The sequence below is a fragment of the Orbicella franksi genome, chromosome 5 (assembly GCF_964199315.1).
Source record: "Orbicella franksi chromosome 5, jaOrbFran1.1, whole genome shotgun sequence".
In the NCBI taxonomy this organism is placed as follows: Eukaryota; Metazoa; Cnidaria; class Anthozoa; order Scleractinia; family Merulinidae; genus Orbicella; species Orbicella franksi.
In genome coordinates this window covers 26,268,572-26,554,067 of record NC_138149.1, presented here as the reverse complement: position 1 = coordinate 26,554,067, position 285,496 = coordinate 26,268,572, and the positions used below count along the sequence as shown (strand labels likewise).

The window sequence follows — 285,496 nt, the reverse complement described above, 5'->3', positions numbered from 1 at the left end:
ATTCATACAGTCTACATTTTATCGAAATTTAATTGTAGAGACGTCGATCGAGTTCATTTACATCAGTACATTTCTAACTTACCTTATAAATCAGAACGTACGTACGTAGTGGGAAAAAAGAGAAAAGCAAAGCAGCAGGAGAAGTCAAGGTACTGAGAACTATGCAGGGTTCAAGGGAAACTGAAAATTGCTTCGAGTTAGCGGAAGGTTCGAGTTATAGATGGCTCGAGTTACCGAGGTTAAAATTGTAGTAAATGGTTCCAGTGACTGAGTGTGCGAGTCATCGGGAGTCGACTGTATAAGATATTTACATCATGACGTGGAAGACATAAACTTTCTAGTGCTTACTGCAGGGGCGCATCAACTCTCGTTTTATTTCGTTTCTTAAAGGATTTAAGATTGAAGAGCCGGACAAGAAGAACAAGCCCGGGTTGTACTGTATTCAGTTCACTGATAAACACGATTCTAATAAGAAATACGCACTGAAGGCCATCAATGGGGTTAGTCTTGCTTTTGAGGTGAGTTCAAAAGAAATCTAAAACACAATGGGATGCGACTGCAGAGAATCATGGTAGTTGCATTTATCATCTTGGCCTGGATATTTGTTTGGATGAAACAACTGCCATGATTCCGTACCATGTCTCATAGCGAGAATTTGCCATTGAAAATAAAGTAGTGTGATTAGATGCATTTACGCCGCTCTGGGTACCAATGGACTACAGCAAAACTAAGCTGGTTTAAAATGCCAAATCATGTATTATGATTATCATCGTCATCGTCATCACTTTTATAATGAAGTATATATACCACACCCAACATTCGACCTATAAGTGGCTCAGATAATTTGTTTCATTTAAGGTCATTCCACTAAAATAGAACCTCTACTGAGACTTTTGTGAAACTTTGCCTATTGATTGTTTATGTTATAGGAACTTAAATTTTGAAATAAAAATGAGGGGTCCCCATGTTCGTTTAGGTGCAACAGCCCTTGTTTATACCCATATAAATCCTTATAATACCATCATGATTGTAGTCACGATTCCTTGCTAAATTCATCTTTCCGACGATTGCTTTTTGTTCTACACTGAGAATTGGTCCATATTTATTTTACACAGAGAAATTTATTACTCAATTCAAAATGATAGGTCACCATACCAGTTTGCGAGAAAATGACGGTTTACCACTATGGCGAGGTCCAGCTGTAAAGAAAAAGCCGCCATGTTTTAATGCGCGCGCTCTAATCACGCGTCAAATTATGCGCAGTAGGGATGCGCAATGCAATACTGGGGAATGACCTTAAGTATGATTTCAGACAGAGTTACCAATAAATCTAACCATAAACAATCGCGGAAGTATCTAGACGAAGCCAAGTTTGTTTACGATTTTACCATTTAGGTGACAAAATTATCGGGGGAAAAATAATTTCTGAAAAGTTTTGGAAACTGATAGAGAAGTGTTCATTCTCAAGAAAAGGCAAATAAAGCTCGCACGCCACGCAAATGTTGCTATTTGACACCTTGTTATTGGATAGCTAAGTTGCCCGTTCCAAAGAGAACGTGCTGATAACCAATCAGATTCGAAGTATTTTGATATAATTATGACTAAGGCCCCGATCGGCCTTTGAGAACACAACAATCATTGACGGCAGAAACACTTGTGTGTGTACCATTTAACGGTCAGGGTTAATCACATGACTGTCGTGAGTTTTGTTTTCCGTAAACAGTTTCTCCGGATTAGTGTACACGGTAGACCTATAAACCGTTGAAATAAAGCTGCGTTTTCAAATTTCTCCGGGGTAGTGTGGGCTAGGCCTGATATGGAAAGTGCTCAAGCGTCGTTCTGCCGTAGCTCCAGCAGTCTGTTTAATTTTGTTACAGTGCATTAGCCGCAAATTATGAATGAATGTCGCGCACAGTCCAGTTTTTTTTTTTGTTTAGTTAATCAACTCTGTAATTTACTGACAATTTGTGTTTATATTGATTTGTCATTCTCTTTCAATTGCATTCACAGGAAGGGGCCTGTCACGGTAATATAGGCAGTGATTTCCTGTTTGAAGAGCTGGCTACGACCAGTTACCCAACAAGATATACATACAGGCCGAGTAATTACGTAGCCAAGTGTCTAACAGGCCACTGCCATGGAGGACTATCTCTGATTAGCGTTAACAATATGAAGGTTAGGAGATGTCTCTTCTGAAAAATATCTGTGTAAGTTTTGTTACCAAACAACACTTAGCCGGCATGGTATTTAATTCATTGTATTTAACTTGTTTGTCATGTAAGTAACTAGAAGTAGTTTGCAAAGTAAACATAACAGATGAATAAAAATTTTCAAACTACCATATTTGTTAGCCTGTGTTGCTTGGCGGTTCAAGGAAGTGTTTAAGCAATTTGACTCCTCGTGGCTTCGCCGGCTTTGGCGCTCGTTATCACGGCCTCGCCGCTTTCTTAACGCGCTCAAATTGCTTAAAAACCGCCAAGCTACGCAGGCTACCATTTGTTTAATAATATGTTTTGACAGAGTAATATTTTCGTTAAAATGTTATTGAATTTAAATCTAGCTGCGATAACTGGCTTTACCTATGTAGTCACATGAACTAGACCAGCACAGAATTAATTGTTTTAATAAAGTACAGAGAATTAAACGGGTTTTTTACGCTGTAGTCATATATCTCTCCTGTGTTTTTTTCCCCCTTCCTGTTATCGATATCCTTAAATCAACATAACACAAAAAACAAAATTTGCTATTAGACTACCTTGCCCTATAAGAAATTGATGTACTCGTCTCGTTTACTCTCGTACAATTAACAATTATTCACCGAATTGAGGTGAATTGGGGAGACGATTTACCTTGCTGCGAGGACACAGTTTGTTACCGTGACATTTAGTTTGACCTAGGCTGTGCATTGATAGATTACTGTTCGTTGTCAATAAGAGTCCGTGATGTTTCTTTCATTTGTTTCGCGTTTTCCATGGCTCCCGGGGGGAGGTACCCCCAGAAAAGTTGGGTGGAGTTGTGCGGCCCACTTCCCATAACCCTTACCCTATTTTTGACCAAAATCTGCGATTTTTCCTACCCTATTTATGACCTGGCCAAAAATTCGATACCCTATTTATGATAGTTGCAGCTGGCGTAGTTGCCTTAAAACTGAAGTTATGAAGGACTTTTGTTGACGTTCTTATTGATAACGATGAAAAAGTAGCTTCTTCTAAGAAATATACCCAATTAATGACTAGAGTGCTAAAACCATACCGTATTTATACCCAAAATTGCCACAATCGATACCCTATTTATGACTAAAACGGCTGAAAACCCCTTCCCTTTGGGGCCGCACATACCTATATAGCCCATATAAGGGAGCATTCCCCCCGGGCCATGTCTCTTAAAGAAAAGTCAGCACGGTAACTTCCGCTGTGACTTACTGAGTACCTGTCTGCCCGTAATTAACTGTGTAGCTCTATACTTTTCGTACAATGATATCGTCCACCAAAATCATTCCATAAAGTTAGGTCAGTTTGGGATTCCCGAATAGCAGGAACGTAAAAAATAAATAAAAATAATAACGAATCTTTAGACAGGATTAACCCATCAGTACTATAAAGTACTGTTATCAAAGGGGTCCTGTAAGATTTAAAAATTTAAAAATTTAAAGAAGGTAAAAAGTTAAAAAGGCAAAACTAGTACATTGGGAAACATAAAAACTCATGATTAAAAATTACAAATAAAAATGTTCGTTGGCCTTTTGCCTAAATAAAAGCCAGAGTTCAGAGTTCTTATGTCCGCCGGTAAACTGTTAAAAATTGAAGCCCCTAAAAACGAAAAACTCCGACGGCCAAACTCCAAGTTCATTTTCGGCAGTTCGATCGAGGAAAATCTATTTCTTGTGTTGACATTGTGACTTACCCTTGTAAAATAGTTCTTAAAAGGCGTGCATACATTTCCAATTAGACAATCAAAAACATACAGACAGACTTTTCTTTTCAAATAACTGTCAACTGATGGAATACGAATGTCAGTCTTGTTTTGCAGACCTGAGGAAATGCAGCTTAGTCCACGATGTTCGAGGTTGCGAATTAGTTGCCTGCGCGTATTTGAATAGCTTAGTGTGATTAGACTACAATAGGTAAAAACAGGCATAACCATAGCCCTGTAAATGCTTTCTGCAGCTGCACAAGTAATGGAAGAACGAATTTTCCGCAGTAGAGTGACTCTCCCGGCCGCTTTCTTGTAGGTTTTGTTGAAATGGGTTTCAAAACTCAATGTAGGATCTAAATGAACACCCAAGTACTTGTAGGTTGTTGTGCTGTTTATAGGTAATCCATTTACCGTCAGATTGAGCTGTTTACCTTGGAGACGACTCAACCTTTGTGCAGTTCCGAAGATCATCGCCTCTGACTTCCCTTTTTTGAGATTTATGATGAGTTCATTCTTGCGAAACCAGCTAGCCAGATTGTTGATGTCATCATTTAGATTCCTTTCGATAACATCAAAATTGCTTGAAGAAGTAAAGATTACCATGTCGTCGGCATACGTGATGAGTCTGGATGATTGAAGAGGTTTGTGAACATCAGCAAAATATATATTGAACAGCAGCGGCCCAAGAATGCTTCCTTGTGGAACCCCAGTAAAAACGGGATTGGGTTCTGAAAGAACACCGTTGTATTGCACAATCTGCTTTCGTAAAAACAGGTAATCTGTGAACCACTTCAGCTCATTGTCGCAAATCCCATAAAAGGGCAGTTTGTTTAGTAGGCCTGAATGACTAATGGTATCAAAAGCTTTAGACAGATCAATAAAAACTGCTCCCGATACCTTGCCATTATCAGCTTCTTTCCTTATTATGTCTGTGAAGTATGTAACAGCCAGTTCAGTAGAGCGTTTAGAACGAAAACCAAATTGATTATCAGGAAGGAGGTTATTACTTTCTAGAGAGGACACCAGTTGACTATACACCACTTTCTCTAGGATCTTTGATAGGATGGGAAGAAGTGATATTGGTCTGTAATTGCCTATCTCAGATGAGGAGCCAGACTTAAAGAGTAGTAAAACTTTGACTTCTTTCCATTCAGCCGGAACAGTTCCAGATCTAAGCGATAAATTGATAATGTAGGTCAGCGGCTTTGCTATCACTGAAGCAGCATCTTTCAACAAGCCAGGCGGAAAGTTAACTAAGCCAGTAGCTTTTTTCCTTTTGAGATTTCTCAGCTCTTTGTAGATTTGCGATTCGTGAACCTCCTTGAACAAAAAGTTTGTTTTCACTGGCTGTAGGTAATTTTGTTGCGTATGACGGCTCCAGATAAAGTCACGAAGCAAGAAGGAACTTGACTTGAGTAATCGAGCCACATTTGTGAAATAATTGCAGAAGGTGTTAGCAATAAGCTTTTTATCTGTTGTTTTTGTTCCATTTACTAACAATGCTGAGCCTAGCTCTGAGGGTGATTTCGTGGGATACAATTCTTTAATTGCCGACCAGAACTTATCTGGGGAATCCACCGTGTTGTTTAAAAGTTCTCGATGATATCTGTTCTTAGCATTCTTGATTAAGCCAGTCACCCGATTCCGTTGCCGTTTGTAAGATGACTAATCAACCTCACAGCTTGTTCTTCGAGCTTTCCTGAGCATTTTGTCTCTTAAGTTCATTTCTCTTTTAACGTACGGAGTCAGCCATGGACACAACCTTCCTTTAACCTTTTTCTCGATGAGGGGTGCATGTTTGTCAATGCATTGTTGAAGAGAATTTTTCAGGAAAGACCATGCCCTGTTTACACAGGAAGATGCGAAAACATTTCCAAAGTCTTTGGATCTTAAATCATCACAGAATAGTTGAGGGTTATAGTTTACATAGTTCCGACATGTAATAACCCTAGGTTGATATTTCACGTTGTGGAGTTTGCGTGCACAACCAATTAATTCGTGGTCGCTCAAACCAGCAGGGATTACTTTCGTACAACAGATGTGGTGTGGCTCATTGCTACAAATAACATCAATTAGCGTCTGAGATTCTGGCGTAATTCTCGCGGGGGTTCTAATGAGCTGAATTAAGCCAAAAGATGCCACAATTGATTTGAGTTCTTTGTGATCCGAATTCGCCAGAAAATTGCAGTTTATATCACCTATCAAAATTTTAAGGAAAACGACCACTTTTTTAAGTTTAAAAAACATGTTTCGACAGAACTTCTGTCATCTTCAGTTGAATGAATGATTACAAAGCAAGTTGAATAATAAGTAGGCAAAAATGCTAATTAAGACAAATAGTAACAACAGAACGTGAAAAGGTGTAAATTAAAAGGATAATTTTAGATTTACATGGTGTAATTGCTGATTGAGGCAAGGTAGTTCTTTTTTAATATGGATAGCCTCCTTTATCTTGAGTTGAAAGCTGGTAGTGGCGTGATCTAAAATATGAAAGCAGTCTATTGAACACAATGAGCGACAACGTTCAGAATTCTGAAGATGTTTGAAGATGTGAGAGGCCCTATCAACGGCTAAGTGCTCACGTACGCGTGTGGAAAAATGTCGGAAGGTTTCGCCGACATAACAGGCATTACAGCCCGCACATGTAAACTTATAAACTACACGTGAACGAAGCCCGCCGGGGATAGGGTCTTTCACACCAAAAAGGTTACCTATCTTAAAGGAAGAAAAAACTAATTTGATGTCTAAATCATTACAATAGCGTTTGATTAAGTGCCGAATCTTCTTCTGAGTGATGACAGAAAAATGGCCTATGTACGGCAGCTTAAAGTAAAACGTGGGCGAGGTGGTAAGGGGGTAGCCCCGGGGACAATGGGGGCTACCCCCGGCTGCCCCGGGGCTACCCCCTTACAGCCGGGGGTAGCCCCCATTGTCCCCGGGGCTACCCCCTTACCACCTCGCCCACGTTTTACTTTAAGCTGCCGTACATAGGCCATTTTTCTGTCATCACTCAGAAGAAGATTCGGCACTTAATCAAACGCTATTGTAATGATTTAGACATCAAATTAGTTTTTTCTTCCTTTAAGATAGGTAACCTTTTTGGTGTGAAAGACCCTATCCCCGGCGGGCTTCGTTCACGTGTAGTTTATAAGTTTACATGTGCGGGCTGTAATGCCTGTTATGTCGGCGAAACCTTCCGACATTTTTCCACACGCGTACGTGAGCACTTAGCCGTTGATAGGGCCTCTCACATCTTCAAACATCTTCAGAATTCTGAACGTTGTCGCTCATTGTGTTCAATAGACTGCTTTCATATTTTAGATCACGCCACTACCAGCTTTCAACTCAAGATAAAGGAGGCTATCCATATTAAAAAAGAACTACCTTGCCTCAATCAGCAATTAAACTATGTAAATCTAAAATTATCCTTTTAATTTACACCTTTTCACGTTCTGTTGTTACTATTTGTCTTAATTAGCATTTTTGCCTACTTATTATTCAACTTGCTTTGTAATCATTCATTCAACTGAAGATGACAGAAGTTCTGTCGAAACATGTTTTTTAAACTTAAAAAAGTGGTCGTTTTCCTTAAAATCTTTACATGTCTGCTGCTATCTAGACCTATCAAAATGCATTCTTTGTTTTGTGTCTTCCCGACCGCCGGTGAATTGTTTCCATCTTTTAAGACTTTTAAAGTGGAGCGAAGAAGGTGCACTTAGCGGGATGCTTCAACGAGTTTCAACGTCATCATGCAATCCTATTAACCATTATAGAATCGGATATATTCCTCCGTCGCTTGTTGACCGTCGAGAAACTCACAAAACAGGAAAAGGAAACGTGATAATTGAGAGATATTTCGTTAAGTGCTGTGTGTTTTCTTTATACGCTAAGTCTTGATAAATTATGAGTGAGAGGTCAGGCTTGTTTATTTGGCCTTGTTTTATCTACTAAACAGGGGTAGTCTTCCGATGGGGTCACACGAAACGCTCCTCGCCGAGGAAGCGTTACGCGACGACGGGAGACTATAGAATAAAGCGACTTGAAACGGAGTTGTATTAACAGGCTAGATCTAGTTTTAAAAGAGATCCAGCTAGAGATGGTTCAGGTTCTGTTAGCACTTAACATCTCTTATAAGTCTTATTAAGCATGACTGACTCAGAATAATGCTTATTTTTATTATTTATGTTCCTGCGGTCATGTATTATTAGAATCAGTGATCTTTATTCAAGATCAAAACATGTACAGGGCATTTTGTCATCTTTGGAGACCTCACTTTTGAGCCATCCATCTTCCGCACAAGAGCACTGTGATTAAATCTCAAAAAAAATGGATCTGTAAGTTTCACGGCTCATTTTCCACGTCTAAAAGGAAATCCATGGCGCTTGAGCTGGGCATCGATAAAATTGGGAACACAGTCTTCGTGAAACACGCCGGAACACTGAAAACAGTAAACTTAAAAGTTGCATTGGCTCTTTGAGTAATCTTTACTCGATGCAGGCTATTATCTTGTAACCGAAGTTTGCCCGCATGTATACTTCTTAGCTTAAGAAGCTCTTTGCGGTTAGCCTTTTTGATCTGACCCTTTGCGGTTAGTCTTTTTGATCTGAGCAGCGGTTAATCGTCAAACTGATAAATAGCTGGGCGTTATAGTTAAAGTGTACAAAGATCGGGAACATTGATTAAAATCAGTTTGAAGCCAAACCGTTATAACTGTTGTTGGCAAAATGTCTGTAGAACTCACCCACGCGTAGTATACGTCGCAAAAAAGTACACTTTGCCAAAGTAGGTTTTCCGTTACTTCTTGAAGTCGGGCGGAAAACGAGCGGCTTTTTGCAACTTCGTCATTCATATACTTACGCTCACAAAAAAGCGACTACTGAAGAAAGGAAGTCCGTGAATCACCGTTGCTATTCGTGTTCCAATGCCAGCTTGCAGTTCACGATTGTTTGAAGTTTCCCCTTACCCGGTCAGAACCCACTTTAGCAATGCTTGCTATCAAGCAAACTATCTGAGACTGTGGTCAACGAATTTGCAGAAAGAACAGGATACTGGAATATGGCTCAGGCAAAGGCGATTCACAAACGTTTTCACGTGAATCAAAGGATACTAAATGGCAGACGATGTCTCATACCTTACTAAGCCTAAATATACCATCGTAAAATTAACCAATGGTTCAAATGGCCAATGGCCTTGTTTTGAAATAGCCAATCATCTGTCTCGGAAAAAGACATCTACTGTTCAACCATTTTCTTTCTACTGTTTTGAACTGAATTTTCGCAGATATTTAAAATCCCCGAAGAACATGTCTTGGTAGAGAAAACTTCCTCCACATTGTCTACTGATTTCCTCACATTTCGACGCGAAACAAACCGGGCACAGAACAAATTAATCTGAACAAAGAACTTCGTGAATAATGACGTGCTTTTAGTGTTTCAGTAGTAACTAATCATAACTGACAACTTGGCTAGCTTCCCAGAGTAGCTATTACCACACTTCAGTCATGAGGAAAAAAAGCTCCGAGTTATTATTTATTATTATTATTATTATTAGAGAATGTGGAAAGTTACGTTTTGTAGTTTTCGTCGTGGCTTCTGTGAAGTTGTCCTGTTTTTTTTATCTTTTTCTTTGCTAAAAATCTTCTGATAATAAAAGTTTGCTATGGCGGACTATGCTCTCAACTCTACGTAAATTATCTGCTGCTACAGTTGTCATGTCAAAGGTAAAGACGAGGGGGTGTTGATGTTAGAATAACATATCGTGACTCTACAACATTGGGTTAACAGGTTGATTCATGTTAGGTTCGATTTCAGCTTTTTTTCTCCTTTGTGCATTAAGTTGATAACCACTTCCAAAGACCTTTATTATTACGTATCCATAGAACGTGGAATGTAAAGTGTAAATATAAAAAAGAAGAAGTAGTGGCCCATCCAGAGTATAACTATTCGTACGCTTTTAGCAGTTCAGTCCAGTTGGGATTTCAGTGGAACAGTTCGTACGATTCTGTGGAAGGAGTAAACCCCGGATAAAATCACTCGGGAGGGAGGGAACCAACAACAAACTTAACCCAAATAAATTATGACGCTTTGTAAAGTACTCCAACCCACGAGGCTCAGCTGGTAGGTCGAGCCTCCTCACTACTGCACTCCTGACGGTGGGATAAAACTTAATTTATGGCGTGTAACGAGCCAACTGTTTTGAGTGTACTATTTGCGAAAAGCTCTTTAAGGATCTTGGTAGAGAATATACTACTGATTGGTTCACTGACACAAAGGTAGAATCAGGAACATGAGGAGACGAAGGGAGGGGGCGGACCGGATGAATTCATGCAGGCCGTAAGCGAATCCCCTAAAACTTCCACTCTTGTTTCTATTACACGGGAAGTGCAATTAACAGTTGGTTTTGTTGATTTTATGATTGAGTAATTTTGATAATCACTTAGCTAGGGTATTGTGTTAAAGCAACATAATTCGACATAACACAAATTAGATAAGTTTGTGTGTTCAGATTTAGCTGATAAAAACTTGGCTGGGAAATCAACTACCACAAACTCTCAGTTTTGGATAAAAAAAAGTCAATATACGGGCAAGTGTCAAACCGTGTCTAACCTTGACAATGTGAAAAATAGGAAATGTTTCTTTCGAAAAATATATATCCGTATAAGTTTTGTTATCCAACAACAGTTAGGTGTTTAAATCGTTGTATTTGTTCTTTAAATTAACCGGAAGTAGTTTGTTAAGTAAATATAACAACGATTGTAAAAAACTTTCAAAATACCATTTCTCTGTTTGTTCAATGATTTGTTTTGACTGAGTGATATTTTTGTTGAAACGTTAGTGAAATCGAACATTAAACATTTTTCAGGTAAACAGATAACTGGCTTTACCTATGTCGTCACAAGAACTAAACCGGGAGAGACTGAATTGTTTTGTGTTTTGATAATTAAAGTAGTAAAGCTCTCTTTTAAGAATGGTGCTCGTGGCATAAGATGCGTGAGGTTTTGTTTTTCCAATGTTACAGATGCTGATTAAAGTGCTGAAAAGATAAGTGATGTGGGTTTTGATTTTACTGAGGCTGGCTATCGTAAGAAACCGGAATTTCCTGTTCTGAACTTAACAATTCCAGTTCCACTCTATAAGTTTCTATCTGAGATGACAACTGTACAGTTTAAATTTCCATGGCCCGAACGCGGGACAAGGTTTCACAAAACGTGAAAGAAGTGGTCACGGATACACTTTATTAGGGAATTTTTTTTTTATTTTTTTTTTTTTTTTTATCAGGGCGTCACTACACAAGACGAAGAAGAATCCGTTTAGTAAATACAGTATTTCGCCTACGTTTCTGGCTTCTTTTTTTGTTCAATCCGGTGCCAAGTACTTCTTCCATGTATTGCATCCTGTCTAGCCAACCGTCTAACTGAACATAGTCGAATTAGTTCAGAATCACGTACTATTTGTATTTACTGCACACGAACTTTCGGAAGTGGTAAAAAGATGAATTCCTCGGCTGTTACATAAAATGCATGAAACAAAACATCTTTATCGTGCGAACAGTATAAATAGGATGCCTCTAAGAGAGAAAATTAAATTAACCCACAACGATTGATCTGGATTGACAAGGTGAACAAATAGGCGACTATATGGAGTACAGAGGGATTCTTCTAGTAAGTAAAATTGCGAGTTATTAACTCTATAAGAAGTTTAACAGTTGATATCTCAAAGTTTTATTTAAGTCATCTATTATATGGCTGGTGTTTGTAGCCGATCTAACACGCACTCTTAGTAGCTAACTATAGGCAACGGGCCGATTACAGGCCTGCAAAGACAGAGCAAAACGCCAAATAGTAAACAACTTATTAACCTCGAGCGTTCGGTCGTTCAAACCTATTGGTCAATAAGGCACTCGGTTTGAGATTTTCCCGTAAAGACCTCACTCTCGGTTAATAAGTAATTACTATTGCATGAATGCGCACTAAAACTGAAAAGCTATGTGTATTTTTATCTTAACTAATAGAGGGAAATGCTTGGGAAGCCCAAGCAGTAAACATCAAAGAAGCCAACACACAGGCTAAGATTTAAGTTGAAAGGTCCTTGACCCTCCACATCTCTTGTTTTATGCTCATATACTAGGCATGAATACATAATTGCAATGCTTCTATTGCTTAGTTGTATGAGCACACGTAACCACTTTTTGTTTATTTTGTTAGGTTTTGTGAAGGGTCAACCCCCAAAATAGCCAACAAAAACATACAACAAAGAGCTTTACCGGGTTTCATAACCATTTCATTCGATTAACTATAAAAAGACGCACTGATATACTGAGCAAAATATCGTCCAAGAGTGAATCGTGAATTCATTATTCCAAAATGAATTTGATTTCGCACATTTAGAATACTCGTTTCGAGAATCCGTTTCCTACATCGTCATCGTCATCATCGTCATCACCATCATTATTATTGATCCTTATCACCCCCGGGGAAGCAGAGGACGTCCACCAGTGCCCTCCTATGCGCTCGTTTCTTTGCTAATGCTTTGGCTCTTTCCCAGCAGTAACCTACTCTTTCCAACTCCTGTAGCATGGATCGCTTCCAGTTGTACGCGAGACTTGATTGGCGTGATAAACAAAAAGTCTAAACGCTAATTAGTCTATTTGCAATGCAAAGCACTAGGACTTTTCTTAAGTGTAAACACAAAGGTGGCAAGAAAAAGCTGCCGTAAAGATCACTGTTGAAGTAGGCTGGAAGAGCCTTTCGGTGAAACGTTTATAACTCTAACCTTTGAATGAAGAGCTACATGAGTTCTCTTGCAAATCTGGTTTTCACAAGATATTGACTTCTGAAAATGTTACCGAGACAAAGGAAAAGAAACTTTAGTTTCGCGTTGGAATCAAGATGTCTGATAATTTCCATCGAAGACCGTTAGCCAGAAGTAACCAAAAAAGTCAGGGCTTCCATGATCAGCTCAATCAACCAGATTTTCTCCCAGTTCGATACAAAACACTTGTTAATCAATCCACTCGATTATCAGCTCTTTATTTGAAAACTGATATTTTTAAGTAATTTTCGATGACGAATTCAATAACTCACCCTTGGGTCGAACGTCTTAAATTTTTTTTATTGTAATTTTTTTGTCAGAGAATAAAAACTGCAAAGAGAAATATTTTGCATCACGTTCAAATTTATTTATATTTACGCAGTAAATTTGATTGTTCCAGAATATCGATTGAGCCTACTTTTTTATACTGTATACACCGAATACAAATATGGCGGACCACTCGGTCGACGCCCGGGACGAGTCGCATGAAAGCGAGGCTAGTCAGGCTTTGATGTTTTGTTTTGACAATGCTTCCCCAGAAAAGTCTTGCTTCGTCGTCGATCTGGTCTGTTTTATTTAGCTGTGGCTACGAGCTGCTGTGTCTCTGAACGCCACGAGCAGGGATATAAATTTTCACCGTTCGCCTCTTAAGTTTAGGGAAAATAGTGGATCAATGCAATTCGTTGAGACGAAGGAAAGGAGTTCACGATCGCCGCAGGAACTAAAGTTTGTTCGCTACATTTCACATTAGAAGATCTTAGCAAAATCGTATAAATGACGAGCTTATGTTGTGTCTGGTGGTGTTCCAACACGATTTACATGGCCAGTACCTTCCCCAAAGTAAAGAAAAGCTCCTCTTGAAAAAACATCCCATCCTCTGTCTCAAAGGAAGAAATTGACTTCGCGTCCACTCGCACGGAATCGGACGAAACAAATACTACGGTGTAATAACCAAGCGAATGAACTTCAACTGCCCCCATCGTTGTATACAGTGAATGCTTTGAGCCAAATGAAAACGACTTGGAGCTAAATGCGGTCGCTTACACGTTTTCTAAGATCTTCCAGCCTGAACGACCAAACTTTAACAGTTCCTTGGGCGATCGTGAACTACTTTCCTTCGTCTGAGAGGCGATCGCGAAAACGAAAAAAAAAAAAAAAACTTTCTCTGCTGTGGAAGATTTCAATTCCTTCTGGTGGCATTCAGGAACATAACAACTTATACGGAGGGCGAAACAAAAACAGACCAGATCGACGACAAAGCAAGACTTTCCTGTCAAAACAAAACATCAAAACCTGACTAGCCTCGCTTGCATGCGACTCGTCCCGATCGCCAACCGAGCGGTCCGCCATATTTGCATTCGGTGTATAATTCTTTGATGTTATCTGTCTTGAAAATTTCTGACAATTTTCCGGAACCGTAGAACTTCCGATTTCGACTGTGAGAGCAGAAAAACAAACAAAAGGTCGCGGAGGCTTTTCGCTAGATGGAAACATATTTTGTTTATCAATTGTGGGCATATTCCGGCCACTCCTGGAGTGGAAAAATAAGCTTCGTGAGTTTCAGAGTAACCATTCCGACAACATCAGGACAATTTGTGGATCCATGCGGTTGGTGTCTGAGGCCGCGTCCTCACTACGTCGGAGGAATTAGAAAACTCAACAGCAACCATTTTGGATTTGTGGTCGTGGAAAACTCGGACATGGAAATTACATTATTTTCTTGATGTCATCGTTTTCGAAAAGCTCCGTTTTCAAAATGTCTTCCGTCCACACTAAAACGCAAAGCTGGCGTTTTCAAATTCCTCCGGTTTGAAGAGCGTTTTCGAAAAGCTCCGTTTACATGACGGATTAGTGTGGACGGTAGGCCTAACCGTAGACTAATAAAGCTGCGTTTTCAAATTTCTCCAGCGTAATGTGGACAGGGCCTAAATGCCAGAACTGTCTTGTGTCACGATCTCTTAAGTACAAAGTACAAGTACTCATCAGGACCACGCATAGAAACAAAAGAAGCTTCTTTTCAAACTTAGCTAAACCTAATTGAAAATTCTGTTTATACTACCGCGATTTTCGCTAAGTAATTGACGGCACTAGCAGGGAAAACGTAAAACTGTCCCTTGAATACTCCACGAATGTACAAATTAAAAGTACAACGTACAAAGTTCAGTCCTGACACAAATATCGAACGAGAAGATTATGAAAGAGTAGCTATGTAAAGGTAAAAAGTTCAATCCAAAATGAATATATAACAAATACAATAATAGAAAGGACAGCTCAATGGAAATTCTGGTGGTAGAAAGGAGTAAATGAAAAATCCTCGGAATTTATTTTTTAAGTTGAAAAGAATTAATGTTGGTTTTAAAATGCTAAATTTGGTTCAACTGCCTAGAGAATGAAAGAAAATCCCAGATTTTCATTGTGTCCAAGTAATTCAACATATGGCAAAACTAACTATAACGGCATCAGACTAGAAAGCCAAGGCCTATACAAACGCTTCGAGTCTTGTTTTGGAGTTGTTAGAACGCGGATCGAGGAATATTTGTAGGATGCGTTGCAGAAGAGCTGTTCAGCACAGACGTACTGAAAAGTTATTCCATCGTGTTAGAGCTGTCTCAAGTAACTATTGAATATTTGCAGTTTTTCCTGTGCTTTCAATGTTTTCTATAGCTTCACCTACGAGCGCAATAAACCTCAAGCAATTGTGCCGATCGTAAATGAATTTTTCATACAATTTTGTTGACAATAATCTCGACCAGCGACAACGATTCAATACCCAAACAGAAAACGTCAATGTCGAGTTAAGAGAAGTCATAAAGCAGTAGAACTAGAGTGAGGAGGAGCTTTCAGAGATGGATAAAAAATTGAAGATTTTATCGGAGACAAGTTAACTCTAATTACTTAGTTTCACTTTTGAAAGTAACACTAGATATGGAGGCTACAGTCAATTGGCAGTGGTCAAACGCTTCCAAACACACTTTGAAAAGGATGTTCAACAGAGAATATAATAAAGTATGACAAAGCGATTTCGACAGAGCTATCTGAACATTTAAATGTTCCATTCTAATGAAACCAGCCCATACCTTAGGCTCGATTTCCGCCGCTTTCTCGAGTCCGAACAGCGGCTGGTAATACCTCGGCAGATGCACCATGTGTTTTGGGTACTGTGCAGAAATAGCTCGGTGAAATGACACAGCCTCATTTACAGTTCACAACTTGGGCTTTTTGTCTTTGGACTGAGCTTCTTTCTCCTAGGGATTCTCTGATTTTGTTGGCTCTATCAGTGCAGATTTCTATTCCAAAGTTTAAGGAAATTCCTGGCCAGTTCCTCCTACTGGCTAAACATATCAACAAAACATATATTTATTTATTTATTTCAATTTATTGTTGATAATTTCAGCTGTAGATTTAAAAAATATACAGATACACATTTTCCAACTTAAGTATTCAAACTATTCTGTTAAGATAATTGGCATGGGGTCTAATGGGTAGGCTCTTATTACAGGCCAATAAACAAACAACATTTGCTGTGGTATTGATTGTTTCACCAGACAAAGTATTATGTTTCAACCAAACAAGGAATTGTCTCTTTGAAAGCCACACACATAGCCTCCAATGTAGAATTATTGCAGCCAGTTCTTCTGGAAATAATTAGAGAAACTTCGTTACATTAACATCTTGAAGGATGGTTATGCAAGACGAGGGGGCTCACTTGAAGGCTCAAATATGGCAGTTGCAGTTCTGAAATAGATAACGTATACAAGATGCCATTAGAAGGCAGAAATGGCACCTTTCTTTTGACTATAGCAACCCCCTCCCCATCCTCTTGTCTTCATCTTCACATACACTGTAAATGCTAAAATAATGAAACTTTTCCAGTTCTATTAGTGGCTTGAATCACAAGAAAAGACTCGCTACCGAGTGATATTCAACAGTATTTGTGCTACGGTTAACAATGAAGATTGTACGTAGGTAAATTGCCTTTATTACCCTTTCATTGAAAATCTGAAATGCAATTGTTAATCTCATTTACAACATTTTCATTTTGTATCTTGTTTTATCTGTGAAATGTTGAATAACTATTTATTTCCATCCCTAATTAGAATGACCTGATTACACCACCTGGTGTATATTTCTGTCATGTTGCAATCGAGCAATGGCATATTTCATTTGCAGGCCTACACTTTAAGACTAATTGCACAAATGTATGTCAAAGGATGATCTTTAGTTATCCCAATAGCACTTATCTTCCAACATGAATATTGCATAACCATAGTATATACTGTAGAGAATATGGAGTTGTTGCATGGGCTAGTGCATGACAAATCACCTAACATTGTGAAGAATTGTGAACAAGACATAACCCCTTCATCAGTTTACTGTGTTTGCGGTAAAACTCCCAATTTTATCAACGCCTGTACAGCAATAGAAAAACAGTTATTACCCATTGTTTTAATTTTGTTTGAACAACTGTCTTTTTCTGGATCTTCAGAGCATGGAAATAAACAGCAAAACAATAGTCTATCAGAAGTTAGTCTGTATATTTTGGTATATTGTGGCACAAAATCAAGCTCGCAGGGCAAAATCATCACGATAGTAAAGCTCACGTCATTCGGTTTCCGGGTTCGGTTAGAAAGCTAAATGTAGATGAAATGTGAAAACCTCTACAGAAACGGTAGCAGTTTTCCTTCTTAAAAAAAGAGCACGTATTCTTCTGGGAGAAATAAACTGGATAGAGCAAAGGACAAATAAACAAGCAATGCAATGAAAGTGCTTTGGACCTTGGGGGCCGGTGAAATAAAGAAGTTTAACCAAAGTTTCTAATCGAGTAAGCTCTTGGAGACGAAAAAGGAGATTATAAAACTACCTAATGAAACAGAAAGAAAAGTAGCAAAAGTCACCGTGTATTAAAACGAGACTATGACAGTGCAAAACGCGTACAACAACATACCCTGCACAACAGATTTGGAGAAAAGAAGACGAGAGACTACCAAAACATCCCGGATAAAAATTTGCTAGAAGCTATTGTAAGAGCATTTTAGTCCTAGAAACAGCGCATTTTTTAAAGCCTGGAGTTCCAAGCGGCTGCGAAGAAGAAGAAAAGACAATATTGTTTGAAGTAATTTAAAGCCTGGTGGCCGGCGGAAATAGGTGAAAATTTAGTTCGAAGTTGAAGCAAAATCAGCTCAAATTCAAAATTTCCTTCTCATATAGGATCGTGTATCTGACGATTTTTTCAATTCATAACAGTACAGTTTCAACATCTTGAGACTAACCTTCAAAGTTTGTCTTCTCGTGTGAACATCTTGAACTTTGTTATATCAAATGGCAAACTCCAATTCTTTGGACCTATTTCTCGATCTGTTCGCACTTTGATCATTAATATATCCTCATGCGAAGTCCCAAAAAATACCGTGAATATCCACGGAGTTATAAATGTATGTAAACTTGTTATAATCTTTCATCTCTCTTGGCAAGATCTTTCTCACAGCGTAGATCGCCCATTTAAAAACCGGCGCAGCGCGTTCAAAAATAACAAATGGCGCCCTACTCAAATTATTCCACTCATCTCGTGCATGCGCAAACAGAATGCCCATGTGCTTACATAGACAGTATTTGAATAGGGCATAGAGTGGGTCAGCGTTTTTATGTACTGTTTCTAAAGATATGAGCATGGAACACGTTTCCCTCAAAAGCCTCGTTGACGGAAATTTGATGGACACAAATTGATTGTGAATCGTCGCCGGACGACCTCAAACCATAGCTTCGTTTTCAACGGTACAAGAAAGAAGCAAAAAGATCTTCTGGCTAGATCGAATCTTAGCTAATATTAACCAGTTTATTGCAATGAGGCTGTGTAACTCGGGTATGGCAGCGGTCAAGTAAAGTAGATCGATGGTTCCTTTTTTTTTTCCTTTCTCGTGGGATCGAGACGTCCAACTGGTTGAAGGGGAGACTATTATTCGTTATGAACCTGATTCTTATGGCGCATAAATGGTGTGATGAAAGAGACCTACGATCCCAGACAAAAACTTTGGGACACGAAGCAAGTTCTCTCCTCCCTCCACTTTCAATGTTGATAACCAGGTGACTTTTTTCCCCTTTTTGTTTAAAAAAACGCGACATTTTCCAACATTGAATAGGGAGGATGGGGGATGCGTGATCCAGCTCAACTGTCCCAACTACTTTTCTCCGGGATTGTCCGAAAGAGATATTCGAGGAAACTTTCCAATGAAGGTAACGCCAACTGAAACGTAATGGTGTCATGATATTTTAGAATTTGATTTCAGGCCAATGGCGCTCACTTTGTTTCTGGAAATTGGCCAGAGCTTTCCTACCTTAATCTAGAATAAGGCTCGGTGTAGATATTCGTGGAATATCTCTTGTAACCGCCTGTATAAAATAAAACGAAATTTGCGATCTGCTTCAAGTAAAATGGCATTTAAAGGAAGGTTAGAGCTCGTGTCTATTAGTTAAAGCATTTTCCAGGATTTTCAATTCGCAAAGTAGCAGAACTTTGTGTTGTTTCATGGAATAGTGTTAAATGAATTAACTGAAGCTTATCCGTGTACAGTAGTCAGATATATTACGATTACACGCGATACGACAACTACAGGGTTCGATGTATTTTAAAATTAACGCGCACGAATAACCACAACGGTTAATCATTTGAAAGTCAGCGTTTTGCAACCTAACCTTCGCTGTTCTTCCCAATTGGCCAACTACTTTTGTTCATCCCAATTGTCCCAACTACTTTTGTCCGGGATTGTAGTTCCTCCTCTGGAGAGAGCACTTTTGTTTTCATATCTTTAAAGACACCGACCGCTAAAACAACAACTGGTTTTATTTTTCACACACAAAGTTGGTCTTTATTTAGGTATTAAATGACTACCGAAGCTAACTGTTTTACCGTACTATATTGCCGGCGGAAATTCAATTGATTTACGAACCTCCAAGTTAAGATGTTTTGCACCCTTGGAGCTTCCCAAGGGATGCGCTCGTTTTCAAAAGGTTTCCGTAGCGGTGCTTAAATTAAACATTCTGCCACTCATTTCTCCAGTTTAAGTTCAAATGCCACTTGAACTGATAAGGAGGCAAGTTAAACACTGAACTGACCCATAAACACTGAGAAAATTCTCCGAATTTTCGGCCTCTTTTAAATCTGGTAGAAATTTCCTTTCCGGATGGTTGTTTGATTTTAAAACTCCTATGTTTGTAGAATTCAAGAACTTCCGTTACATTTTATGGCAAAAAGTTTGGACAAATCCGACAGCCACGCAAGCTAACACACGTTTGCATCTTCTCTGTTCTCTACGACATAAGTTTAAACGTCGATGTACTTCGTATCAATAGAATAAACACTGTTTAACACAATATGAGGCGCACCAGCAAAATACTTTTGACCCTTCAGTGAAGTTAATTCGTTCATGGCCCGCCATTTTTTCTCACAACAATCGAATGTTGAAGAGAGATATTCTAGGGAGTGGCTGGTCCCTTCGGCAAGTTTCCGTACAACCCGACCCTACAAAGGCGCGGCAAAATCGCAATATCTTTTGTAGCACCTTGCGCAACAACCCTTAACGGTACATCAAAGACTGATGCGTGGGACCACTTAAGAAAACCCTGCTGAAAAGCTCCTTCATCTAGGGTCATCAAGCTGTAGGCAATTAGTTTTCCACCTCGTTATTTTTCACTTCAGCGTAGGAAATGTCAAGAATGTAAAAGAAAACGCTATACCAGGTATATATACATGCAGCGTGTAACTGATGCTGCAGTTGTAGCTAGTCCCAAACTGTATGTGTAGCTGATCTGCTCGAAAAACGTGAAGATAAAGTGAGCACCACATGGATCTCAAATGTGTATTTTTGGTAGGTAAAATGTGATTCTCTTGTTTTGCATTTTAATTCGGAAACTTAATAAAAGTTTTTTTTCTTCATAATTGGACGATCGTTAGTAACCTAAAGGAGTCTTCTCATCAGCTAACTCCGTGGTTTTTTGGCTCATTAGCAGCTCTTCGCAATTCTGTGTCGCTCTCAGGCCTTCTTTTAACTCCATCTGAAAAACAAGAAATGTATATTTCATATCATAGAAAAGGCAACTTTGACATTGTTTCAAAACGTTTATGCCAAAAGTTAGATGGCGATGAGCGTATCCAACGTAGTGCTTAGTAAAAGTAGAAAACGAGAACTCCTGCATTTAGGTTCGCGCGAAAAGGTACGACCGCAAGTGTTTCATCGCATGCGGGAAGGCGACGATGGTATTTTTATTTTCAAATTTTAGAGAGCTACGTACAAAAAAAAAAACAATTAGCAAATATACCTTCCACCACAGTGCGTACAGTAATCACATTTGTAGATGTAGGTGTTCAAGTCAAAAGACCATACTGTGTTTCACAGTGCAACTCAATGTAAGCACTTTTGCGAGGCCTTATTAGTATTTTATTATTATTGTCTTATCCAACAATTGCGTATCTAGTAGCATCACTTTTATTTTAGTATATCTCCATGTCTTGCCCTTCAGTTATGGATTGTAAACTACAAAATGCTTACAGCATTTGTTGAAATTTGTTAAAAATAATTTTCAGAAGGAATTTCTTTATCAAGTTGTGCCTTTTGCCCTATTTTTTTTTCTTTTTGTACTATTATTAAGGTACTGATGACATTCCTTTGCGCTTATTTCATCCACAGACCGTAGGTGTTTGTTTCCTGGCTTGTGTGCAAGTCAAAGTATCCAGTACAAATAGTATCTCGCTCAGCTCATTTTGGCGTCGACATGATTGCACAAGCGGTGGAGGCAACCTCCTTAAGATTTCCACTAATCAGTGTGTATCCTCTTCAGGACAACGGCGTTGCAAAGCAAAATGCAATGGCGGGAGTACAAATCACCAAAACACTAGTAAGTGAAACATTCGATAACTGTATGAGTTCCGCTTGCTTAAGTTTAGATAGCGCCTTGCTTCCAAAGAGTGCAAAAAGAGTGTCAGATCTTTTTCTTGGAAATAAACCTCAGTATTCAAGAGATCTAAATGAGGTGATTTCTACAAATTTTAAGCATTCAAATGGACAGTTTATTGTCTGACTCAGTCAAAGAAACCCAGCTCTGAGTAGCAAAAAAATCTGCTCGAATAGGTCGATTTCGGCACAAGGCCATAACTTTTGAAATGCTAAAATCGTAGAGGGAGTTTTGCATATTTTTGTCGATAAATGATCGCACTTTTCAGCGCTACAGTGACACGGAAAATGTCAATTTTATGCTTTTGGAGACGTAGCGGCGGGCCCTGACAGGCGAAATATTTAATGGCTTCTAATACGACTGGAAAATCATTTTTTTTAAATCAAATCCTTTTCACTATTATCTTGGTAAAGTCATTCACTTGCCAGAATTTCAGGCCAAATTGTTTTTGATTGGAAACTTAGTGGGTGGTTTTAGCAGAGACAACACCCGTAGAGAATAAACTGAAAATAATTCATGATAGCAATTAGAATGGAAGTTAGGGTATTTATACATGTGTAGGCGTCTGATGTTATCATAATCCCGTGTGTCGAAAACCGTGACGTGCGAATAATGCCTTTGTTCAGAGCGCATCCGTTATTTTTTCTTGCTGTTAACCGCTAACCGTACGTTATTTCCTTTCTTTCTTGAACTTTATGCATTACTCTTGTGCCGCAAAGCATTCATCTGATTGTCATAAGAACACTTGCAAAATCTGAGTCTTGTTCTTGGCGGGTACACTACATACCCGCTAATTCGAACTCGGTATTTCGAATTCCAGTTATTCCAAACCCATTTCTCTTCGATTTGCTTTAGCCTTTTCAGTCATTTACAATGGGTTTATTCGAATCGATTTCTTTTCCCTTAGCCAAAATCAGTCCCGTCTATTTAGGGTAAATTAAGTAGAGTAGAGTAGAGTAGAATAGGGTAGGGTAGGGTAGGGTAAGGTAGGGTCGGGTAGCGTAGGGTAGGGTAGGGTAGGGTAGGGTAGGGTAGGGTAGGGTAGGGTAGGGTAGGGTAGAGTAGAGTAGAGTAGAATAGGGTGGAGTAGGGTAGGGAAGGGTAGGGTCGGGTAGCGCAGGGTAGGGTAGGATAGGGTAGGGTAGAGTAGAGTAGAGTAGAATAGGGTGGGTTAGGGTAGGGTAGGGTAGGGTAGCGTAGGGTAGGGTAGGGTAGGGTAGGGTAGGGTAGAGTAGACTAGACTAGACTAGCCTAGACTAGAGTAGAGTGGCATAGAGTAGAGTAGAGTAGCGTAGCGTAGAGTAGAGTAGACTAGACTAGACTAGAATAGAGTATAGTACAATACAGTACAGTAGACTAGACTAGACTAGACTAGATTAGAGTAGAGTAGACTAGAATAGAGCAGACAAGAATAGAGTAGACTAGAATAGAGTACAGTACAGTACAGTACAGTAGGGTAGAGTGGAGTACAGTAGAGTACAGTAGAGTACAGTTGAGTACAGTAGATTACAGTAAAGTACAGTAGAGTACACTAGAGTAGAGTAGAGTACAGTACAGTACAGTAGAGTCGAGTACAGTACGTTCGAAATGGAATATGATAATAAAGTAAAGTTTAGATATAGCATTTAGCTGCATAGGCATGTAACATATGTGATAATCGGCAATCATAGCCAATAATGAAGTTAAAGAACTTAAACAAGACGAGTCTGAAAACCGTTATCGTTGGTTTATTACAGCGAGGAAGGATTACAATATTTGGCTCTCTTTGAGTGATAGTCTTGAAAATAAATCAAAACAAGTGTACAGCTTGTATGACCTTTGGACAATTTTATCACAAGTCTAATCAGGCGTATAAACAAGCAATTATTTTACAAAGAAGCTGTGCTCTGGTTATGATTTAATTACACTGTACATGACGATGGCTTGGAAACAGACTGAAATAGAGCCGAAAATTAATATTGTAAACTTTACTTAACGTAATAAACCAAAACTTGGTTTCAACAATATTAACCATCCTCGGAGTAGTCTTGTCTATGTTCAATTCAAAACTGTTAGATGGCTCTGGATAATGAAAGAAAAAGGTGAAACCTTACTTTGGTAACGATAGCAGTTATTATAAGCCCAATTAAAGGTTGCAATTGCCAAATCAATGGTAGCCTGTAGCTGTTCTTATGATCGCAGTAACAAGTCACCTTTATAACGCAAGGCTACGTGATTATGCTTAGGGCGTTGTTCAAAACGTGTGACGTGGGAGAGGTTATTTCATTTCCTAAACACGAATTCAGTCTTGAATAAGAATGGAACTGCAAATTCCTAACTAATGCGTAACACAGTTTTAAGCACATTCAAAAGAAAAGTGTAGCTAAAAGTCGCTTTAGAAGTTTTTTTTTTTTTTTTTTTTTTGACAATTTCACAATTCCGTGTCACTATGTCAGTTTAACATTATGCGGTCGTTGTTCTCTTTGTTCTACAAAATTGCTACAAGTGAGGAAATTAAATTTGTTGAGTAATCATTTTTCAGCAGAGGAATCAATTAAGTAGGGGGTAGGAATTAAGACTCCCGATGATTATTATACATGTTTGCAATAACTGATTAAGTTTTATATATCTGAAGCCGCCAAAAGTAACTTGGAATGAACATGAAATTATCACTATATTGTTCGTAAAAAAGAGGTTCAGTTTACATGAATTTTTTCTCCGGGGCCAAAATTTAGCGTCCTTTATCCTTAATAGAGAGGGTCCGAATTAAAATAGAGGGTCTTAAAAGAGAAGGCATCGACATTTTGCCGGCACCAATAGAACTGTTCGTGAAAAAAAAGCGGTCTCTATGGAGGCTGTAACAGACCGTAATTTTGTTTGACCGTAATCATTTAGTTTTATTTATTTTAATGCTGTTAATGTGCCATTACCTATCTTGATAATTTATCTGTTGATAATCTATTATCTTTCAGGATTTACGATGGAGACCAACCTTAGCTCAGGAAGGAAGTCCATTCAATTTACAGACAATCAAGGCACAAGGTTTGCGCTGAAAGTCATAAGCGCCAACGATATTGTTTTTGAGGTGCGTGTGTCAAAATAAGAAGATAAACTGAAGACAAAGACATTAGCAAATGTGAAATAGGATGAAGTAAGTCAAATCGGATTGGCTTGAAAAAAAAAGAGGTCATTTTCGCAAAAGGTTCCAAAGTTGACCTAAGTGAAGTGAAGCAAAGATCTTGCGAAGATTTCTGAATTAATATCCCGAATATTTTTGAAGGCGACGGCCTAATAGTTACGGTTAAAATTTGTTCATTGGAGTCATTGCGTGAAACAATTTTCAACAAACAGATTCCAATATTACCGTACGTCTGTTCAGTAATAGATCATTGATGACGTCAAAGTGTGGCACACGGGCTGTTAAACGAGTGTGTCGCTGACGCACGAAAATGTTTATGGCGCCATCTATGAGTCTGTCCTGCAGTTAATACATGTAGGTCATAAGTCAGAACCAATCACAATGCGAGAATAATGTGCCTTGTTATATGATGTGTGATAGGACACGTTTGCTTAACTTGAAGTTCACTGATTTTAATTTTTTAATTTCGATTTGTTTCCATTCACAGGAGCAGAGAAGTCAGAGTACACCGTCCTTGTTTGAAGAGATTAAAATTAAAAATACACATTATTCGTATAGGCGCCAAAACGGTTCCAAAAGCATGTGCCTAATTTGTGACTGTAATGGGAACTTATCTTTGAGCAACAAACCTAACAACGATAGGCAATGTTTCTTTGATAAGGTTTGCACGATCGGAAACATACTGCTTAAATGCTGATGGGTTTTATTTAAGTATTTTGAGTCGTATTTTTAAAATGAACGCTTGCCGAATCGGAAATTTTATCCAATATGCTTTTTCTTCAGATGGCCGATTACATGTAAGTTATGTCTTTTATCTCGTTTGCAGGTTCTAATTACCCAGAGCATCCCGTAAAAGCATACTAATCAATGTAATTGAGTTAAAGCAAAATAAAAATCTTAAGTTGCTGTCATAAGAACTGTCAGTTGCGTTTATTGGGGTCTCTGCATATCAATAAACAAATATTGCAAGTAGAACATTAGCTATTAAGAATTCCAATTGGTAGGTAGCTGACCGGTTGGCTTAATTTTACGCTAATGGAACATTTTACAGTTGCCTGCTCTGTCACCTGACCTCTGAATGGCAGCGAGGCTGGAGGTGACTTTGTATTGATACAGACCTCACTGGTTTTGTTGTGTAAATCAAGTTGTTCTTATGCTAACTAATTGGCATTTAGATAAGAAAAGCAGAGAGGTCTGTATCAAAGCCAAGCCACCTTCAGCCTCGCTTGCATCCATGGGCCAGGCAACTAAGCACAGAACGATAAAATGGCCTATTGCGATGTGTTACAAAGGATTCCAAAATCTGAGGATGTTTTCAAATGCCCAGAATCTTGTTTTTGTTTTTCTTCTTCTTCTTCTTCTTCTTCTTCTTCTTCTTCTTCTTCTTCTTTCAGATGTGATCTATCTGACGTTGTAATAATGCCAAGGCGATACTTACCTAAATAAACTAAAGAAAATGTCAAACAATGGTGGACCCATTTAGAATGGTTCACAGTCTCTCTAACTTATACAAAAGACAGTAAAATGTCGTGCTATCCTCAACAAAGTTAAAATTGCTTGAGAAGTTCGCAATTTGTTCGTCATTCTTGTCTCTTTCGTGATTTTAAACCGCAAGCTTAAGATGACAATGAAAATTCATTTACCGATTAAACTCCCTCCTTCATAACAAACTAAGGTGATTTGTAAGCATCAAAACTCAAGTCTCTCCCTACAAATCCGCCGGGCGAAGTTCTTTCAGTTAACCTACAAATTTTCGTGCTTTGTTTATCTACGCTCTGAACCGGTAATAGGAGGTCTCGTGCAATTGTAAGATCAGATTGCCTGTGACATGAATATCTTAAATAGTTGCGATCTAGACGCTTATTCAAATCTGCCTTTCTCCAAAACGCTTAGTGTGGCGTTTGCGTGTTTTCATCCCCTTGTTACAGTATCGTTTTTGACACTCGTAGATCAACTTCCCCGCCCTAGCCAGTCATCTCTATAGATAACAAGCCTCGATTGAACGACGATTGTTTATCATTGTGAGCATGTGGATACAGGTGCCAGGGTTAATTATCATCTTACTTTCTAAGCGCAGAGATTCGGCCATCGATCGGGTACGCGCGTTACCACGTAATGCAAAAGAGACATTTTTCATGTGTGATATTTCACCACCTTTTTACCGTCGATCAAAGTAAAATTTACCCTGTTTCTTATTCGTTGCTTACCTGTCCTTCGTCCCTAAATATGAAAACAACTAAATAAACCACAACTAGAAAAAAAAAAAGAACGCTCATTTACCCGCCAGTACCTTGGCGTTTTCTTCCCAACTCCTGCAAATAATGCTGATTGTTTAATTATTCCATTTTTTCTAGCCAGGGTGTTAGTTCTGCGCATTAAGACTCCTAAAACAAATTGAAATTTATTACTTTAGGAGAGCTATGTTTAGGTAAGAAACAACTAAAGCGCGAAACTAGCGGAATTAATAACAAACTCAACACACCAATGCAAGACCAGAAATTTAGCAAGTGGCCTAAACGTAATTCCAAAATAATTAATATTTACCCTGGAAACCATTTAATAATTCAATAGCAAGGTCAATAAACGTTACGTGCTTTGAGCGATCAAGGCAGTCTACAGCTCTGTAAGGGCCTTAGAGGTAAGACATTCGTATTTATCTACCCTCTGTTCACAACTACTTAGAAGTAGGCAGAAAAATTTATGCACAAGCTTTTTGATTTCTTCTTTTTTGTGGAAATATTATTCAAACATTGATTAACATAATTAATCTGTCCTGTCTCTGACATGTTCTGAAGTATATGTACTACATCTTTTTCGTCGATTCTTGGTTCATATTTCTGATCTCTTTTCGTCTCTAGGCACACATTCACCTGATAAAAGCCCTTTTTTTTCGACAGAAAGATGAAATTCCAGCTAATCCTGTGTGTTACTGCTCTCTTAATCGCCTTTGCGGCCGCGAGGTCGTTAGAAGGTACGGTAATTAGTATTAGTATTGATAGTAGACCCAGAATTTGTTTGATGCAAGTTGTTGGAATATAACTTTAAAATAATTTAATGTCGCGTGGTATAACAAGCAATTTCAGTAGTGGAACATACAAAGGCCAAAAACAAAAGTACAAGTAACTTTTAACGGCAATGCATAAAGTGTAAACTGTTTAAAGACTTACGCTTCTTGCGCTTGAACTACGCGAAATTATTCATGGTGCGGTTCGGTTTCTTTACTAGATTGATTTATTTCGAAATAGCCTTTCTCCTAAATAATTGACTACAGTCTCAGAAGGAATTGTCCTTTTGAAAGACTTTTAAAATTAAACTTGACAGGGTCACATGTATTCGTTCTTATCTAAATATCAAAGGTTTAAAAGAACGATCAGTTTTATTCCTACAAGTAGAACAACCGCAAGTAGAATGTTATTGTTCCATGACTCGTCATTTACAAGCTGAGCAGTTACTCCAAGGAAAGTGTGGCCCTGGTGTTAGTTCACGCGGCTAATTTTGCATACCGGGACATACATGTAGGAACGATACGACGACAGAATGGTAATAAGTTAAGGTCAGGGCAAAAAGAAGTCTGTTTTGCGCAGAATTTTCATCCGACAACTTAGCTCTTACGTAGAATTCCATCTATCGCACTCAGTCGCCTGAGGCCTCTGACTGTCAAATATTAATCTTGTGGTTGACAAACAATATTAAAAGTAATGAAAAACGCAATAACATATTTATTCACATTATTTTTAGTGAGTAAATACAGGCAGCCTAAAAATGAACCACGGCTTTTTTAAAGTAACTTTTTTTATATAACCCTCTGTTTGACCTGAAGAAATATGGGACCCCCACGAAAAGAGCATGTTTACAATACATCACTGGCTTATGATGTCTTATTACTTCATGTTTATTGTGAATCCTTCCAACAGTGTAAACGAAAACAAAATGTAAAGGATAAGCTCAGATAGTAGTTTTTGTTAGCAATAACTGACCATTTTGCTAGTGCTAAGTGTTTGTTAGATGTTGCGTTTTGAGTTCGAAATATTTACTCCCTCACATCAACCAGCCACTTTTCGTTTCCTTTTAACTCATATGGCTTTACCGAATATAGTAGAACCTCGCCGAAGCAACCACTTTCAGTTGTGTTGATGGGACGGGTGGTCCCTTAGTTAATAAAGATTCGACGGCTGTGTTTGCTGGATAGTGTTTTATACTTGGGAAAAAATTGTACAGTCTATTAAACAATCAGGTTATGAGCTCGAGATTTCTATAGCGCATAGAAATCGAGAGCGAATAATCTAATTGTTTTAGTATAAATCTACTAATCGTTCAAAACTTTATCTAAATCCTCTTCACAGACACTTCGAAAACGCCAAGAAGCGGCCGTCATTTCGTTATCAAGGGCACACTGTTACGCTACTCACTATCTATTACAGAATAGATAGTGAGTAGCTTAGCCAATAAGAGAACGGCATGCGTATTAGAACGCTAGTAGATTTATACTAAAAGCCGTTAGGTGTCTGTTCAACTAGTTGCTGGTTGGAAATAAGTGAGAACAAATCACTGGCATGCGAAAAAAATAAAGTACAAGCTGGTTCTTGTTTATTTTTTTATTTATTTCAAGACCAATGTTGCCAGGTACCTGATATTTTTCAGTTGTAAATAACTAGTTATTGGTCTAATATTTTCTAGAAGGCGTAGTCGCTTAGCGTAAAAAGTAATAAGAATCGGAGTGATTACGTTGGTTTCTTTTCTTCCTTCGTGTAACATTTCGGCTGATAACGTCAATTACTGACCGTTACTATTGAGCTCCAGAAAATAATAAAACATCGTGATTCAAATGTTAACCGTTCGCGTTTAAAATCATTGCAAGCCAACCCATTTTCTAAGACAAACAATTTACATATAAACGTTGAAAAGTCGAATCAGATGTTTAGATCCCTTAAACGTTTATGCAACAAAGGTTGGGCCTGAAACACAATAGTGAGATAATGACCACGCCTTGTGAAATTCACACGGCATAGACCGTTACGTTTCTTTTGACATTTACGTGATGCTATTAAGCATCAGCTGGTGTTATGCTTCAATTGGTGACTGAAGCTGTTTAAGTATAAAAATATATACCAGCACAACTGGAAAATACTGATAGCTAGACTCGCCTTGAGTTTGTGGAAACGCGCGTCATCTAAATGAATTTTTACAATAACTGTCTAATTTCTGGCTCACTGATTGGCTCATTTTTATCATCAATAAAAGTATAGGCGGATAAAATTGTAATTTATGCAAGCTTTCTAGTTCAACTCGCAGCTGTCAAACTGTCAACTTTTTAACCAATGAGATGCTATGGACTTTTTTAAGTAGCCAATCAAAAAGTGAGAAAAGCTATTGACAATGTTCGCTTCATTTTGAATGAAATTTACTTATCTCTGTTTACGGCAAGTTTACGGCGTCCTTTCCCCTCATTTATTCCCGGCATTTCACCATTTTGGGGTCTTGTTATGGTAAAACGCAAATTGATGTCAGGCTCGTGGTTCCGCAGCCACTTTGACAATGTTATGACGCAATTTATCATCAACAAGAGGACAGACGCATAAAAAAAAACTGACGTCAATTTGTTGAATGTGCTTTTTAGCTTCCAAGCGGTGTTGTCCACCACCACCACCTCCTCCTGTTCCGGCACCTCTACCAGGACCTCCTGGACCAGCCGGTCCTCCTGGAGCTCTTGGCTGCGCCGGTCCACCTGGAGCTACTGGATGCCCCGGATGGAAGGGACCCCCAGGGGCAGTCGGAGCACCCGGACCAGTTGGACTTCCTGGTAAACCTGCCCTTCCTGGACCACCAGGACCGCCAGGACCTATGGGACCACTCGGACCTGCCGGATGCCCCGGTCTTAAGGGATGCCCCGGACTTAACGGCGCCCCAGGACTTATTGGGCCCCCAGGTCCTCCCGGACCACCCGGACCACCTGCAGCCCCTGCTTGTTGCGGTTAGAAGGGCTGAAAGGGAACAGAGCGACAACCAAAACCTGCTGAAGCAGCAGATCAAATTTAAGCTTAGGATAAATGAAACCCATTTTTCTGTTTTAGAGAAATCTGTTGTCAAGCAGAACGCTAATAAAAGATGTTTGCACTACAAAAAGTCTTTTGTGCTCTGGTCTCGATGTGACACTACGATCACTACATTACCGAATCTAAGCAATCGCATCGATCATATTAAAGCTCCTCTCCCCCGGGGGGTTCTCCCTATTATAGCCTATACGGGGAGGCTCCGCCCGAAAGAACAGGGTGGGGATTTCACAAGTTGAGGTTTATGAAATGGTAGGAAAATATGTCATTTAGTTAATTAAGGGCCTTCAATTAAGACATTTTCAGCAGACGCATTTTATGGCTATATCACTTAATTTACTAAGCACTACATGAAAATGACAAGAAGGTTTCCTTTTTTGGCGACTTTTTCATAATACTGGCCGTTTATGAAAGCATGTTAAGGGTGTACCTTTTCTGCCAAAATGGAATTCAAAAGGGTAAGGGGTTGGACCTCGGGGAGGAACTTCCCTCTTCCCCACGCCCTCCCGGGCTAATCTCCAGCCAGATCGTGGCGATCACTAGGATAATCTCCATTGAAAACATGCCACAGTGTACAACACTTTTAAATCTCAAGAAATAGAGAGCTTTGACTGTCTATATAGAGTTCAAATTCTCAAAAGATTGGAAATAAAGGAACACAATGAACCGTCGTCCGTCGAGTAATCATTGAAAAGAAATTCAACATTGGCGGTTTAGAGCTTTCCTAAGGTTTGACAATTTACGTTGACTCTGAACTACGTCCTTCCAGGGAATTTTTTTAAAAACTTTACAAAAGAAGTTGACCTTATCGTGATAACTGCAATTCCACAAATTATCGCACTGCTTGCAATTTGAAATTTTATCGTTCTTAAAGCGTTAAAGAATTAAAACCAATGTAATAACTGTCAATTTAAAATATTATATACTTATATTCAAATATAGTGTTAAAGAAAAATGCTTACATGAAAGATCAACCGTAAACTTGGCTCTGATTTTGACTCCTTCTCCTCGAATTATTAAATCAGGTGCGTTAAATATATCAATACAACACAAAAACGAAAATGAAAAAAATCTTTCCTTCACAGCAAATGCAATTATTCTCTCTACCCAAGAGTAAAAACGGCTTTTAAGCCATCTTTCTTAAAAGAGAGACGGCAAGAGTTTAATTTTGCCCTTCCCTGTTTGCCGTAAAGGTCATTGTTAAGATCTCTATTATTTTACTGTCACACTTCCTTCCCTAACCCGACAAAACACAAGGCACACGTATGGGGCTGTCTCATTATAGAGTATAGAGCCTTTGGTCAAAGCAGAAGCCCAGAAGAAGTAAGGAAATCCTTTACATTGATGGAATAGTTAGTTCAATGTGAAACTTACCATAAATTGCAAGCTGTGAGTTCCAGATTCTTAAATTATTAGGCGTTCTGAATTTCCTTTAGTTTCGCTGGTTCTTTTCCTTTTATCTTTGTATCCAAGGCGCAAGTGGAAAAAGTAATGAACAAAACCGCGTTCGGTAGGTACTCAGTCTTCACGAGTCCGCTTTTGTCTAAAAAGAACTTCTTAGCGCGTCGTGGACCACCAGTTCACTATAGGCGCCAAGCGTTAATTTTGGCTTTTTTCACTGCATAGTGCTTTGCCTTAAGCCTTCGAAGGAATTAATTTATTTGTGGGGTGCATTTGGAGCTAGATGCGTATTTACTAAAACAATTTCTTATAATTAAGGATTAGCGTCATTATCATTGTACTTTCGCCCTAATACTATAGGAAAAATGAAAACTGACACCTGTCCGTATTGTTGACTTGAAAATGAGTGTTTAACGTTGGCCTCTGCAGCTAATCTCAAATTTTCGATTGAGACTGGATCTAAATAAAATACATATACTTAGGTCAACAATATATTTTTGTTAATATTATGTCTAGTTCTTCATAGTATTTCGGAAAAAAAAAATATTCAATAGATTACAAGACTTGTCGGGAATGTCAGACTATAGAATGAAGATCTCATGAATTTCACCGATGTGACTATGATTCATTCCAAAGCCTGAACTGGAAGAATGATGTAAAAATCATCTCCCAAAATCTTAAAACTGTAGCAATAGATACTAAATAGTACAAAAAAAAACACTTTGCTTTTTGCCGATGTCTTTTTGTTTTCATCAAAGACATCTATATTTGAATAAATAACTCAGCAGCTGACACTCGAGAGATTCTCACCTAGAGTTGCGTGTTCTTTGACACCTGGAACGACAAGTTCTCTACTAAGCTAACCAAATGATTACATTCATGTTTCCAAACGAACTTTTAGTTAACATTAGTGTCTGTCTCTAATATACTTCAGGCCAAATAAAAGAAACAAGATTTTCTGGCAGATTTTGAAGTTAAAAATACAGCCAAAATGAGATGACTAAAGCATGAATTAATAATTTAATAGTACAGTCACATAAAAATGTTGGCCGCCAAAATGACAAGACACTTTACTGGTCTTTACGGACTGTTCAGGTAAGCAAGAAAAACCTTTTGTCATTCACTTGTTTTTTTCTTATTTTAACTTTTATTTCTGCTGATAGCCTTGACGGTATCCTCAAAAATTGTCTCACGTGTACTCTTGCACACGAATTTTGTCTGTACTTGAGCTGACCGCCTGACCAGCAATTCTGTTCGTTTCCCTAACGCAGACAAATCATCACACAATGAATCAAAGCCTATTTTCTGGATATCATTTGCTAATTTTCGCTATTGGCCAAGACTAGTACAGAGTGTCGCCATAAACTTTAATTTTAACTTCCGAACATAATAAACCACCTCATTACACATAAGAAAATGAATGGTACAATCTCGCGCTAAAGATATCAAAGGTAAACTATATTGCTTATTTTTCAAATAGTGCTTGAGGTGAATATGCCTTAATGACTGTCTTCATTATATACGTTTTTGTATCTCTCTCAAAAGGCCAAAAAATGAATATCCAATTTCTTCTGAGTCTCGTAGTCGTGTTTGTTGCTTCAACGACAGCCAGGTCTCTACAAACTGGTAAGTGCATACTGTCACAACTACACAACTATTTTACACCAAGTTTAATGGTTTTTATTGATGAGTAAAGCGTAACAGATCGATCTGAATCGGACTCCAGGAGGTCTATTTTAAGAATACAATAATGTGAGATAAAGTAGTAGCATAGATAATTTAGTCGTCAGTTAGTCATGGTGACTTTTTCAAGTTAAATTTCAAAACGAAAGTGAACCTATAGGCCTGTTTACAAGGAGGGAGGGTTACCCTACCAAGCTGGTTGACCCTAACTGGAGGGCGAAAGATAGCCCCTGTTTACGAGCAAAATTTCACAGGTAGGGTAATCCTACAATCCGGGACAACTTAATGCGCGGTTACACTCAAAGGGTCTGGAAAAAATTAGAAAGTTAACCCGGGTAGGCGGGTTAACCCTACCTGGAGTGTTAACCCGCCTGCCAGGGTAGCCCTAGCACGCAGATAGAGTAACCCGTCCACCCGGGTAACCCTAGCTGCCTTGTAAACACGACGAAAAAAAAAACAGAGGAAATGTGTGAGTGCTAGGGTAACCCGCTTGCTGGGGTAACCCGCTTACTAGGGTAACCCGCTTGCTAGGGCAACCCGCTTGCTAGGGTAACCCGCTTGCTAGGGTAACCCGCTTGCTAGGGTAACCCCTTGCTAGGGTAACCCTCTCTCCTTGTAAACATGCCCTATGTTAACATTGGTTGAGATAGAAATGCAGCTTTTAAGGAGCTCTAAGAATATATTAGTGCCACAACTTCCAATCTTCTGCAGCTTTTCCCATAAACTACTCGCTAACGCCACCTTAAATTGGTTTATAACTATAGACAACACAGAAGATATCAATAGGCCACATAATACATTTGCGGAAACTCGAAGAGTGGCTTTCTATATAATCATAATGATCTCGTTTGTTTGTTTGTTTGTTTGTTTGTTTGTTTGTTTGTTATGGAAATGTCATTTCGTCATTGAACAATGCAGTTTTCCTATGAGAAACTAGAAAACTATTACTGATGTGAAAACCTGGCCAGAATACACCTTCTAAGGGACGAATATTTTTTCAAAAAACTGGTTTTGTAGATCAATTATAGGTTTCCACGAATTACTCAAACAGAGTTTGAGTCTGAAACCTCCTTCTGCTTTTTTTTTTTTAATTTTTAAGACTGAAATTTGTTCCTCAATTTTAAAGACATATATAAAAAAAAAAAAAACAATGAAATCCCTTTTTTGATTACGCTAGTGAAACTTGAAAAGAATGAGGATCCAAAATGTCTGTACATCATTTGCCTTGCCACTTTTCTGGCATCTGACTTAAAACAAGTAACAAACTTTTGTTTTAATCGGTATCTCTGACGAAACTGCATTTTAATGTTCATTCTTCTATTAACTCTGTCATTGATGACAAGACCGTTCTGTCAATCTATTTTTCCAGTCACCAGGAGAGCATGTTGTAACTCTGCTCCCTGTCCGCCCTCTTCCCCTCCCTGTTCGCCATCCCCACCACCTCCTGCAGTCCCAGCACCAGCACTAGCTGGGCCTCCTGGACTCCCGGGGCCACCTGGTTGCCAAGGTCCCATTGGATTAGCCGGCTGCCCTGGTTTAAGGGGACCCCCTGGGGTAATCGGACCACTCGGACCACCAGGACCTTTCGGAGCTGCTGGAAAACCCGCCGCACCTGGACCACCCGGACAAGCCGGATGCATGGGGCCAGCTGGACCTCCCGGGTGTATGGGTCTCAAGGGATCACCTGGAGCAGTTGGACTACCCGGCCCGATAGGACCTCCTGGAATAGCCGCTACCCCTGGGGCACCAGGATTACCCGGAAAAATGGGAGCCCCTGGCGCTTCTGGATCTCCTGGTTTCAAAGGAGAACCCGGAGCAATTGGACCACCTGGACCTCCCGGACTTCCTGGAAAACCTGCTCTTCCTGGCCCACCTGGACAACCCGGAAGCATGGGTCCTCCCGGCCCACCCGGATGCCCTGGGCTTAAGGGGTGCCCTGGAATTGCCGGAGCCCCTGGACTTGTTGGACCTGCTGGACCTCCGGGACCTCCCGGACCGGCTGGACCTCCGGGAACACAAGTTGAAGTATCACCATGTAATAGCGGAGGTGGTTGCGGAGGTAGTTGCTGCGGCTAGACCACGTAACGTCTATCGAAAAAGCACAACTAATTTAAGTTTCAGTTGAAATATTTTTGATAGGAAATGAAAGAATCATACAAAAGAGACTGTGCCCTGCTTCACATGCATTTTAGTACTGGTTGAATGCTCGAAATTTTCTGCATATTCATATGGTACGTTCAAGAAATTGTGTTGAAACTGTGAACGGAATTGGAAAAAACAGCAAACGAGGATTCCTCTTGTAATTTGTAAAGAGTAATTGACAACTGAAAATTAAAGTGAATACGACCTCTACTGTGAACAAAACTCTACATGGCGAGCCCTGTTACCTCTTAATAGCTATTTCGTTGGATTTCTTCGCTCCAAATGTTCTTCTGCTTTCGTCTTCTGCTAACCTTCAAAACGCTTTGAACCTCATAGAAACGCAGCCTTGTTGTTCAGCAATAGGTTGAAAGTTAAATAAGGTGTAAGTATTCCATGATAATTGACACCAAAAGTGGAAGCGTATTCAATGTGAAAAATACCCAGTATAGTTCCCCATGACCCGCTTTATATCTAGCGTTAAGAAATGTTGCTGCCATCTCAGGTGCTTCCTTGATCTTTAAGTTACCTTTGTTAACATCGCCCTTGCCAACAAAGGATCCTTTTTAAACTGACTTTATTGGTTGACCAGATCAATAAATAGGACGTACGTGAATGATGGAAAAATACATTTTGTTAGGCGATTTTAATATAGAGAAAACAAATTTGCCTAAACTTTCTAGTACTTATACTTTGCTGGATCAAAACTGGTAAACTTAATGACTTGATACTACAAATGTGATCTGAAACGATGGCCAAGTAATTGGTCAACAGTTTATCGCCATTTGAAAGACATAATATGCTATAAAGCTACCATAGCAAACAATGGCCTGTTAAAGAGAAACACCTCAACAAGAGGGAGAGCAGGTTTGCCAGGTAGTCCCATTTGGAACCACTGGACCAATGGGACTACCTGGGAAACCCGCTCTCTTTGACTTGTCTGCTTGACCCTAAAGTGTGGGACCAACCGACACTCCTGGAGTCTCAGGACTTCCTGGACTCCTGGTAAAACAGGACCACTAGAATATTTAGTCCCACCATCCAATACCACATCCCTAAAATAGTGTAGCATTATTCATTACACGTCCTCACTACGTCAACCTGCAGTATCACTAGTTACAACTTATCACGGGACCATGTCGTCTCACAGAGTGCTCATCAAGGGGTGAAAACTCGCTGACGGGGTTTTTCTGTTTTGTTTTTTCTGGCAAACAAAATCTCGCTTGGGTATTCTCAGTTCTTGTTTCACCTCTCGCCAAAGATTTTATCCGAGCTGACCAGTTCATGGTATCTAATAGCAGGTTCGTATTTATAGCGTTCTCTTTGTTTTTTGTTTTCTTTCTGACAACATGATCGACGATGAGCTCATTTATGTGCTTATGGCAAAACGCTTTAGTAGCTAGTCGGACTCACTCTTACAGTTTTGCACAAAAGGACAGTCTAAAGAACCAAATTTTGAGATATCATTTGATCTATACTTTGTGACATGGTACATATTTAATAAATGATATAAAGAACTGACAATTGCAACTTTTTAATAGACTGGTGTTTATCCTTTTTAGATCTTCAATCTGTAAGGCGAAAAACCTACCTCTTACACGGACCTTATTGATCATGACTGAAATGTTGATTTTCATAGTATAATTCAATTTAGCTATGGTGTTTGCCAGGGGAAAAACAGAGTAAGTAAGGAAAAATTCTCCGAAAATCGACTTGCCAGAATATTCCATCATGTTCGACCATCAGATAATAGATAAGTACAACGGAATTTTTAACAGTTTTGAATACTTACTCTGTAATTTGACTATTTACCCACTTCATAAGCATAAAATACTTGTGAATTAAAAACGTCATTCTTATTCTCGCTGAGATCTCCCGATTTTAAAATCGCTTGCTCCCTCAGAAATCACATGGCTAATTTTTGTTCTAAAGGGATAAGATAAGAAACCGCATGGTAATCATGGAAACCATTATGGTAGCTATTGTGAATAACGCCTGAAAACCAACCTTATGAACGATGTGTTGATGTGCCAAATGAGAGAATTTCTCTAATTGCATCCATAGCGTTAAAGTAAATTTTACAGTAAAGCGTTTAAAACGCTTAACTAATACCGTTTCTCTTTGAAGCTTGGAAATCAATCGCATAGAGTCACCCTGCTGACTGTGGTTCCCTTCTTGTTTTGGAAAACCCAATCTTAGTGCTGTTAGTTTTAGAGAAATCCAAGCCAATTTCCCCAATGCCTCATTTTAAAGCAAAATACACCCTTAAGGCTTTTCACCAAGAAATGGAAGGAATTTTTTTTATTTCACGGTACTCCACGTACTGTTGAGTGATTAATTGGACGCCAGAATTCAAACCCTTTTCTAAATTCTCTCTCGTCAGCTTATAAAATACTACCCCGTACAAGAAACTGTCTTTCGTCGTTAAAACTAGTCAGAGAGCTTTTTCGCAGACACATTAAAAGACGAGAGTACCTGTCTGAACCTGTCCAAAATTCTACCCCCCCAAAAAAATATTAACCAAATAGATTCCGCTCATACTTTTTACACTGTATTTATCTCGGTGTAATCGTAGGCACACCCGTTAGGGACACGGGAGAGTGACTTTGCGCACCTTTCTGAAGAAAGAGATTTTTCCTGTGCACTTTGTTAGGGTAACGCTAGGGAAGGTAAATACAAAGTTTCTTCCTTCTCAGTTGGGCAAGAAACGTGTTAACGTTAAGTTCACAGCTTTACGTTTTAGCTTGTGTCGCGTATTTACAATCAATGCTGGCCCGCACTAAATGACGAGAAAGACCAAAGGTGTTTTAGTTTCTTCCCATAAGATTAATCTGTACGAGTGAATTGGGACGAGACGTTCAGAATATGTTTGCTGTTTTGAACATTAAAGTACTATAAGCCAAACGTTTCTTTGTTTTTGAGTGGGACAGTTTCAAGTCCTTGGCTAAATTATATGTATCTTTGAAATTTGCAAGACTGGTAGAATGGACAGCGGGGAAAATCCGTTTAGGCACTATAAGTGGGAAACTAAAGTAGATATAAATTGACAGCATATAAAGTCTTCCCAATTTCTTGGGCATTTTAATTGGTCCTAAAAGGTATCGAAGTTATACAGTTTGGAATAGGTATTCCAAGTGTTCCAAGGCCCCGTTGAAGGGCGGTAAAACAAGGACAAAAAGTTTCGCAGGTGATTTAACTCAACCTTTTTCACTAAAAAAGTTCATTTAAGAGATCGTTATTAATTTTTAAAATTGCATCCAAGCCACAGACTAAACCAGAAGGATTTCCGGTTTAGTTTAGCATTTTGTTTGTGTTAAACATTCGCAAAGCAGAAAATTACAATTTTCAAGTTTAATTAAGTTCAATTCACCAGAAATCAAATTATTCTAAGTGATAAAATTAAACAATGTGTTTCTCGTAGGGAAGATATATACTAAAACAATTTATACCTTGACAGTTGAATCAGCAATAGAAACACCCATGAAATACTTTCGCAGTTACTGAGCTTTTTAACAAATATATGTAATAGCTCACGTGTTCTAGTATACCAGTGTAAGAAATACCATCAGAATTATACAATCAGGGCCAATCTTATAGTCGCATCAGTGCCATAAACTTGGCACTGACACTCAAAATATATAGCACATCTTTATTTAACATCTGATGTTCTACAGTCTGGAGCTGATTAAGCCTTTTCAAGGCGGTTTGGAGAAAAAAAACCGGAGCCTTTGGTTAGCATAATATTCTAAATGACAAGAATCATAACCTGAGGATGTTGAAAATAACATCATCACCGGCATTTATGCTTCACGCTCTACCTGACTCCTATATACAGATTGCAGTATTCGCCTTTTCTGCAGTTGAGTGACAGATGGACCTAGCGCTGTACTCGTCATATTTTGTCACTGACTAATTTCTTAGTTAGTACAGTTCTCACATTGATTCAAATTGTTTGCTTTACTGAAATTATTAGTGTTATTTGCTGAACCTTGTTGTTTTATTAGGTAAAGTTCATTTAACATGCATGAATCGACCCAAAAATAATCCACAGTGGTTTAATGTACTTATTACACGAAGGTCTACTCACTTCTTAGCTACTTCTTGGGTTTTTATCCCGACAACCCACAATTTTAAGAGGAGTCGCATTGGAATTTATAGCTTTTAACTTTTGGCGTACTCAAAATTCCTCCAAACTAAACCTGAACCCTCGCTTTGTAAAAACTGAAAGATCCTAAAAACAACATGCAATGCCATCAAGTCAAGCGTATAAAGTGGGTTTGTCTGGGACGACCCAGAAACCTTTTTCACAGCCTGGCCAGGAACTCTGCGCCCATCCCCAGACATATTCACCACTGTTGAACTGTTTGAAAGATGAGTAATATAGTTTAACTTTTCCTTCATTATTCTTCGTTAGCATGGGGTTACAATATTTGGAATTTGAATTTATAGAACAGGACGCATTCTGGCATGAAAGATAACATTTTCAAACGTTAGCGGAAATTTTTCTTGCGGGACACGGCGGGTAATCCCGAGCGGGCAAGATGGAGCTATCTTGCCCGCTCGGGACTACCAATCACAGCGCAGGATTTGGTTCATCTTGCCCGCTCACGGAACTGGCCATATAATAATAGACCGTACAGCTGCATAGCAACAATAGAGCCTGTTGAAAAGAAACACCTTAACTACGGCCCATTAGTGTTTTACTATCGAATTGTGATCAACTCGTTAGCGAATAACGTTCTGTAAATTTTAGAAAAATTCTACTGATGGGGTTAGAGCCACCTTCAATTTTCGAAACTGCAGGGTTGTTCTACCCCTTTCGTGCTTCTCGGGACCTCTTTGAACTCCTTGAAAAACTAGCCCACTGGAAAAATGAAGTAATTAGCTGTCGTGCAGTTGAGGATTCAGGTGAAACACTGGACTTATGAGACAACTGGCAAACCTAACTCGTCAGGTTTAGCCGAAAGTATGGGATCCACCGACACTCCTGGAACCTCAGGACTTCCTGGACCCCCTAGCAAGACTGGACCAGCAGAATCTTCGGTTCCGGCATCCATTACCACATCCACAAAGCTCTGTAGTTTAATTCATTATACGTCCTCTCTACGTCAACCCGCAGCATCACTATTTATAACAAATGATAAGGTGCTCATCTAGGGTTGGCAAGTTCATGACAACGTTTTTCTGCTTGGGTTTTTCTCTATCTGGTCAGCCGGACAATCTTGCTCTGCGATTCTCAACTCTCATTTCGCCTCATGCCAGAAGTCGTTTTATAAGCTGACCAGTCCATGGAATCTTTAGATTTTATAGTGTTCTCTTAGTTCTTCGTTTCCAATCCGACGGCAGCGCCAACGATGGGCTTTATCAATGTTTTTATGCCAAAACGCTTTAGTCACTAGTCGGACTCGATCTTATTATTTTACAAAAGGGACAGTCTAAAGCACCAAATATTGCGATCTTATCTACTTTGTGATGGCATGTTGCATACTTAATAAAATGACAGGAAGAACTGACAATTTCAAAATTTCAATCAAGCCGGTGTTTTTCCTTTGATCCTTTTATCTTCAATCCGTAAGTTAAGAAAACTTATCTTTCCCCTACCCTTTTGATCATGGATGAAATGCTAGTTCTCATATTGTAATGGAAACTAGTCACGATTTTTTTCCAGTGAAGGAACGCATCAAAGCACAATTCTCCGAAAATGAGCTTACCCAAATATTTCATCAGTCTGTGCTAAATAATGCTCGAGTAGACAGGTACGGCGGAATGGTTATCAGTTTTGAATTCTTATCCTGTTGTGTGACTGTTTACCGCAATTTTGAAAGCACACAATACATGTGAAAAACGTCATCCTTCGTCTAACGATGTTATATTTCTCTGCCCCCTCAGAAATCACTTGGTTAATATACACTTTAAAGGAAAACCATCGGAGTGGCTATGGTGAATAACGCCTGTAATCCAAGCTTATGACCATGTATGTTGTACCAAATGAACGATATTGACTGATCAGTGCATTTCGTTGAATGCGTCACTGGCCAAAAACTAAATTTACAGTGAAGCTTTTAAAACACCTAACTGAGATCGTTTCTCTTTAAAGCTCTAAAATCAATCACAATGAGTTTCTATGCCGGGATTGGTTCTCGTGGTTTGGAACAAATAGTGCGCTGTATAGTGCTGTTAGTTTTAAAGAATTCCAAACCAAGACGTGTTGTTTGGTAACGCTGATAATTTCCGCAACTTCTCATTTTAAAGTAGATACACCCCTAAAGCTTTTCACCGAGTAATGGTTACCAAAGGGTACTGAAGACACACGAATGGAAGCACTTTTCTGTTTTCACGATACTCGAGCACCGCCTACTCTTGCATGTTTAATTGTACACCATAATCAAACCCTTTTCTAAATTCTCTGTTGTCAGCTTATAATTCACTATCCAGTACAAGAAGCCGTCTTTCGTCGTTAAACAACTTTGAACAAACTCATAAAGACACTGGAGAACCTGTCCGAACCTGTCGAGTGTAGACTGTTTCTGCTCTGGAAATGTCGAGTGGGCGTTAGTTCTGTCTGTTCAAGAACAATACGTCAACCAACAGAAAATACAAAGTTTGTTCCTCCTTTATTGTCAACGATAAGTCCAGACCTTTACGTTACTTTCAACCCATCTCAAGTAGTTACGAGAAAGGACAAGAAGTGTTTCAGTTTCTTCCCATAAGATTTTAATATTAAGTAACAAAAGACAAACGTTTCTTTTTTTCCCCTACATAGAACAGACATTGGTTAAATTTCAAAAAATACGGCAGAATCGACGGAAATTTGCCTCAATTTAAGCCTTCCTACTTTATAAAACATGTTAATTAGTTTTAGTTAGGTGAGATGGTATCGAAGGCATACGGTGGGCTCTTAGTTGCAACCAGTATTCCACATATCAAACTCCTCAAAATTTCTTCGAAAAGAGCATTTAAGGTAATGAAATTTCTTTGACCTCCGGGTGATATATTCTGCTCTCTATCGATTAAGTATCAATTACAAATGAGTAAAGTTAACACTCACTGAGGAGATTCGTTTTGTTTAGATCACATCCAATTGGCTGGAAAAACCACCAGCGGGCAATTAAGTTAAGTTTCGTTCATTTGAGATTCGTTAATGCTAATTTAATTTACAGCAAAACTAGAAAGCAAGGAATAAATATATCAAACGTCTGCGGACATATTGTTACCGTAAACCTTCGAACCCGACGTAACCGTCCCACCGTCTGATCCCTCCGCTGATATCGATTCTCGGTCTCCAGTCCCCACTCCGCTACCGAACAACAAAACACTGCGAGATCCTCGTCTATACTCACCCTTCTCGACCTCTGGTATTATTTTCGTGGTAAATTATTTCACCTTAGCATCAGGTTCATAATAGAAAGGTTAACTACGTTTGTGTTCTCATTGAGGCCTCTTTGAAGGGCTGAGTATATAACTAAAACAAAAAAGTTACACTTCATCTTAAAGACGGCCAACGCGCGTTGTAACGTGCAAGCGCTAGACGCTACTTGAACCCAGTGCAGTAATCACCCCATTTACGCAAACTGAGTTCAGTGACATGTTTCTTTTTTATCGTCCTCCAAGATTCAGGTACTGGTATTTTCGGAGGTAATTTTACTCAACACTATTCATGATAATATCAAATTTAAGAGGTCGATATTAACTTTAAAATCGCACCCAAGCCACGGACTAAACCAGCAGTATTTCTTATTTATTTTGGCATTTTGTTTACGTTAAACATTCGAAAAGCAGAAAATTAAGCACCATTTTTAAGTTTCAGCGGCAATTAACAATAAACCAAAGTAATGCTAAACCCATGAAATAAAGAAAAAAACAATGATATTCACACAAAGAAAATTTATTCGAAAACAACTCATACCTTGACAGTTGAATCACCAATAGAAACACCTATGAAATGCTTTTACAGTTACTTTTCTTATTAAAAAAGATAGGACCAAAAGCTGTCGGGGTTTCTCATTCTAGATTGGAAGACACTATTTCACCGGGCTCATGTGTCTTAGTAAACATGTCAGTGCTAGTAAACGAAGTGATTGTCTCAGTGAATCGTAAGTATTATACAAACAATAAACATTTAATCAAATCAGTACCAGAAAGTTGAAAAATACTAAAACCAATAGGATAACTCGAATTTCCTTTTTGTGCTAAAACCAGTAACACTAAATTGAAATAACAAGCAAGCTCTGAAGTTAAATGAAGTGAACCTTTAAGATGGGACATGTAAATTATGCTAGCTCGGCGTGGACACTTCAAAGTGGCTTTGATTCTAATTTTAATGCAATAACACATCTTTATTGTACACATTTTAATATCTCATCTTATACAGTTTGGAAGATTAAGCCATTTCAAGCCGGTTTAGAGAAAAAAACGGAGCCTAAGGTCACCATGAAATTGAAAGTGCCAAGAATCATTAAGGATGTTGAAAAACAAAAACACCGACACTTTAAGCTTCAAGCTCTGTCTGTTATCTATATCCAGGTTTTGCCTTACTCGTCTTTCTTGCAAATGAGCGACTGATAGACGTTGCCCAGTGCGCTCTTCATATTTTGCCTCTGATTAATTTCTTAGTTGGTTTACTGAATTTGTTGATTTAAGCTGCTTGTTTTCCTTGAATTGTCAGTGTTATTTGCTGATCCTTGATGTTTTATTAGATAAGGTGTATTAAACATGCATGAATCAACACGAAATAACCCAATCTGGTTTAATGTACTTCAAGGAAGGTTTAGTCACTTTTCGAGGTTTCATCTCAATTACGCACATTTTTTAATATAACACACATTGAAATTTATAGCATTTACGTTTTACCGTACTCAAATTCCTCCAAGCTAAACCAGAAACCGCACTTTATAAAAAAATAAAAGATCCTAAAAACAACGTACAATGCCATCAAGTCAAGCGTGTAAGTGGGCTTGTCTCGGACGACCCACAAAACTACTTATCAGTTCAGTGGCACAGAAAGGGGCGTTTTAACAACCTGACATCACCTGCCTCTTCTGAGGTTGCTGACCAATCACAGACCAACACCGCAAAGAAACGCATTTAAAATTAATTACTTTCATCATGGTAAATACTACTGTCTCGCAGAGCTAGGTCACATCTTACTGTATTCTGTCAGGGCAGAGAAAAGAGGTGAGCGAACATTTTACTTTTTGAGTTCCTGATCCATAGTCTTCCATCAATTCGCTTGAAAGTTATGTAAAATTGCCTTGACCTAGACAAAATATTACTTAATCGGTAGCCATAACATTATTATTTTGTTTTTCAACAAAATCTGTCTTGTCGCGATGATCTTTAGTGGACTTTAATTGGAGCGATTACCCTATTTTCCACACCACTAAGTGTTGATCACTCTTCTCGTCAAAACATTGTTCAATAAATTTGTTCCTAAGTTTCCAAAGATTTCCTGAAGCTAATTTCGTTCTGTTTTCTCTTACAGGCAAGATGAATTCCAAATTAATATTTCTCCTAGTCCTTGCATTTGTGTGCTACGCACATGCTAGATCGACAAAAGGTAAGATTTTGGTAGTTTATTTATCAAATCAATAAGTCAAATGTTGATCCGTTTTAGAAAAATAAAACTGTGTTGTTTGGGTCATAATCAAAAACATTTCTTCGGTTAACAATCTTCAATTGTTTGGTTTATTTCAATCATAAGAGCAACCGACTTTTGGCACTGCATGTAAAAGGAACTGTACGAGTGTTGTGTGCTCAAGTTCTTATTTTAGATAGGACATATTTCAACAGTTTTAATACAAATGTCCCATAGTTCTTGACAAACTGAGTTAATTTCTAAAAATCTTTGTCAAAGCTGTGCCGGTGGCGAAATATCAAGTCATCGAACCTAAGTAAACCAAAAAATAGGTACTCGATTTTTCAAAAATATTTTCTTTTTCGTTCTGTTTATTAAATGTTTGTTGATCAGTTTAAGTTTTTTGCGTTATTGTTACCAGACATTTCCGGCCACAGCTCAGAAATTAAAGGTTAAGTCGAACAATTTTCTTTGTGGTAATTACGGATCAATAGTATTGGTAGTTCTTCTTGATTTTTTACATAACCTGACACACGCTTTAAAAAAAAAACTGTATAGGCACAAAAATTCCAATTTAGCCAGAATTTAGCCAGGTGGGCTAAAAAGCTCTGTCTTTCTCACTACTCTTCTATGAAAGGACCAAAGCGTGAAAGAATGTGACAAATGTCTGTCCAAGAACAATAAAACTGAACAGGTGGCTTCTGTTTTATAGTTTAGAAAACTCCGATGTCTTAATATTTCCAAAAAATTACACAACTTGACTCTCGCTTTTGCAAAAAGACTGTTTTAAGAGCAAAAAAGTTTTAAGAATTTAATGAGGCCAACAGAACTCTGCCCTTTTGCTGTTCTGCTAGCAAAGCACCAAGGCGTGAAGGAATAAGATACATGTCTGTCCAAGAACAATGAAACTTAACAGGTGGCCACTGTTTTATAGATTAGAAAACTTTATTGTCTTAATTTTTCAAAAGAATAATATTCAGCTAGTTTTGATCCGAACATTCAAGGAGCACTATATTTTCTCAGATGTTTTGTAGAACTATTAAATGTTTTTCAATGAGTAAAGTCTTATCAGTCATTTTCTCCGAGATTTACGCAAGACAGTAACTTGTGAATCCGAATGGAACATTTCTGCTCAATATCATTCCACAGCGTCGACAACGTATAGTAATTGCGTGGGGGACTAAAAAATAGAATATTTCATCGTGATGGAAGATGTTAGATTAAATGATAGTTCATCACTATTCTGCAACATGGATTACTGGCCCATGGAAAACGTTCAGTTAACATGATGTTTGATCGAATCGTAGCTAATTGTGGAGTTTATTTTCTTACAGGTTCCAAACGTTGTTGTCCTTGTTGTCCACCTCCCCCACCACCTCCACCACCAACGCAACAGATTGCCGGACCAATGGGACCAATGGGACCACCAGGATGTTCCGGACCACCCGGATCTCCCGGATGTCCCGGATGGAAGGGATGCACTGGACCCATCGGTCTCCCAGGACCACCCGGCCTCCCCGGCCCAATCGGTGCACCCGGACCAATGGGACCTAAGGGATGCGGCGGCGCCCCTGGTCTACCAGGATGTCCTGGACTCAAAGGATGCCCAGGATGCTCCGGACCACCCGGACCTCCCGGACCAGCTGGACCCCAGGGAGCTCCTGGAGCTCCTGCCCCTGCCCCCTGTCCACCCCCACCACCACCACCATGTTGTCCTGCTCCCGCCTGCTGCAAGTAAATGGCCTCCTTTATAAAATCGAAGGAATAATCAAATATGTGCTTTTAATAAACTTTTGTTTTGGACTCAGATAAAGGAAGTGGCTGTAGTTGTTTTAGTTTTACGATACGCTTTGCAAAAACTGGGGCATCTGGAAAGGAAAACACGCGTGATCTTTTTAGGGTACAAACCTCAATCGACTATAATGTTGAGTGATCAGTATCAGAGAAGGAAATAAAGCCATATCTCACCGATTGTATTGATGACGAAAACATAGAAGCACTCATTGTGAAAAAGTTCTCGTTGTAGTAATTGCAGATTGCGTTGGATGCGATTAGATTCATTCATGTCCATCTCACTTGTAAGTAACATTGGTTCTTTTTTTAGAAGGAATCACAAGACATCACCAGAACCACTGAAAGCCAATAGCCCAGGTCATCATTTGATCAAGAACATCAGGAAAAGTCATGACTAAAAGAAAGTTGTTGTATGCAAAGGTTAGCTTTTCCTGAAGCCTTTTGCAGATGAACAAACCATTGATGGGTTTATTCTCTTTTTCAAAGATCTCGTTCTAGTTTCGGGCCAGTACACCGCTTGCACTAACGATTTTGATTTTGTTTTGTCTTTCAGTGTTTTACTGAAAACCCAGTTGACAATTTTTGAGATCGTCAAGAGCATGAAATCTGGAAAACCGACGTTAAAAAAATGCGAAAGTATAAAACCAAGCATGTAAAACGTGGTGTTTGACCAATTAAATGAATTAAAGACAAATTGTTAAACAATTAACGGTCAAATTTTTCACGTTCGTCCCAAATAGCTATATCTTTATTTTCGCCGACCATTTTGCAAAGATCGGTATCGGTATAGCCCCATTCACAAGATAATTATTTCTAATGCGATGTTAGTTGAGAATCAGAGCGGTCATTTCCGGTGCGATATCAAATTTGAAACGCCAAAAATATCAACCTTCGCGTTGACTGTAATCTCTAATTCACTGGGATTTTTGATGCGTTTAGCATCCGATTCTCCCATTAAAGGGTCCGGCGTAAGTGTTTCCCCATCCACCCCACCCGTACAAGAATTGCCGCAAAAATGGCGGATGAGCACTGCACTGAGATCAAACACTAATTTGTGGAGCGTTTTCACATGACGTCACGGTAGTCATATCGGCGTTCGAAAACAGTGTTGGTGTACCAAACCAATGCTGTGTGATTTGACCTCTTTTCTTATTTAAACACTTGCACGTGCTGGTCACGTGAGTTCCACAGAGAAGTTCTTTATTCACGCTCTATAGTGAAGTTATTGGCGAACGAATTTGACATTACAGGAAGAAGAAATTCAGATTACACAATGGGCAAATATGCAATGTTTTTGATAAGGCATGTTTAGTTAAAACTAGACAAACAAACAAACGGCACAATCGTTTCAAACAGCAATCACAAAAGAAACGCAGGTACTCTTCGGGGTGGCATGAAAATTTCTCAAAAGAAAATGCTTGAACAAAAATTCAGTAAAGATACGGTCTGACCATTGTTAAAACACAGCTAATACTTTTTGAAATATGACTTCAAAATTCCAAGCGAATTGCCTAAAAAGCCATTACACAATCACCTCGAGATCGCTGGTACTTTACGCCGACGATTTATGACTCAAAAAACGTCACACAATTCCGAGCTAAACTCGCATAAAGTTCACCATTACAAAGCTCCGATGGTGGACATCTAATCTTTATCGACTTGCGCTGATATTTCCCCCTAAATTGAATCTTCGCTAGCATGGCAATAAGGCGTAATGGAAGAGGCTGATGCCAAATTCTAATTCTGTCAACACACAAGATTTCTTAGATGGATTTTATTCATATCAATATAAACAGACGGACGTAGGTTCCTTTATCATTTTTACAAACACCTGTGGTTTTCAACAGTGAGGCACCAGCTAATGACAACCTAGCCGGAACATTTTACCTGTTCCCACACGTTTCAGTGTAGGAGCTGGTCATGATTGAGAGATATCATGTAAGGTAATCTGTGACTCGATCGGCAAACGATATCCAAAGCAGAACGATGACAATTACAGTGTAACAGAATGTTTCTTTTACCTGAACAAATTGTCAATTCCTGTCTGAAGGACTGATGTAGGTGAGCCGGGAGACAAGGGAACCTCTAACACTAATGCACCTTTAATTTGGTGGGGATTTTTCGAGGGAAGACTTTGTTATTTGATCGCATAGTACATAAAAGGTTACCCTGCAGTGCAGGCGTTTTCAGTGTGTTCACGAGTTATCGGTATTAGCTCGCAATCGAGTAAATTCACCACCATGTTGGCTTAGGAAAAGTGGACGGGGAAGGGGAGGGGGACAATAGGTATTTTACCTTCCCCTTCCCAATCCCTACTCCTCTTTCAACCTTACTCCTACTTCCTAAGACGCCTTTTGGCTTTCCCCGAGCCTCTACCGAGTATGAATCCAAGATGACGTTGGCTTAATCAAAATGCGCTTCCTTGCCAAAATACGCCTGCATTGCAGGCTAATAAACGGTACAACCTTGGCTGCTTTTATGTCATATTTTGAGTGAAACTGGTGGGTCCCATTTCTAGGCTAGGCGACGTTGACATGAAATACTGAAAATGGGACTAGATGCCTCCAGTGGCTAAATATGAGAATCTTGAGACCACCTTCCCGCCCCTAAATGCGTCAATACGTCTCTATTGGCAGGTGGGACCTTGGCAAGAGAGAAAATCTGCCTCTGGAGACACATGATTTAACTAGCTAATATTTTGGACAAATATTTTCACTAATTCAACGTTTATTTCCATTTCGAAAGCATCCACTGGTTGATTTCTAACTAAAACCATTCGATTACAGCGCTTAAAGACCGGCTTATAACAGATTTTATCAAAGGTATTTAAAGACCGCACCTCCGTTAACGAACACATACGCTTGCCGCAAGCTAATTTACCTTTAGCAGCGTCCCTTGGGACCACAGCAAATAAGAACTGATTATACATGCGGAGACACTGTTTCTAGCTAATTCTGACCAAGGCAACAGGAACTGAGCCGGAAATCTCGTTATTAAAAGTTTCTACAAGATCAGTTTCCAAAAAATAATTTAATTAACATGGTCACTGATCACCAAAATGACATTAACTAAAAAGATAGGTCAAACTGTTAGATATTAGATGTTAGATGTTAGAGTATGCACTAATGTTGAGGGATCAACAAACTACAATGTAGCCGCATGTACCGCAAGGTAATGCAAAAAAATAACTAAAAATAATAACAACAATAAAGGAGATTAGTAGAATTCTACTAGTATTCTAATGCAAATGCTGTAATCTGATTGGCTGAGCCATATCAGCCATTACTGTGCAGTGGCTGGAGGTCGTCTAGGAAATGGCAACGTGCTTTTCGTTTTTCCAAAGTTTTGGAGGAGAATTTTGATGCAAATGGATAATTACATTCCTGAAAAGTCGAAATGAAGGGCATTTACGGTTTCTTGACACACACAACTTCAATTTTAAATGACAATTCAGTCTGAGCGACCTTTTTCAGGCGCAAAGTTTAATAATGCGTCAAGAAATAATTGGAAACCGTTATTTGAAGTAAAATTAGTAAGAATTCTACTAAAACAATTAGATTATTCGCTCTCGAAAGTGATTAATAGAAATAAAGAGGTTGGAGGTTGAGAAATGTATTATAATTGTTGTTAAAGAGGAAGGTAAACACATCCAGACTGTAGTAATGATCTCATCTATGTGTTAAGTTGGTCTTTGATATCAACCAGTGACATTCTCAAAAAGGAAACCAACATGGAATCAGTGAAAATCGTAGTCCAAGAATCCAAGAGTAGCCAAGGCATATGTCCCGAGAGCCAACTTCTCCTCTCACCTAGGCCCCATCGGCTAAGAGGAGCATAGACGGCTCTGGGAACGAAAATGCAGAGACTAGTACTCAGTCCGTTCGCTAAAGTTTCGACATTCCAATTTTTAATACACCAGATGGCTTTGGCTTCAAAGACGTTCATTACATTTGCATGTCTTAGAAGTTCCTGATATAAATGCAACAAGCCGCGGATTGCCGTTCGGGAGTATAACGATATTATAAACTGAAGCTATAAATTCCATGAAACACCGGTTATGTTTATACACAGAGGTGTTCAACAGATAGCGTCAGACTTCTCAATTTGCACTGACAGGTTAAACAATGCAAAGCAGTTGAGGACGGTTAGTCGACTTCTTTTCGCTGAACACACAATTCAGTGAAAGTTGATCAATTTCCAAAAAAGGTATTCTGATCATTTTTTTGTGAATTAGTTCCGTCACAACTTTTTCCAAATGACTGGCATTAACTATTGTTCCATCTTGGTTTTTTTACAGGTATATAAAAATGGACATTAAGATAGCAGTCTTAGCGGTGTTTATATCTGTGATCTATGTTGCTAATGGAAAACCAATGGAAGAATTCGGTAAGTTCTTTTTCATCAAATGAAAAATATATTAACAGCTAATTTTTGTTCTATGTTACTGTCAGTTGATTTAATCTTTCTTCTTTCTAAGACAGCAAAATCAAGCACGTTATTACTGATTCCCCGATCATACCTGTCATTTATGATAAATAACTCAACCAGCTTTTGAAAATCTATAAAAAAAATCAAGAGCTTTACGGAGCAAAAACTTGTATTTAACTATTTGTTTTTAAATGAATGAAAGATCCCCTTAAGTTTATTAAGAAAACTAATGTGATGATGCACTTTCATTTCTCAGCGTCATAATTCATATTAATTGTCACTCACCAGCTATATAAACAATGCTAGTTTATAGTTGATTGGCACAAGCAAGAAAACTAATAACAAGTGCCATCATTATTCAAGGTTTTGAATGATATTAAGCTATATTAAGGGGCTAAACATTTTAACAGAGTCTGTCGAAACATACTAATTGGTTTTGGTATCATTTGCACATAAGCCACGTTGGTAAATGTCCCTCCAAAGGTGGTAGTCAATTTTTGCCAAGTACTTTAGAAAAAAAAAACAATACTGGTGGTGGATAAGCTATATTATTTGGGTGACACAACGTTAACCGTTGCCAATTGAAAAAAAAAAACTGTCTAAACTTCCTCGAAATAATCAAGCTTATTAAAAACTAGATCATTAGATAATGCAATTCAAGAGATTTCATTGGCTTAGCCATCATGGTATATGAGCCATTATATCACGCTCTACAAATATGGTAAACGTACGTCTTACGTTTTCAATATTTTGGGGGCGTTTTTAATAAAAACTATTAGTCCACTTGCGTTTGTTGTATATGAGATAGTTATAGCCAACTCAACGCTACGCGCCTCGTTGGCTATCTACCATCTCATATCCAGCAACTGCGAGTGAAATAATTGTGAATTAGACTTTTAACATTCTTAATCTGATTTAACTTGCAACTTTATCAATTTTGTAACCTTTTTAACAACCAAATTGACAAAGATATTCTCTTTGCAATCATTTCAGTTAACAAAGTCTTGAGAAGCAACCCTCTGCCTTGTTCTAGGTCATGCTGTAGGAAGTGCTGCACGAACGTTTGTAAAAGGGGATGCATATTTTCCTGCTGCGCCTCCCGTCTTCCTCCTCCGTATCCTCCGCCACCTCCGCCGCCTCCCCCGTTTCCGGCTCCCACACCACAGTTAATCCCAGGACCTCCCGGTTTTGATGGTATATGTGGATTGCCAGGGCCAAATGGACCCAAAGGATGTCCCGGATGTGTAGGACCTCCTGGACCACCCGGACCCCCAGGGCCCCCTGGACGTTAAATTCCTCTTTTTGAGATTCGATCGGTCGGTAGCAGCTCTTGCAAGGTCTCCCACGAATGACGCAATACCCTTTGAAAGAACAATAAAACAGAAGGCAGAAACGATGCACTTAGCCCCAAACGGAATTACAAGCCTACGGGAACTGCTACACTTCCAGATTCGACTCGCAGCAATGATAGTTATTATCTGACATACGTCTGGTAACTTAGACACTGCCAATTTCGATCTGGTGGAACGTCAAAGTTCTTTTGTTTAATTTAAATAATCTTCGTTTTTAATATTCTAAAAACAAAACTCGCTGCATTCCCGTCTTTTTATGAAGGATATGATCTCAGTGTTTTCATTCATAATGTTGCTCATAGCTCACGTTATAGTAGTTTATACCGGTGTGCATGAAAATGTTTTTTCTCATATGTGCCTTTTTCAAACTTATTGTTTTTGTTAGGAGCTTCAATGTACATACAAAGTAATCATTAACATATGCGTTTTATCGCAAAAGGAATGTAAAATTCTCACTTCAAAAATACAAATAAAGATGATTTGTATTAACTCATTGGTTTTGTTGTTAGCTGGTTCACCAGGTTACGTTTTGGCTGCTTCTTCTGTTGCTGTTTTATTATTATTATTGTTATTATTATTATTATTATTATTATTATTATTGTTGTTGTTGTTGTTGTTGTTACTGTTATTAAGATGTTGTTGCTTCTGATGCTGTTCGTTGTTATTGTTGTTATTGTTGTTGTTGTTGTCGCATGGGATGAAAATATTCCTGGTGATGCAAAGCTGCTGACAGAAGCGGCAGGAATCTTCTGTTTGAGGAAAATGTACAGGCCCACAAATGATCTCGGCCCCCAAATGATCCCCAAATTGTGCCGAAAATGATCCCAGGACCGAAAATGGTTCCGCTCAAAAAGTTAGGAATGTCGTTTTTCTCGTAATAGTTTTCGTTTATGTATGCGAGCAGCACATTAACGTTTTATGGGAAAAAATATACCTCTCTATTACTTTATCTAAGAAACAGCAACAGGACCTTTTTTACGGAGCGTCGGGGGATAATATTTTTTTACCGAGGAATATTTGGTCAGCTACGTGTATCCTTGAATGTTCTAATGAGATATCGTGGTACTTTTCCTTCTTCAGTTACTGTAGCGTTGGGTTTATTCCTGTGAACAGCCAATATCAACTTTTTTAATATATCATATTGCCAAGCAAAAAGGTGCATGACAAAAAAACATGCATGAAGTAATTGTGTGATTTACTGACAAAATCTCATAAATGCCACTAAAAGAAATCAATGGAGAAGAATTTAGTGGTTGAACAAGCTTCTAATCGAAACTTCCCCAAAACTTAGCTGCTTTACTTTCAACAGGCAAAGAAGTCGCAAATTTCATTTTCCTTCCAATTCAAATCGATAGCCTACGATTTCCTAAGCATTTTAACGTAAAACAACGGGAAATCATAGAGTTAAAATTGACCAGTTTTATCGGCGTACCCAAAAAGGAACTGCCAACGATGCTAACAGTTCACAAAAGGGTCTATTTTATTACCCTACAGCAATAACATGAACATCCACCCCTCCCCCGCTTTTAATTAATTAAGGCCCAATTCTCGTTGTGTCCAACCGTGCATGGAAACTTCGATAATTTAACGTTGTTGGCTCTACTAGTGTGTCGGTACACGCATCGTAGGTGTCGCAAACGGAGGGGGCCGTTTTAGCACCATGTTTTCACTTTATTGAAGGTTTTGCATATTCTTGGAATTCCAACCAGGTTATTTCAATATCTTAGTTGATTGAGTTGACAAGAGGTACTGCACATTCAGGAAAAATCTACCTTTTACTGAATTTTCCTGGACTTCAAGCTTATGCTTATCAATCTCTAAGCAAAGTAAAACGGAATCACTGGATGTTTCACACAAAAAACGTAATACCTGCTCTTTCTCAAAATTTTGTTTATCACTTTAGTTTCATAGACCTGCTGCACAAGAACGTTAACAAAACACGTAACAATAAAAAAATTTCAATACCTTACCGTCGATCAAACTTATGAAATAAAAATTAAGGATTTTCTTTGAGGACCACTCGCTGCTTTTGGTGCGTGAATCAGGGCGCCAGGTAAGAACTGAGTTCTTTAAAATAGTAGAGCATTTTTTAAGACGGCAAGAAAACTATATAGTGATGAAGAACAAAAAATGTATTTCATTTCGCTAAGATTCGGAAAATCAAAGCATTTTTTGGAAATTCCAAACATAAAGACTGAAAATCTAACAGCCACACTCAATCGCAGAGACCACGGTCCCGTAATTATTGTGGATAGCAGTTTCTGGGGCTTCGGAAAACTTTTATCAAACAAAAGTGACTCTTGATTCATGAACGTCAAAATGTTATACCTAACAGTTACACATTGACTTCTAACTATGTGTAATTAGGATAAGTAGTGCTATGTTAAAGCTGATTGTACCTCAAGCCATCTGTTTTCTATCTCGACAGAAAGCATCATGGATTGTCGTTTAGCTCTGTTATTCACGTTAGGCCTTGCCTACACCGCCTCAGCTTTGCACAGTAAGTGTCAAATGTATAGGCCGTTATTTGTTATGCGAACATCTAGCTATCAAAAACATTATTTAGTTATACTGCCAGCATGTTTAGTACACCACTTATATCCAGAATAGGGCTTCCGTTGCACACCTACTGAATGTGATAAGTCCTCATTATTTAACATTGTTATCTGATAAATAGAGATAGAGAGACGGATTGATTGGTAACTTACTGACTGACTAACAAAGCGACCGACCAACCGTTTGACTGACTGACTGACTGACTATTAACTGACTAACTGACCAACTGACTGACTGACTGACGGACCGACCAACCGCCTGACTGACTGACTGACTGACTGACTGACTGACTGACTATTAACTGACTGACTGACTGACTGACTGATTGCGTTTAAGATGGTAGTTTTAAATATACGTAATCTGTAAGATAAACATGTGGTGCCACTGGGTCAATGAACGTTAAAGAAAGATCTTCTCAGATTTTCTAAATGACAAAATCCTTCTGAACCTCTGCCCCGTTTCACAGCAAAGCGTTCTGCCTTCCCCTGTGGAGCGAGCTGCACTCCAGCTTGCGCCCCAACATGTACAGCATCCTGCTGTGGCAGTCCTCCCCCAGCCGGACCAAATCCACCCATTCCGCAAGTCGCAGACCAAATGAAGCCTGCTCCGCCTCCGATTTATGGAATTGCTGGACATCCCGGATCACAGGGACCGCCAGGAGTGGCGGGAGGTCAAGGGCCTCCAGGGGCCGCCGGAGCCCCAGGACCACCAGGCCCCCCCGGACCACCCGGACCGCCTGCACCTCCTGGTCCCCCAAGCCCGTGCTGTGCCGTGGTGCCACCTCCAGGAAAGTAAATGTTTCGAGCTTTCTCCACCATGGAATCCATGTTAAAAATTTTGGATAAATGCAGCTCTTTCTTTTGGTATAAACACTGTACACGTGCACGTATGGAAAGTATTTTCTATATTATAGCTATCAGATAATTAAACGGTACGGCTTTCGAACGTCGACGTTACTTTTTAAAATATGCTTTTCTTTTATGCTTATCTGGAGAAAGAGATTTATTTTCTATTATTAACTTCTTCTTTCGCTTTAAAAGAGAAGTGCTTAAAGATTATATTATAATAAGCAAAGTTGGTCTGATTACCGGCTGCAGAAATAATACCAAAAAAATAATTAAAAACAGTTAAAACGAGTATCAAATATAGCAACGACATGTAGTAAATAATATAAGGTGAGAAAATAAATCCGCTTTTATTAACAATTCCTGAGGTCTTTGATTAAATCTCATCCCTTGGAAAATGGTAGTTCTCATTTCTCCTCTTTTCTTTTTTCATATTTTCTTTTCTAACAAATCTGTAAAAGCTGAAAAATGATCCTTGAGGTTGGTGAATTGTGACAACTGCTTAAGTGTTAAGGGTTGAGTTAATAGTGCGCCTGACATCAGTTCAACTGATGCGTGAATATGTCAAACCGTGGGATCCATCGAAGCAAGACAACAAAGGCGGTTTTCAACTTGAATTCAACAACCAGGAACACTACACACTCTTAGCAACTGACCATTTCATCTTAAGGTCACATCTCATTATTCTTTTGACAGCTGAGGGCTCTTTGACTTTTAGGTGTTCTATGCCACCTTGAATCTGGCCGCAATTTTGATCTCTGACCGCAATTTTGAATCTTGCCACAAGGCTTAAGCTGGCTGTCCTGCTTGTTGATTGAGCCTGGCCACTATTTCTGAATCTAGCAGATATTTAGCCGGAATCTCGTGGGACGCAATGTGCACCAAACATTTAAGAGAAGGTCTTGTTCTCTGTAAAGGGTGTCAGAAGTTTATTCACAGAAAATTGCTCTTACAGTTCCACCGAGCCACTGAGCGCGAACCTCATTAACCTGCCAACGGATAGCTCGCTTACGTCAAGCGATTCGAATAGAAAGATAACACGTGACAGACCAACAACATTGCTCCACGTACAATATTTCATTGTTACTCACAAAAAGGCACTAGCAGTAAGATTATCATGAAACTCTTAATAACATGGCCCATATTTGGTGTTTGTATTAATGTACCCAGATTAGCAAGAAAACAAAACGAGTTGACAGAAAATGAAACGCCGATTAGCCAGGTGACAAGTGACCTGCTCACTCTTTACTGCGCAGGAGCGTGTTGTCGGGTCGTCTGGGAGACGTAAGGTGTGAAATATGTTTGGCATTACGTCCTCGATCGAGTTTGAGATCACAGGTTAAAGTCAGTGAACCGCTAAATGCTAAACAATTTGTTTTGGTAGATATACTAAAAGGTAGGTCTGTTTGCTGCTTTATGGCTATAAACAAAGGTTTATTTTAAAGCTTGATGATGTGAGAATTAATCTGTAAATCAAAACTTAAAATTAGTCATATATGCGAGCTATTTTCGTTATGTCTAAACTAACAATCGAATTTCATTTTCAACGACGAAAGATTTATGTTTCTATAAATTTAAATGAAGTAAAATTTATATATTTTAGCCCTAAAGTATGCCAGATTTGATATACACATCATAAAGTCCATAAAGTAAAGTGAAGTTCTCTGACAATTTATTTTTGTTTTGTCTATTTGAGAGTCAACATGGATATCCGCTTTCTACTGTTGTTTACACTTGGATTGATTTGTTCCGCTGGTGCATTTAACAGTAAGTACTTTATACGTTGGCACTTTTCTCCACTTTGATTCTATTACATACTTCCTTACGACAAGGATTACACCACCAGATAGATAAAACACGACAGCTGGAAGCGTGTGCGTTTTATTTTTGTCTATGAAAAATGGGTCTAAAAAATTCATTTAAGGATTTATAAGTAGAAATTTACTTTTACGACCAACAATCTTTGCAATAATGAAAGGGAAAGAAAATGCACGCCTGGGAAGCAGAAGAGAGAGATCTATTCTCTACTCTGTTAGCCTGTGTACAGCCACCCGCCCTGCCAGGGAAAAATCAGAAGGAAGGCCCTGTGCACAGTACATAAACAAATTTATTCTCGCCTCGAAAAACGTAAAAATTGGCTCTAGTGCGACCGTTCCTAAGTAAGCATTTCTCAGAGAAGCTGAGACTTTCTTCGTATCATCGTAGAAATAAGACGCACCAATTATTACAGGGAACTAAAAATACATAGGGTAGAATTTTGGTAGAACGACTCAAATTTAATTTCTGAAACTTTTTCGCAACCGATAAGAATTTTGACTTCTAAGTTCAGCATGTCAGTTTGCTCAATTATCACGCGAAGTCACTCGAAATTTAACTAGCAAAACGGTGGAACGAGCTGGCTAAATGTAGACGACAATTCTGTAAGACTGTGATTCCCATTGTCCAACAACTTAGCAATGAATCGCATTTCCTTACAGCTAGATAAATGTGGTGGTGTAGAACTCTGCGAGAACTGAAGGCTATGAACACACTTCCAAATATGCCAAACTGCTTGTATTGCAAGATATCTGTTTTATGCACGGATGACAGATAATGAAGACGTCCTGACCATATATGGGTATCGTGACAATTATTTGCACTGATGAGTTGTTATTGCACGTAACATGCTCAACATGACATTTGTGTTTCATTTCAGCCAAGCGACAATATGTTTCGTATGCCGGACCTGAGGGTAACGCCGGACCGCAGGGGCCCCCCGGAAATATAGGACAAAGGGGACCGGCCGGCGATCCCGGACCACCAGGACCTCCCGGAGCCCCCGGAGCCCCTGGTATGCCCGCCCCACCAGGTCCTCCAAATGGCTGTTGCCCAGTCTACCAAAAAAAGAAATGAATTAAGAATCGAAATTTGCAATTTATTGCAAAATTCTCCACTGTTATTTATTTTGCTATAATTTCATAGTGGAATTTTGATGTAAAATGATACAATGATCAACGAACTTTTTAAGTTCGGAAGAAATAAAAAAGAGAATAACGTTTCAATAAAACTGATAGTGTCTTTCATTTTGCCTTCTGCGCATATGACACAGTGCCCCGATCTGCCCTAAGGTACAACTCCGGCGATTGGAGTTAGAAATATGGTTAGAAGAAAAAAAGAATACAGCTAATCACATCCTAATTCGATTCTGCACCAAAACGTTCTCGAGCATTACTTTCATATCTACATCTACTATTCTCTTAGAAAGTCCTCGAGCAGACTTACTTTCACTGTTGAGATCAATGTTATTAAATGCGATTCTCAAAATATGACCCAATAAAGAGATCTCATCCTGAATTAACCGCAGTATCGCAACTGGCCTCAGCTATCTTCATTAACATTCTGTTCAAAATCAAATCAACTGAAAATAAAAACACAGTTAACTTTTAACAGATAGTAACTCCCAGGCAGTAACAAAATTTTGCCCACATGTCTAACTAAACGAGGGAGTTGAAAGCCAGACTAGTTTCCCTTTGAAAATAAGGTGATATATAAATGTAGCGTACAATTGTTTCATACTTCTGCGTGCTGTCAAAAGTTGGAGAAATCACACTCGGCCGACAAGCTGATTGCAAGTATCAACCGACGAAAAGTGTATATAAAAAGAACCCAAAGGCGTTTTCAGTTGGGGAACGAGTACTGCCTTGGGCAAAACAGCTTCTGCTGAAACACTCTACGAATTTTGGATTCTCTTATTGTTACCGCCATATCGCGAAGCCAATCTCGATCGGTCTCCAAACATCGTTTTAAAAAAGAACAAACGTTTAAGTTTATTCACGACAACGAGTTTGACTGAAAATAGAACAAAAATAAACAATTATTTACAACGTTAGACGGCTGAACGGACAAACCCCGAAAAACACAAACTTACAGCTTTTTCCCGAAATGAATGATTGACCTCTGGTAGACGATGATCGCGAAAAGGAAATTATAAGAACAGCGACAATGACTAGCTCTAATATAACTCGAAAGATGTTAGTTTGACCCTTGCCACAGAATTTAAACTACTAGTTTTATTAGCATATTGACCTCACGCGCGCGCGAAAATATCAGATGTCCCGCGGGGCCTCTTGTAAGCATAATTAGCAAGAGTGTTACACTTATATTTAAACAAAGAAAAAAATATAAGTACTTGCGACTCTCCCTCCGAACATTTTCGCGCCATAACGGCGACAAATTGTATTGGTTAGAGACCCTCAGGGATGTTAACTACGGTCTCGGAAAATTTTCGCAAACTGATACCATCACTATGTAATAGTGCTTGGGCGCCGAATGTTGCAAACACGGGCGAGAGATTGTCTCCAGTCCCTCAGCTTGCAAGAACGAGCTCTTTGCAAAAGCATTGAATATGGCTTTGTGACATAAGCAGTAAGATGGTAGAATATCAGTTCCCTCATTGCCATGGCCTGGACTGTCAATTGTTCTATAAAGGCTGGTTTCTACGATTACTACGATCGCTAGGATCGTTGGGATCGCAACAAAAAAATGTTGATCGACTCTACTGCTACCAGTTTTCAAATGATTGCTGAGATCGCTATGCAAAATGTTTAGCTACAACTAACCAGCTCTCAGATTTATAAGCCTAACCGAGGAGTTGAACTAGAGTCCGCCGAGAAACAACTCCAACTAAGTGGTCAGAGCAGGACTTGTACCTGTGACCTCTTGATTTCAAGTCCGGCGTCCTAACCTCTCGGCCACGCTGCCTCCCATAAATTGCAGGACATTGTTTGTCGCAGTTTTCGTAGCGATCATATGGAAACCAGCCTTACAGGTAAAGCCTATTCGTAGTTGTGGGTTGATCTCTATTGACCGTGGATTCTACGATTGACGTATTGTCAGCTCAATGGAAACCTGAAATGCTGTGTTGTATATTGATCTTTTAGCATGTAAATGAGTTCTTTCGTGTGAAGTTCCTGAAATCATAGAATTCTCAAAATAACGGTTTCCTAGAACAACCGGCAACGCGCGTAAAAGAGGCAGGGATGAGTGAGACAGGAGAAGATTAATGCGCATTAAAAAACTGGGATTATTTCCGGACGGAAAGAAATTTATTTCCTGGACATGTAGCAGCCTTTATCCATCAACCGTCTCGTTGACTCCTGTTCTAATTTGCTCCACGCTCTATAATTTAAAAGTTTGTACATTGATTAACTATGGAGATAACACGCGCGCGGCAAGCCACAAGCGCTAGTGAGAAAATTGATTTGTTGACCAACTCTTGAGTACCAACAGCTAACCAGCAGACAGTTGGTATTGCAACACTGTTTCCCGATTGGTTCGAAATAGCCAGCGCTGAAAGGTTTTTTGTCTCTTTTGGCGCAGCTTGGACTGAAAGACTTTAACCAGTTCTTTAATAAGAGAGATGAAACCTGATCTGCATCAGAATAAAGGACAAAATTGACATATCCAGTGACACTTAATAATTAAGTGATCGCCGGCCAAGACGAAAAGCTGTATTTGGTTTCTTGCTTAGGATGTGTATCCCCAAAACATTTTTACTTTTCGCCTGTACGAGCTCAGGTACGCTGATTTCAAAGTTTCCCATATACTCCTTTTTTTATTAATCCATCCTCGAGCGAAAAAAGCTGAGAAAAAGTTCAGTTTTTAAAGCAAGCCACCAGAAGCCGTTTGTAGTGGTTCTTAGCACCAGCATTCACTTGAAAGTTCTTCCTCAACAATTATGCGTGCACATGCGCAGTCATTAAAATTCTCGACACCTTGACGGATGTTTATTAACTCTTTGATCCCTGTCTTTATCTTGTCTTCTTAAATGAGCACGTGGTTTCTGTTATTCCTCGGGTTTCATCCCATCCCAATTTTACAAGCATTCGTGGTGGATGATTTGCATGGCCCATGACGCCCTTTGACCAGAACAAGCTAATTTTCCGGGGTCACGTTTGCATTACGGTTTCAGTCCTCTTCCACCGACCATGAAAAATTCAACGCTTGATTAGCTAGGGAACAATGGATAATACCGGTACCGTGAACGACAGGTCGATAACCTTTTGCCTATTCTTACATCAGAGGTAGATAACGAGGGTTGCTCTCTAGTCTTTTGCCCCGTAGTATAATAACAACAAAGAGCGTTTCTCCTGGGTGGAAAAGGCTATTGAAAGAAGGTATTTCTTCAAATTTGAAATCTCTGCTTCATTTAATTCACTAAGGGGAGGTTACTGTCAGCTTTAACAGACTGTCGCCTTAGAAACGCTCTTAAAATTTTCTGGTTCATCAAGAGAACCGCCCGCTCTTCAAGCTGGTGAACCAGAACAGTTACGAGCCAAAACAATTTAATACACTAGCTCTGAGATTAATTCTTCCACAACGAGTAACGGTTTTTTTCTTTTTTCTCTCCGCAGGAAAATGAGGCTTAGATTTTTCGTATTTCTCGTGCTTTTAGGTCTAACTCTTTCCACATTGAATGTGGATGCCAAGTCACTAAAAGGTAAGCGAATCTTTCTTGGACGTATCTCAAATTGATCGCATTGTGGTTTAAGAAAAAAGAAATTTTTTTTTTTTCCATTAATGCCAGTGAGTCTGAAAGCAGAAACATCTTCTGTGCTTTTATTTGTCTAGAAAGCATATCAACCCAACTTAACTGCATTTCTTTGTGCCACGGTTGGATAAGTTCAACGAGTTAATATTTCATTGCATTCAATGTGTTGTTCTCTTCATCTTCTATGATGGGACACCTATAATTGTCTTTTTTTTTTTAGCTTATTTCAAACGCTCTTTGAAGGGGTATTTTCCATGTGAAGTTTACTGCTAGATAGGGTTAGGAGTATTATATAAGTGTACACATAGTAATAAAACGGATGGGGAACGCAAAATTGTTCCGAGACGTCTATCACAAACAAAATGAGCTGGCTGGTTCCCACCGCAATTTTCACTCTACCACGTATTTCTTTGTTTCCCCAGTGTTTTGACTTTCAGAAAATTTCAAGTGATTGTACCACTTGTTTATTTTAATGTTGCTGTGAAGTGACTATTAGACATTGGAAAATTCAAGTGATCTATAATTTGGCTCGATGACTTTTTGAGTTGACTTTAATTTACACATACTTAGCCATTGCTTTCTTCCAATCTTAATTTTAGAATCAATGTCACGTACGTGTCAGAATGCGTTAGAAAGTTGCAAATATTCTGGCTGATTGAGATTATACTTATTGTGTCATTTTGCCCAGCCCTTCGCATCTCGCTTACTCGATTTGTGAAACAGAGTAACTTCATATCAAAAACTGGTACATTGATGGTGTTTTGTTTGATACCCCAAACAGACAAGATATTTCCTTCATTGAATTAACTCCTAAAACAGCTTCACAGCTTCCAGCATTATAACTGATTGTTAGGTACTGTACAAACAAGTAAATATAGTTGGAAACTTGTTGATAACTCCTCATCAGCAAAAATAATAAACTAAATACGAACAATACTTTTTCTTCCGAATAAACATTGTAAAGTTTATGTTTTAAATGTTTCTTTTTTTTCTCTCTCTCCTGCACTGCCAAAGGAAAACACAAGAAATCCAAGCACGGTAAGCTTCTAACAGCTCTCATTTCTTCTGGGCTCGTGAAAGGTAATACATGACTCGCTCTCTTGTCCACGTTTCAACTGACCCCTGCATGTGGATGGGACGCCCCTAACTTCTAGTGGTTTGTAAGAGTTATCTAAATAGTTGGCCTTTTTCGCTCTTAGAAGTATTACCAAGTACGAGACGATCCGGATGTGGTCGATAGAAATTCAGTTATCAATTAAAATTTGGGCGATTTCTCAGCTAATTTCAAGCCATTTCTCAGCCATCAGTGAATTTTGCAGGTCTCATATTTCAGCTATTAGTTTACAATAGCGTCATTTCTCAGCTTCGAGACAGTTTAAATGTTTTCCATTTCTAAGCTTTCAATTTAACCTCATCCCGACCCTCATTACAATTCTCATTGCATTGTAATTGTGAACTACGCATGCGTTTTGCTACTTTGCGAGCGTTTACACGGCACAACTGAAACACGTATGGGGATCTGGGGCTTGCAATCATTCATCTCCAGTGCTATACCTTGAATTTCAACTGCCCTAAATTCTGTGGCAGATTTAAAATTGTAGAACGTAATTTTTCACTATTTATTGGGGAAATTTTTAATTTTATCGCATTTCCCGTCCAATGTCTGGATTTACGCAGAAATGCACTGCACCGTTCCCCCAAAACGGACACCTTCAAGTTTAAGTTAACCGGAGTCTTTATCAATTCTTTCCTGATCTGAAAATAGCTTTTGTTTTGTTAGCCTTTGATTTAGTTTGACTTAACTTGACCTGACCCGGCTTCAATTCACTTACCTTGATCTGACTGCACTTCACTTAAATTCAATTGACACCACTTGAAATTTCTTGCCTTACGTTGACCTAACATTGACTCGTTTTGCTTGACGTAGTTGCTTTGACTCGACTGATTTCAACTATTTTTCTCTCATGAACAGTGATCAGTCTCACAATGTATCCGTTTGGTCATAGTTGTTAAGCAAAAATAGAACCAGTTTCTGAAGGAGGCAAATCAATACAATTGAACGATGATTTGGTGAAAAAAGAGCCCGAGGAACTTCAAGTGGGCCAAATCATGCTACAAAAGGTTTAGTTTTGGGCGTGATTAGCTTTGCAACCAATTCAACCGACTTCGCAGGAATAAGTTCAGAATTCCTCCCTAAGCAAAACAGAGCTCGAATGTTTTGTTTTACGTTTATCACAGATGAAGGCAAGAAACAGGATGATGAAGCTGCTGCCGCAGAAGAACCCGAAGCCGAAGAAGCTGGAGCTGCCTCAGGCAGTGCTGCTGGTAAGTAGGACTGCTGTGGATAATGCGAAACTTTGGTCCCTGTACAATCTCAGAACTTAGCATAAAATAGTGGCTTAACACCTAAGTCCCATAGAAGCAGTTAGCAAAACAATGTTTGAACCAAATATCCCAAGATACAAGTAGAAAGTTAAAATTTAGAAAGTTAGAATTGTCTCATAAGAAAAATTTCTTTGAAAAATTAGGATCCCTAAAGAAAACCTTAAGTGTCTGGTCCCGAAGAGACTTATCTATATACGGTAGAATAAATATTATGTGAAGTAAATATGAAATGATTCATATTTGAACTGCGGTTGTAGGTGAAAGTGAAGAATGATCATCGCAGTAAATTTTCCAATTTAAGCAATCGGAAAGAAGAAGCCTGAAAAAAAATCAGGGCTTCAACGCATCGCACCGGTATCGCGGAGGTCACGGGTTCGAATCCCGTTGAAGCCCTGATTTTTTTTTCAGGCTTCTTCTTTCCAATTGCTTAAATTGGAAAATTTACTGCGATGATCATTCTTCACTTTCACCTACAACCGCAGTTCAAATATGAATCATTTCATATTTACTTCACATCATTTCACTCCTCACGGGAAGATATGAACTCAATAAATTGACCTCGCTCCCAATGTGTGGCTTCATAGCTCAGTTGGTAGAGCATCGCACCGGTATCGCGGAGGTCACGGGTTCGAATCCCGTTGAAGCCCTGATTTTTTTCAGGCTTCTTCTTTCCAATTGCTTAATTTGGAAAATTTACTGCGATGATCATTCTTCACTTTCAGAATAAATATTGTTAAAACGTTAGCCCTCTCCAAACTTTTATTATCTCCAGTGTTATGGAGACTCTAAAAAACTTTGCAACAGAGGTCAATAAAATAGTGTTCGATTTCATCTGGAAGCAAAAACCCGCCAAAATAAAAAAGAAAACCCTCATCAAGAAGAAATCGGATGGCGGTCTTGGCATGAAAGAGTTTGTTCTTTTCGATAAGGCTTTGAAACTAACTTGGTTAAAACGGCTGTGCTCCGACTCAGATGCACCGTGGAAGTATATTCCAAAATCATTTCACTCTACTGTCGGCGGCACTGAGTTCTTACAATGTAATTATGACCACAACTTTCTTGATCTTAATGGCCATCTTCCTGAATTTTACTAACAAATTATTCATCATTGGTAAGAAATCGTGTCTACGACACCTCACAGCAAGACCGAGATACTGTCTCAGACAATCTGGAACAACAAATTCATTACGATTGACAAAAAAACGGTATATCTGCCTTATTGGCACCGAGCAGGTATAAAGTAAATTTCAGACCTTTTTGAGGAGCATCAAAATTGCTTCCAGCCTTTCCTTTCCTTGCGCAATAAATACACGCTAAATTGCAACTTTTTACAATATCATAGTCTTTTATCTGCGATCCCTCAAAGTTGGAAGAAGCTCCTTCACGTTAATTCTGGCGACTCTACTACACCCCCGCCACCAATCTGTACTATAACGTGCAAGATGTTATACGACAAACTGTTAACCTTAGAAAATCTTCCTCCTTCCACTTCAGAAAAAAAACTCTCATCATACGGCATCACAAAAGAGAATCTAAATAAAATTTATCTTCTGCCTTTCACAGCCACAAAAGAAGTTAAATTGGCAATGTTCCAGCACAAAATTATACACAACATTTTAGCCACGAACAGTATATTATGCAAAATGAACAAGGTTGCCTCCCCATCCTGCCCTTTCTGCCCCTCTGATAATCAAAACATACGTCATTTGTTTATTAGCTGCCCGCAAGCGTCTTCCTTTTGGTATAAGTTCCAAAGTTGGTATTCTAGCGTAAGGAACGCGAGTTTACTTCTTTCCGAGCCAGAGGTATTATTTGGAATTACTCGTCCTTGTACTCACCGTTTGACCCTCAACCACCTCATAATGCTAGGCAAATACATATATGTTATTTGCCGGCTGAGAGGTTCTTAAAAATACATATTTACATAACATTGTTTTAAAATTATTTCAAATTACCTTTAAGAAAATTCAAAATGAATGTTTAGCGGAGATGCATATCATTTTTGCTCTCTTTGCATTTGTTTGTTTGTTTGTTTGTTTGTTTGTTTGTTTGGTTGGTTGGTTGGTTGGTTGGTTGGTTAGTTGTTTTTTACTTTGTTTTTACTTTTAGGTTTAGTTTTGTTACTAAACTATTCAATGTAATATTTCTTTAGATATCCATATTCAGAATCATGTTATATTTTATAATAATTATGATTTTTATGAGCCTGAATGTTCTTTTGCTTTTACAGGTGGGTCAGCAGCTGGAAGCGGAGAGGAATCTGGCTCCGCTGAAGAAGGTACAACTTGATTGTTGCTAACCAGAGTACCTTATACTTTTAGCTTGGTTCATGTAACAGTGCAACCGATTTGAACTGATTTGCCTTTGATTTAAAATTGACACTGCAAACGTGGAGTTGTATAGATCCGTAGTTGGTTTCAATGCAGCCAATCAGACTTCCAGATAAGCAATAGACTTATGAAAAGATCTTCCCAAAGGGGGCCTAGGGTTCCTTAATTTATTAGTGAGACGGGTCGTTGTAAGAAGAATTTTGAAAGGGAACCAAGAGGTCAATAGGGTCCTTCTAGTAATTTACTTATCCTTCTCTTGCTATTGCTGCAATTAATTTTCCTTTCTTTTCTTTTCTTCACAGCTCCACCTACAGAGACAGGTGAAGCACCTCCTCCTCTTATAGTCCCCACCCCCAAACCTGAGCCCCGAATCTGCCCTGGCACATGTCCTCAGGTGTGCGCACCCGCCTGTATGGAGAACTGCTGTATGACACCCGTGCCGCCACCATGCACTCCCCCTAGTGCTTGCCCCGTACCGATGCCCATGCCAATGCCCATGCCTGCTCCCTGTCCCTCCGTTTGTGCTCCTATGAACCTTCCCTCTTGCTGCCAAGCTCCACCACCACCCCCTCCCCCTCCTCCTCCACCTCCCCCACCAGCTGGCCCTCCGGTTGTACTGTGCGGACAGACCTGTGTCGATGGATGCGGACCGACCTGCCCACCCCAATGTTGCAAGCACCACAAGAGAGGAAACCTTAAGAAAGTCGCAAGCAAACGAAACTTCCACCACTAACACCTTTGAAACTTCCTAGACAACACGTTCAGCTGTAAATAGAACAAGGGTACCACTCCTTGCGGCCAAGGAAACGTACCCCATATTTCTACTTCGTCCTAAGGATGCTACAGTCATATTGATATTTGACTTTTGATAATTTAGAATTTTTCAAACAAAATGTAAACCAAATTTAGCGTGATTTGTGGTTTGTGGTCATAAAAGATTGATTTTATAAGTGATTTGAAGGAATAAATTTGCGGCGACTATGACATTTTGAAACGCGTCTCTTAGGAATTCTCAACTGCTTAATGACTCCCTTGCTACTTAAAAGGCTTCCTATCTTTAACTTCTGGCTTGGTTCTCTAAGCTTGCATATTTGACAACAACCGATAGGCATAAGAAGAGAAAGCGCGACTCGAACTGAAACATGTCAGTGTTGGCTCTTTTTATTTTACCACCGGGTTAAAGATCGGAAGCCTTGATGTTCTTAAGCTTCCGTGGATTTTCAACTTCGACCTCAAATTCTAATAGGCAATTGTGCAATCTCTTGCGATGAGACATTGTTTGGCGGTAAAAAAGTAATCAAAATCCAATAACTACGTCTAAAGTCATGTTGTTGTCAGAGCTGCAAGCTAATCTTTTCCTTTCTCTTTTCTCTATAGAAGTACCACAAGAGCAACCCAAACTGCCATATAAGGTTGTAGGTCCTCTGGGAGGTCACCCACACCCGGGACCTCCAGCTGCATACAACCCTTGTCCCCAGCCTCGATACTGTGATCCCGCCAGATGCAAAGATCCGATTGGATGTGCCCCATCGTGCAGTGAAACCTGTTGCGCGGACGTCCTCATTCCGCCCCCTACCCCACCAGTGGGATCAGGGGCAGGCCCGTGCCCGGACACATGTGCCCCATCCTATCTACCTAGCTGCTGTATGGGAGCACAACCTCCATTGGCACCCCAGCCATTTCCCCCTATGGGACCCCAGCCGGTATATCCCCCCATGGGACCCCAGCCGGGGTACCAACCCCCAGCTGGTTACGCTCAACCCGCAGTCATTCCGCAGTCGCCACCCGCGTCATGTGATCAGAGTTGCTACGCAACAAACTGTGCTCCACCTTGCCCAGCACAGTGCTGTCGTAGAAAGAAGTCCGTGATTCATCACCACCGCAGCCGCAAGACGAGGGCGCTATTGTCAGGCATTGCAATGTGTCACTAGCATTTCCAAATAAAAACACAGAGGTTGAAGTCCCACTTAAAGTGAACTAAAGTCAATCCAAATGGAAGCAAGCTATAAATGTGTTTATAGTTATAAGAATATGAGATTGAGACGTTCGCCTCTCTCGTGACAACTGAAGGGACATTTCATCGAACAACAGTTTCCACGCCACTGGTGTTTATTCTGCTCCAGTGTAGAAGTTTTTAGGAGTGAGAGACGAAGGACAGCTAGGAAGGACATTTATAATTTACCCGCACATTAGTTTCGATGGTTGTCATATTTGTCTTCTTGTTTCGAGCATATTCTCTGTTTCGATAGTTGAATAAACAATCAAATTTCTTTTTAGCAAGTGGTCACCATTGTAAACGCCCCAACTTTACGTTCTTCAAAGTACAGCCTATTTCCTAGTTGACTTAAAATGGCTTTTGTGAAAGTAATGTGCCTAATACACTCCTACTTTCCTGAGCGACCCTGTGCGACCATCTCCCCGACAACGACCACTTTCTCACATTAAATACCAAACTTTAACTTGTCAAATCAATCTAGTTGGAACCTTTACTAAGCAAGCACCTCTGCTAGGTGGCCCCGACCACTTTACGGTGGCCCCAACTTTACGTTCTTCAAAGTGCAGCCTATTTCCTAGTTGACTTAAAATGGCTTTTGTGAAAGTAATGTGCCTAATACACTCCTACTTCCCTGAGCGACCCTGTGCGACCATCTCCCCGACAACGACCACTTTCTCACATTAAATACCAAACTTTAACTTGTCAAATCAATCTAGTTGGAACCTTTACTAAGCAAGCACCTCTGCTAGGTGGCCCCGACCACTTTACGGTGGCCCCAACTTTACGTTCTTCAAAGTACAGCCTATTTTCTAGTTGACTTAAAATGGCTTTTGTGAAAGTAATGTGCCTAATACACTCCTACTTCCCTGAGCGACCCTGTGCGACCATCTCCCCGACAACGACCACTTTCTCACATTAAATACCAAACTTTAACTTGTCAAATCAATCTAGTTGGAACCTTTACTACGCAAGCACCTCTGCTAGGTGGCCCCGACCACTTTGAAGTTAGATTGAAATTTTCAGGTGTTTTAAATCTGTTTTAAGAGACCACTTTGCATGTTTCGGCCTTACAACAGATGCTAATTATGTAAAGAGAGGCGTTACCCCCGAGAGAACACGATAACGATTTTCAGTCTTACAAGAAAACGTTTTATCGCTCATATCATCCAATGTTTTCAAGTGTCTCAGGGTTCACCAAAACACCGTCATCAGTAATTACAACTTGGAAATCGCACTTAATGCACCGAAAACTCTAATCTCATCTCAAATCTCCTTATGGGTGTATGGTTGCATTTGTTTATTTAGTAACTGCTGTGTTTGCTTAGGTTCTGCGACGCGGTAGCCCAATGGTTAGGGCGTTGGATTCCCGCGGCGGAATCGTTCAGTTCCAGTTCGAACGCTTTTCTAACCTTTGAATGCCACTACCAAACCATTCAAACGCGTAGCAGTGATGAAGCTTGTGTAAAAATAAGCGTCGAAGACGAAGACGAAGACGAAGGCGAAGTGGAAGTGATAGTGCGAGTTAGCGTTACAACCTTGCGACCGCCGGTTTAGACCGCCATGTTAGACGGTGGGGGATGGGAGAGGGGAAAAATGAGAAGACGCCTGCCCGAAAAGCCCGTTAAAATGCGAAACACCTCCTGACACCGGAAGTCTCACAAGGATACACACCGCGAAAAGTTTGTGCCAAGCCGCAGGATGTCTTGCATTCTCACAGAGGTAGGTGTTGCGCTAGCAACTTCAGACGTACAGAGTATTTTAGAAATACCGGCAACTGATGAGATCCACATGGAGGATCGAAACCATGGTCTTGCCTGAACTAAGCCGAACAATGGCATATAAAACACTCAAAACAGTCAACAGGACTTGCGCGTAAACAGCTACATTTGAATCATGTGGTGCCAGAACAACCAAAGGAGGAATAAGCCTATACATCGAGCAAGAGAAACATAAGCTCGATCATATAGCTGTAAGAAACATAAGAATGTCTCTAGACAAACGTATAGCTTTCTCAAAGTAAAGCTACGGCGTCTCCAAAGGAAATCGTACGAGAACAAATATGATATCCGAGTCCGTGATAAGGATCTACCTACTGTGCTTGCCAACAGTTCTAATCACAGCCGAGCCCGGCGTCACAATATAGAATGCAAGTAAGCAACATGTTCACGGTAAATTTCATATTTTGTCCCTCAAAAGCAAATTCATGGAGACTTAAAAGCATATCTTGCAATAGAAATGAGCCTAAACAATGTATAAACACATGGTAAATTACAGAGGTGTCAAACTCGACGAGTCGACATGCAGATAACAGCGCAAACCATGCAGACCTATGACCTATAAAAATTTGCCATAGCACGATCTAACGGCTCAACTCCGCTTAAAATTCCTCCTTATTACACAACATGAAGTGCCCTTCATGAACACGAGTGAAGCGACAAGAAAGGTCGAGTGACCGAACAGAGAACGGCAAATGCACAAATGTCACGAACCGTAGAAGTTGTGTAGGCTAGTCAACCCCATTTTTATACGTAAATATTAAGCTTTTCCAAAAGCCAGTGGGTAGCACTGCCAACAGATCTTTTCCGGATACCAGTGTGGAAATTGCGTCTTTTTCCTCCGTTCGTAATTCGCGAGACATTCCAAGTTCACATAAACCCTTGAGAGATTCCTCGAGAGCGGAATCGAAACTAACAACATCACTTTCGACAGAGTTCGCCATGTTTCTTACCCGCGCGAACGAAACGAAACTGACTGACAGACAATTGACAGGCAGGGTCAAACCGCACCAATCAGAAACTCCGTTCGTGGGCGAACGGAGTTTCCTAAAAGAACAATGACCTCGGGCAGGCGAGATTTTCTTCGCTCCACCCCCTCCCCTATCCTTCCTCTTGCCTATCATTTACGCCCTTGGTAAAACTTTCTTTCTCTCCCCAGTCTTCCACTGCATGAAATATTCAAGATGGCGGCTAAACTTTTTACGATGTGAGCGCTCGCTCGAAAAAATCTCGCCTGCTCTGCAGGCTAGGCAAACGAAACTTACTCTGGTGAAATATTTGATTGAATAAAATTGTAATGGTGAAGTGTAAAATACTTAAAGGGCATTACTAAACAGAGGTTTGCGCACGGTTAGCCCGGGTGTTACAAACTTAATTACCAGCGGAATATTTTCACACTGTGAGTGAAACTTTCATTTTCGCGCTAACACTTGCCAAGAGTATTAGTGACCTGGTGAACTGGAACGGATGGGGCATGCGTACTGGTAACTTTATGCAGTTTGGGCCAACTGCACTAGTGAAATACTTGATTGGAGAAACTCGTAATGGTGTAAAGTAAGGCACTAAAACGGGATAATTTAACAAAGGTTTGCTTATGATTAGCCTGTGTGTTAATCGATCTCCCCACATGTTACAAAAAGTTTTTAACAGAGGCTCAAATCCATATTGAAATTAAGGAACTTAACGATACAATTTCCGCCACGTGGCCGGTTACAGAGCCCCTATTAAACTTCAGTTCAACAATACCAATTCCTGCTTCGATATCGTTGAAATGATCAGCTCTTAATATTCAAGAGGAATTGCAGTTATCTGGTGTCAAGGAGATTTTAGGTGTGCAGGCAGGTCATATGAAGACATCGCAAAAGCAAACTCATGTTGGCCGGTACCAGTATAGTTCACGTCCATGATACAACCCCAAGAAATTGCTCGAAACGTTATTTTTTGCAACGTTAGATTTGTTAAGTATAATTCCAATGTCGCTCAAATGAACTTATCAATATGTGGTTTAAAAGAAACAGTTCCAATTTAGTTTCTGTGAGGACGTATCACAAACTGAAGAGGCATTAAATGCTTTCTTTTTCTGTCAAAATCTCTCCTACCCATCAAAGGTTTGAAAAGACTACCCAATTCATTTAATTGAGATTACAATCTTGCGGAAAATAAACTCTTTTGCCAAAAGGGGATAGCTTCGTTCATTCGTTGGCGTTGGGATACAAGACACGAGAATTGACCACGGTCAATAATTTACTTATTCACTAGCAAGTTTGCTTTTTCTGAGTCATTCATGGGTTCTGATTGGTCAACACCGCACAGCAACATAGCTGGTATCTCGGAGCAAAATTTGTCAGTTAATTATTCATGCAAATGTCCTTTGTGGTGGAGCCATCAACTCGTCTTTGTTTAATCGCGTAAAAAAATCTAAAATATATTTCTGACATGATTGTTTAAACCACACAAAGTGTTTAGTCTTTTGTAGCCGGCGAAAAGAATATATTGCCCCTTCCTCGTTTCGTTTACAAAGCAACAGGGCCAAGGATGAGAGGACTCTTTCAGTGCTTCCTGGTTGCGCTGTGTTCCTCGACTTTTGCACTGACTACTCATGGAGATGACTCTGATTTTATAGACGAAAAAGGAAAAGCTTTGAGACACTTAAAAGGTACGATAAATAATGTTCTTTTAAGCTATCCCACCATGTGGTTTGACTGGTAAAAGGGAACCTGGGCTTACTTCTTTCAGGGCCATAAAAAAATACAAGCTTGCACGCACGCAGTCATTTCACCTGTGGGTCAATGGGGCAATTCAAACGTACCCGGCGTGAACTGTGGATACGACGGCTGGAGGCGTTGTTTCTCATTGTACCTTGAAATATACCTTGGTGTTTTCTGAGAAAAGGGCGAAGATGAATGAACAAGATGGACTGAGCAATCTTTATTGTAGTCTCAAAGCACACATCATCCCATGTCATGAGCTCATGGTGTTCTTGACAGAAATGTCGGTGGCAAGCCCTTATCGAGAACTTCACGTGCATCGTATTTGTTTTTGATTTACTCTTTTTGCCCTGCAGTCATCTTGTCATGTAATTTCAAATTTTATGACAGGAACCCGATTCAAACGTATTTTGGCGAGAAGAATTATGGTAGATGGATAGATAACTTTATTTCAACTCGGGTTGATGAGGCTGATTAGGCCTCTAGCAAGATTATGCTAATTTACCGAGAAAAACAACTTTAAACGAAAGAAAATTGGAATTAAAAAATTACAAGATATAAATATATAATAGCTAAGACTAGTTTACATATGTAAATTTCCAACAGATCTAACCGCAATCTTAAAATCTTTTAGTGTCTTCATACAACGTAGTGTATCCGGAAGTGAATTCCAAGCTTTTGAAGCAGTGTATGCCACGGACTTAGTCCCATAACGGGTGGCGTTAACTTTAGGGATGACAAGCTTGTTGGTGCCCCTTAGATTCTTAATGTTCTCACGAATAGTAAACAAGTCACTTAAATATGTAGGAAGAAGGTTGTTGACAGCTTTAAAAGCTAAGATTAACATATCTTGTATACGTCGATCAGCTAGAGTGTAGCCAGTTCTTTCAGTTAATTCCCCAGCATTTGTAGGCGATCGGCTACTATAAATGTACCTTAGAGCTCTCTCATTTAGTTTATGGAGCTTTTGACTGTCAGATCTCAGACAACTGTGCCAGACGGTGAAGCAGCACGTAAAATAGGACATGATGAATGAATTATACAGGCATAATTTTGTTGGAGAAGAGAGCATCTTTTTAAACCTACATAAAACATCCAGTTGCTTTCCTACTTTCTTAGTGATCTTAGTTACATGTTTGTCAAAGAGTAGAGAGTTATCAATAACAACACCCAAAAGCTCAAGGTGATCAACACATGGAATTTGAATACCATTGATGGTGAATTTCAAATTAAGAGAGTGTTTGTTCGATAGGACTAGGGCTTTACATTTACTGGGATTGAGTTCAAGCTTATTCAAACTTAGTAAACCATCTACTGCATGGTCGTAGTGTGAAGTGAGAGACGACCGTTAACGAGGTTAAGCACCGAGGACCCGCTGTTAAAGTGTAGATAGTTAGCCATGCTGTGATTATAAGTAAATCCATTACATTGTCGTCCTTCTTGGCGCAATTATCCCAACAACTTTTAAGTGTTACGATCGATTAATCGAGAAGAGTTCGCTTGCGGCTTAAGAGACAAAAACAGTCTTCTAGATTAACCGTCTTCGCAATTGATCAGAAATGTTTCATAATCATTTGCTGTTGACACCAATTGGTTTTTCGTTCGCTGAACTTATGCAACAAGCGCTAGCAAACAACCAAGGGACGGACCATTATGTTTTGGAGGGGAGGGGGTTTGGGCAATTACCCCCAAAAAATCCTGCACAGCAAAATCGGCCAAAAAAAATTGTGCAAGGGCAGCCATGGGACAAAAAATCGAGCAAAGTGCTCTTTTAATTTGCTGTTAGAAAAAAATCTGGCAGAAACTTTTGTCCACCAAAAATAAATCATGCACAATCTGAAGGTGGGAAAAAAAATCATCACCCAGAAAATTGCCCTCAAAACCAGTTTTGGCCTTGCGTGTGATCATAACCTCCCCTTGCGTGTGTTTTCTCGCGCTCTTCACCGCAGATTTCTTGTTTCTGCTTCGTGTTCTGATTGCTACATTTTGTTGTTTGTCTCTTCTGTGGTTAAATAAGAATTTAGTTAAACGAGATGGATTATAAAACCTTTTTGCATATTAATATGTATCTCCTGTAAGATAGGTCAGCGGTGCATGAACAGGACCTCTATGCCAGGAAACATTATTGTCTCGTTTCATGATGTTTAGCTTTTCTTTTTTTTTTTTTTTTTTTGAGATTAATCTTAAATTCATCTTAAATTTATTCTTAATTCTATTCTCGCCGGTGTGGAAAGTTTCAAACCAGTGAGAAACTAACACCTGCATCCCTATCATGTTTCTCGTTCAGTTGTGCCAGGTACTAAAAGAAACAACGTAGATTTCCACACAGTAGAACAGGAGGCAGGGAGAGCTGTCCTTAAGTTGTTAGATGCGAAAATAGGTAAGTATGTTACTTGTACATTCTTCATGGAAAAAGTAAAACTAAACCATTTCGGAATACCCGAGACCCTGGCACGTTTAGTTAAAGGCCTTGCACAGTGTGGTATTTCAAAACCGCTTTGCATTTATCCAGGATTGAAAGACTCTCCATGCCACCTTTGCAACCGCAGCAACTTTAATGTTCCAGTATGACTTCAAGAACACATATAAATAAAATAATTATAATTCATATTCATTGAACTACATATTGACTCAAGCACTGTACCAGTTTAATCCTCATTCGGACAACCGCAGCCAGATTTATAGCGGCCATGCAACCCTCTTCTATGTGGGATCATTTATCCAGTTAAATATAACTGATAGGCAAGGACAATTATATTATGTCTGTCCTTTCTCCCTTTCTGTAGGCAAAAAGGTTAATGACGCTGCGAAGGAAGTTACAGATTTTCTAAACGACGCAGTTGGTAAGACTCAAGACTCTGCACAGTTTTACTTCTGGATGCACGAAAATAAATGACAATTCCTAGATTAATATTATTTCACTCCTTAAAAAATTAAGAATGAACGTTTCTTGGCTGTGCACAAATATAGAGGTGCGGGCATTGTGCTGCCAGGGTAAAGCCGGCAGTGGATTAAAGAGTGAAATGGCTACAGAAATAGATTACATCATAAAACGAAAAAGAGCAATGTTATTAACTGAAATAAAAATGGATTAATCATAATCTAACCATTTTTGATAGTGCATTGATCAGGTAGTAACCTTGAATTGCTGTAGCATCATCCGTTTCACGTACTGTGTCATGCTTTTAAGGTCATTCCCCATTCCCCTATTACATTGCGCATCCCTACTGCGCATAATTTCACGCGTGATTAGCGCGCGCGCATTAAAAATGGCGGCTTTTTCTTTGCCGCTGGACCTCGCCATGGAGGTGAATCGTCATTTTCTCGAAAATGAGTAAGGTGACCTATCATTTTTTTTCTGTTGTGTTGAATTGAGTAATAAATTTCTCTATGTAAAATAAATATGGGCCAATTCTCAGTGTTGAGCAAGAAACAATCGTCGGAAACGTTAATTTACCAAGCAATCGTGACAATAATCATGGTGCTATTGTAAGGATTTATATGGTATAGACAAGATGCTGTTGCTCCTTGACGAACATGGGGACCCCTCATTTTTATCTCCAAATTTAAGTTCCTACAATATAAACAGTCAATAGGCAAAGTTTGACAAAAATCTCAGTGCAGGCTCTATTTCAGTGGAATGATCTTTAGGTCTTGAGGACAGAGAAGGAGCCTTTTATAATCGCTTGGGGGTATTGCAAAGCCAGTGAAACGATCCAAGGTCTATGCACGCTTGTGAAGATGGAACTTCTTTCATTCAGTTTGCCTTACCTTTAACAGGTCATCATGCAGATCAAAGAGCAGCAAATATCCAGTCGGACAAACAAAAAGGTAACTCAGGAAATACGTATAGGAGGCGAACTCTTCAGTTTCGTATCATTATCAAACCGTATACTATCACCGTATAACACCTAAACTGCTCTTATTTTTATTCAAGAAACATTTCGTAGTTTCCCCCACAAGCTTCCCTTTCAAAGTCAATTCAAACCTGTAAATTTTTTCAGTAATGATGTCCCCTAAAGAAGCAAGTATCAAGTGAATACCGGGTGAGAGAATTGCATCTAATCCATTCAAGATTTTGACCTGCTTAAGTAATATTCACAAGTGCAGCTTCCAGAAGATAAATTTAGCAAATTTTATAGATTACTCAGTATTTGTGGACCAGATGCCCCAGTCTGAATCCTAACCTAGTGTCCGCAGCAATACCTGGCAAAGCACATCGTTATTCCCCCTGGATTAGTACCAGTCCATTACAGGTTAATTCCGTTTATATAATAATTAAATGAATGCGCCCGCTCTGATTGGTCAATCAGCTATGGCTTATTTTGCCAGTAAACTCGGAAATTTCGCGTGTCTTCTGAATTATTATATAAAAGCAATAGGCCACAAGTTTTTATGGTTTATAGGCTGATAAGCGGGATGGTGGAAGAAAACTCAAAGAATTCGTAAATCACGAGCCGCAGGCGAGTGATTTACAAATTCTTTGAGTGGTCTATCAGCCTATAAACCATAAAAACTTGTGGTCTATTGCTTAAATATTGTAAACCTATCCCTACAATCTGCCAGAAAAAAATTCACACAGTTGCGTGCATGTGGAGGGAGGCACTGTGAGAGTAAAGCGTCTTGCCTAAGAACCCCACAAGCCAGCCAGACACGCGATTGAATCTTGATTCAGAGAACAATGCGCAAACAATATCAATTTTCTTGTACTTTTTCCTCAATACAGAAATGTCACTTCTCCACCTCGGTGCCAAAAAAGTGTTAACGAATCAGGACGAAGAGAACAAACCTAAAAAGAACAAAGATGGCTCTTTTCTTGTGAACTTTAAAATCCCTTACATTGTAACACCAGTTGATGCAAAAAAGAAGCCGAAAGCAAAAAAATTCCATCACAAACACGCCAAGAAGCCACACTGGAAGAAATACCACCACCGTGTTCTGCATCACAAGCATCATCATCATCATCATCACCATCATCCGCATGTGTCAGACGCCAGCAAGCATCCAGCGAGTTCACCGCCAGCCCCCTACAACACACAGGCACAAGGTGAGTCAATGTAGTCTTGACTATTTTTGTGATTGCCAACGAGATACATCATGACTAGGTTTTATATTTTTCTTATGACGTCAATGTTGTACAACGGTGTCGTCATCATCCAATCCAGTCATTATCTTGATCATCGTCGTCGTCGTCATCAATCACACATGTTTGATTTTTGGAGATCAAAGAAAAATTAAAACAAGTGCCAAAACATTAAAAAAAAATGTATTCATTTTCTCATTCACGACGATCGAAGATGTTGTATCCTTTGTCGTCTGTCACCAATGCGACCCCATGAAAATAATCGCTTCCTGTACCTTGCAGCACCGCAAGCCCAGAGTCCACCACCAAACTATAACGCAATTGATTTGTCCTTTAATGGCTACAACTGGACTTATAACTATAGCAATGACACCAGCCAAGATATGACCCCTTGTCAGGGCAACTGCATGGACCCTTGTACGCAGCAGTGCTCAATGAGTCAGGACTGCTGCTGCTGTGACCCCAACTTGATGGCCCAGACCCAAATGGCTGCCGCCCCAGCCGCCCCAGCGGCTCCAGTGGCCCCAGCGACCCCAGCATACCAACAGGTAAGTCAAGTAACTTTGACACTTCAGGCAAACTCCTACTGAAATACATATGGTAGATGTTGTGGAAATGAAACTGACCTAGACATAATTCATGTTGACAAAAAAATCTTCGAAGGTGTTGAACTGAAAATATGTTTTGTAAACGAATTTTTCGCATTGAAAACTTGTGTCTATTAAAACAAAAATACTTAGCCTTTCCTTCCAACCTTGAGGTTTCTTTCGTAAGGTTTTAGTCATAAGTTAAGGTGGCTCACAACAGTCTCCAGTTCTTTCCGTCACTTTTACTTTGATGGATCAATACTACTGCTCTATTAAAATGATGTGATAGCAATGCCCAATTATTGGTGAACAGGTTTTGACCATTCTCATGGCAAAAAAGGGTTACCATAGCAACAGAACGATCTGTTAAAAACACCCTTAACACCCATGTTTTGTTGTGGAATTGTAATAAGCACTATAATATTCAACTTCTTATAAAGTTTTAACAAATGTCCTGGAAAAGTTTTCGAAAATTTAAGGTTGCTTCAAGCCCCCTCCAAAGAATTTTTTAAACACTAGAGAAAGTGTGGTAGCATTGATCTATCAAAGTATAACTGCAAGAAATTGCTGGAAACTGTTACCAGTCACCATAATTTAGCGAATTTTGCAGTGGCACAAAAAAAATCAAAGGTACGTTCGAATTAGGCTAGACCATTAAAATTTGATTCTAAAAAGCAAAGAAAAACAATGTCTTAAAACGTTAGCCTCATGTTCCACTACAACTGTCATTTCTTTTTGTTGAGTTGTCAGAGTTCAGTACCCCAAGAATTTATGTTTATGTGGTTGTAGTTGTTGATATTGCTGTTGTTAATGCTGTTGTTGCTGCTGTTGTTGTTGTTTTTGTGATGTTGTAATTATTGCCCTTAACGTCCAGGAAAGTATTAAGGTAAAATAGCCGTCAAATCTTGGCAAGTAAACATCGCCAAATTTAATGACATAAACTAATTTCTCAGAAAGCGAATGTCTTAAATTATTTCAGGTAGTTCCAATGGCTCAACCTGAGTACCAGCCCCCGCCTATGCCAGCGGTCCAACCGGAACAGTGTCCGATGGGCTGCAAAAGGAACTGTTTTACTTACTGCCCGCGTGACTGTTGTGGTGTGGCGGGAAAACGGGACAAGGTTCTGGGCTCTGGGAGTAAGGAGGACACCGCCGACCAAATGGAGAACGAGCATGAGGGGAGTGGAAATGAGAGCGTCGCTGAGGAGACTAAACAGAGTCAAGTAGAGGACAGCGATGAACAGCAGTCTACCAAGAGCAGTGAAAAGGAAGACGACAGTCCAAAGTCCGAAGAAGAAACAACTGACGCTGATCAGGAGGGAAGCACGGAAAATCAGAACGATGAAGCTGAACTCGATGATTGAAAGGAATGTTGTCGTACAACGATGAACTAAAGTCACACACTTTTGAGAGACATAATTTACCAACTGAACGTCTCGTGATACCAACAGAAATTAAAGTCTTCTATGTTGAGGAGAGAATAATTTCAAAGAGGACTAATTCGTCGATCCTTGCTGTTTGTACTTTCCTCAGTCAATTAAAAACTTATTGTAAAAAGTTCACACACTTAATTCAGTTTTTAAAAATTCAAATTATCTTGGGAACAGTAACATAGCAGGTGTACTATTTCAGTACAATGTGCAGAGCTAATAATTTTTTAGCTTCTTTCAGGCATATATCTTATTTCGCTACTAAAGAAAATATATTGTTAGATTGCTCCAGCTTTTGTAAGGCTTAAAACATACTTCAGTGAAACCTGAAACGTCAGATCTCTTATATGTTGTTGGGTAACCTAGCATTTGGATAAAACATCTTGGACAAATAATATTTGTAAAGCTAAGGAACGCGTGTTTAAAAGAATGTAGTTCAATTTATGCAGCCCATCATCTTAACTAGATTTCAGTTTCATAAACTGTGTAACTACAGAGGAAGAAATAAGACAACTGTGAAAATTACAATTTGTTATTCAAAGAAAGTATAGTTTGGGTTAGGGTAAACAATGAACAATAAAAGATATTGTATTTAGTTGAAAAACAAAACGATTACATAAGGAAAATCTTAATTTGTACAATATATATATTATTTTGACTTTAATAAATTTCAAAACTTACTGTATTCTCTTGTACACCTGTATTGCGCATGCTAAATACTCGAGTTGATTAGGCTGGGTCGATTATACTGACTTAGAGGTTGAAATTTCTCTGAAAATTTATATACAACGCATACCAACTTGTTCCTACAATCCTGCCAAAAAAGAGTTTGGGACACTTCCCTTTTTTCTGGTTTTTTTTATGCAAACTGCATGTAACCAACAGCTTACAGTTACTATACAAAGATCTTTCCCCCACTCTCCCTTAACAAAGTTGAAGTCCTTTAACTGCAAAAGGTTGTGATACATATTAAGCTCCTTACACCCAGTATTGTCCGGGGGGGGGGGAATAGTCGAAATGCTGTTTTCATGAAAAGCTTTTTAATTGTTTAATCAGTCAGTTTTCAGTGGCTGCTAAAGTTAGCTATGAAGTTAGCTATGATTCCAAGATTTGCCGTTTACAGAATTCAGTAAGCGCAGGAGCCCATGGGCTCCTGCCTTAAATGCGGATCATTGCTGTTCGACTGAACTTCTGAGTTTCTGATCATCTAGTAAATTCTCAAATGAGTAAGTTACATTTTCAAATTATTTGGTCGGTAAAAATATTAACCCCAAGGAGGCAATAAGAAGTAGTGAAGGAAAGTCGAAATTTTGCATGATAAAATTGTCGAGGAAATGTCACGGACAAAAAGAATGGCTCTTAACTTTCTCCCCCATTTTTCTTTTTTCGATGTTTTCCACGCCGTTTCGACTTTGTCTTTATCCGTACTAACAATATCTGACCTATTCCCCTCGGGGGGAAGAAGATCTGATCGGATGATAGCGATGAACTATCTTCGGTCTCTAAAAGCGTAAATAACCATAAGCCTGTTATTGCCTTTGCGTAATATTCCTGTGCCATGAGTACTAAGTAACCCTGGCCTTGGCGGACTGGGACCGATGTTTCATTAACCACAAGCCGGTGTTTTAACAACTTCAGTCAGTTTCTGTTCACAAGTTTCAAGTTTCACAACAAAGTTTCGTTCCAAAACATTCTGGGAATATCTTTTGGAGAACAAGGCTTGTTCCCTAATGAAAATCATACTTTTGGGTGGACCGGAGGCCAAAATGTACAAATAAAATTTTGCGTTCGCGTTAATTTTTCAAATCAAAACCTGTGCACGTGGTCCAAGGGGGACACAGTTCTCTTAAATTGCAAAAAAAAAAAAAGACCACAGCGGCAATTTGTTTTTCAAAGGCATCTAGCTCAGTACCTAAGGCCCAGGTAACAGAGTGTTCAATACAAAAGTCACTGGCAAGCTATTTACACAGTTATTTACCAGTCTGACATCAGAAAATCGCCATGCTGCATAGGTTTTGTTATGGAAATCAGTGACCCGTAAAATGCACGCTTCGGAGAGTCCATAAAAAGCCATGGTTATTTGAATTTTTTTCTTTGAAAAGAGCAGAAAAGTTTTGCCGCGTGTGTTATAGCAAAACGTAAAGATGGCTCGTTGATGAACGCTGTCGATACAATTTATTATTTCTGAGCTATTTTCGTAAGCCGAAAGACGATCAGATTGACATTTTACTGGTGGCGTATTTTTTGTTTGTTTTCTTTTACACTTAAAACAAATTCTCTGCCTTTCCAAGAGCTGTTCTTTTCAGCAATAATTCCTTAGTTAGACAAAACCATAGAGACCTCACGGGCTGTTTATATGTTAAGCTGGTTCTTGTGTTAAATTCTTTCACCTCAGTCCACAAACCACAAGCTACTTTTCACTTGTAATTCAAAGCCGTTAACTGTGCAACTTTGACTCTGTTTATCTCGCTTGGATAAGTTTCCTTTTGATTTATTAATACTACTCGAGAAACACAAGACTCTGTTTGCGCGGAGGTCTATCTGACTAGCGAGGTTTTTTTCAAAACGCGTCGAAGTTCAACGAGGCCCAGTTTTGTGATGATTTTATGATTTTGATCAAACGTTTTGTGTAATATATCTAAGTTGGATCTCTTTTGTCCCGTGGAAGTCTACCCAATCTAATATTATGAAATCAAGAAGTTGTTTTGTTATACCGTTGTTTCTCTGCCAATTCGTATGGATCTGTGCTAGCAAGGAGACGGCGGAAAAGGCGGAGAAACGATTTGACATTAGAGGTACGTGTTAGCGCCTATCTAGGATATAGCTTTGTATTATATCATACAACGCTATAGCTGAAGTTAAAAATCAAGCGACTAAAACCATCGCTGAAAGTATGCTATTAATATTGATGTGAAACTAAAATTCTTTTTACTATTGCACGAGGGCTTTTAATTGCTCCACATTAAGTTCCCTATTCTGGACTTCAGCCGGCTTCATGAAACCTCCAAAGAAGAACGAGAATAGTTTGCTTTATATACCAACGACAGCGATTACCATGTGGGACAAAACATATTTTTTGACTAAACCGGTAAAAACTGGTACCTTGTCTATGTCGATCATATATCTTGCCCTCTTCACTTTCAACATCCTGCTCTTACATATCTATATGCTAATTATCAACTGCTCGCCTTTGTAATTTCAACCCCTTTGAAATACGTTTTCTCGTTTCATCTAAAAATACTTGCGGAGATCTTTCTCCACTTTATTAGCTATGTTTTCAGTTATCGGCCCATAACATGTGGGTGAATCTGGTATTGCTTTGTATAGTGTGATTTTACGCTCTCTGTGAAATAATTGTTGTATGGTATACAAGTCAATTAAATCGATGATGTGTTTGTAAGCTCTGTCGCCTTAACACAGTTTGTACACCGTGTAAAGCTGTGAAGCTGCGGATCAAGCACGAGGTTATTTTGTAACGTAAAGTTCTCGTATCATATAATTTGTTAGAAAACAGTGATGTCCGTTTGTCGCCGTCTCAAGTTTTCTTAAAAACATATTTATGGTCTTGATTTCAGTACTTAAAGGAATTTTACACGATGTTTGAGAAAACCTTATTTCAAACTTGGTTTAAACCAATACTTAAACTTTTCACGTCAAGTTTAAATGCGGCCTGCATGATCCGCGGTTCATACCCATTCCATGAGTACAATAGGCCCTTTGCAGCTGGGGTCACGAGACCAAATTTTTTCGAGAAAATTTTCACATTATGGGCTATGACTTGAAGAATGCCAGAAATGGAAAGAGCGCATCGAAAATACCAAAATGGCCAAGTTTGACGCCCCTGGCATTAAAGAGTAAGTTTATATGACAGCTTGAATTTTCGGAAAATTTAAAGGATTTGTAGGGAAAATGTTGCTGGAGAGCAAGACCTTGCTCTCCAACAACTTTTTCCATACAAATCTTCTTATTCTTACAAATATTCAGACCGTCATAAAATCTCATTCCTTAATGATGGGGGCCTCAAACTTGACCATTTTGATATTTTCGGCATGCTTTTTCCATTTCTGGCATTTTTTAAGTTATAACCCATAATTTTATGAAAAGTAGGTCACGTGATGGCTTAGCTGCAAAGGGCCTATTTTCTAGACACGGCCCGCCGATATTTGATCAACAATACTTATGCATCCCAAGCCTCGCAATCGTGTGAAAAGTCCTTTATCTGGACACCTTCACACGAGACTTAGGATGTAATAACGTATGGTTATTCAAACTAAAGCGCCATTTAGGCATAGTGTCCATAGTTTGTAGGCAGTCCGAGAACGTTTGCCAACCATCTGCAGTACATGAGTGTCCACAAGTCACTATAACAGTAACAGGCTAAAATCGTGTTCTCTTTATTAACATTACAGACATTTGTAAATCATATGATTACATCACATTTAAAATGATTTCCTCTGAATAATATCCTTAGGCAAGGAATGGGTGGCAGCTCAAAAAATAATCAACAAGTTGGTTGACGAGAGTATAGGTGAGTTAAAATTATTATACCAAGCATCTGCAACATTTTTAACGAGCATATTTCTGCGTACAACATGAGACAATCAGATTTTTCTACTCCTAGATACAACACTGTTACTTATGGGAAGCACTCTTTGCGTTATGTAGGACCCAAATTATGGGACAAACTGTCTATGGCTGACAGATCAGCCAAGACACTGCAGGCTTTTACAAACTATATTCGCAAAAGGGATATAACTCGCTTAATGGACACCGGCTGTAAGGGCTGCATCCTATGCTGCACATAATGCCCTTCAAGTCATTTATTTTTTTATTGTATTAATATTAGTATTAGTATAGTTTTTTAGCAGTGTCCCCTAATTAGTATGGTGTTTTTATTCCCAGGCTATAAGGTTTTTTGACACTTTAATAAAGTTCTCACTCACACTCACTCACATACAGATTGTGAAAAAGGGAAAGTTACTAAATCGATATTTTTAGCTATTTATTTCAATTTATTATTACAAGAGTCAACGTTTTCCCATGCAATTATTTTCAATGGTAATCTGATTTTAGATCTGGTGCCCTTAGAAAGATTTAGTGTAAATTTTCGACGAGCATTCCTATTGAAGTTCTTTGCAGTAGCCCCTCTTCAGGTTGAGATCGACACACGGCAATTTTGTATTTGGGTGAATATTACAGTTAAATTTGTGTCCCTAAATTAAATCCATTTTATGTGTTTATGTCTCAAAGCTAGCAGAGTTTCAGAAGCTGAACGTGATGTTGAGCATTTATTAGAGTCAAATATCGGTAAGTAGCTACTTTCTCCAATCAATTTTTCAGCTTCTGATGTACAAGTTATTCAGTTTCTTTAGTGTATCATTGCAGCTGGTTTACTTCAATTTTTTGAGTCAGAGCGGTTTTCAGCTGAGTGTCGTAAAACCTTAACCAAACCAATTATTTACCAATTAGACTGCTCAGCCAATCTCAAACCGTTGTAAAACCAAAACAAAAGCAATTGCCTGATTACTTTCAACACTCAATTGAAAACCGCTCTATATGGAGTTATTGATTGGATTGTCTAATGATTGGAATTCTTTGATTCCTTTTCTTGTACACTGATGTATTGTTCTTTTTCTATTAATTAATTTTCCTCGCAATTAATTAAGATATTTTGATTGCCCCTCAGCTGACCACATCAAGAAGACCAGCAAAACAATCCTCCGAAAGTTACCAAAAGGTAATTAACGTTAGCTGACTTTTTGAAATTCTGAGTTTGGTTATTTGAAGAAAAGTAATAATCTAGATCCAAGTCATAAAAAGTGTGAACGCGAGTCCAGAAGTCCAAAACCTCAAAAAGCTGGGTGGGCTGTTACCTGCACAAATTATCTAGCGCGATTTCTTGATTTTCCTCCTGTTCTTTCTTAGCATATGTCTTTTCGGTAGCTTATCAAGGGCTGAATACAAAAAATCTGAGAGGATTTCAGCGCCACAATCTACGTCTTAACCTGTATTTATAGCTATCTTACTGACAGATATTACTACTAACATTTCTCCTCGGATTGCTTCATTCTGGATTGATTCAACAACCCAATAAAGCTCAAACAAAAATTTTAGGGAATAAGTACCACAGGACTGAAATATCTCATGGAGAAACATGAACTTGATCACATTTAAAGGAGCTCAGTCACGGTATTTTGAGTTATTTTGGCCACGTTCAAAATTACCTTTAATTTGAAGGAAACCTGAAATTATTAGTTTACTAAGACAAAAAAAAAAAGAGATAATAATAAACCATAACAGAACAAGGATGGTTAAGGATGGAGAAGATTGACACAAATTAGAAACGACAAACTTCAAAAATTTTGGCTAATTTTTTCAATGGGCAAACCGGGCTCCTTTAAAAAATCGAAGTTTGTTCTTGTTTGTTAATAATAGACGAATACTAATGAAGTCGCCATGTATGATGGGACTCAACTGAATTTTATTAATGTTATTGTCTTCGATGAAATTCTCTTTAAAGAATGTTCAGACAAGATTGAGCACTGCAGGGCCCTGGCCAGGTCTGGAGTCTGCAAGACATCCCCAAAAGCTATGCGCAAACACTGCGCGAAAACTTGCAACTTATGCGGTACGTTCAAAGCATCTTTGTAAAGTTTGCATTACATTACATCTAAAACCAGGTGAAAACGGCAATCATGTTTACACAATCTGAAGAAAACTCGTGACAGTGTTTGGGAGAATTCGAAACATGGTTATATAACGCGGGTTGGCAGGCGCGGATTTATACGGGTACTGTCGATTTCTCCCAAACTATCTTGAGCTATTAAATCAGCTGTCGCGAGTATAAAGACATTGATCTAGTTCAATAACATTTAGTTCAATCAGTTTTGTACGCTTTACGTATCTGGAATTGTGGTCACGTGATAATGACGGGTTTTGTGTGTGTTGGGTTTTAGTCGCCATGTTGATGTAAAAGTTTTTGGCGGAAATACAGTTCTCATTTTTGTACCTGTTAGTCAGTGTAGTGATCGCATTAGGCGATAACAGCTTATAAAAACACAAAACAACCATTTCCTATTTAAAAAATAGATAAATAAATAAATAAATAAATAAACAAAAACAATACATTGACCAGGCAGAGTGCATGTTATATGAATGAATTTTATGACGCATTACACTAGGTTGCGTTACACAGGATTTATTTCAATTCATTGCATTTCAATTTTACTTGGGAGCAATGGGGTTGGTCACGGTCTTAATCAGATCGATACTGTTTAAACAATAGAGTGTTTCTGTTGAGGAACTATCGGCTGATAGTTGCCCCGCGGAAATGTGATGTTCTTAAAACAAATATTTCCTCGGACGGGCACTATGGGCAGATAGTGTCTCTCCGCCGATGGACACGATCGCGTCACGTGATCAATTTAAACCAATCAAAATCGGATAAAATTTAGTGGTGAGCTGCAATCTCTGTTAAAGCCGTTAAGTTAATATGCGTTTGTGTTTGTTTTCTAGAGGACAATTTCATAGATGTCACACCACATGCCGTCGCTCTCAAACAGAAAGCAAGGAAATATCTCAAGAAACGGCCAGCAATACCAGTCAAAACGACACATTTTCCAAAAACAGTAACACTGAAGGCGGTTCCACAGAAACCCAAAACTGAACACTCTTTACGAAAGAACAAGTTAGCAAAATACGAAGACGGGTTTATTCCAGCGGACACGATTAAAATTCTTCACTCGATCGAACCTCTTCTCTCGCAACAAACGAAAGGAGTAATGAAATTCCACGAGAATGACTTGTCTCCAGAAAACGAAAAGATTCGCGACGCACAGAAGCTACTGGAGTACGTGAAGGTTCTCAACCCACCCAAGAGCTTTCTCGAAGGAAAAATTTCCTTTGGAAACGATAAGAAAAAATCCACAACTTCTAAGAAACTTAAAAAGGCGGACAAACACGAGGATAGAGAAGATGAGAAAGAAGAAAGCAGTAAACAAAAAGACGAGGTTAAAGAAGATGATAAATCCAAAGCAAAGCCAAGCAACAAGGCGGCGAAATCGAGCGTCGCTAAGAAGAAACTTAAAACCAAGGGAACACCGCTGACGAGTTTAACGAAGACAGTCACTTACAAGAATCACAAATACAAGATTACGCCAGTCGTGGACTGGGAGCGAATCTCTAAAATGCTGGAAAGTCTTGGGTACAAGGCAGTTCATATTGTTGGTGTCAAAGACAAGAGCATCCACAAAGATCTTACAGAGCATCTGAAAAAACACGGGGTGGACAAAATTTTGACTCATAAGGGAAAAGAAAAAGCCGCTGCGGAAACATTTGTGTCAGCAGTTCACCGAGAAAAGTCTTGGCATAACAGTTAGTGATTCAAATAACTTTCCCTTCGTTTTCTCATGTTTAAATAGCGGAGTAAGCCCCATATATTGGCACCGACACACCTTCGACACTCATGAGCAGTGGCAAATACTCTAGAAATCGTCAAGCCAGCATGATTCGAGGAAACACGTCATGTTGGTTAGCTTTCCTTACACCACGGTCAATCCGTTTCGAGTCACATGGTTTGATGTTCCCAGCGGCGTGGCCCTTCGTCTCGGCTGCTTCAGCGAACTCAATTGACCGAGACAGGCTGAGAGAATGCCGTACAAGAACTAGGCAATTGTGTGGCAACTTTCGTGTCAAAAACCCCTAACTCGAGCAATTCTCAGTTATAGGATCTCTTTCCAAATTGTACAAAAAACTCGAACTTCGAACAGTTTATGGTTTAACTTTATCTCACCCGTAATTATTTATCTGGGATGCATGTGTTGAAAATTGAGCGAGGTTTTCTAATTTGAGAGTATTGAATTGGAAGGAATCTGTACTTGTTAAAACAGCTCCGTTTTAAATATAATTATTTTTTTTCGTTCCATGTTCAGTATCTGTTTCTTCTTCGGAATTATTTCTAAAAGCGAGGAGCAGCCAATTAATCTGGTCCTCCAAAACTTGTTCTTACCTAACAGCGCGTTTTGCATTTGCAGGTGAATATTTCAAAAGCCACTGCCACCCCGGGTGCCTCACAAGCTGCGTCTCCTCCTGCATGCCCGGATGCTGTCCTGAACACGACAAGGTTTCAGTCGTGACAAAACTCGCCAAGCACTGTCACCCATCCTGCCTTACGAGCTGCGTGCCTGCTTGCGGTAGTGGCTGCTGTTCGATAGAAGACGAAAGAAAGAGAGGACACCACTTCCTACATTATCAGAAGATTGCAGACTACCACAAGGCCAAGGACGCAGCAAAGAGTAAGAACAAAAGCCCACCAGCCAAGCAGCATGACGAACCCAAGAAGAACAACAAGAAACAACAAGACAAAGTTCCATGCCATCCTCAGTGTAAAGAGACGTGCATTTCGTCTTGTGGCAAAGGGTGCTGCTCAGAGGAGGGGGAGAGGTTGAGGGACGAGCAAGAGAGGAAGGAGAAAGACGCACGGGAAAAAGAGAAAAAGGAGAAGGCAAAAGCACTTCAGGAAATGTACAAGCCACAGCCCAGGCTCTGCCCGGCTCCGTGTCCCCAGGTAAAGGATTTATAAACTTGGCTGCAGCTGAATGCAACGTTAAGTTCTTACGTCCCCAATTAATTTTAAAAAGATGATCAAATGCTGTTTGAGTGGTCAATACGTTTAGCTACATCTACAGCTAGTTCACAGGTAGGCCACTTAAACTAAAAGAAACGAACCCATCAACTAAACATAACAGGTTTAAAATTCCCAACTGGCGGGAGACAGACTAGTAGACTATTTACAAACATGACCGAGGAGGTGATCTACGGTGTACCGAAAAACAACTCCAGTTAAGTGTACGTATACGTCAGAGCCGAACGTGCGACCTCCGGATTTCAATTCTGGTGCCCTAACCTGCTTACTGTTATTAGTAGGCGCCCTGTGGGGACAGCCAGCTAGTAGTGTTAACAAGTAAATAAAGTTAATTATTTCAAGTTCTTATTTTCAAAGAGATGACAAAAAGTCATATTAACCAGGCAGATTTTACGTCTAAAATTGTTTTTTTAAAAAAAAGTCTAGCCTCGTGGGAGATTTGAACTCTCGACCCCTGGTTTACGAGACCAGTGCTCTAACCACTGAGCTAACGAGGCTGATGATGAAATATCTGTTTTGTTAGGCATTTGACTGTGTAGTATCGGTGTATTTTTACCAATGCAGTATTTGGGCGAGCCAGTGAGGCCCATACTTTGTATACATGTACGAATACCGTGTGATATTTGCACTCCCCAACCATATAACTTTCGGAGGAATTAAATCGAAGTGTATAAACGTATGCATTTTCAGCAAGGCTGGAAGGCTTGATAAATTTGACGTTTGCACCTGACTACCAAGTTCGCTGGGCGTCAAGATTTTCTTTTCGGACAACGGATGTGTTTGTTTAAAGGGAAGACCTACCTACATATACATACATACATATATAAACTTTATTTTGCTTCGGATTCAAAAGTAGCACAACAATGCTAGTATCTTGTCCTCTGCAGTTTAAGTTATATAGTTCAGTAAAGGATACACTCTTTAATTTTGTCTATTTAACCCTTTTAGGTTTGCGCACCATCTTGTGCAGACGACTGTTGTGCTTTTGGTAAATTTGCGGCACCGCCGGCACCAGGAATGCCCGCTTTTGAACAACCACATCCTGGCCTCGTCCCTAACGTACCATACCCTCACTCCAAAGTTATACCCATCGAGGCTTTTGCCTGTAAAGAATCGTGCAAGTTCTCGTGCACGTACGATTGCCCTCGCGACTGTTGCCAACCAGAAGAGCTCGCGCAGGAGGAAGCTCACGAAACCGCCGCGCTAGCGTCTCCAACGACAGTGGGAGCACCACAAGCTATGGCCTACCAAGACCTCGCTCCGGCTTTCCCCACCTGCCCTAGTCCATGCCCCGGTGGCTGCTACCCCTCATGCACTGTAGCTTGCTGCACCTCGGCTCTGGGTCTTCCGCAAGGGAATGAGGCCGAGTTGAGCCCGGAAGCCCATTCTTCGACTAAAAGAGTGCTGCACGTCACTCACCTGGTTCGACCAATCACAGGTTTGAACGGATGCGCGCTGTCCTGTGCTTCGCACTGCACGCCCGCATGCGCACGGTCTGGCTGCTGTGATTCGTCAAAGAGAAGAAAAAGATCAAGTCACCAGGTTTAACTTTTTCCTGATAACAAAGGACTTTGCTTCGAATGCAAACTTGGAGCATTGCATTGTTTAACTCGCGCTTACTACCATGAATACCCAAAGTGTACATTTTTCCCTGGCAATGTTCAAAATTGTAAATGTTTGCCGCAAAATCTTATTGATATGAAGAACGAAAACATACCATACAGTAGAATATCATAAATTGTATGGTGAGGACGAAAGGACAACCATTCCATAGACATTTCGTTCAAATAAACTTTTAGTCACCGAGGTCGCTTCCATTATGCTTTCTTTCTAAGAATCTTGTAAGAACTTCTTGCAAAGATTCAAGTACAGATGCAGTTCATAATTAAGATTGGACGAGCTTTTGCAAGTCTCTATACAGACTTAAAGCTTTTGAAAGACTGTCGACACATCAATTTCTATTTGTAGTTTAGGCTGTAACTGCATGTAAACGGAATATGTTTATTCGTTTCTTGTACATTATTATAAATGATGGTAGCCATCATACAGTATCGCATTTCTTTAACAATAAACTCTTTATATTATCACCACTGGCTTCAGTTTTTATTGTTAAGTGTGAAAATGCCAGATCTCCAACGTGGTCATCATCTTGCCCTTCTCTCCGCGTGGAGATTGGGCACATCAATCCGTCTCCTCCAATCAACTCGGTCTTTTACCACTACCTCTCCCTCCCTCCATGTCTTGAATCCGAGATGGTCTCTCTACTTGTCGATCGTTCTTCACAACGTCTCTCGTCGGCGTTTGCCTTCGGGTGCGCATGTTTGTGCTATCTTGGGATTTTGATCTGAAGCCATTCTTAAAACATGTCTCAGCCATTTCAATCTCCTAGCTCTTACTTGTTGACTGATTGTCCTCGCGCCTGGTCTTCCTCTAATCTCTTCATTACTGACCTTCATCGGCCAGAAAACTTTCAGGATTTTCCTCAAACATCGTAGTACAAATAAGAAATATTTGTTTGTGAATGGGAGGAAAGGACGTGGTTTTGGGGACATGCGTCGGAGTGGTCGGTGGTTGGTGGGAGGGGGAAATCCAATATTATTGACTTCAAGACTAAGCTGATAAAATAAAGAGTACAATGAGGAAGGGGAAACCCGCTATACGTCATAATTTGTCGAATAAGAAACATGACAATGAAAATGATTTTCAAGGACTTAAAAATGTTCAAGGCATTCCCAGGCTTATGTTGGAGTAGTCAAAATAAACTTGAAAATAGATCGGGTGAAGAATATAAAAGCAGAGACCGATACAACATAGGATGGGTTAATAACTTGGTGTGCTAAATCCAGTCTGTGAGCATTCCTGTAACTGTTCCGAAGATTGATCAAGGATCGTTGAATACAAATACTTCCAATAGCCTTCCAAAACTGTCAAAGACAAGCAAGATCCTTACACGCTGGTCTTCTTTTTGTTAGGAAATTGAACTTTTAGATCCTGGGGGTCGAGAGCTCGTAGCGTGCTACTATCCTTGTGTTGTACTTTGTTCTCGTCATATACAGATGAAATGAGCACTGGCAAATTGATGAGGCGAGGTTGATCTGTGATGAACTGAGTGTCCATCCATGATCCATAAGGAACTTCATCACTTCATCGCTTACTTCAACAACAATTATTTCGTTTTGATATATACATTGTCTTGGTCGGTCCTCTCAAGGTTTCACAAAGAAGAAAGACACTGAAGTAATTTTTGCTCTTGGGACACAGTTTTTAAAGCTCCAGACCCGTCTTGGTCCCAAAATTTGAGGTCAAATTGCTTTGTTTATGCCAAACTTTAAACTCATCCCTTAAGTACGCATTCCCGGAAGGTCCTCCCTTAAGAATGTTAATATTTAACCTCGCCTGACTCGCAACAGTCCACCACGCAACATTCGTACGTTAACAACTGTAATATAAAAGATCAGCCAAGCGTTTATACATTAACGGATAAATATTGTTTCCTAGTTATCCACACGGTCTTGATGTTTATATGTCTCTTCCTTCAAGTGGGTCACGAAAACAAGGGAGATATGACATGACAATGAAAGGTTTTTAAAGAAAATTAGACTGCAATTACGATATCATCAACAGGGTGTTAAACCGCTGATTTAATGAAGAAGATTTTCCCCATCGTCCACGCTCATTACATTAAAATTCACCGCACTGTTGAGATTTCTCTTGGCGGATAATTCACTTGAAGTATCTTCATCGATATTGTTTACACATATTTCAAAAATCCATGTTCTTCCAGCCAGTGAATCACTCAAGCACCCGTTGAAACAAAAAGAATTCTTTTGCACCACGAACAAAGCCTCGTAAATTAGTTATGAGTTAGCTGGAACAAAGGATCACAAAGGAGTACCATAACTTTTGCGCTGGCGATCGAGCGACAATTAGGGGACGAAAATTCACAAAAGCTACGGGGTAGGTTTGGAAAACCATTCAAACTTAGTATCTAGTGAATTGCTACTGGAAATTTTAGTTCCAGCCATGTGACATTTTTAATACTCCATTGGGTTTATGATCACCTTTTGAAGCGTTCCTCAAGAATCTCTCCCGCGTCTTGAACTATAAAAGCTATGAATTATTTCAGGCAACTCATTTAGTTTCGATTCAGAGATTTCCTCTTCCCCATTTTTATTCTTTATGGAGGACTGATTGCAATTTTCCATTCACCCACTTTCCACTGCAATACTCCAATCATTGGACCTTCAATTAAAATGGATATATATCGAACAATAACAGTGAGTTCCATTGATCTTTTCTTTCGAAAATTTGTTTGCAAAATAAAATGCTTGCCGCAGTTAAATGAATTGTGTTTCCTTCAACAGATGGACAAGAGAATATTAAGCCTTTGGCTGATTGTTGCAGTGGTTTTAATTTTTTCGACATGGACGTGCGAGGCTAAGGGCAAACACCACCGTAAGTTAAACGTTATTTGCATACGAATCGGTAAAAAGTGAAATGCTAAAAATACACCTGAATCAAAACCAGTTAGGTTTCTTGCCTTCCTTATGTTATTTTGACTCTTTTAGAATTTTCCTATGGGCTGAATTTGATTTGAAATGCTTTAGTCGTCTTAACCAATTGTGAGTAGAACTCAACTAAATCAGTTGCACACCTGGCTAACCAGGCCATCGGAAAAGTAGAAGTTGCATTGTTTGAGGCGACTTCAACCTTTTAACGATTAAAAATTTCTATCCTTTGACTTGGTTATTGATCCATTGAAGAAATATAGTTAAAAGTTAGTTCCTAATTCAAGAAATCATTGGGTCGGGCCGACTTCCGAGTGATTTAATCAAACGCCATTTTGAAAATGAACCATCCAGATGTTTTCTAGGCGTCGGCGCCTATCACAAAAACAGATTTATGGAAGTAAGACGGAAGGAATATTTTGTCAGAACTTTTAGAAAATTAAGCAAAATCATGAAGTTAGTAGTATTTCGAGTCTTGTTTAGATCAGTCTGTGTGCAAAATTCTAAAATCTAAATGATTTATTATTTTCCGGGTTCTATTGTTCTTACAAGGTGCTTTATTGAAGACATTTTTAAGAACCGCAACACGGTCTACCGGGAGGTGCTAGAACAAACATTGTTTTGAAGCCTTGTAATGGATCTTGAACAGGCTTAAAATAATTCAATAAGCTCTACGCAAGGAATCGCCAACGTGCGTTTCAACATTTTTTTATGCAACCTCCCAGTAGAGTGCGATAAGTGTTATATACTACAAACGTAAAGCCAATTTGACACTGATTTTAAAAAAGCATAAGGGGATGTTAAATATCTTAGAAAACCGAACGTGAGTGAAAATAATCAGATGGTATACCAGGCCCCCCACCCACCCACCCCCCTTCCCCTCCCGCCCACCCGGGGACATTATGTTGATCAATATTTAGTGACTACTTGGCTCGTTTAGTTTTCACTTTTCTGAGCATTTTTCTGGCCAAATTCAGTTTATTTCATCTACAGTTTTATGTATACATTTCTACATTTTGTGGCAAATAAATGGTCGGCTGTTGTTATTTACTTGTTATTGTGTTTCCTTTTATAACAGACCATCACCACCTCAAAAACTATCTTCGACATAAAGTGGCAAAACACGAAACTGAGAAAAAGGTGAAAGAGAAAGAAGACAAACAGGAAGATAAGCCGGGTGAGTCCGTCAACCCTTAACATCAGGAATTAATTGTTTTGAAGTGCTGTGTATAGCAGTGAAAACAGCTTTAAGAAATCTTCTGTATGTACAAACTGATTTGTGGCAGCCTTCCCTTTCCGCCAACCGGTGGCGTCACGATTTTATAACCCATCCCCTCATGATCATTTACGGGAACGTTAGGGAGAATGCCTGGGTGGAAGACTGGGCTAGGTTGAATACCACTATTACCAGTGGCAATAGTTATTCCTCCTTATACCCGTGCTTTCGTCCTTTTGACCAGCGGAAGTTGATCTATTAAATCCTCCCCAAAATTAGCCATCTACATTCGTGAACAAATTAAAAGTCCTTGGGACGCTGATGTAATAGAGTAAATTATCTTTGTTTTAAATGAAGTCTGAAAAAGCACTTATACCCTTTTAAGAATACATTGCTGTTCCCCCTTCCCCACCCAATACAATGTTAAAACTCGAGAGAAATTTCAGGTAATAAAAGGGTGCTAATGAGTGTTCGGCATTATAGATGGAGTAGGGGAGGGGCTGGGGAAGTGAGCTTGTAATCGTGTGCGACTGTTTTTTTGGCGTGCGTGAAAACGTGCCAAAAGTCCAAATTTGCCCTAAGACTTATTTCCATGATTGATGCCTTCCTGAAAGGTGGATATTCAGTGTTTGGGAAAATCCCTAAATTGGAAATAGTGGTCCTCTAAGATTTTTCCATTCGTTGTTAACTGTGAAGTAGGCGTTAATTGCTTTTTCTGCGAGCTTTAACTTATTGAAGACAGAAGATGCTAAGCAAATCACAATCTATCGATCACTTTGGTGAAATTTTGCCCGAGCCCTGAGTATCCAACGCCGGTTCTAAGATGGTTGCTTATTTCTTTCAAATGATCTTTTTAGCCATAATAACAATTAGTAAAGTCTCCTACTGGTCGTCTTGCATGTCTTTGCAAGTTTTTGTTTTCATAGAGTGTTGCCATAGTTAATGGAAGGAAATGGTTAGGAAGGCGGGTAAACATCAAAGAAGCAAACAAACAGACCAAGATATATGTTGGAAGGTCCGTGACCCTACAAATCTTTGGTTTTATGCTCATTAACTATGCATGAATTACATAATCGCAATGCTTCCATTGGTTAGTTGCATGAGCACACATAACCACCTTTTGTATTTTACCAGGTTTGGTGCAGGGTCAACCCCCAAAATAGCAAACAAAAAATACAACAAAGAACTTTGTCAAGTTTCCTAACCATTTCCCTCAATTAACTATGGTGTTGCTAACTGCTTGTTGTGTCCCAATCCAGACGATTCCAGCGGGAGTGGAGTGGGAAAAGATAGTGCAATTGACAGCGAAGAGGAAGAAAAAGGTCAGAGACTATACAAAATGTCTGAACGGAGTCTGAGGTTTTGCAGTTAGAGTCCTTTCATACATTTTAGCATGATTTCAAATAGATTAAAAATTATGCCTAGCCCAGTACAGGGAAATCAGCCATCATAGTTTGATTTTGTAAAACAATACACTTCAAAAGGACTAAAAGACAGAGACCCGTTTGAAATTAACAACATACATGTATATGATGCCCACTTTCTTATTTGTCTTAAGCAGAAGATGAAGAAACCAGAGAAGAAAACTTAATAGACGAAGAAGAAAACAAAGAGAAGGACCGTGAATCAGACAAGCGATCAAAGAAGAAACTTCACGATGAGGGTAACATTTCAAATTTTTGTTGATGTTGCCTTTCTATGAAGCAGAATCTAAACGAAATCTAACGATAATCTTAGTTTAGTGTGCGTTCCTTTAGGATAATCTGGATCAGGATCAGGATCAGTGATCCAAGATCACTCGGATCATGGTACATCAAAGGAACCGATGAATCCGTGACCAGTGGGTATTCATCGTACCCTTCATAGATGGGCCTTAAACCAAATCCAAAACGAACATTAATTCAAAATTTCGATTTCTCTTACTTTATAACCTTTTTGCAACTTATGGTTTTAAGTTGGTGGATATAATAATATAACCTTACTATATGGCTAGATTTGCGGAGAAGAGTTATCAATTTCTATTAATAACTGAATATTAGAGCAGTTTTCAACTGACCATCGAAAGTAATGAAGCAATTATTTTGGTTTTGGTTTAACTACGGTTTGAGATTGGATAAATAGTGTAATGGGTACGTAATTGGTTTGGTTTTAGTTTTTCAGATTAGATTTCAGCTATCATTTTAAAAACCTATTCATTTTCTTATTATAATCTAGACTTACTTTTATTTTTAAAAAAGTCGTAGTAGCCAAGGAAGTAAAGCTTTCGACGCGGCCACTACCACAATATTAAAGTGTAATATTTATAAATAATTTATTTTAAATTACAGTTGAAGCTGATAAAGGATCTCTCAGAGAGCTTCTAGACTCCAGTATAGGTAAATGATTTGGACTGATGTCTATAGATATCGTCATTTAATGTTGCTTATTATTAACTAATGACCAATTCCATTGCCATTGATTATTGTTTTCAAGAAAATCTTGCTAAGGCTGGAAAAGCAATTCAAGCCATTTTGGACGCCACGGGAAAAAATAAAGGTAAGATCATAGTATTTTGTTGTTGTTGTTGTTGTTGTTTTGTGGTTGTTCTTATTGCTGCTGTTATTTACTTCTGAGACCTATTGCGTAAGATATTAACATTTTGGTAAGTTTGAAAAAAGAAACATAAATTTATTGATTTGGCTTTGAGGTTTAGTGGTCAAAATGTCTATTATGTCCAAAAAAAGTAACAGAAAGAAACGAAATACATATTTAGTGATATTTAGTCAATACGGGTTGCTATAGCAGCTAATTTGAGTTTAATAATGATTGGACTTTTTGACAAATGCACTGTATCACTCCGTGATGAAACATAAAGGACGATAAGGTCTAAGGTAACTTGAGCTAAATGTTATTTTTTTTCTTTTGCATCATTTTTAGTCAGCCAAACTTGTCCTGGAGCATGCCCGGATGTCTGTGCACCCGGATGTATCTCAACCTGTTGCAGTCCTCCTGTTGACCCTATGGCTCAAGCCACGGGTCAAGCCCCGTACCCTTCCCCATACCAACCTGATCCTTATCAATATGCGGCTCAGCAACAGTACAGCCAGTACCCTCAGGTACCACAGGTTCCCCAGGCTCAGGCCGCCCAGGCAATCGCAGCTCCTCAAGCCCCCCAGTACCCTCCACAGCCTGCAGCCCAACAATGTCCTCAGCAGTGTTCAGTAGTCCCTTGTCCCAGTGCTTGCCCATCTTCCTGTTGCAGTGCACAACCACAGTACCCTCAACCTGCACAACCTGCGTTGAGCGCGCCAAATTTTCTAGTCTTACCTCCGGCCAAGCCCTCAAAACCAAACAACACCAAGCCGACCCAGCCTTCCAGCTGCGCCTCGCCATGCTCACAAGCTTGTGCACCCTCCTGCCTGCCAAGCTGCTGTTCTGCTCCAATGGGCATGAGTATGGGCATGCCCATGGCAATGCCATACCCCCAACAGCCGCCAGTGATGCCTCCAATGCCACCAATGCCTCAGGTGCAACAACAAGCATGTCCACAAACCTGCCAGCCCGCTGTACCTGGCGGATGTGCACCGCAGGCTCAATGCCCACAACGCTGCTGTCCAAACGGACGCAGATGAACGCAACTTAAATCGAACAGTATGGACACACAGGATTACAACACCTAAGTACCTAACAAGTATAAACCTGATTTTCTGAAGGAGTAAAAACCTCAGGTTTTAGGGCGGTATTGTAATAAAACGAAAGCGTGTGTTGTCATAGCTATGGCTACGTGAGCTTAACTTCAACTATTATTAACTTAACTTAAAGCAACTCTCTAAGGTTGCTGAACTATGCATACCTGTTTTGTTATAGACTGTGTTACATGATATTGCCGCGTATTATAAAGCAAGCTTTCTTAAGATAATTCTTAAGAGCTAGGTATAAATCAATTCTATTAGATAGAAGCCCTCAATTTCACGGTGTCTTGTTATAAGCTTAATTAACTTTGAGTAATGTCTTAATTAACTTTGAGTAATGCCTTTTATCTTCTTTCAAGAAATAGGTGACACGAGTTACCGCCCAGTCATAAAAATGCGTGTAAATGTTTAAAAATGCTGTTCAGGGAGTGTTTAAGGTTCTTTTCCTTTTTTTTCAAACTTGGTACCATAACCAATTTTTTTTTTACGTTCTTTCTTTGTGTTTCGTGTTTTCTTATCAGCATAGAAAGCCCTCTGATTTAAGAATGTCGAATAAAAGTTTATTTTGCGGTCAGACCTGGCATAACTTTTAACAATTCAAACGAGTCATTTAGCGGTGAGCACATTCCTAGCACTATTGTCGTCAACGAACGTAACCAGTCTGGACACTTTGTGATGTTTTACATAGTGTAAACAATGACGTGAACAAGAAATTGGCGATCCGGGAAGGTAAATAGCAGCTTTGAGGTTGGTTAAAGAGTGGCTCTCCTTTGAGCTCCAGAAAATAATCCAAGTTGTCCAAACTGGTCTCGGTCATTTGTTAGGGCTTCTTGCCAAACATAGCAGCAAATAGTTATTCTACATGGCAAAAGCCTAGAGCTTTAACAAGTGATGTATTGGCTGCTATCAGCAGCAAAGTCTACAGCAAGTGACGTGATTCTAAATAGAAATCGTGAGAACCGTTATAATGGCAATAGTTAATTAAATCATTTAACTTGTGTAAATGTTCCTGTCCTCTCTATTTTTTAGTTTTTCTCATATTTGCTTCTTCGTACGTAATACGATTCTGTTGTTTGCTTGCCGTAAAATACAAGAAAAGATAACTATACGGAAACGAAGATTTATGTGAATATCTGCCACTTAGGAACAGACGAGCTTAAGATGAGCTAAAGAAAACCCCAATGATAAATTAAACCACCAAGGGTCCAGGCTCACGATATGGCCACTCGGTCAAAATGGCGGCGACAATATTGCAACTTTGAAACCAAAATTGCGAAGAAACATGATGATAAACATGCATTAATTGACGTTAGCATTTCTCATCATGTTTTGTCCATGAGGTGTTTCTTGACTGATCCACAGCATTGGAGCCACATGTTAATCGAGTTTTGCGGATTTTAAATTAACTCCTAACATTCTTCACTCGGACAAAGCAAGAGGAAATATACAAACTGAAATTAAAACATTTCGATCCCAAAAAGTCAAACTTCAAAAGGATCAACTGAAACGCCAACATTCTGACTGTCTGATTGTCTGACTGACTGACTGCATGACTGACTGACTGACTGACTGACTGCCTAACTGACTGACTTGCTGACTGACTAACTGACGGACGGACGGACGGACGGACGGAACGACGGACAGACGGACGGACTGCCTGGCCGTCTGGTTGACTGACACTTATTTAATAATCTCAAATCTAGCTTTATTTTCCTTCACACGTGAGCATTGGTAAACCTAACCCCGGTTGTTCAAAGCATGACTTAAAATATTCGAGGCAATAGCAGTTTTTTGTTAAGTGTTTTTCGTTTTGCATAAAAGTTCACTCGAAGAGTTTTTCGTGTGGATTTGGACTGTGCAACATGGTCGACGTATTTTCGCGAACCTTATTAATGGGTAAATAACAAAATGGAACCCAACATTTAAATTTAGCCAAGCCTAAGAGCGGAGCTCCTGGGCCCAGTTGTTCAAAGCCCGATTAAAGTAACCCAGGATAAGAGGAAATTTTGATTTGAGTTTTGTAACTTTGCGGTGAGGTTTTCTGGTTACGTTGTTTGGCCTTCTGTTTTGAGTTTGAACAATTTTAAACCACACAAAACAAAAGCAGTGAAAAGCATTTTTATACTAGAAAACTTTACACTTCGGTTAACTTTTAAACCTGGGTTAGCGTTAGCCGGCTTCCGAACAGCCCTGACCTGATGACAAAAAGTTAACCTGGCATGAGCTCGCGATCCAATCGAAAACTAGTACTTGATCAGCGGTCGACTTCAAAAAACACGTGAACTCGATAACCTCCAAACTTGAGCCGGCGATATAGTCAAGTGATACTAGTCAGCGGATACCTTGTTTTGGCAGGTGTCAATTGATCATAACATGGATGTCCAAAATCAAAGAAGTACACTGGAAACCAAGGCTGCATGCCTCTGTCAACCTATTAGCTGGAGTATGGCCACCATCTTGCGCGACTCCGCCGTCGCCGTCGTGCGGACGCGCCCACGAGCAATAACCCTAGCCGCGATAAACATGAGAAAATCAATTCATGGGTTTCCTTTTCTTTCCTATATAAGTATGGGGCTCTGCTTGGGGCCCTTCGGGCAGCTGGAGCTCCGCTGACAACTGATAAGTAAGCTGGTAGTAGCGCACCAGCCACCACCCTCAAAGACACATGCCACCCGGCAATGATCGACTTACCAAGAGCAGAAGAGAATCAAATCATGTTCGGAACTTTTAATTTCGGAAGGACATCGGTAATACGATCAGAGATGTGATATCACATACTTCACCGGGAAATTATATCGCATCACTCCCTTGATTGATGGATCTTACTCACGGTTTTTTCATACTGATATTACAGTTAGTATTTCACAAAATAAAATACTGTTGTTGCGACTTTTTTGAAACATAGAGAAGAATATCTTGTCTCTTCTATCGCGAACCTGTTGACAAAAATGTTTTAATCTTTCTATTGTAATAGATTAAAGGGAACTGCTGAAGTTTTAAAATCTTCTTTCCTTTTTCAGTTCCACGAAATCTCTAGTTGATTTTCAAACAGATACTTGTAAACTTAAAACGTCTACCACGAAATTACTTTTTAATTCTTTCTTACTTTTTCATTAAGCATTTTTGGTTTAAAAGAACCTTGCCGCGGGTCGGAAACAAGATCACATCTTGATTCGCTCAATGATCTTATCATCAAATGACTCACCGGGTCAATGTGCATGCGCTGTTTACACAGACCAGGGCAAGTACCAGCTGGGCAAGTTAAATAATTCAGCGAATAGAGGAATTTCGGAAAGGTGATTTCTATAACAACCCTCTCCTCTTTACTACTGGACCAAAAAGGGGAAGGTATCGTATTTTCAAATTTCCATTTTGACTTTTTAGATGTTAATTTGTTTTGTTTTAACTGTAGCTACTTGTGGAAAAGCAACTAAGCGATTTAAACAAAGAACCGCACGGTCAACTGGTCCGTCACATAAATACTACTCTTAACGCAAATAGTTCCATTTTGAAACGCGGACTCTTAGCTTAGACTGCGCGGTTGAATGTTTGAATCGAAGTCCTACGTTATTTTACCTACAAGGAAGTGATTCGTGAATTCAAAGATACCGTTAAAGCATTTAAGGGTTTAATGGCTGGTAACTTCTTCCATGTGTCGACATGTTAAAGAAGGAATTACCTGTTGTGAAGGGTTCTGACTTAATGTAATACGCCTATATTGTTAGAAATCCCGAACGGTTTTTTTTTCTTCTCAAGTTCAAAAATATAGCTCCCTTTACTACATATTTCATTTCGTTTCTTAATAGTCTTAAAAGTCTGTTATTATATGAGGACAATATTCCCACGTGATGGTTTTCTAAGTTCTCATCAACTGGTTGATTGACATTACTTGACATTGTTGGGAGAAAAAATATTTTGATCGCACTTAGGGTTAAACCTTCGTAGTACTCCATTATGACCTCGTGATTGGTTTTAAACAAGTTTTTTTATTTCCCATATCTACCAGGGTCACGATATGCACTTTAAAATCATGAGCGGCGCGCTCTTAGCCGTGCTACTCTACGTTTCATTCACCAGCCACCTCGTGCGGGCGAGAAGTTTAAGAGGTAAGCCTTGATATTGTCTGAGCAGTAGTGCAATAAATTCGATATTGAGACCGGTCGCCTGATTTGGAATTTCTCACACGGAAGGTAATTAATCAAATTAAGACTAAACCAGAAAAGAAAGAAAGTTAAATTAAAGACATTATTTAAATCATAAAATTAAATTTTTACCACCCTCCAATGAAGCCCATAATAAGACCCGAAAGAGACGTCGTCTGGCAAAATCCAATCATTTGAACACAACTATTTCCAAACGGTTTTGAAATAATTCTGCGCTATGAAGTTCTGTCTGCGAGCAGTACCAGCGAATTACTACACACTTAAAGTACTTTGTTTGTCTCTCTTAGATCTAGCAAGTATTACAAAAGGTAAGTGTTTCTTTAACCAGCCTATTAAGTCAACTACTGAAGCATACTGAGAGTAGATATGTGTGATGGCATAACACTAACAATCATTACAGCTGTAAGCAGTTTTTGTCAGAAATGACTTACAAACGAGACACTTTGGATGACTGTGCGTGACTTAGGGCAAACAACACATGATCCGAAGCTCCACTGTGATAAAGTTCTTCTTTTTGAACTATAACGTACACCTGGGTTATAACTGAATAATTCTAAGGGTCAACCTATGTAACTGCTTGAGACAATCTGTGATCGACTGAACGAACAAAGACCTAGGGGACGCAGCTCTGATCCTTTACATTTCTTATCTCAAGCCTTTTCTAGTTTTTGACTTTCCCCACGTTGTTATCACTCTGTTTTCGCAAAAGCCACGAAACATTTCTTTTGCTGTTTACCTTGATAATTTGGCCTCACTTCAAGACAAAGATCACGTTCTCGCTCTCTATCTGCCTGTCATTGTTAAGAAAAATTCGTTATTAATCACTCGTAAAAGTGATTAAAAAGCAAGTTTCCTAACAGTTTTGGTATTTACTAGTTGCCATTACAGTCCTTGTGGGTTGCCTGCTAAGTAGTAATGCAGTCACGTGGCGCCTTGACACCAAACCAACCAAAACAACCAACATCTAAGAACACAAATTTTATCAATAGAGGCTAATAGGTCATTTCCGAAATGGCTTTTGCCTCAGTGTCAAAACGAGGCCTCGTGCGCAACCAGTCATATGAAAATGTGTTTCGCCTAAAGGTTCATTTTCATGTATGTATCAAACTCATTTTTAAATGAAAGGTTTTGCACTGAGACTCATTTTGAAACAGAGGCACAAGGGTTGATTCTGAGATCAACATAAAATCTGCTACATTTGCTTGTTCTAAGATGAAGGTAAAGAGAACACAGAAGAGATCGATAGCGAGGCGCAGGATGATGGGGACGAGGCTACAGACACAGCCGTCGATGAAGAAAATGCAGATAGTGATGATACAGGTGAGATCACGTGACACACGTTTGTCATACGTCATTTAAGAAAAGCGCCTACTTCTTTACTAGTTCATTTACATGTTCGCTTGTCGTAACATAACATCGATTTTAAGTGACCTCTGGCCTCGTACCTAGGTCAACAGAGTTATCAGATCAGTTCAGGAGGTTGCGGGTTCACATCCTATCAATGTCAAAGATTATCTGACCTCATTTAATATCATCTCCTTGCTACGACTACTCGCAACTGTGAAAACTTTGACCAATAAATAGCGCATTACTAAATATTTTTTCTTTCACTGGGTGTCTTAATCGTTCTACTTGATACAATCAATGTCAATTGTGTTCAAGATTTCTACTCGGCCCAGCCCTGTGTTTCGTCTGTTAGCTCTATTCCTGTAGTTCGAAGTCCTGTTTCTAGGTTTGCTCTGTTTTACCAAACTAGAAATTTTAAAATTCTGATCGTCGTGTTCTATTCACCTTCAGATAATGATGAACAAGCTGTAAAGAGAGGTTATCTAGCAAACGAGTATGACTTCCAAGGTATGAAAACATAATGAGCATAAATGTTCGAGCAGTTAATGAGGGAAAAACGTAAGATAAGAAGCCATATTGTTCTCAGGAGCGGTCCCACGAGCAATTGCGAGATGAGACATGGCCCATGAAGGTTTCTCTTACCCTCTTTAGAGGCGAATGGCAATAGACCTCGCTTACGTCGACCCTCAACAAGAGTAATGTATTTGCTTTGTTGTTTCGTTTGTCGGAGCTCCCGGCGCCATTAGTTAAACACAATTTGATGACGCAATCATAGCGAAGACCTAAGTTTAAATAAGTTATTTTAATTTATGTGTCGATTATAAAAGCATACTCTAAACGCCAAAATAGTTGTTGTAGTCTGTTATAAAACGTTTAACCCATTGTTGTTCTTTGGAGGGGCTGTATACATGTGGTTTAAATTGTTATCCATTTAAGACCTTCAAGTAATTCAGTTTTCAGTTATAAGTAGCGTTCAAAGGTGAAGGGAACACATTGTGGGGCACCGCCTATGATACTGAATGCTAAACTGGGGAAATGAAATTAGCACCGACAAGAATGCTTCACACTTTTAGTAGTGTTTTTCTTTTAATGGTAACTCAACTGGACTAACTACTGTTAGGTACTTTTGGGGACTGCTTACTGGGAATGCTTGCCTTTATGCGTGGAGAAGGAAATATTAACAAACTACATAATATACGAAACTTAAAATTCACACTGTTTTATCTCATTGCCGCTAATAATTCATTAATTGGGGCTCTACAAAACGCCACATACACAACGAACCACAAGCGTATCACCATCGACACTGACCTTCCATGGTTTCATGAATTTTATCACGTGATCAAGGACTTGTCACACCTACATATGGCTTTGTGAGTGTCCATCAACTTCATTCTCTCTCCTCAACTCTTGTCTTACCTACTTCCTTAACTACTACCAACACAAATAAAAAGACGGAGAAAACTTATTTTCATCAGAAAGGCGTTGTTTAGAGAATGCATGTTTGCTCTCGGAACCACTTTTCTATTCAGTCAACTTTGCATTGATATCATTTTTGTCTTCTGCTTTCATAACAATGTTATTAGTGAGTGGTTGTAGGAGCCTGGCAATTTTTAGAATTAATGATCATGAAGAGATTTTTGATTACTTTGACGATTATTGTTTGCCACCTTAAGGAACTAAGAGCATGTAGATGCCTAACAAATATCTTGTCATTCTATTTGATGTTTGCATTACATTGTTAAAGATAGGGAACTGGAAGCCAATGGGACGCATTCATTTAGTTTCTAAATATAGCAAAGTTTGAAAGCACGTGGTATCAGATGTAATGGAGCTCTGTCGCAATGTTAACCAAGCTAAAAATGCAAATTAACAATTTGACGTCAGTTTTCCATGCGTCTGTCCTGTTATTGATCATGAATTTCGTCACAACGCATGAAAAACTGACGTCAATTTGCTTTTTTTTTACGATAACAAATTGTCAAATTGTCCCGGCAAAATTTCCGCTCCCGCTCGTTGACCAATGACACATCGTATAAATTATAAATTCATGCGTCTGTCCGCTTATTGACAATGAAAATTAGCCAATGAGCGCGCGAGAATTTCTGCAGTTATCGTAAAACAATGGAATGATCGTCTCTCAACTTGCCACATTTCATCCACCGTATTCGCCAAAACTATTCAACATGGTAGGCACAGTTAATTAATGCATACCGCTTCAAGCGCGGATCAGATAACCTACTAAACTCTGTAAAATAATGCCTTTAAAATTGCTAACCAGCTCAGCTGATTAACCGGTTGAAACTCACTAAATTAATTCTGACTAACCTCTTGTTAAGAAAAGATACCTGAAATCTATATTTGTAATCCAAAAGGGTCAGTTGCTGCGTGGCACAGTAAACAGTTCAAAAGTTGTAAATAGTAATAATTCAGTGCCAAATAAACTCAGTGTTTATAGCAGACGTTTTCGGGCCTAGCCCCTTCCTTGGTGCTAAGTTTAGTTTTGAATCAGAACTAAACTTAGCACTGAGGAAGGGCTAGGCCCGAAAACGTCTGCTATAAACATTGGGTTTAATTTGGCACTGAATTATTATTATTTACAATTTTTTACCTGAAATCTAGCCTGCCAAATAGATAAAAATTTGAATTTTCATCAGTTGTGACAAATACCAATTAACAAAAAGTTTAAAATTTGATACCCAACTGTAATAAATGAAATTTCCTCAAATCAGTCGGTAAATTTTCTGAACAAATTGTAACACAGCACAACTTTTAAAAGAGTTACGCGTTTTTTTTTTCGCCCAGACGTTCCTTGAACAAACTCAAAACCAAACGTTTCATTTCTGATCTTCTTGGCCTCTCCATTCCTTTCTAACCTTTCTTATTCCAGGTTTTCAAACCTTCACTCCGAAGCCATATGTAGTGTGTTTTGCCATAAATCCAAGAAGAGTTAAACCTGCCTCAAAGCCTACAACACCACCGACGATTTCACCGACAGGTATACCACAACAAGACGAAACCTCACATTTACCATGTAGTAACTTCAACTATGGTTTTAACCCAAGTGTCTTTCGCAAGCCATATTGTGTCACTGGTTTAAAACAAGTCGTTCAAGGGGGGTTGGGCTGGGGCACTGATTATTCAGCAAAAACCCATGAAAGAAAAATGTCTATCAAAAATAGTCTATTTACTGATCGAATAAAACACCGATCACATTACTTTTTTTGCGGGCATTTTAAAAGTTAGTAGAATAATTTAGTAAATTAATTTACAGTATTTGGGACATCCTTCGACATTCTCCAGTTTTGATTGCATCACTTGGCGCGTTTCCAATGTTCTGTAAGATTGAGCTTTTCCTTAATTGGTATAATTGTCTAATAAACAATTAAAACCGGGTTTGCAAGATTACAAAGGGGAAATTCACAGTCATAGAGAAAATATATAACTTCACTTTTTTGCGAAATATTTAAACTTCTGACGACGAAAGGTGTGGAAATTTACTACGGAGCTGTGCAGATAAGATGTTGCATTAGAACGCCAATATTATCACAAACGGTCTTATTTCATTGACAGATGAAGCTGCGGAATCCGGAAGTGCAGAGGAAAGTGGAAGTGGCAATGAAGAAGAACAAGCGCCAGAGAGTAGGATAATTCGTTTCTTTGTTTGCTTGTTTTTTTGTTTGTTTGTTTGTTGTCTTTTTGCCTGCTTTTTGTATCTGCAGTCATTCCTATTACTTAGAATTTATTACTTTAGTTATCTACTAACTATGTTAGTCAGTCAGTCAGTTTGATTAGTGTTTGGGAGTTACATGTGATTTCTTTTGTTTTTCTCCTTTGATTGCTATTTCGTTTATTATTTTAGTTTTTTTTGTTTGTTTGTTTGTTTGTTTGTTCTTTATCTGCTTGTTCTTTATCTGCTTTATCTGCTTGTCTACCCATTTGACAGTGATAAGTCTAAACATTTCATCGCTTTCAACTTGCTGATAAAACTGAACATGTATTTCATCTTTTCTTTCCTACGCAGCTCAACCGATGTGTCCTCCACCATGCATTCGCCCTCCAGGACCAGAGCACTGGGTACCACGCCCCCGCTACGAACCCGGTCCCGCCATACCTCCTCCGCCACTTGAGCCACCCCCACCCCCACCACCCTGTCCTCCGCCATGCATGCAAATGTGCGCCCCAACTTGTGATCCGAGCTGCTGCCAACCACCCGTTATGATGCCACCTCCCCCTCCTCCGATGCCAGCTTGTCAACCATCGTGTGCTCCCACCTGCTGCCCACCACCACCACCTCCTCCACCACCCCCACCACCGCCACCACCGCCACCACCCCCACCGCCAATGATTTGTCCTCCAACATGCCAGCCAAGCGCTTGTACTCCAGCATGCCCTCCAATCTGCTGCAAGCGTGATCAATAGACAAGTTAGGATTTCGTCGACAAAACTAGAACTTTACGGACGCGCTGGTACAAGCAACCGAGGAACACAATTCGTTTATTGCTATGTCGTTTTATGGTCTACAAGATGACTATTCTGTACATACCGTACCGTGTAAAGGTCTTTTGCTTTGTATCTGAGAGCATAATTTGACGATTTCAGTAAAGTATTGTTAGTGATTCAATAAAGTATTATAGTTTATTGGATGGGGCACTTCGTCGATCTTATTTTTGTTTTACCCACCAGTTTAGCAAAAAAAAAAAAAGATAGTGGGAAATTTAAAAGGAAAGGTTTATTATGCCGAATAATAAATAGTATTGTTGTGTATCCTGTTCAGGTTCAAAATTAAGAGCTTCTTTCTAAGTTGCGCCATAGTTGTGCCATAGTTCTTCCATTTCTGCATGTTCTATCTTGAATATCGAGCGAAAGAAGGTTTGGAAAAAGAGAGATCAAAACCCCGGGGGAGGTATGCTATAAAGATTTCTGCCGAGGGTTAGGGTATGACTTTTAAGGTTTTCGATCCTCAAATAGGGTATCATTTTTGCCACTGTTGGCATTGTGTTCCCAGTGTGGCTCCTTGGATAGGACACCTAAATTATATTAGCAATTATAATCCATCAAATATTTTCGCTCTCACGCGTTTGGTTTAAACGAGTCACGTGACTGAATATTCCCTAGCTAAAACTGGGAAATATCCAAGTGATATTCCTCAATTTTCAAAACCGCCCGTGTTGCAAAAAATATTTGAAGGATAATTAACACAACAGCCTCATTTGGCGCGAAAATATGCTTGTATATTTGTCCTTGGACATTATCTGTTCCTCAAAGCTCACATTTTTCCTCGAGCTACGTTCTATTCTCGGAAAACTGTTCGCTTCTGGGAACAGATAATTTAGGCGGACAAATATCCGAGCATATTTTCGCGCAAAATGGAGGCTATTGTTTATTTATTCAATTTGTGTTTGCTTCATCCTTAAATAGGGTCAGGGTTTAACACCCTTCGCGGTACACACCTATCCGAGATTTACAGTAGTACATTGCCCCCCTTCCCGCCCTAATCAAAACATATGACATACGTTCATCGTGACATCGGTATCATATGATTATAACATTTAAAAAAAATGATTTACTTTCTAATCTAGAACATTCGCTTCAAATGTTTGAATATTACTTCATTTAACAATTGAAGAAAGTCGAATATTTTACGGAGTGGAGATCTGGAGATCACCTGGTCACGTTATCGATTACCTCTTCCCGAAGCGACCTTTTCTTTCGAGAGTCCTGCGAGACATGATAAGATATTCCTCTTAGAAAGAATAAAGGTAATGACTTTAGATTTTTTGCGCTCGTTTACCAGCTTCTTCCAGACATATTTGATAAGACAAAGATATTTTTAGGCCCGAGAGAATTATTAGCCACTGTCCGGAAATCGAGCCTAAAATCTTGTTTCCTGTTCGACGGTCATGGGAATTAAGACCTCCACTATTTCTAAGCAAAACGACAGAGCCAAATAACCCAGCGGGATTTTAAGTCACCAATCAGATTGGTGAGCAAAACGAGGGAACTGAGTACGAGCTCGAGATTGCCCAGTTATCGCTGGTGCCCACTTTTTTGCTATTAACTATGTATGGTTCTTCTAGCACAGAGTGCCGAGGTTGGGATTGGAGACTAGAACAAGTCAACGGTCGCTAAAACACCGCCAACGTTTAACGAAGATTAACGCTCAAACTCGTCCCCGGGGACTCTCGACTGGCAAATTCCAAGTGCTGACATGCGACTCAATCGGCTTAGGAACGTACTAATTTTTGGATTGTCCATACTCACAGCCCTGAAGGGTTTTAATAGAAGTTGGATTTCAATCAAAGAATCTATAATTTTACGCTTTATTTTTATCGTGAAACTGCTGATGATTTTAATTGAAAAGTTATGAAAATAAGAATTATCTTTTCTTACTTGTATGACTTTATTTCTTCCTTTCTACCATTGTCTCAATAGAAGCAAGGTAATTTTAAAAAGGTTCTTTAATTTAATTTTAAGAGGATAATTTTCTTTGTTAATTTTAAGACCTGGTCAAATTCCTTTATTCTTCTCTTCGTACCAAAAACTACCTGCAGTTTCAGTTCTCAGCGTATAAAACATTCATGTCCAAGAGCAAACAACCCGTTATTTTCTCTTTAGAAGCGTTTTGCCAAATATTATTTATCCGGTCTGCAAATGCCAACGAACCTACAGCAACCGCCGTGCTGATGACGTAATGCACATGGGCTGCAATCATTGACCCGTGACAAATGTTTTTTTACTTCTCAATTTAGCGTCAAGAAGAAATAGAAACATACAACTGGTAAGAGATTTGAAATTAATTTTTTTGTTTTTCAGGTAAAAATTGGCGCGCATTTGAGACGTTTGTCTGTCTTGTGTTTGACCTGACAATCGAGTATAGGTCGATATTTGGTACCTGTTGATTTATTACTTGTAAGGTTTGAGTTTTTTCTTCGCTTCAGATGATCTAGGCTGTCAAGATGGCCAAGTTGTGGCTTGCTTCAGCGATTCTGTTCTGCGTGGCGGTCACGGTCCTGAAGTCGGCAAAGCTAAACAATCGCGAATCAGGTGCGTGTAATAAGTCGCTTATCACCCGTCAGATATCAAAGATATTTCATGGTTTGCTTCGTGTGGCTAAGTTAGGGGGATTTTCTCTCAGCGTTTAAAATGAATAGGTCTAAAATCGATCATTTCAGACAAAGTAAGCTGGAGAGACATTTTTTTTCTATCAAATGGTTTCATGAAAGTAGTGTTCATATGTAAATGCACCAGTATGAAGTCCGACAGACAGGGGTTGGTCAAAGCTAAAAACTGTCCAATGATCACCATCCGCTAAAGCTTAAAATATTTAGGCAAACGATGCTTTCTTAGTATTGCAACGAGAGAAGAATAAAATTCCTCACTACAAACAGCTGCTGTTTAGTTGACATTTTATCAAAGAGTGCCAGTCCAATTCGGAGGTCAAGGACGAATTGAGCGCATTTATATGCGATTAACACCTCTAGTTGAAACCATTTTCAGTGAAAAGCAAAGCGTTTTAGCGATAGCTTAACAAAATTTCAAAGTTGGATCTTCTAAGCGGATAGGTTTGGCAATAATTATTTAAGGCAGAAAATGTATTTCGCCAAGAAAATTCTTATCACAGCGATGAAATCTCTTCTATTCTACGGTCTTCATCGATGATGGTTTTCCACGAATTGCTGCTAATAAAATATTTAAGGAACTGTAACAAGATACGGTTACAAAACGCTACACAGGAAAACATGATTCAGAAAGTTAAAGCATTTTACCACGAGAAAAACACGTGCTTTGTAAAGGCAAATCTTGTCTCCCGGTAACTAGGACAAGTAATCGCATTTCAGTATCACTTTTTTGGGTTCTGAAATGTTCCCCGTGGGAAAAGCGGGGGAACACTTATGTTCCGTTACGTAACTCGTCAGCAACTGAATGCTGCATGCTGGGCAATGTTGGTAGTCCTGTGCTATTTTCGGCGATGTTGGCTATCATTGAATCAGCGGCCGAGACGAGGGTCTTAGCAAATTCACTTTTTCAATTGGTATATATCATACTCTAAAATTCTCAATTGCAATTTGCACCTACTCAAGTGTGTTGTTCAAGGGCTTTTAGCATTTTTCCAAGGCAGAACAACAGAGTTTGAAACGGTCTGTGAGACTTTTTAATTTGGCATCGCAACCTTGCGCATGCGATGCGTAACCCCTTAAAACCTGCTTTTATAGCTTAAGTCCACTAACATGGAATTTTACGATAACTGAAGAAATGCTCGCGCGCTCATTGGCTAATTTTCCTTGTCAATAAGCGGACAGACACATGAATTTATAATCTATGCGATGCGTTAACGAGCGAGAGCGGACAATTTGTTATTCGTAAAAAACAAATTGACGTCAGTTGTTCATGCCTCTGCCCTGTTATTGACAATTAATTTCGTCATAACATTGCCAAAGCCCTTAGGCTATCGTCTCGTGGATCTACAGCTACTTTGGCAATGTTATGACGAAATTCATGATCAATACCAGGACAGACGCATGGAAAATTGACGTCAATTTGTTAAATAGACCATTCTATTATCGTTTCCATATATAGAGTCGCCTTAGGTTTGACTTTTCGAGTTTATTACTCATGAAAGTGCCCTTTAACAAGAAATAAGACTGGTGGTCCCTGTAATAACAACTAGCAGCTCCCTGTTACATAGATTTATCATGCGCCAACATAGCGCTTCAGTTACAATAGAGACAACTCAAACCGCAATAGTCACACGTACTCATCGTGTGCCTTTTTCATGAGTGCATTCTCCGCTATCCTAAAAGTATCTCGTGAGGCTGAGGGTGAGAACTAAAGAAGAGTAAACGTGCTTAGCAAGCTTTCAATATCTTTAGTTTGGTGCTCTAGGAGCTTTTCGTGTACGAGGGAAAGTGCTTATTCGTAATATTTTGTAGTTTTGACCAAAAGTGCAGCAAAATCGTCCCTTTGTAAGAAAATTTACGGCTTGTGATGTTCCTCTAGGTATGATGTAAACGCACGTCGGATGTTTCAAATCACTGCTTGCAACAAAGCCGAAGCGCTGCGCCTTCTTTTAGTTGTGCGAATTTATTATTTTTTTATGGGAGGGGAAGATGGATTGGGTGTCTAGTCACCCCCTCTTTGGAGGAGCTAAAAAAAAAAAAAAAAAAAAATTTAAAAAAAAATTGTGAATATCAAGGAAGAAATAAAGGCAAACACTCTGGAAAGGTACCTCATTGTAGTTTCGACTTTGTGGTGTTACTAATATTTCTGGTGTAACAGTTTTCAATTAGGTTTCAATTCTCAAATTGCCACATGTCCCATTTATTCTGCAACGCCAAGATACCAGCCACTCCCTTGAAAAATCAGGTGTCCGCCCCTGAAATGCCCTATTTATGTAATGATATTTTTCGCTGTGAAACTATATGTTCTATAGGACGAGGAGAAAGAAGTGTACCAGCTTTACAGCAGATCTCCCGTCTGGAAGATGTGAGGAGCCAGATCGCAAAGCCGGACAAGAAGGGTAAAGATAATGATGTTAATAACGATGATGGTGACAAAAAAGAAGACGGTAAAAAAGAAGATAACAATGAAGAACGTAAAAATGAAGATAAAAATGAAGCAAAGAAGAATGATAAAGGAGATAAACACGAAGAGTTGAACGATAAGAAGGAAGATAAGAACAAAGATAAAAACGAGGAGAATCAAAAAGAAGATAAGCCGCAAGAAGACAAAGATAAAAAAGAAAGTAAACCAGAGGAATTGAACGATAAAAAAGGAGATAAGAACGAAGAGCAAAAGGATGAAAAAGAAGATAAAAGCGAACAGCAGAAGGATGCTGACCTTGACAAGAAAGAAGACGAGAAAAATAAACAAGGTGGTATTAATTAACGTAAAATTGTCTCCATAAATAATCAAATTCTTCGCTCAAGTACTGTACGAAATGTGTGGCCAGCACTAAGGAGAATTTCGATATCGGCTTCATGCAGTCGAGTATATTTGTAATCGTCTCGTTTGTTTATTTCTTGTTTCGGCAGCCAGCACGCCCAAGAAAGATTCTCCCAAGCCGAGCCTAAAAAAACATCAGGACAAAGTAGCTTCTGCTCCGGCTAAACTCCCCGCCCCCGTGCGGAGGCCTCTGGTGGCACGACGCCCCGTGTACCCACGTACGGGGTACCAGCCTTATCAACACCCTTATAACACGGCTCAGTCTCCAATGGCGCCTATGTCCGCTGCGGGAGGAGCATGTTTGCAGCAGTGCTGGAAGAAATGTACACCGATATGTATTCAACACAGATGTTGTTTACCAGGAATGGGTAGTCTTCCGATGCCTGTCCCTCCCCCTCCTCCATCTTATCCTCCACCCCCACCCCCTCCACCTCCCCCTGTAATAATGTATGCCCCACCACCACCTCCCCCACCTCCTATGCCAATGGTGTATCCTCCGATACAAATGTGCCAGCCATCTTGTGCACCAGCCTGCTGCATGCCTCCTCCCCCTCCTCCTCCTCCTCCTCCTCCGCCACCACCACCACCCCCACCGCCGCCGCCCCCTCCCCCTCCACCCCCTCCACCACCAAGGCCTGTGCCAGTCCCACCTCGTCCCAACCCCGCATGCAATCCGGCATGCGCACCACAGTGCTGCATGCCTATGTCATATTCATACCCCGCACCTTACCCCGCACCGATGCCGTATTCATATCCCGCCCCTTCACCGCCAAATTACATCACGATGGGACCTGCCGCTCCAAGTGGATGCGGAGGTTACCCCGGATACCCGGGATATCCCTGTGGTGGCAGCCCGGGAACAGTAGCTCCGGTAGTAACCCCGAAACCCGCCACTGCAAAGCCAAAGAAACCTTGTTCGCCGATCTGTCTCAAGTTCTGTCTGACCATCTGCCCTAATGAATGCTGTAATGCTAAGGTCACAGGGGTGCAAGTCGTTAAACCGTCACCTTCAACGTCTGTCACTGCCTCGTGCCCAGCTAACTGTGCCCAGATATGTGCAACTCCCTGTCCTCAGGTCAGTGTTAAAATATTTCTGTGCTGAACACCTGCCTAAATAACGTCATTCCAACCAATTAGCCCCAAACAGAAAGTTGTTCGAAGGCTGGATAGCGCTATCCCCCGGATAAATGACTATCCAGTGACTAAGTGTTGACAAAACAAACCACGCTATTCACTGGATAGTGATTTATCCGGTGGATAGCGTTATCCACCTTTCAAGCAACCCGGGCCTGGCTGTTACTTTAACTTACTTAAACCAAGTAATTAAATTGGTAAAGACGAAGCGTCATTGATGAAAACATGCGCTGATCTACATTCACTACTGCCCAATAACAATCAGATCTGTGATTGGCTAATATGACAGCTGGCGGTTCTTTACAGTAAATTGTCGGCGAAATTGATCATTGTCATCATCATTATCATCAACAACAACATCAACGTCATCATCATCGTCGTCGTCATCATCATCATCATTGTCATGTTTAATCACCAAACAATACAAAGAAACAAAATAACAAAAAAAAGAAGAAAAGGGCGAGGAGACCTCCAGAAAACCACCCGGCTAATAGCGGGGGCCAGCTCAGTCGTTTAAACAGTATAAATTTTAAGCGTTGTGCGCGCGGCATGGTCAATTATCAACTTGCAGTAAAATTGTTTATCGTGGTTGTCACTGACGTAACAATGAGTTGAGATAAATAATACAGATACATTTTCTGTTGCTTACGTAGAGTTGTTGCTCAGGAGGTAAACCTGGAAGCACAGCAGCACCTAGCACAGCCACTGGTCCAGCGACTACCGCTACCACAGGTAAGGCATTTTGAACGTGTGATATGCTCACAATTTTTTTTCTTATGAAACTGAGATGTCTTTATTAACGTTTTTTCGATGTAAGAAAGTAAGTTCACTACGGTAATTGTTTCAAAAGCTAAGAAAAGACCATAGAGGTACTACTTAACCAAAAATGAACAAATGCGTAACGCAACGTTTCAAGTTCGGAGCTCAAGCATTAAACGATGAGTAAAGGCACTAACTCCTTAATGGAAAGCTTAACTTAACGCGGCCAAAACTGCTGAGCTTACTGGAAAGATTCGGAAGCAAAGAGAGAACTCTAAAACGTTTTCCGAGAGGTTTTTCACTTCTCTGATTGTCCTAACAACCCGTTTTTCTGAAGAAGGGATACTATTAGAGGAGGCAGAGTTTCTAGACACTCTGGCTTACTTTCCTTCCTTCCACAGGACGCCCCACACCTGCCCCCACCACAAAGAACCCAAAGCCTGTTTCCTGTGCGGCACCTGCCTGCGCTCCTCAGACCTGCTTGCCGTCGTGCCCCAAGCCTTGCTGTGACAAACCCTTTAATGATATGGAGCTGGTTGCTGGCTGCCCTAGAGTGTGCTACAAACGCTGTGATCAGAGATGCCCCAGGCGCTGCTGCGGTCCTCATCCACCACTCAAGGGTATTGGACACAGGCCCAAAATCAATGACATCGTACAGTCCCCCGACTGCCCAAAGATTTGCGCCGATGTATGCGCCCTTGAGTGCCCTCACAGGTGCTGCGGTCCTGGCTCCATGAGGAGGTCCTTTATTTCGAAAGCGATACCTCGTTTGGCTTACATGAAAAATCAGTATGCTTATGGTCAAACAAGGAACCAGATTCCTTTTCAGTCACGGTACAGCCACACAAGACGATTTGGATTGAAGAAACGAGAAACAAAGCAGTATTAAACTACCCCGAAGAATTTATGTAGGTGTACCCCTCAAGTGAGTAGTTTGCAAGTAGTTCGGTTCTGGTTACCAACGTTAAGAGGCAAAAGAAAGAAGAGTAGAAAAAAAGAGATGTAAACTGGAACAGGCACTTAGCAGAAACTGTTTGTAGTATTTTTGTATGACACGTAGCAGTTTTTAAGAACGTTCTTGTTGAGTGGTTTCCAACAAAAAAAGACAGGATATTTCCGATGAAGATAGGAGAAAGAATATTATCTTTAAGAGAGTACTAGTTTGCCTCATTTATCTACATTATTTAACTATGCGACACAACACCATGCGTACATCATGTCATGCATAAATTAGCGACGCATACATCATGAATACATATCATAAATGCACACATTATGTCATGAATATAATCGTCCAACGCGAATATCATTAACTGCATGTATTTTATCATGCATATATTACTGCATGTGTATTTGACATGCGTATATTCACGCCTTTTTACTCGTGTACATACCAAGAGGGCATGCAGGCAACCAACTTGTGTGCTAATTTCGTTTGTTACGAACTGTAAATATACCTCTCCTGGCAAAAGGTAAGGTAGATTTGGAAAAGCTTGCATTGACGAGCAGTTAAGATCTAAGGGTTAAACTAATAAAACAAAATGTATAAATCTGAACACATTGTTTTGAGTGTTTCCTCTCTTGTAAAGTTGGAAAACTTGGACCATGACGAGAAAGCTCTGCTCATTGGTTTCTTCCCTGTCAATCAGTTTGGGTAGTTTGATTGTCATGTTAATTCGAATACACTATTCAAGGATCCTCTCTTCAGTGCAACTTACTCATTAGTATGACTAGCAGGTTCAAGGTTTCTTGTTTTTTTTAAGGGTAGCTTGTATGATCACACTCTTACCTAATTGTCTGATTGCTTACTATGTTGCCAACAACTGAAGTTACACTGCTTTTCGCAAACCCCAACCTGCAGTTTTTTTTTTAATCTCATGCCGTCCCTTTTCACCTCTCCAGGTAACTTTACTTTAACATTGCCCGGCAGCGTAATATACCCCCCCGCCCCGCCCCCCTTAAAAATCGACAATGAGCATGGAACATCACAACGTGTCAAGCGATCAGTTCAGGGAGAATGCGAGTGACGACTAAAAGGGTACCAAGACGGATGGAGGGTAAATTAAAAATATTAAGAACCGCAGCTGTTAAAAGACCCGACATTTTAAAAAAATCTGTAAACTCCATAACGACAGTATGACGTCTAACAGAATTTACAACTGAACATGTTGGTTTTCTACGGACGTTTGTTGATTATGGATGACGCCCTTTATACGAAAACCCTTTTGAAGAGATACCCCTTGCCGGTTTGAGGAGCTTTTTCACAGACCAGTGTTCCTTACGAGTTGCGCCGGGGGCCCCGTCCACACTACGCTGGTGGAATTTGAAAACGCAGGTTTCTCTCTTAAAACGTATCAAACGTTTTCCGTCCACGCTACGTCGGAGAAATTTAAAAACGCAACAGTCATGGATCATTTTGATTTGTGTTTGAAGACTCGGTCACGGGAATCACATGATCAACGTGACGCCATCGTTTTCGAAAAGCTCCGTTTTCCAAATGTTTTCCGTCCACTCAAAAACGCAAAGGAGGCGTTTTCAAATTCCTCCGGTTTCAAAAGCGTTTTCGAAAAGCTCCGTTTTCGTGACGGATTAGTGTGAACGGTAAGCCTAACCGTCGAAATAAAGCTGTGTTTTCAAATTTCTCCGGCGTAGTGTAGACGCTGCCTAAATCTAATGTACCGGTCCGGGATTTCATACCTGGGCATGACAATACAGTAATGCGTCTTAGTGACGAATGACGATAACGGCAACGCCGCTCTTGTGTTCTAAAGCTGCTTAACGGTAATAAAAAAATAAAAACTTCTATATAGCGCTTATACATTGCTTTTCTGGACGCTGTTAAATTGCACCAAAAGCGTTCACTGGGCAAAGTATTCCGTCAAATTATTCCGCTCTAAGGATTTTACTTCCCATTAGTGAAAACTATTGGCCTACCAATTTCCCGAGGTCAATGGTATGGGTTAACGACACTTCCATTTACATGTATCCAACCAATCGTTGGGACAGATTTGGGCATTGGACAAAAGAGGGGCGCTATCCATTCGACCAAAAATTCCGGTTGCCATTTCCGGAAATTTCAGGTGGCGAATGGAACAGCATTTTTCCGACATCGCGCAGAATGCCTGGACATCATTAATTATTCATAGCCGGCGAAGCGGTGAATTTGAATGCGGACGAGTGTTCAATAGGTCAGAATAAGAGAAAAAAGGGCCCAAATGGCCAAGTTGGGTTGACAAAAATCGCTTTTCTGATTTCCTGAAGTTCTAACATGAACTTCGGCAAACGGCTTTTGGAAGAGTAATGATTAAACTACAATTTGAGGCTAAACCAAGGGAGATCAAGAAAGTATAGACTATCCCCTTGGTAATAGCTGTTATTGGAGTTGAGTCTGCGGTCAAACATTCTTTTGTTTTAAAAGGCATGCAAACGAGGCGAAAGGGTCAATACAATGCAGAATTGACCCTTTCGCCTCGCTTGTGTGTCAAGCCGCTGGTAACTGCAATAACAGCTGTTGGTGGTACTGATTTGTAGTAGTTGGTGAATGAGAACCACTATCCCGTTCAGTTTGAAAACTGCCTGGTCAAGTCGCGTTCGAAAATTGCGCATTCCAGGCAAGCAAGCCATCGTATTAAGCTCAGGACTGAATAACAACGGCTGTCAAAATTAACAATACCCATTCAAGAAAATCGCTCAATTATAAATTAGTTTCTATTTGCCGCGAACTTCAAAACTGGTCTCTCACCTAAGTCATTAGCCCCCAAATAAAACTATGCGAGTGTATCAAGTGAATAACGGACGAACAACACTACAACACGCGTAACCAAACCGCAAATTGTCCCCTTTTCCTGAAATGATTTCAGGAAAGGAGGTATCCCGAAGTTTTCGCAGATTTCTTACCGGGAATTTCTCTTCCACTTGACTCTCCTCCCGGAATTTCCGAAATTTCCGGAATTTTCGGTTGAATGGTGCGCTTTTCTGAAATTTAACAATTCCCGGATTTTCTCGAAACTTTCCCCGGAAATTTCCATACCATTTGTCCCTGTTTCGAAGTTTTCAAAAGTCTAGGTTGAATAGAAAGTCTCTCGTTCCAAAGTTATGACGTCAGAACCTATGACGTCAACAACCTCGCCGTTTTATCTTCACATGCATTAAGTTCCACACTATACAGTAAAACATTGCAGACAGATAACATAAATTGTGTTATTTACTCTCTTGAAACCATATAACTCTTTTTTAGTATTTATACCTTTGTAAGGCTTTCAAAACAAGCTTCAGTCTTTTTGTATGTTGTGTAGGGGGCAAAAAGGCTTCTTTGAAAGGACTTGGTTTAATCATTACCAGCTAATGAACTAAAGAGCTGATCGTTATTGAAGTAGAGATTTCGCGGGCCAAACCCCTAACGAAACATCCTTCGCATAAAACCCACCAGGGCCGTCCCTACACCTTACATAACCAGATAATTTACTTGCACGTTTATGCAAGACAATAGTTTCTTTTAGAACTAAAAGCTGGGAACTTTCTAAAGATCTTCAAAATGTTTCTCTGAACAATTAAGAACAACCTGTGGCTAAAATTAATAGCTCATCACATTGACATGGTGAGCTCAACACACAATAATAAAGCTCAACAAGCGAATATGAAGAGCTTACAGGAATACTCCTGGGAAACTACAACTAAAATAACTAGAAATATAGAGTAATTTCTTAAACTTAACGAAGTCCATATGCAATGAGTATTTGCAGTATTTAACTGGAATCCGACTCAAACTTCAAACCCATTACTTATGTAAACCATTTCTACCCCGGCCATCGTTATGCATCCTCACTCCCTTATGGATACCAGTCATTTGTAGAGAACACTTGTTCCGCAATACTGGCTGATTCCTGTGATCTACGTATGTTTCAGCTTTGCAGTTTACGTATGTTTTAGCTTTGCAGTTTACATAAGTTTTCACTTTGCAATCCATTTTTTTTAATGCTAAATAAAAATACAGTGACCCTTGAAAGGAATCAACATTTTTACGAAAAAGAGCCGGTCGTCTCGGATACGCTGTGCTTAGCTTTCAATTTTTTTTGCACCAAAAATTCAGGGCTTTTCAAGGACGTCCAATGACCTTAAGCCATTCTTTTTACCGATGGATTGACGACAACTCTGTGCTATTATGCACCATTAAAGTCATTACAATTTGCTACGGGAATTTTAGAGATGATTTTATAAACTGTTTACCACTTGAGACTTTTGAATCTATGATAAAACTTGGGGGGGGGGGGGCGGGGAACTCTCATATAAAAGGACGGGGATGCTCGTTATACATTTTGGGGTTAAAAAAAAAACGCAGTTTTGTATCTCTTATGGTGTTCAGCCTTAAAAGGTCCACACCGGAAGCTTTTGTGGCACGTTTTAGGGTATTGAGCCGAAAAAAAGATGACGAGAGATAATGACTTGTTTTAGAATTGGTACCTGTTAGGGTTCAAGCCACACCCACAAAACAGGATCTTGGTACCTCTTAGGAATTCTTTTCAAAATTTAACGAGCACCCCCGTTCTTTTAATATGACAGTCCCCCGAGAACAAAAAGATCAAACTTTCACGGCCGCCAATTTAAAGCACCATACTCTGATTCAGAATAGCTTTGAAGTTTGGTCTGAAACCCTCCTCAAGAGAAACACCCTGACTAAAAAACCAAATTCTTCCAAGAAGAAACATGGAAAATGCACTGAAACGCTAATGAGAACCTAGATGCTGATCTCGAGGAGGGGAAGAGCCAAGCCGATTATGCGGGCTACAGTTGGTACAGCTTGTTAATCTCTCGCAGCTGAGATCAGCTGTAGGATGTACAAGAACAAGTTGACGATATCCAGGTACAAGTTCAAAGCAGCAAAGATGTACTCTTCGGGAGAGATGGAGTACATTTTGCCGCCTCCCATCATGATCTGTGTGTCGTACACTAAGTACTGAAAGAAAATTATAACACAACGAACTTCACACACCATTCTTAAACTCATTAATAATTCATAACTTTTAACAAAGGAAATCATGACTGTGATAGTCTTCTGATCTTAATTGGCATAGATTTTCACGATTTTATTTCTCCATTTTCTTTTTAATTTTAGTTTCAATTGAGAAGATATATCACACTCAAGACAGTGTTTGACCACATTTTCAAACACCTCGAAGTCCGTGTACATGTGTCTGTACATGTACAGAGGCTTTACATAACAATTACAAAATTAAAAGTATGTAGAAGAGGTTTGCTATATAATTTAATTAATTTTAAAAAAATGTTGAAAACCTTAAAACCAATTAAAACCAGTTAACTTTACTTTTACTTTTATAAATTTTTCAACCAGACGGTTTTAAGGTTCTCCATAATTGTCTTCGCTATTTTTTAAGTTAAATTAAAAATAGTCGTATCAGAAATATCCACAAGTTATCTAGACTTACCATAGCAAATATGAGAGCTCCAAGTGAAGCATAAACAATGGACAGGACCTAAAACACAACATTTGTACTTGTGATCACATTTCAGGTCAGTCAATAAGGGCCATAACCCATTATAACACCTGTTACAGCTGAGCATGCTTAATGGGCCCTTGATGTTACAGGTGAACTTGTTGTACTTGATACAATTCACCCATAAAGTAACAAAGTTGTTACAGGTGTGAAGATCAAGGCTCCAGGTGAATCAAAACTTAATGACAGCCCTGCATATCATTCAGATTTACTCTTGACATACTACTAGACACTTAAAAATTTGAAAATTACAATTTATCGGAGCTTTTTTATAATTTTTCTCTGGACAGTGGTACCTACCCTGCTGTGAAAGAAAATCATCAAAAAGCCAAAGCAAATGAGGATAATTAGTGCCACAAACAAGAAACCTCCCATCATGGTGAAGTCATACTGTCAAAATAAGAAGGTTCCAAAGAAACACTGAATAGATGATAATGTTATTCTTATACTGCACAAGGTCTTATATTGCACAAAATATACAATCAACATAGTTATCAGCATTGCCCAATAGCTCTTACTGCAGTTGAGCCTGCAGTCAAATATTCCTTTGTTTAAAAAGGCATACAAACGAGGCAAACAGGTCAATACAATGCAGAATTAACCCCTTTGCCTTGTTTGTATGTCAAACTGCTGATAACTTCAATAACAGCTATTCCTGGTCAACAACCTAAATGTCCAGCACATTAAAGTATTTGTCAAATATAGTGCAATACATGATTGGTGTCATCAGAGCCAGAGGCTCTTGTCAATAGATAATAACCTTAATAGCATTATTTAGTTGCCAAAAGCAGGGGGATTGTACAATGAAGAGTATCATCCCTTACCTTTGTTTGAAATGCAAAGATAGTAATTGCCAGAACAACAACCTATGATGGAAAAAAACAAGGGAATTACTATAATAATAAATACTTACAACTTTCATTTAAGTTTTAGTAACTTTACACTTTTCAAAAGCATTATTTTCACATTGTGGAGGCACAGTGGCCTCATGGTCAGTGGGCTTAACCCCAGATTGAGCGGTCTGGGTTTGAGCCCTGGCCAAGGACAATGTGTTGTATTCTTGGGCAAGACACTTTATTCTCACAGTTCCTCTCTCCACCCAGGTGTACAAATGGGTACTGCCCAATTTAATGTTGGGGGTAACCCTGCAATAGACTAGCATCCCATCCACAGGGGAGAGGAAATATTCCTAGTCGCTTCATGCTATAGAAACCAGTATAAGCTCCAGCCTGATGGGCCACTTGGCTTGTAAGCAGACTTTACCTTTTACCTTATTTTCACATTACAAACTTACAGCAGTAATTCCCACAGCCATCAGCACTTCATCTTTATCATACACACTGCACAAAAAAAGTAACAATAACAATCAGACCTTTCACTCCATGCATCTAGACTATAAATTTATAACTAAAAGCAAATGGAATAAGATCCACAGAACTCTTATCTCTTATCTTATCTGTTTACCTTAAAATATATTTTTGTATTGGATTTTCGATGACAACCAAAATTTAAATTCCCCTGACATTTCAGAAATTGAAACATGTTGAATTCTGTGCTAAACTAAAGAATTAAAAGATATGGTAAACATTTACAATTGTAATTCAGGTTACTACAGAAACAATTAATTGTATACCCTGACCACAAAAGACAAGCAAACCACGCCCAGTGCTAAGCAAATCCTTACTTGATCCAAACAAGGGATACCCTCTCGAAATAGGAGTTCATATCAAAATTAATGAAATAGGACAAAATAAATACAGTAATCACCTTGAAACAGCACCAAGAAGATATCCTTCACAAAGTGTCTACAAACAAAAATGTGAGGATAATAGTTTAGATTAATTTATGATTAATTAAAACATTACTACCAAAGGATCATTAATTTATGAAATCTACAAAGTCACAAATATAACTGTCACTACTTTGCGACAATCATATACGGTTCTGTCCTTGTGTATGCAAAAACCGATACAAAAGACCCAACAACATACAACAGCTAAACAAAGCTGGCTCATGGAAAGAGGCAGTACAATGGTAATATTCCCTTAGTGCAAAAACTGGTACACCAGGACACAACCCCATATGCTGTCAGTGGAAACACATTGTAGTCAATAAAGTTTTGAGCTGTTCTCACATTAAAAATAAACAAAAAAGAGGAAATCTTAACAAGAAAAAACTTTAAGAGATACATTGCATTTGTATTTGTAACAATCAGTTTCTAAAGAAAATTGTCCCAAAGAGCAATTTGCTTCTCCTGCTCATCTTGCTATGTACGAACTACGAAATAATGCATAAAGCACAAGCAGGGTAGCAAATAAAAGCAGAATTGAATGTACTGTGTACTTACAAAAAGTGAAAGAAAGATCAGGTTAGTTGGGAAATTCCGTCTGTAATGGTAAGAACATATAAATCAATTTCTGCATGAACAAATTAAGCAACTAATTTTGTTGTCCAGGGTTGTAGAATGGGACATTCCAGGTTTCTGTGATATGAAAGGACCTGTCTGACAACCGATACCCTATTCTCCAATTTTCAAGGCAGATACTTGAGACAATGTTGGCAGGACTCTATTTATGAACACCATTCGAGACCCCTGGGAGACTAGTGACTTAACTGGTTAGTTCTTGTGGATCAAGAAGTTTAGGTCTCAGTTGTTGTGTTCAGTGTTCAGTTGTGTTCAGCATGAGTACCCATGACAAGTTAGGGCCACCTGAATAAATGCTGGGTAATCTGCAACAGACTCAAACCTCCTTATCCTTTATCAGTGTAGCTGTTATATGTACACAATAAAACGAAAGTTATGATCAACACCGAAAACCAGCTAACCTCACATTTTCACAGCAAGCCATGGCAATCATGGTGACAAATGTGACCCCCCTGAAAACAAAATTATATCTGCAAGTAAGCATAAGATGTAAAACACTCATTATATACCCTAACGGTAAGTTATAGACTTACTTTTATCCCATTCAGTTTATAGCCCAAGCACACAGTGGGCACACCACAAATTGAAGGGGGAAAAACAAGGCTCAGTAACTTACAGGTAGAGTCAATGAGACGAGGTACAGTTGTCTGATGGGTGTTACAAACCACTTCCAGTCAGGTGGAGTGGTTAAATATTGAGTGGGACATTAGCCAACAATAAAGCAAGTCTATTTAAAACTGCTCTTAAGTAGTATTAAAACATGTTTTAATACAAGTTATCAAAAGTTAAATAAAATGAACACTTTCGAATGCTTACTGTATTTGCTTTACAAACATTACCAAAACTTGGAAACAAATTGTTACAAAACATTTTGGTGACACTAACAACAACTTTAAATGTTAGTTGGCTGTACTCATACAGTTTGCTACATTTATCAAAATGCAAAACAGTAACTCACAGACATAATAAACACATTTATCTATAGCCAGAGCAATAACATTTACCTAAAGTTCTACAACATTCTATAAACAGTTTTTAATATAAAGTTTGATCTAGTAATAACTACATTGTATACTTACAATGCTCCATAAAACAATCCTACATGATTATTTGCATATTGCTGAACGGGCTCACTGATGAAGAAAAATATTAAATAGAATTATAATAATCACTTAATGACTAGCAGTAGCTCTAAACTCAAGAAACAGGAGGTTTTGTTTCCCCTTTATTGTTGCCTGGTGAAGACCAAGCCACTAATTAAAATCTTCTTATAGCCCACTTAGAACTGAAAATGACATGAATTTCAAGTCCATCTTTGATTGATGGGTCAACTTTATATTTTGCTTACAGACATAATTTTATATCTTAAACTGTTGACTCCCAAATTTATGTGTACAAAGCAACAAAAACTTCAGTGGTTTTTATAATTATGATAAATGTGTGTTCTCCTCCAATAGAAAAGGGTAGCTTGGATAACTGGCCCCAAAAGAAATAGTAAGCCAGGCTTTTAAAAAGTAGTTTGCTACAAGTGACAATAACCATCTGCTGTACTTCATGATCTTGGCTGGCTACTTTGGTGGGCTAATGGCAAAATCAGTTGCCCTTTCTCAATAAAGCCACCCATTTACCTCACCAAGAGATAAATGGGTTTGCTTAGGGCCAACACCCTCATCTAGAAAACAAAATCAAGTTGCAGAAGCACTAATGAAACTTCAAAATGAACTAGATCTGGGAGAGGAAGGGCCTCCAGATGGAAGGATTATGAAGCAGTACAGTGGAAGCCGAAAGGAAGCTGTAAGGCTGACCTCCCTTACACCAAAAATAAAGCTGCCTACTTCAGAACATTGTGAGAACCCTTGGAGCCCCTTAAGATTCCCCTGGCAGAGCCAAGGCAAATATTTCTTGTCTAGGGGAACAAACTTCACCATTTTCTCATAGGGTCATGATAAACAGTATATTGCGATGCTTGGTTACTGAAAAGAAATTTTGGAATCCAAATTTTTCAAAATGACCTCCAATGATATTATTTAGCATAAAACAAGGTAAGCTATCTACCTACCAATACAGGAAGAAGCATATGAAAGCTATTGTAACCACCAGCTGGCAGAGGAGTATACTGTACACCTAACAAATGAAAATGAGCTGTTTATTCAAAGAGGTACTCATACATGTAGCTCATGATCAATGATCATCCGGCTAAATCCCATACATTCATGACCATGCATTTCCCAGGTGCTCGAGCCTTTATTATGGTTTTAGAAGCCAAAAATAACGGGCTCATGTACAGAATAGAGGTTGTAGAATCTCCCCATATAACTGTTTGTCATTTTAATGCAGAGCAAACAGTGTTGCAGTTGAATTGTCCGAACTGAATGGTTACTTTCCATGCAACTCTGCTTTGCTGATGCAGAATGAACCAACAAGGAATGGCAGTCTGTTTTGAACATAATTTACAAATAAAAGATTGAGGCCAGGACACCACACGAGTGGAAGCTAGGTAAGCTGGTAGCACCCAAGAAGCTATGTATATACACAACATTTATTGTGTGGCACAAAATTTTCGTAGGAGTTTAATTTTGCAGGTCAACAATTTTTTGTAATTTGCAAATTCAAACTAATTTTTGTGATTGCAAAGGACTGTTTTTTTTTAAGCAGAAAGTCACATTTATTTCAAATACTACTCTTTCGACATTTTTTAATACACTGCATTTGTAATGAGTCATTCCATTACAATGATTGTCATAGAACTGATTACCATGTAGTGTAATGTTTATGTCTGGCAAGTGGCTGATAGTATCTTCAGATGATCCATTTCCATAAACATTTGGAAGCTACACCAGATAATGTGTACTAAAAGCATCCGCGATCGAATGTCGATCAATACCCTTGATCAATACCCTTGATTGATACCCTTGATCAATACCCTCAATTGACCCTGGATCGATGCTCGATTGACAACTCCATCAACACCTTGGTTGACATTGATCAACACTCCATCAACATCTCCGTCGACAGTGAGTCAAGAGTCAACTAATTTTTGATCGATTGATATCAATCAGTCGACACTCAGCTGACTAAGGACCAACTGATAATCAAGTGTCGATAGAGATGTCGATCGAGGGTATTGACCTTGAGCATCAATCAACACTCGAGTGCGGATGGCTTTAGTACACATGATCCACTACACCTGTAGTGCACCATGGGTAATTTAATCATTTTATTTGAAGAGACATTTTTAATAAATAGCATGAACAAGATTCAACATGTAAGGTTTGTAAGTATTGTTTCAACAGTAGAGAAAATTGTGGAGAAAATTTTTTCGTGGGAACTTTACTTTTGTGGGAACTTTCTTTTGTGGATATCGCTGAAAAGACTGCAAAAATCACCAGAATTAGAATTAAGGTGGCTCCCTATAGTTTTACAATTGCACGCATACATAGCTCAAGTAATGTGCGCATGCTCAAAGGAAAACATACGTGTTTTTCAATTTTTATGACATCAACATCAGCACAAAAAGCAAAACTGACAGTGAATTTTCTTGCGTTTCCTTACGCGAATTTTTTTAAAATTTGTCTCCGTTGTTACCACACCTATAAAATACCCTATTTTTGTTAAAATCTGTCAGAGCTAATCTAATATATTTTGAAGAATGACAAATTACAGAATATTGGAAAAACCGTCTGAACAACCTTAAAGTGCACCTAACCCCAAAAATTTTTTTTCGCTAGAACGAATCTACTTATTATTTGAAATAGTTCTGCGAAAAATTTTTTGAATTCCGTTAAATCCTCGATTTTCTGTGGCACAACGAAATCTCGAAAATAGCTCCAAAACACCGCCATTTTGTTTCACGACTGAGTTTGAGGAGAATGGGTCCAGCGGCTCTTGTGACGTCTACCCAGGAAGGTTGGATATCTCATTTCCTCTCATTTTCTTCAGGATGGTGCAATACACATTCGAAAAGTGCGCAGAAACGCCTTCCAGAGGTGCTATCGGCTGTTGCAGCAATATTCCAGATTTAAAGAAAGATATACTGTACAATTTACTGACGATGATCGGCTAATGGTGCAATAAAGACGTAAACGATGGTTGATTTTGTCGAACCGAAACAAGCAAACTGAATCTGTGAGAACCATTGAAGAACTCTCACTGGAATTTGTTCCGCAGACTTTCGAACGCTATTTTCATAAATTTTCAGCTTAAAGCTAACCAGCAATTTGTAGAAATACTACCTACAACCCATATCTTCCAATCCCGCAGTATTTATAACATAACCGGCAAAGTTGTGTGATCCGGTCATGATCAAGAAGCGTTATACTGATATGTAAATAGATCGCAACTGTACGCCGCTAACCAACACTTATTTCTCTTTCGATTTAGATGAAAGTCGAAGATTAATCCTCTAGAATTACATGATAACAAAATTGTTAGACTCACAGAGTTTTTCGAAGGTTTGGAAATCAGCAGTGCGACAAAGATTCTGTGCAATAGCGTCGAAAATATGACCGCGTAACATTATCTGCGGACTGCTTAGGGAACACATCCTTTTCGCTTATCCGACGAACTTCACTGCAAACTTTGAGAACAATTTACATTGGTTATTTGGAGTTACGACTTAAAACGTGTGACAATGTGAAATCGGTAATTGTATGAAATGTTTCCTTCCACCTTGCTTCCCGCAGCTTCAAAAATACAGGTCCAAACAATACGATTTTCAATCGATCGAAGCCAATGTTTTGGAGGTCATCAAGTCTCGAAAACTGCAACACGTACGTCGCTCTTATAAACATGAAGCATTCAACTGAAAGTAAAACACAAACTGGATTTAACAGAACCTTGACAAAATACATTCTCGGTAAGGACAAATGTAAACGCGCTATAAACACGCGTGGGAATCTTATGTTTAGTTGACGAAATTACCATCCAAAGCAGTCCTTGAGTTTTCTTTCCTGCTTTTCGTTTGCCTGCTCCTCCACTTCGTATCTAGCTTTCCATTCCTACTATACAAGCAGCTCGTCCGCAAAGACGTCTTCCCCGTCGTCGCTTGAAATGTTGTAAATTGCTCTCAAAGCTCTAAGCAGTGAGTTCACAGTTGTCGAACGTGCTCGATCGAAGTTTATTTCGGAGCCTTCCGAATCGAAACTTAACTCTGACTCCAGTGACGAAAAAGAAATGATTCTGAGACAAAACTTGGACGTTTTAGTCCCAAAATACATCGGGACGATTAGTTTTGTGTTCTATTTTCTCGAGCAAATACAGAGAGTTGATTGAGGCGCTATTGTGTTTGGTTACTGGGTAGACGTCATCAGGTACCGCGGCCCCAGACTCCCTAAAACGCGGTCGTGAAACACTTAATCGCGACTTTGAAAGGGCATAGAAAATCGAGGATTCAACCAAATTCAAAAATTTCTTCGCCCAAATGCTTCAAATAAAGTCTAGATTTGTTTTAGCGAAAAAAAAATTTGGGGGTTAGGTGCACTTTAACTTTTTACTAATTCAAAATGTCAGGCAATATCATTTCCATGATGTGGCAAAGTAGGAAAAAATTTCACAGAAGGAAAGTATAAATATTAAGGAGTTTAGGCCAAAATGAGGAATATATCTGCCTGCCTTTAGATGAGATGTTGCCATGGTAATGATCTTAATCCAAAAAATAAGCCTTATTTTAACAGTACCCATACTGGTAAATCTATACGGGGAAAACTCTAAGAGAAATTAACTAAGTTTCCTTTTCTAACTTGCGCTCTATAGGGAGGGTGTTCATAAATACTCTAGGGAGCCACCTTAACTGCATCTTGTAAATATGTGCATCTATTAGAATAAATTAGCCTATATTAAAACTCCATGGTTTTCTTCACAGCTTGCGAAGAACGAATTACTAGGAATTTACAGGGGAAACTCAAATACCTCTAACCTGAAAATGCAATATCAGATCACGATTTCTTTACTTTCATCTTAAGCTCACAGTTTACTGTTCTCTTAATCACATTCATTATTGTTTTGAATTGAAAAATAAGGTAAGCTTAAGCTTAAATTATCTAAAATAAGAATTCATAATGATAAAATGACTGCATGACGTCTGAAGCTAGCTAGACCTGTACTTCCAGACGATTTATCGAAAGAAGTAACACTTCACGTCAGTGCACTCACCGTAAGATTCAATCATAAAGCAGGTTACCCTTGTGTTAGGACAGTTGAACGCAAATCTGCATGTCTTCAACAGTTCCAAAACAGCTGTTTCGAAATTCAATTTCAATAAAGCGAGCTTACCTTTCGTATGAAGCCTGTCAGAAGAAAAAGAAGCACAATTTAGTAACGTAGACAGAAAAAATTACATTGAAATTTTGTTTCTTTCGGATTCAAAACGCTAAAAATAAATTTACCTGCACGTATTGAGACGTCGCTGAAAGCCATGGTGTTGTCGAACGGGCCATAATCGGCGCCATATTTGTTTGCCTCCGGATCGTAATACATTTTGAGATATTTCTAGCTCTCACTGGATGCTTTCTGAAAAGAAATGATCGCTTTTGTATATCGGCCCTCTTTTCAGTTTTTCATAAATATACAAAGTAGGATGAAAGACCGCGTTTATATGAATCTTTCGATGAAGAACCCGATAAAGTGAAAGCCTTCCGGGTACACTGCGCGCCAAATTTGGATAACATGACGTCACCTCAGCGGTGATTGGTCTAGTTTACCCGCGTGAGCCAGTGAATGTTACGTCGCGGATTACGCCGCGTGAATGAAAAAAACAAAAAAAAAACACAAGCGACTGGTGGTTTCCATGTATTCCAAAATTAAGATGATTTCCGCAGAACATTCGAGCAATAATGGCAAAAATTAAGTTACCAAAAAAACCTCTTGGCACGGTAATACTTCGTGACTTCAGTTTTAACTGAAGTTCTACTTAAAAGTGGAACTAATTTTCATTGTCAATAAGCGGACAGACATATGAACTTACATGAACTTATTTATGCGATGCGTAAACGAGCGTGAGAAGACAATTAGACAATTTGTTACCCTAAAAAACAAATTGACGTCAGTTTTTAATGCGTCTGTCCTGTTATTGTCAATGATTTTCGTCATAACATCGTCAAAGTAGTCTACGGATCCACAGCTACTTTGACAATGTTATGACGAGATTCGTGATCAACAACAAGACAGACGCATGAAAAACTGACGTTAATTTGTTAAATCTAGACTTCAGCTCTCAAGCTGACCTCGTGAGGGAAAGTTATCCGTGAAACAGACCTTTCGTGTTGGTTAAACACAATAACACACGCTTTAAGCATTCTTACGAAGTTTGACAGTCATTAACTTTTTCGAGAATGTTTAAGAATTTAATAGCGGAGTCGAGTCACTTAGAGAAATGAACTATTAAAAGTGAGTTATATCAAATAGTATTCCAATACTTACCGTACTATGTGTAGACTTCTAGTAAATAATTTTTGTACTTATTGCTCGAGCTTTGAGCGGAGTCCGCCTTAAAATTAGTCCAACTCGTGATATTCGAAACGGACAGGTTACATGTTATAGATTTGACAAGGGTGAACAAAAAGATTTTGACGAGTTCACGGTATGCTACAATTGGTTGCATGATTTTACAGCAATCATTAATTTACATTTAACATTATTCGGGGAGTAGAGTAAAGGGGGGTGGGGTGGACCCCCTTTTTTATGCATGAAAAAAGGCGTGGGCCTTGAAAAAATATACACCACAGCCGAGGGGTGGGTCAAGGGTAAAACAAGCTGATCATATAATGATAATAATTTTATAAGTCTGACTCAAGTCTTGGAGTTAAAAGAATCACCAAAAATAGTTTACGACCCATCGGCCGAGTGAGTTATTTCTTCCCCAACCAACTACTCTAACTCCAACGCTCCAGCTACGTGATTACTCGTTAAAAATTACTTATTCTTCTGAGGTTTTAGGACCATCAGATATAAGACCCTCTCAGAACCTGACCTTTTACAACGTTTTAGCTCAAAAAGGTTCTTCGTTTGGTAACAGAACATTCAACAAGGTTGAATTTCAAGTCATTAGAGTTGCGTGACATTGAAATGGCGGCCCGAGGAGGCTCAATGTCACGTGGGTCAACCCGGACTTTTTGCTAAACGAACAACTTTAATGTATTGAGAAGCTGTGTTATTTTAGTTTGTTTTGGGTTTGTCTCGTGATAATCCGTGGCTGTTCAACATAACACTAAAGCTTAGCCCACACATATCTTTGCACTTGTTGTTGGTTTTATCTACGGTTCTTTAACAGTTGTTCTCACGATAGTCATGATTTTGGCGTGCGCGACATTTCCTGCGCTTGCAAGCTTGCAAGAGTTAATCGCGCCGATCAAAGGCCGTGGAGTGAGTGTAATACCGTGTTCGGTACATTCAAAACTTAACCAAACTCTAACCAGCTCTTTCCATTACACTTGTTACACTATTTAGCCTAGCAAACAAAAACAGCCATTCGGTATTTTAATCCCGCGTACCATTTAGACTTTCAGACGTATTCCTCTTGGAGAAAAACAACATGTTGAGGTACAGTTAATCTTGTTTTAATAGTTAAGGGACTGGTCAAACAATATGGGGGGGAGGGTGGGTGGGCCGGAGCATTTGGAAATGTGGTGGATAAAAGACACATGGCCCACCCCTTCCTTTTGGCACAAAACTAATTGACCCACCCCTAAATGGAGGTTGAAAATTACATGCCCCACCCCCCTTATAAAACATAAAAATTTGGTTTGCATATTAGTCAATGGAAACAAACTTTATTTCTTAAACAGATACAAAAGCATGTTAAAACTCTTTTAGCTTATGTACAAAGGCATCAAACTACTCTTTTAGCTTTTATTGCCAAGTTTGCTTAATGGCACATCACTGTCACTGTCACTCCATCTGTTGGAAGTAAGATGTGCTAGAGGGATGTTGTCTTCTCCTCGAAGATGAAGAGAGCAACGAGGAAGAGAGTGGGAAGGGAGAGAGCGCGGGTGATCAAAGTAGCAGCGATTAAGACAGCGGAGAAGGGAGCATTGATCAACTTGAAGAGCAAGAGGAACTGATGACGGTTGAGCAGGCAGAGTTTAGGGAACAGTACAGAAATGCTTTTTTTTCAATAATTATGAAACGTTCACGATGAGAAATACACAATAACCAGTTACAGTTCTTGTTTATAATCCATGATAAATTTAAGTTGCTTTTACTTGTAGTCTCGTAGAAGGAACAATATAGCTGTGAAATGCAAAAAAAAAGCATTCCTTTCATATTGTAACAAATTCATTCTTTTTATATGTGAAAAAAAGAAACAAAAGGGAAGTTTTTTTATCATTTTAATTTCAGTTAGATGTAATTTTAATAGGTACAAAAATAAATTACACATCGGTAACGCTGCAACGCTTTAAATGTGTGGTCAACTTTTGCAGCAGAATCAAGTTTTCCATTCTTAAAAACAGTACTTTTAAGTAAGCGCCTATTCCTGTTTTAAAATAAGATGACCCACCCCTACGTGTCGCTGAAAATCGAACGACCCACCCCTCTCTAAGAGCTTAAAAACTCATCACCCACCCCCTCTCTGCTCCGGCCCACTCCCCCATACTTTTTGACCAGTCCCTAATTTGATAAAACAACAACAACAACAACAACAACAACAACAACAACAACAAAACAAGCCATCAAGTGTCATTACAAAAAACGTTTTCCTGAGTGATTTTTCTTTATAAAAATGAACACGCGTTTTTAACTAAAAATAAAGTAAATGAACACGGCTCCTCTCTGTCTTTAGCCTCCCACACCCCTAGGGGACGGGGAGGGGGAAGGAGCAAAATTCTACATGGCGAGGTAGAATAAGGACAGTTTCTATTGGCCCAGACGTGAAATCACCCCTTTGTTATCAAGTTTTCTTTTCTCGTTTTGAGATTTTTCTGTTAATTTAATTTACAAGGTCTTTTTACCGCTTTTTCAAAGCGCGGCCTCACACTTAGAGATGAAAGGATTTACGCAAGACGTCGTTTTGAAAGGCATCTCATGAACGGCCTCATTTTTTTTCCTACACTAAAGTATTCTTATCATATCCAACAGCATCACGTGTGCTTATGCACTGCACACTGAGGCCCCGTCCACACTACTCCGGAAAAATTTTTAAGGTCATTCCCCAGCATCGCATTGTGCATTCCTACTGCGCATAATTTCACGCGTGATTTACTGATTAGCGCGCGCGTATTAAAAAATGGCGGCTTTTTCTTTGCGGCGGGACCTCGCCATAGAGGTAAATCGTCATTTTCTCGAAAACGAGTACGGTGACCTATCATTTTTTTTTTCTGTTGTGTTGAATTGAGTAATAAATTTCTCCGTGCAGAATAAATATAGGCCAATTCTCAGTGCTGAGCAAGAAACAATCGTCGGAAACGTGAATTTAGCAAGCAATCGTGACTATAATCATGGTGCTATTGTAAGGATTTATATGGTATAAACAAGTTGCTGTTGCTCCTAAACGAACATGGGGACCCCTCATTTTTATTTTAAAATTTTAGTTCCTATAATATAAACAATCAATAGACAAAATTTGACAAAAATCCCAGTGCAAGTTCTATTTCAGTGGCATGACCTTAATGACACTACGCGGGAGAAATTTGAAAAAGCAACTATCACCGGTCATTTTGGATTTGTGTTTAAGGGAAACTCTGGCAGGAAGTCACATGACTAGCGCGAAGTCGTCATTTTCGAAAAGCTACGTTTTCAAAATGTTTTCCGTCCACACCAAAACGCCAAGCCTGCGTTTTCAAAATTCTTCCGGTTTGAAGAGCGTTTTCGAAAAGCTACGTTTTCGCGACAGATTAGTGTGGACGGTAGGCCTAACCGTAGATAGAAATAAAGCTCCGTTTTCAAATTTCACCGGGGTAGTTTGGACGCGGCCTTAATAATCCTTATCTGAAATTATTTCACCTCAAATAACTAGAAAACAATATGTGATACGTGGCAAGTTTAATGATAACTTTACGCTTAGTCCCGTTAGATAGAAACTTTCATGACGAGACCATTAGCCTAGGTAAAATTCTCGGGAAAAGTACTTCCGTAATTTCTCGAATAATTATATTAAAAGGGGGGACGACTAGTTTTACTGCTGATCCTTTATAGCTGATTGTTGTATATGACGTTATCAAAATTCTAAAACTACGAAGTAACTTCTTTAAAAGAATATCGGTCAGATTAAATCAGTGAGATCTTTCTGTCGATACGTAACTTCGTATCGCGATCGGAACAAAACGCTTCAAACGTTTATCCAATTTGTCAGCCCGAGTCATCTTGAATAAGTTCAAAGTCAGAAAAAGTCAAAATCATATAGCTCTTTTAAAAAAAAATCGATCTTCTCGCGTTATATTTACATCATCAGATTGACAAAAATTCAAACCGAATATTGCAGAACAGCTTCGAAAAGAAAACTGAAAATGCTCTTAGGAATCTAATGCTAACCTCAGCACATGTGTCGGCTTAATCATTCTTGAATTTTCTCTAAATGACCTGTTTTGTAAGAAACTGTGGTGTGGGTCTGAATTTGCCTAAAATTGCCTCTTTAGTAACTAATAATTACTCTAAAATCTCTGTTATCGGTTTCTTTCCAGCTATCAAACCTATTTTATCATATCGCTGAAAAAAAATAGAACACCTTTCGTTTTTTTTGTTTTTTTTTTTTTGGCAGAATTCTCAAACCGTCTTTCTTCAGGTTGACGATATTTAAGATCAGCAAAAATGTCGAACGAAACTTAAGTCCTCACTTTGTCTGGGAATGGTCGTAGAAGCCGAGGTAGGTCATTTTGAGGGTTCTTCGTCAGTCTACAAGCAATCATTTCACGCCATTTCGTAAACGCAAGTTGAATGCTTCCTAACCCAGTTCTTTTTTCGCAAGATAACAACAACGTGTATTGACAAGCTGAGAGCTACTTTACCATGAAACTACGAGAAAAGTTTCAGTTCTTCCGTGTTTCGTTATACTCAAATATTCGCCATACAAAATACATTAAATTCTAGCGTTTTATGACCACAGACTACGCAAAAACGTCAGCACTAAGTTCAGGAAAAAAACGTGCAATCAGCTTGTGTTTTATGCGTGAGTTTCAGCAGAAAAAAGGTGTGTTAAATGCGCTCTAATAAATGGTATTTTTCTATAATGAGAGGGGGGTGATTATTCGAGAAAATACGGAGTTTTACCAACAGTTTTCCTATGCATCTTCTTCAAAATGTTGGTTGACATGTGCTTCGAATTCCTTTTGGCCGTAGCTATCTGGAAAGAACCGCTCACACACGGGACAAAGTTTTCCTCGCGAAGAAGTAGCGCCAATAAAATCTTCTTCCTCTTCGATAACTTCAATGTCGCTCTCCCCAGTCCACGTGTTCTCGGATAGAAGTGTTGTCATGGAAACCGCTCTTCCCTCGGGCGCTCTTGATGAAGCTGCTGAGAGCGGAGCAGTATTTCTCTCTCCGGTTACCCTCTTAGTAACGATTGCAGCTCCGCCGGTTTCGTCACTTCTCTTTGCTCTGTACAAATTCGATTCCTGAACGGGGATACTCAAGGGCGCGTCATCCCCCATTACCCGCTCGAAACTCCCCTCTCCCTGGGGTAACGAAGTCGCTCCTTCTTCCGGCCACTTCGAGCCTCTTCCCTCGGTATAGACAGGAACATTTTGAGTGACTTTCGGAGCGCTGACCAAATGCTCAAAATCCTGAATGGTTTTCTCTGTGATTTCCATCAAAGTACGCAAACTGCTGTTCTGCTTGTCCAAGTGCTCTTTCACTTGTCTCACCTCAGCTTTTTGTTCTTGAGCCGTAGACAAAATGGTGTCCACTTTCTTGTGAAAAACAGCGCTTTCCGGCGCAGTAGCTCTTTTCACGGGAGCTTCATGTTTTAAAGTCGGTAATCCTACAATGAAAAAAGGAAGTATTAAATAGACCTACACAGTAAAGAGGGTTTTTGGGCCCGACTCAGACTCATTTTAAAATGAGCTCTGAGAGGGGTTCAAAACATATTTATCGCCAGGAACATAAACTCTATTACTATTATTATCACTTTGGAGGCCATTGAGAAAATAAAAACTGAAAAAAAGGACAAAACAGGTCTGAACAATCACGCGAGCGTTTGCAAGTTGAAGGTCAAGTTGAATGGCTTATATTTTCCCTCACTGAAAATACACAATACATCAAGCGACGCTGGCTAAACATTACAAAATCTTGCCATTTGAGTCTTCAAAATTTGTTAAAGACATGAAAGGAAAGTTCGATAAAGCTTATTTGTAAGTGTTCAAATTAATTTGTACAATTGCTAAACTGACAGTTTGGCATAAACTTAATTGGTTGAACTGAGTACGTCGCAAAACTTACACGCACTTCGCCACTACAGGCGGTATTGACATCTGAAGAACAGACGACTAAGAATGTCCGAACAAGCACGTTTCTGTGAGGCTGAGCTATCCTTTATGTAGGATGTCAAGCTTTGTTCGTTGAAAATGGCGCCGTAATTTCTTTCACCTACGCTTCACTGCAAGAATAGCGCCGCGAACACTGCAAGGCCCGGTTCAAACGTCGAACTTTACATGTGCCGAACCTAATACCAATTTTGGTGGACCCAAATAATTAAGTTCGGCAGTTGATTCACACGTCGAACCTAATTCAGTCGAAATTAAAAAATAAAAGAGACACTATTGCAAACGGCGGTTATTGCTGACCAAAATGGCGGAAAAAATGTGGGAAAGACAAATTGTGGAAATGACGAGCTTGCTTTTCTTGCAAGTGCGATCAAGGAGGGTAGAACAAGTCGAAGAAGGCGACTCCAGGTGCAGTTAACATGAACAACCGAAGATGATTTTGATTTTGAATTTTTCCTCGTTCAGTTCGTTCCTGTCGTCGGTTTCTTCAAGATACATTTATTTTGTCTTTTTCTCTCAAAAACATGACTCGCAGTACGCCACCGAACTACCTGCTTTCCAATCCGCTACACTCTCATCGTTTTCAAATACGGAACACCGCATACGGAAGAGGTTTATGCACATCAAGCAAGTATATTTCGTGCTCTCGAAGCAAAAGGAACACAGATACATATCTTCCCGCTCTTCCCGCATTTTGTTCCTAGCCTGCGTAGCTTGGCGGTTTTAAGGCAATTTGAGCGCGCTAAGAAAGCTGCGAACGGCTTCGCCGCTCTGTGCGCTCGCGCTCAAATTGCTTAAACAAGATTACTTAAACTGCCAAGCTACGCTGTCTATTTTGTTGCAAAAGATCAAAACACGGTACGCATGACAAAAATAGGACACGTGCAGAACTGTGGGTAAAAATTAATTTATTTAATGTATTTGTAATGTATGCATTAGGTTCGGTACATGAAAAGTTCGACGTTTGAATTGGAGTCGCTCCGTAGTCGAACTGACCGACTGGCCATGTCGAACTTAATTCTCGGGTCGACACAATAACATCTATCGAACTTAACTGATTCGAACGTCGATCTCGTCATGTACTTAATTGGGGCTATTAGGTTCGGCTCATGAAAAGTTCGACGTTTCAACCGGGCCTAATGGCTTTTTTGATTTTGATTGGCTGCTTAAATCATACGATTGTTTGATTCTCACTTTTCATTGGTTTATTTCGGCGGGCTAAAATACATTTTATTTTAGCCCGCCAAATTCTCCATTTTAGCCCGTAAAATGCGCCACAATGCCCGACAAAGTGTTAATAATTTTCATTAGTTTACTCGCTTGCCCAAAGATTCTTATTTTTACCAAAAAAATCAAGAGCTATATCGTCTGGCGCTGTCCTAATATACATGAAAGCAATGCATAACTAGTATTGCATTATTGTGAAAAAAAAGATCTATTACTATATGGCTAGCTCGGCTTTGTGCGGGCAAGATGAACTGAATCAAGCGCTGTGATTGGCTACCCGAACGGGCAAGGTGACGCTATTTTGCCCGCTCGGGAATACCCGCTGTGTCGGGCAAGAAAAAGGTATTCTTTTCCATGTAATAAATCCTTTATTGACCAAGCTCGTTCGGTCAAGATGGCTGGATATTGGCCTCTATCCTTTTTTTGCGTGTTTATGGGCCTCGACTCCGTCTCGGTCCATAAACACACAAAAAAGAACTTGGCCAAATATCCAGCCATCTTGACCTCATGCTTAGTCAATAACACATATTTACTGACCTTTTGTATTTCCGCCATCAGTTTCCCTACTCTGCTCCCTTGCTCTTAACATTTTATTCTGAGTCATTGCTTGCTTGAATACTTCGTAAAATCGATTCAGTTCTTGTGCTTGATCCTGGATTTTCTGCCTCAAAAGTATCACCTCCGCTTCAACTCTTTTACTTTTCCCTTCCTTGTCCTCGTAACCTTCCTGTTGTGTTAATATTACATCTGTTTCTGTCGTTTTATCCTCTGAGGCACTCCCTTTAATCACTAAAGTTATATTCCCAGCTGAATTTTCTTCTATCCATTTTTTCAGACTATCCCTGTCTATTAACATTATGAACAACTGACCGTTATCTTCTACCACTTCCAATCCAATCTTTTTTAACTCTTCAACCAATGTAATGTATTTTTTCTCTCCCAACTTCCTCTTTTCCTCAGAGCTTGGCCCATGTTGTGCGCCACCTTCACTCTGAGAAAAAAAAAATTAGGTTGATAACTAGAAAAGCAGTCAGAAACAAGCTAACTTAATAGATAGCCAGCAGGCCAGCCAGCCAGCCAGCCAGCCAGCCAGACAGACAGAAAACCAGACATAGAGAGACAGATAGGCAGGAAGTCATTCCACCACTGATGTGTAGCAGGTACAGTATACAGAGAAAAACAGACTGGCAAAAAAAAAAAACAAACAAACAGAAGGGAAAAGAAGAGACAATAAAAGGGAAGAAAGAGATGTCCTGACACAACTACCACAACACAATACCAAACCAAACTACACCACATGACAAGGCAAGACTAAGGGAAGGGAAGGGACGAGAAGAGAGGAAATAATGGAGGGTACATGAAGAGAACAACAGTCCTAGGTGGAGGATGATATAAGTTGGTTTCTCTAGGTGTAGATTGGTAGGTAAAAAGACATACAGACAGACAGGCCATAGTTAGTGGAAGTCACCTCCACTAACTATGGACAGACAGACAGACATTCAGAAAGGGAGTTTGCTGGCAGGTTTTTTCATTTTCATAAATTATATTTCTACATTAAACCCTTCTACAGACCCAAACGAGATTCTTCTAGTTCCTAACACACATTGATAATTTAGTGTGCAAGTTGGTTCAATACTGTAATCAAGTTCTGTAATACACCTGATTAATCAATATATTGTACTTAAGTTTTGTATGAAATGCGTGCTCTTTTATTTTTAGCTTTGTTTTGTTTACTTTTTGATGTAAACAAGTAATGTGTAACTTGAACTTTGAAAAAAATAAACACTGATATTCTTGAGCCATATGTAAAAATAAAATAACATTTCAAACCATTAGAACTTCTGGTCATATTTATATGGCATAAATTCAACATGAAACAATAAGTAAGTTTATAATATAGATGGGACCCCGCAAATGCTCTGATTGGTCAAAAACCCATGTTTTATCAGAGTATAACACATAGAAAAGGACTGTTTTATTGTTTTTTGCCACATTACCTCTATATCATAAAGCAAATAAAGAAGCCTAACCCATGTATTACACTGTGGTAAAACACAGAGAAATAAAGAAAACACTCGCCCATGGCTCGTGTTTTCTACATTTCCCTTGTGTCCTTAGCTTTGCTAGAGACAAACACACACCTGAGCTGAAGCTTCTTGACACAATTTAAGAGATTGCTTTAAATCTTCAATCATCTTTTTGAGTTGTTCATTTTCACCATATTTTTCTTCAAAAGCAAGATAGCTCTTCTGCAGGTGGCCTAACAGTTCATCTCTCTCTTGATAAACCCTTTCATGTGATCCTTTTCTATCTCTCTGTTTAGCTTGTAGTCCAGAGATTCGAACCTGTCCCTCCAAATAACGTTTCTTTAGATCTTCAAATGCTGATGAGTTCAGATTCAAGAAGGCAACATTTAGTAACTAAATTATCAGTGAGCAATTTTACAAAAAAAACACCACTCAGTAACTAAAACCTGGCTGCTGATGTGGTACAATGTCCCTGCATGGTTTCTTAGTTATTCATCTTTAAAAGGGCACTAAACCCTAAAAAGAACCTTTGACATTTTCATCGACAGAAATTAAATTTGTCAAAATTACTATTAATATAAGCGCAGTGAGGCCGTAAAGAGTGTGAATGAAGAGGCAAGCAGAAGGTTGTGATGTTAAATTGAAAATGCGTTGCAGACTTCTTGAAAGTCCCCCTCATCTAGTCTTGGAAAAATCAGTAAAGACAGGTTACTAATAGGCTCTCCCTCCAGCATTTCATTTACTTGTTGATAACCTTGTCTTGGAGACTCTAGAGGCAATTCTTGAACAAGTGACGGGCGACACACTCTGTCTTTATTAAGCTACATTGTGTGTTCTGTTTTGACCGAAAAAGAAGCAAATTTTGCCTTGATAATGCCCATTTAACTTAGGACCTTACTGGTTGGTTCTAATATTTGCTTTTACACAAAAGAATGTCTAAGATCCCAGCTCAGTTAGTTCTAAGAATTATGTCTTGTGTTTAGATTGATATTGATTGCCACAACAAAATCTTGCGACTGTATCTGGTAATGCTTAATGTTCTCCCATAATATTTTTCATTAACTTCATTCCACGGGTTTAGAAAAGTGATGCAGTGTTCTTAGGTAGGTGTGTAAAAGGGATACTTTTTTCCATAAAAGCTAAATGAAAGGGGTACCTTTTCTGTCTAAATGGTGTACAAAAGGGTGAGGGTCAGCCGAGTGTGTCACTCATGTTCTTACATCATCTGTGATCTGTTACTGATTCGAACAAATGCACTGCAAAATGGAATCTATTTGTTTTATATAATAAAGAAACAAAAAAATGTAAAAGACGATATCATCTATGCATCTGTCCTCAAATTGATCATAAGTATTTACTGTAAGAGCCAATCAAAATGCAAGAATAATTAGATGTGTGTCTAAAATGCACTGCATAGTATCTTGTCAGTGTTGCAATGAAGATGTTGTGCATGAATCATTCATCTTTTCATATGTTGAGTTACGATTTAAGGCAGGCAGTAACAATGTCAATAACCAAACATTAACGGCAAATGCCATGATTTTGATTCCTATTTTGCATTAGCTCTATAATTATTAGTTAACACGTCTATCTTTTGTCTATAACTAACATCACTGTTATCAAATGGTAATATCAGTGATGTCACTTATAGAGGATAAAGTATCAATTGCCAAATTTGACTAACAAAACAAAATGGAGACAACAGGCCAGGTTACTGAGCACACAACTATAAAATGAATGCAAGTGAGGCTGGAGGTCAGACCTTATATAAGTTGCTTTGATACAAACCTCTCTGCAAAATAGACCATTTTACAGTTGTCTGCTCAGTGACCTGGCCTTTGTATGGCAGCGAGGCTAGAGTTGACCTTGTTTTGATACAGACCTCACTACTTTTGTCATGTAAATGCACCTAGTTAGCATCAGAACAACTTGTTTTACACAACAAAAGCAGTGAGGTCCGTATCAAAACAAGGTCAACTCTAGCCTCGCTGCCATACAAAGGCCAGGTCACTGAGCAAACAACTGTAAAATGGTCTATTGACAGAACAAAAGCAGTGGGGTCTACATCAAAACAAGGTCATCTCCAGTCTTGCTGCCATTCAAACGCCAGGTCAGACAACTTTAAAATAATTTGTCTATTAAATCAGCAAGCAATTTCATATTGGGTCCTTGAATACAAGCACCTAAAGTGCAAGTGTGTACCAAGACTTGTGGGTGACAAATTATGCGGGAAGAGATGACAAGTGCCAATTTTGCTCTCTTACTCACTATAAGTGCCACTCAGCGCCTTGTGCTTCCCTCAAATGTGATCTTGCTTGGCACAGGCTAAGACTTATCCCATATTTGAAGTAAAAATTTTCATTCTAAAAATGTATAACATAGCTGTATAGAGATCAAATCAGTTTCTCAGGGGTTGTCAATGCTGTTTACTTTTCAAATGAAACAACCATTTAGAGAGTGACACCGTGTGAATCTTATTGCTATGTCATCAGAATGGAACTTTGAATTTGTTTGTACCCAGAAAATGTCTTAAGCATGAAAAGAATGGTGTGGGTGGAAAAGGGCACAGCTTGATTCTGCTGACTCAACATTATTTCGATGCCAATACTTTTAAATCTTTAAGAGGTACTCTACTGCAGCTTACACCAGGAAAATCTTAAGTTGCACTTTCATTACCCTTAGCTCAAGAGTTGTGGGAGGGATACCGCATTGAGCAAGCAACTTGCCTTCCCTTCTTTCAGCTTATTTTAAGGTATTAATAAGCTTACAATTCAACTTAGTCCCATTTGGCAAAGGAATCAATGCCCACTAACTACCTTTTCTGAGGGCAACATGTGCATCTCTCGACACAGGCCCACTTCCATCGCTTTCATCTTCTAGGCCCGGGAAATCAAACACTTCTTCCTCGTCCAGTCGTTCATTGCGAGGAGACACCGGTCCTTTTCGTCTCACATTTACCTTTCTCTCCATAAAACCTTCTAACACAGCACAAATACCTTAAAATATGTGGAGTTTCCTGGATGAATACAGCACCGTCACGACGGTTGGTCTTGGCAAGGTTCGTTCTAAATTTTATGTAAAGGGGAAAACAACGCCAAATTATCTCACTGTACAAAAATAACTATTTCGTTTTCCGTATCAGAAAACGGTCACACCGAGGGACAAGTCTAGTTCACTTCCGCTTTCGCTTTGCTATGAACTGACGATTATAGTCGCAGTAGCATGCAGATGTCGCGGAGTCGTCGCAGATGTTTGTCGAGAAAACATCGCCCTCTCTGTTCGGCCTCCCTTTCGTCCCCATTCTTTTGTCTTTTGATTGACTACTATGCGCGGAGACTGGGCCTTACAAACGTTCTTTATAAAAAAATGCTAACTGGATGTAGTTACATAAACTTACTTCTATTGTTGTCGGCTTTCACAACTAATTTCGTAGTGTATTAAGAAATTGCAAACGAGCAACAATTATCGAAAGTGATTGCGGACTAAGATTGTTGCAGGGAAGATTAACAGGTTGTTGGAGAAGCTAGGAAGGGTAAGGATTGCATTCGTATAAAGCTAAATCATACCTTTCGCCACTAAGTTCTCACGTTAAATAACATCAGGAAGCTACGTGAGTAGTTTGTTTCCGTCTTCACAAACTAAACAGAAAAACTACACTGAGGTCCTATAGTATGAAGACATTCGCTTTGTAGGATTATTCGATAAAGATCAGGTTTTAGGCTTGTGATTTTCATCCGAGATTTTGTAATTTGGACGTTCTGGTGGCGTGAAAGACAGACATAAACACTTTAAACTTTGACCTCGGTGTTCTTTCGACACGTGCAGTGTACTGATCGCCTGCAGGGACAATGTGCAAGATATTTAGAACATCATTAAATAACTAACTTATTCATATGGTTGCCAAGTCACATAATATTATGTATACCAGAGTGAAGGAAAAAAGGGGTGTGTTGTGGGTGTGCTTGTGTTGAAAATCAGCTGTACTTACCGTACCGTTGCCAAGTGCCCCCAAGTGCCCCCAAGTGGACAGTAAGCGACATTGTGGTAAGCAGTAAAATAGACTCTGGAAACAGAAATTTGGGGCTTCTAACCAGGCTGGTAGTAGCCGCAACTACAGTACACCCTTTTTTTTTATGTAAGGACCTTTTTTTATAAGAACGTCGAGGCTGAGATTAACCAAAATTTTAAGAACGTATTAATTAAGAACATTCCTCAGGCTGAGAGTCGATTAAGAACGTTTTTATTTTGCTAATCTGTATGTAAATGACAAGCATAAAATACAGGTAACAATAAATGTAAAATTGACCCAAATATCAGTAAGGGCATGTTTTGTATAACATTAACATTGGTTTTCTCATTGCATGACACACATCTCTGTTGGTAATGATCAGCAGTTCTTATTTATAACTGTTGCAAAATAACTTCCACACCATCAAAGTCATCAGGTGATACAAAGTCTAAAGTACAATGTATTATCAAGGTAGTTGACCTTGTATACCATGTAAATGTAAGAACATCTTAAGAACGTTTTCAGTGTCAAATTGCAAAAAAAGGTAAGAACGTTCAGCCTCAGCTCCAAAATTAGACGTTCTCATAGAAATAAGTGTATCAAAACACAGCCAAAATGTAAAACCTTGGTTATGCTTAGTACTGTGGATAAGTGCGTGATCAAGGGTCCAGGTTTCAAGTCTGGCCTGCACCAATGTGTTATGTTCCTTGGTAAGGAGTTATTATCACATTGGGTTTTCTTTGCCCAGAAATATATGTGCCAGTGATGTGTCAGGTCAGTTTGACATGATTAGTGCTGTGAGTATTAAAACCTGCAGAGGACAAACATACATGCACATGTACCATCCAGTTGGCGCTACAGCATGCATTGTATTATTTTTGTTCAAAAATCAGAGTTATGTAATGTAAACTAAGGTAACATAGTAAAACCTGGTGGCTCTTTGTCTGGAAGCAGGAACTTATTTCTGGTATCCAATAGAATAAAGTGACTAGGAACATTTGAACTCCTCACTGGATGCTATGCTTGTCTATTGCCAGGTTTGCCTCTAGCCTTTTTTAGCTCATAGGGTAGAAAGAGGTACTGCAAGTCTTAGTCAAAGTAAAGGGTCTTGCCCAAGAACACAACTGAAGTACTTTGGACACTTTACTCTCACAGTGCCTCTCTCCACCCGCGTGTACAAATGTGTACCGGTGAATTTAATGCTGGGGGTAACACTGCAATGGACTAGCATCCCATTCAGGGAGGAGTAGAAATACACTACTCCTAGTTGCTTCATGCTACAGTTACAGAAACTGGGATAAGCTCCTGCCTGATGGGTCACTTGGTTCATTGTATGCAGACTTAACCTTTACCTTACAGACTTCGTGCTAATTACTATTATCTTGGGATCCTGTGATTCATTGCAGGAAATGGACCCATCACTAGATTCACAGTTTGTGAGTAACCCTCATTTGAAGTTGCTTGATGATGACATGCTCTTTCACATTGGAATAAAGGCCGGTGATCATCAAAAACTCAGAAACTTGTTTGGTGATGTCAAGGTGAGTTTCTTAGTTACCGCATCTTTCAATTACATACAAACTCCACTCAAGTGACAGTTTCATACTTTGCTGTCATCATTCTAGTGGACCTCACAGGGAGCACAAGTTTACTTCAGTGGGCTCAAAAGGACACATCTCTGAGTTGTGATTGGTAGATGTGACCCATTTTGTTTGCCTGTTTTTTGTTTTTGTTTTCAAGGTTTGTTGGTTGCCATAATTATGATCACGGCAGACAAAAATGAACTGTTACTAAGCTTTTGAACTAAAGAGTAGAATATTCATTTGATAATATTCAGTTTTATAAGTACTTATAAATGTTTCTGCAAGTTGTGGTATATACAAAAAGAATAAGTTTTAAATTTCTGTTTTCCTTTGTTGTATTTATGACTATGAAGACAGAAAAAAATGTGACATCTCACATTTTATTGGTGTTTTACTCCAAGGATATTATTCTCTTCCAGAGTGTGATCATATTTATATAAGGAGAGAGTATGGACCTTAGCTCAGTTGCAAATTATGTTATATTGACACTGACAAGCAATAACGAACTTTGATATTGCAAGTACATACTCTGATGTAGGTGGACAGAGGCCACCGAAAATTCAGTAAAGAAAAAGGAACAAATTGGATTACAAAGAGTTTTAGAGAATGTCTATCACTGATCGCAACACTGGAAGCAATATCATATTACTTTTAAATGGTATTTAATTATTTAATTAATAAATAGCGGTTTTGTAATATTTGCAACTTGCAGCATTTACATATTGCCAGTGTGCTGGTAGTTATTTTCTTTTGTAACATCTTTAGTTAGTTTAATCTTTTAAGAGGATTGTTTTGGTCACTCAGCCCCCCTTCCCCCATTGCTAATGAAGTCAAGGAAATTATTAAATAAATTGACAGACTGAAATCATTTAGTCACATGAAATCATTTAGATACATGTACAAACTTTGCTGGTTGTTGATGAATCACTGCATGCTTGCTGACTAACCATCATTTTGTTCCCTATAGTTTGTTTGCATGGGAGGAAGCACTGGCCGCATAAAGCTCTTTGCTAAGTTTATACAAAATGAACTCAAGGACCATGTGAAGGTTGACAAGGAGCCTTGTAACATGTCAAAGTCTGATCGCTATGTGCTGTACAAAGTTGGACCTGTCTTGGCTGTAAATGTGAGTAATATTGAAAGACCATCACAGATATTTACACAACTTAAAATAAAGCCTAAAAAAAAAAAATTCACCTTACTTGAAAGGATTCTGAGATTCATTCTAAGCAATTTTGAATCGCCTTATAATGTGCTGCTAGACAGGGTCAACTGTCTCCAACTTCATGATCAACGCATCTGTAAATTCCTTACTATTTTGTACAAAAGTCTATTTTTTCACTAGCTATCCGGCCTATATGAGAAACATGTTCTCGTTCCGTTCTACTTCATACAACATGCGTGGAAACTATATACTGGAAATGCCCAAACCTAAAACTACAACTTTTGGTTTCCACTCCTTTACTTATCTGGCAACAAAAGAATGGAATTCTCTACCCAATTTTATAAGGTTATGTAACTTCTCAGACTTCAAAAAGCACATCAGTAAAACCAATTCATGAAATATGTAAATGACTGTTAACTACTCTGGTTGGCAAAAGTTTTATTGCTTGAACACACACACTAATAATGAATAAAAATGCTGCGCTAAACTTACAAGTTTTTTACACTTATGTAAATCTTAGAAAGTTCCAGAAGCGTCTCTGCATATATTTGGGCTTGCGGGACAATGCATACTAATTGTCAAACACTCTGCATTACGACTATGCCTGAAAGGTGACAGAATAAATAGAACTACATAAGCTGATTATCTAACAATGACAATTTTATAATTAGTTAATATAAGTCAATTGTAAATATGTAAGTAGCAATTTCTATTTTAATTTTTCGTTATCAAATATTTTGTTCTCGGAAATATTAGCTTGTCAAGTTACTCTGAAATTCGAGCATGAATAAAGTTTATGTATGTATGTATGTATGTATGTGTGTGTGTGTGTGTGTGTGTGTGTGTGTGTGTGTGTGTGTGTATGTATGTATGTATGTATGTTGACTTAATGAGACTTAAAGTTGTGACCTCTTCGATACTGGTGCATTACTGCATACAGCATTTCTGAGCTACATTTGTATCAAGCAAACTGTAAGCAAGTCATGTTGTGAATTTTGGTAGATGGTGAAGATATGCTTGCAAGTGATTGTATGAAACACTCACTTCCATAATGTGTTGTTACTACTTTTCAAGTTGTCTTGGCAGAAAGCTCTGATTATAATAATTACCTGTCCCATGAAAATATTAAAACTGCATTTCTGAGGGCATGAGGGGGTAATGGATACTCTCTGGAACAACACAGTTCGTTCCTTAATCTCTTGAGTATTACCAATAATATTGATTACCTTTAGAAGTTTAATATCATAGGTGACAAATTATACCTACGATTGTGGGTTTTTAACATGTTTGTAGCAAGAAATTTCGCGCCAAACGTTGCCAGGGCAATTTGTAATTTTGCACGTTAAATTATAAATTAACACTGAAATTTTGCGCCAAAATTAAGGAAGAATTTGTCGTCCATGGTATTGTTTACTTTATGTACTTTTGATCCAAACAGCATGGCATTGGAACTCCTTCCCTGATGGTTATTTTGCATGAAATTCTCAAATTGCTGCACTATGCTGAAGCACAAGGTGTTAAATTCTTCCGTATCGGCACATCAGGAGGCTTAGGTATATAAATTCATTTCAACTGAGAATTTTGAAATTACCTTGTTATATATCTGTAAGTTAAATTTTGGATGTTACTGACAGAAACTTTTAATCTCAAAGGTTTGGAACCTGGAACAGTCGTGATCACAAGAACTGCTGTTAATGCTCTCTTGGAGCCATTTAGTGAACAGGTACTTCAAGTTAAGGATCTTTGTATAGATAAGAAGGATAAACTGTAGTACTTAACAAGATTCTGTAGGAATACAGTCTAGCCTATAGAGTAGGATTCTACAAAATCTTAACTAAGATCTTCAACTATGTAACTTACTTTTACAGAATTCTACAGGTTGTTATGACAACTTTGAGTGACTTCATGACAGTTACTATAAACAGTATATTACATATTAATATTTTATTTTGTATCTACTGGTTTAACCGGTAATTGTGTTATCCAATAAAGTCATTGTTGTTGTTATTATTATTATTATTATTATTATTATTATTATTATTATTATTATTATTATTATTATTATTATTATTATTATTATTATTATGACTACAACTACAACTATGATTATGATCATTATGATTGTTATTATCTGGTTTCCCATTTCAGGTGATTTTAGGTAAAGTGGTGAGGTTTCCAACAACCCTTGATGAGCAGCTTCAAAAACAGTTGTTAGATTGCAGTGGTGAAATACTTACAGCGACTGGAAACACAATGTGTACACATGACTTTTATGAGGGTAAAATGATGTTTTATAATAATTATTGCAACTTTAAGCCTATTTCTCCTGAGTGAATTTTGCAGGACGGTTTTAAGTAACATACCAGTTAAGTGTGCGACAATTCAATGAAAAAAAATGATATTCTGAGATCTTTTTGTATCTATCTTAGTTAATTATTACATCTAATCAATGGATTCCAGAGTATTTTTGCCATCTTTTGAAGTTAAATGGCCAAATCAGTTGAAAGTAGTTCTTCCATTTCTCAGGATTGATGTGTGAAATATATTTTAATTTCTTACTTAATTTCATCTGTTCAGTAATAAATTTCTTGATCATGGCAAATCATATGCAGTATTTTGCCATCAATACTGATGAATCAAATTTGTTGTAAGTTGTTTCTTTTTTGGGGTAAACTTCTCTCTTAATAGTATTGATGAATGATTTTTACCAGACAAGTTTTCTTTTTCACGACTGGTACCATCTTTTAGGTCAAGGAAGGCTGGATGGAGCTTTTTGTGACTACACACTAGATGACAAGCTCAAGTTCCTTCAGAAGGTCTATGACGCAGGCGTTCGAAACATAGAAATGGAAAGTGTGTGCTTTGCAGCAATGTGTAACCGTGCAGGGGTACCCGCAGCTGTTCTGTGTGTCACTCTTTTGGATCGTTTGAAAGGTGACCAGGTTGAACTGGCACCTGAACTACATGAGGACTATCAGATGCGACCCCCTAGACTTGTTGCCAAGTTTATAAAGAAGACTGTGGAAGAAAGCAATGGCACTGGCTGTTCCCTCAGGAAACGACAGAAGGCCAATTGAATTCATTTCTTCTATGCATTGTCTTTTATTCTAAAAATTGCGCGAACTTGGCTCTAAGTTAATCCAGAAATCTTGAATTTGTTGGTGTAATTTGAAGGCAATTAGGAGAATTTACTAGGAATAATATGCAATGACTGCAGGCATGCATGTAATGGGGCCAATGAGTTGGCAAAGAAAATTGCAGGTCAACTGTTTATTGGTCTACTTCAACTCGACTTTTGAAATTTGGTCACGTAATATTATTTACTGTAAATTATTCAGACAATGTAAGTAGTAATTAATATAATGGTTATGCTGTACTTGTATTATTGATAACAGTGTAAAGAGGAAATATTTTTACAATATTATACTTTACAAAGGGAAATAATGTTTTGGCCAGGTATTTTTTTAATGAATCAGTCATGGTCATTAGTGTGGCTGCATGTCAGTGTGAACTACAAGGAAAAATATTTTATTGACAGTTACTTGTCAGTTGAATAAAAAATAAAACAGTGTGGAAGAAAAATGCGTAACAATTGTAATTCCTGAAATAATAATATACATGAAAAAATTGCTCAATTCTGATTGGCTGAGAGCAGTGCAGTTCAAGTGTACATGTAACACCAGTGCAAATTACACATCGTAATTCTGGATTATGATTGTCTGAAAGACAATAGGAAATTTTCTAAGCCAATGATATCACGTAAAATGATGATGAAAATTTTGTGCAGAAACTTTGAAAAAAGTTTTCTTGAATGAAAAAAAATGGCTTCAAGAAAGATATTCCAACACTTCCTCCACGCAAATTTCTTCATGTTTATATTATTAATAAGTAATCACGGTTTTTCTTGTTCAATTTGGAAATAATTTGCACTTGTGAGTTTATCAAAAAGCTCACTCGAGCAAATTAATTCCAAATTGAACTAGAAACCGTATGATTACCTATACTAATAATTTCAGAAATATGCTTACATTACCTACAAAGATTTTCTTTGGCTCTTGATGCAATCTTCAAAGATTGCAAAAAAATTCCATAAAATTATTACTGAAACATCTGCATAGGAGGCTAGATTTGTAAAGCTACCCATAACACACTTATCTTGCCTCTCTTTTCCATGCTAGTCAGCTGGCTACATCTTTACCACAACATCGGGGTACAATGAAACCACATTATGGGGCTCCACTTTGGGAGAGCTCTGACTATGATGTGCTAGGCCGAAAATCTTCGCCATACTTTTGTCATTAGGCAAGGAACTTCACTTGTCCATCGAGCAAGTTAGCGACAGAATGCACAATCCACTGGGGCCAGGCCTATGAACTGTGCATTAATTGAATACTTCTTTGTTCACAGGCACTACAATGGGAATGGATTTTGAGCTATCTGTCATCTTTTTTTTTTTTTTTTTTTTTTTGAGAGGCAGGGGTAGAGTGTGAACAATACTGTGAGGCAACAATACTGAAAACACCAGATCCCCCCCTGACTTCAACATATCTATCATACTCGTTATTGATATTTCTAACATAATCCTTTATTCTCTTGTTATATAATGATCACAGTGTTATTTACATGTACACAGATAAAATATTTACAGTGTGGTATACTCAAGAACCTGGAAAAACTTGGCAATTTCTAGTTAACTGTTTAGGTTGTTCTTTGCCTTCCCTAACTACTATGATTGGTTGAAAAAAAATGGTAGCCTTCTATCTGCAAAAAAATATACTTAGATAAACTGCATTCCTTTAAGACTGTCCTTCCCATGTAGCTTATGGGCAAGTCTATCTTCTACATTACGCCTGTATGTATACAGTAAAGAAGCTCAGTCAAGATGTCAGCTCCAATATAGATATAAATGCCAAAATATAATGCCACTACAGACTGGTGTTCCCAATACCTGGATTCCTCCTTTGGGAAGCTGTCAAATACTTTTAAACTTATTGCTGCTGCAGTAACCCCTGGCTGTTCAGACTTTTGAGAGCGTTAATCACTATCTCTTGCAGATACTAGGATAATAAAAGGAGAAAAAAAAAAGCAAATAAGTAATCAGGAGACTATATACATGTGAAACTATAACAGTAGTGTGGTTTTCCACTAGTTGAGGAATGAATGAAGTGGACAACGTTTTTCTCACAAACGGCTGTGAGTCTGAGTACAAGTGTATGGAGGGTTTCAGGTCATGTGGCTTGTGCAAGGTTCAGTTTTTGTTTCGTCATCTGCCATAGCCTGACATGTCCCACCCACCTGTGAAGTATTTTAAGAGTCTATTAAGTTTCAGTGAATTTATTCTCTAGCCACTTTTTAAGTACCGTTGTAAGACAGTTATGTTGTTTCGTTAATAGAGATCATGCTGCGTGGTTTGGTTTGGCATGGCTCCCAGCTGTGTGTCTGAAGCAACTTGCCTCTTACAAGTGCAGTGCTGAATTAAATGTGTAGTATTAGGAACATATGTAGGCATTTTTAAATTCCATGAAGGACAACCTACAGAGGAAAACCAAGCTTGGGAAGGTACTTATATCTTTTAATGATTTTTTATTCTGGCACTTCTTAAAAGTACATGTATTAAAATTTCCCAAGTAACCACCGTTTACATGTACCATATAGCAATGATTGTATCTTTTCTGCACAGGACAATACTTTTACCTAGTGAATGCTGTGCACATTCCAGGACTGTATGATACAATGTAGTAAAGCCCACATAGATATTAAAGACCACTTACCTGAGGTTTGCAGTATTCTTCAAGCCAGCTGAATATGCAAGCTGACAGGGCTTCAAAATTGGTGACATTGACTGATGCATTGAATGATATGAACTGGGTCTCCATGATCTGACGGAACTGAGACAGGAAAATAGACAATAAGCCTTCAAAGAATTTGATATCTATTCCAAATTCATCCATATTACTAAGGTCATCACAGCTATATGCGTTGTTCTACCAATATACAGGAAACTCAGCCTGCCCAGCAAAATCACACTGTAGCATTAACAGCTAGCTTGGGGGATCTACCAGTAGGACCCTGCCATGTAAAAACATGATAGTGGCTGTCACTACTTACCACACTAAATTTGGCCTGATCTGGTACTTGCTTCTGCCCTTGTGCTGGCTGTAAACAACAACAACAACAACAACATTGGACGGTAATTAATCAGGAAAACTACTTACTAATCCATTAAGAACTAAGGCTTGGAGTTTTACAATACAATGTATTTTTCTTTAGTACAAAAGGTTGTGTCATTTCCAATCCGAATAAAACCTTTACAGTTCTAAAGTATGTTTTTGTTTTGAGGAGAAATACAACTAATAAACTACCAAAGAGAAAGTTTTACAAAAGTTTAACAAAAACATTAACTGTAATCATTACTGTACATGACGATGACCAGATGGTGGTTTTTGTTCCCCCACCTATTAAACAAATAAATCACTCCACGAATGCTGCTTTTTGATCTTAAATCACAAGAATGCATTCATTGTAGTTTGGAAAGTAGAGAACAGGTTGCTTAATAAGTGTGATCAGTGTCAAACCAGTACCATGAAGCCGGACAGAATATTAAACAAAAACATAATTTGTACCTGATTCTGATGTGCTTTGGCTATTTGCTCATAATTCCTGAGAATAAAGAAAAATGCCCCATTGACTTAATAGATCCACCAATATTTAATATTTTAATGATTGCTATTTTGTTTGGTTCTCTTGAGAATGCCAATATTCTCCAAAGAGTCTTGTTTCACAAATCTGAGATTTAAGAGGAAACAGGACTACGTGACTGTAAGCTACATGCAGCTTCCTACAGTAACAAGGATCAGCTATTGGAAGGGATCAGCTACAGTGTAGTAAGGGACCAGCTACTGTTTGACTTTGCTTTGACAAAGGACAATTGCTTGAAATGTGAGCATTGCAAACTCACTATGGCAGTTAATATCACCTTCAACTTCATGAAAAATAGCTAGGTAGTTTAAATTTTCAGTACTTTCTTTGTAACAACAGCAACAAAAATTGCACATTACATTTTATTTAACTTTACATCCGGCAGTGTCAGTTAATATAATATGCCATTTCTGAATTGTCTTTAAAAGCTTCTTTCTCAAACCAAGTCTTGGTGCCCTCCTTTCATATGAAAATGAGGTTAATTCACATGCAAATTAAACTCATTTTCAGATGAATGGTAGTGCACCAGGCCTTGTTTTGATAGAGAAGCTTAAGTCAACTCAGAAATGGGCTATCAATTTAGGCACTGTCAAGAAAACAGGAAAGAACTTATGGCAAACTTTCCCTTGATGTAACATGAATTTCAGTCTTAAAAATAGCCTACATTATAGGAAATGTGCTACAATTGCTACAAGAAATCAAAGACAAAGACAGTCTTACGTCTTCATGATTTTTAGAGCCATCACTTCTTTTCTGAGTGCCTCTAACTCCTCTTCTTGTTTCTTCCTCTGCTGATGTAGGAATATGATGTACTCAATGGCTGAAAGGGAAACACAGCATACAATAAACATAACAGATAGACATGCTACAGAGATCTTCCGTGGATAATGTTACCACATGTACAACATGGATGTTAACATGGAAGATAACAATAATGTATTTAGAAAGCCACTCAGGATGTCCATGTGAGAAAAATCTGCAACACAGGATTGGCTATTTCTAGACACTCTGGGAATTTCCAAAACCGGGAGTGATCTAAAATTAACTAAAGAAGAATTACATTGGGAAGAAGGCTTTTATAAGGGATTAACTCTCTTGCCTAAATTAACATCTCTGACCAGTAGTAAAACCTAAGACAGTACTGCAACACCTGTGACAGGTTGAACATGTACCATCAGTTAAGTATGTCTTTACGGTAGTTGCATGATCCACCTTCTGCGGCTTGAAATAAGTTGACGTGATGCTATTCAAGCTTCACTGTGTCTGTGGTCTCACAACTTATAATAATTGTTGGGTCTTGTCTTACTTACATTTCTGAAGGATGATGGCCTTACTTAGCTTTTGCATAGCTGTTGCTGTGTTTGGCTGGTGGCAAGTTGGTACGATTGTCTGCAGATCATCATACCCCTTCTAAATATGACAAATAAACAAATGAATAAATGAGTTCCTTGTGCATTGGCAATGTTACTTAATCAGAAATCTGTTTCTTAATTACTTAGTAATTTACATGTATCTTTCAGTTGATATCGTAGTTAATGATAAAAAGTTGTGATGTTTTGACCTGTCCGAGGTCATTTTCAAGTATGAGTGAAAAATACAAAAATTAGCATAAATATGATTCTAACAGTAAAAAACAGTTTTCTTAAAAAATGTCACGAACGGTAGAATGCAATGAAGTAAAAAAGTGTCATTAAGATAAAATACAGAAGTTTCAGGCTCAGTTTTTCATGTTGGCAACTGCATAATGCAAAGTCAAAACTGCTGATGGCAAAACATTTACCATGATGCCAATATTTCAAATCTCAATGCGGTGAAATCCTACAGTTGGTAAACTGTAAATGATCATAAACAAATACTTTAACATCCTACATGTTGACCACACTTGTATGACGACACACAGACCGCGTCATGACAGTCATAAAACACAAGAACAACTGACCCTTATAGCATCCCTCCTCTTTTGCTCAGCTGCACTGTGCGCAAAACGTCTCTGTTCTTTGGCAACAAACACATCAGTTTCCTCATCTTGTGAATCTAGAGAAAAAACATGAAAATCATTTTATCAATTGATACAAACAAAAGGATACTAAGCATTATTATTATCAGTAAATCCTTCTAGTCCCTGTGAACTCTACAGGACATATGACCTTAGGAGGTCTGCCAAGTTTGTAAGTCTGAGGTGACTGGGGTTTTTCAAATTCATCTACTACTTCATTTGTTTCTCTTTTTATTCATCTCTTTGTAATAATATTCCCAGGTTTCCTTCAATTCAATTTCAAACTAAAACTGGTTGTTAAAATACTACACCAAAAACTGTTAATCTAAGTGTAAACTAGTAACAGCAAAAATATTATATTTGTTAGGAAGAACTTTTGATTAAGAGTCTCTCCTACCAGTTCATTTCAAAGAAAAAAATTGTATTATAACACTGTTTGAGCAATCTGTGTCCATGATTAAAATCTTAAAAAAGGAGTTTAAAACTGATCTGAAAATATGTTAAAACTGAATTCTTGACCACTTTCTGTGGTCTTCTTCAGAGAAATGTACCCTGCAAGAGCCACAGAATGCAAATATGTAGCTAAGACGTCATTGTTCATTGCCCCCTAGGGAGGAAACCAGTGATGCATAAGCCCTTGGGAAATGTGCTTTTACATTAACAGAGTTAATGTCCAGGAGTGAATATAATGACTCTAGAAAAAGCGTTTTGGTCTTTTTTTTTTAACGCCTGTTTCCAAAATGCTTGCATAATTAGGGTGTATCTCATGGCCAGTGGTTTCGGCATTTTGTTTTACTGCGGTAAAGTCTACATGTGAGCCAAGTGGCCCATCAGGCCAGAGCTTATCCCGGGTTCTGCAGCATGAAGCAACTAGGAGTATTTCTACTCCCCCCTGGATGGGATGCTAGTCCATCGCAGGGTTACCCCCGGCATTAAGTTCACCGGTACCCATTTATACACCTGGGTGGAGAGAGGCACTGTGAGAGTAAAGTGTCTTGCCCAAGAACACAAAACAATGTCCCCAGCCAGGGCTCAAACCCGGACCGCTCGATCCGGAGATGAGCGCACTAACCATGAGGCCACCGCACCTCCATATTTTGTTTTACTGTGGAGCCAATATTCCCATTCTTTCCAGGCTTGTGTTCAGCCCCCCAAGACTTCCAACTTCTTTTACTCTCTCCAGTGTATGTAAATGGCACATTCTGCAACTTGCTTTGTAAACGATTCCTTTCAACTGTTCTTTTGTCAGCCAGTCCTTTACACTCCTTTTTTAAAATTTTAAATATTATTATAGCTTGCTTGTTTACCAAAATGTGCTCTGGAAGAATCCTCATCAGGACTTGCAGGTTCTGACTTAACATCCGTTGAGTCACCTAAGAGAAAGAATACAAATACCATTGATTACAGTTTCAAGTTATTAGCTTTCAATATTGTAACCTTAAAATAACAGTAAAAACAAGCAGTTTTTTTTACCTGCTTCTTCATAAAGTTGATCATTACCACCTGGAATCACAGTAACAAGCTGAAAGAATAATAACAAGAATGAGTGTCCTGTGTATGTATACCAAGAGACTCACCAGATTATTAAATGTTCACGAGCCTTAACACAAGGAAAATCCACAGAGATGGCAGCACTTTCAGAATGAAAATTTAACTCATCGCCAACTGATGAGCTTGGGAAAGGTGCCTTAGGGATGTTTGAGCTGGGTAAGCTATGAGCCTTGAGCAAAGCATACAGGTATCCATGGCAACCTTGACAGTGGTAACCACCAGGCACCATCACACTGACAGAGTCAGTAGAGAAACTTACCATATATTTACCGTCATCAGCAAAAGGGAGGGAGATGAGGGAGCAAAAGCACATTTCAAGCACAAATGGTACTCAAGACAAACTGCATGTTCTTACAGAGCTGGCAAGCAGCAACGTAAGCCCTGTAAAACCCCATATGAGACCCCACAGAGAGACCACTGGCCAGCATTGGCTCAACTCAAACTTTGCCTACATTACATTTAGCCACATAAAAAAAAAAATCAGATGCTACAAGGTAGAAGTAGTATAAGAATCTCAGACCCCAAGGTTGGAAATAATTGCCGGTCATCCAACACATATAGAGCTGACTACTGTAGGTAGTACTGTATCATTCGATCAACCCAAATGGAGCTCTCTTCAGGCTAACCTGAGTGATATTTAGGCTAACCAGAGCAATAATTAGGCCTAGATGTAGTCTGTAGAGCGCTAAAACACAAGGATCAATCCCCTCCAGCCTTTAACCTTGAACTCTTGATCCACAGTATGTAGTCATTTCCTTATGGAGATCACCTGACCCTTTCTATAATGATTTCTTACATCTCCAACTCTGCCAGACTATATGGAAGTCTCCCACATACAGATGAAATCTCTTGGATACGAAGGAAATCTTGGCTGATTTTTGGCAATTTCAGGGGTAAATTTTGGATATTTGATGCATTTTGTGGCTAGATCGGCAGAGCTCTACTATCAACAACCGTTTTTGAGGTTGAGATCTCCCAGATATTTTTGATTTTTTAGGTTGGCATCTCAGCCCCTATAGCAGGTCATAAATTTTATCTCCTTGAGTTCAATAATTTATGCTGATTTATGTAACTTATAAAATGCAATGAACGTGCAATAAAATCATCACACTCAGACACTACATCAAATGAATGCAAAGAATTCAATAAAGAACGATATCTGGGAGTGTTGAAGAGGGAGGAAGAAAGAAATATCAAATAACAAGGAATGTTCACAACATTCATTTGCGCTTGTTTACATGTATGAAGCTCATATCTAAACCATAAAGCTCTCGTCACGAGAGAGTTCGTTGAGACATCTGAAATAATGGACAGTTCTGCAACTTTTGTAAATGCCTGTGGAGGAATGAACAAACTATTTCCACTCTTTCTAACCTGACTGTTTGTTCCCCAATCTTCGACTTCCTCCGCCATTTTGAATCGAAAGGAAACCACTCGGATGAGGGTTGAACATCCCGGATATACGGTCAGTTTTGCAAAGGTTTGTGGGTGTGCTCCTCCCAGAACATTACCAGATTTGGTAAAAAAGCTAAAAGCACGGTCAGCTGAAAGCTATTTTTGGATTTCACGCTGTAGTACGGCGTTCTGCGCCAGTTTGGATAGTCGAGAACTGTTTTGTGCTGATTTTAGAATCTTCCAAGATGAACCCGCGGTGTGCTCGATGTACCAAGACTGTCTATCCGATGGAAAAGCTCAACTGCCTTGACAAGGTGAAGTGTCATGTCCCATGTTGGGAGTAGGCCTCGTTTAACTCAGCTAGCCAGCATAAATTTTTGGTTTTCATGGCGTTGATTCGTTTCCTTTCTGATATTCTGTTCCTGTGTTGTGATATTTCAGTACTGGCACAAGACCTGTTTCACCTGCGAGATTTGCAAGATGACTTTAACGATGAAGAACTACAAAGGATACGATAAAAATCCCTACTGTCAAGCGTGAGTTGTAACTTTGTAGTTCTTTGGAACTCTTGCAGAGTGGTGTCATCTTAAATGTTATTATGTATGCATTTGACATTTGCATAGGAATAACCGTTAAGACTCCCTGTGTGTGCACGAAGCTAATCTTGCGTGTATCCGTGTTGGATTCTGTTTTCCAGTCTCGCTTACAACAATATCGTAGAATCGACCATTTTGCTTTTGTAGATCCCTACGTAGAAGTAGCCATTTTCACCGCGTCGCTGTCCAACGATTAATAAAGCGTAACCTTGATAGCATTGCCGCATTGATTACCCTTTTGGCTAATTAGATAGCTCGTGTCTTGTTCGTTAAGGTTTCCGCAGTCCAGTATCGAACGTGAATGAATATCTTTACGAGTTCGTGTGATTTTGGATCAGCGAAACCTAATTAGGTAGTCACGCGCTGAATACCAATAATTTTCCTTTTATTTCGCGTTGCTGAAAGCTTCTTTCGTGCACAGCTGTGAAAATTGTAGCTAAGCCACTGTTTTGCGATCGTGCATCAGAAGAACACATATTTACACAATACTTGTATTGTACACACAGCATCGCTCAATCGTCACACCCTATGGTTTCTTGTCATTCCTTTGCATTTATTTTGAGGTGAAAGGTGATTTTTTTGCGGATCGAATAGCGAATAAGTACTGCACCTACAAATTGACAAGCTGTAATTTAGTTAACGCTCTCTAAATTTTATTGCAAGCCATTATGAGATTGTCGAAGATAAACTTGCGGTGAAGAACATGAAAGACCGATGTGAGGAAAGATGGCTATTACAGAAATCTCCTTGTCGACCTCGGAGTGAGCATTGAAGGAATTTCCTCATCTCGCATAGTAAATGTGTTGTAGCGTCTAGTACGAATACTAAATAAATAAGTAATGGTTTCATCAGCTGATTTAATGAATAAATAATAGTACAGCTGTAGTTTTTATTGATCTTGAGTAAAGAATATTCAACATGTCTTTGTTTACATAATGTAGAGATTACAATCTTTAGTAATAATAGCTCATTGAAATTTAAGGCTTCAATGTGAAACGTTATCGTTTGAATCCAGTTATTTTCCACTCAAATCCCCATGAATAAGAATATTTTACGCGTACATGGGTTGTCGCACATGTTGAAAATTTGAGGTCTTAAAAGGCTTGTTTACATGGAGAAATGTTATAAGGTCATCATATTATTTAACCTTTTAATTCCCAAGAATTTTCAGTTCATTGGCAAGTAAACACAGGAAGAAACTTGAAAAATAAGAAAAAACTTGGCAACTTGATCTTTTTATATCACAAAATTCTTAAAGTTAACATTATTTTACCCCAACTTCCTATACAACTACCAAAGAAAAAAAAATGAGGCATTATTAAATGTGAAGACCATACACTCATTAGCTGAGCAGTTAAATAATCAGTTGTATTATATGGTTTCGAACTCAAAATACTTAACTAAGAAGAAAAATGCTCCTACTACATCTATGCCAACTCTCCCAGATTATTTGGGAGTCTCCGAAATACAGAATGACTCTCCCTGCCTCCCATATGGGATATCAAATCCTCCGGATATGAGAGAAAGCACGCAAAGTACATTTTTCACACTTATTCTGGCCAATTTTGAGCATTTGCAGGGAAACATTTTTTGATGTTTGTCACATTTCTGTGGTTTAATCGGTGGAGTTCCACTTTTAACAATTTTTTGAGGTCTTCAAGGTAACTTTGGGGATCTCCCGAATTTTGATTTTTTTTCTTTTTAGCTTGAAGATTGTGAAACATGCATCCGCCCTGCAAGACGAAAGCTTTGGTTAAGCACAAAGTTTTAAACACTTGGCATATTGTAGGCTGATAAGCCCACAGAAACTTATTGTTAACGTCTGCCTTTAAATGAGTATTAATCTGAAATGTTAACAGTTGTGTAGGGTATGATGCTCTTATGTCAACCTTATAAGTCTTGGGGCAATGTTTACGCTGTAAAACCACCAGAAGTCTTCAACTTTATTTCTTTGCTTATTACTAATCACAAAAACTGTTTCTTTCAGGCATTATCCCACCACAAAATTTACAACAGTTGCTGATACTCCGGAGAATTTACGACTGGCACAAAATACAAAGAAACAGAGCAATGTGAGTGGTTTTTTTTTGGTTGATAGTCTAACAACTGCATTTGTCAATTTTGCAGCCTCACAGTTTGAGCATGACCTGCAAATGTTTATTGCCAAAGTATAGATCGTTTTCACTGTCAAGCAATAAAAAAATAAATCGAAAACCATCCGGTGGAAAAAGCTATGAAACTATGATGTTAAAGAAGATAACTAAATAAGCCACTTCTCCAAGTTTTAGGCCTGTGCATTTCCCCAAAGTTCAGTTATTTGTCGAAATGTTTCGCCGATATTTACAGAGCCCAGTGTGAAAACGCCATGTTGGTGTACCTCCGTGGTACACCAATATGGTGGCCCGAAAATAGTGTAAACATCTGGAACTTACTTTGGCTATCTAGGCGACTGATTATCAGTAATGATCAAACAAGCATTTACGTAAGCACTTTTCCTAATGCTTTAACTTCTAAAAAGGCTCAAAAATCATGGGATAAGTATATAGTTTTCGACAAACTTGATCATAGCCTTGTGTCACGCACCTCCATAACTCTGAAATTCAAAATGCTCTGAATTCCAAACGAAGCACGTTATTGAGCTGTAAAGTTGTAAACAGATATAAATATACCGCCCCTTGTGCCTGATGAGGACAAAAACTTTGCTGGCTCTTTTGTTTTGGATTTTAGAAAGTGATGACGTCATGTGAAAACAATCTATTGTACTATAATATTGTATTCAGCAGTAATATGGCTGGGCATTTGAACTTATAAGCTTGTTTTTTCCTTTTATAAATAAAACTGCCTTGGAAAGATATTCAGCTGTATTATATAATGAGCAAAGTTGAGAGTTTCTTAAATATTTGTGCTGCATTGGTAGGGAAGTGAAACACTTAGCTCTTTATCAACTTAAAGTTGACAAAGGTAAATTAACTGCCATTGCAATTTTGTGAAGCTGACATTTTGAGTGGTAGACCTGTGGGAATGTGCAAATTACAGCTCCAGAAATTTGCTACATGAGACAGTTAACAACAAGGGTTTCGTTAAATTAAGGGCTGGAGACTGGGCAGATTGACTGGTTGTGAGGATGATTTTGCCCGCCTGGTTTGACCTCTCAAAGTATCATTAAAATAGTTTTGCCTGCCTGTTAAAACCAGTTACCCTTCTGCTGAAAACTTTAATGAAACATCTGTAATAATTCACCTTTATTAACATTAAATTGCTAAATAGCTCAATATTTTATATTATACAATTTCAATCATAAAACTGAAGAAAGGTCAACCCCAGATGTTATTGATGAGATATTTATGACTCAATGTCTTTCTCCCTGTGATCTAGATTCAATATCACAAAGACTTTGAAGCACAGAAGGGACATTACACAGCAGTTGCTGATGATCCAGAGACAAAGAGAGCCCAGCAGAGTAGTAAAATAGCCAGTCAAGTGGCCTATACCCAACACTCATCAGGGCAAAGTCGCCTTGGTATTCAGCAACGTTCAGAGGCTGGTAGGGATTGATTACATCTTGAGAAGAAACAACTTAGGAAAGCAAAGTGGTTGTTCTTGATTCACAGGACTGTCATTAAGGGCCGTAACCCATGACACCTGTTAGGACTGAGTATCCTTGATAAACCCTTGTTGTTACAGATGAACTTGCCTGTTGATAAAATTCACCTGGGAATTTCACTAACAAGTTTGTTATGGGTGTGAAAACCAATGGGTGCTCAAAACTTAATGACAGCCCTGAATTCAGCTGTGCTTCACCTCCAACAATGGATTGGAAAGCTCCCATTTCTTTTTTCAAAGAGAACATTTTACTTTAACTTGCCATCTAGCTCTGTGTCCCAAAAGCTTCCTATTGTCCCAGTGTGGTGAAATTTACTGTGGAAACATGTATTTATACACATTACTGATTTGTTTTCTTTCTTTGCGGCATTTGTTAGAAGTGAAACAAATCCAAAATCAGCGGCGTTTGTCTCAGGAACATCCCATGGCAACTGAGCAAGTTCGCCAACCTCCACGTGAACCAGAACCACCAGCGCCAAGTATGCCAACTGCCGCACCAGTGACAAGTGGGCCGGTTAGTGAAAGAAACATTTCATAATTGCTTGGATGTACTCGCTATCACACTAATAGTTATTAGAATCATGTACTAGTGCTTTCAGGGCTATTGCAACTGTGCCCAGTTGTTCAAAAGTTTGCATCCAATAGATAACTCTATCTATTGGATAAATCACAGTGTTGGAAACTAAATTTTGACAGCACTCACCATTTAGGTGAGTGACTCTCAAAATCCACTTGCCCAGTGTAATTTTCACTCTCCCAGAACAATCTGCCACCCCTCCAAAAAAAATCTCAGCAATGATTCACAATAAACCGTCTGTTTTTTTTCAGTATCTTGTAATCATGGGTGCCCAGCTTGCCATTTGGTGTTGAGCTTTTTTGTTCTGGTCCTCATAAAAGGCGCCTCCGTTATGTAAATTGTCACTGCGAGAAAGTAGTATTTCGTTTTGTCTATTTATGAAACACCAAGTTGGCAATCTCGAAAGATAAAAGAGATTTTAAGAAAAATGGAAAATAAAAATTTAGCTTTAATAATTCCAAACATGAAAATCATACTTGCCAAACGGGTGAGCAATCGATAATTTGCACTTGCCTGACACTTTTAACACTTGCATTGGCAAGCGTGCGAGCGCTAATTTCCAACACTGAATCATGATTATAGTTACAGTAACTGTATCTATAACTATTTTCTTTGTACCCTGACGAACATGTGGGAGTCATGACTTGAGTGAGGTAGGAAAAATACATTGCATTATAAGCTAGCCTGATGATTGACAGATGTAGTAGAAAATATTCTTAGCTTTAGAAATATGTAGGAACTCTTATACAAAGATAAATGGATGTGGAATTAACAATCAAAGTTAATTATATTTCAAACTTAACATAGTGATGAAATCCATGTTCCTTAAATGAGACAATTTTCTGTGAATTTTGCATGTATTTCTGTGGCAAACTGCATGACTAATTTGCATTACACTGCAAAAATCGTTCTTTACTAATTGGTGGAGCTCCAAAAACGGGGATACGATCACTCTCGATAAAAATGAAACAATATATGGCGTGACAGATAACTTCACTCGTCATCTTGGCTTAAACCTCTGCATTATTATAGCCAAAAATTATTTATATACTGCCTCAAGAAAAGAAGAAGAGTTTTATTTCGATGCTTTCTTAGCGATGCTGACAAACAAAATTAAAATTGAGAAACATAAATCTAAGTCACAAATTAATATGTGAGAAAGCCTCCTATTGTAGCTAACATGAAAGATATTAACAAATTGTAATGTAAGATATTAAAAATTGTAAATAATGTTAGTATTGTAAGTTTTGTTAGTATCGATAAATTGTAAGTTACATTGACGTTGTAAGTAGTAGGTAATTTTTGTATGTAATGTAATGTAAGATATTGCAACAACAACAACAACAACAACAACAAAATAATAATAATAAAAAAACTGCAAAAATTGTCATAAGAAGTGTAACATGAGATCCGTTGCATTGCTAAAATTAGAATAAGGGCCATTGCCTAATGCTATGTAATGTTTTCCTACCTACAGAAATATCGTGCGTTATACGATTACAGTGCTGCTGATGATGATGAGGTCAGCTTTGTGGAAGATGACCTTATCAGTGAAGTGACGGTGATTGACGATGGGTGGATGGAAGGGCGAGTGGAGAGAACAGGGCAGTATGGAATGCTGCCATCAAACTACGTGGAGAGAGTATGAGCATTGAACTAAGCTTCATTTTGCCACAGACTGTGCCTAATAAATTTGTTCCATTGACTAGGAACATTGTGGAATCACGAGGTCAGCTTTTGATAACCTTGCAACTGTGTCAGTAGAATTTCTTAACTTACAAACTTAATTCATTTTGAAGTGTTTTGGGCCTCACGTTTGTTCTTTAGAGTCCAAAAACAAGCAAAATCATAGTTATCTTTAGTGTATGTATGCTTGTATGATGGTTATGACATAAGCGTTATCATTATTTTTGAAGTTTCACATTCACCTTGAAATGAAAGTACATGTTATACGGTCAGCAATGCTTTCGATAAGATGTGAATTGGGTGTCTGCCTCGCAACACCTTTCAGAGAACAAATACAAGAGACCAATGAGAACTTATTTTAAAGGTCTTAATTTTGAATCATGTCAACATATACCCACCAAGTGGAGGGGCTGAGTATTACTGGAAACACTGAATTTGGAGGTGTTTATCTGGCAGTGAAATATGAGGGTCCCTCAGATCAAGGCACATCTGAGAATAACAGCATGGATCTCTTTACTTTCAAACTATTCCTGATCTCAAAACACTCACCCTACCTTATGCTGACTAGTAGAAGAAGAAGTGAGGGGCTCACATCTGAAATACTTGTGACTCAATCTGTAGGTCGATAGTTTTCTGCGAGAAAACTATTAAGACTTAAGGAAACAGAAAAAAGTACTATTGACTCTCTAATACTGACCCTTTGTGCCACAGAAGTGTACTATTGAGAGGAGGCATGGGCTTTCAGTATTAAGGGATCAAAGTCACTTTGCTGGTTTTGGTTTGTCTTTGTGATAAATTCAACTGCTGGTAGTCAACCTTGTTAATAATATTAAACTGATATCTATCTGGCTTTCTATCATCTTTGAAGTGATTTTTAGGTACAACATATCAGTTAAATATTTTTAAACCTGTTTTGGCAGAAACCTCTGCTTTCAATTTGTTAGAATGAGCATTTAAACTCGGTAACATTTTCTCTGAAGATTGCAGAAACTGCAGAAGTTTCTGCCTAACAAGTTAACAATCATCAAGTTGTATCTAAAAAGTGTCAACTTGCTGCTGTTAAGTCTGATTTTTTATTGCCTTCCATTGTATTTATCACCTTGGCTTAAACTGTTACTGTTGCATGTTGTAGCTGACAAGAAAGCTAAGAGAAAACAATTGAATTAGTGAAAGGACAGGAAAAGTATCTGACTTGATCACTGTGTTGTGGAGCAAAATACTGTCCATAATAAAGAGATGTTTATGCTATTGTTATCTTGTATCTTTAGAGTGAGCTTTGAACTTACTGCTTAAGTCCCAGACATAATTTGTTAGGTGGCTGCTTGAAACTACAGTTGAACCTTCCATAGGTGACCACCCAAAATATCAAGTCTAGGTGGTCGCTCATGGGAGGTGGTCGTTCACGAGAATTTAGACCTTATTGGGACAAAATTTCAGAGGTTCGGCTGTATTTGTGTAGTTCCAAAAATATCCCTTGCAGAAGGGATTTTTTATAAGACCCCCCCCCCCCCCCTTGCCCACCCCACAGGAAATTCCAATTAAGCTTCATATATTTCTTTAATTTTTTTTTGGTCTTACAGAACCCACCCCCAGGAAATTCCTATCCCTTCTGTGGGGGAGTATGGATTTTTTTCTGGAACTGCACATTGAGCACAAGTTGCTATTATGTGTAGTGGCTTCCAGTAAATCTACTGGCCACAGATTCTGATCTGTGACTCAAAATACAGTAAAAAGAGTATTAAATAATGTGTGAAAGATGGTTACTCTAGTTTTGTGTCAGTAATAATTGTGGCACCTGTGTGGTGGAATTAGTTTTGTACTGGTACGTAACGACTGTCAAGTAGCTACTCAGGAATCAGTGATGTGCAGTTTTTTTCCCTCCGGACAACGTAAATTGCTAAGTTGATTATCCGGCCTCAGATGCATCTTCTGAATAAAGTTTTCTAACTGTCTTTGTAAACTGCTGAGATGCAAATAATATTTAATTAACATTTTAGTTGGGGGCTGGGGACCAAGGTGGATGGGGACTGAACCACTGAAGTGGAGATAATTTAAGAAATAGTTAATTTAATATAAAAAAAAGTGAACGTGGGGGCATGGACGTCCTTCCTGAGATCCTTGTTCCCATATAGTTCAACTGCGAATTTTAGTGTGTTGCGTTACAAAAGAAAGAGAATCGAAATTGAGGCCATAACGCAACGCTCAGGAGCGTTTCGTGACGACGCAAATTACGAGTCGGTGAGAGAAAAAGACGTTCCGGAACCGCTGTCCCTTCATAGGTAAGGGCAAAATTGCTGGTCCACTAGTGACCATTTGTTGCTTTTTTTTATACGGACGGTTGTCCTGGAATGATCTCTTTCAGAGAGAGAATAAGATTTTATTGGCCTTTTTTTTTTTTCATATGCACGTGCACGTGCATCCCCTAACTTGAGGAAGGGTCCGGTAACACTGCCTTAATTTAACGCAAGAAGACTTAAAATGCTAACCCCAAGGAAACAGCAGTAAATAAATGCTAACCGCAAGCAAACAGTAGTAAACAAATGTTAACTGCAAGCAAACAGTACAAAAATGCTAACCACAAGCAAACATAGTTTATACCGGTAAACGCTAACCGCAAACAAACGGTAGTAAATAAAAGCAAACTATTTGTGTCCTACCATGAATTACATCTCCCGCTTTCTCTGATAGCAAGTATCAAAATGCAATTGAAGGACTGGACTAGCTGCCCACGCAGACGCTCTGTGGTGTCCGAAAATTGAGAACACCTGATCGCAGGCTATTGTAGCCTGCGAACGCTATCGCTTGTCTCCGCCTAAACAGCCGGAAATAGTCTACTTGCACAGGCTAATGCCACCGTCATCTCCCTCTTAGCTGGCGCCGCCTGAGCACGAGAAAAAAGGTGTACCTGGAAACATCTTTTGATTGGTTAGATACCAAAACTAACACAACTGACGCAGAACTTTGGTATCCTTCTTGAAAATATATATCCACTGATTGCTCTCTACAGGGGTACACCCCAAGGCCATACTAGATTGGCTGTATTTTAATTCTATGGGGGTGAGCCAAACTCGTGCCTCTTTCAAGTGAAGACATGACTGTCCCATCACAGTATATTGCATATTAGGCTTTTCTCTGGGACCAAGAAAGTGGGGTGACCATGGGATCAATGGACGCTTTTCCTTCAACAGAAAATCCATGTATTTTATTGTCATGCTTCATCCACTATATACTAACGTAATTCCATGTTCCACTAACACACTCCTGATATATTCCACAATCCCTCACTTTGCTCTGACGAAGGGCTAACCTGAACGTTCGAAACGTCAGCCTCACTGGACTTCAAGTCAATAGGTAGCAAGGTGACTCAACAGTTTCCTTAGAAACTAACACCTTTGACATATTGGTGTAAAGGCGTCACCACTGTATACACATGTATAAAACTGCCTTGAGGGTGAAAGCCCTATCCCAGGGCCACTCAAAACAGGCAAGGGCTCGGTTACCCGGCTGTGAGTAAGGAAATATTGACGGTGCTAGTCAACTAGTCAAAGTCCTTCCATACGTGAAGCTGTTTTTCATGTGATAAATGTGAGGAAGATGCCGTTAAGGATGCTTCTGAGGTTAGTACTAGATCTGAACTTGAAATTTGTGAAAATTCCGAGTAATGCATGGAACAATTGATTGTAAACAGACTGTAATACGGAGCGAGAAAGTTGCGTCATCAATCGAACACCAAACTGACTTGGTTCGTATACAAGATCCTAAGCTTTACAATGCATAACATCTTAAATGGATGCTTCATTTCCACATGTACAAAAGGACAGAAAATGAGCCGATGCAGGCAACCCAAACTTTAACTATTAGCATGGTCATTGTTTGATTGGTTGGCCTGGTTTCTTTGGCTAAGACCCGACGTTTTTCTGTTCTCGATCATAAATGCATGGCCTTTACATTACAGTGGAAGAGAGACGAGTCTTCTCCTATGAATTCAGTTTCTTTCCCCATGCAATTCCTTTTTGCCTGTTTTCGTCACGAACCATTCACATAGAGATATATAACAGGAAAATCAGTTTTAACGTAAAATGCTGCAAAATCATAACAGATATATGCAGCATAATAATATGATAATGACATCGATTAGTAGGCCACAAAACTTTTGGTCGTCGATTAACCAGTGATCATCACCAATAATCAATAATAACTGTGCTAATATTATTAATGACTTCCACTTCAAAGAACGAGAGAAAGTGCAAACAACTTTGTAGGTCTTTGTAATCATCAAATGCAAATCATGCAATGTTGCCACCACAGTCCTTGGTTCCCTCTGTTTGAAGAAATCATTGAAAATGCTCCTAAGATGCTTAAATTTTTTAACATTTTAGAGGGAGAACAGTATAACATAATGGCTTTTTCAAACCTTGAGAATAGGCCCTTCGCAGCTAAGCCATCACGTGACCTATTTTTCATAAAATTATGGGCTATAACTCAATGAATGCCAGAAATGGAACAAGCATGTCAAAAATATCAAAATGGCCAAGTTTGAGGCCCCCATTATTAAAGAAGGAGATTTTATGACGGTCCAAATTTTTAAAAGGATAAGAAGATTTGTATGGAAAAAGTTGCTGGAGAGCAAGACCTTGCTCTCCAGCAACATTTTACATACAAATCCTCGAAATTTTCCAAAAATTCAAACTGTCATATAAACTTACTCTTTAATTCCAGGGGCCTCAAACTTGGCAATTTTGGTATTTTCTATACGCTCTTTCCATTTCTGGCATTCTTTTAGTTATAGCCCATAATATAAAAATTTTCTAGGAAAGATTTGGTCACGTGACCCCAGCTGCAAAGAGCCTATTCACCTGCACAATTTCCCAGCTAACAAATATGTCCAGATGATACAAGTATAGGGGCCCTGTTAGGAGGGTTACCCATGCCCCCACCACCCCCTCTTCACCTCCCCTCCACCACCACCCCCCCCCCCACCACAGCTAAATTTCAAACCACTGTCAGAAGTTCCTCATATCACTGTCAGAATTTTGACACACATCACGTACCTGTAATTCTTTCTTCATTTAATCACCCTTTGACACTGTTTCAAATGCCATTTCACATTTGATGTTAATTTTTGGGGAACTGAATCTCAGACTAGTCAAGTGGGGGAACGGTTGAGTGTGTGAGGTCTGTTTACTTCTGCATCTCAGTAATAAAGATTTCTCCATTTTTGTACTAGCTTTCTGGCCAATGAACAAGTTGTTGAAAGAGTAAGTTTGCATAAAATATGTTGCATAAATTATCACTTGTAAATTTGAAGTTTGTGTACATTGTGACAATTCAGGTAGCAATCCTGCTATCTAAACTCAAGTGCTCAGTATTTTAATTAACTTTATTTAATTTAGTGGTTGCATGTGTATCTACTATATAACACATTGAGTATATCAGTGTTACTTGAACTTAACTGTTTCTGATTACCCCATGGTCTCCTGTTGAATGATAGAAAAATGGGAACCATCATCATTCCCTCAAACTCCTGAGGGCTTGGGGGTGGGGGGACAGGGGAGTCAGAGGGGTCAAAACTTCCCACTTCACATATCCTGCTCTCCCAACTCCTGCCCTTTTCTGTCCTGTTCCCATCCCCTGTAAATTAGGAGACTCAAAACACATCCTAGTCATTCGGCCACTTAATTCTAAGACGTTTCCTTTGTTTTTAGACGTTGTATTCAGCCTTGCTCATTTTGCTTACTTTTTTTGACAGCGTATGCACCACATGTGCAGTCATGCTGCTTTACATTTCATGACCTGACATAGCCACTGTAAATTTCACTGGAAGTCATCCCGGTTTTTTTTTTAGCCCAAGCACAAATTTTGCATTTCTCTCCCATCCTCCTCTCTTAGAACTCCTGCTTCTTGTTCGTTCCCCTCCTGCTTCCCATAACCCTCCCACCCCTATTTTGCTGGGCTCCCATTCCCATGCCTCCCCCCCACCCACTGGGGGAGGGTATTGAACATAGCAGGAGCTCATTCTCACACAGTTGGTTATGATTGTCTTCATCTTTTCCAAGCTCATTTAATTTTTAATTAAAATTCTTTTTGTCGGCAGCTTGCAAATACTTATCCCATACGTCGTCTTGCACAGTTGACTCATTACACATACAGGCGCTTAACCTTGTGGGGTAAGTTACTTAATTCCTGGGTGTTTGTCTTCCCTCAAATTAAATTAGTGGTTTCTGATTGCTGACCTCAGTGAACTTCAAACAGAAAAAATCACATTGTATAACTGACTAAACAAACATGATTTTTAACAGTCTTTGATTTGCATTCAAATTACTTCTCTTAGGGAATGATGCCCTGGATAAAGCAGTCAAATCAAATGAGGCACAGGAAAGCATTCGAAAAAATCCTCAAGTTTCAAAAAGACTTGTCTCCTTCACAAGAAACTTTGTCAAGAACATTCAGAACGAGATAGAAAACAACCAACAGAGACCAAGATAACAGTCCTCTAATATCATTTTGGAAAACCTAATCTTGTCTAAAATGACACTTGGGTGTTTCATGTATCTGGTTTATCTCTAATCTGGTACATGTCTAGTGGTTTGATGTTGGGCCTAGTCGTTACTGTGCTACATGACAGCAGGCCACAATTTTTTTAGCATAGTCTGGTGACCAGTGGAAGAGACGACAGAAAACCTTGAGTTTGTTTGGTAGTATTGGCCATTGTCATTTTCACTAGACAAAAGAATGCCCAAGTTTGTAATTTGCCAGAACGGCTGGAATGTGAAGATGTACAACGGTGCTGGAATTGATTATGTAATGAAGAATTTCATTGCAACTCACATTTTCATCAGTCCATAAATTGAAGATTGTAATGAACCTTTTTAGCTTGGGCAGTTTGTAGCCCCATTTCAGACCATGTGGTGATACTCATGAGAATTCTTGCTTTTAAATTTTCAAATAGTCACATGTGTATTTATGAATGAATAATTTTTAGATGGATAAAAGAATGCTCTAGAGAATATCATGTGGGAAACACACAGCAAAAGCTAAAAAGGTCTTTGGCTTCTGCTCTACAGTTTTCAGTAAAATGTACTGAACTTGATAGCATTCTCACTAGTGCTGTAGCCAACATTGTTTCTAGTTAACAAAAATGTATTTCTTGCTAGTGTATTGTTACTTTAAAGTGTCAACCAGCTGCATTTAGTCAATGTTCTACTGATAATATGTCAACAATATTGTTAAAGTGTACTATGTTATACTAAATAATATTATTTGTAAATAAATTGGTTTGGACTACCAAAACATCTGTAATATTTTAATACATGTATAGCCTGTGTGGCAGGCGTTCATTATTTGCAAAAGCACACGAAGGGAATGGAACTGCAAGCAAATGCAAAAGAATAAGAAGCAGAGAGAGGGGCAAAAACTGAATTCCTTTTCTCCCACCCCCTCCCACTCCACTTGCTCGATCTCCCTGCCTGGAAAATGGTAAGGAAACGTCTGCTATGCAGGCAAATAAGTTTGGTACACTGTAACTGAAAAAGATGACAGAAAGCTTGTGCTTGTTTGATAACCTGCTTATCTAGTTTTCTGGGGTGTTGGCAAGTAATCACACCCTCTGTCCTTCACCTGTCCAGTATGCTACGTGAATTCAGATGATTCACTACCCATTTATTTGCCATCACACCAGTGAAACTGCCATCTATGAAAGCTGCTACAAATAACTGGAATACTGGAGACTCACTCTATCTTGCACCCAGGGGGGTACTCCCTCATTTGGCCTACAAGGGGAAGTGCCGCTGGACCGGGTGTGGTTTTTTGGCCTCACTGTCCTGAACAGGGTATGCAGCTTTACTGGCATGTCCTAAACAGGGTATGATTACACGATCTGCACCTGAGTTTACATCTTCAAAGCATGTTCAAAGGCTAAAGTAGCATAACTTAAGCCACTTTACGATACTCTCTTGGAGTATATCATGCAAACCCTACTTGCGACTCCACTGTCTTGGTCTGTTATACACTTCTAATAACCATTAACCCAACTGACACCTACTTGAGCAAAAGAATCATTGCAAAAATAGCTGCTAACTTTGATTATAACAACTGATACGTTACTCTTAGGTTAGGGTATGGTACATGTTCTGTATTTTTGAGAGCTCAAATGCTTGAAACTTTAGTTTTGATTTTTCATCAAAATAATGGGTACTGGCCACTTTTTGGAAAGAACCAGTTGGGAAGACTTGAACAATGGTAATGTGTTCTCCATCAATAACAAACCCAAGAAAGCAAATCCAAACCAAATAGCACTTACCATTTATAATTTCCAGTTGTTGTTTTCCATTCATGAGAGACTGGAAAAATTAGCAAATGATAAGGAAATTTATGACATTCCATTATGATCAGAAAGAGAGGAGCGCCTCTGGAAATAGTCCATAATAATTTATTTCAGAACAGATTTTCTCAAAATATACACCAACAATTCATCAAGTTTAAACAAAGGAAATCAAAACATGATGGTGTTTGGAGATGTGATCTTTCAAGATCAGATCTCCAACTGTGCTAATTTTATTCTTTTTTTTTATGATTTAGTTCTTCGTTTTTTCTCCTTAGTTATAGTTTTAATTGAGAAGGTACAAAGTTCCTCATGAAAAAGAACACTGCTAGGCAGAGTATTTTCAACTCTCTTCTTCATGTTTGGAAATGCAGTCAAACATTTCATATATCATTTGCAGAAAATTGCTGACATTTTCAGATTTTTTGGCTAAAATGATGATTCCAGCTGCCTTTTGGTTACAAGTGGCACCATTATCAGAACTCACTAAAAAAATATGAAATTGTTGTTTCACCAGAACATGTAGCTAAAACTATCAAACAAAGTCTGGTTGCATGTTAATTTTTGTTGGAAGAATGCTATGAAGCAACTATAATGATGTATTACAGAGCCTTCTGTCTTAGCCCAGTCGTTTCATTTAAACAGTAAATGGATTAAGCTTGTTAAGTAGCAGCAATTCTCTCAATTGTCTTCTTGTAATGTGCCTCCAGTTCTTGGTAGACCTGCTCAAGGTGCTGCATTCGTTCATGTGGAGTCTGCAAGTTTACTGTGGCACTCATTTCTTCTGGCTTTAAAATGAGTTTTAACTTTTCTAGATCAGCTTTCTCTTTCTGAAAAAAAGAAATTTTTTTTATTTAAAAGTGATGCAAACATATTTTGCTGGAAAAATATCAGATTTTCAATGGAAGTGAAATTGTGATGAAAAGTCACAATAATTTGCAGCACCTGTTGTTTCCAACTACATTATAGCTAGTAGGCGACAATTCACTGTCTCCAATTGTTGAGAAGGATCATGAATTTTTGGTTTAGAATGCTACGAAACATCTTTTGAAATTTTTATGACTTAATGTAGAAAATTTGTGAGAAAAACGAACGAAAATGGCTATTTCATGATTGACTGCAAGATGGGACTTGCCCCAGATATACATGTAACCTCCTCCAACTTTTGGGATTAGCTGAGCACAAAAGCAAAAATGTGATAATTGTATGCTATGACAATTTTATCTCAGAAGGTGTGAGTTCCTATTCAATAACTTCTTTTCATTAATACCTGAAAAGGAATATTGAGCCTCTTCTTTACTTCAAGCCTGTAAGACTTGTATTCCTCAGGATTACTAAGATCTGTGACACGAAGTCGCAGAATTTCGTATACTCTCCGACATTGAATCTGAAGGATAGAAATAGACAAGTTGATGGTCAATCAACAGGCGCAAGAACCTTGCAAAATACCTGCTGAATCAGTGTGAGGAAATTTTAATCTTTACCAAAATTTTGAATAGGAATGGCTCTTTTTTCACAAAAAACTACAGGCAGGATCTAAGATATAGTGTACAGACCAAATGTTGCAACACACAACTGAGACCTAATGGTTACTATGCTGACCCTGGTTGTTCAAAGGCTGGATAACACTAACCACCAGAAAAATTGCTATCCAGTGAATAATGATTTATCCTGCGGATAGTGTAATCCACCTTTCGAACAACCCAAACAACTCTAGTTCAGTCAGATTCAATTGGTGCTTCACGCTAGAAGATTGTTCACTTCTCCTAAGTACAAAGTTAAGCTTGACAGTTAAATGAAAACTACTGGCACCTAAAGAAACATAATGGCGGTATTTACCTAGAAGAATAATAGTACATCTCAACAAACTGCATCTGAGACAAAAACAGCCAGTGATGTTGCAATTCTAATTTTAGATTTAAAAGCCTTCTCCACCTTACTCACAGGACCCAAAGTTTCTCTTTCCATGTTATTACTTACCTTGTTGATCTTCCGCTCTTCACGGGCCTGTTGCACCATTTTATCACTGAAACCATTGCACAGATTGTCTGGTGCAAATGCTGAGAGTTTGCTACAGTCCAAAGCATCTACATAGTCCCGTAATCTGATAAAGTCATAGGAAGGTTCCTCAACTAAACACAAAAAGGTAAAATACAAATTATTGTAATAATTATTAAGCTTTCAGCTTGACAAAACATTACTAACACTGCCTTGCAAATCATTTTTACATTTCAACATTTATTTTTGACTGAGGAAATGACTTCATTGTGATTGACTGAGACCAAGCCAATAAATAGTTAATTTATCATTTGGACTGCAGTGCAAATTCGTGCATGCGTTCATAATTTTCTCAGATATTTAATAAAATTAATAAATAAAACAAAGAATACTATGAAAGCTTGAGCAATTATGGACTTACACCACTTGTGATATTTAAAATTTTTTTCAAAAGGCTTGTGCAATTGTATAGTTCCAGAAAATAACCCCACCTCTGTCAAGGAAGGGTTTTTTTCCAAATAGTACCCCCCTCCCTCCTCCCCATTCCTACTAAGCTGTTTGTAATAATTACCTGTAATGTCCAAGACTTGCGGATCTTTGATGTAGAATCTATCAACGGTTTGCAGCATCTCAACTAAACAATAAGTAAACTATTTTTAATGTATAAACATGACGCACTGCTGCACAGAGAGAAACATGCCTTGGTACCACCCTGTGCATTTTGGCAGGAAGTTTGGGCATTCATCAACATCATCATCACCAAGTCTCTGCACACCAGTAGGTGCATAAGGCCGAAGTTTGGGCATAACCTGAGCATAGGTAGTTTGGGCATGCTCCAAAGATTCCTTCAATTTGCCCACTCTTCCACCTAAGAACAGGCTCCTCGGCAGGTTATAGGACAAAAAGAAAATTGCTGCAGTCTAGTTAGGAAGATCTCACAGCTGATATGCGACTACAAGAAAATTTCTAAAAGTCTTTTTAAGACAAGTAAGCTTCAATTTGTTTTTTTTTTCATTGACCAAAGTCACTCCTCCTCAGTTTTTTTTTTTTTTTTTTTTTTCATAAAACTAAGGTGCCTCGGGACCCCATCAATATTATTTTAATATACTGCTAAAAATGTTTGTTTTGTCAGAACCTTTACCACATAGTTTTAATATCATTATTCTGTTGCAATGGCAACAAATTCATATGTTACATATTTGTGTGTATATATGTGTTCTTTCCAAAAGTAAATCTTTCACATTATTGAGGAAGCTACAATGTTGGAAGATAGCAAGCCCTGTTTTATTGAGGAACACACACACGGCTGTACAAACCTCCATGGCCTTGTCTTTGAAAAGGAGGAAGAATCAACATCTGACTGCAAAACAAAAATCAATATAATTATGAGTTCCAATAGGAACTAGACACACAGACACATTTGTTAAGGCAAGGAGTTTAGAGTAGCAGAGTAGCATCGATATGCTAGTCTGTGAATTCAAGAGTAAATAAAGTTTATGGTGATGATGACTGTGAGAGTTAGAGTCACAAGTTGTAACGTACAGTTGTAACGACCCCAGCAAGGGCTTGAACCCAGACCTCTTGATCCAGAGTCTAAGGCACTGGGAGATGTAATGAACATAAAATGAGGGAAAGACCAGTATACCAACCTGATGCGTGGTCTTATCTTGTCTGGGTATGCATAATACTGATAAACAGTCACATAGCCTGCAACGCTGTAATACGTTTCTCCTGCTTCCTTTCTCTTTTCAAATCTAGAATGAAGAAATGAATTTTTTGTATGGCAACCAGTGTAATTCTTGTTCTAAAGCCTTAGACCTCATAGTAATTACTGCAAATGAAGATGGCACTAGCTTTGTATTATAAACAATTCCCAGTACGTTGGGCACAGATGTAAAAAGTCTTAGGTACCTGTGAACTTAAGCTTGATTTCCTCTGCATTTCCCAAATAGCAGCTGGAAAATCAAGCCTACTGTAAACTATATCAAGTTGTAGTGGAACACCAAACTGAATTATGTGTTTCAGTTAGAAACAATCTCTAATCAGCATAACATACATGTACTTACAAAAGGAAATAACGCCATCTTTCATCGTCAGAATCTGAAGAAGTAAGAACAGCAGATATTAGACAATTATTTATCATTGACACTTGAACTAAGACATCACAAGGACTGAAAGACCAAAATCTGAACAACTGACAGAGCACCTAGCAAGCAAACAACCGAATGAGCAAGCAACAAATGAAAAAGATAACTCATGTCATACCTATATAGGATGATCCATCAATGAACCACAGCACAAATGGCTGCAGTCTATCATGATAATCCTTGAGTCTTGGTGTAGTTACATCAGCCTGAGAAATTCAATGATAAATAAATATTCTATAAAGTGTGGGAATAATGCTCGGATGTTTGTGCTTGAACATTCAGTTATCTGTTCCTAAAAGCAAACAGTTTTGCGAGAGTGGAGCTCAAGGAAAACTGTGAGCTTTGAGGAACCTTTTAGGAATGGATACGTGCATAGCAAGGGAATTAAATCCCGAAAAAGTCAATCCTTATGCCCTTTAATTTGAAAGAGCAGAAGGTAAACCCCAAGTTGGAAACTTATATAAAAGAGACACGTGTGAAAACCCCAAATGAAATACATATCAGAGTATCACATTTTGACGGGGGTAAAATGACCGGCTGTGAGGATGATTTCGCCTGCCTGGTTTGACATCTAGAGGAAAATTTTTGTTAAAAAGAAGTTCAGTTCAAAAAGTTTTGCCCGCCTGTGAAAACCAGCTGCCCTTCGGCAGATGAAACCGCTGTTTTGTGGGTGTGACTTAAAGTAATTTTCATTTCTAAGAATTACCAGTTCCTTAACCAAACATGACTAAATTACTTTACCTATAATGTATGTAGCGATAATAGTATTACCTTGTAGATTTCATATTCAACATCACTTTTCTTGTACGAATGCAACAAATCTCCCATTGGCCTGAATTTCCCTTCATCCGGAAGTCTTGCAATAAACTCATCTAAATTTGTCAGACATCCTATTCCAAACAATGATGACAGGTGAATAAATGGGATGATAGTAGAGCCTACAGAGTCTTAGTCTAAAGGCAGCCTTTAAATTATCAGTCTAAGAGAAAAATGAATGTTCATTGTTTGAATACAGTTTGAACAGCCTTTAAGAAAGTTGATTGTGTTGTACACTGAGTTACAAGCAGTAGTCACACTTGTGTAGACCAGCTCTAAATACACAGTACACAATCTGCATGAACCACATATGGGTGTGGTTGCTGGTCTAATGGTTAGCAGGTTGGACTCCAGATCAAGTGGTGCAGGTTAGAACCCGGGTTGAATTCACTCTTAAGGTAAACACACAGAATGGGATACATCCCTGCAACTAGTTCCTGCAGCAAGTCACAAGGGACAACTCCCTTCATGTAAAATAGCCATTTTTGTCAAACTGTTGGATCATGTACACTAAAGGTATCCACGGTTGAGTGTCAATTGATACCCTTGATTGACATCACTATCGACACTCGGTCGACACTCTATCGACACTTGATCAAAAGTCAGTCGATAGTCGGCGAAGTGTTGATTGGCTCATATGAATTGATCGAAAATTAGTCAACTCTCACCTGTCAACTGTCAACTGTCAACCGAGACGTCAATGGTTTGTTGATTGAGTGTCAACCAAGGTGTCGATGGAGTGTCAATCGAGTATTGATCAGGGCTATTGATCGACACTTGACCACGGATGCCTTTAGTACACATGATCCAAAAAATTTAGTCCCTACTACTTGCCAAACTAAATTTTAGCCTACAAACGCAGGCATATTTCCAGCTGTCACTTATCTCTGGAAATACATCTACATTTGCAGGCTAACTGAATTTAAAATAATCTCTCTGCAGCAGTTTTAACTCTTAAGTTTCTGATCTTACCAGCTGGATATCTCTCTGCAATAGTGCTCAGAACAGGGTCCGGCTACAATTACAAAAAAGACAAGGTTTCAACAACAACAGCCTACATCATCATTTCTCTTCTTTAGCACACCAAACTACAGGCTGGTGAAATGTCAGATTTTACAATCCAAAACAATTTTTAACAGACCAGTTTTTCTGCTGGTCAAGTTTGGTCACTGACAGGTAATTAAAAAAAAAAAAATCTTGTACAACTGTTGGTATCTAGGAGGTTAAATCAAACAAATTTGACATATGTTCCTTGATTTCTCATTCCTACTTTGTTAAAGTTTTGCATTTTCAATTGCAAAAAAAACACTATGCCAAGTTTGATTTTCTCACCTCTACTCCTTCTACGATCTTGCTATTGACCTCACCATCATGCTTCAAGCCCATGTATGTTAGGAGAGTACCAGAATGGTAATACAACTGGAAACAAAACAAAATAAAGCTTTTTATTGCATAACTAAGACAGCCGAGAACCAATAACTAAACCAATAACTTGTAACCCAAGCTTGTTTGAGACAATACTGGAGAAATATTGGCCGTGTAATATTTTCTATACAAACCCCCCTGTGCTCAGTCTGTACTATCAAGACCACACTATGGCTCATGTTTTACCAATACAAACCTAGCCTTACTCTTGGTTTTAAAAATAAATAGCACATTAGCCAAAACCAAAACGTTGCTAGGTACGTCCTTGCAAACAATATGGAGACCTCACAAAATGCATGGGGATTGGAGGAAAGGGGGAGGGGGGGGGCTTTGTGGGGGAGACCCTACCTGCACTTCCAAGTTATGGTAACCAAAAATTGTTTCACTGCAAGGAGAAATCAGAAACAAGGGAAAAAAACATAGATAAGTGCAGGCCAATAGACAATCATCATGAAAGTTTTAATGAATTCTTTCACACAAGTCCAAGCTATTTATTTCGGTCATCAATCTTGCTGAAAATTTTCAAAGCACAAAACAATTGACAACCTACTTGTATACCAGTAAGTACAAATGTCAGACAAAATAATAAATTTTGGCCGTGTGCAGCTTAATATCCCATTTTGGCACTTGGTTAAGTCCTTTCCCTGGGGTTTCATTAAAAATCTCAGCAGGAGGGTAACTGCTTTTCACACGCAAGCAAAACTGTTTGAAATAAACTTCTTTATATAAAAGAAAATTCCACTAGATGGTCAAAACAGGTGGGCAAAATTATCCTCATAGCCGGTCAATTTGCCTGGTGCTCAGCCCTTAATAAAACCGCTGCCTTCCAATCTGTTGGATCTCAGAGAACCATATATATTCCATCAGCCCTGTCAAAATGTTTTGTAGTACTTAGCAGTTACAGTTTGTGTTTGAAGTAAAGCAATGAGAATTAACAACAAGAATAGCATTTCTTTTTTTTTCTATGCTTATTTATTGGGCATTTCTAAGGTGAATTTTTTGTTGTCATTCTCAATTTCAATAATTCTGGATTCCGGTTTGACATCTCTGCTGGTGCGGTAGCCCAAGGCTAGTAAAAATGAGGTCAGGCTAGTAAAATGTAAAGTTCAATAGCCAGCGGGCTAGTAGAAACATTGACAGAATTAATATTTATTTCATTTGTTTTAAGTTCATAATTGTTAAAGAGAACAAAAAACGTGAATTGTAAGGATAATATTAACAAAGAAAGTATAAAAGTACCCTTCTGTAGCGTCTTTCTTGGTCTCGCGTGTCGATCGTAAATATCACTGGAACCCAGACCCTACGCTAACTGGAAAAATTAAAGTACTCCCAGGTTCTCTCCCTACCCATCATGCAATGCCTTGCACATCGCCTCGCAGCTTCAAGCGATTGTAGAGAAGATGGAGCAATTTCTGTCAAATTATAAAGTAGCACCGCCAAGCAAAAAGGCAAAGACCAGTGAAACAGAACAGGAAAAAAGCAGGAAATATGAGAGCAATAAAAGGAAAAGAGCATTTAATCCATCGTGGAAAGAAAGTTTTTTGTGGCTCCAGTATCATGTTACGAAATTAAACCCCAAGGATCTTTCTTTTCATGTATGTTGAAAGGTGCAAAGTAAGGGAGGTTAAAAAAGAGCCTGAGAGGGACACTGACCTGGGCCACAAAGTTGTGTTTCGGGCTAGTAAATTCCAGAAATCACTAGCCTGGTGGCTATTAATACGGCTGATCAGATGTCCAACCCTGCATCGTCTTGCTTAAGCTCCCTCATGTTCCTGGAAAGGTTGCCAGCCAATATCAAGTTATCCGTCCCACCTCTACCCGCAACCATTTTTCTGCATGGTCTATCGGATCACCAGTACCCACAATGTTGTGCTACATGTATGCTTTGCCCAAGAGTACAAATTTGCAAATTATGGCTTGAATGAGAGGTTAAAAATGGTTATTTATGTTTATCATTTTTTTCTTTTTTTTTAATGCTTGGCAATTTCTCCACCACTAAACTACTTAATTTCAAAGAAGGAATATCTCGCATGCAACCAACTCACTTGTCTCCAAAGAACTGATGTGAAAATGCTGGGTAGAATCCTTTATCCTTGTCAAATACATCCTTCTCAGATTTAACTGAAAAGGAACAACGAACACAAAACAAACCAGTAAATTCATAATCATTGATATTTGGTCTCGCCACTACATATTTATTTTAAGGCAAATGAGACGTTGATCACTCCTAATCATTATTGATTATGCAGCTAACCTTCAAAAAGTACCTTGGTAGGCTTCATTTTGTACAACTGTACAATTATTCCTTTCTAAAATCAATGCAAGAATTATTTTTCGCACGGTTGATCTTGAAAGCAGCTCAACAGTTATGTAAACAATCCTAAAATGTGTGAAACTGGTGCAATATTCATAGAAAATGTAGAATGGACACTGCATTTTGACATGTCAGCTTTCATGTATGCTTACCGAGTTTGAAGTGAACAGCTCTGTTGGAGTCGCATTTGTAACGAGCTAAGGCCTGTTCCGCCAGAGGAACTAAAGTGAGAGCAACAAGAATATCACCCCATTGAAAGAGAAACGAAATTCATGGTCAAAATGAAGCTCTTTAGCGACAAAATATCATAGAATATTGTCAAAATCCGAGCTAACCCTCCATCTTGGCGTTCGCGCGCTTTCCTGCTCAAATGAGAGAATCCGCTGTTCAACGATATTCGTTGTAGTTTTTACCCAGTGTCCTTTGCTAAGAACACAGCGGTCAAACGTCTGCGCATGTGCAAGCTATGGGGCAACTAAAGGCCATTCTCGTCCCCAGAGCCTCCGTTTCTTTTGGTCACGTGGTCGGAGAAACGGAGGGCTCGACAACGACATTTTAAGACGAGTAGCACTGGGGACGAGAATGACTAAAGGCGGCCAAAATATTTTCATAACCTTGTTCTTTTCGTGGGTCATCGGCATCCTATAGATGACATTGTCCTCGTTATTTATGTATTAGTTTGTGTTTTAGCTTGGACAACGAGAGCTAAGAGAAATAAGAGTTAAAAATCGTTCTATCTTCTGCTTGTTGCAGGTCTTTCCTTTCCGCTGTTTGTATTTTCCGCGCTTCTTGAATTTTTTGTCCGCCTCGACTTTGGATTTAGTGCGCCAGTTTGTCCAAGGTTTGTAGCTTAGAAAAGATTTTCCCACCTGGTCAAAGACCTGGTACAGGCGGTTTGGGATCGGTATTTTGGCCAGCCAGGCCTCCATGACGATGGACATGAACATCGTTTGTAGTTCGATTCATCTCGTTCCTGTGCTCCAGACAAATCCAGGATGCGGACGGAATCCTCCCAGTCCTTGCCAAGATTTTTCCAGCTCGTCTGAGCGAAGCCGAATCAGTGCAATTGTCTTTTTCTTCTCCAGTTTTTTCTCCTTTTACACACCGCTTGTCGTCCGTTTCCGGCGTCACGCATCATGTGATTAATAAAAACAAACAAATGTATACTACGCCGCCGGCTCGTACCATGACACTGGTTTTCAAGACTTATAAACTTTTTTGGTAAAGCTTAAAACAAAATGGTAAATCAACAGAATACCGGTAACTTAATTAACTTTGTGCCTGAAAAGTCTTAAGTTTTCCTTTTACCTACTTTCTTTTCCTTTTACAGATTTCTATGAACTTTTCAATTTTTTTTCGTAAATTTTGCGTGACACCGATTATTTTCCATGTTTTCCTTTAAATTTTTGCGCGGGAAAATTGGCGCGCGGCTGCCAAAAATGCACCCATTTGCGCATGCCCGACGTTTGAAGGCTGTGTTTTTGCTAAGGTGGAAGAGGGTACGGTGGTACTCCCCAAAGTTTTACTGTATGGGTGTGCGGCCGGAACCTTGAAAACCTTACCCTATTTCAGACCTAAATCTGTGACTTTGCATACTCTATTTCAGACCTGAGCTAAAATCGATACTCCATTTCAGACCTCTAAAATGACTACACGACTGTAATATATGACCGCAGCTAGACAGAACTGGCTTCCATTTGCGTAAATATTTGAGAATGGCTACAAATTTGCTAATGGTGTTGCGGAAAAAATTAGTTCCAAGCCATAGTGAAAAACATACCCTTTTTCAGACCAAAACAGCTAAAATCCCATACCTTTTGGGGCCGCAGATACCTATATAGCCCAAATAAGGGAGTAGCCCCACAGGGGAATGGTTGAAGCCACCTGGGAGCCCTCTTTAGCAGACAAACTTATCATTGTGGCCTGATAATGCTTTTAGATTATCATATCACCGATATTTTGCTAGAACCGAATCTTAGGTTAAGTAGCTAAATGTCTCTGCGGCAGAGGACACCATCAAAGGCGCTAATGGCTTTCTAATTAGAAGTGTAAATTCTAAGCCGAAAACTTGGATCATTTGACTTGGCTTTTGCTAATTAGTTTTTAATACTTTCATGTGCTTTCAGGCGAAATAACAAATTAAAAACAACTGATGAGGAAAAATGCCCAACGTTTCAATGACGTTCAATATTCGGCAAGTGAACCAGTAAATTATAATTTTTAAAGGATTGTTTTACAGCTTCAGATACTCAGTCTTTTCTTTTCGGTATCCCTGCATCTTAGACCCCTCATCCTCCAGGGAGGGAAGGAATTGGTTTGAATTCTATTTTTTTTAAAAAGATAAATAATGATAAATAACAACTCAAGTAATCCGGGCCAAACGACTGTCCTGTGCATTTGGTACAAGGTCGTAAATGTTCTCAGCACTTTTTCAGAAGTGAATATTTTTCAAGATGTTTGATGGCTTCGCTTTTATATAAGCTTCCGTGCTCTGAAACACTTGAAAAATTGCCTCATGAATCTAATGGACGCTTGTGCGCTGAAAATTCGTTTAGGGGGTAATTATCACAATTATGACATGAAAACTGATTAGATAACCATACCCAATAAATGGTAAGGAAAAATAATATTTTGGTCACTAATGTGATAAAGCAACCAATTTTTAAGTGGCCTGTCGCTATTCTATTCCTAATCGCAACATACATCTTGGTTGTCTAATTTTCTCAGATCATCCCGAAAATACGATTTCTCGCAATCACGCAAGTTACGGATCTTTCAGAAAAGTCAGAAGCTAGTTATCTCCTTGGGATTAGAAATTTGCCCAGTGAACCGTCACAATGCTTAGTTCCTTGCCCCCAAAACCGTCACAATACTGATAGAATTAACTTTTCATGTTAAATTTAATGGAACAGAAACCACCTGCATGGACTAGGAATGAAAATTTTGCAATGTTTTATTTAGATGTTTGTTCTAGTGTTAGGATGTACGGTTACCATTCAATCCCGGTATCAAAGGTCTTTGGAATGAGTGAGCTGCAGATTGACGGTTCCAGATCAAACCAAATTCAAGTAATTGATATCATGTTTCGGGCTTAAATTAATTCATATATGCTCAGAATGTTTGAAATCATAAATAAGAACTGGCCAAAAACCGGGCATATAATTCTGCTTAAAAATAAATTGTTAATATTCTAATTCTTGGCCCTGTTCCTAAAACCTGCCTTTTCTCCCTCTAATTCTGTTACGACATGTCTATCTTTTGATGAGTCTGCTGAGCTGAAGTTATCCCCCTAGCGCTAGCATTCTACTTAGCAGTATGATATTTTTGATTTTACATATTCAGAATTAATCCAAGTTGTATCGCAAGAACACGTAAAGCTTTCAAGCAGGTGCGGCGAAAGTGTATCTGCTAGCTACATGTTAACTCAGCTGCCTCCAAGAGAATTAACGCCATTTTCAATGTGTTTTTAATTGCGGTCGAAATAACTGATGGTCTGACACAAACAAGTATACTTTTTGAGAAACATCATCGATCAAGACCACAACTACCCAAATTTAAATTAAAGCGTTCAAGAAGGCATGAAGAAATAATAGCACTATTTCTACATTGGACTTGATAACTGATGCGGCCAAATGCTTCTCTCCAGAGCGAGATTGCCAGGTACAAAGTTTCAGGTGCACGTACATATCTCAGGCGTCAGCTAAAAATAGAACCGGAAACTCACGCCCACAAGCATTAATTTTCATGTGTAAACACCGGGCATGGAAAAACTTTCTTGAAATTCACGCTGTAATTTCGAGGGTCAAGGCAAGTCTGGATCTGCAAGCACGATGACCGGATCGATAGAAAATTTAACGCTGCTGAATTCAACTGAAGAGGAATGTATACCTTTCACCCAGGAAGATCCCATTTCTACAACGGCTATCAAAGCAACTTGTTACACTGTGTTGATGTTGCTTTCTCTTCTTGGAAACGCGGCGATTATCGCTATTATTGCAAAAAACAGGCACATGCGAACGACAACGAACTACTTAATCGCAAACATGGCCGTGTCAGATTTATTGATTTCTGCATTTGCAGTACCGCGAGAAATGACGGAAATCTTTATCGGTTTCCGTGGATGGCTGATCGATGGTCTAGCTGGTGCAGTCCTTTGCAAAGTTGTTTATTTCTTCCAAGACATCTCCACTGCAGTCTCGATACAAAGCATCGTTATTATCACATTGGATAGGTACATTGGAGTTGTTCAACCCTTTCGTGAGCCTATCGTGACTCCGAAACGACGCAAATTTGTTATTGCACTGATATGGCTAATATCAATGGGTCTACACGGCATATATTTCTACATGGCGCGTCATCAGCGAGTCAATGGAATCAATATTTGCTTCTTCAGCTTTGAGCCAGCATTCGACCATCTGAGTGCCTCGAGAATCCAGTTCACAATATTTTCAGTGTTTCTGATCGCCATCCCTTTGACAATCATAACCGTTTTGTACTCGCTCATATTCAGGGCTTTGAGAAGGGAGAAGTCCTTTTGGCGAAATTCTTCCTCCTCGCTGATGAAAATACGACAAAAAGAGAACACTAAAATAATCAGAAAAATTCTAGCAATCGTATTTTTATTTGTTATTTGCATACTGCCTATAGACATCCTAGGATTTCTATTTCTTTTCGTTTGGTACAAGAAAATTCCTTGCGGTATGGACCAATTGAGTTTCGCAGCTAAGTTTATATTTTACGTCAACGCATCACTTAACCCGTGCGTTTATCTCTTTCTAAATGACAGATATCGCCAAGGGCTGCGAAATCTTTTTAGAAAGGGCAATGAATGCTTTCCTCGCGAGGGCGAAGCAAATGACTCCGAATTGAAGACATTGTAGTTTTTACAAAGTTGACACAAAATAGCGTCAACATATCAAATTGATATCCACATTTACAGAAAAAGTTGTGCGGTTTTGACAGATCGTGTTTTAATGGTTTCTTCTGGGTCAATTTTTGCCCACTTGTTGTGACGTTTTGACGTTTTGTGTAAGTGTAGAAGAGCATATGGATTTGCTGGAGAGCGCGAGATAAGATTTTAAGGGTTCTCTGATAGGTCAGAAGTGGCATCATTAAAAAAAAAAAATTCTGAATAGTAAATATTGGTAAGGTCGCCAGATAACGCTCATTGAAAATATAAAATATAACTATCGTTGTCACAACGTTCTAAAGTGGCACGAAAAGTATCTTTTAGCTTTTATATTAAATATAGTTTAAAAAAAAAAAATTAAATCAGCGAAAATGTTTACTTTGCACCAAGTCATCGTATGTATGGCGCGCGCAAACAGACTTGTGCTAGCTGCAATTTTCTAAGTACTGTACGTAAATTATTTCTTTCCCTAAGATCTTGGTGTGCGTGCGCTGAATAGTTTTAGCGTTAGTATTTTGCTCCTTTTAGTTATTCGATAATTGCGCGTTATTCATTTAAAATTTACGGTTTTTCGTAACTCTAAACAGCGATCATTCAATTACCAATTGTCAACGGACCACCGATTTCTTTTACTATTTTTGTATTTCTTAAGGCAATCCTGAAATATTTGGTTTTTGCATGGTAAACTGCGATTTCTCTTTGCTCTTTCGAAGCTTTTATTGGCTCAACTTCCGGGAGAAAATTAAAACTGATATGTTTTGTGAATGCTATATACATCTCCATTTCCACTTTGCACGATACTGTGTGGTACATTTGAGAGGTGAGTGACCGGCTTTTGATTTTGAATAGTAATCTATTATGTGGACACCGGCTTGAGTCCCTAAATTTTCTTCACACATTTACTGTAAAATAAACCTGCATTCAGCGGACGCCTCTGTTAAGGGGGTATGGTACCCTAAAATATGGCGATGTTCATGAAAAATTCAATTTCTTGGAAATACAAGACTTAAGACCCTTGAGGACTTGTCAAAAACATTTTGAAACGATCTTGCCGAATTCCTTCCAGATGAGTGTGAAATTTAAGGAAAGTACACAGTGGTATAAGTTTTTTCACGTGGCAACGGCCATAGCAACGACTGTTTACTATAAGAATGTGACCAAAAATATAGATTATTTTTAACTTATATGAACGAAACTATTTAGAAAAAACTTTTAAGACATGTACAACTCGATTGGTATAATTATTTGTGAAAAGCTTTGCCTCGAATTGCCATCACAGGCTCATTCATTTCCCTTATGACAAGGAATATTTCCCACAACTGCAGTAACTTTTTACAAAATAGAACAACCATTGCACCCCCTCCCCCGAGATCCAATCTGCACCCCACCCCCCACTATTTGTGGCTCGTTAAATGCTTAATACTTCGTGTAAGAAACTTAAGGTGCATTTTTCTCAAGAGTTTACTTTTGTACCGACTGACTTCGCGCCAACATTTCTACTTTGCAAGGTTTTTTTTAGTATAATTTCTGAAACTTGGACTCATCAAAGACCAGTAGTGTCGTGATGATATAAACCAAAAAAATCGTAACATTTTAAGGTCTGTCACGTGACATGAGATGATTTGTCCACTGGGTGTGGTAAAAAATAAGGTTATTTCCAAATAAAGCTGTAAAAAGCACTGAAAATAAGAGTTAACTGTCAAAACTTAGGTTCATATCACAGAACAAAACAGAAACTTACATGATATGCTTATTTGACAGTCAATTCTTGTTTTGTAAAAGAGCAGGAAGTGTTGGTGTCAATACTATAAAACACTCTTCAAAAGGCTGTGGCTGGTTTCCATAGCAACCATTTTGAGTAAAACTCTAGAAATTTAATTTCTCTTCTTGAGTGCAATAGCACACAATTGATCTTTCTTCACCATATTTAAACAAACTTTTTGGTCCATATTGAGGGTACCATACCACCTGAAGCAGTCGCGGACACCGGTATTAAGCCATTTTGTTACACAAAACCTGCAATGAGCGGACACCTCAAGCTAGGTCTTTTTACTACTCATTCGTTTTAAAGCTAAGTAGATTATTCCAGATTGATGCATTGACTGACTGGACATTGTGCTAGGAGCGGTCTTTGATCTTACACTGTGTTACACTGTGTTACAAAAAGGGTTAATAATTAACTATTATTGCTGAACCTGTTTAGAGCGGACACCCTGTATTAAGCGGACACTGATGAGTGTCCCAAAGGTGTCCGTATAATACGAGGGTCCCCAATAGGTTTGGCGGGATGCGGGATTTGCCTTTTTTTCGCCGTGATATTTGGGATTTGAGCTGAAAACAGGGGCGGGAAGCGGGAATTACAATTACAAGCGGGAGCGGGATTTCGTGTTTTGATAGGGTTGGGATGCGGGATTCGCGAGAGGAACAGAGTGGGATTTACAAGACCTCATAAATTTTTATTGACCAGCGCAAAATTAGTGAAGTGATGTGATGTGATGTGATCTGACGTGACGTGATGTAACTTGATGTGATCTGATGTGACGTGACGTGATGTGATGTGATGTGAGGTGAGGTGAGGTGATGTAAAGTGATGTGAAGTGATGTGATGCGAAGTGATGTGATGTGAAGTGATGTGAAGTGATGTGATGTGAAGTGATGTGAAGTGATGTGATGTGATGTGATGTGAAGTGAAGTGATGCGATACGAAGTGCTGTGATGTGAAGTAATGTGATGTGAAGTGGTGTGAAGTGATGTGATGTGAAGTGAAGTGATGTGAAGTGATGTGAAGTGATGTGAAGTGATGTGATGTGAAGTGATGTGAAGTGATGTGATGTGATGTGAAGGGATGTGAAGGGATGTGATGTGATGTGATGTGATGTGATGTGAAGTGATGTGATGTGATGTGATGTGAAGTGATGTGAAGTGATGTGATGTGCTGTGATGTGAAGTGATGTGATGTGATGTGAAGGGATTGAAGGGATGTGATGTGATGTGATGTGAAGTGATGTGACGTGACGTGATGTGACTTGATGTGATGTGACGTGACGTGACGTGACGTGATGTGATGCGAAGTGAAGTGAAGTGAAGTGAAGTGATGTGATATGATGTGAAGTGATGTGAAGTGATGTGATGTGATGTGGAGTGATGCGATACGAAGTGCTGTGATGTGAAGTGGCGTGAAGTGATGTGATGTGAAGTGAAGTGATGTGAAGTGATGTGAAGTGATGTGAAGTGATGTGATGTGAAGTGAAGTGAAGTGAACCGATGTGATGTGATGTGATGTGATGTCTTCCAAGATTTTATCAACTTAATAAATGTAGTAAACATAAATGTAGTAGTAGTGGTAGTAGTAGATGTGATGTGATGTGATGTGATGTGAAGTGACGTGATGTTAAGTGATGTGATGTGATGTGATGAGATGCAGTGTTATGTAATATGAGCTAATATGTATGCAATGATTTCATAACCAGTAAAAAGTTTGTACGAGAGTCTATGTTTTCAAGGCAATGGCAAAATGATTGTAGTCTTCAGGTGTACAAGAGAAAGCATGAAAAAATTTAGGAAACCCGCATACAAATTTTAGGCATCGGGCAAAAAATACAACCGGAGAAACTCACAACCCACAATAATTTCTAGAAGCAACCACCATTGCCCCTCCCCATGTAAACAAAATATATTTGCTCGCTGCAATTTCAAGGGCTGCTTCCTCAAAGTCCCTTGGATCCACAAACACGATGAACGGATCGATAGAAAATTCTACGATGCTAAATTCAGCTGCAGCCGAATGTATTTCTTTCACTATCGAGGATCGCGTATCTACAAAGGCTATCAAAGCAACTTGTTACACCGTGCTGATGTTGCTTTCTCTTCTTGGAAACGCGGCGGTCATCGCTATTGTTGCAAAAAACAGGCACATGCGAACGACAACGAACTACTTAATCGCAAACATGGCCGTGTCAGATTTACTGCTTTCTACATTTGCAGTGCCGCGAGAAATTGGGGAAATCTTCATCGGTTTCCGTGGATGGTTGATCGATGGTCTAGCTGGTGCAGTCCTTTGCAAAGTTGTTTACTTCTTCCAAGACATCTCCACTGCAGTCTCGATACAAAGCATCGTTGTTATCACATTGGATAGGTACACTGGAGTTGTTCAACCCTTTCGTGAACCTATCGTGACTCCGAAACGACGCAAATTTGTTATTGCACTGATATGGCTAATATCAATGGGTCTACACGGCATATATTTCTACATGGCGCGTCATCAGCGAGTCAATGGAATCAGTATTTGTTCCTTCAGCTTTGAGCCAGCATTCGACAACTTACAGTCTCTAAGAATCAACTTTATTATTTTATCAGTCTTTTTGATAGCTATTCCTTTATCAGTTATAGCTGTTCTTTATTCTCTCATATTGAGGGATTTAAAAAGAAAGAAACCTTTTTGGCAAAAATCTTCTTCTTTACTAGTGAAGAACCGACGAAAAGAGGATACTAAGATTGTTAGGAACGTTCTAGCAATCATAATATTATTTGTTTTTTGCATTTTACGTATAGATATTGTCGGGTTTTTATTTTTCTTCGTGTGGTACGAGGAAATTCCTTGTGGTATGGACCAATTGAGTTTCGCAGCTAAGTTCATATTTTACTCCAACGCATCACTTAACCCGTACATTTATTTCCTTCTGAATGACAGATATCGCCAAGGGTTGCGAAATATTTTTAATCACGGCAAAGCTAAAGAATGCTTCCCTCGCGAGGAGGAGATAAGTGACATTGAAATGAATGCTGTGTAATTTATGAAGTTTTTTCATAGCTCATTGTGAGTAGCGTTTCGTCAATATACACTGTACTGTCATTTGATAATAAAACTGACTACATGGTTTTCAAGAAACATTATGGTTGTTTTATATCCTTGTCGACGGTCATTTTCTGGCTATACGCACTTCAAATGTTTTTCGCTGGGCGCGCATTGATTAGTCAAATATGGTGCCATTAGCAAAATTCTAAACCAGCCCGAATTTCAGCCGCCACCTTTCCACTGTAGCTTTTTCTAAAAGTAAGCAAACGGCCAGAGGAGATGGCTGAAATTTAGGTTTATCAGTTTTAAGGGCTATAGAAAACAATTAACTTTCCATCGCTACTCTTTTCAGCTCTTTTCTCGGTTCCACATTCTATACATCACAAAGATCAATTTCAATGCAAATTGTTATCGAGAAAACGCGTTCTGAAAAATGTTACTTCCCCACGGAAGTTACATTTTCAAAACACGAAAACAAATTATCTCGTTTTCCAGCTGTAAGACTTGGTAAAACGAGTTAAATTGGTGTGAAGGAAAATCTACGTTTGCTCTTGTGAATTCAATTGACTGCTGCAAGTTTTAATTTTTAAATATACACCTTCGTTTTTTTGTCAAGAGCTCGGTTGCTGAACTTATACCGAACACTATACTGTTCGAGGTAAAATTGTTTTTCTTCTTGCTATAAAATGTATATCTTAGTTGTTGATTACTCAGTTTGCATCCGTGCAAGCGATGCTGAGGTCAATTTATAATTATAAATGATGGGCCGAGAAACCAGAAACTGCAAGGGACCGCATAAGATAAACGCTGCCAACGTAGGATCTACATGAGATCTGATCAGCCAGAAAAAATGTATGAAGACAAACAATAGATTGCAAGGCTGATACTACGTGAAAAACGTTTCGAGACACCAACATGACCAACATGACAAGAATCGATGAAGTAGGATCGCAACAGTGGACAGCTGTTTCGCCCTTCTTGGGGTTCGTCAGCACTGTGTAGCAAAGATATGTAGTGTCTAGACTTTGAGCAGTGTCATAGGGGTAGTAAATGATTGAAAATTGCTTGAGTGCAGATGACAATGGGGCACGACTCAAAGACAATTGAGTTCGAAAGCCAGGTTTACTGACTAACATTATTAGGTTTGTGCCGGGTTTTGAAAATAAGTATGATAAATTTCATAGCTTGAAAGTGTTTTCACATATAAACAGCACTTCCAGAGGCGTCAACGACAGGAAGCCATTTCCTGGGTGGCTAGAGAACTGAATAATTGTTTCTTTGTTTTCAAGGTGTGATAAATTGCAGAGCAGAGGAGAGTGCAACACGTTTAATGTCTTTTATATTAAATAGCCTCGCTACAAACGCAAAACGGATTTCCTGTCATTTCTCTTTCGCCGCAGGAAAGCAATTTTTATTTCATAAAGAGCACAATTTACTTATCTGGGTTTTTCCGAGGGGAAAAAATTGTGTGCCGACGTTTCTGCGTAATTCTGCTCTGCGTCCTTTATGGTGGTAATTTCTTTTGTTAGTTCTGCACTACTTTCGTGTGTTTTTCGTCGTGGCTTACTTATTGTCGATCTCGTGATTTATGTTTTAGATAATATGCCGTCGACATATGTCCCCATTTTCTCCCACGTAGACTTAGGGTGCTTTTCCTCTTTGCCTCCAACTGAAAGGCATTCCTTTTCGTAAATCAGTTTACAATGTTTGACAGCAAGACACTTTTGTGTTATTCTTTAAACTCAATTCCAGCTCAAACTACTTGCGTAAATGCGTCTAAAAGCTGCATAAAACATTGCTACCTGTCTTGTTAACCGGAAACTTACTGATGAATAACAAATTAGAAAGGCACTGTGAGATCCGATGGGTTTTCTTGAAAACGTTAATTAATTCCTTCTATGTACGTACCTCAGGGTTTTACCTACCCTGCGAGCAGTTAAACACCATAGAAATCGTAGACCATATATCAAATTAATGCTAATAAAATTAATAAGCCACACAGACAGCTAATATTTTTCTATTCTGATGAATGCAGCAAGACTGAGCAAGTTTCCCAGACTTCACTGCGCGAACATCTCAATCTCGTTCCCATTGTCTTTCCAAGATGGGGGACACGGCGAACGGGGTGTCCGTCATCTTGGAAAGACTATGGGAATCACGTAAGCTGAAAAGCGATTTTTAGAAATATAATTTTATCGGAGACGTAATGCGGCCCCTTCTTTGCGTTTCCGAGGTGTCTGTGAAGAGTATTTAGATGAAGTTTTAAACGACTAGTAGATTTGTACTAATACAATTAGATTATTCGCTCAGAAATGTCAAGCTCATAATCTAATTCCTTAATATAATGAAATCAAAAGTTTCAATGACGTCATCTTTGCGTCTGATCGTAAGTGAGAAACAATCAAAACGCGAGAATAATTCGATAGACATATTACAATTTTGATACATAATGTAACCACCAATTTTGGCGGGGAACGGTCAAATAAGTTGGTGCCGCTGCCGGTTAATCCCCGAGGAGTCTCCGAAGAGTTATCGAAAAGTTTGAGCTTTGGTAAGAACAACTAAGCGCATGTTTCCTTGCAAAATCAAAGAATCATACCACTGAGGTCTTACTCTCGAAACTTGCGGGTATGACCTCGATGGTCCTTCACATTCTTTCACCCGCAGTTTAGATGAATGTTTCATGTCCACTCGTTCCTCTTAAGAGGACAAATACCATCACCACAACTTAAACAGCTCAGTTCTTCAATGAACGGAAGACACAAGCAGAGTTCGATTGTGACTGTATTTCCGGTCTGGTTAAGGGATGTATGAGCAACAACAATAATAAATATATTAGATAGAGCTACTATGGTATACCGTATTTACAATTGTAAAATATTGTGATCGGCCTAATCAAAAAAATTATCATTCTTTTTTTTTTTTCTAGTTGTAGTCTAGTATTCCTCGCCCTGAAATTTAATTACCAACAAACTGTACAAGAACTAAGTTAAAGCGCTTGAGTTAAACGTCAACCTTGAGCTACCATGACTGTAATACCCAGGTTTCTGCAAATTTGTGGTTACCATAGCAACGCGCAAGACTAACGTAATATACCGAGGGGTCTTTTTCGGGTCGTGAGAGTTTACAGACCCATTCGAAAATGGTGCCTTCCTACGTCACGAATTACGCCTGAGAAGACTGTCTAAATTTTATGAGTTGTTCCCAACCTTCTAAATTTCAACCACGGCACTCCTGTGTTTTGTGGTTTTTTTTTTTGGCTAATAAGTACTTCTCTGATGTTTTCCTTTCCCAAAAGCTGTTAATTTTAGGTTACTTTCTATTTAAAAGAGCTTTGATATACTGTTAAAAGGGCAGAGATTTTAATGCATTGATATGAACCATTTTTCGAATGGGTCTTTCTAACTGCAATCACTAAAGGAACTTCAATAAAAATATGGACAACCCACAAAGTTTTACTGGCAGTATGGACTACGAATACTAACAAATGACCTGCGAGGGCACCCACGAATCTGGCAGTTTAATTACACACTGCCTTCGGTAGACACACCAAACGACTGTATAACAAATAAAGCAATTCCCAATTTTAAGAGGCGTCTAAGTAACTTATCGAGGAAGATACATTTCACTGATTCACACGCCGTGTAAGCCACGTTATATAAAAAAAAATCTTTCAATCTTGATTTCACAACGGTAATAAAATAAGTTCCCCTGAAGATAGTCTTGTTACGCTAGTCAGCCAGACGCTACTCATGGCGGATAAGGTAAAATACCACCAGTATACTATTTTTAAACTTTCCAGATAACGAATATTACAGTAAAACTGTCGCTGTAAAGATATTAACTAAGGGCGATATTAAATTGGTGGGGACTAAAATTTACATTCTTAATAAGCATGCTAGCCGTCTGAGAGGTTAAACTATCATTTAATATATTACGAGTTATGCCTTGATGTATTTAGTCAAGAGAGGATGAAGGCTAAGTTGGTCAGTCTTCCATAAAGGCCTTAGTTTTAGCTTCTCAAGTTATTTTTAGACCACTCCCAGCTTAGGAAATCCCAGGGGGGTCTAGAAATTGGCGAATCTGGGCGGGAATATTGCACGCGTGGACAGCTCACGCGGCTCTACACGCGTTTTCATCTCCCACAAAAACATCCACGTAAAGCGCGTGGTAACATTATCCGCGCGGAAGAACTGGGAACCATGTCCAAAAATAACTTGAGAGGGATTTACTCTCTTAGCTTACTCTTCATCTTCTCTTGATTAGGTCACTTTTTACAGTGTACAAAATTACCTTTAAATCTGTGGCAACCTATAATCAATAGCGTACTAAGATAGAAAAACCTTAAACACGAACTCATACAACAGAAAGGAACAAGGATGGATAGGCTTGGGGAAGATTGAGGTGGATTATCTGTGGCAAACTTGAGAGCTTTCGCTGAACTGTTCAAGAAGTATTCTCCGCGATGTAGCTCCTTTAATATTCTTCAGAACACAGTGGCTACACTGGTTTTTATAATTCATTTATATAGAAAGGCAACGACAAGGCAAAGTCACACAGTATTAAACGGAAATCGAGAAAACGGTGAGAAACCATACTATTGGTTCAAAGGCTTTCAAGGAATATATTCGGCTTCTGGAATAACTATTTTGAAGTATACTTTACAACTTTTATCCAACTTGAATTGAAAGTGGCGCGTCGCTCAGGCTTGATAAGAAGTAATTCAATTTTTTCTATTGTCTACCTAATCAATTGGTTTATCGATGATGAATTTTCGTAGAAAAAATACAATAATGCGACTATGTATTCCCCCTCTAAAGATAAATATAAAATATGGTCCCCTCCTAAGTTTCAATAATTCCCATGACCTCTAACTCCCCTTGCCCTCATAAGGTCGCGTAGACCGAGATGGAGCTGGTGGTCAGCATCTCGCAAATGAAGAAATGATTCGACGAAGCCACTGGACTGTGAATGTCCAGTTCTCAGTGGCTGATACCCTACTACACCTTGAAGCAGTTCGTAGCTTTTGAAGATAAGCCGATTGAATTCCGATTGAGTACCGATTGATTTCGACCATTTTCCTGTGGAGTCACGAAGACGATTGAGACGCGATGCGACCACTTTTAATGTCACGTGACCAGCTGCTGTTTGTCCTCTTCGTCCTTTTGCCGCGCCTGTCGTTCCTTCTCCAGTTCAACCCAGCGGTTTTTATTGGATTCTGCGCCGAAAAGGAGAGGACTTATCTTTGGGTTGAATGTAGCCAAGCACTGAAAAAAAGGTAAAAGTAACGCTGCTTCATTTAGTTACAGTAAACAAGCAAAGCCGGAGAACTTATCAAAAATTTCTTAATTTTCTTTCTTTCTTAAATTTCTTCATTTTTTTTAAGCAAAATTTCTTTGTAAAAGCACACACACGCAGAACCTTGCAGTTTTACGTGAATATGTCAAGCTGGTGTCACGCCAGTTGAGTTCGCATAAGTGTCTGGCCTAACATGTTAGTCTTCAGGGCCCGTTTCTCGAAAGCCCCGGAAACTTTTCGGGCCCGTAAAGCCATTTTCAGTCCATCTGTATCTTAAAACGGAGAAGTGTATACGCCTGAAACTTCTTGTGTGAAGGGAACTTCTCTTCATGTTAAGAATATGTGAATAAACAGCTCTGTAATCGTAAGGTTCGAGCTTTTGCTATGGCTTTACGGACCCGAAAAGTTTCCGGGGCTTTCGAGAAACGGGCCCCTGGTCGGTTTAGTCTGCTGGACGAGAGGACGAAGCACTGGAGGGTGGCTGCAAGGTGTCACGCCACGTTGAAGGGGCCTGCGTCCAATCCTATCATTCGAAGTAGTATTCGTTTATTGGCAAAATGTCAGGTTACTATGTGATTTTGAGCACACCACCTTATCACACCAACTGACCAAACCAGGATTCCTCTCAGCCATGTCGAAGTCAATTACGTTTCCATCTGCTCCACCTCCGATCATATTCACAACTCTCTGGACTAAATGAGTTCTTAACAATACTTTCCAATATTTCTATCCATTGAGAAGTTCCAAGTGAAAATAGCGCGACCTACTGGCCCCTTGCTCAATACAGTTTCGAAGATAATCAAAATCATGATCATAAGAAAATCAAGAATTCTTTGTTCATACCTTGAATACGGGAATTCCTGTTGTTTCAAAAAACTGTACTTGGAGGGCAGGCAGTTCGTCAACTTTCTGTCTGTCCATAAGAGCCTGCAACACAAATGACTCGTTATATCACAAGTAGTTCAAAATGTTACGTACTGTTTGCTACCAGGGGCTAACTACGCTATTTGAACACACGTGTTTAGCTTCTTCTAGTTCAAGCTTGTCTCGATAACAATGTAACGCTACGTAGATGATACTTTCACCATCCTGGATCGGGATAGAGTTGAGGTCTTCCTGCAACACCTGAACAGTCAACAACCATCAATCCGTTTCACCATGGAGATCGAGAACAACAACAAGATCGCCTTTCTCGACACGTCAGTTTACAGAGAACCTGATGGCCGCCTTACCACCAGTGTCTACAGGAAACCAACACATACTGATCAGTACCTAGCGTATGATTCACACCACCCTCAGTCAGTAAAGCGCGGTATTGTGAAGTGTCTGTACGACCGGGCTCAACGTCTCGTCACCAAACCATCAGTAATCGCTGAAGAAAAGAAATATCTGTCATCTGTACTTGTTTCTAACGGATATCCCTCCTCTTTTGTACAGAAGATCACAAAGGCACGAACAACCCCAAGAAGAGAGCCTGTCGCGGAATTTAAATCCACCGCCGTTTTACCTTATGTCCAAGGAGTTTCGGAGTGTCTCCGCCGCTGCCTAGAACAACAAGGTATTCGCACCGTCTTTAAGTCCGACACGACACTTCGGTCACACTTAGTGCGACCAAAGGACACCGTCAACCCGGCTAAACAAGATGGTGTTGTCTACAGGATTCCCTGTGAGTGTGGCAAAGTCTACATCGGGGAAACAGGGAGATCTATGCAGGAGAGGATCAAAGAACACGACAGGGATATACGACTCGCCCGTACCCAGACCTCCGCCGTTTCTGAACACTCCCACGAGACCGGCCACTATCCTATCTGGAATGAGGTCAAGTTTATTGATCGAGATCCTCACTGGTACACACGTAGGGTCAAGGAAGCTATTCACATGAGACTTCACCCTAACAACATCAACAGGGATAGTGGAATTGAAATTCCTGAAGCATGGATACCCACGATCAAGAAACACAACAACAGGAGAACGGTACAACAGCGGACCACTGAGGGAACAGCTACTCGCCGGAACAATGGAACAATAGGAGGATCGAAATGCACCAATCACAGCCGACCTTTGTGATATAAATGATACCGTGCAATCAGTCGACCTTATCGCCTGAAGAAGACTAGCAGTAAGCAGTCGAAACGTCGCGATCTACAGCTCAAGTGACTACATCGTGAGACAAACGATAATACACTTTATTATTAATGTAAAGTACATGCGATGAATGGATGCAATCAAGGCCATGAGCAACCGACCGAACGCTTGAACGAACGAATGAACAAACGAGCCAGCCAGATTCAAGTGAACATGCATAGTCGACGTCAGGACACCAGTGAAGATTACAACAGAATGACAGTCCAACCGTCTGGCGGTCTGCCCCATAAACTAACACATATTAGCTTGCTAAACGATCCGTCGCGCTACTTTACGACCTCTACTTTGATCAATAAAGGATGGCTTAAATCTGAGAACAAATATACTAAACAGCTGAAAGGTTGGGTTCAACATATTTTACCCACCGAGGGCTCCACATTTAGCGTGGTTCGCTCGAGATCTCCTTGTTGGAAGAACTCGCTTGTCACCAGATGGACAACCTGAGAAAATAATAATTCAATTTCACTATTTGATTAAGAACAAGGTGTGAATAATGAAGTAACTACAATAAGACCAGCCAAAGGCTTACCTCTTTCTGTATCTCCCATGGTTTTGTAGTTCCGTTGAGGTCACAGGCAGTCATCATCATCGCCCTAAAATTTTGAAGAATTTTTTCACGTTAAACGAATAAAATGTTAATCTGTCTTGAAATTGGCAGCTCATCGGTACTGGCGCTCATCACGCGCAGCGCAGCGCGAGGTGACCGAACGCCCAGCGCGCATGCGTTCAAGTTCAATAATGTTTTTGAACATGCAAAGAGAGAGTAACTGCTACGACTGATTTTTAGCAGAGGTCTCGATTCCTGGCGTTAACCAAAAGAATCGCGGCCTCTGGGAACGAAATTGTATTGTGAGAATGAGAAAATTCCTTTAGGCGCGATTACTTCGAAGTAAAATTGAATCTGTACTTCAGTTGTAAAGAATCTTACTTGAGCATGTCTCTGTGATCCGGGATTCTGGTGTCCAGTTCTCCTCTCTCGACCAAAGGAAAGAAGGTTGATCGTTGCCTGAAGAGGAGAAGGCACGATATATCATTTACTAAAAAATGATACAGAAAGTATTGTAGTCCGTGCTAGTAGCCCAAAACAGCATCTAATGTCAGTCGAAAAGATACTGTTCCTAGAGGAGGCGATTGTAATCCAAGTTCTAATCAGTACCGCTCTTGTTTTAAGTTGACGAGGAATTGCCTGAAAGGGCATGTTTTCCCCTTCACATCGTAAACGAAAAAACAACGCGAGCTGAAGTTTTTTGTAAAACTTGGCAATTACTATGCTTGTAAGAAAACCGACTAAAACCTTGGGGAACAAAGAGAAACGGCTGAGAGGGAAGGAGACTGGTCAAGCTTAGCACCATCACGAAACAGTATATCACGAAATCACATATATTTCGATCCGCTTACCTGAAATTCACAGCTAAATCCGTCGACAAAATCGAGTGCTTTATGTAACTTATAACTTGTCTGTACTCATCAGCGTTCAGTTTTTGGAAAATGTTATGGCCCTTTCAAAGAAAATTGCATAAACAGTAGCATTGATTGTGATTCATCAGAGAAGAACTGCTGAATAAACGCTGGAAACCGTTGTGAGCCACCTTAATATATCGTAGCATAGCTTTTTTAAAACCCGAGTTTTTCCAAAGTTGCGACTTTTGGAATATTATCCACCACTGAATATACTTTTACTCTAAGGTTTTCTAGAACTCCCTTATCACTTCAAAAGTAACCGAATCGAGACTCTTCGTTGGCCTGGAAATTGTCTTCTGTCGCACAGCTGTCTGCTGTGACAAACATGAACCTTACTCCATATAAGAGTGTTACTGTATTTGTAGTGTAACACTTGCAGTACTGGTGACACACTTACCTCTGTGCTGAGAATAATCACAGCGTGATTAAAGTGATGGTGCTCTAGAGTGGAGGTCGTATAAAGCTTGGCTAACGGCGAGTCCGTCCTGACAACAGCAAAGGAAAGAACAGTTAAATACAACAACAGTTTCTTAGAGTTGAAGAGTGACCCTGAAAATGGGGCTGAAACATAAACTAAAGCCTGGACGCTGGACAACCGCGAGACAAACCCTGCTTTTTGCAGTATTGCAAGGCCACAATCTCTGGGACAATCTCTTTCCGTCTTCTTTTGTGATCTCAACGTCGTGAGAGACTAAAGTAGTTCATCAAAGGAGTTCACTAGCGGCATTTTGAGTCATTTTGTCCACAAACAAAATTACCTATAAATTGAAGGAAACCTGAAAATAGTAGTTTACTAAGATAGAAAAAAAACACCAAGAAGATAACAATAACGTAAACCCATAAAGAAAAAGGATGGAGAAGATTAACACGGACTACAAAAGACGAACTTGAAAAATTTAGGTTAAACTTTTTAAGGTGCGCAAACCGTGACGTAGCTCCTTTAGTAACGTTTGGTCTCATTCGAGGCATTTATGACCATTTATAACTGAGTAAAAAAAACTTACTTGGTCTGAAAAGCGTTGTTTGTCCCCCTGTGGTCCAAGTCGTGACACAAACAGCCAACAATCAATCCAAGACATTCCAGATTACTCATAAACTTGTTCATGCCTCCAGTCTGTTGAAACGAAATAACATGTCATTTACTATGTTATCAAGTGTGTTCTAGTTTGTTATTGCTTGGTTTCTCTTGCCAAGTAGTCTGGCCACTAATGAGAATTCGTATGTATGCCATGTTGTTTAGTTCCTTTGAGCCACAGCAAAAATAAGAGGACGATAGTCCTCTAAGCACTTTGTATCATTACAGTTTGCGTTCCAGAAAATAAAGCAACATGAGGTTCTGAGGAAATCGTGAAATCATACTTTGTGACGGAAACATACCGTGAGCATACAAAACATTGATTGTGCCACATTGAAGGCGTGTCTCCAGTTGTGGTAAATGACGTTCCTATAATTCTTCCGCACTGTTAATAGCCACCTACAAAGAACCTGAAATGAGAGAAATCACTCAAGATTGTTATTACTGAAATTATATCTAGGAAAAGGCAAAACAAAAACAGGTTGGATAGTTGCGTTTTTCATGAAATTCTCAAACTCATTAATAATTCACCAAGTTTAAACAAAAGAAATCATGACCGTGACGGTGCTTGATATCTGATCTTAACTAGCATAGATTTTTTACGATTTTATTTCTCTGTTTTCTCCTTAGTTTAAGTTTCGATTGAGAAGATATATCAAACACTCAAGACAGTGTTTGATCACATTTCCAAACACCTCGAAGTTCGTCAAAAATACTCCGCTACGCATCGTATTTCAGCTCTCTTCTCGGTGCGAGTGTTTGGAAATGTGATCAAACACTGTCTTTCGTGTTTGATATATTACGGGACTGAGTTTAGCTCGCAAAACGCAGACGAATTTTCGCCTTTTGTGTCAGACCAACTACAAAATTACACACCACTAATACATAGAGGTCTGAGAATTATAAGAACAACAAGCAAACTGGAAAGATCTTCCACGGAAGAAAATCATTACAGTGAAATTCTCTGGCTCAAATTTCAGACGTTGCTGCATGTTTGCCTAGAAACTAGCGTCCAAAGGGGGACGTCTGCTCACTTAAGCTATGGACAACTTAATTATACTAGAAGAAATTTGTACCTCATAGTCTATGTGAAATTCGTCAATGAAGCCACAATCGATAAACATCCTAAGTGACGCTTGAAGCATCTGGTCTGGCTCCAGTGAGAAATCATCAAACTGAAAACTATCCACCTTGAATTCTTCAGCTTTAGGTACAGGCGTGTTCTGAACAAAAAAAAAAAAAAACAGAAAGGATATATCAGGCAGCTGTCTGGAAATAGAAATACTACCATTAAAACAAATGGTTGCAAATTCTACTGTTTGTTTCGATAATAGTCAAATTTGGGACAATGTTAATGATCTTCCTTATTTTCTTCATTTTCATCACTTTCTTTCAAGAAAAGCGACTATGAGAAAATGAACAGAATGCCAGGGAGCTATATAGAAGACCTTCCAAAAATATCAGCCTTTGGTGAATACGGCCATAATATTTGATTTCGTACTAACTGCCTGTTGCACGTTCTTTCCATTTCTGAAAATCGTATTTCTCTAACATGGCCGGCTTCTGGTTTTCTGATTAGAAAGCATTTTATGAATATGTGGATAAAAAAAATAAATATATATATAAAAAAATAAACACTACAAGGCGCTTAAAATAGATATATAAAAGAAGGTTTTTTGGGAGCGCTGAAATGTCAGATAAGTAAACGACGTTTTTCGAACCCTGGACAAGGCAGTAGTGCCGGAACGTTGACTACTTTGTCTGAAATTTTAGCGCTCCAAAAAGCTTACTTTATCTACAATGGAACCGTTATTCCGGTCACCAACGGGCCTTGAAAATTTGGCCATATTAACGGGGTGACTGTCATAACGGGGTAGGGTCACACCTCATGAACGGTCTAAATTGAATGACGTCTTAACAAATATATCAGAATTCTACTTCTACACAACTGTTCTTTAAAAAAAATGAAACTTGAATCAGTGTGTATAATATTAACAATGGAAAGATGAACAATTAGCTGGTTTGAGTGGCCGTATTAATAGACTGTTCACAGTCCCCTATTTTTTCGTGAGATCGTAGATGTCGATCGTTGAGCTCGACGGGCCGCCATCTTGATCTCTTGATGCGAGCGAAACTGGAGAGAGTACAAAATGCCCGTGGGTAGGGGTGGTGGAGGGCGCGGCTGGCACCCCACGCTATTAACCCCACCGCAACTACCCACGGGCATTTTGTACTCTCCCCAGTTTCGCTCGCATCAAGAGACCAAGATGGCGGCCCATCGAACTCAACGATCGACATCTACGATCTCACTGAAAAATAGAGGACTGTGAACAGTCTACCGTATTAACGGGGTTAAAATTGTAAAGGATTATGCGGAATGGGATCTCAGACTGTGGCCGTTGGCCGTATTATCGGGGTGGCCGCATTAAGGGGGTTTTCCTATAACAAAATGTATCGTCGTTTCGCCGGGCCAAAAAAGTGGCCGTATTAACGAGATGGCCGTAATAACGAGATGACCATATTAACGAGGTGACAGCAAGGCGGGGTTCCACTGTATCTAGTTTACGCAAATGCACTTGTCTAGCGATTTTGCCAACCTTCAGTCTTTCAATTTCTCCTCTTCTCGCAGCCGCATGGTATGACAGCACCTTGAAAAACACAAGACAAATTAAAGTGGCAATGCAACTTCGCCTGGTGCACAGACCAAATATAAATCTACGGAATTCATGTGCACGTTTTCTTTTAAAATTCCATTAATTTCCTTGAACTTTCAGTGGCTACCTACAGCTCAGTTGGAGAAACCATCCACAAAGATCATTCAGGAATGTAGCTAAGGTAAAGTCTGCATACGAGCCAGCTGGCCCATGAGGCTTGAGCTTATCCCGGATTCAGTACCACGAAGCGACTAGGAGTATTTCTTCCCCCTCCCCCCCTTGGATGGGATGCTGGTCCATTGCTGGGCTACCCCCAGCATTCAATTCGCTGGTACACATTTATACACCTGGGTGGAGAGAGGCACTGTGAGAGTAAAGTGTCTTGCCTATCACAATGTCCCCGGCCAGCCAGGGCTTGAACCCAGAACATTTGATATGGAAGCGAGTGCACTAACCACGAGGAATGTAGCTAAGAGCAACCTGAATTAAGCTGAAAATTTAGGAAGGCTCATAACCCAAGCTTTTTTGGCACGTGTATCACCAGTCTTTGTTTTCTCGTAAAATTTCAGTAAGTGATAAGCTCTCTTTCAGCTGGTGAAATTAGCCCAGTAGGCGGGCTTCAGCTACATCCTTGATCATTTTTTCACTTGAATTATATAGCTTTATGAGTTACCTCAATTGCTACTTGTTGCTTGGCTTTGGCTTTCGCCATTTGGTCGTAAATCATTGTGTTGTGAATACCTAGGCCACAAAAAATGGCAAATGCCTAACGGAATAAAAAAAAAATGGCATTAAGTTCAGGTCTCCAAAGCAACTTACTAGTCACTTGAGAGCTTAAGCAATGACGACGGCGACCCCGAGGACAGCACCTAGTAAAACATGAATTTTGCAATTGTCTAGATCTGATCAGTGTGCCTATTAGTCCCAGAACTTGCTTAAGCTAAATATGTAATGACGTTCAATTCCAAATGAAAATTCGAAAAATTAGATGCAGTCGTTCGCGTTCTCCAAAATATGCAGAACTTAGACATTTTACGTTGTAAGGGAGCACAAGCAATGACAACGCCTTGTAAAAAAATTAATTTATATGTTGTCTATATATATATTTGAAGTAAATCTTTCATACCTCAAACAGTGTTTCATCACTCTCGTCAAATGGTTTGTTGTTCAGTTTGCTAATCAACTGAGCTACTCCTGCAACAGAAAGGCGTACAAAATCAATATCATATATAAAATCAGTTTTACTATCCCATTAGGCCCACAGGTCATAATACTGATAAAAGCAAGGTTCCAATAGATCATCAACACTCAACAAAACTCGGTACAGAAACCTAATTAGTTAAGTATCCACCTGTATATTTGGAGTGTTAGGGAGGGGGGAGGGGCATGTGTTAGGGGAAGGGGAAGTGAGGGGTTATGTAACTTATCAGGATAGCACGTGGCATGTTAGTGAGCCTGTACATCCCTTAAGTAAACAAATTGTTCAATAAACTTACTTACCAATGATCTCAAACTTGTTGTTTCTAATTGGCATGCACAGTATTGGACGACGAGCATCTACACCATTGTCAGTGCTCATTGAAAGCTGTTCAAATTAAAACATTGCAAATTATTCTCAGCAGATATTAAATAGGAAGAGTGGTAATAGTCTACCTGGGTGTACCTCCAGGCCATGCATGCATGCCTGTGGACTTGGATAAAACGGATTATGCTCATCAAAAGTGTGAATTTGTATAATGTAAGGCTAAACGAGAGATTAGTTGAAATGTGGCATAAACGATTGAGATGTTGGTTTTAACTAAAAGACATAGTATTGGTATACTGCCCACTTAAAATTTATACAGTTAAATGCTAGTGGATGAACTTAGTGCCTACATCTTAAGTTCGCAAGACTCTCAAATATACTTGTGCCATAGGTCTTGAGTTTCCATCCTCCCCCGCCCATGCCCTTTATTCTCCTTCTCTATTCTGATATTGTAGTCAGTGTCGACGGGTGTCTGTATACCAAGAGGCCTTGAAAGCAGATTTTCATATATTATTACTGGTATTTTTCAACTGGGTTTTGAAAACAAGCAAGAATCAGGATTTAGCCTATATTTGCAAATTGCCTTTAAACAATACATTCACTCAGCTGGTTATAATTCAAAATATTACTGTGAAGAAACTTACTATTCTCTTCAGCCTCTGATCTTGTGCAGCATCAGGAACATTGAGAGTCTAAAATAAGGGTGGAAAGTTTTAATCACAAATAAATAAATTACTGAACCATATAACAGATAGACCTATTTTTTTAAATTTTACCTTTCCAGTCGAAGCAACTAGTTTAGCTATTCTCGTAGTGAAAGAACCATCATCTCTTCCTTCACTGTAACTGAAATTTAACGGAAGCTGAATCAGCTGATGTAACTGGAAGCTGTTTGGCCAAATACAAGTTCAACACACACAGCTTGCCAAACTCCAGAAAAGGAGTATGACAACAACAGTGGTATGACAGGTACAGGCCTATTAGCCGCAATTTTATGTGCTGAATGATTATCAACTTACTGTTATGTGTAGTTTGAAAAGAAAGGAGCAAAAGAATTAAAACTACTTACAGTATAACATACTTACATAGTACTATTACTATTCCGGCTTCCAGATACTCGCAGGTTGAACACTTTAGTTATTCTTAAATCCTACAAGAAAGGAAACATCATTAATTCCACACTGTATGCAAGGGGCTTACTACATTTTATGTAAAACACGCAATGATTGGATCAACACAGCAGCCAGGACCTGATATTTCACCAAAATCTAAGAACTAACAACAAAAGATACATAAAGCATTATTGTATTAAACAGAGTACGAGCTCGAGATTTCTATTTGCGTGACAGTTGAGGAGGGCGCAGCCTAAGTCAACTTTCATGCGATAGAAATGGAGAGCAAATAATCTAATTGTTTTAGTATAAATCGACTAGTCGTTCAAAACTTCATCTAAATCCTCTTCACAGACACTTCAAAAATGCCAAAGAAGCAGCTGTCATTTCGTTAACAAGGGCACACTGCTACGCTACTCACTATTTATCACAGAATAGATAGTGAGTAGCGTAGCCAATTAGAGAACGGCATTTGTGATAGAATGCTAGTAGATTTATACTAAAGGAGGATTGCAAGGACACCATGGTTTAAGCTCAGTTATCTCCTAAGTTGTCTATGTGTAATTTTTGCTTGGTAAAAGTCACTGCATGTAAAATCTCAACCAGCATTTTTAAGTGATACGCAATGTGCAATACTACTGTAAATCCTCGAATTAGCGCCCCCCCTCGAATAAGTGCCTCTCCTGTCAGCTGAAATTTAAAATAGGCGCCCCCTCCCCTCCCCCCCACTTTGTGGATGAGTAAATTATGAGACAACAAAGGATGTACAGTTTTCGTCATGTAGTATTAGATTTGTACACTGTTTCAGTTTGTTAACATGTTAAGTGATCACGTTGAACACGTTAAGTACTAACGGTGCCGCGATTTAAACTCTAGGATCAGCTTTTTAGGTCAATAAACAGCTTATGTTGGTGTTTATGTGCAGCTGATGTATTAAAAAAATGATCATGTCAGGCCACGATTTGGGAAAAATTAAATAAGCGCCCCCTCGAACAAGCACCCCCTGTCTTCTCTTAAATTTGATATAAGCACCCCAGGTGCTAATTCGAGGATTTACGGTACATCTCCTTATTTAAAGTACTGAGAGAATTAATTTTCCACAATCCTGCAACTCACTCCTAAGGGCAGGAACAAACCACAGGCAAAGGTCATAGGTCAGGTTACAGTCAGGTTAGACTGAATAGCAATCCGATTAACCTGTGAATAATGCTCGGGTCAACCTGAATAAATGCTCAGGTGACCTGTGACCTGTGACCTGCACTTTGCACCTGTCAGCAAGCACTATGGTTACACCATGGAACAAAGGGGAATAACAAATAATGATCACGGTTAATTTTTTAAGCTGAGGTGGTTTCCCACCTGTGCTCTATCCTCTGCTAGACTGTTACCAAGAACTGGGTGCATCAACAGCAGAACAGAACATCTTTCACATTTTAACATTGACAAAGCCCGTCTCATGATTTTATGCACCACTTTATCCAGAGATGTCTGTTCTTCAAAGATGTCATGTACAAGCTCAAGCAAAGCCTACAAAAAGACAAAACAAAAAAAAACAAAAAAAACGCACATTTGAATGTTGATCTTTGCAACATTTATACTAATGATTTGGTGCACAAACACCACAGTCCATCCAAATACCTAACTTCTAAGGTAGGGTATGTAGGCAGGGCTTAAGAGACTATTTTGTTAATAAAGTTCTTATTTATTGGCCTACTAAGTTGTTCCTGAAGTGTCAGGTTTTAACAAGCCAAAGTAAGTTTACACTGTCTAGTCAGTTGGTGGTGCAGTGGGGTCAGGTAGTGGAGTGGGGAGGGAAGGGAAGTTCAATGCTCTCAACCATGAGATAACAACTAAGTGAGACTTTAAATTGTCAGAAACCCAACCAATTAATTTGAATCTGTCTTTTAGAAAACAAATTAATGCACTCCAAAAAGAAATGTATAACTCTTGGCTAGGATACTCCTATAACAGAAGTAATATATATGTGATGTGTATAATGGTGTACACTTCTAAATGCATATTTGTCTGCAATTCCCATACATTGTTGCACTAGAGAAAGATGGTGTCCTGAGTCTTCCACTGGTAAATGTGGCTAGCAAGGTAAAATTATAAAACTGATTTGCTTAAAATTAATTTTTTAACCACTAACAGGAATGACTACTCACTCTATTTCTGTTAAATTCAATTGCTGAAAGTTCAAACAACTTGGCATTGGTGATACCTATTCCACAGAATGTCAGATACATTTCACAGACCTGAAAAGGGCAAAATTAATAATAAACAATGTTGAGGAGACTTAACATTACCGTGACATGTTGTGTTACTCATGCTAAATATTAAGTGTCATTTGAGACATATTTCTGTACTTTGAGCCGTCATCTTGTCAGTTGTGTCAAGATCATGTTGTGTAATCATAGAAGAGCAATCAACTGTTACTGAAAAGTCTGTAGAACCAGTTACAACAAACAAATTTTAAAATATTAAATACTATATAAATAAATTTATCTATGCAACATTTAACAATATTATCTCAAATCAACCAGAAAAATTAAAAAAGTACTTTATTCTGGATCATCATATAGCAGTCTATTTACCAAGAAATACAAGCACTAATAAAAAGGTGGAGTTCTTTGGCAAGAAATATCTAATGTTAGAAAATATAAAATGATTAGTGGAGAGGTACAAGCTTTCATGTGCAAAGATAAAAAGCATATCAGGTGGTGTTGCAGAGGCGGATCCAGGATTTTTCGTAAGAGGGGTGCACCACTAAGGAATGGCATAACTGACTGGTGAGATAAACAAATCTTAGAAGTGAATATGTTATCCCAGGGGGGGGGGGGGGCACACCCCCTGCACCCTCTCCCTAGATCCGTCCCTGTGTTGAATGTAAGAGGAGCCAACCCCTACAATGGACCTTAGTTTGTGTTTAGTGGTGCCACAAAAACCTCATTTAGAACTTATCTAGTAGTCACCTCCTCATCCTCTTGAGTGAAAGGTACAGGACCAGGGATCTTGTTTATTATTTGGGCTACACCAACAACCTGCAAAAAAGTAATAATGACTACTTTAACAAAATTGATATTAGAGAAAGAAGATCCACTTACAGGTATTTTTTTATGGTAGCTGAGTTATAAGACAATTTATTTTGACATCGTCAATTGTCTCTTTGTAAAAGTGGCAAGTTTGAGATCCCATATTTCCATGAGTTTGCAATGTTCTGTTCTTACGAAACTTTGCATATTTACTAAATTGGGCATGATATATTGAGCTGTGAGGCTTATTTTTTACTTGAATCAAAAAATTAGAATAGCATGTGACATCATTGATGTGGTCCATTTGCTCATATTCACGTCCATCAATCAAGCTAAGTTATTGGGCAACTTACGCACAATTCTCATGATAACAATTAGAGAAATAAAAGTACATTTCAGATGTTTCCCAAAATTTGGTGAATCAAAAATGCTGTCTGGCTGTTGTTTCCATAGTTAACCTAAGTTCTCCTAAACGTTCTCAATGGTGTCTTAGTTATATACAGAACCAAGGCAACAAGAAGTAAGTGTTAGGTCTCCATGTTAGGTTATAGCAACACCCCTACAGATCCATCAGAAAAAGTCACCACTATCTCCTCTTGTCTCGTCAGGCTTGTTTTCTTTGTTTAAATATCTCTTGAAATATCCCGACAATAAGCCATTCTGAAAAGTGGTAGTGTTTTGTTTTGCAGGATACAAAATTCTCCATATCTTGGAGATATTTCATCTTGAGTTAACCTTTAAGGTAAACTTATTTCATTCTAGAATTGAGAAATTAATCTGATTTTTTTTTTTCGCTACCAAGCTTAAAATTCACCATCTTTCCTTATTTGCCATCAATTTCATTCTATTGAGAAATGCTAAAATCAGGAGCGCAAAATCATCCTCACAGCTGGTCAATTTGTGCTCAGTCCTTATGAAACACCTGACTGAATAGCCTCAGCATATAGAAGGCGCTGAATATAAAATTCTACATTACTAACAGAATCAGTTGGATTAATTTGGAGTAAAAGCAACACACTGGAGAAAAAGGAGGATGAAATTCACAACAATTTGTTCACTACAAACATGAGAAAGCTATATCACAGTGACACAAGTTACTATTAAAATAAATTGAGAGTTGTCAACAGGTGTTAAAATTCTGTACAACATTTGAGTTATGAGATGATTAGGAGAATTGCAGTAATCTAAGCCTGACTTAGTTAAATGTGACAACCATTTAATTCTCAGTTCATTCCATAACCAGTTTATAAGCCCTGTTTGAGGAGTCACTTGTAAATATTTCATTCCATAACCAGGGAGTCACTTGTAAATATTACAACTGTGCAAGAAGACTTGTAACAAACAGTCTTAAGACTACAGGTGTGTTGGACAAGTGCCATCGTAATTAATGTTCAGTTGACCTTCATCACTATGGCCAGCCTAACGCAAAATTATCTGTCTTCTGTAGAGAGATGTATAATTTTTATTAGACATATGGTTGGGATGAAAAATTCTGGATAGCCATTGGATGGAGGTGACTGTAAGTGGTGGTTTAGCATTATATTGAAATGTATAATAGAAATAAGAGAAAGATATTTTGCTATAATTCCCACCAGTGGTGTATCACAACATTTCCAAAGTTTTAATTAAGCTAACCTCTCCTTCATTGTTCTTCACAGGCTTGCATAGTAAGCTCTTAGTGTGGTAGCCAGTCTGGCGGTCAACCTCTTTGTTGAAGCGTGGGTCCTGTTGACATAAGGAACAGGGGGTACAAAATTCATGAGTCATTGATTTATTGTCGTAAACCAATGAAAAACAATCGTCAATCTGAGCTGATTCTCTGCATGACTTATTCAACAACTACCTAGGCAACATGAAACACATAACATTTGTCTGGTTAAAAATGCTCAAAATCAGATGGTAAAACAAAATTACTCAGTTCCATCAATTTTGACTTGTGCGCTGGTTTGGTTGGTTATGTTTGTCCATTTGGCGAGTGACATTACCTTTCATAAAGTGGACACTGCTTTCTGGAACAAGGACTGTATTATATTTTAATAATGGATTACAAGTTACAAACTTGAAGAAATAAGGTTAATTTTTCCAAGACAATAGCTCTATAAAATGCTCGCACCAAGCGATATTGATGCAAAATGATTGTGAAAAGTTGATTGATCTAGGTCTCAATTTACATTAAAATGTCAGAAATGCTACCTGCATTAAGAGCGAGAATTGTGTCGCACAGGTATGCATGAAATAATTTTACGAATTTTAGAAGCTAGGAAGACCATTTTAATTGAAAGAAAATTACAGCTGTTCTATGCAAAAAAGGGGAAAAGAAATTAAAAGAAAATATTTAACATATTCGATCTCAACCCTAATTACAGTACAAAAAAAGTGAAAAATATGTCCTCGATAAAATGAGAAATTTACCATGTGTAATTTGGACTGTTGTGATAATTTGGAACGTTGTGATAAAAAATACTGTAGAAATGATTTTCAGGGAAAAACAAACTTAAAAAAAAACGTTACACATGCAGAAAAATTTAAAACGCTTTCATCTCCAATACCCAGAGGGAAACTTCTGGCTCTGACGCGGATTGAGGCTAGAACGCAAACCCACAAAAAGCTGCAATCCCAAAATCAGCACTCGCGGGGATTTTGGCTGTCAACAAAGTACTTGGACGCCGATCAGATTAACGCCAAGCGCCTGAAAAAGAAATCCGTCAACATGTACACGCCAACGATGCAGTACCCAGACAGTTTTGTCTGGTTACAAGTAGAGTGCGCTTCACTGATCATCGAACTGACGATCACGAGACAGAACAAAACATAAACTACTATGTTAAAGCCATAACAAACAATAAGCGTCGAGGAGCATTAAAAAGTTCAATTTCATGCAACACCGACGAAACAAAGTTAACACACTTAACTGATCCCCGAGGAACAGTGGGGTTGGAAAAAAAAAGCACCGGATAAAAATAGACAGAATAGATTGCAACGCTGAAAATAAAGTAATCAATTCGCTCGTTGAAGTGAGAAACACGAACATTGTTTTCTCGAGCGTAACTCGATGTAAATTTCGACTTTATAGCTTAATAAGTCCTGGACCGGTTGGAAGCAAGTCGTTGTGATAGCTGTTATATCAAATTTGAGAGAGATTTGATAACTCGAAAGATTTTAAAGTGTTACGTGCTGACAACACGATTTCTCCGCAGATACGAATGAAAATGCTAATGTAAATTTCTAAAGCCTTGAACTCATGATACATCAGCTGGGGGATTTATGTAGAGAGCGTTTGTTTTGAACATGCTAAATATTACTTTCTGAGTGAATTCTTTTCAAAATTCGCAGGATTTTATCAAGGTTAACAAAGTTTTCCGGAAAAATCGAAGAACGCGAATTTTGCACAAAACGTTTAAGTTCTCGTTTGCGTTTCTTTCAATGTGTTTCAGTTGGTAAAATACAAATAAAATGGAACTGAATTAATAGCGAACAAAAATAACCAGCCATCCCACTTCGTTTGATCCGGGCCACCCAATTTAATTTCTGTAAATAGAACACTGGTCTTCCCAGCCTATTCTACTTTTCACAAGTTGCGGGCACCAAACAAAGCAAAGAGTCAAAATTGCATATCCTGTACACGTACAACACAAACTAAATCTGCTCCCTTAAATCGACAGCCCGCAAATCAATTTTGCACGGTGCAAGTACGGGGTATGCGAACGACTTATCAATATTCGAACGCAGTACAGTTGATTGCATGGAATCGAGCGCTTGTTCCGATAATTATCACGTCACCCCTGTACACAACGTGCAAGAAGGCATCGTTTGCAAGGGTCGTTTAATCAACGGCGATTCAAGGGAGCGAATGTGGTTTACATACGCCTAAAACCCCTAATGATTTATTTATACTTAAAACGTTACTACAAACCGCATACGCATCGGGGATGTTGACTGTCTCTCCGGTTTCTGCCGCGTAGCCAACAAGTCCTTTGCCCCAAGGCACTCGAATCTCTCGTTGCTGGTTGATGAAATCTTTAGATGGCGAATTCGGCCCGCCGACTTGCACATCAAAAACCTTTGAAACCAGTGACTGTTTACCTTTAGGTCCCTCCACAAGAAACAATGAGCAGCGATCAGCATTCGTTAGAATCCCAACATTGACTAGTATTTTATAACTCAGAGTTGTCAGGTCGAGATCGTTCGCTATGTCCCGCACAATCTCGAAGAAGAATTGCCTTTCATTGCTGTTTTTTAAATCTAGCTTTGTTTCGGCGTTCAAGCCTATCGGAGACGGTAAGCGAATTTTTGACTCAATTAGCGCCCCCAATACATGCTGTTGTCCGCAATTCGGCAGCGATTTCGTTTTCCGAAGTTGTCGTGGACTTCTCACTCGCCTCGTGTTCTCCTCTCGAATTTCACAAGTACTTAAATCCAGGGAATCAACAAAACTGGAAGATACTGATTTACTTGAAAACTGTTTTCCTCCATAACCTATGCTGAATTGTCGCTTCGGATGCCCTTGGCGCTGCGGTTCGGAATACCTGCGCGTTATAGGTGATGGCCGAGTTCCTGAATCACCCGCTTCCACATCGTTCGAATTTATAATGTCCACCGTGTCGTTGAAACGAAAATTCTTTGGTCCAAGATTTTGTTGATCGCAGTTCTTAATGAGCTCAGAGTTCGTGTCGAAGACATCGGTACACTCTTCTCTCGCTTCATTCCATAGATGAACCATACGCACAGTGCCTTTACGCACAAAGTATTCCTCAGCCTGTTCTGGATGGTCATCGAGCCACTGTTCGACCTGGGCGAACGATAAAGTCATTGTTTAGCCATACTTTTTGGTCAACTCAAACCAGGCTGCCCACACATCATGCTAAAAGTTGAAAGATTCCCCGCTCTACCCGGCCAGCCTCACTTTGTCATCAGGAGTGCGATAAAGCTCAGTCGATCGCGCATGTAACTAAGAGTGTAAACAAACAGAATTTTGGCTAAACTAGCTGGACGATTCCGCGCCGTGTAAGACTACAGATATCTGTGCGTCCCACAGATGACGGTATGGCTATCAATCTTCAACTCGAATCAAATGCTGCTAAATCAGGCTCTTGTACATGTAATATTATATCACAGCACTGTTACTCCGATCTGATGATAAAGCCAGGCATGCAATGAGCAACGATACAATGTATAGACTATGTCACGATTCGCTTGTTCAACCGCAGACCGCTGCAGGACATTGATTGAGCCTTTGTAGTTTACTCGCCTCGCTTGGTCGACTTGTTACACACGATAGGGTTTCCACTGATCGCGAACGCCCCCGAAATACCGCTCAGAACATTGATAATTTGTATTTAATATCGTTCTGTTCTAATAACAGCGACCCCGCCAACCGCTTTAGAAATATAAAACAGAGAGCTGATTTTAATTTCACTGCGGTTGTTGTGGTCATGTGAGAGCCACTGAGCCAATCAACAAAACGATTTCGCGCAAAATCGCAAATTTGTGAAATACACATTGCCCAAGCTGGTTTACAATAACTTGATAGGCAAACGGGGAGCAGAAGATACGAGTCATTTGAAGTTTCCAGCTGGTGAAAAAGATCCTATCTCCCTTCTTTGTGTTAGTCATTCTGCATTTCGTGTCCGTCTTTTGTAGAACCGATGTCACGCACTTTGTTAGATCTTTGGTGATAATTCTGTAATAATTCGATACTAATAATTACACGAACTTATTTAACATTTTCTGTGCTGTACACGACCCTTACTTTTGGCGGACGTCCGGTTCTTTCAAGGTAAAAAATCAATCTTTTCAGTTTTATTTCAATTTGTTTCATTTCGGCTTCCTTCTCTTTTCTTCCTCCACTTTAATCAGCTTGTATTTCTTTGCATATTCGACACAACGCGGTCTAAATCTGCTGTAAATTTAATTTGAAATTGAATTTGCAGCTGCGCTGCCCATCAGGAGTGCTAAGGGTGGATCTAAAAGTCAGACCCATTTCATCTGATTTCACCGGCACGGGTATAAATTCCAGCGAGTTTCCTCGACATATAAACATTAAAATGATACAGGAAAAATATCTTATCTTTGAGACTTTACTAAAACGGAATTAGTGTTTCAGACAGCCAAATCTGGAAAATTTGCTTGTTTCTTGGGCTCGCGCAAAATTTAAAAACGGTGACACTGATATTGTTCCTTTATACGCTAGTATGGCTGGACTCAATCTCATATCACCTAGTTTATGTGCGAACAGCCGATCTCCATGTCTTCACAAAATCACACAATAAGCGGCTTTTACCGGTTCTATCGGTTCATATCATCTTGCTCTAAGTAAAAGCGCATTAGGCTAGCATGTGCCACTCACCACAGATCAGTGGATTCCGTGTCAATTAGGGACATTTTTAATAGTCTCAATTGCAGTCCACCCGCTTCTTTGCGGCTTTCAGGCCGGCCGACTGGGTATCAGTGTCAAGTGGCCTTAAATTTTAACATCAGCAGATATCACGCGAAGAAATGTTTCACTGTCAAAAGTCAACGGAGTATTAAACCGATTTATCGGATGAAGATAACTTGCCAAAAGACAACTGAAATTACTTTGAATCCAGAAACACTTATTTTTGAACGCTCCACCGCGGACGCTCCAAACCAGACCATCCCGACCGCAAATGTAGAAGTATCGCCATGTTTACTAGATGACCCTGCGTGTTATCTTGATACGCATCACAGCATTTGCTCCTCTTAGCTATTTCAGGAGAAATTACGAATGGAATTTGCATGTAAACCCTTTAAAAGATACTCAATGGGCACGATACGTCTGTGTAAATCACACCGAGGCTATTCATGTAGCTAGCACACCGTACACGACCAAGCCACAGAGTAACTATGCTCCGAGTAAAGCCCGTAGGGATTGTGTACTGACTGTCCTTATGAAGCCGGTAACGAGTACTTTAGGGCTCTCGCATCCCACTTAACAGCTTAATGTTCTGACAAGTTCCGGGGACAAGTTGTCCGCATCGCATGCCATCTCTTCTTTCGTGGTGAATTTGATACCTCACCAATTTCACGAAATTTTCGAGACCTTTCGAGGTATAAAACTTTTAAAATCACCAAAAAAGTTTGATGTCGTGGAAAAAGAAGGCGGCTCAATTTTCAACAAATTAATTCAATCAAGTGTGGTGAAGTAGTCGCGCTTCTCAAATCAAGTGAACACTGACGGACTAGGACTGCCCCTCACCACGTTCTCGAGCCGGGCTGTCTTCTCACGCTCACTGCACTGCTATTGCTGGGTGTGCTGATCATAGAGTCAAGGCACGCATCTGAAATTATTTTCAAGTTTTGCCTTGTTTGAAATTGTCCTTTAAACCATGGAATTTATCTATACACTGTATGAATGAGCAAAATCTATTGATATCAGTCAATATTAGCTCAAATTGCGTTCAGGCGTTCTTTCATGGCGTCGTCGCCGTAAAAAAGAACACGAAATCGGCGGTTGATAAGCAACCACACTGAGTGAGGGATAATTTCCTGATCCCTTATGGAGCAGACAATAGGTGAGGTTGAATTGTCCACTGAAATGAATGCCACAAAGTAACGAGTGCGTAATCATCCTTGGGACTGTAAATATAAAATCTGTTTTTCGTTTGAATCTGGTAAATAAACTCAGGATGAAAACGAGCATTCAGTTTTCAGAAATTGATCGAATCGTATAAACCCTAATAACACAAGACTCCAGTTTCCGAGGAAGGGGTTTAGAGCGTTTTTCGCACCGCTCCCGAACTAAACGTGAACAAGAGGCTAGCAGAGCCTGCTGGTGGGAATTTCGCGCTGGAGTGCGACCATTCTCCTCGCGACCTCGAGACTCCGCTACTAAAACAAAACACTCGGGCCAGAAATCTCGTCTGCTACGCAGGTTATTGTCAGTATTTTTGACGACAGTTTTCAGCATATCTCATTAACTATCGGTCAAACGGTGCGTCCACACTACGCTGTAGAAATTTGAAAATGCATTTTTTTTTTTTCTACTGTTAAGCCTACTTTCCACACTAATTCGGAGGAATTGTCCGCCGAAAACGGAGTTTTTTTAAATCGGAGGAATTTGAAAACGTCGGCTTTGCATTTTAGTGTGGACGGCATATTTTGAGAACGGAGCCTCTCGAAAACGATGACGTAAAGATGATCATGTGACTAACCCTAACCCTCTACAGTGATTCAAACCTTTATGCCGCCCCTGTGATTGTTGCGTCTTCAGATTTCTCCGACGTCGTGTGGACGGAAACATTTCCGCCGTTTTAAAATTTGTCTGGCGTGCGTAGTGCGGACGTCACGGGACCTGAGAGCACGCTAGTTAATATATATGTATATATATCAATGATCAGGACAACTTTTGTCGACTACTGCATAGTTTGAGTATATTGAAAATTAATGAAAGCGCAGAGCGAGTGGACAAGAGTGGATGGAGGATTTGAGCTGGCGATTAAACAAAAGCGAGAGTTGAAACTTTCGTCGACACTTTTTCTAGAGTTTTCTGTCATCACAGCATTGTAGGGGGTGAATTCGACGAAGAAGTGTACTGAGACACTTGGAAAATTTACATCAACCTGTTTACAATTACATGTCAGATTACCTTGAACTTCCAAAACTCCCCAGGCGTTTCCATGACAGATGTTTAAAGCATGGAAAATGCTTTAAAATGTGTGCTAGCAAAACTTAATTTCTGTCATGTGTAGTTGAAAACTGGAAACAAAAGAGCGGCTGTATACATGGTTCGCAGTTTTATCAGCAATGTGTAAATCGTATGCCAAGTTTCTTGCCTGTAAAAAATAATCAAGTACTATTATTAAAATTTACTAATATAAACTACAAGAATCAACTGGTTTATATAATTGCCGTTTGGCTCAAAAAGGAAAGTGGGCTTTGATATTCTTTTTGGAAACCCTAAGAGAGTGACATTGTCCAAGACCCTGAGGCAAAGAATTCCATAGAGTAGCGTTACTATAGGAAAAGCTGCCCTCGTGAGTACATGTTCCCTGTTCTGGGAACTTAGATCGTATATAATCGAGTTTTTTTAAATCATAATTTGTATCGTATACATATAATGTATTTCAATTTTGAGTGTACTGACTTGGGGCGCAATCTGTACTGGTCACGCAGAAGATTTTCGGCGTGGAGATTTGATTTTTTGACCACAATCCTTTCAACTTTTGTCCTATCTTCGGCATGATCATGAGCTTCTATTAGTGGAATGCACCTTGGCAAGATTCAGAGATTTTAAACTGAATGTAGCGACCATGGTCAAAATCGATCGAATGTAATGCAACCACCTTAGTGTTTGTAGCCCGGGGAGGGCGGGGGCTCCCATATTACTATAACTAGGACGGGGGTGCTCGTCGAAGGGAAATTTTGAAAAGAACCCTTTAGAGGTACCAAGATCCTGCTTTGTGGGTGTGGCTTGGAATTTTTGTTATCCCTAAGAGATACCAATTTTAAAACAGCACATTATCTCCTGTCATATTTTTTCAGCTCAATCCCCTAAAACGTACCGTAAAAGTTCCCGCTGTGGACCTTTTGAGGCTGAACACCCAACAGGTACCAAAACCGCTTTTTAACCCCTGAAAAATATGACGAGCACCCCCCGTCCTTTTTATATGAGAGTCCTGCCCGGGATTTGTAGTTATATTTGGACAGCTATTTAGACCCCCGGAGGCTAGTCTCCTCCGCAGCCGTTTTTTGGGATGTCACGCAACGCCCCCCCCCCCCCCCAAAGAGGAGCGTTGCGTGACATCCCAAAAAACGGCTGCGGAGGAGACTACCCGGAGGCGGGAGCGTCTTTTGTTAAGATCAGACCTGCTACAAACTTGAAGTGTGAAACTTAAAACCACTAAACACTTAGTGTTTCGATGACGGATAGTTTGATATATATGACGTTGTCCTGACGTTGCAACGACGTGAAAATAAAATCAATTAAAGGACGTCATAACAATGTCAAATTGTGTCATAATAACACTGAAGTAGTAAACAGCAGAATTGTGCCTGTTTCTTTAATTTGTCTTGTATCATTAAAAAAAAAAAATAATAAAAATAATAAAAACGTGACCTCGAATTCAGGATGAAAATAATAGATAAATTTAGCCAAGCCTAAAAGCGGAGCGCCGATGAAATACTAATCATTTTAATACCTCGACCAGTAAGCATTCCACCAAAGTGAATGAGTTGATTAAATAAAACGAGTAAATCTCAATAAAGCTCTATCCAAATCATTAAGTGCAAGTGTGAAATTATGGGTGCGATCCATTCAACCAAAATTTCCGGGCTGAGGATCGACCATTTCTTGGGGGCAAAATGCATAGCGACGGGTTCTTCAGGTCTCGTTCCATTCCACTCGCAAAAAGAGTTTCGCGCACATTTAAAATGGCGGATGTTGGATCACTGTTGCTCGTGTTAGAGCTAGTTAGATGACGATTTCGACTTAATCAATGATATTGTGCGAGCTGTTTCATGCGTAGAAATTTAACCCGTATAACGGGTTATTTTCAACATACCGTTCTCATATATTTGGCGGCTGAGTTCGAAGATCTTCAAACGCCACTTTGAAATGAAGAAAAGAACATTCGAAATGCTCTCGAGAAATAGACCGTTTTTAAACAGTCAAAACATACACTGCGTAACACAGCTACCTGACTGTTGGTGCTGCACATAGACGTGCGAGTAACACCAATTGCTGGTTTTCAGTGTCACGCAATTCAAAATAGATCAAAATAAAAATGAAAACCGGTCAATAAATAAAGTCCAGAATCTGGGAAATGAAAGAAGGCAAATATGCAAAGACTCTCGCCAAAATTCTGGTCACAGCAATTTTTCTTATGCGAGATATGCGGAGAAATTTTTTTCCCAAATTTATAGAGATTTGTATGGAGACGCCATGCTGGTGCCCATCCGTATGGGCACCAACATGGTGGCCGGAAACCAACAGAAACATCTGTCACTGAGTTTTGCGAGGAACTTTAAAACTTTAAAACATTAAAATAATACCTTTTCTAAGACATGAACTGTTCAGATAGCCAAGTTCCCCGAAATAAGTCTCTTTTTTAACCATCATGAAAGCTCTCTAGGCCGTCATGTAAATGCCGCGTCACGCAAAAGCTTAGAAATTCAAGCGTAGTATATCACAAAACCAAGAACCCATTCGGAGCGAAAATTTGTATGAATATTAGTTTTCAGCTGCTCTTATACATCATTAAAGTAAAATCTCAGGAAGATTAATAGTTTTGTAGTTCGAAATTTAGTGACGTCATGCGAAGACCAGCTATAAATCTATATCCGTTGTTAACAATCCAAAAGCTGCAATGATAAGTGTTTTCCTCCATGTTGAACATGGAAAGTACCGAACAGCGAGGTACTGTACTGGGATTGCGAATGGATCGGAAAGGTCAAATTTCGATCGGACCGGTCCAACCGAGAAAAGCGGTCCACCTCGAAAGGTGGACCGACTTTTCCGAAACTTTTCCGGTTGAACCGAGCCGATCGATTCAATTTTGGTCGAATAGATCGCGTTCTATACCAAATCCTGTTCGCTTTCAAGCATAATTTTTTTCAAAGACGTGCGGCGCTGTTCTTCTAAAGCTTAAACTGATTGAATTTCATTGGCTGAGTGATAGGGCCGGTCGGGAAAATATTTGGCTCGAGGTCAGGATGTACGGCCGAGAGCCAAATATTTTCCCGTCCGGTCCGACCTCACTCAGTCAATAAGCGTTTTATCACATGACCACCAAGTATTTAAAATTTTGAAAATTCTGTTTGAACCTACATAACATCAGACGACAGCGCGCGGGACGACTACAAAAAAGATTCCACAATACAAGCTTCTCATTTATTTATTCGCTTCGGAATCCGGCAAGAAACTCACAATTCATCGATCGGAAAAGCAGGACTCATTTTCTTATTTCTGTTTTTCTTTCGATTTAAAGCGCACAGTTACAATTCATGTTCAGTCGCAGATCTAGGGGAAGGGGCACGTTATTTTCTTGTTTGCGATGAATTCTTTGATGCTTTCCAATGAAAAAAGTTTCGTCTCAAGACCGTTTGCTTGTTCAGTTCAAAAGTTTATTATCGGGCAGTTCATCCAGATAAGCTGTTTTCTTGACGGTGTTTGCTTGTTGTTAGCTTCTGATAAAGTTCTGAACTCAGTTCCGCATTCATGAAGAGTGTTGAATTCTTTCTGTGCTTTCGGAGTATTAAAATTGGCGACTGAAGCAGTTCTGCATCAGACATTTCGCCAGGATATTAAAACTCGCTGTTAGAATGTTTGTTTTCATCCGACTCATTTTGAAGAAAACAAAATTGCTTTCACGTCATTAACTCGCATCGATTTTGCCGAACGCGTTTCTAGCTAGCAGGGCCTTACACATTTCGGGTAGGGCCGTACGCGTTTTATGCCCTGTCATGCATGTCACTTCGACGCGTACGGCCCTCATACGGGACTTTTATTCTTGTGCGGGGCCGTACGAATCATATGATACTGTACATTACCATTTTGTTTTCTGAAGTCCGGTAAGTGAATTAAATCGGCGATCTGCTCTCAAAGCACAGTTGAAAGCGCGTTGATCGTCACTTCTTCACCTGCAAGGTTCTTATGACTCTTTACAATAACTACATGGCTATTTAACTTAGGCCAAAAGAGGTAATTCTCTGTGAAACGAAAAAAATGTAATCCTTGTTTTACCTTATTTAGGTTTCCATAGCGATGCTATTACACGCCGATTAAAATCTTGTGTCAATAAGTTTTATGGTTTCGTCAACCTCAAGGTTATTTTTAGAACACTCGCAGAATTAAGTCTTTCTTTCCTTACAAAGATCGTTTCAACCGCTCCCAGAAATCGAAGATTGTCTACAAAACCAGTTGCTGGGATTGTGATGCTTTCTACATCGGTAAAACCAAAAGAAGATTGCATGACGGAAAGACGGAGCACTTCAAAGCTCTCACTCAAGTTGTGAAGTTATATTGTAAAGTTTAACTTCTTTTATTTGGTAATAAAGCTTGTTGTTGTTGTTGTTGTAATTGGTCACGCCTCCGCTGTTGCTGATCATTCAACTTCTACCGGTCACAACATCAAATAGGACCATTTTGAAATCCTAGCAAGTGGTCAATGTGACTTACAGCGTAAAATCAAGGAAACATTGTCAATACGGGACTTAACACCTGCCCTAAATGAAAACGTCGGTGGTGAAAAACTTTTCATTTTTTAATTCACATCAGATGTAGTTTCTTTTGTTCGTTGTTGTCTAGCTAGTTACCAATACCTCGCTTTAGTTTTAGTCTTTGTAAGTCTTGTCATATTTTGTAACCGTCACTTCTGAAGATGTATTTTGTAGCATACGAAACGTCAAGTTTAATATACCATGCGAAACCTAATTCTTATGTTTGTAACCGCTGTTTGTTTTCTCTTTGTCCTGAAATTGAAATGGCCGGAAAACAAGAACTTTTGTGAAAAAAAAACAAGACCTTGAAAGTCTATAAATTTGCGCAAGTGGCGTGCCTACGAACGGAAGGAGGAATTTACGGACAGCGACCTGACAACCAAATTTTTAGCTCGATGTATAATATAACCAGAATGTTTTCAGTATGGCTCTCCGCTGGACGCTTTCTGCGCGTAGGAGTTTCGCGTACTTCACTTGGTGTAGCAAGTATTCAATTCTGTTCAGTTCTATTTTGTATTGTAATGATGTAGTTGAGAGGAATTCAATGATTGTGAAAAACACCGGGGAAGGATGATTACTAAGTGGGGGAGGGGTTAGTTATTTTAAACTTTAGCTGATAGCCGGACTTGACGGGGGATAGGACGTGTAAATAGCACGTGTTCATCATTGTGTTAATTTATTGGTGGACTTTTGATCTGAAGTCCCTATTCCCCCTGCCAGTCCCAGAAAAAATCGAAAATTCAAAAGTTTAAGTTTAAGTCAGAAGTCAGATGTTCTTACCTTCATTTTATTCACCAAGCTCTTCCGGAGTTTCGGTCGTCATTCGTACTTTCACTTGTGCCGGAACAGAATAATTCCATTGTATACTTCTGAAACCCTTTCCTTTGGATTCTTTCCGGTTTGCTATCCAGTACTTTGGTTGAAGTTTGAAATTCTTTTGACTCGTCAAAAGCAAAAAAATAAAAAGTCTACGAAGGAGGCTTGTTAGAATCTTGTTAGAACTTGAAAAATGGTGTACTTTGTCTAGAAGGGGAAAAGCGCGGGAAAGTTGATACAGGTTACCAGCTCCCCAGATGGGACGATATAATCTAATCGGTGCTTGTCGCGGGTCCGAAATAACAGTAACAATAACAATAGCTATAAAAACATTTTAAAAATATAAATATTTCGTATTTTCAATAGCTTGAAAATAAGCGGGCAATAAATTTTAAAATGTTAGTTTGTCGCCCTTTTCCGCGCAGTGGGTTTTTGAGTGGGGCGCTTAAACGCGAAAATTGATTGGAAGTCTTTTGAAATGGTTGGAAATGAATCTAAAATTAACAAACGTAATAATAATTTTAATTTCTCCTTAGTTATGATATCTATATATTCGGCATATGATAAAAAAGAAACCACTACGAATATCTGAGACCGTAAATCGCGAATGACATAAATTTGAATCTCGTGAAAAGCCCTCCCAGCCACGGCCCTCCCCCTGCGCGGTGCCTGCCTTGTACCTTGTACTGGACATACGTCAGTCTGTCACTCTGCGACAGATGCCACTGATACGTTTCAGTGTCGAAAAGTTCAATTTTTAGAACTCTGTTCCCTCGTCTTTTTAAACTGTATACAGTTGTCTATATTTCGTGGTATCGGTCAGTCTTATTTCACGTTGATCACCTGAATCAAGAATCTCTCCTTCAGTGAAAGAAATAGCAAAGCCGGAGACCATCTCCACAAGCACGTGGAGTTGGCGCTGTCTGGAAATACATTTTTCCAGAAATTTGCTGCATACTACACCAGAAACAATGTTTTATTTTTGTCTGAAGCAACAATGCATAAACAATATTCCGCATTGGACTAATTTAAAACCACCGGATAGAATCAGAGCGGACAGATCAATTAGTGACGTCACAATAGCAGCTTTGAAAGATAATGGTTTGCCTTTGTAATACTGTAAACTGATTACAAATTTTAGGGATCGATGCGTTTGAACTTCGTGGGTTCGTTGTTTGTCTAGCTGAAGGGATGTGTTTGAATTTTGAGAGTTTGTTGTCTGTTTTGCTCCCTACTTCTTGCAAATAATAGTTAACTAAAATTTATTATCCGCTAATTTTAAAGCTATTGTTATTGTTATTGTTTTTGGAAAACTAGGAAACAATAAAAGTTCAATTTTTCTGACCCCCGACAATTTACCCGCGACCTGCGACCCGTGCCCCACGCCGATTAGATTATCTCGGGTGGGACTGGGATCGAAGTAAACTTCCGAACTGGCACCTGGGTAAATTCAGAGCCTAATATACTATAATGGTGACAATTTTCTTCCTGAATGAAAAGGTTTTTTTAAAATTACTTAAGGTTTTGAAGTCGTGGTTCAAATGTATGACTGTTCTAAGGCGGCAACGGTTACCAAAACCTATTTTTTTTTTATCAAAACAAGACATTTTTGGGGGTTTTAATTTCTTTTAAACCCTCAAATGCAAATGAGCCTTTTTCACGATGTCACGTTTTAACGATTTTTTCATTTAAACGAAAATAAGCCTCACTGCTCGATTTATCATGCCGAACTTAGTAAATATACTCAGTTTAATATCATAAGAATCTGCTGTAAAGTCATGGTGATAGAAATATGGGAATTGCGTGACATCTTCAAATTGGTACATTCAAGGGAGGTCAAGAACATCTCTGCCACTGTTTAGGGGCCTCTTTCAGCCTTTTAGCAGAATGTAACAAAAAACAGATACATCACGGAAAATTTAGCGAAATTGAGCGTAATTTAAAATTCCTTCCTCTCCTGAAAATACTCCCTCTCTAGGGTCCGACCCGGTCCACTGAACACATAATGACGTCAAAGGTACTCTTGAATAACCTTCCCTGTCACGTTCACAACTGTGACACAGCAATTCTCGTCATGCTACTAATTTCAAGCATGAAAGTTGAGAAATCAACAGTGCACGTATAGTTCAGGGTTTGGCTGCCTTCAGTAAGTACGTGCACAATGTTAGAATCTAGTTTATCGTCATCAAAGTCCTAAAGACTAAAAAAGATTGGTTCCCACAAGGTGTCAGAGATCAGGTTCAGGAACAACGTCGATTCTAATAATATTGTGCTAGGTTGCTTATAATTTGTACCATTCCTGTACAATTCACGTGAACTCGGATTTTTATGCGTCTTCAAAATCCGCTGGCTGATTCAAACTTTTGTTGACAAAGTCCCTGAGGGAAAAAACAAACAAAAAAAAAGAAGCAGATATTTGTTCAGCTGTACGCCGCTGACTTAACTTTGTTGTAAGTTTTTAGAATTTCCGTCACGTGACCGTCAACTGGACAAACACATTTTTTTCCACAAGACAAACTAAAAACTTTCGAATAATACTAACGATAATAAACTGTTTCGTTTTGCGTGGAACTCTGTCAAATTTTTGTTATTTACTACACCCTTGTTCTCAAAGTGCACTTTCTGGTGGTAATTAATTATAGCACTAAAGGAAATCACAGTTGATTTAATTGGCATTTTATTGGATGATTATCGTGTGTTTACACATGTATGTGGAGGAAAATTATCCACGCTTGAAAACTTATGTAGTCTGATATGGACGCCCCCGCATTTCAGAAAGCGGGGTTATAAATAATTTACAATGAACAAATATTGAAAATTATGGACTTGAAAACGTGACTAGTGCCATGCTGCCCTGAGCCAAAATAACGCTGTCAAGGCGTGTGGAATTAGGAAATGTCGCAATTATCGTCATGATCGAAGAAACTCAAACAAAATATTAGCTTTTGTGATATTGTATAGATCTGTGAACGATCAAAAACGTGGGTCATTTTGCTTTTATTCCTCAATTTTAGGGAAAAAAAAGAAATTTAAGAATTTTTAAATAAAATGCCGCCACAAATCTAATTTTAAAACGTGGATATCTGCCGAGGATTTGTTTCGGTTCTAGCTGGGCGGGATTAAACGATTTTCTCGGAAGATCCACATTGGTTTGAATTTCAGCAGTTCAGGAAGAAATCGTGACTCGAATATATGACGTCAGAGTCGTAGAACAATTCCTTGACGTCATGACGACATTGCATCATCCACGTATTTGATGGGCGAAGCCAACAGCTTTTCAGCAAACCCAGAGGTGAAGCGAATCAACAGTGTTCTCCACGCAAGCAAAAGGAAACTAAAATGGCTCCAACCGCACAACAATTAAGCGCAGAATGGATGACTGAAGCTGAAAAGGAGACAGAAACAGACAGATTGGTACGAAAAAGCAAGCAATCGCCATTTATCCCCATTGGTGAGTCGAGCTTTAGTTTATGTTATGTAAGCATATTACTTATCTTCTTCGCTGTGAGCTTCTTTCCAAAATGTTTGTCCTCAAGATTTCTGAAATCCCACTGTCGTACTGTTGCATGTGTTTATGAGAAAGTATCATAGAAATGTGTTTGAATCATACGAACGTTTAAAATCGGTTTCAAGGTTTTCACAGACCAGCCGGCAAGTGTCATGTAAACAGCTTATGCTATAGAGAAAGGGCCGTGTAATTCGCTTTGTGTGTTACTGCTTTACTAGTTTACGACTCGTTATTTCACTGCCCTCAATTTTCCTATCTTTAAAAGGTCCAGCGAAAACCAGACATATTTTCGCGACGCGTGTTTGTGTAGCCTGCGAACACAGACGAATCAATCTTGCAGGCAGGTTAATTATTCTAGAATTTTGTTTTGATCTTTTAGTTTACTTTATTTGCAATGCCATCTCGTATCTTTTTTCTTGAGTTCCAGAAATCGTGAAATCGTCGAATTTGTGACAATTTTAGGGAGTGTGTTCGCTTTTTGACATGGCAAATTTGATTAAATATGTAAGGCTCTCGGGCAGAGTATTTCGTGAGAGAAGTCATGATTCACCAAGCGGAATGAAAGCAATTACTGCTCAAGCGACGCGAAGTAGTGCTCGCGACAATGAAAAAATCTTTTAGGAAATCATTTACATTGTGGTGAAATGAGAACTTGGAAAATGACGCAATAGTTAAAGAACGATTACTCCCGAATACTGATCTAAACTTCTGTTGCTTATTTTGTGGGTAATAATTTAGAAAATTTCAAGCAATTTTTTTACTAGCAATTTCCTCAAATTAGCTACATTTCAATTTTATCGAAAAGGAAAATGGAAAAACTATTAAATGGCGGAAAGCCAGATTGAAGAGCACATGGTACATGTGTGTCTCAGCGTAAAAGGAAGTCCGGGATTTCTAGGAAATATCCATTCTTTACACAATAGCTGATGCAACAGTATTGGGTGGATGTCAATCTTCTTAACTTGAATTTCTTGTTTTTGAGGAAGGTTAACTTCGCTAACACGTCTCAAGGAAATAACTAACGCGACTCTAGGAAATAACTGTTATTTACAAAATAGCTGATGCAACAGTACTAGGTGGATGTCAATGAGGATGTTCTTAACTTAAATTTCTTGTTTTTGAGGTATTTTAACTTCCCAAACACGACTCAAGGAAATAACTAACGCAACTCTAGGAAATAAATATTATTTACGAAATAGCTGATGCAGCATTACCAGCTGGGTGTCAATGAGGATGTTCTTAACTTGAATTTCTTGTTTTTGAGGTAGTTAAACTTTCCTAACACGACTCTAGGAAATAACTATTATTTACAAAATAGCTGATGCAACAGTACTAGGTGGGTGTCAATGACGATGTTCTTAACTTGAATTTCTTGTTTCTGAGGTAGTTTAACTTCCCTAACATGGCTCAAGTTAAAATAATGAAAAAAATGTAAATATGTTTCAATTTTTTTGTCATTGTGTGAAATATAATTTGTTGACTAAAATCAACCATGGTGTGCTGGAAGAACATCTTGTAGTCAATCATTCAGTGATTCAGCGACTTTGAATTCTAGGATCATTACATTCACTAGTCCCATTCTTTATACTTATTAGACGTAAACTGAGACATCTTTGCCTTTATTTATTGCAGGAATTGCAGGAACTGTCGCTGCGTGTGTCTGGGGTGGAATTGCTTACAGATACAGAGGACCTGCCATGACTACCAGCAGATATCTCATGAGGTTACGGGTAATCGCACAGAGTTGTGTTGTGGGCTCAATATTGGCTGGTATTGGTGTCACGGCACTACAAGACAAGCTTGAGGCTCAAGCTCAAGCAAAAAAGCACTGAGAAAACAACTATTAGTCTAACAGACTTAAAACAGGGAAGCATGGACATGTTAACACTAGCAAATCTGGCAACTCGGGAGTTCTGAGTGCAAAATGGCACAGGTTCAAGCCCTGTCATAAAATCAAGTAATGACAGAAATTAAGGGAAGCAGCAATCAATGCGTTGTTGTGATTATAGTACTGTTGTGGAATCAATCTTAATAAAAATTTCCCAAAAAGTGCTCTTTAAAGAAAACAAACTGTGTCTGCTCACAAGAGTATTTATGTAACTATATGAAAATAATACATTTTGTAAACGTAATTTGCATTATTTGTAAATATTTATTGTTGTTAGATGATTGGGATGAATGCCATTGTGTCCACTGTAGTTGGTGACACCAAGCTGATATCTCTGTTAAGTTTCATAACTGATAATGATGTAGTAACAGTCAGATTGTTTGCGACACATTGTTTTGTTTTTTAATGGCAACAGTAACAACCAATAGAAATAAACTCAGTATCTGTTATTTTTCATTAGTGCTGAGCCCTATGGTCAAAGTCCTTAGTTCTTGATGGAAAGATATTCATAAGAACTGAAGAGGTGTTATTTCAAATAAATGTTGTTATTAATGTTGATCATTCTGTTCAATGTATTTCTACAAATAATTTTAAAAAGTAGCTGGCTTCAGTTGGTATAAAGGTTGCACAGTATACAGTATCATTACTTGGCAAATGGATTTTAGTTGACCAGCTTCCAACCTTGAGGGCTCATGACAAATGGAAGAGTAACAGTTTTTTGGGGGTTGGAGGGGTGGTTGTGCACATGCTGTATGGGGAGGGGGGTAATTAAATATTTCTAGCATTTTGGGAAAAGGAGTGGAGTAGCTTGACCATCCAGTCTCTTGCTTAGGCCTAGCAGCTTTCCCTTTTGTCAATAACATTTCTAGCGGAGCTCCAGCGGCTCAAAGGGCCGCCAAGTGGAGCTCCATACTCATATAGGAAAGAAAAGGAAACTCATGAGTTGATTTTCTCATGGTTATCATGGCTAGCGGTATTGCTCGTGGGTGCGTACGCACGACTATGACGACGACAGAGTCACGCAACATGGCTGCCGTACTTCAAATAATAGGTTGACAGAGAGAGGCAGCCTTGGTTTACCGTGTACTTCTTTGATATTGGACATTCATGTTATCATCAATTGACACCTGTCAAAACAAGGTGTCCGCTGACCAGTATCATGTGACTATATGGTGGACTCAAGTTTACAGGTCATCGAGGTCACATGGTTTTTTGAAGTTGACCGCTGAGCAGGTGCTGGTCTTTGATTGGATTGCGGACTCATGTCAGCTTAACTTGTTGAAAACAAGGCAGGATTGTTCGAGAGCCAGTTAACGTTAACCCAGGATTAAAAGTTAACCAAATCATAACTTTTTCTACTATACAAAGGTTTTTTGCTACTTTGTTTTGTGTATATGGTGATTATTAAAACTCAAAACAGATGGGCAAACAATATACAGAAAACCTCACCGCAAAGTTATACGAAATCAAAATTCTACCTTTTCCTGGGTTAGCTTAATTGGGCTCTGAACAACCTGGCCCAGGAGCTATGCTTTTAGGCTGGCCTAAATCTATACAATGTATATTAGTTTTACGAGGTTATGATTTAGGGATGGGCCATGCATAAATTCATGGAGTGGGGATTATACACAAAAAGGGCAAGGGAAATGGACCTTTTCAGCCATATGGCAGCCATTTCGAATTATATTGTTTCAAATAGCTATTATGGGATGCTTAGGGGGCAAATACATACTAATTTGCCCCCTGAGCAAGTTATCATCCTATTGCCGAAAAGGTCCGTTCATTCATGAAAAAAAAAAGGGCATTGAAGGGTGGTGAACATACTTTTACCATCAAGAGAAATGGCAACAAACTCATGTCCGAGACCCTATTATGGAAAAAAAATTTGCATGCAGTTTAAGAACTCCCCACACCCTATCTCAACATTTCTAATTGTTAAACTCAAGTTTAAGGTCAGGTCAATCCAGATGTTAAATTGGGAAATTCCTGTGTGTAGAATGAAGTGTTGTGTGACACCTGACGTTTGACTTCTTGAACTAATCAAACAATAACACTCCAATATATCTGGCCAATCATTGCACACAGAATCCAAACAGTTTTCAAGATATTTTGTGAGCCTATAGCAAGCAAGGGATATTGCCAAGAATTGCAAAGACCAAATGGACATATATTTATTACTTAAAATTTTGTGGTATACCGAGTGGTAGCAAATTGTTAAAAACAATATCCCACAATGTGAGGATGTCATTTTTATCCACACGTGATATCATTCTTGTCCCTTAACTGCACATAAATGTTGGTGTATGATCAAAAAGTCTTTGGATCTTCTTCAGAAGTCTTCGACAATATTTGGTGATCTTTGGAAATTTTCGAACAATGTTCGGAAATGTTTGTCTGGCCTTCAGAAAACTTTTGGAGAATCTTCGGAAATCTTCGGAAAATTGCCAAAAACGTTGTTATACATTATCAGAATATTACATAATGAAAACAAGCACATGGTTGTTTGGATATTTCATATCTCCGTGCAGCCATGTAATATCCTCTATATCAGTCCTTTTGAACTATAATGCGAGCAAGACAAGTTACATGCACGAGACACAACAAACAGGAAAATACAATGTATTTTCTTATTATCTGATTTTATTATCACTATTACTCATCCTAACAAAAGCGTAACTATTTACTTTTAACATTATTTTCTTGAAAAATATCAAGTTACAGATTGTAACTAAAATGCAACGGTTCCAAAAAAATTAAAAGAAAAATTAAACACAAAATATTGTACATGCATCTGTACATTCGTATACATTTTAATTTTTGCTTCATTGAACAAGACATCTTATATAATTGTTTGAAAAGAACTCCTTAGGTTAAATATATCAATTCTATTTTTTGAAAATTTGAATTTACAGAAAAAAATTGAAAGTATCTTTCAGAGTTTGTAAAGCATTCTTTTGAATAGTATCTCAAGTCAAGTGTTTGTACACAACAATAATAATTTTTTTCCAGTGTGAGCTGGCTGGCAGGCAACGTGGAACAAGGCTATTGAATGCGGCATATCGAAATTACGGCTACCTCTGGAAGAATGCAAATGTGCTGGCAACATAAGCTTTACCATGCTATAAGATTGAGACAAATTTCCTAGCAATTCATAGTCTCAAGGTTGAGATGTTGGCTACACCAGTGGCCCTTTGTCAAAATAACTTAAGTAAAGATCCTCCTAACTTTCTAATTTAGCTCCCTTTTCCTACTGCACCTTTAGAGGTTTAGAACTGTCATGCTTTATGTCATAAAATCTGAGCTAAACCAGTTTACTATAATGCATGTATACATTGCAGTGTTTGATGAGCATGAGTATAGTATGAAAACAACCAGGCTTTGCTAGTTTCAAGGAGAGGACACGGATAAATCTCACAGAGAAAAATGTAAATCACATTCATTCCATGAAGAACCTTCTGTAAGAAAGATAAAAAGCAATGTCAATCAATCTTTCGATGCATCAAGCATTATTCTCAAGATTGAGGTCGTTAATGTCATGTCACATTTTTAATGATGCATTGAAACGTTGATTGACATTACTTTTAATCTTTCTTGCCAAATGCTTTAACAAGCAACTCCTTTTCTGATCTCTTAAACCTGCTGTATGCAAGTCCTGAAAAACTGTTACAAAACGACTCTTGAGCATTGCTCAACAAAATGATCTGGTCAGTTATATCTTCTCTCTGAACATCAACGCAAACATTTTCTTAAATCTTACCACTCAAAATCATGGAATAAAATTTGTTTGGACTCTATGATAATTTATCTTCAATAAGAAATAAATCATGGAAGAAACATTTGTTTGCAAATTAGGACAATTTATTGTTACAGTCAAACCAAGTGAAGCGTACCCCTCAAGATTACATTAATTAATTGATTATTTGAATATTGAACTCACTAGTCATTTCAAAAATCAATATTAAATTGAGTTTTTTTGAACATGAAACCCATTAGCTGTATTCTTGGAATGACTGGTGGGTTCAATTTTCCAATAATCAATTTATTATGGCATTCTTGAAATGACTAGTGGGTTCAATATTCAAATAATCACTTCATTAATGTAATCTTGAGGGGTATGCTTCACTTGGTTTGACTGTAACAAGCCACGATATTTTTCCTAGCATGCTTATTTAGTTCCTTTGTTGTGTATCAAGTACATAATAATTATGATCCCTACTTTTCATTAACAATAATTTTTGTTATGACTTGCGATGAGTGCTGACTGGGAGGAAGGCTCTTGCAAAAAGGAGAACCTCACTACAGTTTTAAATACATACAAGTCTGCCTGCGTACAATACACTGCTATGGACTGTAACCGTGAATCATGGAGGTTTTAACAAGGAGTGGACTTTTGGCACCAAGAGAGAGCCCCTAACTCAAATGCGCTATGAGATAGTTTAATGCTTTACAAAATGATTGTTCACTTGGCTAAATGTCTAATCTTGATGCAATTTTCAATTTTCAAGCTATGCAACAACTGCATGTCCAAAAATATGAACTTGGCAAAATATCAGTTTGGCACTTTTGACATACCAGTGTAACTTTCTCAAAATGTGGGACTCTGCTGCACCACGCTTCTTCCCATTCCCACACAATTCCAGGGTCATCCAATGTACAGCTAGCCTGTGAACGCAGATGTATTTCTGGCTGTCACTTGGTTCCGCCGAAAAATGACATCTGCGAACCCGAGCCAGGAAAAGATTTCTGTGACGTAATGACTTTTGTTTCTCCTTGACCAATCAGATTCAATGACAGAATGAAACTCGAGTGCTCCTCGCAGCGAATACCTCGCCCAGTAGTTCTGAGGTTATTTGAGCTAAACTGTGATTGGCTTAGAATTCCTACATCACAGAAATCGTTTTCTGGCTTGGGTTCACAGACGTTATTTTTCGGCGGAACCAAGTGACAGCGGAAATACATCTCCGTTCATAGGCTAATGTACAGCAGAAACAATAATTATCTAGAAATCTCAACCAGGCAATGCATAGCCAGCTAAATTTGTGGCTCAATACATTAGTATATACCATAGCCCTTTTGTCTGCTTATCATCAACTTTCGAACAGAACATCTTGACACCTAATGAGGTTTTCTACGACTAGTCTCTGGCACTTCATGTCATTCAGAATATCTATAGAATCAGATTCTGGTGCTCTCATAAGAGTTGGTCCAAAGACAATGGACAGATTTTCCTCATTCATCATGTTCTCCGTTTTCTTTTTGGCCACTCTGTTAGTAGCAAAAAGAGAAAAGTATAATTATTGGTAAACATACATTTGAAACTTTTAATTTTCTCTTAGAAAGGTAATCAACACGTGACTGAGTGACAAAACGTATATAAATAAGAGTCAACAAGGTTGTGAAGGTGTTGTGGCTTTGTGGTTGGTGTGCCGGACTTGGGAATGAGCTGTCCAGGTTCGAGCCCTGGTCAGGGACATTGTGTTGTGTTCTTGGGCAAGTCACTTTACTCTCATGGTGCCTCTGTCTACCCAGGTGTATAAATGGGTATCAGTGAATTTAATGCTGGGGGTAACCCTGCGATGAACCAGCATCCCATCCAGTGGGAAGTAAAAATATTCCAAGTCGCTTCATGCCACCAAAACTGAGAAAAGCTCTGGCCTCATGGGCCACTTAGCTTGTATGCAGACTTGACCTTACCAACAAGGTTGAAAGGGTTAGATTGTACTATGATATCTTGCAAAGTAAGGCCATTTTTGAGATGTAATGTACAGTCATATCGTGGACAAAAAGGATGGTAAGGTTTGAAAAAGACCAATGCGAAGATGGTTTTCAAAACATCCCCTGGTCACAAAGAAGTCAAAATATCTATAAACATGTCTTTGAGTGTGCCATAAGAAGTAAGCCTAGAAAAAAAAAATCATTTTATTTAACTACAGGTTGAAGTGTTTAATAGCACTACTGTTAAGTACTAATTAAGGACACTGAAAAAAGCAACCAAATAATGTAAATTGAACAGAACCAAACACAAATTCATCTTGTGACAGAGAGGAGGACCTCCAGATTACAAATCCTACACCCAATCACTAGACCACACTGCCTCTGCATTCATAGCATGGAACATACCTGTATAAGTGTGCCAAGAGATACTTGAGTGTTTCATAATGCGAAGCAGGAAGGTGGTGTAGTGCAGCTGATAGTGCTTCTACCTTTTCCATTTTGCCAGGCAACTCTAGATTTGAGATCATAGAATGTTTGATCAAAATGGCAATCAAGCTTACTAAACACTGTACAGGTTTACCGCAAAGATATGATTTCACGAAAATGACTTTCTTCCATCTCTTAGTTACTTGTAATACTTTTCCCTGCTTTTTTAACAATCCGAATTGATCAGTCTACCCCAGCTACAGTAAGAACTTCGTCCTCCATAGACCTCGGAAATCTCTGAAAAACTTCCTTAATTCTAGACTCTAGCATTTCAAATGGATTTGGTGTAAATTCTTTGCCATGGGAAAAAGATCAAGCAATATATCATGACCAACTTCCAGTCCTGTTTTTCCTTGCAAATTTCCATGTATACAAATGTATGTGGAATGAAAGATATCTGCATTATTGATATTTTAGCCAGTGACAGACAAAACTGTTTACTACATTAATTTTGTTATCGCTAGTGCTCTGAGTTCTGTAGTTGTGTTGTAGAGCTGCCATATCGGGAGCCATGTGTGAAGTGGTACAAAAGAACATAGATTTGGGACCTCTACCAATCAGACCACATGTATCTCAATTATTCTATAAAATGTGACAATCAACTTACTTGCTGCATCTATAAATTGGTTGTACAACTCAAAGGTAATAACAGGGATTGGAAGCATGCGGAAATACTGTTTCAGTGTTCCAGAAATGATGTTTATGTCCTCATATGCCGACAAACTAACAGACTCTCCATCTAGAATAAGAAGAACAAGAAACAGCACTTGACGCAACGATCGTACTGATTCAGTGATCATAAAATTGCCAGCTGCAGAAGTTTCCCTCAGACTTTGTAAAGGTACTGTAAATAATTATAGCCAAACGATGCCACAAACGACTCTTTCTAAGTCCCATTTCTGTACACCACTAATTGTGACATAGGTACGTGTATTCGCAAAATTTCAAAGCGGGGACAAATGGTACAAAAAGTTCCAGAAAATCTGGAAACTGTTGAATTTCAGAAAAAGTGAACCATTCAACAGAAAATTCTGGGAGGAAAGTCAAATGGACCAGTAATTCCTGGAAAGAAATTTTGCAAAAATTTTGGTATACATGTACCTCTCAAGACTGTCCTCTTTTCCAGAAATTCCAGAACATGATGTTCCATTCACAACTGGAAATTTCTGGAAATGCGAACTGGAATTTTGGTCAAATGGAAAGCGCCTGAAGATCAAACTATAATTATTATTTTTAAGGTTGAAATACAAACTAAGTACTATTTAGTTTAAATTTCAGTTATATTTGAAGCAAATAAAGCTTGAGTAATCTAAACAAAGGTGTTTTACCTTTGTCAAAAGAATTTTTAAGTGCTTCAACATCATCGGCAAAACCTGATATTCTATAGATTCCCTCACTATCTAAACCTGTAAGGAACAAAAATGTGCATCAGTCCAATAACCAAACAGTCCACTCAAAAATTTATGCCCCCCCTTCCATTACAACATATAAATGTTCTGATAAAGTTTAGCTCCACCACAGACCAGTAAATTAGCAAAAAAACCCTGAAAATTATTTTTTCTCGAAACAGAGAAGTCAATACAAATATCATATCATGAGGCATTTAAATTCCCCACGAAATGAGGAGCTCCGATTGGTTAAAGAAAGGCATTAATTATTTGTAATATTTATTGCTGGTAGTTGAGGTTCTGCCCATTTCATGTTGCCAGACATCTGACATCTTTTTCTAAGATTTTTGCACAGCTGTACTCTCAGTGATTGTAAAATTCACCAACATTAACCTTCCCAACTGAAATATACATCTACTTGTCTCATTGACCAACACATAAATTTGTTAAAAGTAAGTTACCTCGCTTGTCGACCTCCGCAATACAAGCTTCTACAACAAAAGGCCTCTTGGTGTTGTGGAGTTTCACAAGTGTAGTCAAGTCAACACCAAACACTGTAATACATAAATGTAATAAACACATGCAAGACCAACACACAACCTTTATGGGATGTTTTCCCATTATAATTGTACATGTACTGTATCTATGGCTTCTTTAAGGGGTGGCGAATGGTAAATGCGAGACTTTGTGAGACGACGAGATTAGCGTTTTTCTTTGTGAGCCCAAGACATTTTGCGAGACCCGTGGTTTTTGAAGGACCATTCGCCACCCGTTCTTTAATAAGCACTTAATGACTGGCCCCACGGGAAACAGTTAGTTTTGTTTGCCTGAGACCCTCAATGATGCCCAAGGGCAACATTGTGGGTCTAGGGAAACAAAACTCACTGTTTCCTAGGGACAGTCATTAAGTGTTTTGTCATACCTCCCAACTAAAATATGGGACAGACGGAGAAAAAATTATTTGCTTGACACCAGCTGTTGTTACCCTAGGGAGTTAGTGAGTTCTGACCCTTGACACCTGACAATAGAGAGATTAAGCATGACATTGTGTCAAACAGCAAACGGCAAAAATAAAACTTTTGCTGTCTGTCTTCAGCTGTCTGTGCAATATCTAGAGTGAAAATATTTGTATTTGTGGTGAATAGCAGGAGACATTTTTCTCTTTTTGTGTGATTTATTTAAGGATTAGAAGAAAAGAATAAAAATTCGAAGGTAATATTTGCAGTTTGCAATCTCCCATAAATGTCATGCTTAAGCTCTCTAATGTTGTCTGAAACGCGAAAGAAACCTACTTTTCTTTTTCTTCGAACACTTATCTGCAACATGGCCCTACAAGAATTAACACTTTACTTCCTAAAATAATACAATAAATGTAAATAATAATATTGTTTGTAACATCATAATATCATGCAAATATATAGTGGTACTTAGGATGCGCGGTGGCCTTATGATTAGTGTGCTCCCAACCTGATCAAACAGTCAGGGTTTGAGCCCTGGCAAGGGACATTGTGTTGTGTTGTGTTCTTGGTCAAGACACTACTCTCAAAGTGGCTCTCTCCATCCAGATGTATAAATGGGTAGTGGCAAATTTAATGCACAGGGTCACCTTGTGATGGACTTGCATCCCATCCAGGGCAGAAGGGGGGGAGAGGGTGGGAGTAGAAATATTCCTAGTCGCTTCATGCCACAGAAACCCGAATAAGCTCTGGGCTAATGGGCCACTTGGCTCGTATGCAGACTACCTTTTACTTTTAATCATGCTTTGCAACATGGTACTGCAAGAAATTACCACTTTACTTCCTAAATAAATAAAATAAGTAAATGTAAAATAATAATTGTTTGTACCATCATAATGTCACATGTGCAGCTACAGTGGTACATAAAATAAATACCTCTTCTGACATATTTCTTGTCCGGTTGGCAATTATCTTGAACGACCGCGCTGCATTGTTTATGCGCATTAAACCCACAATCTAACACAAATCAAGAAGAACACAAAATCTTATGGTTAACAGCAGAGATTTCAACACATGCAGTTACAACAGGAGTTGACAGCTGCAAAATGTATCTGTATCAACATTAGGGGCTGTCTGCTGTTTTGATGTAGCAAAAAATCCTAAGAAATAAAAGAAAAACATGTACTGTGTTTCTATCAAGTTAAAGAAACGTGAGCAGAAGTTTGGGAGAATGAGAAATGCTGTGGGAATACGAGCCGACAGGTGAGTGTTTCCATACCTTTTTGAGTTCTCCCAAACTTTCACTTGAAATAATGTGTTTCTATTAGCTCAGCTCGTTTCTATGGCATTACAGAAACACAACTTTAAGCGAATCAGCATGTGCATTTTCTTTGGGCTATTTCCTAAAAGCTGCTGTACATATCAGCACAGATAAGCTTTAAAGCTGTGACCTTACCTTGACATTTTACTCCTTGCATAATCAACCCCCATAAAAAGTTACGACAAAAGTCACACCAATGAGGTCCTTTGAATGTGTAAACCTGTCAATCAAAACACACCTTGGAGTTAACTGGTGAAGAAACTGACAAAAATTTTGAAGGCTTCAAGTTGTTGTGTAGATAGCCCAGATATACTGAATCATATAATTTTTGCTTTTGTCCTCAACTCGTTTTGCACTCAAGAGACATGCCAGACTTAATGCAAAAAGTTCTACAAGTCAGAAGGCTGACATGTTTGATAAAAAATGTACAGTGTAGGCTCTCAAAAAGAAATGGTGCATTTTGTGCAAAAATTCAAGATCAAGACTGACAACTGACAACTCATGGGAGCCAAATGTATGCAGCAACATATGCCAAATTACAGTTTTCCAAATGTTGTGCGTTGTTCTGTAACCTAGCGTAAGTGATTTGTGCAAGTAAGCAAAATTTAATAGCGCATTGTAAGTGAGTAATGTAACATAATGCATTGTAAGTGAGGTAATGTAATGTATTGTAAGTGATGTTCGCAAGTAATATAGAATGTTGTTTAAGTAATTCAGTAATTTCATGCAACGTTTTTTGAGTAGGTAATGTTTTATGTAGAAAGTAATGTTTGTAAGTAATGTGGCATACTGTAAGTATGTAATGTAAAATAACACTTTGTAAGTGATAGGACTGTTGTAAATTGTAAGCTTTTTGCTGTAAGTATTCTGTCATTGTAATGTAATATATGCCGTGTAAATAAATAAACATAAAAAAACATATGCCAAATTGACTTTTGCAGCCTAACCTTTACTACGTGTACAGAACATGTATTTGTATTACACTGTGACAATGTTAGTATTCAAATACCATAATTATATTATTTGAATGTGAGCAACTCTGCGAATTGCATGTGGAACAGAACAATGATCAACGGTGCATAGAAATCAAAACAACTGCCACTACCAGGGATGCTAGAGGCCTGGGTTGTTTGAAAGGTAGATAATGCCATCCACTAAATAAGTCACTATCCAATGGATAGCGCAGTTTGCTTTGTTAACACTTAACCACAGGATAGTGACTTATTGGGTGGATAGTGTAATCCAGCCTTTGAGCAACTGGGGCACAATCCCTAATATAAACAATCTCCACTTTTTTCCAGGGGAATGAGCAGGAAAGTGGATAGTTTAGGTCTATAATTTGCTCACAATTAAAGTTTACCTTGAAGTTATGCTTTTTCTTATAAGCAGAAGGTTTCACACTTTCTCTTCTTCCTACACTGAATCGGTGTTCCTAAAAGGCAATTAAAACGAACCACAATGATTTATTGTACATTATTTAAAGCTATCAGACCTCTCCTCCTTAATCAATAATTATACCTGTCCAGTAAATCTTAAAAAGCTTACTAAGTTGCTGTGTTATAGTGATCACGTTCACAGTATTGACTCAAACACTAGTGGCAATTTCCTACCTTTTGTGGAGAAAATATTCCAAAACAATAACAATTTTTCCAGTTGCAGCACAAGAGTAAAAATAATTTGACCGGTGGCCACATTCAAAACACAATACTCATAAACAAATTTCACTATGTCAATAAACTAAAATTACCTACTCCAAAAAACAAAAAATTTTTAATGACTTCCCTTACACTTCAGTCTACTTGCCACTGTATTATTAAGCTATACCTTTGAAATGGGTGGAAAAATAAGGAAAACATGATTCTAAATTTCATTTAAAAAGAAATCCACAGGCAAGTAAATCTTTCCATAATGTCAAAAATGAACTTGAAATAAAAATGCATTGGTGATTATTGCATAATCATAATTCAAATTACCCCAGCTTTGCAAAGTGTCGTAGCACAAATCATAGAACAGTCCATGACAACATATATTCTACCATAAGATTTGAATTGAGGTGTGAAAATTATCAAGAAAGGAGAGAAGACACCAAACTTAAGTGTCACTACAATCAATGACTTGGATAAAACAACATGCTAGTAACGAATAATTCACATCTCATATGTGTATCAACCAATTGGTAAAAATGTTACGATTTCTAATTGACTTAAGTAAAAATGCCATACCACAGTTACCATTACCGCAATTATTTTTTATCAATAAAGCGTGGGAATGAAGATTGTTCATGAGACAGTGCTTGATCCTAGTTTTCACTCATTTCAGGGCAAAGTTATCATTTAACTGCACAGTTTAAGGCCAAGGAAACAGTTTTAAATAGTTAGTGGGTCTCCTAGATGTTCTTGACATACTGTACAGCTTCATCACCCAAATGAGTCACTCAGCATCACTCCAAGCTCAAGATTTTCAGAAATTTTGCCTTTAGACAACCTCCTTCTGTAAAATGGCTGCCATTAAGACAAATTTGGTTGCCAAAATGAAAGCTTTTTCAAAGGACACTTTGTGTCATTAAACATAAGGCTTCGATGAGCCATGACAAGACCACATAGAAATTGTTCAAAGAATATTCTGATGCCATTAGTTTTTGTTTGCAACCTTAATTTTCTTGTTTGTTGAACTTTCTTGGGGTGAGTTCCTTTGGGGTGATCTAGATCAGGATCAGTGATCCAAGATCTGTCTGGATCATGGTGCATCAAAGTAAATGATGAATCCACCCACCCTTAACTACTGTTCAGGAAAACAAATTAAAGAAAAAAGAAACAGGTAAGGAAGACAAATATGTAAAAATAAACAGTGGCTGAATTCATTTGGCTTAGTGACTATACCACAAAACCCGTGTTGTTGAGCAGTCAGCCATTTGCTCTCCGCTTGTACATTGTAAGTTACCAAATTACCCAAGTTCATGGTAACACTTTTGTGAGTTTAAAAAGTGATTTGAGAGAGATCTGTGAGAGGATAAATACTGGCTAAAGGTCGGTCCGTATAGTTAAAAAAACATGACCTCGGACTTGAAAATTTTGCCCTTTGCCAGCGGCCTTGGACAGCATTTTCAACACCTCTGTCAGAGTTTTTCACTACACTGACCACCCAGCTGGCAAATAACATATGCTTATTGGCATTTTTATTACAGTTATACTGATGAGATACTAAAAATCCTTATGGATATAAGTGAAATGAGAACATAACAAAAAAAAGTAATAATAATACATAAAAAATTATGCCATACAATGTATATGTATACCCTGAAAACCTGTAGCAATATTTAAAATAGAAGTCGTGACAATGACACTGTCATTGGCAATTTTTGGAAAGGACTTGCCAATAAGGAATTTTCTGAGTGCATTAAGATCTGTTGCAGCTGCATTAGAAGATTGAATAGTAAAGGAAAACAAAATCGTTAACAGCAACCTTACGATAACACATAGTTTGATAATGAATTGATAATCTGGCAAGTTAAAGAAGTGACCACTTTGTTTACAATCATGTTTATATGTACTTCTGGAATTAACTTGCATTACAAAATGTTTATTTTTTTTTCCGTAAAAATACTCTTTGGTAGCCATTTCTCCAAACAAGTCTTCTTAAGAACGATATCAAAATTTCAATATCTTGGAGCTAATCTTTCATGAAGAATAAGACTTCCTGTTTTTAAATGAGAACTTTTATCAAAGATTTAATATCAACATTAGATAAAAAAAAAAAAATTATTAGGCAGGAATAAAATTGCCTATAATCTGTACTAACGTGGAAATAAGGAGAAATCAGTTCTCAATGTCCACTCTTGGAAAAAAAAAACTGTATTCAGCACATATTAAAATGTTCAACCTATCATCACTCAATGGCTTCAAGCAATATATGTGTGTAGTCTCACATACCAAGTAAATTGTAAAGTCAAATATTTACAATGGATATCAAATGCAGTTACAGTATTATCAACCTTAAAATGTTTGAAATGGTTTTACAGGATGTACAATATTCGTAGTATGTACTATTTATGATAAATGGTAATGTTAAGAATTGGCCCACATTACTGTACAGAAAAACACAAAAACATACAGAATAAAATAATAAAAATCTATACAAAAATCTTTCTAATTTTTCGTTCTATTTCTACTGGAAGACACAAAAATATAGCAGACTGATCAGATTTGACTCAATATGAAAGGTAACTTACACAAAACAGTGAAGACATCTCTAAGCTTGGTATTTAACAAGATAAAAAGAAATTTACATACTGACAATAACATCCTTAATGTAATCCACAAGTACTCTCATACATTATGTGATTTATCTTATGTGTTGTGAGGAATTATCAATTGTGAAAAGACTTGAAGGAAATTTGAGTCCCTGCCTTCTATTTCTAAATCCTAATTATAAAGCTTGTGAGACAGTAAATCTCAAAACTAAAAAGAAAATTATGGAGAGCATCTTCAGCTTCATTTTCAGATGAATAGTGAATTTTGTTTGCATAAATAATGACAAAGCTACGTTTAGCCCAAACAAAGAACACAGAAAACTGTCTAAAACAGTCCAAAGTTCGGCCTTATCCACTCTAAACCCATGCAACAATCAGCAGAAAATACAGGGCCATCATGACAAAAACTTCAAATTAATGAAGCTGAAAATTAAATCTTAAGTTCCTGACAAACTAAAAAAAAAATATATGAGATAAAATCATGATAAACAACATCACGATAATAAATTCATACCTGGTTTTTCACTGATCCATCTTCAGTATCCTTAGCTATCTCATTATTTTCTTTACTTCCATCATCGACTGCTTTTCCTTCGTCTTTCTTTTCCTCTGCTTTCACAGGACTGATCATCATGGTGTCAACATAGTCCTTGGCGTACGTATCGATGTACATAGTGATCAAGCCATCCGCCACAAGATCCTGAATGGTCTGAAAACGTTTCTCTCCTAAAACAAAACAAAGCTGGGTGTGATTCCCATTTACATATCAGCAGCTGTGTGTATGTACATGTACATCACTGTACTACAGCTCAAAGAGAATGAAGAGTCCCATAAGCTTTCATATGGAAAGCGGTCTCCCACTGAGCAAGGCTCGTAAGAAATAATATAAATGACAAGTTTTGAATAAAGCCAACCCCCAAGGAAGCTTCCACAAAAGAATTAGATTTTTTAGTTTTATTTTTACTGAAAGGTAATTTTTAGCAGCTGATTCCAAGAATAAAATCTTAAACTGGAGCATGACTTTAAAGTAATTTTTTCAGCTGAGACAAAAATGAATAAAAATGACTGAGAATTATTTCATTATAAAAATGATCACATTCATATACATGTACAAAAATAAATTTGTACATACATAAACACACCAAACACTGGCATTTCAGGTGTTGTGGTTTTGTCAAAAACGTTTTGCTACTAACATTGTTAGTAAATCAGCCAGTCATTCTTACATGTAAAAATCAGAACTACGCAAAAATATCTACACTATGTAATGACATTGTATGCATTCAACAAAATCCATGTTTTGAGTTTTAAGGTGAAATGAATAAAACCTACAGTTGCTTGTAATAATATTGCTAACCAATGCTTTGCACCATTAATGATTAATTACTACAAACACAACCTAAATTTGGATGAACTTTTATTGGGCAATAGTTTGACTTGTTAACAAACTTGTCTTGTATGCTTTTATGCTTAAACGAACTCCGTTTAGCTTGTACTTAATAAAGGATTCTCACTTGATTCTTAAAACAAAAAAAACCTATTATAACAGTTACAGTATTTCTGGTAATCTTCAATTTATTTTCTGATAAAAATGTTTCAATGACACTGTATGCATGTGCATATATGCAAATTTCAGATCATTGATATTAAGGAAACCACAAGCCCAAAAGAAACACAGTGTTCAATAAAAAACCGACCCAAAACAATTTAAACTTGCAGTACATTACAACATAGATTTCTTTCGTTTAAAAATTGAGTAAATGTAGTCAGGAATTGACATAACCGATAAAAGTGCCGTTTTTTGTCACTGACTTGTATATTTTAGTAAGACGTTTCGGCTAACTCTTAAGCCTTCATCAGTTGAAAAAACCAATTGATGTTACGCACGATTTAAAAGCTTTGCTGTGATTTTAGAAGTGCCGTTTTTTGTCACTGACTTTCATATTTTAGCAACACGTTTTGGCTAACTCTTAAGCCTTCATCAGTTGAAAAAACCACTTGATGTTACGCACACTTGAACTCCACTTGAACTGCCGTGCCGTGTCTGGACATTATGGTGTCACATAGTCATCCCTGAAGTCTACAAGTGCTTAGCACGTACTTAACATTCTCTTGAGTCACGCGCATACAACACGCGCAACGTTTCAATTTTAAAAAGTTTTTAAATTGCACGTAACATCAAGTGGTTTTTTCAACTGATGAAGGCTTTAGAGTTAGCTGAAATGTCTTGCTAAAATATAAAAGTCAGTGACAAAAAATGGCACTTTTATCGATTATAGAATATTATTAAAGGATTTTCATTTCACATTTAATAAATGCCATTAAAGAAATTTCTTAAGATGCCATTCAATTTACAGCCAAAATTTAATAGAAAACAACCATAAGAAAACAACCTTAAAGCACCTAGGGGCTTCCAGAGCACAGCCCTGCTACTGACAGTAAATCAAATCTTTCCAGTACACAAACATAACATGAATCCTAATTTCTCAAGTCAAACAATTTCTTTCAACAGAAACAGCTGGACAGGTTTTTTTTGTTTCATTCAAAACTATGTTTACTTCTAAGGCATCTTTCACAGAGGATTAGCAAGTTAGCCAGAACAAGCATTGTACAAAAACAAAGCTCAATAATTAGCATAATTTGTTTACATTCTGTGATGAACAAAGTATTATGTGTAGTATGGTAATTGACATGTCGCAAAGTTACCAATTACAGTACATGTACATGTATGATCTACACAAAGCTGTGGTCAAAGAAAAATTACAAGGAACCCAAAGGTTCCTAACCACAAAATCCTGGGTGCCCAGCACTTAAGCTTATATGAAAAAAGTAAGTTTTTTCACATGCCCTAAGGCAAGGGTTAGTTGCCTGTGGCACCCAGGTGCTTCCAGAGCACAGCCCTGCTACTGACAGTATCATAATTTAGCAAAAGTAATACTAAAGGTGGATTGCAGCATGACTAGCATGGGGTACTCTTTCACCTTTCCTTTAGACTGGTGAAAATGTATATGTTGTAGTTAAAATGAATCTCAGGTCAAAATGATTTCAAACTAGTTTGATTTGTATTTCTTTCATTTAAGGAACATGGTAATAAATCTGGAACAAAGGAACATACAAATCAAACTAGTTTAAAATCATTTTGACATGAAATTCATTTTAAACTACAACATATACATGCTCACGTAGATGTAACTATTGAAATTAGGTAAGAATTCAAGTACTGCAAAAGTTCAAATTTGTTAAATACCGTTTGGTAGACAGTAACAGTGGCCCAACAATGCCACAATAACTAATTTTTGATGATAATCCCATCTCCTGTTTTACAAAATAATCTTGGGTATGAGGCACAGAGAGCGTAACTGTGAACAATTGGACATATTAATAAATTCTACTTGCCTAGGCCCTAGACCAAACCAACAGTTACTTCTTTGTGTACACCACAGGTGTATGTGCTTTAAGTAATATATCAAACACGAAAGACTGTGTTTGACCACATTTTCAAACACCGGGAAGCAAGTTGAAAACTTGACGTGCAGTGGAGTATTTTTGATGAACTTCAAGGTGTTTTGAAATGTGGTCAAACACTGTCTTGAGCGTTTGATATATCTTCTCAAACGAAAGTAAAACTAAGGAGAAAATGGAGATATAAAATGGTAAAATCTATGTAAATCAAGATCAGATATCCAAACACTGTCGTGGTCATGATTTTCTTTGTTTAAACTAGAAGAATTATTAATGAGTTTGAGAATAATAAATACAGCACATCCAGTGTTTCTGTGACATTACCACTGAGAACTGGAATACTTAACTAAATATAAATATTCAGTAATACTTACCTACGTAATGTAGCCCATCGTAGTACAATCTAAAGTTCTTGGAAACTCCACCAAATCTTGAAAAATGGAAAAATCAACACTTAAGGGGAAACTAATCTACAGTTGTACATTGTCAGTAGTGCTTTCAATAAGACCAGACCCCCACCAGAAATCCAGCAGGTAGTGTGTTTTGAATAATCAGCTTTATTAAAAACTGGATCATTGGATAATGTAATTCGAGAGTTTTCATTGGTAATCATGGGCTATGAGCCATTATACCATGCTCTACAAATATGCTAAGCGTACGAGTAAATTTTTGAGGCATTTGTATCTTTATTTCAACCTAGTTTTCTATAATTTTGGGGTGTTAAAACAATTATTCCACTTGCGCTTGTTGCATATGAGATGATCATAACCAATGAGGTGCCCCCGTTAGCTCTCTACCATCTCATATCCAAAACACGCTTGTGGAATAACTGTTCATTATTACATGGCAGGGTAGTCTTAATGTAAATCTGAGCATTCTGATTGGTTCTTTCTTGATCAGGATTTTGCCACACGGACAGTTTCCATGGAAAAGGTGATAACTTGTGTATTTTTTGTTTTAGAGTGCCATATTGTAAACTACTCACTAACTTAGCTTGCTCAAGCCATACTGGAGAATATTGGTTTTTGGTTGTTTATTAAAGTGTACCTTGCTGCGCTTGATCCCTACCACAATGAACTCAGTATAGCGCTCATACTTGGTTAGTAAAAGGTTATTTAACATTAAGAAGTTTTCAAAAATTGGCCCTCTAAAGAAATTTGTTGTTGGTCTCTCAAGGCTACTTGGTATAAGAACAATCATGAGCAGCCAAAAGACTCTTAGTATAGGTAATTATACGGTTCCGAGTTCAATTTGGAATTAACTTGCACGAGTGAGTTTTTCAAAAAGTTGAAACTGCACAAGCCGCTTCGGCGAGTTAAATTTCAGCTTTTTGAAAAACTCAGTTCTAAGTGCAAATTAATTCCAAATTGAATGAGCAAAACCGTATGATTACTTATTAATAATATAAACATGAAAAAAATTGTGTGGAGGAAGTGCCGGAAGATCCTTCTTGAAGCCATTTTTCTCATTTGTGGAAAATTTTTTCAAAGTTTCCACATAAATTTTTGTCATCATCTCACTTGATATCATTGACTTAGAAAATTTCCTATTATCTTTCAGCCAATCATAATCCAGAATTACGATATGTAATTTGCACTGGAGTTACACTTTTTGCACTGGTGTTACACTTGAACTGCACTGCTCTCAGCCAATCAGAATCAAGTAATTTTTTCATGTATAATTATTAAACATGAAATCCCGGATGCCCAGCACTTATGATAAATTGGTTATCATCCTGCCCAGGACTCAGAATTGTGTCCTGCAATTGAGTGAATTCATGCAGAACTCTACTTTAATCATTTACATGTTATGTGCTCATCTACTAAATATTTTCTCAAAATTTTGCCATGGTAACTAAAAATATTTACCTCATAGTTAGAGTGTAACTTCCTGGTGACCTCTGACTTTCCCGCACAAGATAACAGCCATCAGCCTCTGATACAAGGTCATCAGCTTCCTCGCGTGATATGCAGCCATGAAATCTGACAAGGATGCAATAAGTGAGTTCTAAACTTCATCTTCCTTTTCACAAAGACAAAGGCTGCAGAGTCATGAAATTCCAGTTGATGTTTTGCCAGCTCAATGATATTACTTTAGTTTTATAAAGAAAGACAGCCAAAAACAATTTAATAAAACTTACTCTTTTCCGTAGTGAGCAGGCTTATGGGGAATCTATGAAGCATAAGGAGAAAGAATGCAATATTATACATGTCTGGTACATGTACGGTCTTCCTTAAAATCAAGTTTTGATTTACATGCATTGTTTTCGATCTTCTTAAGTTGCTGATTACTCAAACTGGAATTACTGAGATCACACAGTTCCATAAAAAATTGTAAAGAAAACCAATGCAAGGAGTATTTGTTTTCTACTAAGATAAATTGGTTACAAAATTATGTCATATCACTCAGAGGAACTGAGCTTTTTCATTTTGATTTTTTGATCAGCTGTCAAAGTTGAATACATACATGTGTGTACGTGAAAATTTGGAAATCATACCACAACACAAACAGATAATGAACTTGTTGCTTTAAAAAAAACAAAATAAAAAAAAAGTGTAAAGCAAAAAATAATATAAGGAACATGCATGTCATACTCATGACATTGCCTTCTGTAGTATCCAAAGAAATAAATTTGTAAGAATTTGATCTCTCAAGGTACACACGTTTGCTTTTTCCTAGCCAGGAAAAAAAATTAATTGGAATATTTTTACAATCTATTTTGACAGTTGTTGCCAATCATATCCATCAACTTTCCAAGGCAATTTCCTCCCAAGATGTAATAACAACATACTGATTTATTTTAATTGAGGTTTTTTTTATATAATTCCAAACTGATTTGAAATCATGTCTCCCATTTCTTTTAGAGTTGCAAATAACAGTTGGAAATCGGACATTCAATGCTGTACCAATCTATGTCTGACCAAACTTTGCAAATGTCAGTGAGTCTAGGCATTAAAGATGACGGTATGACGCCGACCACATCTTCAATACCTCTTCAGCCAAATGAAGGTTTGCAAGACAAATTTTCTACTTATTGAGAAATAAAAGTGATTCCTTTGTGAAGCACCAAATTAAATAATTTCAAATTAGTATGACTTTGGATGAGGGAAAGATTGCCTCCTGTAGTATCCAAAGAAATAAATTTTTAAGAATTTGATCTCTCAAGTGGTAAACTTAAAACAAGAAAAATAATTCCGACTTTCCAATGAATATTCCTTATGCCAATCGGTGAACTACTTCAATCTGTTTATAACAGCATTGGGATTATTTAAAATGTCAAGTAAATTTACCAATAAGAGACAGATTGCTGATTGCATCAAAATGATAACTCATATTTGCAATAAAGCACATGCATAACAAAATTTGGGAGTGACATTTTCAATTTTCTAACAATAAATTTATTTGATTCTTCGTAATGACCTTTTCAATCGAACCTACCAAAAATGGTCACATGTCATACTAAGTGATAATTCTCACCATAGTTTCATTTCACAGTGCAAGCTTAGCATTCGACCATAAAAAAATGTATATTATTTTATCAAAAGGGTGTGGAAACCTTTCAAAATCAATTCGTTTAAACTGAAACAGGTGTCACAAGGCATTGAATTTCAATTAGTCACACAACATGTTGACTTCAAGATTTCTCCTTTAAAATTTAATTTCTAATCACAACACTTTCACGTCTTGAACATGCAGATACACGCAAAAAAGTTCCCTACCTCTTTTGAACAAACAATTCTTCTCGCTTTGGGAGCCTTTTGCTGTAGTCGATACACTGTAATCAAATACAAAAGCTATTTTTTCACAATCTTCTAAATATACGTTTTGTCCCTTTCAGCATGAAATGGATTTTACAGTGGCAACAACTTCCTCTAAGATCAATACCACGTCTTTCTCTTTGCCAAAAAAAATATTGTAAGGGGACTTACGGTACGATTTCCATACTGGCTGTTCAATTGTGTCGTAGAAGCGACCTTCTCCCGCTTGTTCTAAAGTTTCAGAAAGAAAAATTAAGACAGCGCATAAATAAACATACATGTATTACGAAGCAGCACTTGAAGATGTCTGACCCATCCAAAGAGGGTAATAGTCAATAGATAAAAAGATTTAATACAACGTCTACTGTTAACTTGGATTACTCGTGAAAACCTTTAAGCGAAGAAATGATTCCTCTTTCAAGACGATAACCCTCGGTTTAAAACCCAAAGAAGCTTATAAGCATAATTATACAGTTACAGTCGTAGAAATGTAGTGGTTCCGCGCCAAAACTGTCGTCATATTGACAAATTGCACAGATCACAAGTTTTCAAACCTTCGTCTATTTACAAACAGTCTGCTTACCTTCTGTCATGTTTGTTTACCCAGCTGATGAACTTTTGTTCAGTCGCCCTTCAGCTCGAATTCTTGAAGAGTTTCAGCATAGTTACTAACTATGCTCGCGATGGGGTGTTTTAGTTTCCGCGATTCAAGCGAACATATGCCCGCATCACTCCATTCACTCTCCCACTAAACCACCTACGGTTCAATAGTACAAAAGAAAGATTCGAACGTCAGAAAGCCCTGGGAACGAAGTTCATGGGTTTTTCTAGGTGATGAGACACTTACCGGATGAAACGAAAGGTCCTTTTATAGACAAGCTAGTAAAGAAAGATCAAGACAGCTGATTTTCACAAGCCCCCCGTTCGCCTTGCCCATTTTTTAGAGTCGTCTATCAGTATGTGCAGCTGGTCAGCGGAGTGAATGCTACGTATAGAAACGAGGGTCGAACGGGGGTGAAAACGAGGCTGAATGACAAGGCAAGGAGGTCACGAAAGGCAGAGGTCGACGTGTTTCTTGAAGGTAGGGAAGCACGCAATTTGTTTTCATGTAAATATTTTGTTTTTTGGGTGTATGTCCCCGGCTGTACTAGCTGGAGGTCGACTACTGATTCGACTATATTTTGGATATGTTGGGGAAGACAGTAGCATTACATAAAATCTTAGTCAATCTTCGCCCAGGGGAGACCTAAGTTACCGCTCTCAAAACATGCTTATTTATTTCAAAAGAAAGAAGGGATACTGTAAGATTTTTTCGAGAGTACAAGAGATTCCTCTACTATTAACGGGAACCTTACACAGAAAAGTTTAGAAAATGAGCGAATTTATTGACGATCGTTGATGGGGACGTTGGAACAACACACTCTTTGGTTAGTCACGCAACGCTCGTCTCGCTAGCTCTGCGCAGAACGTGACGGTTCCCGGAGATGGCTTCGCTCAGAGAATCGAGAGTCCGTCCCATCAGCGGTCGCCATCCTACTGTTTGAGATTTCAAACAGATTGCTGCTCTTTTAATTTGACGCGCATCAGACATCGAAATGAAGCAAAGTTTTATACAATTAAATCACTCTGTCGAAAAAAGATTTGCTTACGAACAGGGCATACATACATGCTTACACTATATTTAAACACGGTAAAAACATAAGTTGCAAGATTGAGGTAGAAAATGAAAACTTGATTCGCATGTTTGTCGTATGGGGGTCGAATACAAGGAGGATGTTACGTGATTGATCTCATTTTTAAAGTTAATCAACCATCTAGTGGCTGTGGCGTTAAATAGAAAGCTATTCCTCAAGTTTGGCCCACTCATAGGCCCACTGTAGTAGAAACTACGTTTTGGATATCGGTACGGAGCTTGGGTAGAATAATTTGTGAGGAGCAAGGAGTTTAAATTCAACATAGTGGAAAAAAGTACATATCAGGTTGCATTTATGTTAAAAATGAATGTACTATACCTGTTTAGATACGTTATTTATCTCTTTAGATCTACGATTGCAAGCCAGGTTTCTTAGAGCTTCTGCAATGGCTGACACTGTTCTGAACAGCATGTCGTCCAATTATTTGACACTCGGTGGTGCCACACTTCTGTTTATTTTCCTCGTTGTGTTATTTTTGTACTGGTATGGAACTTGTGGATTCTCCGTCTTGAAGAAAATGAACGTGCCCGGTCCAGTACCCCAACCCTTTGTTGGTAATATTCCAGAGCTAAAGAAGTACCAGGGCATTCACTTGATGATGCTTGACTACATCAGAATATATGGCAAGGTATTTGCCATTTCCTTGGGTAGGAAACCCTCAATTGTTATCGCAGACCCAGAAGTGCTAAAGCAAATCCTGGTAAAGGATTTTTCTAATTTTCGTAATCACCACATTCCTGGGAAACAGCCAGCTCGGTTCAGGCGGAGCATATTTGCCGCACGCGATGACTATTGGAAGAGAATCCGCAACATGTTGACTCCCACGTTCAGCGCGGGAAAGATGAAGTTTATGGTGCCATTGATTGAGAAGTCGTGCGATGTTTTGTTGGAAAAAATTGGGACAATTGCCAATACTGGTGAGAGCATGCATAGTTCTTGAATCTGGAGAGAGTCAGTTAATTTTAGAAACGGTCTTTGAAAAGTCCTTGAATTCTTGAACAACCCTTAAGTTTTATCGAGTGTTTGAAAAGTTTTGAACTTGTAAAAGAGAGCCCACAAAATGCGTGCTTTTTCAATTTGACGAGAGGTCTTGAAAATGTCTCTCTGGACTTGTAATACTATCAATGGAGTCCGAGGAAAGTATTCGAAGTTTAGAGAGAGTTTTGAACACTCGCTGGAGTTAAATTTTAAAAGTACTAGTGATTTAGAAAATTCCCCATGGAAAACCCAGGTAGTCTGAATTTTGTCCTTTCGTCAATGGTGTGATCATAAGGCGGAGTTCTACTGTATTCACCTACTCCTCTCTAAAAAGTAAATTGTCTTTAACTTCCGTTCGGAGTGAGATTACTCAGAGTGAAGTTAAGGCGCTCGCGAGGGGAGGGGCAGGGAGTGGGTACTGGGGGAGGGGGTGGGGCAGGGGCAGAGAGTGGGCCGTAGCGTTCTTGCTCAAAAATGAGGGGGCACGGGCCTCCTAGTGCGCTCTTGTAAATCCTCCGCTGCTGAAATCCTTTGGTTTTCGCCCGTAATTTCTTTGATTCTGGTATTTAGGAGTATCCACCTCTGATGTTATGACTCTGATTGTACCGGTCTTTTAACCTTACTACGTACAGGTCAAAGTGTGGACGTTTCGAATTGGTTCAGCAAGTTTACACTGGAACTCATCCTATCAACTGCATTTGGTGTGGACGCGAACATCCAGACGGATCCAAACAGCGAGATACTTCGGAAGACCAGAGAGGTTTTCGGCGCACCTTCCTCTTTGCGTCTTCTGCATCGCCTGCCGTTTGGAAGCTACCTGCTCCGATTCCTAAATCATCTGAGGGGAACGAAAGGCGATTACTTTGAGAACCTCGCTAAGAACATCATAAAAGCCCGACGGAGTGAAGAAGGAGCCAGCGAAAGAGTAGACCTGCTTCAGCTGATGTTGACGGCTAACCAAGCGACCGATGAAACAAGCAGGTTGTCAGATGACGAAATTGTCGCTCAATCGGTTTTCTTTTTGTTGGTTGGCTACAAAAACACCAGTAATACCCTGGCTTTCATTTCTTACTTTCTGGCTATCAACCCTCATCTTCAGGACAAACTGAGAAGCGAGATCCGAGAGGCTGAAACGTCCGATCCCGCGACTTCCGTTTACGATCTCGCTCAGAGCATCGATTACCTCGATAGCGTCGTAAACGAATCCCTCCGGCTCTGCCCGCCGATATTTCAAATGAATCGTTCTTGCCAAGAAGATTACGACTTCGATGGTGTTCACATCCCAGCTGGAATGGAAGTAATAATTCCAACCTACGCGATTCATCGCGATCCGGATGCCTGGCCGAATCCCGAGAACTTTGATCCCGACAGATTTCGAAGTCTTACCGGCGAAGATGATCACGATCGTCACTCGTGTCAGTTTTTGCCATTTGGAGCTGGCCCTCGGAACTGTATCGCAATGAGGTTCGCGTTGATGGAGATCAAGATCGCCCTGGTGAAAATTTTGTCGAAGTACAAGTTTACCCAGTCACCCGAAACACAAGTACCGTTGGCGCTGCACACCGGCGTTATGCTATCGCCTAGAAATGGCGTATTCCTTAGAGTTGAAACAGTCTAATAAATGCTGTTTTCAAATAGGACATCTGGTTTAATCTTTTGAGTTTGAATGACAATGATGTTTTTTGTACACGGGTATTTTTAATTCTGAAATGTATTTCAGTATTACAGGTTTCTTTTATCCGGCGAATGTATTTTTTCCTATTACTCGTTTTTTCTATCATTTTATTTAGAAGTACTACTTATAATTATAAACTTATAAAAAAGGAGGAAATCCGAAAATGTGAAATCTTATTTTTCTTCCAGTATACAAGGTATATGGCGACTTCGTTTTAATTAGATAGACAGGGATCGGAAGTGATTGGTGTCACAAAACTAAAATTATGATTACAATTTTATGACTTTATTTCCGCTATTGCTGGTACATGTAAGAACGCGGATAAATAACGTTTAATGTAAGATGAGAAAATAAAATTGCTAGACATTGCTTGTGTTGTTGTTTCAACGGCAATGAGAGGGAATCTAGTACCCAGGCGCCTCCTTCTGGAGGTAAATTTCGTGACCTCATCCATCGGCGTGACATATTGCGGGAAAATGCAAACTTCATTATGGATGGATAAGTCCCTGCGTTCAATTCTAATAAGATTATATTTGGAAATACATTTAAAGATTTTTTTGGCTTATTTCATAATCCGCGTTCAATTCCAAACACAGAAACGAAAATTTAGCCGCAGTCGTTCGCATTCTCCAAAATACGCAGAGCTTTAGTCATTTCACATTGTTGTTGTTGTGCAGAGGACGGCAAAGAAATGTACAGAGATTTATAACGCACGTACACAGCCATTGTTCTACTCATAAAAGACGAAATTCGGTAGGAAATCGAGCAATTATTGCTTTCAGTGGAAAAATATCTTGTGCCAGAATAGTTTTAGGTACTTTAAAGTCTTTTTACATTTTCTCAAAGCTAAAGAAATAAAAAGCAAAAAGTTACCTGAAATAACACCGGAAACAATTTCCCATATAACTCGAGAAAATAAATTTCAAAGTTTAGGGAAATTGTGCAAACACAAGTAAAAATTCATCATCAGTTTCATTTCACCAGCGCTTTCCAGTGTTTCACATGAACTTCAAAATTTGTTTTTGACGTTTGGTGTTGCTAGAAATGATTTTTTGCGAGAACATATTTGAAACAGCTCCACAAACGTGTGCCAAACGATGTAAATAATCTCGATACAAAGTTTTTGTCCACTCGTTACTCGAACTTCTGGCGGATTCCTTCTTAAACCTTTTGTTTGGTGACGTTCTCGTTTGCCGTTACAGTCGCCACGGTGGTTTGCTCAAACTCCCTGGTAACTCTTGTGCCCTTCTTCCTCTCTTGACATGACCTGGTGCTTTTAACTGGACTTGACCCACACCCTGAAACCCCAAAGCGTGAAATACCTTTGAAGCTCAGAGCGTTCAGTTATCACTTACTCTTTGTAACGTATTCACTACTCCGTAATGTTTTCACAAAATTTATTTAAAGTAAAAAAAAAAAACATTTATTTTTCTTAGCCCATCATGAGGCCATTCCTTTACAATCAGGTGATTGTCGAATACAGCAAAATAATTCAGACTGGCAAGTAATTTGCCACTTGAAAACGTTGTTGTTCTGCAATTACAAAAACACATTGATCAAACCTCTCGCTTGAAATCAAGAGAAATTAAAACATATAAAAAGAATGCCACTCTGCGAGGTCCCAAACAGAGGCAACTTTTCAAATCGTTTGTCACTCCGCGGCTTCCAGAATGTCCTGGAAACGACTTAATCCTAAAACCTGCAAACGTGTAGGAAGTTATGTTCATGATGGTACAGAGCGCCTTTAAAAATGCTTCATAGTTGACCACTGCACCATTCAAACATTCTAGTTTTCTCAACTGCCTACCACCATAGTTGGTAGACTAATTACGCTACAACTGCTACAAAAAGAGTACGGCTTTCGACTCTAGCTGTTGTTTGCAAATACTTTAGTCATCGCCTCAGTCATGACCATTGTAAACGGCGGAGCTTCATAAAAAAGCGAAATTTTAAAGATTTTTGCCTACCCTGGTAAATCATTGATTATTGTTTGAAACTACACACGCGTTCAGACTGTTGATGAACGCGCCAAGTTTTTTCTTGTTCACTTTTCGCACTCCTCCCGCTACATCACCCGTCCTCTTAAAATGCTGGAAACTGAGAAACTGTAGCTTCTCGCAATGTTTCACAATAATCTGCAGCGCCACCATTGTGTTCCGCGCGTCCTGGATGATCCCTAAGTGCACATGCGTCAACTCAGGGGTACCGCTGACCATGCTTTCGATGCCATAAAAGGTAATACCCGAGACGTCCTTGAGGTTGATGGCTCGTAAGGCGTGACAGTAGTGCCCAAGACTCGCCAAACTTTTATCCGAAACTCTACCGCAACCAGCGATGTTCAGACTTTGCAGACTCGTGCATTTCTGTGCAACGAACTGCATTCCTTTGTCACTGACTTTCTGGCAACGCGCAACGGAGAGAACTGTCAGTTCGCAGCAACGTCTCGCGATGTATTTGATGCCTTTGTCACTTATGCCATCACATTTATCCACGTTCAGTTCTTTCAGGAGAGCACAATTTCTGGCGATTAGACTGAGCCCGCGGTCTGATACTTTACCTCGTCCAGCGACGTTCAGTCTTTGTAAGCGCTGGCATGAGCGTGCCACGTGACCAAGAGCCTCGTCAGTGATTGGCTCACAGTGGTCACCTGACAGATCAATGCTTTGGATTCCCATTGAGTATGACGTCACAGCTCTTACGGTCTCGTCCGTCAGTTGCTGTGAAGCGCTACAAAACGAGAAGTCGATTTCGCGCCAAAATAAAGAATCTTTGCAAAGATTGTTCCATCGCTGACAAACGTAAGAGACTTGAATTCTTTCTTGCAGCGACAGAAAGGAAAATATGCGAAGCCAGATGTTGTCAGGAAGAAGCCATTGCGCTTCTGAGGGAACTTTGTAAAGGTCCAGATCGGACAGTGCTCTAGCACAGCGACATAAAAACACTGTCTCTTGTGGTTTTAGCCTAAAAAAGAATTAAAGTTATTCAAAAGTTGCTTGTATGATTTGAACACTTCTTACAGATTTTATGTTACCACGTATCGGCTTGATTACACCGCAAACAAAATTACAGGCACAATGCTCGATGGCTCGAAGTAACAGGAACGTCTATCATCAGTTTTCGCTTCTAGCCCAAAGTTATTTTAATTCGCCGCTTACAATAAACAAATCAACGTCAGCACATATGCATGTTTTAATCACTAACAGATCCCAGTGTTAGTTTATGCAAAAACTTCGAAAGAGATGAATCCTTTTTCTTCCAAGTTAGGATTCGTATTGAATTAATTATCATACAATCATACATTTTTTGATGGGATATCAAAGTTTATCGCCTATTTATAGATTTATTTAATCTCGTCATTTGTCTGCTCGTATTGGGAAATAAGAAGTTGGTCAGTTTTGGGCGTTTCACTGTTAGACGGCGTTCGTTCGAATGCAAGGGAGAAAAAAAAAATGTTGTTGAAAGGAATGAGTATAAGCAAGAGAAAATTTCTCTCGGTAAAAGGCAATGTTACCAAAAATACACGATGCCACCCAACTGAGTATAATTAATATTTAAACCTCGTCGTGCTCTTTCGCTCCGTAATTGCTCTAGCCATGTGAGAGAGCGAAATGGCTAGCTTTCAGGAACAAAAACAATAACGTCTCAAACGTATGCTTACGTTTTCGCTCAGAAATATCATTTTTCGACATTTGCAGCCGTCCTGAATCTTTAAAGCGGCTTCAGCCTGCTCAAGCCCTGAGGGTCATTGTTATTTTGTTGTCGGTGACCTTTTGCAGATTGTTTTAACAGGTTTTCTCCATTTATATTTAAATCACCACAGCATGTAAACTTGTCCTGCAATCTCCCCCCGTCTGTTTGAATTAAATTTCAAATGGTATGTGATGTGGATTCAAGATGTTTCACTTGCCGGCGGTTTTAAGATTGGTAATTGAAAGCAGAACAGTGGGTTGCTGTACCAATGACTGGAGAAAAGCTCTCTCAGTTATCCAAGGATGAAGGGAACACGTAATGATATCAATCACAACACCACGATTTTTCGTCGAGTTAAAAAACTAAATAGCTGTTTACCAAAGACAAGTAGTTGAAGATGGTTCTGTTTCGCCCGTTTTTCCTTATTTTGTCAATTTTGAAATCAGTCTTGAGAGTTTGCATTTGGCACGGGAGAACACAACGCTGGTGAAAGATACGAGGGTAATCAACTGGGTCTCGATGTTAAATTGCACGAAGTGTCCTCAAGCTTTGATTTGAAGATAAATGCTAAAAAGTGTAATGAAAACTCAAAACAACTTCAGATCAAGCATCAAATGCGGGATGAAAATAATGTGCGAATCTACATCTGTAATACAAACGCTATCGGCAATTTTTCCACCTCCAGCCAAGGACATTTGGTCAAAAGCTTAGGAAAGTAGTAAATTGACTTACTTTGATGGGACGCGAAGCGAGTGTTTCATTTCATCACCGTAAATAAGACTATCACCGCTTATTTGCGAAGATACAGATTCGGCGTGGAAATATCAAAATTATCGATGATGACAAAACAGGGATAACCTGTTTACAAAAGAAGCGCGAGTTCTAATTGGCTAAAATGCTTTCGCAACTCCTCACATTGACAAAGCTACACGTTTACTAAAAAAAAAACAACAACAAAAAAAAAAAAACACAAAACACATGAATGCAACATATTCTTAATTCATCAGCATTTACGGAAATAAGTTTTCAACTTAGCGGGTCAATTTTTACCTTGGGAGTAGATTGGGTTTTATACTGATATCCCCGACTGATATGCACTGACTTACAGATATCCTAGTGTGAGAAAATTGCGCTTCTCTGGAGAAAAACCGCAACGCGAATAGTTCCACAACATCGGTCACCTTTGAAAATAGTTAGGTTGATTCCTACATCTTTGTTCCAGACCACACTGAATTGATTTTAAAAAACATGAAGCAATTTACAAATGTGAAGAATGAATAACTACTAATTCTTAATAGATGTGCTCCTTATTAAAACTCAGTACGTGCACGCCTACAAATTAGTTATCTCCCCAGAGGTCGGAGATAACAAGCCGTAAAGACTTTTAAGTATTATCTGTATGTTAATCGAATCCATGACAGGCTACTGAAATATCACTTTGGAGCGTTGAATCAAAATATTTTTCAAGAAAACATTACCTTGATAAAGCCCAGTCGAATATTCAAGCTTTCCATTATATCTTTCGGTAATGTATATGATAGAACGATGCTATCAATTTTAGAGTAGAGGCTGTGTTGTTTTTATAGGTACAAAAGACAGGAATGCTTAGATCATGCCAGAAATGTCGAAAGCCAACAGCAGACCTTGGCTTGCCCAAAGCCTTTTCCTGCACGTTGTGAAAGACCTTTGTCCGGATCATGCTTGGATGCCAACCATTGTACGGTACCAATTTCCATAAAACGGCTCGTACTGAGAACTACTGCAGGAGTTAACAAATAAAATCGGATTACTTAGCGAGTCAAGAAACGATCTCTTATTTCACGATGCAAGAAAACAAAATACCGTATCGCACGAGGTTGAAGTGAAATCATGCCGAAATGGGCGGTGTTATATAGTGTGCTGAAACTAATAGATAATCCTGTCATATTATCTGAAAAATAGTTAACCCCCCAGTTACCGGAAAAAGTGTCGTACAAAATAGGCGAGCGGGAGGCTTGAGGTCAGTTTTCACAGGCGAAGAGCAATATAACTTCTCTTACTCGTGGTTCTGTCTATCTGTTTGTTTGTTTGTTTGTTTTTTTGCTGAAAATAACGGTTTTTATGACGGGCGATTCTTAAAGTTAGTTTAACGTTATAAAGGTGATCCCGCTCACTGTGACAAATACGACTAATCCTGCCGTCTTCCCGCCGCCAGTCTATTAAACTTGAACGAGCTTTTTTGGACTTAAACTCTCAGATCGCTATACAGCATGCAAACATATCTTCACCGATTTTCTCACTGTGTATTAACGATTTTTAAAAATTTCAATTGAATTATAATGTGAGTTCATGATGCTTATCACTCAATGCTCGCTTCGCTGGTGGGTCATGGGTGAAAATTGGCGATGAATGCGAATGCCGTAGCTGCTGGAAGGAGGCCAGAGACTTAAATCGTGTATAAGCATATATGTGAACAGAGCAGAAAGGAAAAAGTGAACTAGAAAAAGTAAAGGATATTGCCAAAATGTATTTAGGTTCAAGTAAACTCGTCTGCACGTTTTAAACCATGACTCGATCCGTTTTTGCTTAACTCGTCTCATTGCCTTTTGGATCAGGAGTGCACGGCGTATAAACCATCGTTAACTAACTAAAAGAATAAACTGATAATTCGACATCGGGGCGCTAGTATGCTGTTCGTAGATACATTTGGAAAAAATCCAGCTCTTGGAGAGTTTAACACAGAAATTCATCGATATGAAAAAGACAAATGCGCACATAGCTCTTTAATTTAAGAAAATTTACGTACTTAGAATGAAAGATATTTCTTGTGATTTAAAATAAACTCATTTGTTTTAGATTGGTGCGTATTCTTGAGGAGTATTTTATGAAAACAATATAGCACTTTTTCCGTGTTTACAAAGCATCATCTGAACACTTGGGGGCGGATTGAGGGACGCGTCACGGGTTTGCATAACTGTCTCGAATTCTCCAAACCCCATTGTGTTTAGATGAGGTTATGTAAACACGGAAAAAGTGCTCTGTTGCTTAAACCTAGCTTAGTAATTGATTTGCTTGCAATTAAAAGCAACAAGGACAAAGTGTATGTGTTTCTCTGTCACTGAACAGCAATTTATACATGTAAGCCATATATAAAAAGACAAATAATACAAATTATGTTTGCAGAGAAATTAATATGAAAGAGCATCATGTTATACGAGTGTACCTCTATTTGCCATCAATTTCAAGTTTTTCAAAATGCCATCCATTACAGACAGGCAGAGCCCAAATCGAACATCTTAGTATAAGACTAAAATAGCCTCAAGTAGAAACCTATTACAAAGGAGCATTTAATTTCCTTTAGTTGTTTATCCTGGGTTTTCTTTTTTTATCAGAGTGGAACAAGTAGAGTGGAAAGAAAAGAAACAATGAGTGACAGTTTGGCCGGGCCGGGTTAATCAGACTTACATAAAACTCTCATTATACAAACAACCTAGTGATTTGACAGGAATTCAGTATAAGGAACAAACCCTTTCTACAAGAACAAAAATGTTGTCAAGTTCAGCAAAATTGGCAATAAATAACCCAAACTTACTTTCGAATTCTGGCACATGCAAAAAATGCTGCCATCACCTTGTGGAACGTTCTCGGCTTGATTCGCTTAGGGCTTTTCTGTGCAGCCCGTGAAGAACGGAAGGAGAATGAACTGCTTAGAACTCTGTACGTTAATTTATATGTAAAGGTGTGTACAAGACATCTACGCTTGCACGGTACAGGTAAAATGTCGGTATTTAGTTTCACTCTAGATCTCAGTGATGACGTGTAACACATGTTTCAACACGAATCATCCACCTCCAAAGATTAAGATGTTAGTTAACGTACTGACAGGCTCTCAGTCTGTCAGTCGCTCACGTCTGAAGACATGAGATAACCCTAACGCAGTTGACACAAGTTAACAATTTTCTCATTTGTATACATCTATAACGTTAGTGTGGTTCTTCGAATCCATTTTTTTTTAGTGAGGACCGCCATCCGAAGTTTTTGGACACGGGAACGCTGTTATTTTGGAGAATCGAGACATGTTTCCGTTAATTGTAATGCGATAGTTTTGTATGTTCGACATTTAGTTAATTTGGCCATGTAGAAAATTACCCTTAAACTGAAGGAAAGCTGAAAATAGTAGTTTACTAAGATAAAAAAAAAAACGCCAAAGAGATAATAATAAACCAAAAAGGAGCAATGGTGATTAAGGATGGAAAAGATTAACAAAGACTTGAAAACCAACAACCAACCTGAAAAATTTAGGCTAAACTTTTCAAGGTGCGAAGCCTTGAGGTAGCTCCTTTAAACAGCCATCCAATTAGGGTATATTCTGTTTTAATCTAAAACAACACCATCAAAACAGTGGCAAGGATAATGGAAAGAACGATAAGGCTGATGATACGAAGTATTTACGCAAAACAGGCGTAGCTCAGGTTGTTAACACTGTGTTCGTGTAGGCCAAGTAAACGCACCTTCAAGTCAGCTGATGCACTTCAGATGAACGCTTAGAAACAGTACTTTCAACTTTTTTTATGCTGTATAAGTTGCTTGCAAATATTAATTCTGATTGTGGATCAAACCTTAGTGTGTGAAAAGGAAAGCTATTTATTACACATTACTTTCAAGTGTTGCTGTTTGTTAGTTTTCAATATTTTGCAAACTTTAATCTGAGTGTTTGTCAATCACTTAGCTACCGGTCTTGGCCATTATCGTCTTGTAGATTATCTTGAAAATGCAATAAATAAATGTAACTTTCCCTTGTAAAATCCTTCACTGAGAAGTAAATTACAAATAAAAAACATTCTGCTAAAGTTTTTCGAGGAGGCCCTGTGCGCCAACTTGGCGCCAGGGGACAGGTGAAGGTGAAAGTTTTTCGAGAACCCGAACCAGAGACTACTCGCAGTCTAAGACGCTCCATTTACTTCGAAGGTTTTCTGGTCCGGCGAGCCAAAATTGTCTTACCATCGACATTCTGACGAAATTTCCGATATTTTTACGTAAATGGTAAACAACCAAAGCCACCGCGTTCAAAGGTCTTGTGTCATGTGACGATGTGATGACGTCACCTGAAGCTCGGCAAAGACAGGAGGTCAGAATATCAATAGCCCGTAAACCTTTAGAACATCAGGCCTAACGTTAATAGCGCGAAAGTGCTGGGAATAAAAGCAGGTATATTCAAAACATTTGACCCACAGCTATAAATTAGAGGGCACTAGATTTCAGATGCTAGCATTTTAGCAAGTTCACTGCTGTTTTCTGGCATTCTCTGCCATTGATATCAAATCATGACCGCGGTGGCGTGCTTCGGCAATCAGCGCCTTCTAATTATCTTTCAACACAGTAAAAAGTGATAAAATGCCTCCCGAATACGGCCACGTCAAATTTTAAAAATTCGTTTTTAAGTTAACCACAATGTGATCGTGTTTATGTCAACATTTTCACAGTTTGCTGCCGTTTTGTCTCAGTCTTATGTATTAAATCATATCTATTAAGCACTTTTTAAATCCTGAATCATTCAGTACTTCACTGAGTACTTAGAACGAGTCGTTGAGTTAAACCCAATACTCTAATTCTCCTTAAGCCCGTCATGGTATTAGCGTACAATAAATCGTGGTTGTACTTCGATGACCTTCAGTCTTCAAAGCGACTATATTGACGCTTTGAAGACATCAGAAACACACGTCTTCATTTTCATGTCCCCCGATAGGTTAAAGCCTTGTTTCGGCATGCTAGAGGCCTTAACACATTGATAAAGTTGTAATTATAATAATATTATTATCGTAACAGGTGGAAAAACTTTAAAAGCCAGCCAATATCATCCGAAAAAAAGTCAAAAGATGGGTTTGCAGTAAGACTGAGCAGATTAAAAAACATCTGCCTTACTTGGAACTTACTAAATACCTGCAAGAAATTGATTTTATATGGAGATACATTGCAGGCATAATCAAGTTGTCTAGAAAATTGTTTGTAAGACACCATCGATCTGTTAAATATCACAAAGTGCTTTTCTTTGTTAAGAAATTGATCGAGGAAAGAGATTGATATCATAATGACGAACTGGCCAACTAACAAGTCTTTAATAGACTCTTCAGTGAAACCTCTAACTGAGAACTGCCCTGGGCTTTGTGTTTTCATAACTCACTTGAGTTGTTTGTAGGGTCACTTTATATGATGACAATGACCCTCAATGCGGAATCGGTTTGCACAAGTATATATTGCAGCCTTGATATGAGATAACCAGGTTTTTGATCAGAACTAATCGAACAGTTTGGCAAATTAACACTGACTGAGTGATCAAGCCGCTTGATCAGGTGTTTAAAGAGAACTGGAGAAAGTTGTAATCCTTCCTCAGCGATCGAAAAAGGTTTGCCTCATGGACGACATTTCCCCTTCAACCGGGTTTCCTTTCGTACGTCGGCGAAATCTGTATAGGAATTGCAACGTTTCGCAAACGTTTCGTAAGTGTGTCTCGTAAAACAAGTCCTCTCAGATAAGCAAGTAAATACAAAGAAGCAGTGATAAAAAGTTTTACAATATACACCTACTTTTGAATTCCAACGCAGGCAAAAAGCGAAGCCATACCCCAGGCAAACGATAATAGCACTAACTTCTTTGGCGACCTCTGAGCACTGAAGTGGATCTGCCTTGCAAATTCTACACTGATGTATGTTTCAATGTGTTCTATCTGCTGATATTAGATTTCTTTTTTCAGCCTCTCACTATTGTTATTCGATAAGTTTCATAACTTTGGGTAATTCAGGAACTTACTGAATACTGACATCTTTTTTCTCAGTTATCCCTTGAGTCGACCGTGTAAATCGTTTCATTTCATGAGCTGAATTGGACGACCGATGACAGTTGGCACAAATTATATGCCAAGACAATTGCCAAATTTTCACCTTTGCATACCTTTCGTTCAGAAGTCGTGTTTATTGAAATACTCCTTAAATTGCTTGCTATTTTAGATGCCCAAAGATATTTATGGCGTCTTTGTTTACTCTTGACCTTTTTGTAAGTAAATCTCCCAAACAAGGATAGTCTATGTAACTTGATTGAAGCTTTCAAAGCTCAAATTGAATACATTTTTATAGACGTATTGACCGGTGCTTGGGTTTGTAGGCTTTTCATTTACGGACGTCTGTGTAAGCATACTTGTTCACATCGAAACATTAAGGGAATTCCTTCAGTTTAAGACGCCGTTTTATTTCATAAAAATGTTCAACGTCCTGGATCTAATTTTATTTCACTGCAAACAACAGGAAATAATGGGAACCTTGTCACAACATGTAGTTCTCATTAACCGTTTTGTTTTCGGTGTGCCGTTGAACTTCCTTTAAGTTTCCTCAACATTTCCACCCTAACTTAGATAGAATTATTTTAATACCACAGTCTGAGCAGAAAATATATTTCCCGATGGCATAAGGAATATGTCATTAAGAGCGATATATACCTTATTTTAGAAACCTGTCAGGTTGCCTCACTTGATTTGGATAACTATTTACTCGGGCATATACGAGGTCGATAAGGGCTGGAATCAGTCCCAAGGCAATCCTTTTGCCGCCTTGGGTTTTGTTGCAGCACGCATAACCGTGAATTGATTTAGAAGTAAGTACCAAAGTCATTCTTGCTAATTTTGAAATTCATTAGTATAAAATAGAGTTTCAATTATTTGTCGTTGTTTTAGCAAAAATTCCATGACCATTCAAGAATTTACAACTGGCTTTAATAGACTGAAGACAAACTAATGTCAGATTTACTGATTAATTAATGATACAATCGTTTCGGAACCTTGTTGTAATAACGTTCAGATTTGCTCATTTTGAAAAGCAGCCATATGGCGTTTTCATAACATTGCTTAATTCAGTACAAGTGTCCAGAGAAAAAACAGCTGCAGTTTTCACTCTTACAAACCATCAAAAGGATCCATAGAGTTGATTATTTTGTTTTCGCCACTTTCAATACCCGGATGGTGTGATTTGTAGAGATCTCTGTAGATAACCCTTTTTAATTAGCAACACATTTTAACATTTTTTCGTCCAAGCTCACATCAGTTGAAAATAACAGTATCTTTAATTAACTTTAATTTGGAATTCAAAGAACTACCGAGTTTCACTGAGATCACCAGACATGACTTTCAGGTACTGGAAAGGTAAAAAACGCAAAACCAGAATTCATGCAGCAAATCTGGTGGTTCATTCTTACATATACGGCGGTCTAAAAGCAATCACGTACAAATTGGAAAAGAATTTGAAAACCAAAAACATGTTACACAGGTGGGAGTAATATTTTATACATCAATTCAGTTTTTTGGGGCAGTGTTGAATGCATCTCTTCTATTTTAGTTGTAATCCTGAGATTGTGATTTCTTATCAACGTACGTTCTTTCCTTACAGTTGTGCCTTTGTTTGACGTGCGAGAGTGCTCAAAGTGTCGATCATCTTCTAAAACAATTATATGATATGACTGTTTTGAAATGGGGCGACTATTGACCTCTTTGGAGGTGATTTTGTAATGATCTGCTCTTAATGGTGTTCTGTGCGTTCATTTTGGGGGTACTGCATTACTCCAGATATATCATAACCACCATGTTTATCTCTTACTACACAGTGTATGCTATCCATTGCAAAGGAAAATCAGTTCTAAAATCAGAGAGGGATCCTCGTGTCTCTATTGACACGAAATGTAGTGTTCTTTGTTTGCGTGTTTGAAGTTGGGTGGTTTTTTTTTGTTGATTTTCACTGGTTAATAAAACATTCAGCACAATCATACTGACTGGACTGGAAAAAAAAAAAAAAAAAAAAAAAAAAGCTCCTTTTCCGCTGCACACGTTTTGGACTAACTTAAACAACAATAACAGCAGCAGCAGCAGCAGCAGCGGCAACAACAACAACAACAACAACAACAACAAGAACAACAACAATAGCAATAGCAAAAGAAAAAAACAACAACAGCTTTTACAAACTTAAAACAGTTCAAGCTGTTGTATATGTCGCATAACTGGTCTATCTAGCAACACAGAGGTTAAAAATTTTCGTTGTTGTTTTTTTTCAGTTCCCTTTACACAGAAAAAAGAAAATTCGAGTTTCGGCCTGAACCATAACACACTATAAAAAACAAAAAAAGCTCTTCTTGGTAAGTGAGCTTTCTTTGACCCGTTGGATATTCTTGGAATTCTTCTTTTTTATTTGCTGAACATATGGAAAAATGTAAATCATGTTTAAAGTGGTCATGCACTTAGCTATACAAGCACTAAGCTTAACTAGTTTACAGGCATGTTACTGAAACAAAGGAAAAAAATGTTTCAAATAAACCAATCATGGTTAAAAATCCCAACTGGCAGAAGGCAGGCCAGATGGCTATTTACAAAGCGTGACCGAGGATTTGAACTCGGGACTACCGAGAAACAAATTCCGCTGGTGGCCGGGTGGAGGCCTTGAACCCGGGACCTCCGGATTAAAACACCAGCGTCCTAAACCACTCGGCCACGCTGCCTCCGGAATTCTTGTAGATTAAGAGCATTCCAATTGAGTCCGTTTAAAAAAGGCCTACATTCCTTTTCATGAGATTCTTGAAAACGGGTTGGCAATATCACAACTGAATTAAGTTCAGAGATCGGAACGATCTATAGATTTGGCTGTCACCAATTTCAACAGCAATTCTCTATTACCTGATTTTCAGAGATCCCTGCAGAGAAAGACGTTTCTTTAATAGTAACAAGCATTTTTACATGTTTGGTCCACAGGAGCATTTACCAGTTTTTTTTTTTCAAAAAAAAAAAAAAACAAAAACAGTGTTACAGTGTTTAAAAGTTCATTATAGACTTTAAAGATCAGTCTAGTGTAATTTCCTGATATTACAAAATTTGACTTCGAAGCAAGTGATTGTAAGAATACCAAGAACTGAAATCGTGCATCAAATCAGTGTTTGTATTGTCGGTCATCTGGCTCATTCTCGATCAAGATGTGCCCCAACCTATACAACGATTTAAAAGCAATCGATCTCGCACAAATTGAAAAAAGAAATTTAAATTCTTTAGTATGGTGTACAGGTGATTGAAACATTCAAGATCATTCAACCTAACCCTAAGATGATGGGAACATCAACTAGAAAGTTCCGCGCTGCCCAAGCTGTCCGAAGTTTAATTCACGTCCCACTAAATGAGGCCAAAGCTTTAACGTCATTCTACATAAGCAATTTTTTTTGCCCTCCAGATGAAATTTTCTTGCGCGCTGAATCCGTTACTTGCACCCCTCAGGTAAAGGTTATAAACTGATTAGAAAGCGAACGCTTTTCGGTAACAATTTCTAATTAACTAACGTATCTAGGACTGATATCACTGGCAGTCTTGTAGGAGTTCTTTAGCAGATCTGCCCGTTTTTCGGCATAAGGTTTTCAAAGAACTTAATGAAAGTGAAGAATGATCATCGCAGTAAATTTAATGTTGACACCTTGACTCTAAGTTATCAGAACTATCTACAGAAGTGATTAATTTACTGTCAACACGTCCAGTGCCTATGTTACCATTCGTGACTTTTAGAAATCTATGTTGATGCGGCCCTTTCATTAAGAACACACATTTTCAGATGTCTCACATGTATGCCTCCAACCTTTCAAATGCTCCGTAAAATGGCAATATTTTAAACTCGAATTTGAAGATCGAATAATTGTCTATTGAAGGGGAAAATGGCAAATGCAAAACTAAAAAAATCGTGCAACAAATGTTTGATGCTAATTTTACTAGATCATTCTTAAAAACAATGTGCCTTTACGCATCCAGTGATTAAAAGCGATCACGTACTCAAGAATTGACATTTTACTGAAAACAAGGTACACGTGTGGCTGAGCATCGGTCCAATTATAATCTGGTATAGCAAGATATCCGTCTGTTCATACCATCGACAAGATTTAGATTTCGCGAAGTACGATCTTGTTCTCTTACTTCACCACTAGTCAGCATTCAAAAATTATTTCCCGTCTAAGAGCAACCACTCGTTTGCTCACCTGTTTTAGATAAAAATCCATGCATCGCGGCGCCGATCATGTTGAAACAAGGGAAATATGGGCAAATATTTAACATAGCTGTTCGCACCCGTTGATGCGGAAATACTGTAACGTGGTTTGCCTACAATCCCCTCGCTATTTTCTCTTAGTTTTAAAAGAGTTAGGGAAGTGAGCGCGCTAGTATCTCTTTACTCCAAAGAGAGGCAATCAGAGAAAGGAACAAGGATGAGCGCTCTGATTGGTGGATCTGACGAACACATAGAGCGCGAAATCTGCCTTCAATTGAAAGTTATTGCATTATTATTCCGCATAAACGCCTTGGACACTCTGCCTCAAAGAAAAATCACAACAAATCAAGAGTTTCCATTTTTCCCCAGCGATAAGAAAAAGGCGCAACATCAAGGAAAAAAAAAAAGAAAAAAAAATGTTTATGGGAAGACGTTACCAAGAACTGAACTACGCAACTTCGCGTTTTTGAGTTTGCCCGTAGGACCGCATGCTTTCCAAAAAATTAGAAAAGAGAAGGATTCTAACAAACTTCTCTTCGTTATATTTGCGACTTTATTTGCGACTTTGCGCATATTCATGAAAGCGGTATCAAGTTTAACGAAAACATTGAAACCCCGTCCACAATACGCCGGAGAAATTTGAAAACGCAATAATCACCGGTCGTTTTGGATTTGTGATTGAGGAAAACTCGGTCAGGGAAATCACATGATTATCGTGACGTCATCGTTTTCGAAAAGATCCGTTTTCAAAATGTTTTCCGTCCACTCTAAAACGTAAAGCAAACGTTTTCAAATTCCTCCGGTTTGAAGAGCGTTTTCTAAAAGCTCCGTTTTCGTGACGGATTTAGTGTGGACGGTAGGCCTAAAAGTTGCATTAAAGCTGCGTTTTCAAATTCCTCCGACATGGTGTGGACGGGGTCTAAAAAGTAAAGCCGGCGGTTTTTTATTTCCCCCGTTTTAAAAAGCGTTTTCTAAAAGCTCCGTCGTGACCGTTTTGGTGACGGATTAGTGTGGACGGTAGGCCTAACCACAGAAATAAAGATGAGTATTCAAATTCCTCTCGCGTAGTGTTGACGGCCCTGAGCTTTTGGAGTCAAGACAACATTCTGCTCTCTTTGAGAAGCCAAATAAAGTAACAGTGAATAAAATTATCATATTTGAAAAAGGTTTTCTTTTCAGTCATTAGCGCTATTATAAATTTATTGGTGTAAACGAAGGAACCGGTGACGAAATTTGTGGAAACGGTGCAGGAGTTCTGTATCCCGGAGGAAAAAAAATCGGGAATTTAGTGCTGGTAAACCAAATAATAACAGAAAACACAAACAAACCTAAGACTAAAAGCACGTGATGCAATGCAACTTAAGGCACTGGTTTTGTGGGAAAAGTAAGCAGGGAAATTAAACATGACTGTGTGCTTTGCGATATTCGGCAAAACCGAGAATTTAATATGAAAAATACAGAAGAATTAAAAAAACTGAGAAACTTGTGCTCTATTCGAATTACCGACAGGATCCAAAAATAAATGAAAATGTTAATTGTATGCGTTCTGTCACGTTCACATGCAAATAAATTAGTTACTCTTCACCTGTAGGGCAAAACATGTACCAAAGTACAGTCTTTTTTCCTGATAGGAAATATTTAGGCACTGTTGCTGTTTATTACCTTTATTTAGCTAAAGTCAACCATAATTCCCAAACAACATAGAATATTTCCACGTTTTACCGCATGTCTTTAAAAAGACATGCAGTAGAAAATAAAAAGGAGGCTTTCCTTTTTTGAATTTTTCGGTTAAAAATTCTAAGACAATAAGATCTGTGGAGAAAATTAGCTCATTGTTTGTGAACAGTACGTTTTTAGGCAAATTGACACAGGTCCATTTGAGTTCGGATGTTGAGAATCTATTGTCTCGCCGGCCTTATTACGGCACAATGTAAACGTACTAAGTTGTGAATTTTAATATCGGGAATTTTATTTCGTATCACAGAAAATCTAAGGTTATTTTATGCTTTGTCTTAGCAAGAATTGCCCAACGGCTCTTTATTTCTGGAGGCGGTAATAAATTGCTCAGGCACAGAGCTTCAACTGTCACCGTAATATAAACAAAGCCCTTTGCCTGTAAAATAACGATGAAGTGCGAGGTAATTTTAAACAAGGCTCGTTCGAATTAAAAATTACGAAGTCAACAACAGACGAAACCAAGACGCAAAAAGGTGACAATCGAAATCACGCCATAACACCGCACTCACAAAAATGCTATCTAGCGGGTGACACTTAGGTTTGAGGGTACATAAGACATTTAAAACAAGGCACATACCCGGACGTTAACGGTTCAATCTTCGACAGATCCAGTTGGTTTTTATGCCGAACGGAAAGCCAGCCGCCCATTACGTCTCCAACGCTGCGCCTGCATAAGGTTTCCCCGCTTGAAAGTGACTTGCCGGCGCCCTGAATTTCAAAACGTGCGCTCTGCCGCCTGGACAAAGGAAGCTACACGGACCATAAGCTGTACAGGCAGCCACTCAACTTAATGAATAAACATTTTGCCTCGAGGGGGTCATTTACTTATGAAAATGGTAATAAACTTGGACAGGTGTCCTTCCTCCGCGTTGCCGCTACAGGTTGTTTGCGGTTTATTTAATCGTCCCGCGACCGACAAAGAGCTGGAAATTTTGCCTTATCTCTACGCGGTCGAAAAGGTTTGTTTTATAATTCGCTGCGCCTCCCCAAAACTTCAATTACTCTATGTTCCTTTCACCAACCAACATCTCGTTGAGGAAAGAGGCCAATTTAACTTTTTGTGTTATTAGACGCACGTGTCACTGCAATAAAATCGCAATAAACGAAAGCGACGCTTAAATAAATTGGTCGAAATTTGTCGACGCTTTCAACATAAAAATTTCATTTAGTCCCTTAATTTCCATTCGCAAGCAGTGCGCTTGCACGCACCTTGTTGCCCGGGAAACTAAAATCACGTGGCTTTCTAAAACTGCATACTTATTTTGCACGCTCTATTTAGCAAAACAACTTCGTAAACAGCCAATAGCGAACTGTTGTTCAGTGTTGACGGCGGAAGGGTGGGAAAAGACCAGTTGCGGCCGCTCGTGTTCCAGTGTCTGGAGATTTGGAAGCGAACATCCGTTTGGAGGTAGAAAGGCAAAGAAAACTCTGCGAGTGATGGGCTCAGCACTGTCACAACACAGCCGCTCACGAAATGTCCCATCAACGTTCACGATCTTTCAAAACAAAGTCTCGCGAGAGCAAAGGAGGTAAGCCAAACCGAAAATTAATTGTAGCAACAGGGAAATAGTAAAAACTATCCAGGGTTATTATGTAGCAAGTACAGAGCGTTTGGAAGAAGCGGCTGTGAATTTTTTCCCTGTAGAATTTTTGACTAGGAAGGAGTCAAAAGGACACTTAAACGATGAGGGTATGTGTAAATTAAACCTGAACAACAAAAACAGCAAAAAATATTTTAATACAGTTTGTTAATACTTTGGCTAGTTCTAAAACTTAACGAAGACTAAATAAGATATTTTTAACAGGTAGCAATTCACGAATTCGTAACATTACAAAATGGCGGAGGGGGAAAATTATCGCACAAGTAACATCGGAAGTGACACGTGCTTTTTCCTTCTTCAAATTTTGACGCTATCTTGGCACCAAAAAAATTAAATTTCTTCTCAGAAATAACAGGTGTCAGTTAGCTATTAGAACATGACTTTAATTTCCAAACGAAAATTAAGAATATTTTGACATAAACACAGCATGGATAATCCAAATGATTAAAACAACCTGTTGTTGATACCGTCGCGATTTTTCAGACTGACTCACAAATGAGAGATCACAATGAAATATTCGGTTTAATTGTTATTTCTTTGTTTCGATGAATAGTCTTATTTTCTTCTTCGTTGACATTTTGCAAACGTCCGTCGAGACGAAAAGAAAAGAAAATGTCCACCGATTCGCGCCTCAATTTTGAAAGTGTTTGGTTATTGACGATGGGACAACAACAAGACTAATAACAGCGCACCTGGATGTCGCTTAGCAGTTGAGAATAAGTGGGTGTATACATTTACATTATTACTAACTCCTACCCGAAACTCCGCGATTACACAAAAAGTATCGACCATCAAAATAGAACGAATCGTTTCAATAAAAAACTCCAATTTTGAGCAACTACAACGTCGACGCCCAGGACAATGTTGTTGTTGTTGTTGTTTTAAATGTTTTCCTATAATTCTCACAATTTTCCAGAGCTATTCAGTTTGTTTTGCCGGTATCAGACTGTCACCAGCTGAATGTGTAAATATAACATTTAATTATAAACAGAAACGTGAAAAATTCTCCGTGTTGCCTCACGTTCTTAGCGTAACGCAGCGGCAGATTGGCGATTTCCCGTTGCCATGTTTCCAGTGGAAGAGTTGCGGTACAAAACAGAACCCAGGTTGACGATTGATAGTTTTGGGAAAATTTTACTGTCATTTACCGCGCCGTTTTGGGAATTTTGTTGAAAAGTATCCAGCTAGCCGATAACGTGTTGATTACAAATAATCAAATTGTACGTACTGCGCAAGTTCGGAAGCTTATATAAGGGTCTTTATATGACAAATGTTCGCGACTTTGGCTCGGACTGTAGTTCTTAACTTTGAAGTTGAGTTACAAATTAAGGACAGTGAGTTTACGTCTATCAAATGGAAATTTCTACAAATAGTCATAAATTGCTTGGAGATAAGTAATCATTTGTCGTATTATTTTGATGTGATCTATATCTCAGATCCGTTCGTTGAGTGCACTACTACGATATCGGCTTGGCTCAAAATATAAACACGTATTTCCCGGTAAACATGTTCTTGTTGGATGTTGTATGGCTTTAACGACACGTACAACTTTTATTTTTCCAGCTGGCAGGAGATTTTGACCTTCAGTCATGCGGAAACGGAGAAATACAACGAAAGATATTGCCACTTACCAGATGCTCTTTTGTTGAAGATTTTCTCGCACTTTGCCATTGACGACTTATTACGCGTGTCTAGAGTTTGTCAGCAATGGCGTAGAGTGAGCCTGGATCCTACTTTGTGGCTGAGCATTGATTTATCTTCCTGTCTGTACACGCGCTTGCGAGACAGTAACATTATCTGCTTAGTTTCACGTGTTACTTCATCTGCAATCACGCACATAGACTTGTCGGGTCCTGGCTGTTCTCGTGTTACGAACGTTAGCTTATTTCACATAGCTCGTCAATGCCACAAACTTCGGAAACTTTACATCTGCAATCGTAACCGGATCACGAGCACGGGGATGGAGATGATCGCCCGATGTTGCCCTTATATGGAAGTCCTCGGAATGTCGAAATGTCCTCTGATACTCAACCGAGGACTCGGGTCCGTGTTGCGACGCTCAAAGCTGTTACGAGAGCTCGACATAAGTGGATGCCTATGGGTTACAGACGCCGTTCTTTCAGAAATCGGAGAGCAATGCAGTTCTTTAGAATACCTGAGCATCGAGGGCTGCAAAAAAGTCACTGACGCGGGCTTAATTGCCCTGGCAAATTCATGCGCCACGTTAAAACACGTCAATTTGCGGAACACCAAGCGAATCAGTAACGCTGGAATGGAACAATTCTTGACCAAGATGCCTGACCTAGAGGGACTGGAAATTGGTTTGGTTCGAAAGGGCCGAATGACCGCCGCCATATTGAACCAGGTGGCCACGCATTGCAGGAATTTGACGTTTTTTGATTATCAAGAGTGTTTTCCTACTCCTGTCGAAGATGTTCTTTGTCAGATCGCTGAGAAGTGTCAGGGCTTACAGTATTTGGGTGTGAGATATCAATACCAGACTCTTTCAAATAGCTTAGTTCTCTCTTTGACTAAACTCTGCCCGAGTCTCGTCAAAATTGACGCAAGTTTGCGCTTTTACATACATATATGATCATTTTCACAGAACCCGCAGAGTGTTCAGTATCAAATTATTTTCCAATCAACAAATAATTCAAAAATGATAGTATAGAAAATTAGCAGAACCGACAAGTGGCCCAATAGTAAGCCATAACGGCACATCGATAAAAAAAAAAAAAAAAAAAAAAAATAGGTTGGCTCTGGTGCAGAAGTCTTTTCAGATTTTCTTCCTTTGGTTCATGCGGAGAAACAAAGGCACTAGAAGACGAACACACCTCAGCCTCAGATAGGTAATGGCTGAAATTATTCTAACATAACTTTTAGAATTCGAATTAACCTTGCTCAGTAACAGCAGCTTGTTATCAACAGCTCATCTTAATGTTATTCCCAACAAAAGAGAAGTTCGAAGTTTGAGCTGAAACTGATGAAGCAGGTCCACAGAAGGGTTCGTCTCGTGACTGTGATTGGTTAATGTATGGTTATGTGCATGCGCAGAAGTTACAATCAATTTTAGTGTGGTCGACGTGTTTCAGCTCGAAACTCGGACAGTTCTCTGATGGCAGTTTGATATTTGCGCATGACGAGAGACCTCTGTCTCCGCATGTTTCTATCTGCCTAGATAGCTATAATGTGGGCTACCGTTTACAAAGGACTTTGATACAGTTTACTTCATTCCTCAAAACCATATGGAGAGGGAAGACTGATCGATACACCCTGGGAACGAAGTTTGCGTTTATATAACTTATCTCTAGTAATTTCTTTATATTGTTTTTACCTTCTCATTTTTGACTTGGTATCCTGCAAAAGAAAATTTAAGTATTGAATTACAACAAACTTCCGTCACGAAAAAAAGAGTAAAACCCGAGTGAACTAAATTATTTTTGGTTAAGCCAGTAAAAAGTTAGCGTTAATTAAATTTACATTCAGGTAACAACTTCTCACTCTTTGGGCCTTCATTTAGTGCCAAATGATCTCGAACTGCAACTTACAATAGACAGTAAAAAAAACCAAAAAACAAAAAAAACTGTGTTTGTAAACTGTGTTTGCAAACACAGTAAGTAGACGCAAGCAAGGAGACGCAAGTTGAAAACTTGAGTTGAAAACTTGAGTCTACTTGCGACTCCGTTTGGCGAGGACTTGCGTGCACTTGCGTTGACTTGTGATGACTCACTTCGGTCGAAATCAAATTTACAGAGAAGTCGACGCAAGTTTTTCACCGTTTGGCCACCCAACCCCAGTCAACGCAAGTTGTGTGACGTCTATCAACCCTATAAGCCAATGAAATACAGCCTTGAAATAAGTGTTTTGCGACTTGCATGTACTTGGGAGGAAACTTGCGAGTCCATTTGGTCACCAAATACAAGTCTCTACGCAAGTTCAACTTGCTGTGACTTGCGAGTCCGTTTGACCAGGGCTTAAGACGTATTGATTCAGTGTTCAGGGATAGACCTAAAACTCAGGCTGCACTCACACACCGTACATTTACGTCTATACTTCGTCTGTAATTAAAACTATAGTGCTTTCGCCCTTGCACAAAAAAATTGTCAATCTTTACAGACTTAAACGTATTCGTTTGTCTTAATTGCCATACGGACTCATACGACTGCATGTCTCAACGTTGTGATTGCATGCTGTGCGAAGGTGCGGACCGGAATATTAGGGTCCGTCCACGCTACGCCGGAGGAATTTGAAAACGGAGGTTTCAGTCTGAAAACGCGTCAAATGTTTTCCGTCCAAACTACGATCGAGGAATTTAAAAACGCAACAATTACCAGTCATTTTAGATTTGTGTTTGAGGAAGACTTGGTCAGGGAAGATCATATGATTATAGTGACGCCATCGTTTTCGAAAAACTTCGTTTCGAAAAAATAATGTTTTCCGTTCGCTCGAAAACGGAAGGTCGGCGTTTTCAAATTCCTCCGGGTTGAAGAGCGTTTTGGAAGAGCTCCGTCTTCGTGACGGATTAGTGCGCACGTTAGGTCTAACCGTAGAAATGAAGCTGCGTTTTCAAATTTCTCCGGCGAAGTGTGGACGCTGCCGTTAGATTCCTTGAAAATACCAGTATGCGAGATTCACGGGGACAAACAATTGACGAGTAGTAATCGAAAGCGTTATTTGGGAAATGAGGCGTTTTAAAGATCCACGCCAGAGACTAGAAATTAGCCATACAGTTCAGGAAGAGTGCAAAAAAAAAAAAAAAAAAAAAAAAAAAAAACTTGTTCAAAGTGATGAAAAAAGTACGAAAATCAAGGGGACAAAAACTAAACAATCGATAAATGAATGGGCTTTTGTGCTTAGGATTTTGACCTGAAGGTTCTTCAGTCGATATTGACGTAATGACAAATTTATTCGGAATTGGTTTCAGAAATTACAGGTATTCTCTCGTAGTTGACGTGTGTGCACAGTATCTCACAAGCAACGACATCGTCTATCTGTCAAACTTGTACCGTATTCTCACAAAACCTCTTACCTTACGTACAAGATGTACCGGAGGTTACTCGTCGAACTTCTCCCTCTAAGTCACCCTTCGCGCCTATGCTCTGAAGATCCCGGCTTTCTCTCTAATGAAAACCGAATGCGTTGCTGGGTTATGTGTCGTTTAAGGGATCCTAATCGAAAAAAACCCAATGATGGAATATGAAATTGACAGCTGAAAATTGGGCCGATGTTGCTTACTACTCAACACTGGCAACTGCTCACATTTGCCGACGTCGGTAGAGCTCAAGTTTAAGGTTGATTCCTTGAATGAGAATAGTGCTCAAAGCTTGAAACTTTTAAACAGAAGATGATTAAGACTATGATGTTGGTGAATAACCTAGCAACGTTTCCCGGTTAGAACGAATATGACGTGAACTGTGGCAATACAAATAAAAAAGTGGCAGTTGTTACCCAGGAAATCAACCCTAAATTTTAGAATTTCTTTTTGGTAAAACTTCAGCCGTTGAAAGACACAAAAACTGTTCGTGCAACCACTTAGTAAATAAGACAACAGTTTGTCGTAATTGGCTTGCATGCATTGCGCCTTTTGTATACCATTACAGTCACGCATCAGTAAGGATCACTATTGGTTCCAAGTTTGTAATAGCGCTTTTCACAACCGTATTTCAATTCCGCAACGTTTGTTACCTAGGAAATATAGAAAACGGCAAAACTACTAAAATTTGAGAAACTGTCTACTTCCGGTGCGTAAGAGAAAAGGAAGCAAGAAAAAAAAAATAGAGTCAAAGAATTGTTTCAATTTAGGAAGGATGCTCTAAGATTTTGGTCGACACCTGACGTTCATGTCACGTGACTTTTCCCTCACTGTTTTCGTTTGGCACTGAAAGTGAAAAGCAAAATTTGAATTATTCCCCTTGAAGCCAAGTGACAAGTCTCTTGTGTCTGCATTGAACAGCAGAATAATTAAGCAATAGAGCACGTTTTCTGTGTTTACATAGCCTCATCTAACCACGAGGAGGGTTGGGAGAATTCGAGACAGTTATGCAAACCCTAGACGTAGTCGAGGGTTTTTATAACTTTCGAAAATTCTCCCAGCCCCCCCCCCCCCGGAGTGTTTAGATGAGGCTATGTAAACACAGAAAACGTGCTCTATTGCTTTTATAAAATAATTCTCAAAAACACGCGCGAATCTAAAACGTCACAACCGTGTTTACATACTCTCATTTAAACACACCTATCAACCAATGAGAGCGCGCGTAGTATCCCAGCTTAATAATTCAATTTCCCGACTGAAAACTGTTTTTCTGCCTTTTCAGTGAACAGACTATTCAACCCATTAAAGACCAGTCCACCTTTCTCCAAATGTATTCTTCAGAGCGGGTGCAGCCTTAGCATAAACTATAACTAGTCTACTCTTTTGCCCGTATTATCGACTTCTCAGTCATAACCAATCAGCTTTGCTTAAACATTCTCCGGGGCGTGTGCATTAACAACAACAACAACAGTTTTATAAGTTTCAATACTGTTCACCATGGAGTTCGTATAAAGCTGAATTACAATGCTCAGATACCTATTGTAAGATAAAGAAGACTTTGCTAGTTAGGGATTTGAAAGCGAGCCTTAAAGACAATGGACGCTTTCCATTCAACCAAAAATTCCGGTTCGCAATTCTGGAAATTTCCATGGCGAATTTAACAGTATTTTTTGTAACTGTGAGAAAAGTTGGCAACGTTGCGAGGTAAACCGAAATTTTCGGAAATTTCTTATCGAGAATTTCCGTTCCATTTGACTTTCCAGCCGGAATTTCGGGAATTTTCGGCTGAATAGTTCGCTTTTCGGAATTTCCTAACCATTTGTCCCGTTTCGAAATTTTCGGAATTTTTGGTTCAAAGGAAAGTGCCCAATGGTAACAGCGAAAAGCTTTATCTTTATTGGTTTGCATGTTTTAATACGCAATTTTTTCAGCTTCTGCCATTCTTATTGGCCTTAAATATTAATTAGCTACTAACTAACCTTAAATTTTAATTTCGTTGTTACTTCTATTCTCAGCGGTCGCCTCTGAAGATGTCTGCTGAAACGTCAGATAAAAGATATACATCTTTTTCTGAATTAATGTTGCTTGGCGTCGTACCGCAAAAAAAGGAGGTGGAGGTGTGGTCTTGAGTCAAACGACCAAAACATATTGCACGAAGTGACTTTCCCAAGAACTAATATTATTTGACTTTGCATTGCAAATAGTTGCAGTAAAGAAATCAAAAGACAAAAGCGTCCGATACTCGGTATTCGATTAATCGGTCAGTTGGCAATATTTTGCTTGTAATTGCGCAGTTTAAGCTGATATGACAGAGATGTTCTTGTGGAGGCTCTTTGTGCATGAAAATATGATTTCAAAATTAAATTAAGCTTTATTTTCTGGCTCGTTTCGAATACAGGTATGAAAAAAACAAATTATAACTTTTTCAAAACCTGATAGCTCACTCCCTCGAAGATTCGCTCGTCTGCAATGTGGTAGTTAAAACTCGTAAACAAAAAAGATATCAGGCTCTTAGCGCGTAATCTAAATTGAAAAATATGTACTTCCTTACAGGCTTAAATTTGTCTTAAGTTACCGTACAGATTGACACGATCGCGAGCCTCAACCTTGTCACCAGGGTCTTCTCGGCTTTGTAAAATGGCGGCAAGTAGCCATTATGGAAAGCGCCGCCGAGATAACCCTGGTGACGACGTTCTGATTCCATGCTTTCCGGAATATTAGATTCCTTGAAAATACGGGTATGCGAGATTTACGGGGACAGACAAATGAATTGTGACGAGTAATAATCGAAAGCGTTATTTAGGAAATGACGCGTTTTAAAGATCCACACCAGGGGCTAGAAATTAGTGATCTCGTTCAGGAAGATTGCAATAAATGAAGTTCTTCTTAGTTGTTTCTTGTTATGTGTAAATGTCAAAGAAATCGAGGAGGGACAAAAACGAAAAACGAGGGAGACAGAAACAAAACAATCGATAAATTAATGGGCATTTTGGATTAGGAGTTTGACTTGAGGTATTTAATACCACTCCTACCACTTCTAATAGGCTTTTGAGTTGATATTGATCTCATGATAATTTTTTTCAGAACTGGATTCAGAAAGCATAAGTATCCTCGTTAATTTCCCGTGCTTGGGTTTGGTGCACAGTATCGCAGGCAATCATATCGCCCAGCTGTTAAACTTTTATCATATACTCACAAAATTCCTCACCTTACTGTCGAGGTGTCTCGTTGAGCTTCTCCCTCCAAGTCACCCCTGCGTGTCTAACCTATGAGACTCCTCTATCTCTCATGAAAACTGAAGGCATTACTTACCTTTCCCTGCCCTAGTCCCTGCTATCGCTCTGAAAAGTCCGCAAGAGATTCTCGAAACTCTCACCATTTGATCACGTAACGTGACAACATCCATGTGAGAACCCGCGATATGTGCGTAGATGCGCGCAGATATATGTCGTCAGGGTGGCGCAATTTGTTCTAAAAATAGAAAAATTGTCCCATATCATAGGTGCGCGCGGATCCCAAGACTTATGGTCTCCGTCGCCGATTATGGCTCCTGGATATAGCTAAAAGAGTGAACCAAATCGTTACTCAAGGATGCGAATGACATTGAAAACAACGATTCGAGGACTGTTTTGAGTCAATGTCGTTTAGAATTGTTTGATTTTTCCATAAATTATATTTTACATTGTTCACAGAGTATTGATCCCAGGCAGGAGACATCCCAGACATCACTAGGAGCGTGCAACTACCCCATATTCCTGTCACGGCGTTTTCATAGACCGATCTATTTTTAGTTTAAATTTACCGTGAATTCAGACCCCCGCAGGAACATAGGTGACCAATCACAAGCACGGACTTAATTTTAAACTGACGCCATCATTTCACCGGCAAAAAGAAAAACAGCCATTTTTTTCATCACCGATGCACGCTCATGTAGACGGAAACTGGCCTATTTCGCGGGAAAGAAGCCTAAAAATAGACCGGTCTGTAAAAATGCCGTGACATAGGTTTAATATGGGAGTTGTACGCACCTGCTC

At 38.8% G+C, this 285,496-nt stretch overlaps 23 protein-coding genes, 1 non-coding gene and 1 pseudogene across 29 annotated transcripts; 17 read left to right on the top strand and 8 right to left on the bottom strand.

The window, feature by feature from the left end:
• Positions 1-27,391: 27,391 nt before the first annotated feature.
• On the top strand, positions 27,392-31,486 carry LOC145487471 (uncharacterized). 2 transcript variants are annotated; one of them, XM_081466255.1, is made up of 3 exons: positions 27,392-27,427; positions 27,687-27,760; positions 30,407-31,486. In XM_081466255.1, exons 2-3 carry the CDS (start codon positions 27,691-27,693, stop codon positions 30,763-30,765), a joined length of 429 nt encoding a protein of 142 aa, XP_081322381.1. In that variant the 5' UTR covers positions 27,392-27,427; positions 27,687-27,690; the 3' UTR covers positions 30,766-31,486. The 2 variants fall into 2 exon arrangements, with proteins under 2 accessions (XP_081322381.1, XP_081322380.1); XM_081466254.1 differs by having other exon boundaries at positions 27,415-27,760.
• A 2,307-nt stretch (positions 31,487-33,793) lies between these two features.
• LOC145487907 (uncharacterized) lies at positions 33,794-36,081 on the top strand (annotated as a pseudogene).
• A 9,132-nt stretch (positions 36,082-45,213) lies between these two features.
• Positions 45,214-59,660, top strand: LOC145487906 (uncharacterized). Its single transcript, XM_081466679.1, has 13 exons — positions 45,214-45,236; positions 45,544-45,618; positions 46,971-47,370; positions 47,741-47,827; positions 47,984-48,082; positions 51,728-51,816; positions 52,852-53,145; positions 55,256-55,263; positions 55,587-55,710; positions 56,233-56,557; positions 57,868-58,007; positions 58,310-58,378; positions 59,307-59,660. Exons 2-13 carry the CDS (start codon positions 45,549-45,551, stop codon positions 59,501-59,503), a joined length of 1,902 nt encoding a protein of 633 aa, XP_081322805.1. The 5' UTR covers positions 45,214-45,236; positions 45,544-45,548; the 3' UTR covers positions 59,504-59,660.
• A 381-nt stretch (positions 59,661-60,041) lies between these two features.
• LOC145487659 (uncharacterized) lies at positions 60,042-70,406 on the top strand. Of its 2 annotated transcripts, none has more exons than XM_081466477.1 (7): positions 60,042-62,766; positions 63,004-63,089; positions 64,155-64,178; positions 65,379-65,465; positions 67,756-67,803; positions 68,158-68,175; positions 69,233-70,406. In XM_081466477.1, exons 2-7 carry the CDS (start codon positions 63,008-63,010, stop codon positions 69,784-69,786), a joined length of 813 nt encoding a protein of 270 aa, XP_081322603.1. In that variant the 5' UTR covers positions 60,042-62,766; positions 63,004-63,007; the 3' UTR covers positions 69,787-70,406. The 2 variants fall into 2 exon arrangements, with proteins under 2 accessions (XP_081322603.1, XP_081322602.1); XM_081466476.1 differs by having other exon boundaries at positions 64,155-64,220.
• A 3,373-nt stretch (positions 70,407-73,779) lies between these two features.
• LOC145487380 (uncharacterized) lies at positions 73,780-82,404 on the top strand. Its single transcript, XM_081466145.1, has 7 exons — positions 73,780-74,282; positions 76,622-76,714; positions 77,121-77,177; positions 78,115-78,165; positions 79,061-79,381; positions 79,700-79,965; positions 80,984-82,404. The coding sequence occupies exons 1-7, from the start codon at positions 74,162-74,164 to the stop codon at positions 81,365-81,367; spliced, it is 1,293 nt and encodes a 430-aa protein (XP_081322271.1). The 5' UTR covers positions 73,780-74,161; the 3' UTR covers positions 81,368-82,404.
• A 1,336-nt stretch (positions 82,405-83,740) lies between these two features.
• LOC145487356 (uncharacterized) lies at positions 83,741-94,492 on the top strand. Its single transcript, XM_081466119.1, has 8 exons — positions 83,741-84,228; positions 85,905-85,961; positions 86,684-86,740; positions 87,120-87,170; positions 87,954-88,061; positions 88,949-89,806; positions 90,466-90,998; positions 92,025-94,492. Exons 1-8 carry the CDS (start codon positions 84,120-84,122, stop codon positions 92,622-92,624), a joined length of 2,373 nt encoding a protein of 790 aa, XP_081322245.1. The 5' UTR covers positions 83,741-84,119; the 3' UTR covers positions 92,625-94,492.
• Trnat-cgu (transfer RNA threonine (anticodon CGU)) lies at positions 91,501-91,573 on the bottom strand. The gene has a single exon. It is a non-coding gene; the product is annotated as a tRNA-Thr (tRNA).
• Positions 94,493-94,966: 474 nt separating the features above from the next.
• On the top strand, positions 94,967-101,445 carry LOC145487357 (uncharacterized). The gene is made up of 8 exons (XM_081466120.1): positions 94,967-95,033; positions 95,441-95,531; positions 96,663-96,761; positions 98,060-98,122; positions 98,362-98,463; positions 99,128-99,175; positions 99,273-99,335; positions 99,717-101,445. The coding sequence occupies exons 2-8, from the start codon at positions 95,441-95,443 to the stop codon at positions 100,409-100,411; spliced, it is 1,161 nt and encodes a 386-aa protein (XP_081322246.1). The 5' UTR covers positions 94,967-95,033; the 3' UTR covers positions 100,412-101,445.
• Positions 101,446-103,526: 2,081 nt separating this feature from the next.
• On the top strand, positions 103,527-110,681 carry LOC145486986 (uncharacterized). The gene is made up of 7 exons (XM_081465693.1): positions 103,527-103,819; positions 104,478-104,577; positions 104,922-104,942; positions 105,847-105,954; positions 106,432-106,488; positions 109,555-109,623; positions 110,006-110,681. Exons 2-7 carry the CDS (start codon positions 104,487-104,489, stop codon positions 110,401-110,403), a joined length of 744 nt encoding a protein of 247 aa, XP_081321819.1. The 5' UTR covers positions 103,527-103,819; positions 104,478-104,486; the 3' UTR covers positions 110,404-110,681.
• A 2,058-nt stretch (positions 110,682-112,739) lies between these two features.
• On the top strand, positions 112,740-118,708 carry LOC145487639 (uncharacterized). 3 transcript variants are annotated; one of them, XM_081466458.1, is made up of 6 exons: positions 112,740-112,762; positions 112,923-113,028; positions 115,415-115,855; positions 116,016-117,001; positions 117,714-117,792; positions 118,221-118,708. In XM_081466458.1, exons 2-6 carry the CDS (start codon positions 112,941-112,943, stop codon positions 118,706-118,708), a joined length of 2,082 nt encoding a protein of 693 aa, XP_081322584.1. In that variant the 5' UTR covers positions 112,740-112,762; positions 112,923-112,940. The 3 variants fall into 3 exon arrangements, with proteins under 3 accessions (XP_081322584.1, XP_081322583.1, XP_081322582.1); XM_081466457.1 differs by lacking the exon at positions 112,740-112,762 and adding an exon at positions 112,771-112,797; XM_081466456.1 differs by lacking the exon at positions 112,740-112,762 and having other exon boundaries at positions 112,816-113,028.
• Positions 118,709-122,744: 4,036 nt separating this feature from the next.
• LOC145487660 (protein lifeguard 2-like) lies at positions 122,745-133,472 on the bottom strand. The gene is made up of 12 exons (XM_081466478.1): positions 133,140-133,472; positions 133,027-133,040; positions 128,816-128,880; positions 127,836-127,889; positions 127,158-127,208; positions 126,679-126,718; positions 126,099-126,136; positions 125,626-125,671; positions 125,156-125,197; positions 124,632-124,721; positions 124,263-124,310; positions 122,745-123,772 (listed from the first exon to the last, which is right to left on the bottom strand). Exons 1-12 carry the CDS (start codon positions 133,228-133,230, stop codon positions 123,620-123,622), a joined length of 732 nt encoding a protein of 243 aa, XP_081322604.1. The 5' UTR covers positions 133,231-133,472; the 3' UTR covers positions 122,745-123,619.
• Positions 133,473-137,704: 4,232 nt separating this feature from the next.
• On the bottom strand, positions 137,705-146,734 carry LOC145487644 (uncharacterized). Its single transcript, XM_081466461.1, has 4 exons — positions 146,236-146,734; positions 143,534-143,775; positions 141,930-142,383; positions 137,705-139,663 (listed from the first exon to the last, which is right to left on the bottom strand). Exons 1-4 carry the CDS (start codon positions 146,387-146,389, stop codon positions 138,966-138,968), a joined length of 1,548 nt encoding a protein of 515 aa, XP_081322587.1. The 5' UTR covers positions 146,390-146,734; the 3' UTR covers positions 137,705-138,965.
• A 56-nt stretch (positions 146,735-146,790) lies between these two features.
• LOC145487658 (uridine phosphorylase 2-like) lies at positions 146,791-153,631 on the top strand. Its single transcript, XM_081466475.1, has 7 exons — positions 146,791-146,951; positions 148,835-148,969; positions 149,979-150,137; positions 151,615-151,729; positions 151,829-151,899; positions 152,325-152,454; positions 152,925-153,631. Exons 2-7 carry the CDS (start codon positions 148,838-148,840, stop codon positions 153,251-153,253), a joined length of 936 nt encoding a protein of 311 aa, XP_081322601.1. The 5' UTR covers positions 146,791-146,951; positions 148,835-148,837; the 3' UTR covers positions 153,254-153,631.
• Positions 153,632-154,742: 1,111 nt separating this feature from the next.
• LOC145487662 (max-like protein X) lies at positions 154,743-161,960 on the bottom strand. Its single transcript, XM_081466480.1, has 10 exons — positions 161,797-161,960; positions 160,345-160,393; positions 160,179-160,244; positions 158,815-158,909; positions 158,186-158,285; positions 157,596-157,695; positions 156,800-156,836; positions 156,285-156,332; positions 155,948-156,064; positions 154,743-155,233 (listed from the first exon to the last, which is right to left on the bottom strand). The coding sequence occupies exons 1-10, from the start codon at positions 161,833-161,835 to the stop codon at positions 155,165-155,167; spliced, it is 720 nt and encodes a 239-aa protein (XP_081322606.1). The 5' UTR covers positions 161,836-161,960; the 3' UTR covers positions 154,743-155,164.
• A 4-nt stretch (positions 161,961-161,964) lies between these two features.
• On the top strand, positions 161,965-169,784 carry LOC145487661 (LIM and SH3 domain protein 1-like). The gene is made up of 6 exons (XM_081466479.1): positions 161,965-162,131; positions 162,259-162,353; positions 164,401-164,485; positions 165,789-165,957; positions 166,394-166,530; positions 168,071-169,784. The coding sequence occupies exons 1-6, from the start codon at positions 162,063-162,065 to the stop codon at positions 168,239-168,241; spliced, it is 726 nt and encodes a 241-aa protein (XP_081322605.1). The 5' UTR covers positions 161,965-162,062; the 3' UTR covers positions 168,242-169,784.
• A 1,995-nt stretch (positions 169,785-171,779) lies between these two features.
• On the top strand, positions 171,780-175,569 carry LOC145487668 (protein NCBP2AS2 homolog). The gene is made up of 4 exons (XM_081466487.1): positions 171,780-171,896; positions 173,507-173,537; positions 174,374-174,446; positions 174,611-175,569. The coding sequence occupies exons 1-4, from the start codon at positions 171,874-171,876 to the stop codon at positions 174,763-174,765; spliced, it is 282 nt and encodes a 93-aa protein (XP_081322613.1). The 5' UTR covers positions 171,780-171,873; the 3' UTR covers positions 174,766-175,569.
• A 1,120-nt stretch (positions 175,570-176,689) lies between these two features.
• LOC145487646 (histone acetyltransferase type B catalytic subunit-like) lies at positions 176,690-185,656 on the bottom strand. The gene is made up of 15 exons (XM_081466463.1): positions 185,635-185,656; positions 185,452-185,520; positions 185,031-185,106; positions 183,334-183,370; positions 182,893-182,979; positions 182,533-182,575; positions 181,516-181,634; positions 180,863-180,950; positions 180,664-180,697; positions 180,247-180,351; positions 179,914-179,957; positions 179,169-179,231; positions 178,580-178,731; positions 177,870-177,986; positions 176,690-177,429 (listed from the first exon to the last, which is right to left on the bottom strand). The coding sequence occupies exons 1-15, from the start codon at positions 185,639-185,641 to the stop codon at positions 177,262-177,264; spliced, it is 1,209 nt and encodes a 402-aa protein (XP_081322589.1). The 5' UTR covers positions 185,642-185,656; the 3' UTR covers positions 176,690-177,261.
• Positions 185,657-189,120: 3,464 nt separating this feature from the next.
• LOC145488712 (neuromedin-U receptor 2-like) lies at positions 189,121-190,179 on the top strand. The gene has a single exon (XM_081467634.1). The coding sequence runs from the start codon at positions 189,130-189,132 to the stop codon at positions 190,177-190,179; it is 1,050 nt and encodes a 349-aa protein (XP_081323760.1). The 5' UTR covers positions 189,121-189,129.
• Positions 190,180-193,410: 3,231 nt separating this feature from the next.
• On the top strand, positions 193,411-194,998 carry LOC145487351 (neuromedin-U receptor 2-like). Its single transcript, XM_081466114.1, has one exon. It carries the CDS (start codon positions 193,943-193,945, stop codon positions 194,996-194,998), a length of 1,056 nt encoding a protein of 351 aa, XP_081322240.1. The 5' UTR covers positions 193,411-193,942.
• A 1,738-nt stretch (positions 194,999-196,736) lies between these two features.
• Positions 196,737-219,164, bottom strand: LOC145487343 (dual 3',5'-cyclic-AMP and -GMP phosphodiesterase 11A-like). The gene is made up of 22 exons (XM_081466103.1): positions 217,219-219,164; positions 214,941-215,030; positions 213,246-213,314; positions 212,439-212,528; positions 211,633-211,800; positions 210,247-210,311; positions 209,938-210,007; positions 209,806-209,853; positions 209,137-209,221; positions 208,763-208,830; positions 208,310-208,402; positions 207,580-207,630; positions 206,059-206,205; positions 205,285-205,392; positions 204,912-205,021; positions 204,305-204,392; positions 203,845-203,945; positions 203,375-203,452; positions 202,976-203,039; positions 202,812-202,886; positions 201,145-201,228; positions 196,737-200,270 (listed from the first exon to the last, which is right to left on the bottom strand). The coding sequence occupies exons 1-22, from the start codon at positions 218,113-218,115 to the stop codon at positions 200,133-200,135; spliced, it is 2,787 nt and encodes a 928-aa protein (XP_081322229.1). The 5' UTR covers positions 218,116-219,164; the 3' UTR covers positions 196,737-200,132.
• An 11,394-nt stretch (positions 219,165-230,558) lies between these two features.
• Positions 230,559-233,253, top strand: LOC145487347 (HIG1 domain family member 1C-like). Its single transcript, XM_081466109.1, has 2 exons — positions 230,559-230,748; positions 232,438-233,253. Exons 1-2 carry the CDS (start codon positions 230,637-230,639, stop codon positions 232,635-232,637), a joined length of 312 nt encoding a protein of 103 aa, XP_081322235.1. The 5' UTR covers positions 230,559-230,636; the 3' UTR covers positions 232,638-233,253.
• Positions 233,254-235,313: 2,060 nt separating this feature from the next.
• On the bottom strand, positions 235,314-254,961 carry LOC145487345 (N-chimaerin-like). Its single transcript, XM_081466107.1, has 16 exons — positions 254,876-254,961; positions 254,612-254,785; positions 254,200-254,259; positions 253,990-254,045; positions 252,411-252,442; positions 252,139-252,252; positions 250,645-250,700; positions 247,323-247,534; positions 243,920-243,991; positions 242,695-242,779; positions 242,175-242,255; positions 240,744-240,836; positions 240,223-240,300; positions 239,502-239,633; positions 238,814-238,919; positions 235,314-237,958 (listed from the first exon to the last, which is right to left on the bottom strand). The coding sequence occupies exons 2-16, from the start codon at positions 254,619-254,621 to the stop codon at positions 237,781-237,783; spliced, it is 1,365 nt and encodes a 454-aa protein (XP_081322233.1). The 5' UTR covers positions 254,622-254,785; positions 254,876-254,961; the 3' UTR covers positions 235,314-237,780.
• Positions 254,962-255,082: 121 nt separating this feature from the next.
• Positions 255,083-259,072, top strand: LOC145487344 (cytochrome P450 3A4-like). 2 transcript variants are annotated; one of them, XM_081466106.1, is made up of 3 exons: positions 255,083-255,109; positions 256,070-256,639; positions 257,333-259,072. In XM_081466106.1, exons 2-3 carry the CDS (start codon positions 256,108-256,110, stop codon positions 258,316-258,318), a joined length of 1,518 nt encoding a protein of 505 aa, XP_081322232.1. In that variant the 5' UTR covers positions 255,083-255,109; positions 256,070-256,107; the 3' UTR covers positions 258,319-259,072. The 2 variants fall into 2 exon arrangements, with proteins under 2 accessions (XP_081322232.1, XP_081322231.1); XM_081466105.1 differs by having other exon boundaries at positions 255,101-256,639.
• A 920-nt stretch (positions 259,073-259,992) lies between these two features.
• LOC145487346 (uncharacterized) lies at positions 259,993-276,010 on the bottom strand. The gene is made up of 2 exons (XM_081466108.1): positions 275,407-276,010; positions 259,993-261,336 (listed from the first exon to the last, which is right to left on the bottom strand). Exons 1-2 carry the CDS (start codon positions 275,475-275,477, stop codon positions 260,352-260,354), a joined length of 1,056 nt encoding a protein of 351 aa, XP_081322234.1. The 5' UTR covers positions 275,478-276,010; the 3' UTR covers positions 259,993-260,351.
• Positions 276,011-276,013: 3 nt separating this feature from the next.
• Positions 276,014-279,172, top strand: LOC145487348 (uncharacterized). The gene is made up of 2 exons (XM_081466110.1): positions 276,014-276,358; positions 277,994-279,172. Exons 1-2 carry the CDS (start codon positions 276,267-276,269, stop codon positions 279,021-279,023), a joined length of 1,122 nt encoding a protein of 373 aa, XP_081322236.1. The 5' UTR covers positions 276,014-276,266; the 3' UTR covers positions 279,024-279,172.
• Positions 279,173-285,496: the final 6,324 nt, after the last annotated feature.

Coding starts and splice junctions, on each gene's coding strand:
- LOC145487668 (XM_081466487.1), top strand. CDS start 171,874: ATGCCGTTAAGGATGCTTCTGAG. Junction 171,897..173,506: donor CCGTTAAGGATGCTTCTGAG/GTTAGTACTAGA, acceptor TTTTTGTACTAG/CTTTCTGGCCAATGAACAAG. Junction 174,447..174,610: donor CAGGCGCTTAACCTTGTGGG/GTAAGTTACTTA, acceptor TACTTCTCTTAG/GGAATGATGCCCTGGATAAA.
- LOC145487357 (XM_081466120.1), top strand. CDS start 95,441: ATGGACAAGAGAATATTAAGCCTTTGGCTGATTGTTGCAGTGGTTTTA. Junction 96,762..98,059: donor CAAACAGGAAGATAAGCCGG/GTGAGTCCGTCA, acceptor GTCCCAATCCAG/ACGATTCCAGCGGGAGTGGA. Junction 99,336..99,716: donor CGCCACGGGAAAAAATAAAG/GTAAGATCATAG, acceptor CATCATTTTTAG/TCAGCCAAACTTGTCCTGGA.
- LOC145487351 (XM_081466114.1), top strand. CDS start 193,943: ATGAACGGATCGATAGAAAATTCTACGATGCTAAATTCAGCTGCAGCC.
- LOC145487344 (XM_081466105.1), top strand. CDS start 256,030: ATGTACTATACCTGTTTAGATACGTTATTTATCTCTTTAGATCTACGA. Junction 256,640..257,332: donor TGGGACAATTGCCAATACTG/GTGAGAGCATGC, acceptor TACTACGTACAG/GTCAAAGTGTGGACGTTTCG.
- LOC145487661 (XM_081466479.1), top strand. CDS start 162,063: ATGAACCCGCGGTGTGCTCGATGTACCAAGACTGTCTATCCGATGGAA. Junction 164,486..165,788: donor ATACAAAGAAACAGAGCAAT/GTGAGTGGTTTT, acceptor CCTGTGATCTAG/ATTCAATATCACAAAGACTT. Junction 166,531..168,070: donor CACCAGTGACAAGTGGGCCG/GTTAGTGAAAGA, acceptor TCCTACCTACAG/AAATATCGTGCGTTATACGA.
- LOC145487346 (XM_081466108.1), bottom strand. CDS start 275,477: ATGGGCGGCTGGCTTTCCGTTCGGCATAAAAACCAACTGGATCTGTCG. Junction 261,337..275,406: donor ATTGAACCGTTAACGTCCGG/GTATGTGCCTTG, acceptor ATTCTTTTTTAG/GCTAAAACCACAAGAGACAG.
- LOC145487646 (XM_081466463.1), bottom strand. Junction 183,371..185,030: donor CATCAGTTCTTTGGAGACAA/GTGAGTTGGTTG, acceptor TTCTCCTTGCAG/TGAAACAATTTTTGGTTACC. Junction 181,635..182,532: donor TGCAGAGAGATATCCAGCTG/GTAAGATCAGAA, acceptor TGTTTGGAATAG/GATGTCTGACAAATTTAGAT.
- LOC145487662 (XM_081466480.1), bottom strand. CDS start 161,835: ATGGCGGAGGAAGTCGAAGATTGGGGAACAAACAGTCAG. Junction 156,837..157,595: donor GCTCTAAAAATCATGAAGAC/GTAAGACTGTCT, acceptor CTTTATTCTCAG/GAATTATGAGCAAATAGCCA. Junction 156,065..156,284: donor ATCAGGCCAAATTTAGTGTG/GTAAGTAGTGAC, acceptor TTCCTGTCTCAG/TTCCGTCAGATCATGGAGAC.
- LOC145487345 (XM_081466107.1), bottom strand. Junction 252,253..252,410: donor CCTGCTCACTACGGAAAAGA/GTAAGTTTTATT, acceptor CATCCTTGTCAG/ATTTCATGGCTGCATATCAC. Junction 238,920..239,501: donor CCAATTTATAGATGCAGCAA/GTAAGTTGATTG, acceptor TCTCAAATCTAG/AGTTGCCTGGCAAAATGGAA.
- LOC145487471 (XM_081466255.1), top strand. CDS start 27,691: ATGAAATTCCAGCTAATCCTGTGTGTTACTGCTCTCTTAATCGCCTTT. Junction 27,761..30,406: donor GGCCGCGAGGTCGTTAGAAG/GTACGGTAATTA, acceptor TGTGCTTTTTAG/CTTCCAAGCGGTGTTGTCCA.
- LOC145487660 (XM_081466478.1), bottom strand. CDS start 133,230: ATGTATTACGATCCGGAGGCAAACAAATATGGCGCCGATTATGGCCCG. Junction 126,719..127,157: donor GCTTGCTGTGAAAATGTGAG/GTTAGCTGGTTT, acceptor TTACCATTACAG/ACGGAATTTCCCAACTAACC. Junction 126,137..126,678: donor TGATCTTTCTTTCACTTTTT/GTAAGTACACAG, acceptor TTTTGTTTGTAG/ACACTTTGTGAAGGATATCT.
- LOC145487644 (XM_081466461.1), bottom strand. CDS start 146,389: ATGGAGAGAAAGGTAAATGTGAGACGAAAAGGACCGGTGTCTCCTCGC. Junction 143,776..146,235: donor ACATGTTGCCCTCAGAAAAG/GTAGTTAGTGGG, acceptor TGAACTCATCAG/CATTTGAAGATCTAAAGAAA. Junction 139,664..141,929: donor TGATGGCGGAAATACAAAAG/GTCAGTAAATAT, acceptor TTTTCATTGTAG/GATTACCGACTTTAAAACAT.
- LOC145487380 (XM_081466145.1), top strand. CDS start 74,162: ATGAGAGGACTCTTTCAGTGCTTCCTGGTTGCGCTGTGTTCCTCGACT. Junction 74,283..76,621: donor AGCTTTGAGACACTTAAAAG/GTACGATAAATA, acceptor TTTCTCGTTCAG/TTGTGCCAGGTACTAAAAGA. Junction 78,166..79,060: donor CCAGTCGGACAAACAAAAAG/GTAACTCAGGAA, acceptor TCCTCAATACAG/AAATGTCACTTCTCCACCTC.
- LOC145487347 (XM_081466109.1), top strand. CDS start 230,637: ATGGCTCCAACCGCACAACAATTAAGCGCAGAATGGATGACTGAAGCT. Junction 230,749..232,437: donor ATCGCCATTTATCCCCATTG/GTGAGTCGAGCT, acceptor TATTTATTGCAG/GAATTGCAGGAACTGTCGCT.
- LOC145487659 (XM_081466476.1), top strand. CDS start 63,008: ATGAGGCTTAGATTTTTCGTATTTCTCGTGCTTTTAGGTCTAACTCTT. Junction 64,221..65,378: donor TTCTTCTGGGCTCGTGAAAG/GTAATACATGAC, acceptor CGTTTATCACAG/ATGAAGGCAAGAAACAGGAT. Junction 65,466..67,755: donor TGCCTCAGGCAGTGCTGCTG/GTAAGTAGGACT, acceptor TTGCTTTTACAG/GTGGGTCAGCAGCTGGAAGC.
- LOC145487343 (XM_081466103.1), bottom strand. CDS start 218,115: ATGACTTTATCGTTCGCCCAGGTCGAACAGTGGCTCGATGACCATCCA. Junction 208,403..208,762: donor GTGATGAAACACTGTTTGAG/GTATGAAAGATT, acceptor TTATTCCGTTAG/GCATTTGCCATTTTTTGTGG. Junction 202,887..202,975: donor CATGGGAGATACAGAAAGAG/GTAAGCCTTTGG, acceptor TTATTTTCTCAG/GTTGTCCATCTGGTGACAAG.
- LOC145487356 (XM_081466119.1), top strand. CDS start 84,120: ATGAAATCAAGAAGTTGTTTTGTTATACCGTTGTTTCTCTGCCAATTC. Junction 84,229..85,904: donor GAAACGATTTGACATTAGAG/GTACGTGTTAGC, acceptor TAATATCCTTAG/GCAAGGAATGGGTGGCAGCT. Junction 88,062..88,948: donor GAAAACTTGCAACTTATGCG/GTACGTTCAAAG, acceptor TTTGTTTTCTAG/AGGACAATTTCATAGATGTC.
- LOC145487906 (XM_081466679.1), top strand. CDS start 45,549: ATGAATTCCAAATTAATATTTCTCCTAGTCCTTGCATTTGTGTGCTAC. Junction 51,817..52,851: donor AAAACCAATGGAAGAATTCG/GTAAGTTCTTTT, acceptor CAATCATTTCAG/TTAACAAAGTCTTGAGAAGC. Junction 58,008..58,309: donor TTTGGTAGATATACTAAAAG/GTAGGTCTGTTT, acceptor TCTATTTGAGAG/TCAACATGGATATCCGCTTT.
- LOC145487639 (XM_081466458.1), top strand. CDS start 112,941: ATGGCCAAGTTGTGGCTTGCTTCAGCGATTCTGTTCTGCGTGGCGGTC. Junction 113,029..115,414: donor GCTAAACAATCGCGAATCAG/GTGCGTGTAATA, acceptor TATGTTCTATAG/GACGAGGAGAAAGAAGTGTA. Junction 117,002..117,713: donor GTGCAACTCCCTGTCCTCAG/GTCAGTGTTAAA, acceptor TTGCTTACGTAG/AGTTGTTGCTCAGGAGGTAA.
- LOC145487348 (XM_081466110.1), top strand. CDS start 276,267: ATGGGCTCAGCACTGTCACAACACAGCCGCTCACGAAATGTCCCATCA. Junction 276,359..277,993: donor GTCTCGCGAGAGCAAAGGAG/GTAAGCCAAACC, acceptor TTATTTTTCCAG/CTGGCAGGAGATTTTGACCT.
- LOC145486986 (XM_081465693.1), top strand. CDS start 104,487: ATGCACTTTAAAATCATGAGCGGCGCGCTCTTAGCCGTGCTACTCTAC. Junction 104,578..104,921: donor GCGGGCGAGAAGTTTAAGAG/GTAAGCCTTGAT, acceptor TGTCTCTCTTAG/ATCTAGCAAGTATTACAAAA. Junction 109,624..110,005: donor AGAAGAACAAGCGCCAGAGA/GTAGGATAATTC, acceptor TTTCCTACGCAG/CTCAACCGATGTGTCCTCCA.
- LOC145487658 (XM_081466475.1), top strand. CDS start 148,838: ATGGACCCATCACTAGATTCACAGTTTGTGAGTAACCCTCATTTGAAG. Junction 151,730..151,828: donor CGGCACATCAGGAGGCTTAG/GTATATAAATTC, acceptor TTAATCTCAAAG/GTTTGGAACCTGGAACAGTC. Junction 152,455..152,924: donor TACACATGACTTTTATGAGG/GTAAAATGATGT, acceptor ACCATCTTTTAG/GTCAAGGAAGGCTGGATGGA.
- LOC145488712 (XM_081467634.1), top strand. CDS start 189,130: ATGACCGGATCGATAGAAAATTTAACGCTGCTGAATTCAACTGAAGAG.